Here is a 238,132-nt window from a genome sequence, read left to right as displayed (position 1 = left end):
AAATTGTATATAATTGTATAGTGGCTAGTATTCACGATTGCAATTTTGTTTTATGCCGATGAAGTCCTATAAGTTATAGGTATCACGTGTCTATACGAAGGTTCATTAGAACATTACATTAGAACTTCAAAATGTAGAGAATTCCAACTAGTCTTAAAATGATCATAATAATATGTTTATATGTATATAATTTGTTAGTTTTACATTGCTATTGCATGTAAAAATTATTGATTTATAACCTTGGATAATTCATACTATAGTAGGGGTTGGAATCTGCAGCGGCTCCTTAACATGCAATCTGTGGCTCTTTTGAAAATGCATCAATATTTAGACATTCTAGAGACCTATAGACCCACCACCCACAATGATACGTAAAATAATATTTGTCGTAATATTATGTTTTTAATGCCTTCCAATATTCCCAATGAAATTGGTTAGTAAAATATATTACCTAGTCGTTTTTTGTGCTATGATATATGTTTTTTATCTTTACCATTGCGGCTCTTAATAAATCATAGTTTTGTAATACTTTTTAAAAATGGCTCATTCACAAGAAAAGTATCCCGAACCCTGGTGTATTTGTATAATAGTCTACTATTTTAATCATATATTCGGGCGAATGTATTCATAAGTTCCAAGCAGGTAAAAAATACATATTATGTTAGTTCCTACACGATAGAATAAGGTTCATATTATGTTAAGTTCCTATACAGTAAAACTATACAGTACGTACGTAAGTTCTTGCATTGGGTATATTGTTATATAGTGTGTCCCGTTTTATATGTACCACTAAATATCTCAGCTCGATGACCTTAGATTGAAAAGCGGTTTGCTGTGGTAGATAGGTAGTATCAAAGTGCACATTTGTGAAGTGATGGCATGAATTTTACTTTGTGAAAAATACAAAAAACTGACAACAAGTGACTGTGGACCGAATAAGAAATAAACATTTGACGTTTTTTACGTTTTTATGAATGTACATTAATTAGGCAACGCATTAGATCATAATATGTGGAATTTTGAATCTGAAAAGTTACTACTTCACCAAGTATTGTACATAATGTGATTTTTTCAATTAAACGGTATTTCGTTAAGTTAAAATATATTTTAATTCGTGCTACTCACCAGTCACCAGTGGCAACTGGCAAATTGCCATAGAAATTATTAAATTAGTATATTATTATGTATATTGACAAAATCGGGATAATTAGGTTAACTGGTTTGGGTAGGTACGTATTAAAAAAAAAAAAAAAGTATGTATTTCCATTATTATTTATTATAGTTCTAGGGTATTACGTAAGTACGTAACTACGTAAGGAGGGATGAACCACAAACGATAATTTTTTTCTCGTCGACTTCGGAATTTTATTTGTCACGTTGGACATCCTGATAATCACAACCCCAGTGTTATCAATTTTATGGCGCATTTTTACAGTAATCAATTATAATGTGAAATGTGAAATGTGGAATCTAGAAACTATAGAAACTACTAACTAGAAAGGAAGTCGTAACTCGTAACTCGTTAACTCGTTACTCGTTTACTCGACGGCCGTCTCGAATATTTACGTGCCAGCCGGTAGTTTGATGACTGCACTGGCCACTCGGAAATCGCAATATTATTACGAGATGACAGTGATTTAATCTAAATAATGAACATACCTACCTAGTAAAGATGTTGATTATGATTTAGTTGTTCTGAACAGTGAATACTCGTTATGAATTTATGATGAACATTTTAAGACTTAAAATGCTGTGACATTGAATTTCGTTAAAAATAAATAAATATTATGTAAGCCCTTTGTGTTCGATTGTTTTAATTATTAAGTTTATGTGACGATTAATTGCGATCAATGTTAATATTAGTGATCTTGATGTTTTTGTGAACAACGTTTTATGTCTGCAAAAAGATAATTGATGTACAATGTCTGCCTTTCCACAAGTCGAGGGTTATCAGATAATTAAAAATATTGGAAAAGGAAGCACGTCAACTGTGTATCTAGCTCATGTCAAGGTACTTTACAAAAATATATTTTAAATTAAGATTAATTTTTGGTTGATTTAAGAAGCTTGGACTAATTGTGTGCTTGGATCATTTCATTGTTAATGTACTGTTGAAATCAGAATGAAATGGAAATTTTAAATAAGACATTACACTTGCATCTTTAATTCTGTTTTAGTTACTGTATCCACTACATTAAATATTATTCTATAATTCTTTATGTATAGTTAGTGCCTAATTATTAAGGTGGTTAGCTTATTATTATGGAAATTATTTTATTTATGACTATTATTTTTATTTTTAGGAGAAAACCAAAAATATGGTTGCGATAAAAGTTATAGAACGCAGTAAAATGTCCAAGAAAGCAGAGGATGCTGTAGTAACTGAAATAGGAGTAATGAAAAAATTTAAACATAAACATATTGTTCAAATGATTGATTTTATATGGGATCGTAAAAATATTTATATTATACTGGAGCATTGTGATGGTGGTGATTTGTCAACATTTATTAAACAGCGTAAAAAACTATCTGAAAAAATATGTCGTAAATTTATGCAACAATTAGCCTTAGCTCTGCAGTTCTTAAGATCTCATAATGTTTCTCATCTTGATCTCAAACCACAAAATTTACTCCTAATGAGGTCACCACAACTAACTTTAAAGGTCGGAGGTTTGTATTCACAGTTATTTTTGTTTGATTAATAATTATATTGTTGTATTTTATAATTTATTTGGAACTTGAAATTTAAATTTTTGGTTTTAGATTTTGGCTTAGCTAATTTTATGAATGAAAAAACTCAAATGGAAAATATTCGTGGTTCACCTCTATATATGGCTCCTGAAATGTTACTACACAATCGATATGATGTTAAAGCAGATCTTTGGTCAGTTGGAGTGATTGCCTATGAATGTATGTTTGGACGTGCTCCTTACGCTTCAGATTCTATAAAAGACTTATGTGAGAAGGTTAAAAAAGTTTTACCAATAGAAATACCACCTAATCAAGTCAGTCCAGAATGTAAAGATTTATTATTGGGTTTACTAAAACATAATCCATCTGAGCGAATGAGTTATCACCAGTTTTTTAAGCATCCATTTGTAGATTTAGATCATATGCCTACTACTGAATCATATGCAAAAGGCCTTGAAGCTATTCACCAGGCAGTACAACTAGATTCTGAAAAAAAATATAAAGCTGCATTTAGTAAATATTGCACAGGTCTACAGTATTTGATTCCTTGTTCACAAAGTAAGAATTTAGGATTTATAAAATAAATATACTATAGATTAATATAAAGTTATTGATATATAAATTAAAAACTATGTCGCTAATTTATTTATTTATAAAAACAATTACTTTTTGTTTTATTGTTATTTAAAATTTTAGCGTTTTGATGTTTTTTATACTTTAAATAACAGGGTTTACTTACTTTAGTGAAGATGATGGAACATTCTAACTTAAAAGTTTAATTATTACAAAAATTGAAATATATTAAGTAATAGTAAAACTGTTTACACTTCATAAACAAAAATGTTCAGTTAATCTGTTGTACTCAAATTTAGATTCAAATTTACATTTTTCTTCAACGTTTTTAAGTTTAATATGTTTGGAAATTCAAAGAATTTGAGAACACATCTCTGAATTGTAGTAATGTTAAATTAGATATTTTTATAATATTAGGGCATCCTACTTGTTGTCTTAACTTACAAAACTCAGTAAAACCAATTATATGTTATGTGTTGTATACTAGTTAGACACAAACAATACACAATTGACAATACGTATATATATTATATGGATATGAAACCATTTAACTTTAGTTTTAAAATGTCTTCTATAAATATATTTTTGAAATTTAATGTTTTGTAAACATTCTAAAATTAAAAATTCATTAAAATTTTTTAAAAAACATCTAGATAATTATTTTTTTTTATTAAAAAAAAAAAATGTAATACATTAAAAACTGATATTTTATTATATATTGTTATATTAATACTTACATTTTGTTTAGATGAACCTGATAAAATTAAAAAAGAAGCATTTCAAATAAAACTGAATGAATATATTAAACGCGCAGAAGAATTGAAAGCCACTTTATATGTTTCAAAGATCAAAATTAGTAGCGAAGAAAAAGCAGATAACTCATCTACATCTTATGATGACGAACGTTATCCAACATTAAGTAAAAATAATAAATATATTTAAATTTAGAATAAGAATTATAATATTTAAACTTCAAACTTGTCTTTGAATTTTTATTAATTTATTTGAACCCAAAAATAGTTAATAGGTTCTTACTGCATTATATGTATATTAAAAAATTGATATTTTTGTCAATTACAGCTTTTTATTATATTATATAATATCCATAAATGTATTGTATTGTTTACTTTTTACAGCATCATTATGTCAAAACACACCTCAACTAGCAAATGCTGTAGAAATTGCACTATCGGGTCAAATGTATCTTGTTGAAGGACAATATGAAGCAGCCTTAGAGAAGTATAAAATTGGTTTGAATTTATTGGAAAAGCTTTTAGAAAAAGAACCCCCCGGTATCCGATATAATTTACTTGTCAAACAGGTAAGTTCATATTAGTAATATTGAACATAAAAATTGTGTAATTTAGAATGTTTGTTCATAAATAAATAAATTACATTGATGATATATTAAATTCTTAGGTTACTGATTGGACAAGCCAGTGTGAAAATGCTAGATCATTATTACAGTCCAAGGATCAAAAAGTCAATGATCAGTCCATTGATGTTCCTGATGGATTTTCCCCAATATCCAAAGGTAAAACAGATAAGAAGTCTCCAAAATTGTTCCGAGTAGTTAGCAGACTAGTTCTGAGAACAAATAATAGAAGTAGCTTATCCCCTGAAAAAAAATAGAACTTTTCTAATAATTAGAAAAAAAACTAATATTATTATTATATTAGTGTTTTAAACTATTATAGTATTATGTAGTTTCTTTTGTATAATGATGTTTTAAACTATATTTTCAGGTAATTGCCTGTTAATGAGTTGCGCATGTTTGATTTTAAGTGTTGGCATTGTGTATAATATGTCAAATTATTTTAATTAATATCTGTGAATTAAGAGGGTACAACAGTAAAAAAATTAAGAGGTTATTATTTCAAAACGTAAAGTGGCATGAAAATTGAAATAAAATATTCTCCAAAGTTAAAAGAAGTGTTTAGTAGTTTCCATAACAGTATAAACCTTTGATTGCTGCATTATTATAATTTTTTTTCAATGTGTTTTAGTTTTTAAATATTTTTCATTGATAGCATCTGTGATTTCTGGATTATTTTTGTCCTTTTTCTCAATTCTAAAACCCATACGTCACTAACATTTAAAATATTATGTTTTATAAAAAGAGTAACTGTTGAATTTAAGCTTGGTGCCTTGTTAAAATCCCTGTATTGCTTATTATAAACTTTTAAATTTCAAAAAAAATTTTACACAAAAGCTTCATGTTTCTGACAAATTAATGATTAATATTATACAGAGATATGTAACTAGTTGTGGTATTAAAAATATCATTGGTTATATAATATAATCAATAATATTATATATCGCAGCTAGAAAAAGTTACTGTTGCATTCCCTTAATCTTAGGATCTGTTTAATGATTTTATGTTTCTATCAAGAAGACTGAAAATCTTATTAATTTGTTAAAATATGATTAATTAATGTAAAAGTTATTTAATATTTTACAAATATGTTCAATGTACTATTAGTTTTAAGAATGTTGTTACGTTTTGTAATTACTAATTTGTTATAATTATTATATTTTATTTAATTGTATGTGATTGGTTAAAAAATAAAATACATATTTTGTTTCAGATTCCTGTGTAATTCAATGAATTGTAAAGGAATCTAAATGTTATTTTTATCCTTTTCTACTTGGCTGCATCTGTTTTGAAATTATACTGTATGAACTTAAATCATATTTTTGACTGTGATAATAACATGTTCAACGTTCATGTTTATAAAATGTTATTGTTTATATATATGTATGTATAGTTTTAGTAAAAAAACATACAATATATACTTTTTTGTTTTGTTAGTATTATAATTTTTATGAATTTATGTGAGACTTCTTATTTGCTACATTATGTGTGAACTTTTATATTTATAAGTTACAATAATGTAATCATATAATATGATCTCATATCATCATTTATTTTTATTTAGAGGATACCACACTTGAATGCGTTTACTTCATCTCACAAAATGTATATCATCGAAAATTTGTGTTATGGATAATACCTATAGTAATATTTTTAAGCAATTTAAAAGAATTTGTAAAACATAATATTTAACATATATCTAACTTAGAAATTAAAATATCTTAAAAAACACAGAAGATTTTTATCTTAAGTTTGATAAATATTACCAATTCATTATTAAAGCTTATAATTTAGAATTGGAACTGACGAATACGAATTTGCTATAGGTACTTAGATAAAAAAATATAAAGGTATGGTGTTGCGTCCTCTTAAGTATTACTCATAGGCAGGTAACTGAAATAGTATAACCTGTTTTTACAACTATGGCACTGACTACAATTATTTATTAACCATTTCATCATACATGTAATACCATTGATTAAATATACTTTGAATCACTGTAAGAATAACTTATCAGGAACTTTGTTTTAAATTTTCAAGTGTTTTGACTTAGTCAATAATATTTTATCGATACTTATAATAAAAAAACTAAATAAAACGACTATTTCAAATGACTATAAATAGCCTTAAAACAAGCAAAATATTTTGAAAATTAAATCATGTAAAAAAAAATGTCAATCTAAATAACTGGTAAAATTTTCAAGTATCTAAGACTTATACTTTTTGAAAAATAACAAATATTGAAAATCGTTTGATCATAAATCGTGATTACGTGAAAAAATTTAAAATTCTAACACTCATAACATTTTTCTTATAATGAGTCTTCGAGTTTTCTTTAAAGCTATTTGAAGGAAAACTTATGGAAAATTTAGTGTTGAATTTTTTAACTTAAGATATAAATCCAAAAAATTTTATGAATTTTCAACTACAAAATTACTTGTACATTTTCTACATTTTCATGATTTTGACATATTTCAAAAAAACTTTAAACGCTTATAAAAAAAAAAATGTGACTGACGATTTTTGATTTTTTTTTTTTTAATTACAATAAGAAAACAACTTAGAAAAAAAAACACACATCATTGTAAAATCAATACAATCATCACTTCGTTCAGAATTTAAAATACAAACACGTTTTTAAATGATTTTTGTAATGCGATTTTAGTTTATAACACGTCCTCTTAATTATTTAATTAAAACTACATACAATTTAAATGTATTTATTTTTAAATTTTTTAAAAGAATAATAATTAAATTTTTAAAATGTATGTTATTTAACTAACTAACCTGACTGTTTAACCCATTCTTTTGTCTGGTCTTGATTTTTGGGAAAACGGAATAACTTTGTATTTTTATCAATTCTTTTACTCTTGCCACAGTTAAAAAACATACATTTATTGCCTTTTGTAGCCATGATAATATTTAGGTAGGTATACTAATTGGTAAATTGACGGAAAAGTTAAAAACTGTGTCGGCGCGGCTCGTGCAGATTTGTAAATGTTCTAAAGTTTTAATATTATAATATTAAATAATGTCATATTATTATTTATTATTTTTGTCTACAGTAACAATATAGAATATTAGAATTGTTGTGTAAGCGTTGACGATTATAGTTTGTACCTATTTATATTGTTTCATTATTCATTTACTCCGTATCGCAATTTATTTTTAGTATAAACCGGTCAAACGCCAGTCATATCCCCCCCGCACAGAAAATTTTTCCCTTTCAATTTGATTTTAATAATAATTATATTATTAATTGTAATCTATTTTTCGATATTACACAAATGCGTACGCTATCTATTGAGACGTTGTGCTATTAATTTAAACGTTTCCATAATATTTTCTATACCGGTGGGCTATCTATAGTATATTAATTAATCTATGGTAATACACACTTAACTAAGCTAAGGCTAACTCAGTCGACAAATAGTCGAATGATTTTTCAACAATTTTGCACTTTTCGAGAATAACATTTTTTTTAATTCGTGCGACAAACGTGTTTATTATATACGACAATTATTTATAGTCGAATGATTTCAAGAATTGGGTTCCCGGCAACAGAAATGTATAGTTACCTGTATTTTTGTTTATTTGATAATATTACAGACCGCTTATTGGATAATTTATTCTATTTCTATTAGTTTAATAGTTTAAATATATAGATAGAATTTATTGAACTCCAAAATAAAAGCCGTACGCTAGACAAGAATGTTTGCAAATACTGTATTTAATGCCGTGCGAAATGGCGTACAGAAGTTCTTCTGCAAGTAAAATAAAACATTTTTTTATTATATTACAATTATTTATTAGGTACTTATTAATTATTAGTTATTATAGTATTGAAAGCGATAAAGTTCCTGATTAAGAAGACATAATAAATTGCTCATCAACACAATTTAAAAAAAAATGCTTGTATATTAATCATCCATATTCATAATTTGTGTTAAATTTAATTAATTGTCCTGTGATCAAATTTCATAAATGTATTTTATAGTAATTTTACCTTATTACTATAGGAAAAACTTTACCACAGTACCATCATCGTCACCGTCTTGCCCGTTAAAACAACATATGGAAGTAGACGGGAAGTGCGCGTTGGTTGTTGATGGGACCAGCGGTGTGGGACACGCATTCGCCGATGAGTTATTAAAAATGAATGCCGCTGTAAGTGTATTTATATGTTTTGAAAATCTTAAAGACATAAGATAAAAAAAATCGGTTATCATCCACTGTCTTCTATTAGGTTATTAGGAAGGGTACTTATTTGTATTTTCCCATAGATAATGGATATATAGGTTTATCGAGCAATTTTATAAGCGCCACTATGTCCGCAAACAGAAGTTTAAGTTAAAATTTTTTTTTAAATTTAATATGGGTTTTCCGCCATTGTTATACGCGTTGTTTTAATATCTTATACCTATTATATCGAATAAGATAATCAATTTTTGACAGAAAGTTATCATCACCGGATTGAACGGTATGAAGGGAGCCGAGACGGCTTGCGAATTTAACAAAATTTACGGCCAAGGCAGGGTGGACTTCTACCAAACAGATGTCGGCAATCCTTATGAGATCAAAAGTAATATACTCTCCCTATAATGATTTATGATTATGTTTATGTCCATACTTTAATGTTCCGTATTAATCTCACTGTTGTTTTTGTGGCTGTGCGTATAAAATGCATACACTCAGACATGTTCAAATATATAAAAAACAATTTTGAAGCACTGGACGTATTTTTTAATAATGCAGAAACACATGAAGGCGGCCTAGATGATATGATTGCCACCAACTTCGTAAGTCTTAAAACCAAAACCTATATCTAATTATAAAAGTATTGGAGCTTGATTATAAATTTTAAACTCCACGTTTCTACATATTTATCGATTCTGTTAAAAGTATCTACTAATCTTCTCAAAACGTATTAACTTATTAATAACATTAAACAAATTTAATTTCTTACTATTTTTACATTTTAGAAAAATTTCATCTATTTTTAATTGATTATTTTGAAGCAAAATCGTATTTGGATACATCGCAACGAGTTTCATATGAGTAGGAGGTATAGTAAAGAGTAAACTCTAGTCCAAGGGTGCCCAAACCCAGGCCCGCGGGCCCTTTCGTGGCCCGTCAACGCTTTTGGATTTGCCCGCCAACATCTATACTCAATACAAAAATGTTTTTTTAATTTAAATACCTATCTGTCCTATCTAATTAAGTATCTATTGAAAATAGAATTTTAGATGAATTATAAGTGTAAGCAAGTCTTGTTCATAACATGCCCGCCAGCTAAATGTAATTGCAATTATAGCCCGCTTCCAAAATAAATTGGGCACCCTTGCTCTAGTCTAATAGTTTATCGAAATTCGATTTTTAACGAAGTTAAATTAAAAATAGTTCCAGAATTCAAAAATATACGTTATTACTAAAAACGTCAATAATCATCGAAAAACTAAGAGCTTATAATTAAAATAATCGACTCGTGTAGATAGTAGATATAGATAGATAGGTACTCAATAAAGAATAAGATTATATCACGGTACGGTCGTTTAGATTACAAATCCGTGAAAATAAAATATAGTAAAAAACTGATTATCGCATTAATACGACAATACAATACGCGATTAGGATTGACAGTATTAATAATTGGAGAATGAGTTAGTTAACTGTTAAGACACTAAGACATTGGACACTAACATTGAATAAATTTAACTATATTGTATAATGTATAGAAGTGCTACATATGTCTACAATGTATACAATATACAGTATTATACAATATAGTGTATCAATTTATCAAATTTTATGTAATTACTAATTAGACATTATTAATTTACAAGTGCAATATAAAATGTTTAATGATACATTTTTTATTAATATACCTAGTTAATTTCTATATCGGATTATTCGGATTACCATCTAGTTAAGGTTTAAAAACTATTTTTTTTTTAAATTTAATTTCACTTTTATACACCTTCCCCTTTATCATCCTTAACCCCACATTTTTTAATAATTTCATTAATTATTATTAGGTAGGTATTTAAAAATATATTAGTATTTATAAACTATTGACATATTCACATATTTGTACAGGTTTAAACCTTTCGAAGTTGGTTTTTTTTGATAGGTATGGTACATATACAACTTACCTACCAATCTGACTATTTTTAAATTATACTTTGACTGGACCATATAAAATAAGTATATTTTCTTTTTCACCAATATAATATATCTATGGTTGCACTATTATAAGTACAGGTATAAATATATAATATCTAATATCCACTAAAGATTAAATACTTTTTCCAAAAGACTTACTACATTTAAAATTTAAATATCACAAGATTTTACGATTTTTAAATAGAATTCTAAAATCCATGGAATCATATTAGCCACCAAAAATATGAAAGAAGGAAGCGTAATCGTGAACCACACGTCAGCCATAGGACTCAACCCAAATTCGGATATGATCGCCCACAGTGCTGCTTCTACAGGATTTTTGGTCGCTTCCATGGCTTTTAGCGTGAGTTATTATTATTGCGTTTTATTGTTTTAAATAAGCATTGAAATCAATTCCGTCATACTTAATGCTTAAAGCGCGTTATTATTTATTATTCATCATACAAATTTTTTTTTAACAGAAAAACAAATACTTCAAAAAAACAAACATCCGAATGACAACTTTGTGCAGCGAGCTGTTTCCATCGACGTTCGTTGGAGGCACAGTGCCACCAATTACATGTGATTGTCAAGAAGCACAGAGAAATATGTAAACATAATAAATTAAATTTTATGTTTAATATCGATTAATTATAGAGAATGAGAAAGTATGTAGGTAGACATTTTCTTATAATAGGAACTAATAACTTAATACGCGTTAGTGCGTTACAATACGTAGATTAATAAATTATATCAACTTCGTACAACTTATATGAGTTTGGTTTATAACTTATATGACTTATTAAACATCTACATGTATTAATAATATACTATACACCCAAAAAACTAATAAATATTTATCATTTTTATTTTTCAAGGGAAATTTCAATTGCCAAGTCTGCAGCTTATTTGGTCAAACATGGATCAAATAATACACTATGGCTTTGCCAACAAATGGGAATTTTGAGCATAGTGGAATTACAAAAGATTGTGGAATATACAGAAAAATATGAACCGAGGATAATTATTGATGATCAGTAAATTGAGAATAGTAGTATGGAATAGACAGTTCTGGAGCCTCAACCCGCTGATCCACCTCAACCCACCCGATCGCGCACATGTGTGACGTACAATACATTACATATAATTATTTTGGTACTAAGTCAATGATTAGAAAACAAAATTAATTTGCTTAATTTATGCCTTTTACTTGTAGTATTTACTAATGCAGAATATTCTTTACCAAATGATTTTAATCTGACGCTTAAATATCTATTTATTAATAAGGAAATCAAAATCATTTTATGGGGTCGTTCCAAAATATTACTATTGCAATCTAATTCACTAAATATATTACGATCAAGAGACAAGTTATAGAGCATTGATACATTATTTTTTTATTTAAATTGGGTGTGTTAAGGTTTGTTAGATTATTGGTTAAATTTAAAAGGGGTTTTTCAGTCTCAATTATTATTTTAAAAGAACTTTTAGAACCTAAAATTAAGCCACCATTTTGTCTTAAGTTTACAAATTTACCATATTATGTTGGTGAACAATAATTATGGTCTGATGTTTCTTTGAAAAGACTTTTTATACAAGAATCACAATCAAGTTTTTTAATTATTTAAAAACGTTAAACAAATAAAAATCACAGAATTCTGTTTTAATTCAATTTTACTATGTATATACTATATATATATTTTACTATATACTATGGATGTAGTCATGCGTATAATATTGCTCTAGCACCGAATTGTGTCCAACATCATCCCCACCATCTTCAGAATTTCACGGTACATGACACTAATGCGCATGCCCGAAAGCCAGAAAATTTCAACGTTATCGCTTATCACCTTAGATCATATAGTAGTATATGATCTAAGGTTCATAGATATATAATATAAACTAGATAGCCGACTCTGTATGGACTATGCATACAAATATGACGCCTGGTCGCCATATGCAGGTTGGGTATTGTTTACAAAATATGGATGTAATCAATCCTTGTGATATCAATTTTAAAATTGAATTAAAACAGAATTCTGTGATTTTTATTTGTTTAACGTTTTTAAATAATTAAAAAACTTGATTGTGATTCTTGTATAAAAAGTCTTTTCAAAGAAACATCAGACCATAATTATTGTTCACCAACATAATATGGTAAATTTGTAAACTTAAGACAAAATGGTGGCTTAATTTTAGGTTCTAAAAGTTCTTTTAAAATAATAATTGAGACTGAAAAACCCCTTTTAAATTTAACCAATAATCTAACAAACCTTAACACACCCAATTTAAATAAAAAAAATAATGTATCAATGCTCTATAACTTGTCTCTTGATCGTAATATATTTAGTGAATTAGATTGCAATAGTAATATTTTGGAACGACCCCATAAAATGATTTTGATTTCCTTATTAATAAATAGATATTTAAGCGTCAGATTAAAATCATTTAGTAAAGAATATTCTGCATTAGTAAATACTACAAGTAAAAGGCATAAATTAAGCAAATTAATTTTGTTTTCTAATCATTGACTTAGTACCAAAATAATTATATGTAATGTATTGTACGTCACACATGTGCGCGATCGGGTGGGTTGAGGTGGATCAGCGGGTTGAGGCTCCAGAACTGTCTATTCCATACTACTGAGAATGGTTCATATTTTTCTGTAAATTCAACAATTTTTTGTAAGTCCACCATGCTCATACCATTTACAACAAACACCACCTTGGCTACTTACGCAGACGACACCGCAATACTTTGTGCTAATTTCGACGCTGACGAAACATCCAACTGTTTACAAGCACACTTAGATTCCATTGACAACTGGGCAACCAAATGGCGAATAAAAATAAATCCAGACAAATCTGTTTATGCACCATTTACTTTAAAAGGAACAGAACCCCCACCTGTTCACTTTCAAGGTACTCAAATACCATCATCTCCAAATGTTAAATATCTCGGAATCACCATTGATAAACGTTTAACCTGGGGCCCACATCTTAAACAAAAAAGATAAACACTCAACAGCCGCCTTCACCTACTTCGTCCGATTTTAAAGTCAAAACTTCCAGTGTACACCAAACTTATATTGTATAAATTTCTCTTGCGCCCAATATGGGCATACGCAATCCAAATTTGGGGCTGTGCTAAGCCGTCCCAAATTCGCACGATACAAGCATTCCAGTCCATTACCCTCCGTATGATAACGTCTGCTCCTTGGTTTGTTTCCAACTCTTCACTTCTCTCCGACCTAAAAATTGAGTTAGTTGACCAATTAGCCAAAAAACATTACAGATCCTTCTACTCCAAACTACCTTCCCATACTAACCCGTTAGTATCACAAATCTCATCTACTCATCCCATAAATCCCATTCATAAGCTCAAAAGAAAATATTGCAGAGATTTGTTAATCTAAAATAAATTCACGTTGGGTTCCATCACTGGTTGGCCTCCCTCTTCATATTTTTCAAGTTGAACATGTACATAAATTATCCAATTTACTATTATTGTGATGTAAAACACAGATTGTAAATATCATTTATATTTAAATAAAAAAAAAAAAACTCTTTATTTATACTCTTTATTAATTATTAGTTATTATAGTATTGAAAGCGATAAAGTTCCTGATTGAGAAGACATAATAAATTACTCATCAATACAATTAAAAAAAAATGCTTGTATATTAATCATTCATATTCATAATTTGTGTTAAATTTAATTAATTGTCCTGTGATCAAATTTCATAAGTGTATTTTAGTAATTTTACCTTATTACTATAGGAAAAACTATACCACAGTACCATCATCGTCACCGTCTTGCCCGTTAAAACAACATATGGAAGTAGACGGGAAGTGCGCGTTGGTTGTTGACGGGACCAGCGGTGTGGGACACGCATTCGCCGATATTTATACATATTTCTCTGTGCTTCTTGACAATCACATGTAATTGGTGGCACTGTGCCTCCAACGAACGTCGATGGAAACAGCTCGCTGCACAAAGTTGTCATTCGTATGTTAGTGTTTTTGAAGTATTTGTTTTTCTGTTAAAAAAAATGTGTATGATGAATAATAAATAATAACGCTCTTTAAGCATTAAGTATGACGGAATTGATTTCAATGCTTATTTAAAACAATAAAACGCAATAATAATAACTCACGCTAAAAGCCATGGAAGCAGGTGCAGGTAGTAACTGAAACAGTTGTGCCCAGTGTAACGAACATGGAATTGTCTGTACCATGTCGTTATTAATTACATGCTTACGACCTGCGACGTAGCGGCAAAATCGCGACGTACACCTACTAATAGATCAAAATATTGAAAACAGAGCGCGTTATGTGGCAACGACCCATTAACTCCGATCGGCAGGTCGGCATATTTTAAACTTTATACAATAATTTATATGCACATATAAATATGAATTAACGTATTATATATAAAAAACACATGTGTGCCAAAATATATATTTAATATCCAATCTGAATGAGTTAATCGGCATAAAACAGTACCTTGCTAAAACGAATAGCTACAAACGGTATACTATAACCATCATGCATATAAGGGCAGAGTTCCGAAGCACAATACACTTTTTTTTTTCCAAGCGGTCGAACTCACAGCTGATATCTGGTTAGCATTTGACAATTCTTTCGGCTACCTAGTTAGTGAAGAGTCACTTGTTCGGCCGATCAGTTGTGGGCCGATCTCGTGTCCGGAACCGCGTCAAGTCCGCCTGCGTCTAGTGTTAGTGACTAGTGAGTAGTGACGTCCGTTTGTTTTTTTTTTGTTAATTTCGGCAAGTGTTATCCGCGTTTCGGCCACCTCGGTTAGAACGTGGAGGCATTTGTCATAGTGACCGTCGCGCACCGGCTGATAAAATCTCCGCGTCGTCGCGTCGTCATAACACATATTCAATGGTGTTGTCCTCCATTTTCGGCCACTCAGGTAGAACGGAATCATACGATTTTCTCTCTTTGGACCATAGTGCACCGGCTGGAACAACTGTCTTGCCATCGCGCCGTCATACATTACATATCGTATTCATAGTATTGTCAAAATTACCGTGAGTAGCTACATACTTTTACTGGTAAAAGGGAAAGGGACAACGAATTGTATTATTTGTTTTCTTAGGCACACATTTAAAATTGTATTCTTGTGATTTTTTTTTATCTCTGATCGTGTAAAGATAATATAAAACATATTCACATTGTTAATGTTCTATCAGAAAAAATATTTGTTATTTTATTCAATGATTTATTAGTAATTAAATAAACACACACGCATTTGTATTAGAATTATGTGTCAACATTTATTTGTAATAGCCGGTAAAACGACGATTACACCAGTTAACACCTGCGTCAGGTGGAACGTTAACTCACCTAACCTAACCTAACCGGCATGATTTTTGGAGCCACTATAATTTAGTTAACACGAATACCGCCAGGCACCGCCTTGTTAATTCAATATTAAACTTTTATAAAACTGTATAATATACTAATTTTTCTTTATTATAATATTCCTATAACATATTTAAGTCCAAGTTTCATGTTTTTATCAACTGATTGAAATATAATTATAATTTTAATTAATCAACACATTTGTTTATGTTGGTAATAAATCTAGTTTAGTAGTTTATTATATGTATATATTTGCAAACTTTGTAAAAAAATTCTACCCAACACAGGATATTATTTATAAGTCACAACATTCATAACTATATTGATAATAAACATTTACTTTAAAATGTTTTATACGCATGAACATGGTTCACAATTGAGACAAATGATACATTTAAAATTTAAATTAAAAACAAATAAACTACAAGTAAAACTAAAAAATTAAACTAGTTATTTGACACATGTATTGTTGCATAAATTCAATTAGACAAAAAAAAAAAAAAAATATTAAAACAGTCAAAGTTATACCTAATTACTTATTTAATATTATATGATAACTACTTACTTTTATGTTACCTATATTATTTTTTATATTATACCAAGGTACATTATTATTATTAATAATATATTTTATTACTAATAATCATTACAATAATAATGTATTAGTGTTATAGATATATTTAAATATTTATAAGAAGAGGTATCAATATAACTTAGAAGGTAAGTATTGAATAATTAAAAGTATTTTACTGAAAAATATTATTTTTATCAATCGACATAAATTTTAAATCAAGACACTATGTTCACTGCCTGTACAATGTGTATTTATATAAGTCATTGGTTGTATATATATAATCCGTTGTATAGGTAAATCGATCTGAAATTTTTAGGATGAACTTTAGCGGAAAGTTATGTATACTCCTTTTGATTAGGAGAGAGTTTAATGTGTTGCCTCCGTCTTACAAATATGTATAATACAACACATTGTAATTGAGTAGAATCATTTTTGTATCGTTATCTTTAATATTGGAGAGAATTGACCTATAATCTAACTAGAAGGTAAGAACATTATCTTTTTTCACTTTTAATTCGATTAAAATTCAATTGTTTTTTGTATAAAAACCCACATATTGATAATGATTTTATCATAATAGAATTTTATTAAGTCAATTAACTCTGTATATGTATAATATCAAAGTTAAAAACACAAATTTGGTTTTACTGAACTTGGAAAGTTTGACATTTTGTACTATACTTATATACAATACGGAAACAACGCATGCAAGTATGATGCCATCTTAAACGAATTTTAACTAAAAGCAATTTTTTAAAAAAAATTAACAAAAATATAATTTTCGTTTACCATAAAAATAAAATATAATATGTATTTAAAAATACACAAAGCACAATAATTTTATTTTTTCGTCTTCCCGATTAAATTTTAATTTTTTGTAATATTATACTCACGGCGTGTTAAAATATTTAGTATTGTAATATGTGTTGCTGGTTAGTGGTTATCCTAGAAAATTAATATGTATAGCATATATTATTATTATATGGTAATCTGTGTGCGTGAAACGAATGGTTGCACACAAAGGTGTTGTTTTCACTGTTTTCAATGGGTTTTTGCATGGGGGTTGATATACCTATATATATATGTATTTACTGGTACATTGCGAGTGTATATAATTTGTATATTTTAATTAATATTTAAATTGTATTCAGATCGATATTAAAGTATACTGAATAATGGATGATACGTTTAACCACTAATATCAATCACTATATGAGTGATACTTTATATTTGAAAAAAAAATTGTCCTCGTGTGGGTTTTATACATAAAACAATATTTGGTTAAGTTAATAGACATAATCCCGTGAGACTGTATACACTTTTCCAACTAAACTATATATATTAGTTTATTACATTACTATACATATTTATAAATGGGACCTGCTTAATTGCTTACTGCTATTATTTCGAATTCGGAGAGTAGTGCATTGTATTTATAACTTTGAACACTTTGAACTAATAGGTATAGGGAAGAGAATATAGTAGAAGTGGTCGATACCTAGTATTGAGCGAACAAATATACAAATTATGGTAGTTATAAATTTCTATTGCAAGTATATTAATAATAATAATAATAATAATTTAAAAGCATATGATAAAGAATCTACTGGTCAGTGTTTTTCGTAATAATACGATTTAAGATATTATGGGGTTGCCCCTCGACTTGAGATAAGAAGAATAAGGTGAATCTCACTTTTTTTCTACAGCAGCGTTCCATGTGGACAAAATAGTATAACTACCAATCGGAAAATTAAATTTTTTTATTGCTCCGCCCACCGACCGCAATTATCTGTGCCAATCATATAGTAGGTTAGGTTAGGTTAGGAGTGATAGACAGACGTATTATTATTATAGAAACTAATAACAACCATCTATAAACAAAAATTTCCATGCTCTTTTTATCCTTTAAAATGCGATTTTCGAAAAACCCTTTCTAAGTGGGCTTACTGCTTTTACATAGTAATAAGTACATTTACTGAAAATTACAAATGAATCGGTTCAGTAGTTAAGGCTGCACGTTGATTCCCCTTTCATTTTTATAATATAAAGACAAGCTGAATTACCCGTCGTTGTTGAGTTTAAGTATAAAAATGTATACAGCGGTTTCGGCTAGGAGTTTTTTTCTATTTTTACACTTTTCAACCCTTTTATCCCCCTTTAATGCTTGAATTTCACAAAATAAAGTTTATAAATGATGTTTATTAGTTGTATAGAGTATGTATACTTAATTTAAAAAAATTCGGAACAAAAAAAAAAGTTTCAATTTTTACTCCTTTTACCCCTTTTAACCCTCTTAGGGGTTGAATTTTCAAAAATTCTTTCTTAGCGGATGGCTACGTCATAATAGCTATCTGTTAGCCGAAATTCAGCTCGATCCGTCCAATGGTTTGAGCTGTGCGTTGATAGATCAGTCAATCAGCTTACTGTTTTATATATATAGAAGAAGAAAATAAACGGAAAAAGAGACCAACTCACTAAATTAAAAGTTATTACATCATCATTACTTTAAACTTGGTGTACTAAAATAATATTTTTAGCCATTAATTATTTATTAAAGTAACCAAATTATAGATGATTAAGTTATTTAAAAAAATAATCTATTTTTTCACAATATAAATGTATTTTAATGAGTAGTAGTATGTTTCTAAAGAAAAAAGTTTTTAAAATATATTATATAAGAATAGTTTTTTTTGACTGGTTCACATATTATGTTTTGTAGAAAAATACGCGAGTTATAATTATTAATATAAACAAAAAATACAATAATTTCCATAGAGGATATTCAATATTGTGAAAATATATAGGTACCTAGCTACATTTTTATGTATCTATATAATAATATATAATGTCAATATTATATTATAGTAAGTTATCTAAAGTACTTTTATTAGTTACAATATAATGATTAAAATAAGAGCAATCACACTACATACAGATATATCTGTACATTATGGCTATGTCTTTAGGTTTTGATGTTAAATAATATTAATAATGGTGTTTTTTTTTCATAAAAAATATAATTTTATTTATAACGATTATAAAACCTTTCAAATTCAAATAGGAATTTATGATTTAATCGTATAAAAATAGAGAATCGTATTACATTATTTATAGATGTATTAAATTATTTTTAAACGTATAACCAAATAGATATAATATTATTGATTATAATTTTATAATCATAGTTACGAATAATATGCATTTTGTTATAATTATATATTATAGATATTAAACTTTAAAATTCTGTGTACATCAAATTGTATCATTAGCGTGATTAGGACATTTTTTTTTATTTTTTTTTTTTGGATAAGGTCATCTCAGTATAAAATACAAATGATATTTGTTTTCATCACTATTGTACCATCTACTTCAAAAAAAAAAAAATAATAATAATAATACAAAGTTTTTACCTTACATAAATATTATCAATGTATTATGTATACATATTATGTATAGTTTATATAACTCTAATTTTGTTTTTCACAGTTTCTTTAATCAAAACAGTTGGTATATTTTTATTTTTGATCTTTTAACGCTATTAGTCAATAAAATTAACCATGCGTTTAATTTAGGTAAGCTGCACTCTCCAGTTATGTACTCAGCGTATAGTGAAGAGTGATCAAGTGAAATTAATCAAATTAAATTTATTAAATATACAGTTTAAATTAAATCTATACTTATTGTATAAGTACTATTTTTAATGATACATTGTGAATTCGCAATATTTTAAACCAGTGATTTTTTGTACACCAGTTGTGTTTATTTTGTTAATTTGAATAAAATATATTATTTTAAATTAATTTAATTTATTAATTTTCCAATATTTAGTTATTTATACAAGAGCTACGATGGGATTAAATAGTAATCTAACAAAACTATTTTTTTCGCAAGATGACATGGGTATCTATGTAAATTATTCATTAAATTTAACTTTGCAGAGTACTTACTATACATTTTTATTGATACATTTAAATTCGATAAATATAAATTAATAATATTTCATTAAACGTATGAGATAAAATATGTTCAAATTAACTTGGGTACAATAACAAATTATTATTATTTATAAACTATGTATATATCTATTGGTATGACATCTTTTAGTCATCATAATTAAGTATTAATTAATAATATATGTGATAAAATTTTTGTTGGCAATAAATGTTATGTTAAATTTAAAAATTTTAATTGTAATAATAATAATAATAATTAGTAATTGGAGTCAGTAGTGGATTAAACAATTTGCCGCCTACAAACGGGACATTTTCCACTCTTTCATTTTCCGGGAAAAACATAGTTTCGCTAATCATAAAAACTCAAGTTGATCGCGTTCAAAGAAACCATTTCAGTGAGTTAATACCCTAAAAGCTAATACCTATTAATTATAATATAATATTATAGGTGTATATTTTTTTAAGTTCAGTAAATTTGCCGCCCCTAAATTTTTGCTGCTCCAATCACTTGTTTACTTTCAACTTTGCCTGTAGGGTAACCCGACACTGATTGTACTATAATATGAATTCATTAATTTTGTAACTGTTGTTTGACTAGAATTAGTAATCTGTTAATATTATTATTAATATTTATTTTCAATAGACTATTAATTTTATTATCCTTTGAATTTGTTCAATTAAGAACTCTAATTAATTTAGAATTACATGCGCTGTAGGGCTTTTTTAAATGCAACATACTTCGCCATTAATTTTTTTTTTACTTTATTTATTATGGGTTTTTTTTTTATCTTAAAGTATATATTTGGTACAAATAGTGCTAAAACTCTAAGCTCTTAACTTTCGCTCAATTTGGCCACACTACACCTATGATATTAAACTGTTTTACTTTAGATGACTTTATTGGATTAGACTTCATGCGAAATTTATTGTGATTTAGTTTTCTAGAGCACTGATCGCACGTAACGCGGTAGATTTTAAATATTTAAGTTTATTGACATTTATATAGGCACATTTAATATGAAATTAAGGTTATATAAAAAAAAATTTCATAGCATCCCCTAAGGATACGTGTAGAATATCCGAGGGATATCATAAATTTACCAGCAGGTCGTTTATTATAATATAGTAAAGATATAACAATATTTTAAAAGGTATATGTTTTGTATCTGCGCAAATTTATTTTCACCTATTATTTTCTCTATTTAGTTGAAAACCTATTATTGCAATATTAAAAGTTTCATTAATAATTTTTTGTACAAATGAGTTTTTACATACTACTAAAAATAATCTATAAGAAATAGGAGTTCAAACTAAACAAGTCCAACAAATAAGAGAGAACGGGGAGATTAGAGAAAAAGGAAATGAGCGAGAAAGAAGTACTATATTATATATTACACAAGTAGAATTAAAGCTTGTTTACCATTACATTTTGAAGTCGTATACAAGAAAATTACTAACAATTGCGAGTACATTAGTAATGAACAAGAAAATAATTATATATAATGAATATAAGGTACTATAAGTGACATAATATAAGAAGAAAACATAATATATATTATAATAATAATACCTAATAACAACTATAGTATTTATAAGACAAGGTGGTTGTTAAAGTTTAATGAATTCGATTAATCGTCAGTTTAAGTTTACTGCCATCGTTGCTTATGAAATAAGCTGTGGCCGACTTTTTTTATCCTATATTCACTGTATCAAGTATTCGTGATATGTACTACCCATTCAATTTAATTTTAATTCAACCTTGTTACATTTCTGCGAATCGTTATCCTATTTTATCGACCGATTTATTGGATCGCGAGTCTATTATTATTAAAATCTTACAATATACCTCTCATTAATCACGAGTTGGCGATCAAACAAACTATCCAGAGTATATTATGTATTTTAAATTATTTCTATACGGTGAGGTAAACGCATGGTTACTGACGTTTGAACTGATTGCTATCAATTTCATCTGATGATAACAAATAGCAGAGGTTCATGGACAATTGTATTAATGTGTTGCTACACAAAAATGAACAAAGGAACATTTGAGACGGAATATTGGTCAAGGATAAAATATATTATATCAAACATTTATACAATTTTATCATAAAACGTTTGATCCCCGTTTTATCATATTACTATAATTGTAAGTAAGGTACCTATACATTGAAATATCTTAACCAAAAGCCATATAATATCTGAACATACTTTTTTCTTGTACTTGAAAAGTTGCAAAATTCTGTTACTAACCTACTTTTTTAGATTTGCAATAATAGCTAGTAAACAGCCGAGTTGACAATTTTTTTATATTTGAGTTCTATATTGAAACTTAGGTACTGTGCAATGTAGGAACCTACATAGAAACTTTTTAACAAAACTACTAATAATTACATTTTTTTTTTAGTTTATTAATTTGATTTTTTTTAACAAATCTAATACAGTATAGTTAATAGTTATATACAATACCTACATTTAATACCTATATAAACAAAATAAAGTTATTTTTTCTTATTATCGTATATATCCTTATGGCGTATGATTATTCTGGGAATTATTTATGTAAAACATTTTATAATATATAGGTAATCATGATTTTAGTCATTTTTTCTCTATAGTTTGTAATGAAGAGTTCCTTTTGTTGAGTTGAGTGTGTAATGTCTTTAATTTACTTTGACGTTTAGTCGATAAGAAAAATGATGAGATTTCAAATTAATATACTATAAATTAATATTACTATAGTTATAACATAATATAAGTAAATATTATGAACTTTTTTGAATTTTTTTATTTAGTTTATATAAAATACGTCTTTCCCATGAACATGCAAACTTAATTTGAAATTTGTACAACATGCTGCTTCTTCTTAAAGTAAAAGCTACATTAATCAGCCAGAAATATACGGTTTGGTTTCTAGTAAAAGTTGAGATTTTTCCTATCCAATAAAATCTTTTTAAAATTTAAAATTTTTTTCAACACCAAAATCACATTATTTACCAAATCAGTATTTGATTTTTAAACTGAAATCATTTTTTTTTTTAAAAAAATGTATGTGCAGCATAGGTATACAAATTTGTCAGTTCCCTGTGCTGGAAACAGTTGATGCATAATAATATAATATAACGAAATATAGTTCAGATCTGTGTTGACAACCTATTGAGTATTAGATATTATATTTAAAATTAGGGGACTCACCGATCACCATACCCAGCCAGCTATTTAAAAATATTTTAGAAGCAATTACCTTTGAAATTTTCTTTCACGCCATTGCAATGTTCGACATGAACCTATAGGCCAACTCCGGTTTGCCGGTTTTTCGAAGATAACGTCCCGCTAAGGTAAGATGCATAAAGTCTCTTCTAATATTCACAGGTTCATTGTTTAGAATGTATAGTTATCTCTTTTCACACATTTGAACTTTATTTATAAAATATATATAATTAATTTGCTAATATTAAAATACGGGTTTCAATCTTTTATTTTTACTTTGTAAAAATATGGTTGGGAAACCCCGAACTTGAAAGTGTATGTAAAATAGATATATTATTGTGCATTAACTTTGGATCATTTATAAGTTGATATATATTGATCGCATGTAATGTAACTGTATTCTGTAAATGAGTCAGGTTACTGTATAACTTAATTGGCGACGTAGCCAAAGCCAATTCCAATGTGGTCACTGGTCAGTATTCCCTATTCTGGCCTTTTTTGATTATATAATTATGACTGCTGTGTTAACTGCTAGTATGTTCGTCACATACTATCATAGAAATATTTTTATGTTAAAATGTATTATTATATTATTATAGTACCTCACGGCTCACATATGACGCAATGAATCAAGTAGATAATTTATCAATAATCAATAAAAAAAATTATTTTAATTAGATAGGTATTAAGTTACCGATTTGTGGCATAATAATAGGTACTTACCTACATAATGTTTTTTGTCAGTTATTTTGAAATATTCTGAAAATTTTTAAATTTTTATACCTTAAAAATACTAACTAGATCCAACTTGCTAACAGAAATTTGACGAAAATAAAGTACATTTTCAAGTACTTTATGTGTTTATTGTACATAGCCCGACAAAAACATATCATTGTAAAATCAATACATTCATCGTTCCGCGGCTCAGAATCTAAAATAACTACAATAATTACAGTTTCTACGAAATTGTTGCTGGACAGTCGATCGATAGTTGTTACTTGTTATGGCAATTTCTTGTTTGAAAAAAGCTTGTATGAAACTAATAAATGTAATAAATATATTCAAAGTATTGAGTTTTCAAATACACATTATTAAAAACATTTGGTGATTTATTTTCTTATATACTCAAAATTGACATTTGAATTTATTTTTATTGAAGAATTTTTACTTAATCATATTTTATAATTTTTATGAACAACTTATAATAATACAAGTTGCGCTTGTAAACTGGTTTTTGTTAATATTTTGAGTCTGCAATTTTGAAATTATTTTTAGCTAATTAAAATTTAAAATTGACAAATTCCGTTTTAGTATCAGTCGAAAGATACCGCGAATACGTCCTATCTAAGCCTATAGGCTGTAATTAATTATATTATTATATGCAATAAAATAAAGAGAAAATAAATCGTTACCTAGTATTTTATGTGATATAATTCTATCACGGAAAAAAATATTTACTAAAATATTTTAGTTGAAAAATATTTAGTTAATTTGCCTAAATTATAGTAAGAAATACTAACTTTAGGTATTAAGTCTAACTATAAAATTATAGGTGAATATCTTTAGTTTTTTTACCTATATTTTGATAATTTCAACTAAAAGATTTTAGTATTTTATTATTGTTTAAATTATTATATAGTAATTGTCGCAATATTACACTGGACAACGGCTCGCGGTTACACTGTTATTTTTACCTATTTCGGGGTTTTTTACCTCTATGGCAGGTTACGACTGAGTGATCGAAAATCGGCTTTTATTTTTTCTGTTTTGTTCTTTTTCCTGTATCTATCATCGTCATTGCGTCATTTGAAATTTAAATTTTCTTAAGAGTTAAATTTAAATTTGTTAATTGTCACTTGTAAATTTGTCACCTGACATCAATACGTTTTTGCTGTCATATAGGTATACATGTAAGTACCTATATAATTTTTGTTTACTTACTAAAGTATTAATTTTTAAAGATGGTCGTTAAGTTGACAGTTGTTTACAATGGTAAATTATGTGATTTTACGACACATTAAAGACAAAGGCCAAATTTATTGATTATGATAATGAAGTATTGTGTGTTAAATCATCTTAATTACTTTTTGTACTATATTAAATTTATTATTTATTAAAAAATCTTAAAACGATATTTTTTAAATAAAAGGTATAAAAAAATTTAGTTAAAAAATATTTTAAACAATTTTTTAGATAAAAAATATTTGAAAAAAGTTATTTGTAAAAAAAATGATAGGTAAAAAATATTTAAAAAAATTTATTTGGTAAAAAATAAAAAAAAATTTTTAGATAAAAAATATAAAGTTTTACGTAAAAAATATTTTTAAAATAAGTTATTTGGTAAAAATTAGTAAAAATTTTAAGTTCTTTAGATTTCTTAGTTCCATTGCTCCTGAATTTTATGTACGGTTTCCTATTGTACATCTTCAACAGCTCATTTATAAATACGTCATATACAACTATTTGAGTGCCCACTATAATAACAACAGTCAACCTTTTTACGGTCATAAACTCGTGCAATCTATTGATATAATTGATATACAACAATAGGGAATCAGTTCATATCTACCTCTTAATGACCCGGGAATCAACTCGTACATACCTAATTATGACCAGGGAATCTACTAATACGTCATAACTTAGGTCTTGGGAATCAACTCATCTATTAGTATTAGAGTTGTTAGTGCTTATCAGGGTTGACTAAAATGGTTAATATAATGCTAGTATTACACATTAAAATTTATTATTTGAATAGATTGGACATTTTAAAATGGCTGACGAGTTTACCATATCTAAATTAAAAGAGTGGAAATTGGAAAATTGTATTGACAAATTTAAAGGTAAATGTAATTATTTAAATGATAACTGCCAAATAAATCATTTACATTGAAAATTAGTACATTCATTACATAAACATTTAAATATAAAAGTATGTATTAGGTGTATTATTTACTTAATTACTTATTTGTATTTAGATGAATGAATTGATAGTGAAGCACTAATGTCTCTCACTGAATCGATGTTAAAAGAACTTTAAAAGAAGTTGTATTTAATGTGGTAATACAAATTGTTAAAAGGAGGATTAAAAAAGTAAAAGTTAACAGAAGAAAATTGTCAATATTGCTATAAATTTGACCTAAATGAAATAGTGGCGTATTTAAGATTTTTTCAAGGGGGGATATATGTTGGCAAACATTTAATTTCCCTAAGGGATTAGTTAACTTACCATCGACATCACAATGTTATAAATTAGTAACAAATAAGAAATCAGGGGATCTATCACCCATCCGCTACCCCCCTAAATACGCCACTAAAATGAATAGTTGAAATAACTAAAAATTGGTTTATCTAACCTAAATTTTTGTTTAATATCATAATAAATTCAACTAAAATTAATTGGTGACATCAACTAATTATCTGGTTGTCACATAAATACTTAGAATTTAAAGTTGAACTAACTTTGAAAATGGCCAATCTATCTAAATATTTTTTTTCCTCGTCCACAGCAGTTTACCTATAGCATATTTGGTGAGATTAAAACTTCACTGAAACGTTATTACCTATACAAACTTAATTTAAAGGCATTTTGACATGGATGAAATTGCGTTATTCAAGACCTAGTCTTTGAGTATTAAGTAGTATTAATTAAATTAGATTAACTTAAATTATTCTCCACCGGTCATCATATTGATAAGATTAATTAGGTTTAGTTGGGTAGTATAGTAATAATTGTATTTATTTTATAGTATATTAATATCATACTTATATACATTTTAATTTTTTTCTTCAATTAAATTACTCAGTTTTAGCCGTTAATATTTTTCATTTATAGTAGTGTTTGTTTTCTCATTTGAAAAAAATACACGAGTTAATCAATGAAAAGAAAAAATATGTATATTAATATTTTTGTTTTTATCTTATGTTTTTTGTTTATTTAAGATATATTTACAATATTACTTTTATAATAATTTACTGTTGGAATATCTGCCTGTATTTTCAACAAATAAATAAATTTTCAATTTACACGCTTATTAACAATTATCATAAATTATAATATTATAGTTAAACACGAAACGACTGCTGGGAGTCGAAGAATATATTTTTTTTGACATTGATATAGCGGCACACACGTCATGTCAATATATTATAATAATATATTCATAAAAATTTGCATGTTTAGAAAAAACAAATACAAATTTTACACTAATAATTTAATTATTTAAAGTTAAACATATCATTATTCATCAGCACAATAATATTATAACTGGAATAAACGTATCAATTTGAACGGGTTTCGTAATAGATAGGTAAACGAAAACGAACGAGAATGTAATAGAAATAGTTTTATCAAAGAAACGTGTCCGCAGTTAACACTATAATTTAATTGTATGATATTATTTAATATAGTTAACGTCATGATCGAAATTAATCGGGACGGAAATGAGAAATCGTCGAGAATAGCAATACACTCGTTTTAACAGCCAATAACGGTAGTGACGGAGTAAATTATCGCCAATATAATCGCGTTTTACGTATTTACGGAGTTATTCATTAATCGTATATATCTGGGTGCTGGCGGGAATAAAACAGCTACATCGTCATCGGCAGTATATGCCGACGTTCCATCGAAACTTCCTAAATAATATACTTCAAACAGGTGTGCGTGTGTGTTAGGACTTGTCGATATAACAATAACTACTGCAATAACACGACAATAAAAATCACGACAACGTCAACGAAAGCATGTGTATACCTACTCAAAAGCTATAAAAACATATTCCACACACACACACACACACACACACACACACACACATCACGATTAATATAAAAAATAAAATAAAATGTTTTAAAAAACAATACGCTCTCGATCTCGTCGTACTATCATCATGTACGCATATATACATATTTATAAAAAAAACGACGTATTTCGGGGTGGCAGTGGCGGCGGCGGCGGCGGCAGTGTGTTGTGTATAATATAATATTGTTGCTGCCATGCATATATGTGTATATAGCGCGCGCGTGGCGTGTCGTGCATTATGTATATCCAAGTTGATCGATATCGAAAGAGAGTGCGTAATAATAATAATAATAATAATAATAGTGTGGTGATATTGCACGTAACGTGTTGTTATAGGTTAGGTTTTTCGCGCCGAGTAAAATACATATAATATTCGTTTTTGGAGATGAAAAGCTGCTGCTGCGGCCGGCGAGCGACGACATCGCCGCGTGGAAAGGGCGACGGTATACGATAATATATATACACACAGAATATCGCCGCGCGCGAAAGGGGCGGCGGCGGCGGCGGCGGGCGACGGGGAGGTTTCCACGGTATAATTGCTGTATTACTCCTCAGCGGCGCGCACGCACGGAAGGGACCTCCTGCACGTCCCGCCGCCTCGGAGAGCGGCATGTCGCGGCTCCTTTGCAACGGTCATGCGCACGGCCGGCCGTTCGATCCGCCGCCGCCGCTCGACTGCCGTCCGCGCTGCTCGCGTCGGGTCCCCAGTTCGCGACGACACACGCAAACGCACGCGGCGGCTCTCTCGAGAGGGGCGCGCACACCACCGTGCACCGACGACGTTTTCCGCTTTTCGCGAGAGTCGCGCGTACGCCGCGTCATCGTATCTCCTCTGCATAATATACGTTTCCGTGTTTTCGATCCTCCGTCGCGCACCATACGCCAACGCCGCCGCGTCCGTACGCCCGCTTCCGAACTCGCGGTTTTTATGTGATCTCTTGCACGGTCCGTCACCGGAAGTATAGTCGACACTATGCGGCCGGCCGCGGCGTTCGGAAAACCGTTCACTTATCTGGCGGCCTCGCCCGCCGCCGCCGCCGATCACCGTCCGCCGCAGCAACAACTGCAGACGCCCGTGCCGGCGTCCGTCTTGCACACGTTTTCCGGCACCGGCGGTGGTGGTGGCGGTGGCGGCGGCGGCGCCAACGGTGGCGCTCCGACGCCGCCGGTCAGGACGTCCACGGCTACAGCGGCGCAAGGAACGACGGCGACGACGGGCAAACAGAAACCGCCGCCGGTGCCGCCCAGAGGCGAGCAGACTAGACTGACCACGGTGCCGGCCAAGAGACCTACTGCGGAACCGGTCTGCAAGAAACCGGAACCGGTGGCCGTCGTCACGGCTCCGTCACCTCCTCCTCCGCCACCGCCACCGTCGCCGCCTCGTTCCGTTGTTCCGGACGTAGACGTTAACCCCCTGCCACCGCCTCCGCCGCCCATTATACCACAGCCGCCGGCGACCGCCGAGCCGGACGAAGACTTGTCCGCTTCGGCGTTGATCAGCAAGTTCGAAAACGGATGCGCCGTCAAACCGACGGCAGTCGTCACCGGTACAATCGTCGACCAGAGACTCCCCGTGGAAGTGGACTCGGGGACTTCTACGTTGGCCGAGAGCACAGACGACGACGACTGCAACGACGACGACGAAGACGACGACGACGAGGACGACGATGGCGCGGCGGACATATGGGTGCGAACCATCGAGTCGCCGGTCAAGAACGTACACCCGCAAAAGGTCCGACACCATTCGGACAGCGCGATAAAGGCCGTCATAGCCGCCGCGTCCTCGCCGCCGACCGAGAAACGCGGCAGCCTGCCGGTCGACGTGGCCGTGGACGAGAAGAGTTCGTCACCGCCGGCAAAAGACTCGGGCAGGTCGTCGTTCCGGTTATCGGCCGGTAGCCGGTGCTCGTCGCCCGCACTGCTGGCCGTCAACAGTCAGCAGAACAAGCAGCAGCAGCAGTCGTCGTCGTCGGACGGCAGGAAAATCAGCGCGGCCGAGGCGCTCGGCGTGGTGGCCAAACCGTGTCCGCGGATATTGCCCTCGTCGGCGACGTTGGACGCCGCGTGCCGTCGCCAATCGCTGGGAAACCTCGCCGAGTCGAGGTTCGGCACGCTGCTCTCGTCGTCGGTGCGCTCGTCGTGGGCCCCGCCGTCCGGCGTCCAGACGGACGTCGAGTCCACGCAAAGCGAACCGTCGTTCGACTACCGGCGCAAAAAGTTCACGAAACGGTGCTCGAGCGCGGACGGCCGGAACCCCGTGCACCACCACCATCACCACCATCACTACCACACCATGCAGTCCGGCAGCCGGGCGGCGGCGGCCCGGGACCCGGACTTCGGGGCCAAACGCGCCTTTATCCAGGAAAAACTCCAGGCGGCCGGCACGAAGTTGCAGAACTCCGGCATCGTGCCGTCCGGGCTGCCGCCCACGCCGCCGCCGCCGGCCGTCTCGGCGTACCACATGCAGCAGATGCACAACGGCGGCGGCATGGTCGCCGACTGCGGCCGGCCGCCCCGGTCGTCGTCGTGCAACTGCGGTCAGCACCAGGCCACGTCCAGGCCGATGTTCGTCAACAAGCGGACCGCGTCCGCCGAAGAGCTGCTGCCCCCGCCGGCCGCCGTCACCGTGGCCGAAGCCGACATGTTCACGGCCGCGGGACGTCAGGTGTCGGCGTCCTCGTCGTCCTCGTCGTCCGGCGGCCGCGGTTCGTTCGGCCGGTCGCAACGCGTCACGTTCGCGCTCGACCAACACCAGCATCAGCTGTTCGCGGGCGGCGCCGCCGAACCGACGTCGTCGTCGTCGTCGTCCTCGTCGTCGGCCGCCAAAAAGCCGTTCAAGAGCAATTTAAAAGTCAAAGACGCCGGTCCGGCCGCCGCACCCGAACTCAACGTGCTCGGGACTGGCGCCATCAACACCAGACTGCCGCCGCAACACCCGCACCCGTACGGACTGCCGTACAAGCTGCCGGCCGTCACTGCCGACGTTTTGCAGGTTGTACGAAATATTATTTATAACAATCACAATATATAGTACCTATATAGTATATATATATATATTACGTATAAGTTGAGCTCACTTCGACTGCACGAGATGATTCGCCGAGCGTGCTTATTACTTCTATTTTTGCATTTAATATATAGTATACATTTTTTTTAATTCTGATTTATGGAATTTTTAAACGCATGTATATATTTTACCATAACGATTGAGATTTTTTGATTTTATTCAAACGAGGTCCTCTTGTGATACAAAATTCTGTTTTTCAACCTCTTTTTTTTATTCGATTTGAAATTCGAACAAGTAGTTTTGAGTTATTAAAATGAATATACTATATAGTTAGGTTAGTCCTACTAGAAAAAATATTACAAAAATATCGCATAAAACAGATGTAATATTGGGTTAAGTGTTCATTATATTTGGACAATTTTTACAAAATATGTTGATTGACCAATATTAATTACTAAAATGTTTAAGTCACCAAAACCTCTAATATTCTAAAACCAAATTCAAAATCAGCTCGCGTATCTTATCATTAGTACATAAAATAAAATAAAAATTTTGATTTTGATACGTCAACATTTTCAACAAAGTTGACCACTAAATAATTTACAATTAAAAAAGATGGGATTCATTTAAAAAACTTATATTTGTATCATATATTTACACTCTTTGAGTAGAACAAAAAATCTCAAAGTAAGTGCATTTAAAAATTCTTGTAATAATCAGGATTTGAATAATTGCTTAATCTAATATAAAGAATAAAGATAACAAAAAAGACTGAGCGACGAGCGTAATTAGTGAATCATTCTCTCATCTGGTAAAACACTACGTAAACCTCAAATTATATCTTAGTGATGCACTTCGTGTGTATTATTTAATATTATTATAGTACTTATATAGTATAATAAATTAAAACGTGCACATGTACTACATAGGTGAATGTGTGAGAACGAGTGTACGAGCGCTTTTAGGCCCTTAAAACTTTAGCACAGAAGTTATCACCAAAAGTTTTGCTTTTCAATAGTTAATAATTATAGATTAATAGTTAATAAATGTACATACATATACATACATATCTGCATATAGGGCTTGGAAGTTATAGAAGCTTTAATAGGCAAAATATGTACGAATAATTGTAAAATTTACATGAAAAGATGTTGAATATACAATATACAAAAAAAATTATTCCACATTCCAAAAAAAAAAAAAACATTTTGTACTGTTAATAATACACACTAAACAAATAATTTAAAAATATGAAAAAATAAATTTATAGTTAATATTTAGGTATAAGTATGACAAAAAACTGGTTAGCATTTTAACATCGTTTTAAATCGAAAAAATATTTAAAAAATTTCTGTAAAATGACAACCGTGTATATCACATATTTTACTAACAAATAAAGAATAAATAGATTTACGATAAGGTGAATATATTTCGACATATTAGTGCGGTATAAATTAAATGTACATCGCATCGTTGTACTCAAGTCTCAAATTAATATTTAACTCTGACAATGACAATACATACCTATGTAAAATAATATTGAGTTTTCTATTCAATACTATTTCATATAAATAGATAAATAAAAAAATATAAATTTTTTTTAAATATTAAATATACTCGTATTTAATATGTGTATGAAAACCAATAAAATATTCACTTTTCCCTGAAATCGACGAAGTATACAAAAAATACATTTTAAATTTTCGTTTGTTAATACACTGTTCGACCATCGTATAGTCCGGATTTTTAGTTTGGTCTACTATAAAACGAAAGCATATGGGTAAAAAAATATGCAGTTCATAGAACTAACAAGCCTGAATTTTAGCACACACATACTCGTATATATATATATAATTATTATATTCGACTTCGCCTCAGCTAGAGGCCTCACAGACTATAATTTCTAATTATGGAATTGCTTACTGTGACACTATATAGACGTTATATTATTCAATTACATTGTTTTGGTAATACCGCTACCACTGGTGGGCCACTAAGCTCTAAAAATGTTTAGGCTTCTATTGGATTATTATTAGGGATATCCTGAACAGCCACTGGTTTAGAACAAATTTTGTATGCACATAGTGGTCGTGATCAGTGAATTTTATCTATTCAGTTGGTCAGTGATCTTGACATTTTTTGGCAATTTTATCATATTTTATTTTAGTAGTACTTAATGATCTCAAATATTTCATAGGTACTTATTTTACTACGTTTGTTAACAAATATTACTTATGTATTGTTTATATATTATAACAGATAATAATATAGTTGTATAATATATATATTATATTAATTATATAGTTTTATGTATATAAAAAAAAATTAAGTAATAATTTGGTTAATATTCATTCTAATATGATTAATAACCAACAATAGTAACAATACAAAATTAAAATTTATGAATTAAAATTAGGTATGTTGTACGTTTGTATGAGATAACACATTCGTTGTATTCGTGAATGAAAAATTTTATTTAAGTAGATTTTTTATTTTGTATAATAATTGTATTACCTACTTTCTACTCTTATATTAGGTGAAGTTTTAAAACAAAATCTTACCATAATTAAAATGTACTCACAGGAAGGGATAAGGAATTGTTGGTTTAAATTAAATTAAACTTGTAAATATAAAAAGAATCAGGGGGGATTATATTCACGGTATCCACTGCCAAATTTATACATCACTCTACTCTTGATGTAATCGTTTTAAGTTGTAAAAAATCGTATGACTGTCATCCGTTAAACGAATGTTAAGAAGTATTCGACGAGACTTCACGTTTCCTCGAGCGTATACGCATAATAAACTTACGTATAGTATTATACATTTTGGATGCGGGGATCGCGGTGATGCGCAAAAGTTGTAAAGTACGAATTAAGGATGAATTGAGGTAGTAATAAAATACGTCATGTAAATATACACACGGATAAATTGACTATACCTTTACATACTGATGAAGCTCCATCGCGTGTGACGACAATATACGCTCCATCGTATATATTATGCTAAGTAGCATTGTAAAAAAGTTTATCGCTATTGAAACGATTTTTTTACTTTTGAAACGAAATATGGAAACACGAATCGGCGAGTACCTGTGATGTAGAATGTAGATTATATGATATGATATATATATATAATGTATGTATGTATGGTAAAGTTATCTGCAGTATGTTCCCCCAACTACCACGATACATAGTATATGATTATATGCATCAGTATAATACATAATAATAATATTTCACTCGATAATTTAATCGATTATTATCGAAAACAATTTTGCTCGATTCCTGTATTGTATATACATAATATAATATAATGTATTATATTGACTATACACCGCGTATTAAACTTGATATAATCATAATATGTTTCGGTACGCCGAATGTTTCCGTTTATTATTGATAAGCTCAATGTATTATAGTGCTTTTTGAATTTTAAATAACCATGTAAAATTCATAGCTATCCTTTTACTAGCATTACAAATTGCTTTATGATATATTTTGTTTCTTTTTCACGTGTATTATAACAAAATAATGTATGACGTTATCGTTGAGCTTTAACAACCGTAGGCATCTGCACGAAATCTTACGTACAAACTACAGATATCGTCTTCAGCTTTTTGTATACGTGGATAAAAAAGTTTTACTTCCGTTTTATAGTATTGAGCTTATGTGAATAATACGATTTAAATCGTCTTTATTTTTTCACTCTAATAATTTATATTATAGTATCTGTTCTTTGTAAATATAAAATAATCGTGATCATAGTTTTGAAATTAATATGGTTTATAATTGAAAAATAATGATGATGTGATTTTATAGTGGTAGGTATTTTTAATGTCATTTCATTAATGATAATTAGAATATTTGTGTGATGCATAACAATCTTAAAAGTTAAGACTTAATATGAAAAATATTGGTATCTCGTTATCAGTATTAAATAAAATATATTGTTCTTTTTAAATTTCTATGTTTAATAAAAAAAAAATATATCAATAAATAATATGATTTCACAGTTGATATATTTAGTTTGAAATATATAAACTTATACTATTATATAAACAATAAATAAAATCAAAAGTAATTTTAACGTAGATTTCACATTTTTAATTTAAAAATAAATATGAAAATGTACAATTAGTAAAATTAAAGAAAAAAATAGTAATTTGGTATGGGATTTAAAAAAATTGAATGACGTAATGGTCTTTCAATAGTAGTAAGTAATCGCCCATATAGTTACACTATTTCAGTATTTAACCTTTATAATATGTTCTGTATGAAAAGTAACGTGTTTCAATTTGATTCTGTGAAATACAATTTCTTAAATATTTTTTTTTAGTAATTATTTTTTGATATTTTATAAATTAAACGAATGTCTAGTAATATTTATTGCGCTGATCATGTGTGCATGTTCTCTATACATTTTAGAAGAGTTTGGTTTTTTTTAACTGTTTGCTTACAAAAGATAAACAATGAGTATTTCACAAGAAATATGGAAAAAACATTTCTTTTTACAAACGGCCCCATTTTTCAACCCATACAAAATGTCGTGTCCTATATTGAATAATACCCATGCAATTTTTAACTGTAGATAAAGGTAGTGTTTATTATGTGTTTTTGGGTTTACCACATAGTGTTCTGATCTTTTATTCAATGTATAAGCACAAACATACCTATGTCCTATTTTATATCTGTTATAATCAATTTACATATTTGTATGTAATATACATATACATAGTCATATAGATAGATATTATGGTAGTTATTAATCATTATAATTTTATAATTGACTTTTTAAATTGTCAATAATTGTTTTTGTTTATCTAACCGTTATTATAATGAGTAGTAATATAATATTTATTTATAACATAAACTTGCACAAACCTCATTTTAAATTGGGTATCTATAAAGGACATTTGTTTTATTTTGTCTGTTAGTTGATTTTAGGAAATACCTTGTTATTAGCATTAGGTTATTTTCGAGCTGGCATTGTTATGATAGAATGAATACGTTTTATCAATTTTTTGATTGTACAATTGTACATATAAATATTATTCGTGAGAAGCAATTTCAGATTTTCAGAAGCTTAAAGTGAATAGACACCTTTTCAAGCAATTGTTAAAAAAAAGTCGTATGAGGTTGTGACAGCTATATGATTGAACAGTCTTTTAAAAGTATGATTACAAAGTTAAACTTTCAATTTTTGTATTTCCCGTACATTTTACATCAAATATTTCGTGTTTATCTACAGTAGGTATATAATATGTATAGTATAATAATATATTATATGTGTATTATTAAACAGCTATCTTATTATACATTTTTCAATAGATTAAATCATATATTATACCTTTGCTATAATACTTGTATTGTTGGTTTAGTGTGGACGATTCATCAACGAGCATTGTTATATAAGTGCTGACTTATAAATAATTTTCTGAATTTTCTCTCGAAAAATATTTTTCCTTAAAAATAAACAAAACACATCATTATTTATTTATGTCGAGAATGATTGATGTTCAGTGACGAGTGTTGAACAATAAATTATCTAATGAACTGCTACTTACTTTATTATGTTTATAGACTTATATTTCATGAAAAGTTTTTGCAGTTAACTTAAGTGAAACTTCAATGTGAAAAATACCTATATTCATTACATTATGATTGCATACATACTTGAGATAGTTACTTAGTTTCTAATCTTATTTTATTTTAACCTGGAAGTTAATTTTTACCATTTTTTAAAATTTTTTTTTTTTTTTTTAAACATTAAAATGATCATACGAGTTATTTTAAGAAAATGTGTTCCTCAATTACGCAACGACATAACCTTCTTGGTTTCTATGTACAATTTAAAAGTTTAAAATTAAATATTTACATTCATCATTCAGTATTTGAATTTGGCCTAATAATATATTTAAACTACGATATTAGCTCAACTTATCAACTTTAAGGCTTTAACTAAACATAATTTCATAACAACCTAGTTATAGGGAATAATAATGAACAATTAATTAATTTGATATCGTAATGTAGATTAAAAGAAAACAATAAATAATATTTTTGCTAAATTTACAGTAAATTATTTTAATATTTCTGTTTATTATTTGTTAATTGTTATTCATATTATCGAGAATTTTAAATAAATACTGACAATACAGATGAAGGAAGTAACAATCGAAGCATGATGTACGTCGGCACGTATAATATAAGTTATGTTCTATAATCTATAAACTATGTAATATAGTTATAATATCAACTATCAAGTATAGTTATTGTATAAAGAAACCAAATAGGTGATTATTTTATTTAAGTAACTACAATTTTTATTGTATTATACACGTGGCTTGATTCAAATATAATATTATCTAATGTTAATAGATATAATATTCTGTTTTATCATAGAAAAAGTTAGCTTTCCAATGTGCAAAATTGATCAAGATAATTTATAGTGCTTAATATTAACTACGTATTTACTTGTAGTAATATTACTACATAATATTATTATGTAAATTAATGTAAAAGTTAATATTTATTATATACCTATATAGTATTCCTTATAGTGTTTAGACATTTAAATTTTTCTGAATTTCTTTCATAGTTGAGTTTAGTTTATTTTCATTTTTTACATGAAAATCTAAAGTTATTTATTTTCATCGTACAAATTGTAGCACTTATCTTATGTGGACATAAAGTTTGAAATCTCGTGTGGTTAATATACGTTCATTATTTTTATGTTTCTCGTAATTCTGTGTTCACAATAACAACCCTTCATGACCTGGGCTAAGTGGCTTTGCGAATACGAGAATACGTGTAAAAACGAACTGGGGTTAGAAATATAGAATTAAAAAGCGTTTCTATATGAACCTATTTATACAGGTATGTGTAATATTATATGATATATCAGATAAGTAAAAACCTTTGAATCTTTTTTAATCTGTAAATATACATAGCGAAGAAAATTAATAAAAATGACGTTTGCATATTTTTTTTTGCATAATATTATTGTCAACATTTAAATAATATTATATAAACGTGCACTATTTTATTTTATAATCGATAAACTTGGGGTTAGGATGTAAAATATAGGATATTAGAGGTTACGTTAGTAATTTATTTATGACATATTTTTATTCACATTTATTTTTTCATAACTTACACTTCACTAAGTATTTTATTTCAAATATTTTAATAAATTAAATAGCTTTACTCAAACAGTGAATGTTAAAGGTAATTAATTAATCATTCCATATAATATAATATTACATCAACATAGTTATCGTTTTATTTAAGATGAAATCAAAACTTAAAAATAATCATATATATTATAAAATTATAACAACAATTTGTAGTTATATACTTGTATAGTTGTATAATGTATATATTAAAAAACTAAAAAAATATTGAACAGACGTTTGTATCTTTTTATATCACATATAATTTTGATTTTTAAAAAATATAATAAGAAGAGTTTCATATTGTATAATTTTGAATATTATTAGTTTAATATCACTGTAAACAAGTTTTTTAATTCATTAAATTTTTTGTATTTAGTACAAAATAGGGTTTTTTAGTGTACATATACAACAAGTCTTAAATTAATAAGACTTAAAATTAAGTAAACAAATGTAATAAGTTCAGACTTGTTAAATTTGTCAAAACTTGTTATTTTATTTAAATTTTTCTAAAATTTACTTTTTATAATAATAAGTCCATCAAAATCGTATGTCCTGACAAAAAATAAATTTCAATGCCTTTATAACAAGTCTCATTTAAATTTAATGAAAACATTCTAATTACGGGTAAAATAAATAATTAATCTAAAAGTAGGTAGTATACTATGTTATCTATAGAACATCTTAAAAATAAATCTGTTAAATAGAGAAAAACAAAATATTATAATACGAGTTATAATATTTTGAAATATTAAAAAACATTAAATAGTTTTTCTGCAAAATGAATTCTTTGTGATTAATAACTTTTATAGTCACTTGGCCATCGATATGTTTACAAATTACAATACTTATATATAATAAATTGTTTATTATTTTGGAATTAAATATCATATTTATTCGTGTCTCTAATGTTTTGTAATAAAAACGTTATTTAAATGAATTGAATCAGTTTAAAGATTTTGAACCAAGAATATAGTAGGTATAGAAATAAATATAAAGTATTTAAGTATTTTACATGTTAAAATTGAAAATGATGAGGGTGGTAAAGTTTGATTTATAATGGCTTTATTTGATTTTTATCTTAATGGTCTTAATATTATTATTGTAGTTATGAATAATAAATAAATAATTTAAAAAGTACATGCTACGTATAATACCTAAGATAGAGTTATTTCTATTGGTTTATCGCCGTAACCGCAAGGTAGTGAATCGAAGAGTAGTCCCACCTTGCTAATGTAATTGAATTGTTAATGCTTACGAAAAACAATCTTGTAGCACATTCAACTGTCTATCAGGGTGAATAACAATAATATAACATCACAACTGTTCAAAACGATCAGTCATCGAATATTGACCACTAGATCACATACGCGAGTGTTGGAACTAAGTATTATTAAGGACTTAATAATTCTTTGATTGATTTTGTATCATCAAATTCTTGTGAATCAGCACAATGTTACGTGATAAATAAAAAATTATTTATTCTATATTTTATATAGTAATTATAAGATATAACCCATAGACCAGTGTATGGATAGCAATGATTTTTTATTATAATTATCGTTTACTGTAAGTAATTTACGAATGCAGTACCATCCCACTAATGGATGTTTTTATAACTCTATAAATTATAATCTATATCATAATAATATTATGTATAAGTGTACGTACATATTTTATATATTTATAATTTATATCATTTTATTATTCGGTATTCAATCACAATATTATGTTCATTTTATTTATGCAATTTTACCTTGTATTTTTGAATTTATGTATAATATATATGATTCATCATTATAGACGAAGATTTTACCCATAGCATTATTTATTGGTATTAAACTAAAATCGAAACTATTTTGTAGCTAGCATGTACCTATACAAATGTTTTATATTGCTTTACGTGCCGTAGTGAGAACTGTGAATTATTAAATAACTTTAAATTTAGTTTACCGTGTCTTAATTAAATAGTAACAGCTAACAAACGAGAAAATAGTTCATCAGTATTGATACATAAATAAATTATATATTTGTGGCTAATAGATATATTTGATGAATCCTTAATAGATAACAACTTTAAAGATGTATGTATTTATTGTATTTTGGTTTTATATTTAATAGTTTTATTACATATTAGATAGTCGGTAGATATAATGTTTGGAACATATAACTGCAAGTATAAATAATTTAATATATTAATCATTTTTTTATTAAAAATCTTAACGTAAACAGACATTAAATGATTAAAAAATACACTTAAGTGGCAAGGACTAGAGTTCCTTATTCCTAACCTGCAATACAGAGGCACTAGTAGCAGTGTAAATATAATTATTTTGAGATCAATGAGTATGAAAATTAATTTATATCTTAAAAAAATAGAAGTTCGTGCCTCTACTTAACTGTAATTATGCTTGTAAATGCGAGAAACCTTTATGTACCTAGTAAATAGTAATGTACTATTGGTATTATAAATTGCGCGGGTTTTAAGATTTAATTAAATATTATTTAAAATGTTGAATTGAAAAAAATTATGTTTAGCTAAATAGTAGGTATATAGATACTAATTAAAAATAATCAAATTAATTTATTTGTTTAATTTGGATAAATTTGACGCTATAATAGGATTTTGATTTCCTCTGAGACGTAATTTTCGTATAAATAATATTATTCATTCAACATTTTTAAAATGTATTATTAAATTTCAGTTAAATAAGAATTATAAATAATTGACATACATTCAAATGAATGTACATTTTAAAACGAAATTATATATTATTATGAAATCAATAAATTGTTAATTTAACTCAATTAAGTTTTTCAAAAATGTAATAATTATAATTTTTATTCAGTGTATAATAATTATATTTAGAAATACTTGTTTTATAGCAATAGAAATATTTCAAATATACAAAAACACCATTATGGTTATCAGTTTTTTCATTTGTTTTTTATTATAACGTTAAGTAAGTAATATAATACAAAATAATATTTCCTATAAAATATTATTTTTATTACGTATCTATTCATAAATGCTACATTCATATAATTGAAATCGTTTGGCAGTAGTTTTTATACCTACGTATATAAAATTGTACTGATTAATAAAATGTATTTTATTTTAGTCGAAATGGATAGGACACTGGAAATGTAGAGTAAAAATATTAATAATCAACGTTTGCTTGTATTTACTGTGGTCTGTAAACTAACTAAATGAATTATTCGTTATTTTTATATTTTTATTTCATTATACGTTTATGGTCTATCGAACATTCTTCGAATTTAAACATAACATTATAATTGTTAATTAATTGATTAATTTTTTCACTTGTATTTTACTTCGTGGTGAAGTTTTTACTTAAATTAACATAAGCTGGTTATTTGATAATAATTGGTGGTTGTATTACGGCATAAATATAGATGTACACGAGTAATCGTAGGTTGCATATATTATTATTTATTATTATATACCACATCGTATACATCATATTATTATTGCATGGTAGGATGGGCTGCATTTTCTCGTTTTCCTATTCTTGCAGTGTGCCAGTGCAGTACTGCTGCAACTTTACGCACGTCCAGTGATCAGTTCAATACATATTTTATAGACATTTTTCATCTAAGACACATTCAATCGTTTACAGCTATATAGTGGTATACTGCAGTATATAGCTGCTAAACTGATTATTGCAGTAGACTTTCTTGAATCGTCGATTTTTGTCTTAATTCAATTAGTATATATAATATTGTATAATATGAACCTTCACTTTCGTGAAGTATTTGCACGTTGGGTAATATAATATACATAATAGATATACATATAATGTTATAATAGTATATCAAACTCGGTTGGATTCGTTTTCATTGTCAGTATTTGTCTATTGAGTGTTTTATTTAAGCATTAAATAAATTGCTCTGTTGGAATTTACCTTATTATTTATTGAATTTTGGGTACGCGAGCGTTTTGAAACTTTAACACGGCAGAATGAAAAACATATAATAATATGTATCACGACAATTTTCTATGCAGGAAAGTAATGTAGTTTGCTGCAATTTAATATGGGCGTAGTACTATTAACGCTATAATATTATGCTAAACCGAATCTACTCGCATTTATCGTTTATCTTTATAATATAAGTTATTAAAAATATCCCAATGATAATATATATGTTGCGGGCAAAAGTCGAAATCGGGCAAACCTCAGAAATGCCCGGGCAAAACGCGAACTGCCCACAATCCTTGGGCAAAATGTCATATTTCGGCTTTTGACCGGGCAAACCTAGTTATGACCAACCTCATTTGGGCAAAACCGTAGTGTCTTATATACGTTCGCTAATATTAAATATAAATAATTATAAAATAAATATTATTATGCAAATATAATTAAATAAACTTAATTAATACATTTAAACCTCACTTGAGCCAAACTGTAGCGTTTATAATAACTACATACAAAAAAATAATAATCATAAAATATTGTACAGATATAATTGAATACACTTAAATAATAATAAAAATATAATGATATTAAGTACTTGTATAAAAATAAACATATAATAATATTATGTATCACGACAATTTTCTATGCAGGAAAGTAATGTAGTTTGCTGCAATTTAATATGGGCGTAGTACTATTAACGCTATAATATTATGCTAAACCGAATCTACTCGCATTTATCGTTTATCTTTATAATATAAGTTATTAAAAATATCCCAATGATAATATATATACCTATGTGTTTTTGTACCCATTATGAAGCAGTGTAATAAATAATACTATATAAATATAAAAATATACGGTGAGTAGTCCTATGTTATACAATATTAATGTGTGTACACAATGTACTTATATGGTGCATAATATTATGTATCAGTGATATTATCACTGAGCTAGCAAAAGGTCGGAACTGACTTAGGCGTGGTGTATTATTATTTATTTTGATGTAATGGCGATCGCGTGATCGCATCGAATGCCGACGAGATATAATTATTTTTCTACGATTACCCGTCTTATTATTTTCTTTTCGTGGACAATGCATTTGGTGGTGGTGAAGAGTTACTTATTTTGGTATCTCAGTCGCCTGCATCTACCACGATCTTGTTTTTTGAAACCATTTTTTTGTTATTGGCTCGGTTTAGGTAAATTATTACCAGCAGTCTGTCGGTAAACCATCATGTATGACGTAGGTATATTGTATGTACGAGTACGTATGTATGTGTATTGTGAATGACGCCTCAAAAGAATAATTTTTCTCTCGAAAGTTGCAGCGCTGTGCACGAATCGAATACATCGTATCGTAAACTTAATTGTTCGCGTTCGCTTTGTGCTCTATCGTGTATCTATATAGGTTAGATGTGTATGTGTATATGAAACAAAGGTAGTGAGTAAAAGAAGATGCAATATATTATTAAGTATAAAATTAAGTATAAAACGGCGTGGTGTTTGGATTTACAAAACCAACAGAAATATTGTGACTTTATATTATTATTATGTATATGTTTACGAATTTACGATTTACGCGTTATCGCCCGCGGTATATTAGGTATTTTTATTATTATTATCATATATTATAACTGGCGTAATTGTTGATATAATATCGTGTACGATTTTGGGATAACCTCATCACAGCGCACCTGCAGACTCATTAAAAAATTATTATTTGCATTTTGCACTGATTTAATTTTTTTTTAATCACATCATCAAACGCAAACAAAATATAATACAGTTTTATCAGCATTTATTTATTATTATTATTATTATTATTTTATTCTGTTTGTATAATATTCAAGACGGAATATAGTCATTTAACTCAAATAAAAATGATTTATCAAAGTGCAAACAATTTTAGAGCGAAAAAATTAAGAATTGCTCACAAAGCCATATTAAAACTTTAATCTCCTTGAAAAATCCCTCGAAAAAAATGTTAAATTAATTTTATTCCTTGCACGTACTTTTTCACGGAAAAAGTTCTATTTTCGTTTTTCTGATACATTTGTACTTTCATCTGTGGCATTTACTGCGGTGTGTTAAATATTTATTTGCTCGAGTGGTTGACTTCTAAATAATGAATTAAATTTAAATCGCAAATTTCTTTTAAAAAAACATTTTATATACTATATAAAATACACGTAGAGTAATAATGATATTGAGTTATTTTTAAAACTTTGAAGGTAAACTCATAACAATATTACATCTAGTCAACTTTTATATTAACTTTCTAGAATTATTATCAAAATATTAAAAATGTTGTAGGAATATTTAGAGCAGAGCTATAAATGTATTGATTTTATTATGTGATTTTTGTGTATTTGTACACAATAAGTTGTCAATAGAATGCTTTGATTTTCATAAATGGGGTTGGATTTAGATGTAAAATAATTGGATATAGTTTTAATTTGAAAAAGTGATGGTCAAACTTATAAAACTCCTACTATTTATTTTTACGATTGAGAAAAACAAACAAAAAACTAAGAAAAAATGAGAATTTTCTCACAAATCCAATTACGAATATATGTATATTGTATACTGTATATTATAATATATGCATTTTTTCATATTATTTTTCATGATTTGTTACATTTCATGTATTATCTAATTTCAAGTAATTTAAAATTTTGTCAAGCCTACCTATAATAAATTTTACATAGTATAAATATTAGGTGGTATTAAAATAACTTATCATATTATAAACTTGATTTTGTGTGACGGTATAGGTAATAGGCAATAATAAAAATTATATATTGTATGCTTAGCATATGATAAATTAGTTTATATATAGCTGCAGTATAATACAGATCACAGTAGTACGATAAACTGAATCGTTGTAAACATACATTCGTAATTATTTTATTTCATACCAAATTAGTTCCGGAAATGGTGTACAAATGAAAAACGGAAACAGCTTAATCGTGTGGTAAGTTCACCCTTTTTTTTGTGAACAATTTTATTCGAATTTGTGAAATAAAAATAAATTATTTACTAAATAAATTACGTATTAATGTTTTTTAGTGTATATATTATACTATATTATTTAGAATATATAGATATGTATTTAGTATTTACTAAACGAATACTATAATATATAGATGAAACTATTGTCATGAATTAATTTTAAATGCAAAGCTTCTTGTTGGGTTGATGTTTTAAATGTGACTCATTCATCTGTTTTAGTCAAACTCACACCAACGAAATACATATAGATAGTTTAGCCAAATCTAGACTATACACATAATTGTATTGTCAGGATAACATGAATAAATTGATTAGATTAGTTGAACATTTACACAAATGTGAAATTAAAACATCTTTAAATTCCATTTCCTATTAGTAATTACATATTCAGAATATTTAAATTAAACAACGAGATTTACTGTATTGTATGTAAATACCTTAGTTTTGATAGGTAGTATAATAGACAAAAATAATGATAATTCGTAAATCATTAATCAATGCGCACAGAATAATATTTTATGCAATAATATATTTTTTTATTAAAATAATAGGAGTCTATATAAATGTATTTATATTAATAATGAGAAATATTTAAAGTTTTCATTTCTAGTTAAATGTTTAGTATGGTTTAAAGCTAAGAATTCATATGTGTATGTATACAACTCATTATACCTATATTCTAAAATATGATGCGTTAAGAACAATATAGTAATATAAATAAATACAGGATCAATTAACAAATTATAATTTCAATATTAATTATATGAATTAATTAATTAATATTTATATGTTGTCGTGAAAAATCAATCAGTTTTAATTTACTATGCTATAATTTATAAAGAAGATTTTAGTTTAAAAAACACTTGATTGCTGAACAAATAAGAATAAACATAGTAGTTATTATAGATATAATACATTAAAAAAATATATTTTGTTAGTTATAATAAAATTTAAAATGTATTTAATTATTAGGAATAGAAATAATTATGTTTTTAGTTGTATTATTGTACAGAGTACATACGTTAAAAACTGTAAATAGTTGTAATTTATATTTATCAATGCCATTATAAAGTGATAACTGCAGTGGTTTGCAAGTGACAAGTTTTTATTTTATATTTAGTGTACAGAGGAGACGTTTCGTAAGATTGCGATAAGAAATAGCCTGTATAGTCACTAGGAATTCGATTATGGTTCATGACAAAGATATGTGTAAAGTCAAGAGGAAGTTATGATAGGATATACTTTTTAAGATAGTAGCTGGCTTTTTGCAGAGCCACGATACATTTCGGGTGATAAAATATACTTTATATACTTATATATGTATATATATATAATATATGTATAAATGTCGGGTTAGAAGGTTAAGCAGTGAGGATTAATGACGATCGTTTGGGATACATACCGGAAGTTCCACGCGGTATTTGAGTAAGAACATGGTCGACAGAACTGCAGAAGGGAGAAGTTCGCTGTATATACAAGATTTTCTGGAATATAATATGCAAGACGATCTCATTACTATTTCAGCGATGTTGATGTGACCATACAACCACTTTTCTTTTTTAGTTCAAGACTATGTGAAATGGGAGTTTAATATAGAAAGTTTTTTATAAGAGATATGGCGGAGTGGTTAATGGGGTTGGAGTAAATTGCTAGGAGTAGAGATTGAAAGTCTGAAGCGATTAAAAACGTTGTATTATGGCTTAAAGAAAAATGTAATAGCAAAGCGTTAATTATATTAAAGCATATTCAGTAATAAATCACGGGAAGAAGGGTTGTAATTTATCTGCTAAGGAAATATTGAGTTACTCGAAATAAAAAAAAGATTAACCTGCAAAACTGGAAAATGCTGAATCATGTATTAAAACAAGTAACTGTTTTAATATTTTTAAACAGAAACAGAATATTTGTATTTATCAAGTTTTAAGTGTAATTTTATTTAATAGAAATTTATGAATATAAAAGAAATTTATAAAGTTATTCGTAATAAAATCATCTTTCTGAGAAATGTGTAAAAAAACAACAGACTTATTTCTAAATATAATGCATACCTATGTATACATATATATATATATTATGTTGAATAATTATAGCACTTCATACTTATTTGTTAATAAATGTATTTAAAACATAATTTATTTTGATATATATATAAAGTATATTTTTGTTATTTTTTTACATTTAGTTGCACAATTATTTTGTCATCATCTTTTATTTTTTGATCTTGAATAATAGGATTTAATAAAATATATTACAACAGATATAACAATATATACCAGCTACCACAGGTGCGCAAAATTTCAATTTGATCTTAAAATATTATAAAAAAATAGTGTTGTTTCGAAAACATGACGATTTCTTGACAGCCAATTATGGGGTTTATGTATTTATAGATACAATAGCACGTTGTTTATAAGTGATGGGAAGAATTTTATATTATACCACAATAACGATATTGCTGCAAAGTCAAGTGTTTGCAGCGTGACAAGGAGTACTTAAAATATTGGTTAACTATTATACGTGTTAATATACACTAGTGGGTTGTATTGTTTTAAAAAACAATATTAAATTTACTAGATCAATGGTTTTGCAATTTTCATTATTATGTAAATATAATATAATACAGCTGATATAGATCGTATTATATGATGCAGCTTTAGTGGTTTTATAATAATATATTTTTTTTTAAGTTTAATGATATGAATTACAATATTGTGGAATTATTGATAGACAATAGTATTAATATTTTAAACATACTTAATATATATTATATGTATCTATATGTGTATTAAAAAAAAATAATTATATAAGTTAATTAAAATAATATTTTTTTTGTGATTTTAGGGCAAAGGAAATTCGGCTATAATGAAATCCTTGCACAAGCCAAAGGTAAGCAATGATTATTATGTTAAGTCATAAAATCCACGAACGAAACAATAGCATTGAGTATAGTCGATAACTTTTGTATATTTGTTTTATTTATTTTAACGTCATAAATATTAAGCTATATTATATTATTATTAATAACTTGTTGCACGTAAACACTTTATTTATTATTATTATTCTAATATTTTGTAATACTCGTAAAATATAATATACATACTATTTTGACGTGCAGGTATGAATTTTGTGGATATACTATATATTTAAATACATGCATTATTATGTGAGGTTTTTGATAATTTTTTATAAATTTATATGTAATAAAGTAAAAGCATTTTTATAGTGGAACTCTTAAAACGTTTATCGATTACTTTATTTGCGATGCCTTTTCATCTGTAGTATAATTTGCAACATCTGTAAATTGTATATGTGTAAATATATATATAAATATAATCTCAGTGGCAGGTACAAAAAATGTGAAAAGCACACAGGTGTCTGACTTACTAATTGGTCAACGGGGAGTAAACGTGAGCATAATAACAATTGTCACCAAATACTGTCGTTTGATGATGAATGATGATAATATAATTACTAGTTATAATACGTTATGCAATGCGTGTACCAAATATTATTTCTGATCGTCAAAAATCTGTGTTAAAAATGTTATAAAATATAATGGTGATAAATTGTATAATTTGTAATGCGAAATTATACCATGCCAAAATACCGAGTACCTATAATATGTTAAATAAAAATGTGTGTGTTGAGTCATTTGTAACTATAATTCGATATAAAACGCGAATTCTGGAATCTGCGGCAGCCGGCAGAGTGAACCGTAAACGAATTGAAGAAGATTTGTAGGCGGACAAAAGTTTTCCCGTATCGTAAATAATAATTGAATGAGCACATTTCTGATACAGACGTAAACAGTGTAAGGGTATGGAAAATAGCTTGAAACAAAAGACAAAATGTATAGAATATATAGTCATTTGTTGTACGCGTGATGTTGAAGAAATTCGAAAATCTATACTCAGCAAACACATTCGTGTGAAAACATATATAATATATATATATATAATACATGGTCGTTGATTATATTATCATTTATCAAGCTTCAGTTTAACAATACATTTTCGTGTTTAATTATTTACTTAAGCTACCTGTTTCATTTAAATAACTATAATAAATTGTACGCACTACGCGCGTGTACATAATATTTAGGCCGTATAGACAAGTAGGCACCTAAAATACTGTTTTAATCTATCATAAATTGAAATGGAGGAGTAGTTACTTTGAAAATAAGTTGATTGATTGACCTGCTATTAAATTAACTGGGATAATATTGGTTTCTTATTGTATAGTATACCTATCTATTTATGATTTATTATTTTATAAATAATTATTAAATCATAAAATACATACAATTTAAAAATAAAAAATTGCTGGCAGTATGATGATTTGTTTAAATAGTAAATGAATAATAAATTAATGTAAAATATGTTTTTAAGTTATATTCATAGATCTTATTTATATTATGTCACCTCGTGCCAATTAGATTCAAAGATCAAGGCGATGAGTTGCGGATTGTCTTTCAATGACAATAACTATAATCATAATTTAAATCTAAATATAATTTAAATATAACTAATAAACGATTATTAATTATAAGCAAATACTAATTTAAACAATACTAATTAGGTGAGTATTATAAATGTTTTTATGTTAATATTGTATAATAATGTTATTTCTATAAAGTTTATACTACAATTAATACATACATGTATGAGTAGTTGTTTTTGGTTAATAATTTAAAAATATAAAATTTTTAATCAAAACAAATAAAATTGACAACAGTTTTTTTAAATTTATTTTTATAAAATGTACAAGTTTCCAAAACAGTTATTTATTTATACAATTAAATTAACTGCGTAGAGAGGTAAATATATTTTTTATGAGGTTTACTTGTTATAAAAATATCGTTTGTGTGATAATAATTGAGCTACTTAGTTCTTATACTATTTTTTATTAATTTAACGATAACGAATAAAAATGTCCTTTGACAAAACATAGTTATTGTGACCTCGAAAAAAGATACATATTTATTTTACCTATAAGCAGCAAGTTATTATAAACTTACTTGGCATCAAATAATTTTAGCATAAGGCTTATAAAAATGCCTTTAAAATGTAAGTATGCTTACTATGCGTGATATTTATTTATACCTACATTATCGTTCTTAATTTCATATAGCGAATGTTGTGATATAAAAGTGAATAACAATAGTTTATTATTGGGTATACACCTACATTTTAATTTATTTGCTAAATTATTGATAAAGAAAAAATATACCTACCTATAATTATCCAATCTATTTGATATCTAATTGGTACACAGTTAGTAGTTGTGATTATGTACCTATTAAAAAGCTTAATTAAAACTTAATTTCATGACTGGGTAAAATAAAATATTATCAGTAATAATATATATATATAATATAATTTAACAGTTCCATAAAATATATGTGATGTTGTAATATTATGTAGTATTATTTTTATAATTATTATATTATTATTCTGTGGAATTATGATATTATGTGAACTTAGTTTTGTTTAAAACTTGAAGAATTATTTTTTTCATACTATAAGTATTGATTTTTTTAGTGCCTATATTTATTAAATTTATATATTTTAAAGAATTGATCTACTTAAAACAACATACATCCTTTAAGGAAAAATATTTGAAAGATTTTTCGTAAGTATAAAGTTATTATAACATAAAAATAATTACCTAAATATAATGTTAAAACAACTTCATACCTATTAGTATTTAATAATAATATGATATCAAAACCTTAATAGAATACATATATATAATAAAACTAATTGATCATAAAACATATACACTCTATGACATACCTTCATGAATCATGGCTACATCGTACACAGCGGTATGTATATATATATATATATATATATCAGAGAATTAAACTTTAAGCTTTCTACAAAGATAATTGCAGTCTTTTTTAAAATAATCAATAATTCATTTAAATTTAGATAAACTGAATAGCTTGTGAGTTGTCGGTTAGGTTTATCTAAAAGGTCTAAAAAGTAAACATAAGTAAGTAAAATTAGGATATCGTTAGTTGTGAACGGTAGTATATTTTGCAATATACAAGTAAAATTACATTTTCCTTTTCATACAATATAAAAAAAACTATTTTGATGTTGTAAATTTTTTGTATTTTGAACGATGTATACGGAGTTTATACGTTTTTTACAAGATACTGAAATGTTTGAATCCAGATAAGAAGATCAAATAAATGGGTATAAAGGTAAATAAGTTATAAAAAGATGTATTTGAAGTTCTTTTATTTTTTGAAAATTTTGTTTTTCCTACAATCTTGCATTGAAGTACTTAATGTAAAATATTTAAAATCAATCGACCGATTTATTCTACGTAACAAATATACTAGGATTGTAATTCCGTTTTTTCTTAGATTCAATTGAAGGGTCTGCAGTTGTAGTAACAGAACAGCTCTATTTTCATAAATTTACAAGATCAATAAAAAAATTACTCACAGTTTATTAGAAATTCCCAGCATACAGAATTTATTATTATAATTTTATAATTTATTTCTATAATATGAAAAATAATAATAAATAAATATAAGACCTTAATTATTGTTTCCAACAACTGAAATTAAATTCTTAAAGTTGATAACTACTTGGAATTATCTGGTTGTTGCACCATTTGCAATATATATATATATTTAATTTAAAACAAATTAAAAAAAACTTTTTTGATTTAATTAAAACAAATGTTATTTAACTATATGAAAACGTTTAATTATACTAAGGATTAAAATAAAAGAAGCTGTCTTTGTATACTCAAATTCAGAATCAGACAACTTCATCATTATTATTATTAATTCATTGAATAATACGCAGACATGTTCGTTTTTATTTCATATAGGACTTTTAACATATTTTTAAAAATTACAAATGTGATGAACATAAATTGCTATAACAATTGACGTATCACTTAAAACGAAGCTTTCAAGTAGGTGTACAGTGGTAAATTACTAATTAGTGATTTGTTGCTAATTGCATTCATGTTAAATTCTACAGTGACACATGCGTTATTACATCAACGTATACGTATTATATAAACACATTAAACCAATAGGCATTTAACAAGATATTGTAATAATATAATATTATGTTGTAGGTGTATATTGTTACATTTACATATCTGTACGGTCGGACAAAATATCCGCTTTGCAATATGGTAAAATACATAAGCAATCGGATAGTAAATAAACCTTTGATAAAATAGGTATATCATTAAATTTCATAAATTATTATTATTATTGTTATCTTGCTCATTGAATTGCAGGATCTTTTAGATAATTTGTAACGTTATTCGTTTTCCGTGTTCAACGGTAAAAATTAGTATTTGTTTTTTTTTTTTTGTAGAAAAAAAGTCGTCATTCGACCTGCTGCGTCCGTTACGTTTGTAAGATAAAATACGATTTTTACGGTTCGGATTTTTCGGGAGTCAGGCCTTCGTCGCCGCCACGGTCTGTGGATCGGGTACGAATGTTTTGTTTCGAGGATGCAGCGGGAGGACAGAGTTCATTTTGAGAATATGTTTTCGTCCATCCATTAGCTTTTTCTAGCCGAACGCGTTTCGAATTCGGAACCGTAAGTCGTTCCTTGCCCGCGTTCAAGGTCCCGTCAGTGCGGTGTCGGCAGTCACATGCGAAGCGAGAGGCGAGCGAGTGCGACGCGCCGCTCTCCGCTCCGTCGCCCGCTCGCATCTCTGGCACACACAACCCTTCGGGAGTCACCGTCGGCACGGCGGACAGACACCCTAATCGATCGGGCCCCGCGCCCCGCCAACGTCCACGTTGGCACCACTGCGGTTCCGCCGCCACCCCCGCGCGACGCCGTCCACACTACGACTACCGCACCGCACGGGACAACGGCGACGCGACCGTATACCGCGGTTTAATAGTAATAGTAATAATAATAATATAATAATAATAATAATAATTTAATAATAACAATAACACTATATACAAAATATCGCGTGCGACCGGTCGGTCGGTCGGCCGCCGACGACGAAGCGCGCGTGCTCCCCACCACCGACCGACAGCGGTGCCGCAGTCACGACCGCCGCCGTCGAACGCCGTGCCGGTATTGGCCGAAACGTGTGTGTAGCGTTGCCGTTACCTACCGGTCGACCGGCTGCCGTCGAGCGCGCGTGTTTTTCGTCAGTGCCGCGTTCGCGTTCGTCGTGTGCGCGTCTGTCGAGTGTGTCGCGCGTCACGTCGCTCGTCGTTTTCGCGTTCCGTTCGAAAGTCTAATGCGGTAAACGGTGATAACCACCGATATCGTCGTATTTTTTAGTCGTATACGATTCGCGTCGTCGATCGTTCCGTAACTGCGCGCCGTGCGAGTGATCCGACAGATCGTCGAGACTCGGGTGTGGAGGAGAGTCGAGAAAAAAAAACCCGATCGCCCGCGAGTTTTTGCCGAGTTTCTATGGACGACCCGAACCGGATCCGCCGAAGCAGCCGTCGTCGTCGATGTAGGTACCTACTCAATATTGATATCGTCACAACGCATTCTGTGCGTTGTTCTTTTTTACGCCAAGTCTCGAAATGCGTCGCACACTCCATCGCCCCGTACAGTGGATACGATATTATGACGTATTCGACGTGATATCGTTATTATGCACCTACTTTGAATAATATGTATGATTATAGCTCAGGCGTTGCAGATTGCACGGGTCGTAGGCTGGGAAACGATAATAACTTTAATAGTAAACCGTATAACGTATAGGCTAATATTTATCCGACTGTCACTGTAATCGTTTCGTTCCTAGAAACGGTCGAAAATCGAATCGTCACCGATTATCTAGTCGCGATTCCAATAATATAATATTATAGTCAGTGTAATACCACAACACATGGGTACACGGGCCGAATGTCAATTTTTTTTTTGGAAAATCATAGCGTTCGGTTAATGCGTGAACCCCACGCGCAGACACTAAGACGACCATACGGTAGCTCGGTCACAGACCGGAGTAAACTGGTTTTAGCGACCACAACAAACCGCCGACGCCGACTGAATGGCTATGGACACGATACGACGTGTGTAGACTGTGTAGACGTTCTCCCATATAGCGTATAATATCGTACCGTACGCGTCGTATTTATTTTTATTGTATTAAGTATTGTGTAGTATTCGAGGTTCTTTTCATTATGTCGTCGGATTGCGCGTCTGGTCGCGACCACCGGAGATTTTCAAAAGAGATCTCACCGAATGTTTTTTATTATTATTACGACGACGACGAATAATCCGGCCGATGTAATAACAATAATAATGAATATTATATTTTCCGTTTTTTACTGGGAGTCTGTGAACGGAGTCTATCGCCCGTGCGCGTTTGTGTAGTAAATAATATAATGACGACGATAACGACGTCGCGACTCGCGGAACCGAACAATAAAATTCGGCCTCCGACGCGTTTTTACGCGTTTTTTTCTCTCGTTTTTATGATCCGATTTGTAACGTAGAAAAACGATTCTATCGTCGTAACCCGTAGGTAGGTAGATACGCGGGCGGCGCAACGTTCTTTTATTCTTTCGGTGAACGAGATAAACGTCAAATTTTACATTACGAGTTTCTTCGGGCACAGTGTCGTTGAGGTACGCCCGCCCGCGTTTCGTGGAAACCGATTGACGTGAAACAATAATATTATTTACTGGAAATTATTGGATATATATAATATATAGGTATCACCACATGTTCGTGTATATTTTTTTAATAATCGTCAACTAGCACAAAAACAACGATTTTTGTCTCGAAAAATTATTATTTGTTATTAATTCATCACGGGATTTTAATACGCCGCACAGATTATTTTCTTTTCGATTATTATTGATACGGCGATATTATTATAGTCGGTGGTTGCACTGTTATTTTTTCGATGACTTTTCGTTTCGTTTTTAACTAGAACGCAGCATAATAATGTGAATATCGAAGTTCGCGGAATTTTACTAATTCACTGATTCGCTTTCTATCGTTCTATTACGTTCAAACGTTTTTACAGCCAAGAAAAGATAAAACATATTTCATAGTAAAATGTATGTATTGGCTATTTGTTTAAAAAATATTAGGTTTTTTTCCATTGCATGCATCTACAAATGTATAATTCATTTTAATTTGACAAAAAATTAGCAACTGGTAAATGTTCATAATTTAGCCGTATGGCTTTTGAAAATATTAACTAGGTATATTAGTAATTAACAAGTTATATATTATTTTTATCACATCATAAAACTATAACTTTATCACTTTTATTTCCCACGCAACTCGTAATTGGATGCTCACGACATGAGCTATTTTAAAAATTATATAATAACTGATGAACGATAATTATTAATATCTAAGTTACAATTAAGTAGATAGACATCTATAACTATTTATGAGCTTATGACATTAAGTGACTTCGTCATTAGACGTACGATAACAATGATAATTATCTTAAGGTCTAAATAATGAATCGTTTTTTCCGAGGTTTTTACTAAAATGAGTGAATTCAAGATTATTTTTGAATTGCAAAGATATCAAATTTGTTTATTTTTATATTGATATAATAACAATATTATTTGTAGAAGAATCTTTTCACTCATTAAAATATAATGATGCTAAAGTATAATATACTATGCAGTCAGTGACGTAGGTACTTAGACCTGAACTTTGGGAATTAATTTACAGATTGTATTATTTTCTTACCTTACTTTTAGTCATTTTTCATTTTTTATTTAGTACTTATACAAACATAATGTCTACAAAAACGTAGTTCAATGTAACTAAAATATGTTTATCAAAAGTTTTTGGTATTATTGTTTTTAAAAAGAAAAGTAAAAGTCGAGGTAAAAGTAAAATAATATTAGGTACGCAGACGTATTATTATTATTACATTATGCAGAACTATAATTTAATTTTGCAATCGCGTTCGAAATAATTGTACTACAAATGAGGCACGGAATCGTTTTTATTAATTTAAAAATATCATAAAAAAACTTCAGTAAAATACTGTTTGATCACATTTAGCGTGTTATAGTGTTACGTATATTAATGCGAAATACCTAGTATACCGAAGTATATGGTATACTTACTCTTTGACAGTATCTATTATAGCACGCACTGCGTACGTAAGACGAGGCATATAAGAGGATCGGTTTGTAATTCGTGCCGTGTGGTATACATTTTTTATATTGCCATTGGTTGTTTATTTCATTTTTTATTTTTTATACGCTATCATTTCGCCGAACATCGCTGGGAATTTCGGTGTCGGCTCATTCGAATTCACGGACAGGAGTCATGGCTAAACCATGCCTCGGGTTCAACAACAAAAATATCAGTGTTATTGTAATACATTACATCGTCGAATAATAACATTATATATTATTGTCGTGATAGTATTATATTACCTACATATTATTATATTATCATTGTATAATTGTGCCGTGAAACGGTAGTAGGTACCTAATACTTAGTAATACTGAGTATAATGAATAATGATATTTTTTTCGTCCAATACTTTTATACTTACACGGACGTTTTTCAAACCGTGCAGTGTTACACCGTCACAGGACCTTTCATACAGTGGCCATGCGAATTTTAATATATTAAATAAATATTACGTACAGCAGGTATATACATACCCATAAATCCTATATAAATACAGCTCGGGCGACTGCAAGGGAGCAGCACGTGATGTCCCATCCCAATGACGCATTGCGCCATAATAATACGGTAGGACCAGCCGGCGCGTATACTTTCGTCTTTCAACGTACATATGTCATATACCTTATATTATGTATATACTCGTATAATATCATCTATACATTAAATCGTATAATAAAGTCGCCGGGCATCGGAAAATCATTGGAATTCTTTATTGTGCAGTTATTCATTTTTTCCCCTCGAGTACGTAGTTTTCGTTCTCTTCGATCGAATCTTTTCTCCGTTTAGTAGGTTTAAGTCTTATCGTATTGCATATACGCATTTAAAACATCATGTTTGCCGGCAAAATCGTCTCAATTTTTATGAGACTTCCTAGCTGTATAGTATATAAACTAGGGTATAAATATACGCGTGTATTGTGTTCATACGTACATTATCTATCTGATAATCATTATCAGAATATAATATGTTATTGTGTCATGTATTAATTCGTACACCTATAACGTGTTGTTTTGATATCTCAGTCGATTTCGCACACCGGAAGTCTATTAGCGAACGTGTTAATGTACGTGTGTTGTGTGTGTAGGTACACGTGTGACGAGACTTCTATGTTACTATTTATGAATAGGAGTTTATTATATTATAATATAGTGCGCGTGTGTACATTACATAATATTATATGTTATAAATCGAGATAACTATTTGTGGTTGAGGTCAAGAAGCCATTGAATGTTTTATACTACAGCACAATACATTATGTATACATGTATCTTCGTATCTTCTGTATTTAGAAGTCATCATTGTTACACTTACCTACAACTAATTACAAGTATGCGAAAACTGTATTTTTTGATTATCCACAGTAATTACTAATTATTATTAGGCCCGTCCAAAATATTACTATTATACAATATACAGGTTTTATAATATAATACTATACTTGTAATTTAACATATTATTATATTATACATATACTAATATACTAACACGTGTATAGGATAGATATATAATGTAAACTACAGGTATATTGTTAATGTTAAAGCGTTGTCGCGCTGCTTAAGAATTTCACGACATCGTGAAAGCATATTATGATCCACAATCATTTCCATTTATGTAAATGTTATTAATTAATAGTTATTAGTTATTACCTTTACGGCCATACATCATATTATAATAATATGACGTATGTGCACAATTATAATATATAATATAGCTCTATAGGTGTGACACTTCGTGATTGTCGTATTATTATACGATACATATTATACGCAAGTATTTTTTATTGTTGTCAATCAGTTCTTAGGTACAATATATCTGTCGTAAAACATTGTGATGTGTATACCTTAACTGTTATGATATTTCGCATACGCATTTTATCGTATGACTTTAATTAGAAAATAAATTAATAAGCTTATAGCCAGCATGTATAATAGGGATGGGCAACTGGTGGCCCGCGTACCTTTTTTTATCTGGCCAGTATTATATTTCTGTATACAATTTTAGCGTTTTTCGGGGGTTATCTTTTCCGTGTTTTATTTTGTTTTTTTAACATTAAAACATACTGTAAATATAAATTAATTAATATAAAAAGTAAATTGTATATTTTATTGACTTATTTTAAATTTGTTTTCTATACTCTCTGGCTCGCTAGATATTAGAATTATAAAAATTGGCTCTCTAGTAACTTCGAGTTGCCCATATCTAGAATTCTAGGATAATATACAATTTATATAAAATGTTTGTGACACATATTATATAGAATTTATTAATATATCTATATATTTTATATACTTATAAATTAAGAATGTAAATAGTAATCAAGTTCACATACTACCTACATAAATTGTAATCATTTTTCAATTTAACAATTAAGTGTAATAATAAACAGAAAAATTATACAGATTTATGAATTTATATTAAACTATTATAATTTTATTCTCGATTTTATCTCATCTGTTTAAATGTTGATCAAAAAATTAAATTAAGTATTATATGAATTTAGAAACTATAAAAATAATTTTGCATATAAAAATTCTAAATCAGTCTTACCTTTGTATGTTATTTGAGATTTATGTATGATAAGGCTAAATAGCAGAGTTGTAGGTTAGGACGGTTTGGTTATTTACCAAACTATGACAGCATCAGCAAATTCAAATGCTTACTTGTAATTACTTTTTGGTTTTCTTTCGATATAGACTTATAAACATAGTGTTATGTTTTAATGCATAATTTTGAATTGCCGGGGAAGCTGGAGAAATTTACGTCAAGTATAGGATGTAGGTATGATAATAAGAATTATTCATTTCGTATTATAGGTATACTTTTATAATACAAACTTATTTCGTTCTTATTGAAATGCAATATCTAATAATATCTATGCGATATCTGTTTATCATATTTCGTTAATAATTTATACATTATAAAAAACGTAAACTATGATATGTGTATTGCACTAACAATATACCTAATAAAATAGTATACTCGTATATTATCGTTAGACCTAAATCTCTGAGAAACGCTCTTTCTTTAAAAAAATAAATATATATAATATTTTAAGTAGTTTTAATGTTTTATCAAGTATCCAGGTAACAATACGCTGATGGAACAACAATATCTATAATATCTGTAATATGCTATACAAATGACCTCGAAATATTTGCTGATAAATAATGTTGTAGTTACGTTAACTTTTTTTATTTCTGAGTTTATGACTTATCTTAATTTTATTTTTAACGACGTGCCAAAATGTGACTTTTATTTCTAGATTTCAACACAATTTTTTTTAAAACGCTTTTTTTGTTAGATGTAACGATATAACTATGTTGTTAACAACCTATTCTTACTTATTTCACTAAAGCTTCTTTAAGAAACAATATTTTGTAAGGCTTTTATATGAAATATGTCTATAGCTTAAATTTGAAAGTTTTGAATTTTTAAAACTTAATATTAAGAACAAGAACTATATATCAAAAATAAAATCCAGAGTAAAATCTCATATCATTTGACATATGATTACAATATGTGTAGTTCACTTCATTTGACTGAATATGATTTATTTAAATTACGTAGGTACGTATAGTTATTCTAGTGTATAATGTATATAATGTACATATACGATGTATCTATATAATGAATTCGTTTACTCGAGGCAATACTTTTTATATTATAGATTTACATTTAAACCTCAGGCGTTTTTTGTCACTTTTTGTCATATGAAATAATATAATAACTCGTTACATTATTATAATCCTATTAATAATTAGTCTTATTAACATTGATCGCCAGGAGCCAGAGGTGTTTTCGTTCTTCTGTAGCAATGGTGCGTATCTCATCAATACAGTTATACATAGTTTACAATACAATATTAGGTCTATAGGTTTTCTTTTATACAACACGATTTACAGCATGTGGGGTTAATGTATTTATGTAGAATTTCACTCTCCCTTGAGCAATATTATCGCGTTAATTGTTGTTTTTCACATAAGAAATATAGTGAATGGGTTGTACGAGGATTTATAAGTTCATTAATCTGCAGTATAGTCAGGCCGTAATAAGTGATAATAAGTACTTAGTAATTGTATTTTTATAGTTATATCAAAATTCATGACATATTCGATATTATTCATTAGGTTTATCCAGAGGTTTATCAATATTATACTCTTATATTATTATCTGACAAGTTGGATATAAATAGAATAATGTTCTTTACAAGTTATTATTGTCAATAATGTTCTTAGATTATGTATTTTAGATATAATAATCAAAATATGTTGTTATGATATTTTTTCGTCAATTTTTTTATTATTTGTAATTGTGCCGCAACAATATTGTGATCAAAATTTAAAAAAATTATTTATCTCGACTGACGGCTGTGTATGATAAATAAAATATTGTTTGTATATTATATTTTACGTATAAATATTTTTTTACAATTTGGTAACTATTGTATGAACCGTTTTTAAATGACGGTTAAGTCATGGGAATAATACAACAAGAATAAAGTATATCGTAAAAGAAAACATCAAGGTCACATTATATAGCAGGCTGCAGGGTTTATACTCCAAAGTAATAAAAAAATAATTATTAACATGTTTCAGATTATTTCGGAGATTATTTAATTTTTATATAGTGTTATTTTAATTTTCAACTGAATTATATAAATACTCATTACTCATATTATAAAAAATCAAAAAAAATCACAGCTCGTTTCATAAAATAGTACTTGTTAAACTGTAGGTTATTAATTTTAACTAAATAGGTACTTACATTAGAACTATTTTTATGAATGATTTTTAAGGTTTGTAATTATAAAGTATGTGCGAATATTTTTTTTTGTTTTTTATTTGAATGTGTAACTACATATTGCTTTGCCAAAATATACATTCTACAACGTGGGAGTACTTATGAATTGTTGATTAACAAAAAAGTTTTAAAATAATTTATTCTTGATCAATGTCGAATGTATAGTAGGTATTATTTAAAAATCTAATAATTATGAATGCAATTTTTTTTAAAGTTTTAGTTATTTTTTTAAATATGCCCACTTTTTTGCACTTCATGGTAATAATATTGTATCAATGAACTAACTGATCAATTATATTTATTGGTTAGTAAACTTTAAGTTTAACATATTTTATAAAGCTATTGCTAACATTTTTATTTTTTATTCTAAAATAATTTCAAATTATGACGTGTTGGATTGAAAATAATATTATTTTAAGAAAGTGTAGTTATACCATTAATGATCGGTTACTAATCTGCGTTTGTATTCATCAATATCATCACATATATATTATATACCTAACGTCATCATAACGTACTTATTGTACTAATTTTGAGGCTTATTTATACAGATTGTATATTTCAATAAAGAAAAAAACGTTTGGGAAATAAATTAATTTATATTGTTACAAGTACAAGTACACTTATAATATTTATTTAAAGTGTTTTTAATGTTTGTTTTTATAAACGTTTTGTCATAAGAACCATTTGGTGTTTTTCGTCAATGTTCGGTTTATTTGAAAACTTTGTATGCGTGTCGATTATTTATGATAGAATGTAAATTAATGTACAGTTCGAATCGCATGTAATTTATGTGCATTTTGATGTCAGTTTTGCAGACTGTCAAAGAAATATCATGCTTGGCCCCTTATTGCGATCATATGGTGTGAGCAGAGACATAAATGTGAATAGGTTTCGGTAATTTCACGGTCAGGCCTGTTGTATTCATTAATAGCTACACTAGTTTAACTATACAAAAATAGAACAAAGTATAATTTATGGGGACAGAAAGAATGAATGAGTGAAGTATATTGTATAGTGCGCCCTTTAATGTTGAAAGAGACTTAAAAAATATAAAATTGAATTTAAGAAATCCGTGTCGAAATTTCATTTTGTTTTACCTATACTTAATTACCTATACTCGTAATATACATAAAACCTTACCTATACGACTCTCAATGCTTACAATTTTCAGCTTTTGTATAAAATATTCATACTATTTTAATATTTAGTATTAAAAAAAGATATATTTAAAATTATTGTCTTTTGTTTTATAACTATCTACTGTAAAAAAAAATTGTATAAGTACTGTTTTTCATTTAGTTCAGAGAAGGAGGAAAAATGTAAGTTTTTACTTTAAGTGGAAAAAAATATTTTAGTTTAAAAATGTAGGTATATGGTTAAACAAATTGTATGCTACATATATTATATTATGGTGGTTTCTTTAACGTGATACTTGGTAAATACTTCTAGGTAGTAAATATGAAAATTTCTGTATTATTATACACATTTTTAAATTTGTTTCAGTGGATATTTTCTCTAGTGTTCCAATGGTTGTGATATTTAGGTATTTATTTAATTATATCCTCCATAAAGTCACTCTTAACTACTTATAAATTACGACTGCAGATATTTTAAAATCTTGAAATGGGTTATATTTGAATGCAATGAATTATTATTATATACTATACTTAATGCTCGACTTAATGTTATTAGCTTAAACTTTATGATAATGTGTTTTTAAAAAAGTTTTCTATTTTGTTAGTTTAGTATTTTGGGTTTATAATTTTAATTTAATTTTTTTTTTTTAAATTTAAATTTTGGTGACTTAAACACTAGACTTATTATAATTAGGGTAATGAAGTTATTTCATTTGCATTTTTTTTTTATCGAAAACTCATATTTATTGCTAAATGAGTTTAAAATGTGTTTCTTGTAAAACTTTTAATTTAAATATATTTTTTTTTTATTACAATAAGATGCAGTTTTAGTGATTTTTTTGTTTTAGTACAATTCTATTATAATTTGAAGTGGTACAATTAATTGTTTTATATTTTTATTATCAATAAAAAACTTACTTATTTAAAGTCTTAATGTTTATTAATTATTATCTATTTTGTTAATATTTTTTTTAACAATTAATATTTTTAGTTCAGCGATAATATTTTACTTTCACTTATTTTGACGTAACAAAATAACTAATTAATATTGTTAGAATAATAAGTAATAACATCTAAAAGTAGGTAAATACTTTTTATGTTATTATATATATATATTATAATCATGCAGGTACCTACATTTATATAATTTTAATTTATTATCAAACATTATGATTTCAATTTTTCTAATTTCAAAACCATGTTGATATTTGGTAAAAATAATCCAAAATTAATTTCAACTAACATTTAATCTAATTTACACTCAACATTTTGCTCGTAATTAGTTTTATAACAATTTGATTATGGTTTCATAAAATAAATAAATGATTTATAATATAATTATTATTTATATTTTTGTTAGAGTAGGTAATTTTAATACACATCATAAATTATTTTAAGTCTTGAACTATTTAATATGTTTCAAAATTTCATTGACCATTTTTGAATGTCATGTTGTAGTATAAATCGAGTTTCAAAGGGTGTGCTTTCGAGAATATATTGCGCAATCGCAGCCGTGAGTCACATGGCAACCGTTGGAACCCTCCAAAGAGGGTTTTGGATGACTAATCGTGAAGTTCCGTACAGAGAAAGATTATATATTTTTTTTATTTAGGGGGAGTATGTATTTTCTAATAAACTCATCTTAATGAAAGTGCATTGATTATATTTGCCACTATCGAATTATAGAAAATAAACTGGCTCTTGTTTTTATTTGTTCTGTATAGTGTATAACTACTGACTAGAACTTTGATCTAGAATTTTATGATCGTCATCTTGTGGATTAACATCCCAGGGAGCTTGAATGATGTTCGATAACAATAGTTTACTAGGGGGAATGGTTCTCTCTTGGGCGTAGTATGAAGTGTCAACGAGTTGTCGTAAATTGTGACGGTTTGAAAAAAGTTTTTTGACAGTTCATTTATATTACTCTACAGTATTTTAGTATATTGAGTTTATATATATTAACCGTTCATTATTTAAATATACACTATATAGTATATATTATGATTTATTATAGGTATACATTAGGAATTAAGTAGTATACGTATGTCGTATATATACGTGTAAGTACCTGGAGTATCATATTTAATATAATTAATTAAAAGTTTCAAATAATAAAAATTGTCTATATTGTTATTATTATACCTATATCGTATTATTAATATAGTATATGAAATATATTATGTATATAATACTTAGCTGAACTATAGAAATTGTATTGTCATTTAAGATTATTTCAAAAAAGTATCTTAATAGTCTCGGATATTTTGTATGGAATTAATCTTTACCAAATGCTTAAATATTATAATAATAAATACTGAACATGTTTTAATTTTTTCCTTAAATATTTTACATAAATTAAATAATAAAAAGGTAATATAATTATATATATTATAATTTGTACTTTGTAGTCAGATTTATTGTTATCATATTCTAAATAGTGATTTATAATATTAATAGTTGATTCATTTTTACACAAACATTTTTAAAGTTAGTAAGGACACATTTATGAGAGTTAATTTTAGATTTTAATCTAAAATTTAAATAATATGATAATCTTAAATATAACAATGTGATCGAATATCGATATTGAACAGGTATATGTCGTACAAGAACCATTGTGCGTGGGCTACGTCACTACGTCACGATTTTTTTTTCATTTAGCAGTCGTACGTATATGGTTCTTGTTAGTTCTGTGGTACGAATGGTACGGTGGCCAAGGACGAAGTTAACTTTGTCTGTAGTTTAGAACCGGGTTTATGCTCGTATATTGAATATAACGTGACGTGTATAATTTTCCATTATATATTGCCGAGCACGAATGAAATTATCTTATAGTTTTCTTTAACTTAGATTTTGTAAAACCATATTTTCTCATTTTTGTATGTTGCGTGGAAACTGGGAACATGCTCACTTTAAGTTAGACTTACTACTAAAATAGCCTTATAGGAAGATTATATTTTAGAATACTTATTCTTATAGTATTGTTATTTTATTTTGATGCTATAAAAATGTACCATAGGCGAGCACTTAGACGTTTATTTATTTTCAGACTCCATAGACTTATCCTTAAAGTATAAGGTTTAAATTTTAATAATAGAAATTTTATTTTATTGTCAAAGATTTAACTCGGATAATATTATTCTCATTTTGATGTAGAATGAATGAGGTTGTTAAAAATAAAACGTGGCTCGTGATTCTTCATATGCAACGTCTTCTATAGTTCCGTGAATTGATTTGCGACTATATATGTATGTATCAATCTGTTGCGTGTTTATGCCGCTTCTGTGTTTAACTTATATTATTATTATTCATCTTACTTATACATATACACATATTGTATATAATACGTTTCAACGATGACTTGTATGTTATATACGTTTCTTCGGTTCACACGACAGCCACCTTCGTTAGAAATTATCTTTGACAGGATCCGAGATGAAAGTCGCTCATGTACAACTAGCGCGCATCGGATCGGATCGGAATTTCAACTCGTTTTTACCGGCAGTGTATCCGTTTTTAAAAATGGTATTGTGTGCTGATGACAGTGTTGGAGCTACTTCTATTTTCTGCTGGTGGTAAATTCTGTTGCGTGTCACGTACTATACAAGTTTTGTCTAAAAATGTATTTCATGGTATTTTTTTTAAATTTATACGAATACTTAAAGTTAAAATACTTATACTTGACATGCATGCGAAAAATGATTGTTTTCAATAATCCATTTTTAATTTATGTTTTTGTAGGTATATTTTGTAAAAATAATATGAATTCAAATTTCAGTTATAAAGATAAAAGTTCTGTTTGTTTTTTGTCAGTTGTTTTGTCAGTTGTACTATGTTTGTACCGTATTTGTTTAAACAAAAGATAATGCTATTTGTTTGTGTCTGAAAAATTCCAATTTTACTCGATAACAACCACACCACATCATTGCAGTATTGCACTTGTATTATATGTAATTGTGTTTACGTACAATTGGAACGCCTGCGACCTCGGAAATAATAAGCCAAAATTTAACTGCTTACCACCTTATTTAACGTAATACACATGTTGGTATGCTGCCACAATAACCGTGGTTGGCATGACGTTGAAGTATAATGATAATTTCTAATGAACACTAAATCTGAGTAAATATCGCTATTGTATTTAATAAAAATGCTTGTTAATCTTTACGTAGTAAGTTATACATTAATAATTTACAATGTCCATCGCTTGAGTTTAAACAACTTGACATTTTTCTTGATGAACACTGACAGATAATATATTTTTTTCCAAATTAATAATATCATGACTGATTAGGTGAAAATAATATTTTCATATTGAAAAAAGGTGGGTAAGTTGGTACTGCTCTCTGCTATACGGTTAGTGTTGAGTAGGTCACTGTAATGGCTGAGTTAAATTTGAATTCAATGATATATTGTTGTATACAAAAAATGATTTAACAAATATTTAAAAAATTATTCTATATGTATAAAGAAATTTGTATGTAAAAAAACACCAATTTTATTTTATTAATTACACAAATTTTGACCTTTCTAAATTAATATTTAGATCCAATTTTTCATCAAAAATCACCCTCAATCACAAACCTATTCTAAACATTTTTGTAACTACTTACTGTATAAAATTATGCACACATGAAAAAAAAAACACACATTATATCATTATTGTAATATCAATAATTCATTACTCCGCTCACAATATAAAAGCATATGCAGATACTTTTCGTTTTCAAAATTTCTAAATAGGTATAGTTTATAACATGCCATACAACTTTAACCATCATCGAGTTAACGGTATTGTGCATGTATTGATTTACAAGAATTGTACATAATGTTTTCTTTATATTTAATATTTATTGACGAAATAATTTACCAAAAATGTAAGTAGATTAAATAAGGTTTTCTAGCGTATATTGTTAGTTTTTATAAAACCCTTTACTTGAAGTTTTAGTTTTTTAGGCTGCCTATAGGTTGTAACCACCTTGTACCATTTTAATTTTTGTGTAGGTACTCCTGTATTTAGTAGTATTATTCAAATGGTGATAATACCTAAAGATTGTGTTATTTATTATTAAAACCTTATTATAAGTATAAAATTAAGCACTCTTAAAAATTATTAGGTAGGTAAATTAAGTCTTGATCATTGATTTTAAATATTTGGAAAGATTATAAATTATTTTACGTACCTATTTAAGAAGCAGATTTTTGAAGTTTTTATAAACCAGTTCATACAAAATAAAATAACGTATACACATATTAATTGTATTATATAGTAGCTAAATATTTCAATATTTCTCACGTCTCAAAACAAAAATAAATTTTATAGTTTATGCTGTAGATTTTTTCACTATAATACATTTTATTTCGCTTTTGTGTTAACTATAGTGTAGTATGTTTGATCTTAACTGATTCGTTCTGTGTGTCAGGCCTGAGTGCACGGTCAGTGCCGACGACAACACTGTAGCCTGGGCGACCGGAATCGCGGGCGACTGAAATTGTAGGCGGTCAGACAACAACCGTGTATAGATGCATCGATGCGTGTAGTTTGCTAGCTTGTTGGACAATGATTTTTTATCCTTCCGATTTTTGGCTGGCTATACTAAGATATAAACTTAAAAAGAACAAACTTAGTGAAAATAATAATAATTTTTACTTAGGTATATGTCTAAAATATTATATGGTAAGCAAATTTTACACATTATGCAATTTTTATTATGTACTTGACTCGTTAAAAACATACGGTCAGTACAATAATAATTATGAGAAATTATTATTTTTTTCTAATGTAAGATGGTAGGTATACCCTACCTGTAAAATTAAATCAATATAAAAACTCGTTGTGTAAACCTATATTTTTAATTATTAAATTAATTCCTAATCTTAATAAAAGCTGTATAATTCGATATAAATCTTATGGAATTTATGTATTTTATACGGTTTTAGATTAGTACCTAAATTAATTTTATAATCATATTTTTTGACTATAGTTCAACTAATTTATTAAAAAATTAATAACTAACTACCTATAATAATTAACATCGAAAGTATATATTTAGTCAAAGTTTCAGGCGTTGCAACTAATCATTTTAGTTAAACATAACAGTTAACCATTCACTGGTAATATGATAGGTTAACGATGTAAACAATATACTAGTAAGTCGTGGGTGAACAGCGTTTCCGCACACCGGACATTAGGCTTAAACGATTTTGACAACACTGTAACTTGATGATTATGGATGTAATTACTTACTTGAAACTCGCTGTACTGAACATTCTGCGTCTAGTTCAGTATCAGACAAGGGCTATCTTAATAATTGCATATCTACATAAGTTAATTAAATAGCTGAAACATTGTTGATGTATTTATATGTTTATGGATAACACGATGTAAAAGTATAAAAATAGAATAAATTAAAAGGAAATTAAATGAATATGAAATTCATTTAAAATAAGAAGGATAAACAATTTATTTATAAACACTTTTAATTGGAAATTGGTTATACTATTAAACTACTTATATTAAAAATTATTAAAACACATTATATACACACACGTTTATAAGTATATATGTATATTATATTCTTAATATGTTTAGTATACTATGAATAAAACAAAAATTATTATATTTAAATTATTTTAAAACCCAATGAAACTCACTTAATTAACATAATCAATTTTTTTTCAAGCTCAAAATTCATATACAATTATAAAATGCTTTCTAACTATACTCAATAGACATTTTTTTATTAGATGAATGTAAAAAAATAGATATTGATGGAAGGCAGGAAGTTATAAAGTTTTATTGTTATAAAGTTGTCGCTATAATGACTTAGTTTATCAGTTATTATACTGGTGCTATAATATAGTTAATATGTTTTGCAAGTTCATATTCTGATGAATTACAGTATTTGTTTAAAGATTTTTTTTTTAATGTGTAATTTTGGTGAGGTCTAACAATACTTGACGATCGTAAATATTCTGACCATATGTTATGTGTTACTATTCACTATTCAGACTACCTTGCAATTGTCGTAAATTATCATTTGGCCTTTGAATAATAGTACATCGTTACTGTTTTTACAACCGAAAATGTGTATAGTTTTTTTATTTATTAACATGCCAAATTGACATTGATTTAATTATATTTATTGTTCATCAATTTTAAAATATATTATGTATCGGGGGAATCTATATTACTTATTAAAATATTTATGTTCAATAGGTATACACTATTGTGAATTCATATGTAAATCTAAAACTACTCATTTTTAATTTTCTAATGTCATTCCAATTTTGTCTAGTTTATAATTAAGTTGAAACATTTCTTAGTTGAATTTAATTGACTAGTTAGAAATTAAGTGAGTATATAGGTATATATCTGTATATATCTGTGTATTATATACTATATTATAAATATACAAATAAGGTTAGTGTTCGTTAAACACCGAATTCAAAATCTAAAGAAGATGATATATTGATTTTTATTTACATAATTTTGTTTTATAGGTATTACTTTTATTTATTTAATGATACCAATTTTCAGTACATAGATTATGTTTATATTAAAATAATAATAATTTGAAATATTTTAACAACATATTATGAAACATTTTTAAATATTTTGCTATAAAATCATTTTTCATCAGTTTAATTTATTTTATTGAATTAATTTTTAATAAGCAAATAACCTTATTCGTGCTTTAAAGTTCTTACAGTAAAATTATACATCATTCATATGTATGATAAAATATACTATAATGTTTTTAATTTAATTACTAAAGTGGTTATTGATTCCAATTGTGGAAGTTAATCGTTTCTTTAAATAAAATTACCAATATGAATACAATTGTTTGTTTAATGTCAAATAAAATATTTACTATAATATTTAGATGAATAATTTAGTTTTAAATTAAAATTATAAGAGCTATCAGGTAAAATTTTTGTTTACAAAAGTTACCAACAAATCAATACTTATCAAATTTAAAGTAATGTGACTATTGATTATAAATTATAATCATGATGTGTAAAATTAAAATTAATGAAGGTTTTAAAAATGTTAATTACATGTATTAGTGAACTCGAGCCACTACTATTTTAGTTTAGAAAGTTAAAATTATTTTATTAATTAGTTAAGATATCATTATGAATTATGATTGTTCTATCATTCAGTTATAAAAATCATACAAAATAAAAAATATATAATGAGCTATAAATATCATTATTTTTACTAAATGCATTTTTTCGTATACTTAATGTTTATTGTCTATTCAATGTACGTGTTCTGTAGAATGTATTACCAACTTACACACCTGGTTATTAAAAATCTAGGATACCAAACTAGGCCAGAATAAACCTATTTCCGGCCAATAGTTTTATATGAATAAACATTGTGTATTTTCATAAGGTAAATAATAATAATAATAATATCAACTCAATATAAATCTTTTTAATAATATTTCTGGGGATACAAATGTATGTTTATATATATTGTATAATAATTAATAAGTATTGAACGATAATTATTATTTTACGATTTTATTTTTTATTAAATTATACCTATAGATTAATTAATTTTACTTTTATACTAAATAATTTAAATCTATGATTTTCATAATATTGTAAATTGATAAGTTATATTGTTTATTATATGGTATGATAAGAGCCAAGAGGTGACGACCTAATTTAAAGTGTGTAATATTGCAGTGTATGAAGTGATTGAAGTAGTAATTTAAAACTATTAGCTAACATTAGCGACTATTATAATTATATTATTATGACCTTGTCTAGTTAATTAAATATGTAATAAAAATCAACAACACACGAATAATTTTAATACGATAAAATAGTATTTTTATGGTAAACATTTTAGATATTCTCGTTCCGTATAAAAATTAGTTAGACCCATTATAAATTATAATTTATTATTAATTAACTATTGATGGTTGAGTGTTTTGGATAATATGTGGCGATTGACTGGTAGTTTGTTTTATAGAAAACAATATGAAAGTTGTCAGGTGATGACAATTAAAGATGAATTAATTTGTCATGTTGTTTGATAAAAAAATAAAAAAAAAAACTCATTAATACTTTTAATATTTATTTAGTTAGATTAATTATTACTGTACAGATGTTGGAAAAACGTCGTACCTACATCATAATATACATCAATATAAATCGATTTCTGCCAAGTTCAATATTATTGTTCGTGTGATTGATCATCGTGTATGTATATGGTTGTCGTTGTTGCGTTATATACTAATCAAGGTCTTACTCCTACTCCCAGAATTATTCCTGATATTTTTATACTTTTATATGGTATGTCATTACTTATTGTTGTATTGCGATGATAAACCAATTTAAGGATTTTTTTTTAGAAAAGTGTAGATTGCAAGAAAATATATATGTATAATATGTATATATATTTCTTAAATATTGTTTAAAAATGCGTTTTCTTTTTTAAACTTATTTGTATTAAAAAATATATGTATTGATTAGATTTAATTATATGTATGCATATGTATGTGTGTATACTGTATATACTATTGATTGTGTTAAGAACTTAACTGCTGGTACCTGTGTGTACTTATTCTGTTACAATATTTTACTAGTTAGTTTTTTAGGAGTAAAGAGTTAAGTCAATCTTTGATGCTATAGAATATATAGCATAAACAAAAATTATATATATAGCCTATCTTCTATTCTTTGAACAATTATATGTAACATACAAAAAAAAATGTATATATTTATCTATCTAATTTAAATTAGTTATTTCAAAAATTTGTTCTAACGTTCTTTTGTAAGAAACTGGATATGTATGATATTGATAAACTGATTTGTATAATATGTATAATTATTCAATATAATATAGCAATAGTTATAAGCTAATGGTTATTTATGATACTTAATTGTTATAATAAAGAGGAAATAAAAGTGATGACATTATATTAATTTTCCAATGATAATCATATAGTTAGATTAAATTATAGTTTTATTTAATTATTAAAATACGATTTTCTAATGTTAAATATAAATTTCATTGATAAAAAAAAAACAAAAGATTAGGTTTTTATTATAGAAAAATTAATTTACAGTTGTTTAAAATAAGTATTTAATGTATTAATTTTCAAGAGCAATTACCTAATAATAATGAAGAGTAATAATTTAATAAATCTTATTGTCAAATTATAATTTAAGTACTTTATGGCTAATTCTGAATACCTATTAAGTAATGAAAGAAGTTTGTAATTAATACTTTGAATTAAAGAAGTATCAATTTGAAGAAATAATAAGCGAGATTAGACATACGTATTTATCAAATATTAATTTGATATTTATAAATTAAGTGATCTGATCTTCAACCAATCTTCGATAACAATTTTAGGATTACTCTAAAATGCTCTTTATGTAGTTTGTAATTTGAAAACATCTATTGGTAACTATACTGAATATCAAACTACTCTCAAAATTTACACTAGATTAAAGAGTAAATTCTCAGTTTTTTTATTTAATTACCTAAAAATTTAGTTAATGTATTTAAAATTATCTTTGAAGGGTTATTCTATGTTCGGTAAGGAGAAAGGTAATAGATAAAACATGTACTCGTATTGACGTTTTGATTACTTCTATTTAGAATGTAAACATCCTTATTAAGTTCCATGTTTACTTTAGTTTTAATTTTTATATTAGGTTCAATAAGTTTTATTTGCTTAGTTATATTGGATATTGGAATTGTGTTGTTGATGGATAAATATTTGAATATTTAATCGTATTAATATAAAGCACATTCAAAACATTGATTTCATACTGAAGTTTGTTTGTTTGTGATTTATATAATATAATAATAGCAGTAAAAAGTAAAAGTGTATAATTCATTTAAAACAATTTTTATTTTGCAAAATCCTCAGTTTTAAATATATCTTAAAGGTATTTTGAATTCAGGTAGGATAGTATAATTACTTATATTGGTTAGTTTTGTTTGTTTATTTCAATCTAACGTGTGGTTTTCTTGTGTGTTTATATGTATATACACATTATACACATTGTTAAAGTATTAAAATTATTACTATTTCTAATGTAAATAATTTAAATTAAAACATATTTTCATATGTCTCCAATAAAAAAAAATACATGTTAAACAATATATTTTGAATGCGTGGCATGAATTTAAATATGGCATTTTTTGTATTTTTGGCTTAAATATAGGACTAAGCGTAAAATATTATGTATGTTATAGTTTATTTTCTGATTATATTTTCGGACGAATGCCAAAATGAAGTATAACTTTTTACGACTTTTTGAAGAATCGCGTTCTTTGGTCCACTAAACTTCTGGAATGCCATTAACTTCTAAATAGCCTTACAAAGATTTCATTTATTGTATAGTTTATAAATGCGCCTTAGTTGTTATAATTTAACAAATATAGTACCGTGTTGCATCACAAAAAACAGCTAAAAGTGATTTAATAAAAAATTATGATTTATCATTATTGTAATGAATATTTAACCATTTTCCATTTTAAATAATATAAAAGAATCCATGCACAACCTTTTAGTTTATTCATATATAATTTTTAAATTACTTTTATTCGTATTCGTGATTTATGATGGTAAATCATTATTACATTAATGCGTACGTATAGAAATATTCATACAGTCATACAGAAGTCATTCCGTAGTGAGATTATTAATATTATTCAGACAATAAATATGAATAATTTCATAACATAATGAATAATTACAAAGTAAAATAAAATATTTAAACACTGTGGTGTTCTATGCATATCATTATAATATCTAAAATACTTATATATTATTACATTTATACACCGAAATATAAATAATGTAGTAATTATTACCTATTGATATCTACTTTGTGACTTAGTTGTATAGAATATATAAATATACTATTCTATATTTGTAAGATTTCAACTCTTTAATCTTGATTTTGTGTGAATGCTATTTAAAGGTTACAATAATTTTAAATTATATTATTATTATTATATAGCCTTTTTATATGTATTAATCTAACATATCGTTAGTTACAATTTTTTATACGCGTTTAAAGTTAAATTTTTTACGAAATATGTCAAAATTGTGAAAATTTACAAATAATTTTGTAGTTGAAAATTCATAAATTTGTTTGTATTTTTATCTAAGGATAAAAAATTCAATAGTAAGGTTTTCATAAGTTTTCCTTTTAATAGCTATAGAAAAAATTCGAAGCCTGAGCTTAAATTTTAAATTTTTACGAAATCGCGTAACGATAACTATTTATCCAAAAACGATTTTTAATATTTGTTATTCAAATAATATAAGTTGTATATACTTGAAAATTTTGACAGTTATTATGTTTTGATAATTGTTAAATCATTTTGAACTTTTCTAGTAGTACCTAAAGTTTATTTAACAATTTTAAAATTGCAAATGTATACCATTCGATTTATTATATTTTATCAATGTTTTAGATATTTTTAACACTAAATTGATTATTTTAAACACACATCGCTGTCTCAATTTTAATGTTAAATTGATTTTCCGGGATATTAAGAATAATTTTGTTATATTAGAGCTTTTACATTTTAATACCATGTAAGATTATAATAATAATACCTATTGGTGTTTTGATTTTTTTATATTATTAATAGTTTATATTATAATATTTACTTAGTTCATACTGTTATATAGGTAGTTGAAAGTATTCCGTGTTTTTATACATTTATATTAGTACCGCATGAGTTCAACATCTGGTGTAATATTCCAAGGATATTTTATAGAATTAGTTTTTTCTCCCCAATTGTGTTGCCGTTGAAAAAAGCATCTTCGTCGATGACGACGATCGTTGATTTTTCAATATTGATTGGGTATAGATCTACACAAATGCCTTGTTTCCGGTGATTTTGTTCAAGGACTCGCATACTCTAACCAATTTACCCCGAATGATGTCACCACACCCGCGCAGCCAGCAAATAGGTAAACATGTGCACGGGGTCATTGTAATATCATACACACACTACTATAGTATTATATTATAACCCTAAATAGCCCGAACTGTACGTGTTATTTTCCGGTCCATACGCTGCGAGTGGGCGCCAACGGCAGCAGCTATAGCAGTGACATTAGTGGTGGGAGAAAAAACCAAACATAATGATATAATGTTAAAAACGACACGGTTTTAATTTTTCTTTTATGCTCTTTGTGTACATATTTTATTTCGGCACTCCCAGTGTTTAATAAAATTTAGAAAAAAAACCAAGCCCGGAAAATTACTATTTGCGTACCACGCAGATTAATGGATCTCTAGGATTATTTCGAGCAGCCCGTTACATTTTTAATAAATTATTGCATTAAGTGCTAACACACACGTGTTGCTTCGATCGGTGTCCGACAAGTGGGTGGGTACATTGATTATCTAGAAGTTGTTAGAAATCGTTTCGTCTGGACCCGATGCGTAATTAATCTATGTCAATAATGAAACGTATTTTTCTATGCTTAAATTCTTTTTTTATTGGCTTGTATTCAACAAAATAAGTAACCCTCAAACCCTTTACTGTATGTTGCATGCTATTTTCGATAGATTCATATAATATAATATATTAACAATAACTAACACACGTTCTCCGTCTTGTTGCATATTATAATGATAGAGATCTTATCCGTTACTTGCTTTGGATTTTTATATTTACGATGGAAAGAATCTAAAATTACAGAAAATATATTTACTTGGAAATTGCGTGTAACTACGTGATTAATACTCACTTCCGAGGATATTGTGAGATTCGCGAAATGTAGAACACGTATTGTGCATAAATAATGTTTGCATTTGTATGATCATATTATGTAAATAAAATACGAGGGATTTTCTTTTAATAATAATAAATTTGTGAATCAGAACTGATAATAAATTTCGATAAGTTCGCTTTTTTCATTTATATTCGTAATTTTTGTATGAAAATTATTTTAAGAAAATGTATGTAGTATCTAAGTATTAGTAATTATACAATGTATTTATTATTAATATACTTTTTTAAAGACAGTATATTAGTGCACTAGTGCAGGATACTTTTATACTTTTATTATTCTCTGATTTGTTCTATTATTATTTAAACCCAGTGGTATAATATGAATATTTTTCTCTTTATCTATTTGTATTTTGTCCATTTGAACTTTGAGGTTTCTTTCATATTTTCCTCAAAATCTTGTCACCAGTACATTATATTAGTTCATTTTTATTAAAATAATATATTTTGTTATGAATTAAATTTATAGGAACCATGTATTAATGATAACTATTTTACAACATTTTTTAAAGTTCTTAGTTTGAGGTCATATAATTTCTATAATATATATATAATATATATATATATAGGTATGTATATAAAATTAAATTAAAATGTTATTTTCTTTCAATTGTAAATGTAATATTTTCTTTGTAAAACAAATTGTGAATAAGAAAATTATATTACCTTAAATTTAGTTTTCAACAAATGCTGTACCTACTAAATGATGTTACCAATATTACTAAACAAATATTTTCTTTTCTACGACGTTTATAACACATTTATAACATACTTACAGGTTTATACAATATAGTTCTTCTAGAAAAAAGTTATCTAGTTAGAAAGTGTTTTATAATTAGAAAACTTTATAAGTCAGGATTTTATAATTCGGTTTAATAAAATTTGTATCATTATAAGCTTAGCTTTTGATAATTGTGTCATTGGTAGTGGATGTCTTTTGTTTTTCTTTGCAAGTTCCATTAAGTACTGGATAAATTGTGAAATAATGTTGATTAATAGTATATTATAAAATCATCAAGTCTATGTTATTTTCTTTAACCGAACTGAAAACGACGTAAATAAACTTCTAAAATAATTAAACTACTAAAATGTAAAAAATTATAACAGATTTAATTAAATAGAAATTGCAGGTATAATAAATTCTAAATTATTGAAGACGTGTGGTTGAATTAGTTTTCATTAGTTGTAATTTCACATTTTTTATTATTTCTATACAAAGAACTATGTGTCTAGTATGATATTTTCAGATGGTTACCGCAATGCACGATTTGAGTTACTTTTTAGTTTTTTCTGACTACAGTTGATCAGTTACTAAAATAATATGAATAAAAGTAATAAAAAACTTGTGTTTTTAGAGACATTATAAGCTTTTACACGCTCTGCCGTTGATGTGTATATTGTTATATTCACTCATGTATGTTGTTTATTATATTATAGTCTGTATAATATTGTAATCTTTGTATACAACTAGTTGATGCATGAAAAAATATTTCAGATTGAATAAACACGAATACTGAAATATCATTAGCGTAGGCGAACATATTATTCTGTTGTTCAATGTATATACGTCTTGGAATATTGATATGTGTTTACAGATTTTTAGATCTGTCTTTTGTAATTCACCCCCACTTAAAAAACCGTACTTTCCTACTTTGCCCACTTTGGTTTTTCTCTTTAAGATTTTCATTATTTCCATATAGTTTCGAATTTAATAAAGACTCAGGAATGCCGGTAAATTGTCGGCTTTTATACATCGACTGTTACAGAATGATATTTAATATATTTTATATTATATTTTCGAACGATGTGCTTTATCAGTCGTGCTGCATAATACAACGGATAAAATAAAGCTATTAAATCGCAAAGTACTTATGTTATTTTAAAACGTGTTTGCGCTATTGTTCTACGTATACAATGTAGTGTTAACTGCACTTATTATAATAATTAATTTCATAATAATATTATATTTAATAAAAAACGTAGACTTTAAACTCGATTAAATCGTGATAATAATATGTGCGCATGTCGTGCATATATTAAGTATGATGTGCACAATATTAATATTTGTCGTAAGCCACATTATAAAATATTACTTATTATTATATTATATCCTCCATTATCGTATAATAACTCAATGAAATGTGCCTCGTTACGTAGTCACATCGCATAATATGTCTAGAGTTGCATATCTCGTCAAACCTAGAAGAAGGTATTAAAAATAAATCCCTTTTTGTAAGATACAGCATTTAATATTATTGTTTTATAGCGTTATTGACTATACGTCGTCAGTGATTAATATTATATTCCAAGCGCCAAGAAATCGCTTCATAAATATGACGATAAATCTGCAAAGGGTATATTGGAAGGAAAGATTTTTTTTCTTGTAACCAACATTTTGTTAATTATTGCAAGTCATCGAGCTAATTCATTTGAATTGTGACATTATCTTTTACAGTCGTGTAATAATTTATTAGAAAAATCGAAATTGTTGTTTTCTAATAAAATTTCAGTAGTGGCGCCATACCAACCGCAGTATGTATAGTAATTATTACTAATTACTATAATATTATATACTCTATTCAAAATAAGAAACGTTGTTGGCGGTGAATAGTTTTCGTCGGCCGAGGTTAGACAACACCCGTTTGGTATCCCTACCGAGTCAACCATTTGAGGGCCGACTACGTTTCTTATTTTGAATACAGTATAGTTAGTAAGTCTTCGATATCATATCATAAAAGTAGTCAAGTTTAACTAATTTAGTCTATAAGGTTATTCTTTTGGAATGGATACCTTATCAGTTTATCACCCAAGTCATGTGTATTTTAGCCAGTGGAGTGTGGTGAGATATTAAAATTTTATCGTAAATTTATTAAATATTGTAATATTATGTCTACATTCGTATGCTGACGAGTGCGCGTTTTTGGTCGTACGCGTAACTATGTAGCACGTTCGTGGCGTTTGAGAACGTTTTTATATATTATATTATTATAATCTCAGAACGCCTTGCAACGTCTGTATAATTATATATTTATTTATTATACCTATATTTAAATATTTGCAATTCACCGCTGTGTGATTCGGGCAATAAAATGCATTTCGAGGCGTTGGTTAATTATTTTTATTAATTACCTGTACCTATTATAATATTATATCGTCCACTTGTAAACAGAGTCATATCCAAATCGTGTTACCCTACGAAGTTAACCTCGAAGTTAATTATACATAAGTAAATTTTATTTTAAAATGTACTTAATATAAAATGTATAGATACAGTTTTCAGAAATTTAAAAAATGTTATATACGTTTTACAAACAATTTTTCGAAAAATCTCGATGTAATTACTTAAGTTGACTTCCACCATTTATAGTTTAATTTCGAATAATATACATAATATGTATATTATCATAGTATATAATGCACTGTTTATAATGTATAGACAAGTGTGCTCCTTCGCACGTGTGCATCCATATATCGTTCTACTATATAATATTGTATATTCTGTTGCTCGATTATGGCGGGTATATTATATTGCATGTAGCTGTGAACTATTCGTCTAAAATTAGACTTCGTACACATCACAATATAGATTCCGTTAAAAGCATTCCGTATAGAAAAAAAAAACGGGGGGCCGGTTATTATCGTACGGATTAAAAGCCGAAATTTGTATAATATTATCCGTTTTGTTATTTAAAAACATCGGACATAATAATATACGAAATCTACTCAAAGTCCTTTGCAGAGTACCTACCTATATAATCTACTCATATAATATTCCGAAGGGGCTCGTCCCCGCTCTATATACACGCGTAGGTAGACAGTGCATTAAAATTCCCACAGCACGCGTACAGTGTACGCGGGATTATGATAAACAAGCGGGATCACGGAGCATAATATGTATAATAATATAATGCCGTGTAATATACAACGCGCATAATCCCTTCGGCATGACTTAACGCACGATTCGGACACGGCTCTGTTGAATAAATTCGTACGTCTTGTTTCATCGGTGTGTGTGTGTGTGTTTTTGTTTTTGTTCCGTTATCGTTTAGGTTAAGCATCAGCCAGCCGGGTGCGTACAAACATTTCACGGACTTCGATATCATCGTACACGTCAGTACGCGATCATAATACCTGCAGAGACCTGCACGACCAAAGATGGTTCCGCCGGACTTCTGAACCGTAGTTCGAATCTCACAGAGCTCGCTGCCCGTCGTTATTGTTTAATAATATTATTATCATTATCGGACCTTCAAATATTGTATCGTACCGCCGTGACAAACGCGGAAATCGTGCGAATGTACGACAGACGACGTACAGTACCCGATAGTGCGTAGGTATATTATAATATTATATTATTATACCGTCCGCGCGAAATGATGGACGACGAGATTCAAGAGACGGTCGAATCGATTTTGGGCAAAGGAGCGGTGGTGGTGGACTGCGAGAAAAAGTCGAGCGTCAAGGAGGAGGAGGTGCTGCTGGTCAACGGGTGCCCCGTGTCGTTGGACGGCGACGACGGGGCCGCCATCAAGCGGGCGCTGTTGCGCGGCGACGTGCCCGACTGCGACCTGCTCAACCAGATACTGGTCCGGGCGGGCATACTGCGGGCGCCCGTCCACCTGGAGACGAACCTCAGCGTAAAGTCGACGGTGGTGACGCGCGAGGAGGTGACCGTGGCCCGGGCCGGCCGGGTGGTGGACGAGCGGTCGCGAGAGACCAAAGAGGACAATTACTACACCAGCGCCACGTCCGAAGTTTGGGAACCGGTGACGGTGGTCAACGGGCCACCGGACGCGGCCGCCAAGAAGCGGACCGTGGCCGCCGCCGAGGCGATGCCGGAATCGACGCCGCCGCCGCCGTCCGCCAAGTACAAGGAGACGGTGACCACGAGCAGCAAGCGCACGGAAGACGGTGTCGACTGCGGTGCCGGACATCCGCCCGACGATTTCGCGCACACGGCTCACGTGACGGACGGCGACAGCCTGGCTAACGGCATACGCGTCATCAAGTTGAACGGCATACACGACCCCAGAGGCGACTACGGAATGCCCGTCATGGCGGCTGGCAGATCTTCGGACGACGTAAGTGCATTAATTCATCGTTATGCTGTAATTATAGTAATGTAATATTATAATATCCTAAAGATTCATATATTATTATATAAGTACACTCTGTAACGCACTTTATAATATAAGTAGGTATAATTATTACAGGTGTATATGATATTATAAATCATAATATATGACGTACATAGGATCTCGACCAGAGTATGCTGGTTTTTGAAATAGCAGATATTTTTTTTTAATATTCAAAAATAAATAATAATTGTAGAGACTTATTTGTATAAAATATGGTGTGTAGAGATACTGTCTGATAGTGCCAGTGCGTCTATCTATGAGCACATATTCTTTATATGATCTTGAATGAGCGTATATAATTATATACATATATAAGATTGGAGGCGGTTCAGCCTGTTTGCACCACGGTTTTGTTTTTTTTTTTATTCATGCGCACAGAGTTGGGGAAGTAGTAGTTTATAGTATTGCAGTCGTTGAAAATATCGCAATAAAATTATAAAGGCGAGTAGGAACTTGCAATTTTTATGTTTAACCTTCCTACGTTATATTATTAAATACTGTAGTATTACATATAATGTATATATTTCTCAGCGTTATATTCAGCTTATTATATTATTTTCGGCCATATTATAATAATTAATATTATACACATTGTTATAATATATAAAACGTATATAATCTATACGCATTATTATATTATTTCTTTACAAAGTCGGGCTGATGTGTAACGGAAATTATTGTTTTATCCACTTTCTACGTAGGTGCGTATTATTTTATGTACGTATTGTAATATTATTATGTTAATAGACGCGCTTGTATATACATATTATTATATATACGTAGTATGCCATGCTTTTCTCTCAAATTTTAGACCCCATTATAATAATACATGTATATAACTATATCTACATATGGGTATAGGAAGGAGTGTGTATAATGTCGTAATGCGTTTATTTTCGTGCAGATGCATTACGAACACATACCTAGCTACATTCACGTGATAATATTATATCCGGCCTTTATTATGTATGACGTACTCCTCCTTGTTTGCACAGTTAAATTTGTTAAAGTGATTTTATAAAAATATAAATGCATACATTTTACAATAATATTTCTTTATAAATTTTGTTTTATCTATTTTAAGTATTGATTTTTATGATAGATGTACCAACTCACTAAATCGCGTCTGCAGTATTGTATTGTATTATAATATAGGTAGGTATATCGTATTTAATATATACACTATATAGGTACCTACCTCTATCTGTAACCAACGACTACAACAATTATACTGCTGATAAGTTTGTTTTAGAAACGTTTCTAAATTCTAAGTGTGAGTAATCTTATAATGTGTATTTTGTTTAACCTCATCTTCAATTTTGAACTTGAGTATGTAACCTAACCTAGTTAGCATTTTGATAATATTATGGGAAATAAGGAGATATATCATATTAAAAATAAAAATACGTAGACGTATAGATTATTTTTTTATAGACTCATTGAGTTTAAATTTTGACGAAATTTTATTTTTATTTTCATTTAATTTTTAATTTATTATTGGATTATCATAAATAACATAATTATCTATCTCTATATCTCTAGCCCGTGTTGAGATAGAAAATAATACATTGATATAAATAATAGTAATACGTAAGAAAATAGGTATGTGATTGATACAAAAAAGAAACTTATTCATAGATAGCATATAATTATGAGTTATATACAATTACAAGAGTGAAAGAAAAAAAATAGCAAAAAAAAAAAAAAATGTAATAAAGATATGAAAACAATATAATATTATAGATAAATTATATTTTATTGAGAAAGCAACCAATGATATATTATTTTTAGTACTGTGAACTTTTAGATTCTGTACGAAGTGATTTTACAATGATGTGTGTTTCTTTTTGTGTCTATGTACAGCATCATAATGCTTCGATTTCAAACTTCGGGGTGGTTTCTAATGGCAAAGTGAATATTCTTGGTGCATTATAGAGGGCAAAAGTAAGAATTTTCCAACAATTTTTTAAAAAAAAAGTATTGGAAAAGCGGGAATTTTTACGCGAAATTCAGTTTTTGATAAGATAGATTTTTTTTTGTATGGTTTTAACTCAAAAACTAATCACTAATACTTGAAATTTTCACCAAATGTTTGTACAAGTATTATCTATAGGTACATAGTTAAATTTTCAAATATTTGGCTGTTTTTGAGCTATTTATAGACGACTGGAATTTTTAATTATTCTAAGTATTATTTTAAGTGTCGATGAAAAATTTTGGGTGCCTAAAAATTCCTGTAATATGTAAAAATCGCGAACATTTGCAAATAATTTTATAGTTGGCAATTTATAAAATATTTTGCATTTATATCTAAGGTTAAAAAACTCAACACTATATTTTCCATAAGTTTTACTTTAAATAGCTGTAAGAGAATTCGAAGCGTCGTCATTATAGGAAAAAATTTTATGAGTGTGAATTTAAATGTTTACGTAGTCGCATCACTATAATGATTTATCGTCAAATGATTTTCAATATTTGTTATTTTTCAAAAAGTACCTATAAAGTCGTAAATACTTGAAAATTTCACCAGTGATTAAGATTTGAATTTTCTTTATATTATATTATTTAATTTTCAAAATATTACACTTATTTTAAGGCTATTTATAGGTATACAATTGGCTGATGATCATAAATAGTAAAAAAAAAAAATATATATATATATATATTATTAGCATTTATTTTGTTATAGTAATATATAAATAGTCATTCTCCCATGAGGTGTTAAAAGTTCTGTTTTCATCATCAATTTTACGCTTTTTTGCGGACAATATTAAAGACTACAAAAACACGAGAATAATAAATTCAACGACAGCATGACACGAATGATACAAAGAAACTAATATAATTAAATAAGTCGGTACAAACTGCTATAGTTAAAAGTTATACCCTATACGTATACATACATGTGTATGTATGTATAGTTTATACTATATTATGAAATTTTGTGATTTAACGATGTTCAATACCAGATAATAATTATATTATATCGATAAGATATAAACTATAAGTGATATATATTATAGAATATAATATAGTATATAGATGATAAACTTTAAAATTGTATGATATAATTTGGAAATGTAGGACGGGCCAGATAAAAAAGGCTCTTTGGCCTCTAGTTGCCCACTCCTGATGTATAATATAATACATTTTATAGTTTAATAAATGCAAAAAAAAAATATATATTTTTTTATATTTTAAGTTGTTAAACTAATAGTATTGTCTTAAAAAATAAATGTATTATATTACATTTTATAATTAAATAATTGTAGAAAGAAAATAGTTTATGTGTGTTATTATATTTATTTTGGAAACCAGCAAGTATTTAATATAATCACATTGATTAATTTTTTCAGTTGAATAACCTAATACTTTTTATAATACTAACCAAACTGTTAGGAAAAATATATGTTTGTCTTGTCGCAGTCTGATTAATTTTTAGATTCTGAGCGGAGTGAGGAATGTATTGGTTTTACAATGATGTTTATTTCTTTTTTATTCTGTTAACACTTTTTCTCCCATTAAACTTGCTCAAAAGTATAAGTGTAGCATATTTTCTGAAAGGTAATGTCTTGAGCTGGTACTTTAGAGAGGTCATTTTTCGAAGTTCAAAATGATACTCGAAATAAAAGCGGTTAAAAGAGAAAAAATGTACAACTACACAAATATGTATTATAAAATAATTACGGCTTTGTTTATCATCATAGAAACGAATAAAATTAAATAAAAAAGATCCCCTCTTCTGCTCAGAATCGTTTTTTATCGAATGCAATCATGTTGCATTCAAATCGAATACCTACAGTAAAATTACATTACCCTGTCCGAGGACCGAAGGGACGATAGACAAACATCCACCACCGAAATGCGCTGACCTATTTTATTATTATATTATTGTCGAACAATATATAGTTAAGCTTGTGTTTATACAAAAAAATATTATGTATTTATCGTTCAATAATTTATTTTGTATTTTGTGTGCATTTGTACGAATTTGCGAGTTCTGAAATTGTTAAAAATTAAAATGCAACAACGAAAATCCAGTAAACTATCATTAAGTTGTGTATTAAGTTTCGAGTATACTTCCATGGTGCAATGTTGAGTAGATTGCTGTAATTGATTTGAATTAAAATTAATATCAGATTTTTTTCTAAAAAAAGTTAATAAATTAATTTATTTTTTAACTTTGCACCTATGTACAAACGTATTTATATTACACGGGGTATAAAAAGTTTAATATACATAACATTTTATACAATCTTACAGTATATATAGGTATATGTGTAAGTATGTTCTAATAAAATTAAAATATCGTTTATCGACCAATTTAAAAATCGAATAATATTATTGTACTATGACTTTAGGTATAGTATTAATAGGAATTAACTATAATCAAGCCTCTGTTTAGAAAACTATAAATAATATTTAATTGGTCGTTTATAAACAATAAATTATGGGTATTTTTTTTCATTTATTTTATTGAATAACGTATAATGTTTTCTTTTTTGAATTAGTATTTTACTTCTTCATAATATTATAGTACATGCTAAATATACCTACAAATATTTTTTTTACAATAATCTAATAATATCATTTTTTACTTGCTTGTTATAATATTATTAACTTATTTAATTAATTTCGATTGCTCAATTTAATCTATGTTATTTTATGCAAAAATTCATTAATGAACACAACTTTAACAATAATCCTTACAATTAATAATGATATACTTAAATGTGAGAACATAATAATTATGAATCTTACAAGAAATATTTTTTAATTAATAAAATACAAATGCCTAAACTATCTGAATATATAACCATTTATTTATAAGTTAATAATAACACTTTAATTACCTACATATATTTATGTGCATTATACTACATTATTGAGATGTACGTTTTTGAAAATCATACCTATGTATATAATTAGCTATACTATTATTATATTCGTTGTCGTTTAATAACAAAAAAAAAAAAAAAAAAATACAAGGCTAGATATATAAAGTTGCTTAGACATTATATCTATATTAAAACATTTTAATTTACTACAAAGACTTGATTATTTTAAACAACAATTTAATAATACTCATCAGTCATTATATAATTTTACCTTAAAACTTTTATGATATGTATTTAAAAAGTTTTATATTACTTAAATTAAATTTCAATTTAGTAATTGAAATAGTTTATAAGCTGTAGTTAATTTAATGACATTATTTTTAAAGCTGTCAAACATTTTATAAAACTGAATGTTCTTAAACATTTTAAACATTTAATAAATCGTAAGTTTATATTTTAACCCATGCTTTGACTTATCGACCTTCTTAAGTATTTTTTAATTTTTAATTTTTACAAAGGTAAATTTACTTGATGTAGTAGGTATTCTAATAGTGTTCGTGTATGACTAAAATTAGTAGTTATAAATTATAATTACTAACCACATATTTTTGCCAATTACCCGATTAATTTTTCACTTTTATAATGTATGAATGTTTAATTAAGCGTGTGATTTTAGTTAATGATCAAGGCTTAAATTAAGATTGAGATAGACATTTCCGTTAAAAATTGAATGCATATAATTTATTCAGTTTTGTTCGGATTTTATGAAATAAGCGAAATCTGTGAAATTTTGAAAACTATAACTATTGTTAGATTTATACCTACTTGCTACTTATCTTTAATTTTTTATAATGTTAAAATAACAGTTTTTGAATTGAGCCTATATAAAGAAAGTCAAGTTGTTTTAGATATTGTATTTATTATTTGCTCTTAATAAATATGTAACATGAAATTATAAATCCAATCATTGTTGAGTCTTAATTAAATATTCATATTGTTAAAAATTTAAAATATTATAAATGTACTCTGAAACATTATCGTAAACAATATCTTTAGTTCTTATACCTATTATACATCGTATATTGAGTATTGATTTTTTTCTATAAAATGTGGACGTACTATTCTCTATATACTTAAGTTCTATAACCGCTTCGTTAAAGTAATTTTAATAAAAAAACTTATTCAAAAAAAAAAAAAAAATCTGAACCTGTAAAATATACAGTTAACGCACGTGTGATTTTATGAATTATAATTTTTAGAAGTGATATCCAATTTAATATTTTATTACAACCCACGAAATTTGTCGAACCCTATAAGTGTTATATACGATATATTATATGAATGTGTAACTCATTAACATATTTGATTTATTTTTTTTTCATGAGGGCGGCGGCGTAAAGGTTTTTACGGGTGAAACTAATAATTTACATAAACAAAATATACACCTACATTATTACTCCATTCCTGTGTTATATAAATCATATAAACTGTACTTACTCGATACGTTGTATACATATCTAAACACCTTTAAATTTGATGAATGTATTTTGACTTTTTGTCTGTTTGGATAGCGAAAAACTTTACAATGAGGTTTTAAATCGCTACAAAGTTTATAGTCCGCATTTGAAATTAGTGAACATAATAAATAAATTATTGTTTATATTGATTTTCTGTTCATTTTCGTTTCTATAAAAATTTACTATCAATATTTGAAATGTTAAATTTATTTTCATGTATACTAAATTAGTATTTTTGAAATTTTCAACTATGCTTAAACAGTTCTAATTTAGATATAACATTATTAAGTTCAATCTGCTTATCTATTTATAATGATTAAAAAAAAATTATTTTATAATTAAAGTTACTAGTTTAATATATCAAGTTGAACTTGTTTTTATTTTCTCAATTATCATACTTAAATAAACTGAACTTATAAATCTTTTACCACAATGTACCTACTTAACGTGACCTTAACACGAATGTTTATTCTATTAAGCTACTACACAAATGCAAAAAACTTATTCAGTTTAGATTTTAAAATGGATAATATTTTCCCTGTGTCTATAAAGTGTGTCGTAAATAAAAAATGATATTTTCCTTTATAAATAAGGTTTAGTACTTTTTTTCCGAAAACAAAAGAACAAACATAATTTATTTTATTACAAAAATTTGTGTTTGCGTATCTCACAACTTTATTTCATTTTATATGAAGTGAATGAAAAAAAAGTCGCCATATTTACATAATATTAGTAAGTACCAGGCGTCGTTTTTGGATTTGGGACATATCGGTATTTCATTCAAAGATTGACTAGAGATAAAGAGAAATTTTCAACGGTTTTCTATTTTTTTCAATCGGGATGTTGGAAAAACACAACATAGTTGTTATACGTGGGTTTTTCAAAAACGTCAAAAATAATATCGTATCTCTCATTTTATATTGTAAAGTGAATTGAGTTAAACAATCCCGGATTGCGGTTGTTTGTTTGGTATCCAAGCCTAACGACCAGAGATTCTCGTAAAAGCAACAACAACAATAATAATAGTATGATAAATCAAATAACAGTCAAAATGAAGATAATAATATTGTACATACTACATAGTAAACGTTGACGTCGAAATTCGACGCATTTAATTTTACTGATTCGGTGTCCGTGACGATGATCGAAAGTTCATCCTCGCATGTAATAGTTGTCGATTTTATTTTTTCTATATTATCAACAAAATCAAATATTAAAATTAATTACGATATTAATATTACTTTTCGTAATGTTCCTGCGTACTTGCGTACTAACGTCACTAATACGTGGAAAATGATACGCTTTTCAATTTCTATATTATGCTAATATTATTAAATATATAAATACATAATGATGCGATTTTATTAATATAATAACAAAATTGTATTTACATTCGTAGTTTTATTCGTTCCCCGTATTTTATTAGTTACAAAACGTAATATCGATCACTCTACCCACTATCGAATTATTAATTATAAAAATTCTTCACATAATTTATTTTTTCCTCTTAGCATCTTGTACACATTTCATATATTGTATAATAATAGACAATTTAATATTATTACAAATATTATAATTACTATTTTTTACTTCATGTGTACATGTTGTGTTATAACTTATAAGGAATAAGAGAAATCTGAAACAAAAGCACACATTTTTTTTTTTTACAAATAGGTATTTGATGTTTTTAAATTATTAAAAAATGTGGTGCAAAAACCCCCCACATAGATTGATTTTATAACATAAAAATGATCTGCGACTATGCTGCACGCTAGAAGCATGTTCCTAATTACGTTCCGTCATCATGAATGTCTCCATTTTTTCGACTAGTAGATTATGTGTGTTAGTTTACCCCTAATATAATTGTATTTTGCCTTTTTTCTCAATTATATAGTATTATTATGATCCTAAATTTTCAAGTTTTAATCACGAAAAGAAGACTTCAATGATGCGTGTTATAAACTTGTTAAACTTTTATTATTATAACTTTCTGTGTTTTTAATTTTATTATCTCAATTCAAAAGTCTTGATTTTGTCGTCTGCGGTTGATTAATTTATCATGTTCTTATTATATAAATATATATTAATATTATTATCATCGTCATAGCCGAGGATGGTCCCGGTGATTTCGATTTTCGCACTCCTGTCTTAAATTCACGCTCGATTCACGCGTTTTCCAATTATACTCGATTCAAGATTGTATTTATACTGATTTACGTTATCCCGCCGCTGTCTTCTTGCGTTCTCGTTTTGTATAATATAATAATAGTATTAATAATTTATATTCTATTTTGGTGGTTTATCGTGTCTGTCTGTCGATGACCCATCTATAGCATCTCGGAAATTAAAATGGAATACCTATTTTGGTCAAGTGCAATCTAATTTGTGGGGTAAATGAATATAACCTATAAGGTACCTTTTCGCATAATAGTATTATTCATTATAATTTGTGTATATTGTATTTTTATCGTTGACATATTTCGTCACGTTTGTTTACTGACAGAATTTATAATAATAATATACGAGTACTCTTTAGATAGGTACTTAAACAATTACGGGGTTTTGGTTATCATTAAAAATAATATTTTAATGTGAACCAATGTTTCAAGAAATAGTATCGCGTAGCGCCATCTTTCCAGCCGCTAACGGTTTGTCCTTAGTGTTGGTTTTTTGCAGATGTCGCTAGAACATACTCGATAACTCTGAACTCTTTACACAGATGTCGCTCTCTATTTCGTATGTGGCAGTGCGGTTGGCGGACTGGTAGTTGTTGGATCCAAAATGTTGAATGTAAATAAAACGGATTAGAGAGCCTAGATAATATAATAATATTAGTACATGGGCTCTCTACAGCGAATCTTCTATTTATCGATGTGTCATGGTTCTCAAAAATAATTCGTTAAATAGAAGTTCGTTATATGGAAGTTTCACTGTATTATAAATATGTCAACTGTTTTTTTTTTTTTTTTTGATAAAAAAACAACATTTTTTATTTGACAATTCTATTGTATGTTATTAATGTGAACTTATTTTAATTTTTCCAAAATTTGAAATCTTTTTTTTAATCAGCTTGCAATTAACGACTACTAAGTTGTAATGTTCAATCATTATTTTAGATTTTAAGTAGAGCCATAAATTTATTTGTTATTTTAATATTAGAATTAACATTTTTATTCTATAAAAGAAAAAAAATCATTAATTCAAAAAGTTTAAAATTGGATGTAAGGTTCTTCAATTTTTCATATAAATTGTTATTATAGGTATTTAAATATATAAAAATGCATAGACACGATTTTTTTTTTTTATAGACATTTGAAGTTAAAATTTTAATGAAACTGTATATTCAAACAAAAAATGATCATTTTAATTATTTTATCGTGACTCAAAAATATTATTCGTTGGAATTTTAAATTAATATTATTATATTTTAGTATTTTACAAACAAAATTGCATGTTCAAAACATTCGAGATTATTATTATTTGTTATTGCCATTTAAATTACGACTTATTCATATTATTTTATGGTATGGTGGTCTTATAACTCAAAAAGTAATATCAAAAAACATATCATGAAATATACTAATTTACAATATTATAGCTGACAGACTATCACTAAATCGTTTTTCTTACGCCATGAATTATAACTGAATTTTATTTTTGTTGCATTTTAAAACTTTTATAATATTTACTATTAAGTATTAAGAGGACCCTACGGCTACACTGGTAATTTTCAGCCATAAAAACTAGTCCATGGAGAACAAAAAAAATGGCATCAAATAGTAGTTTTAGAGTAAAAATATCTACTCGTATTATGAAATTTATTGAAATAGAACAATATTTAGGAGGGAACCTTTTGGTTTTTTTGTTGAAATATTAAGTACTAAAAAGTTAAAGTTATTTTAAAATTTTAAAATAAAAGGTTTTTGTTTAATTTAATTACGGGCTGTGTACTTAGATGTTTGGGGTTTTGTCACCTAACCCCAATGAGGTTCCCTCCGAAATATTGTTCTTTATAGATATCGCGAAAACACTTAATGCATTATTAAGTAGATAGAACGCGGTGTTTTATCGGCCGTTGTATACGTTTCACTTTATGTATGGCGTCTTTTTAATATCTGCCATAAATTATTATTTATTAATATTTATATATTATAAGTAACTTGAGTTTCCGCTCCTCTATAAGGCTTTATAATCGTTACCGTTATAATATATATTATCATTTTTTTTTAATATTTTCTACCTTATATAATATATTGGTACCATGGTTCTACTTAGTTTCTAATATATATATGTACTTATATATCTGTGTTAAACTTGATTGGTATGTGTTCAAATTGTATAAAATGTTGACTTCTAATTTTTTAGTATTAAGAAAAAATTGTTCTTGTTCTTGCGTAAAGCTCTAAAGATATAGTATATTTCTAGTTTCCTTATGAGTTATGACAGTCAATATTGTATGTAAGTAGATGGTGTCCATTTTAATACTCATTTATTAATTAAATAAAATCAATTTAGTTTCAATTTTTTGTTTTGACATTATAAGTTTTATTTTTTAATATATTTTTTCAATAAATATAAACTTTATCGTCATCTATTTTTATCGTTATTCTTTAATTAATATATCATCATTTAAAAAAAAAATGTATTTCAATATTATCTTTGAATTTATTTTAATAAAAAATATAAACTTCTTAATTAGTTCTTATATGTACCTATATATTAAGATTATCTGTAGATATAGTAAATATTATATAGAATGTATTTTTTAACATTTTTCAAACTAAACTAATTATAATGACGAATCAAAAATAATTATTTTCATTATAACCTATTAATGTTTACATTATATAATTTAAAAAATATAATCTAAAACAATATAATGAACAGCGGGTTGGATATTGAGTTTGAATAGGTTGGTGCCGGATGCAGTTCATCCGTAGGACAAGTTAATTATGATAATTAATTATATAATAGCATTTGTTTTGTCTAAAGTAAATTATTTTTACTTTATCTAACCCTAGAAATATAACTAGTGAACTCGTAATTTAGAAGCCACTTCTGAAAAAGAGTTAATAATGTTATCTTTAAAATTGTATTTGTATTTCGCATTCATAATTGATTGATTAATTGATAAAGATATGATATACTTACTGTTATAGTTTTAATAGTAGCATTTACATCTACTTCACTAGTTTATGATTACGATATATAATGTGTTGATTAAAATGTATCTTTTCTACATACATACTGTCAACTACAAAACGTTTGCATAAACAGCAAAATACAAATTATTAGTTTCTGTTTTCTTTTAAAAGTTATGCGGTTTTCTACGTAAAAGTTTTCAATTTTGAAAAATAAAGATTCTCGTGGGAGGTACTGACGTATCTGATTCTTTTGATTTTACGCTAAAATGAATTGTATAAGTTTTTGAGATTTTGAGAACCCTCAATTTGTGCTCATGCCAAAATATATAATTTGAATTTCAGGAACTTTTTAAGCTAAATTTATTATTTGTTTAATATTTTGTACTTATAATAACTTGTACGTGAAAATTAAAGCTTATGAAATATTTTCTTGAGAATGTATAAATATTGTATGAACTTTGGTTAAAAAAATTATAAAAATTAATCTTATGTACATTGTTTACTTAAAATAAATTAGCAAGTAGAATTTTTATTAAAAATTAAAAGTTTGCTTTTTGTTTCATAAATTATAAAATAGTTATCTTTTTTATGACCATATATATAGTTATTATAAATATAAATACCTACCTACTTACTTAGTTTTCATTGTAACAAACATAATTATTTTATAAATAAATCCAATTTGTTTTCGTTAATTTTAAAAACATACTTGTATGATGGTCATTGGTCATACTATTATTGCCTTTAAAAATGAGCTTTTTATTATGTATGATATGATTATTATTGTTGAAAATATATCATATTTATATACATCGTTATATATATATAAATATTCAAAATTGTTACATTTAGTATTGAAACAATAAAAATATTTTAACGAATTATGTTAATTGAATGTATTGTTATGGTTTAATTATAGTATCAAGAATATTATTGTATATTAAAAAAATAAATCTAGGTAGATACATGTTTTTTTGTTATTTATTCTGTAAATTATATTTAATATTTTAGTTTATAGCTATAACTTATAGATATGGTAATAGCATATTACTATAAATCATAGGTTTATAATGTAAATGTTTATTCTATTTTGTTATTATAACATATTGTACATAGTACCTATAATCTATTTGCATACTTATGTATAAAATTATTTGTTGTATTTTGTTTAAGTTTTAATTTTTTTAAATTATTAGGTAAATAAATAATTTACGATTCACGTATCTAGAAACATTTACTTTATGTCGAAATACACGCACTCTAAAGTCCTAATCTCTATAGTCTATATTTGGATCTGATGATGACAACATATTGTAGAAATGTGTATTTGCTAAAATAAATAAATAATTTTATAGATTCTATTTTTTTTCGTTTATTTATAAACTAATAAGCTGAGATGCACGTGGAAAGTTGTGAAGGTACATCTGGATAACCAGCTATATTATATTATTATAAAATAGCTAACCAATCTAAAAAGCTATATGATTTTAATTTATAGTCAATTGTATATTAGTGTACTAATACTATTATATTTAGTATTTAAACGACACATTTCTTAAGTAATTTATTTAGTTATACGTGTTCTTAATAGAGTTTACTGTTTCATGACGTTTTTCAACTTTTATGTTTAGTTTTTGTGGTTAATAATAAATTTATAATATAATAATTGGAGTATAATACATTTTATAATTATTATTATAGCAGTTTTAAAAATATTGTTTAATATACTTTTATACAATTTATTATCACCCGGAAAATGTAGATAATTTAATTTAGTAAAATGGCTTTACAAACATGTATTAATGTTTAATATTGATTGAGAAATAAAAAATTATAATAAAGTTTTAAAATTTTCAACATTCTTATTGTTACTTTTTAAATTTCTTTAATCGAGAATTGTTCTATTACATAGTATTTGTGTTGTATACTTATGATGCTATAAATTTATATAATACAATTTTTTTCATGTTAGTCGAAATGTTTTTATTATGATTATAGTATTTCTTTATGTTACTCAATGTAATAGCAATACGTGTTTGAAAATTATACAGAATCGAATTATATAATTTTGTTTTAATATAGTTTTCATCCGTTCGAACATGTTATTTTTAACATTTAGTTTTAAATTATTAAAAAAGTTAAAAAACATTTTAATTTTGTTTTTAGCACATCTGTTATAAACAGTTTATAATACTGACATTGTGTTTATGTAGGTACATTATTTTGTTACATACTTTGTAAAATCACAGTGTCCTCTTCATCTAAACTAAGCAATATCATATGAATATATTGGTTAGAAATCGAAACATCTATAATAAGATTTTGTCGATTCAAAATGTTTCAGCCCAAAGTTGTTAATTTAATTTTTTTAAATTCCATAGTGATTCTTCTAGTGATATTTATAAATATGAGTTCGTTTAGAACAATTAAAAGAAAGTAGGTATTATAGAAATTCTATTTTTGACGTCACTCACACTATACTTATTGATATTTTATGCGTAAATAATCGTTTTTAGTTTGCTCTATACTCTTCGTTGGCCAAGAATAAAACAATTTATAGTGGTTTTGTTTGAATTTTGAAAGATATATTTAGTTTATTAATGTGTCTCCCGCCATGCTGTGGTTAGGGGGGGGGGTGAATATTGTTCAGTGATATTAGATTAATAGGTATATGATTGATTAAGTTTCAATTAAAATTAAGACATTTAAACTTTTTAAATGAATCGCTTAACAAATAATAAGTTGATTTTTCGAGTTTATGTAACAACTGTGTAACTTTATCTGTTGCCAACAAAACGTCCGTTTTATAATAAGGGTTAAAAAAGGACGGATTAACTATTGTACTAAACAAAGAGGATCCTTTTAAAATCGATTTTAGCTAAGAATTCTGTGTAGTTAATCACATTTAACCATTAATTTTTGGACAAACGCTGTACGTCGATTGATGTTATGCTCTTGTAACCTACATTATTTAGTATTAAAAAGAGGATCAGTATCTGGGAAAAATAATCTAGATCATAAGTCGGTAGTCGGTATAAATCGCTGCCTTTGTAATTTCTCGAGTTTTCATAGTAATTTAGATGGGACGCATTGGATGCGCTTGATTAACGCCTTGCGGAGAACAAGTAAATAACGATTTACGGTGTTATTTTTTTCATTATTTGATCACTTATATACATCTAGTTGGTTAGATACAAAATTACTATGTAATTTTACTGTTTTTAATTTCGTTATTTTTTTAGGTGAATATTGTTAATTTACCAATTGGTTGTTATTCTTTGGTCGATGCATACTAATTAGCTCGTTGTTGTCTTTGACGTTTTTTGATATTATCGTAATATTATTAGCTATTGATACTGTAAATCGTGGTCTCTGTATCAGAGAACTCAAAGCCTAGGCGTGAGTGACCTACTGCAATCTTAGCTAAATTCGTAACTAACGGACAGAAAATAGTACGTTGAGTATTAAGTTATAAGTTATAGAATTTCGTATCAACTATGACAAATTATCATCCGGTGTTCCATAAGCTGGTTATCTTATCCTCTAATTTTTATTTTATTTATTAACTCTATAAGCAAATGGATAAATAAGGCTAAATTCTTAATTTTTGAAGATGATATAAAAATATATCTAAAAATTGACGACCAGGAAAGTTGTCTCACGCTAAAATCTGTTTGTTGACAGGATTTTTTTCTTGGATTACATATATTGAACTTAGAATAAATATAGGTAGATAAACGTCATATTAAGCATTTTATCAGGTGAAATAATGCCATCTTTTATTCTTATTTTTTTAATGATGATTTATTCCTCTCCACCGAGTTAATATTATTCAATGATCTTGGTATATATACTATTCACTATTCAGTGTCATTGAACTTTGACCATCATATCAATATTGTAGTTAGAAAAGCTCAAATAGTGATGTGATTTATAAAACGCAATACATCAATGTTTATACCTGTTAACTGCTTTCATATCTTTTTTGTTTTAGTTAGGTCTATTATTCTAAAACATGGGACAATTATTTGACATTCATACCTAGCGAAGGATATGATTAGATTAAAATGTGTTAAAAATAGATTTCTATCCTATGTCATATAAGACGCTACAGCCACATAACGACTATTCAGTATTCGTTCAAACTCAAATAATATCCTTTAATATTCGACTTGTCATTCTGAAGTTTATCAAAAATGCATTATATCTGTTCTAAATGGTTCCCTAGATGTTTCTAAAACATTATCTGGCATAAAACTAAGTGTCCCAGTGTCCGCTCTCATAGCAATAGAAAGCAATACTATTTTTTATATTTTTGTGTACTTAACTTCCTATGGTTATAGCCGTCCTTTACACCAAATGCACTTCATTATGCTCCCTCAGATTCGTTGACTTAATCGACCAATGTTTAGATTCAGATATTTGTTTGTTCTTAATGTGCTTTGTATTAAACTCAATTAATTTTTATTTACTACTTACTATTATATGTATTCGTTTTATTTGTGTGATCGCCATCTATTTGTGACTCGAACAATATGTATTTTACGAGTACTTACATAGTGTACATCCGTACACGCACTCGTATTCACATACGATATATTATATTATTATCTGTTTCACCGAAAGTTATTTCTTTATTCGCTTCAATTAAAGCGTTCTGTTTGACGCTGCTTGCGATCTGAACCGTCAATTCTCTCTACCACCCCTCACACAATATATTTCTCACATGTAATCCACCGTAAAAGTTTATACCAGTTGTTTGGTTACACACACGGACGTTCAGTCATCGACGTATTATCGTATACATACTTGTGAGACACAGTATGCATATATATATATATACGCAAAAGGATATCTCACAAAAGGACTATATCGGATTGCAGTCCGTTCGGTTCCGACTGATTTAGTGGCTGCAAAGTTTTCTGTCGTAAATCAATATAGGAAGTAACGGAGGAAACAAATTTATAAGAACCAAAGAATAAAAACGTTGAGAAAAAAAAAGTATAAACTATTGTCTGTTGTCCGTTGGCATACATATTATATATGTATAGTGTATACAATATGCGTATATATACATTCACATGCGTTATTAAAAAAAAAGTTTTTTGCCGCAATTCTTTTACAAAAAGGTACACAAAGAGTTCAGAAAAGTCACGGTACGTTCCGTTGTCCGTACGAATAATAATATATGTATATTGTGTATAATATATTATGTATTATATATATATCATAAATGTCTTCACAGATATCAAATTAATAATTTTTTTTTTTTTTGGTTGATGTTATTGTTTTTGAATTGATTTGGAATGGCGCACATCTGTAAACACAGATAGTTTGTAGGAGAGTATACGTTTGTTTTTGTAGATAACATATCTTTTATACATTTAGTTATTTTATGCCAACGGTATATTATAGACTCTATTCACTCTAAAATAAAAAAAAGTTTGAAAATGACTCTATACTTTGTTATAGAGGATTGGATTGTACGAAGAAGATGAAATTAACAGGAAATCATGTTACGTTAATAATATACGTTCGCGTGGCACAAGTTCCTAAATTGCCTCCAGAGGTTTGACAGAACTGTACTTGTGTAGAAACTCTTTGGCGACTTTTCTTATTTGGGCGTAGGCAATTAAAAGTTTACGCTTAGTTCAATAAAAGTTAATATAATATAAAGGGCGATAGACTCTAAATTTGGCGTTTTCAGAAGTAATTGGGTGTTTTTTGGAGGATTTTGAAGTGATATGGGTATATACGTATGCGTTCAGTGTTATTACTTAGGTATCAAAAAAAAAAAAGTACAAAACTTATTTTTATATTGATTATACTGTGTGAAATTGAATGTCATACTACTCAGTCTAAATATCAATTTTATTATTAGATAATAAACATATTTAAAATAAATATTTTTATTTTTATTTAAACTATTTAAAAAATGAAAAATATTATAATAATAAGCTATATTATTCATATAATAATAATAAACCATCATTTAACCGTTGGCTTATTATTTTTATTTTCATAAATATTTGGAAAACTTGTTAAGTCTATAGCAGGGGCATTCAACTTTTATGGACTTTTGATTGATCTCTGAGTTTTTTTTAAGTCTTTGCGATCGACTTAATAAACAAAAATATATATACATTTATTATTTATATAGGTGAATTTTCTTTTTTTTAGAATATCATCGCTATCGACTCAAACTCATATCGCGATTCGACCGGCCGATCGCGATTGACTTGTTGGCCACCCCTGGTCTATGGGATGTACAATACTATTTATATACACGAACAGTAAATCAATAAATTGTAAATATATTGTGTAGTTAATCTGTACCGTTTTGATATTTGTATTAAAATGAATTAGTAATTTATTATTAAAAAAAAAAAATGGATATTGTTCATGATGGAAGATAATGGAAACATAATAATTATCTTATTTGTCTATTATTTCATGTTATGACCAAAGTTAATAAACGGGGAGTTGACTTTTTTCTATACAAACATACTGTGTAAAAAAAAATATCTAAAATACCCAAACATACCTACACATGCTTACTTACATTGATTAACAATGATTATTATCGTATTGATTAAATTTTTTTCTAGCAGTCATAGTAGTCGTGTTGAATAATGTACTCGTAATATTAGGAATACTCGAATTTAAAATTTCTTTATATTCTATTGGTATATTTTACTTAGTTATACTTACATAATATACGTTTTAATAAATTTAATATAAGAATACGCGGATAGCATAAATATGTTCTTAATACTTAATATTCATACTATAAAATTACATTTTTAATAAAGTAATTTCGATTTATTATCAATATTTTGTATTTCCTATAATATAGGAATCATATTATGATTCTTTCAACAGCTGTACACCTTAATTCAAAATTATAGGGTATATATACTTATACTACTTATGTATAATTATATTTAGGTATATATATGTTATGTATGGGCAATGTTAACACTTGGATTATCTAACTAATTTATCGGAAACATAATATTATATTAAGAAATTGTTTACATTATTTTAATTACAAATATTTTTCAAATTATAGCAAATTTCTTAGAAATACATTTAGTTATCTACCGTAGTGATTAATGAACATCATTTTTAATTATTTGAAGTACTAAAGTAGTTTGAAAATATTTTAAACTATAATAAATTTAACCAAGTGATCAGTATTTTTACGTAGTTTTTCTAACAACACGAGTGCTTAAATTATAGATTTGTATTGTTCTTGTTTGAAAGTTGGAATACTATACTGGATTTGAGACGAGAGCATAGTATCAGGTTTTTTTGTGTTAAATGTCAAAACTGTCTGGCTTACTGTCAAGAAGATAAAAAATATATACCTATATAATATATTAAACAGAGAGTTTTGTGATGGAAGAAACTTTAAAGTTCAATTACTGAAAGGTTGAAGCGAGAAATATACGATTGTGAACAATCCAAACTCTCTTCTCGACAAGGATTGTAATCAAACTACTTGTATGTTTGATGTTCGTTTCGATAAATATTCCGTTGATAATGCTTATGAAATTGTATTATGTTTATATAACTACACTATTTTACTGAGAAAGTGCGTCCAAAAATTTATTTCATTTTTAAAAATATTCATTAATGGTTTTTTGCGTTTTTTTTTTTTTTATATTTAAGTTTTTGAATTACAAATTCAAATTCAATTTGTATTCTATTTGTTTTTTTTTTTTTTTTGTTAAATGCAATGACATATTATTGCTATTAATATAAAAAAATTATAAGTATGGACAACAATGTCTGGCCAGTGAAGAAGAACTAGTGATCAAATTATAAACATTCAAACCTTTAATCCATAATATAGTATATTGTTGTATATTTTTTATTTTATTCTATTAATTTTAAATTAATAGATAAAACTGTAGGGTTTTCTGCTTATCCGAATTTTTATTTTATTTATTCGTAGGTATTGCAGTTATTCTGAATAATAAATGTTTGTATTTTTGATATAAGATTACATTTTTCATAGGATTTTCAACAGTTGTTATAACCTCTTAAAAGTTTTGACATTCATTTGAACCTGATTGTGTTTAAATCCATTAATTTTAAAGTTGAACAACTATTTCACAAAGAACTCGTTTTCTGATAAGATAAATTCATTGTTTTGGGGTTTTTTTTTAGATCGATTTTACATAAAGTAGTCTTGTACATTTTTACGCATATATAATATATATACTTCTGATTTTTTACTTTTTTTAAAAGATATCAAATATTATGGTATAATCTAACTTCCCGGTTTTGTCGTTTTGTGTAGTAGGTGTCGTGGTCTTATTGTTATGAATGTGTTAAGTTTTAATTAAATAAATGATGTATCACGTTGTGTCAGCTTATATTACTAAATTTATTTTACGATTCTATTTATTGATATTACTGCTAAAGTAATTTATTTTACTATTGGTATTACAGTAAATAGATTAAACCGAAAACATATCATTTATTATATTTATAGCATTTAATATACCTAATAATAATATATATTTCTACCATATTATATTATTGTTATTAACTTTTGAGTCAATAGTACTTAATACCCATCTCAACATTCTGTAAAATAATGAGAATAAATACATGATATAGGACTATAAATAAATCAATATGTATATTAAAATTCATAATAATACACGTACAATTGTAAGTAATGTTTTTGAATTATAAAAAGATAAATAATATGGACATATTATTATACATTATTATACATATAGTTATACATCGTTGATTTCGTGTAAATTTGAACTTAAAATGTTTTTAAAAAATAATCATGTCTACCTAGATATTTTTAATATCCTTATACAACTTTACTGATTGTTATGACTATGAATAATTGCAAATGTGATTTTCAACATTTGATACAAATCGGTGTGAATTAGATTGGTAACCAAAATTATTAAAATATCATTTCTATGATGAAATTAAATAGATTTAAATCCTAATTTAATTTTGTGTTATTAATTTTTTTTTTTTTTTTTTTTTTTGGGGGGGGGGGGGGTTATACATTTGTTTTAGAATCGTTTATATCGTTTTGTTAAAAATAATATGTTGGCATTTATATATTTATATCAAGTAATTTATATTTAAAATTTATAATTTTCTTTTGAATTAAGGTAAAAATTTGCTATTATATTTTTATCCCAGAATATTGTTGTTATTTGTATTTTTTTTTAAGTATTATAAATTTCAAATATGCTCATCCGACGTTTACAAATCATCCTGTTAACGCTTGGAAATGCTGTTTGAATATTATGTGTGAATTTCATCAACGATATCCCCCAGGGAAAGAAGGTCGGGAAACACTGGTAATTTCGTGCCACAGAATTGATGCGAAACTCGTTTTGCGCCAAACAATGTGGAAATTCCATCAAATCACATTAGATGACGAATGCCACCGTCGAAAGGGTGAGCGAGAGAGAAAGAAGAGGGTAGTATTCATGTATTTTTGATGCCACGTAATAATAGGAAAATGCTTCCAATGGAAGCGGTTGCTATACGTATAGTATTGAGATATATATGACGGGTGTGTTAAAGATGAAAAATGTGTCGGATCTCTGAAATGTGTTTTATCTCAACAATCACGCTGATTAAGTGTAAATCAGATGGACGTATGTGGTTAGATTAATAGACTATTCCTGAGTATATTGTTATTGTAACACAGTATCTGAAAAATATAGTTTTTCTCAGGGGATTGTAGTTTATAATTTTAAATTTTCTCGATAAAATTATAATTGTAATTAGATTGGTAGATTAATAATATGTAGTGTGACAGAGCTTTAATACGCAAAAAATAAACAATATACCTACTATAATAATTGTGAACTGATTAATATTTTTTAGTTTTACACATTGAATAGGTAACGTGTATTTGTCCACAATAATTTATATTTATTGTAGTATAAAATATTAATTGATACATTTATCCTATCTATGATTTCAATAGATAGAAAAAGTTGAATACATTAAAATGATGATGATATATGGTTTCGAGTTGTGGTCATAGGACATAGGCCCGACTACTGATTTCATTAATAAATCAGAATAAAAATTAAAAAATTACCTGTATAATATACTATTATTCATGTTTAAACTGTATTCGATTTATTTTCAAATTAATGGTTATAATATACCAATTAATTAATATAATAAATAATGATTAATATGATTTAATTTAAAACTATTAAATTATTTTTTTACAGGTAATATGTATAATATATTATATTATTATATTATTATTTATTTTATTATATATATATTTACTCATCAAACTTTGTTTTATAAGTGAATTAAAAATTATTTTACACCTTTGAATTGAAATATAATTTGTTCTACGGTATTGATACATTTTTAATATTTAAAAAATTCTTCATTTATTTTTCAATTTAAATCATAAATATTGTATTAGGAATTAATTACATATTTTTTTTTTATAAACGTGTTATAATTAATTTTATTTTGTTTCAGCAATCGTCTTATGGAGGATCTCCGTCACCAGATCTAATGTTAAAAGAAGGAAATCTTCGACGGGTAAGTGTGTATATAATAATATGTAGAGTATTAGGATTTAGGATTGAACTTGTTCGATATGTTATAGAAAAATATCTTTTTTTACTGTAATGGAAAAAAAAATATTTGGATTTATATACCTTAGAGGTGATTTATTGCTCTCTATTATCTTCCGGATGATTACCCAATGGTTTGGAAATATGGTATTTACGATTAATTTGGAAATAAAAAAAAATATAGGTTTATATATATTATATTACCTACGTTGGATTCTTTTTTTGTTCAAATCTCATATTCTTTTCTGCCGCTGTACAATCACAATGATGAAACATAATATAGAAAATAAATTGTTTATACAATTTATGCTTTCTTATGTAACATATGAGTATTTAGTATTATATACCATAGATAGTTCTTTCATAATTTGAAAATATTTTCAAAAATAATAAAATTATCTGTCTAATTTTTTATTGAAAATTTAATTATTAAAATTGTGTAAAATTCCTAACAAGCTTGTATTTAATTTTTGTAATACTGTTTACGTGACTAACACTGTTATAGTTAATCATGGTTATATGAGGCATGTAAAATATAATTACACATGCTGTTATTTTATAAATAGAATTCGATTTTGCTTATGGTGTTTTATACACGATTATAACGCTATTGAAATACTCTGAATTTTTTTATTTATTGTTTTCTGTACACTTTACTTATGTACTCTAAATCATGAGAATTTATTGAATAAATAATAAATTTAAAACAAATATAAAACTGACAATAATTATTAATAATTCTTATATTTATATTTCTAATAATATTATTATTAAAGCATTAATACGTAATTCTAAAAATTATCTATTATACGTTGTTGTTTGTTATTTAATATATTCCGATATTTATAGTTGGAAACATCAGTTTTTCATTTATCTTGTACATGCTTTTGTAAATTTATCATTTTTATTTAATATTTTCCTTTCTTGTGAAAAGAAATATTATTAGTAAATTTATTTCCAAACTGTAAAGTTTCTTGACTATGCCATTTATTCATTTATGGTATTTTAAATTTTCAATCCCTAAAACTTTCTCAACATATTTTATAACGAATTACATTCATGCATATTTTACTATACAAAAGATGAATTAACATACGTTTCATTATGTATTCGAAATTGTATAGGGTAAAATAGTTACAGGACATAACTGAACTTTGAAAATAACATACATAATTAGGTACCAATGTGTTTCCTATGCAATTATTTAAGTAACTATTGTACGTTGAAAGCGATCCCTTTGTAAGATAATACTAATTTTGTTAGGTTATTAGGATGAATGGTGAATAATGTAAAAATTTAAAAATTTAAATTTTATAGTATCTTCCAGTATGATTCAGTTATTTTTATTCTTTAGTTTATTTATAAATGCTTATTTTTAATTTTAAAATCGAATGTATAGGTTATAATTATTTAAATAATACTCAAAATAATATTTAGTATTTATAGGTATTTTACAGCTTTGAATTTTACAAGGTTACAACTCACGAATAAAATATAATTGAGATAAACCTTTATATTGTTAAATTTTTAAATCATCGCAGACAATTTGTTTAAATTTATGTTTTTTGGCTGTAGCTCAATAAGTTGTATCTATCGGTTTATATTCTTTTTATAGTTTCTCAATTTATATTTATTAATTATTATCTATGTAACAATAACGCGAGTTTATTACATGTATAGCCTTTTATTGAATTGATAAAAAATGCTGTTATATGAATATTAACATTAGTGTTTAAAAGTTTACAAATAATAATATTATATTAGTAATAATCTTATTACATTTTAAAATAACAATATTAGCTAATTAATTGGTGTATTGGCAGCATAAATTTAATTATAGGTTTTTAATTTTTTGTCAAGCTGATTCAACTTTCTTTTAAAAACTATTAGCAAATTTAGATTAACTTAGCGTCCATAGTTATAAAATTCTCCAAGTCTAATTGAATTTGTCAATAAATAATTAAAACTCGCTGATTTATATTGTTTTTGCCCGGACGATATAATATCCATAAATGCGCATTGTATATAGCAAACTATCGTATTGTACCATTACCCGAGTAGTGGTGAAAGAATTATACTTATAGAAAGTAACATTTTAATGTTTGCGGTTTGGATGTCGTTCCTAATTTTTTTGTTTGGTTATCACGCGTCGCCGTCACGTCTGGTTTTCCTGCCGCAGATGTGACAGCCTCGGTGTATACAATTTGTTATTGTAATGAGCATCCTTTCCGGAATATTTAGATCTGTATAAATTCACTCACTACACCCGCATGTTATATATAAACATATATTAATATTATATTGAGAGACAGCAGTGTTACAAGTAAATGTATGTAAAAAATATGTTTTGAGTGTTGTGCATGCATTTTATATCATTATAACATGTCGGTTTTGAGCTTAAATATTATTATACAGGTTGATTCAGCAAGAATGCTCACCATAATTTTTTCCATTTATGGATTTAATTTAAATTTGGATATTTAGAATTTTTAAGTTTACTTATTAGAATTTCATTTTCAAAGATTATTTTTTTTATAAAATTTAAGGAAGAGGATCTTTACAAACAAGAATTACCTTTATTCCTGTAAATTGTTAATGTTGGGGCTATGACGTTTTGAAAATATTAGTGATTAATACTTATTCGTTAATTTTTTATAGTTCATAGTATTATTGTATGATTATACCAAGTACAAGATCCAATATTATAACTATATTTTATAATTCTAAATAATTGTAAATAAAGTATTAAAAATTAAAAAAATGAATAAACTTAGTATCAAAGGAAAAAATTGTAGTGAGCTTAGTGAATTACTATCTATAAAAGAATGTATCATCTTCTATCTTTATCTACATAAATAAATAAATACACACACACACACATATATATATATATTGATGAGACTATATTGAACTGTTTGGTCATTGAGTCGCACTACGTGAAAATCGTTCAGATACGTATCTTATGACATTATGTATATACTATGTATGTATATATATATATATAAAGTTTAGTATAGGTGCCAATTTACCACCTTACCTTCTTGTTGTCGCGTTGTTGCCGGGTGGAGAGAGGAGAAATTTTCTGACGATAAATCAACCGCCGGAAGCGGGTCATTTTATATCGTTCGGTCGACGAAAATTCCCATATTATATATTATATTATTATATACCTACCTCCGTCCAAACGGTTGTCGAAGCGCCGCCAAGTGCTAATACGGTTATATGTTTTTACACTAGGAATGCGAAACCATTAGTCTACTTACTATAATATAATATATAAAGTAAAACGTATAAAGAGTGCCCACTGCCAACATTAGATTTAAAATATATATATATACGTTTATATTATTGTATATTATATTATATTATTGTTGATACCATTTTTTTAATGGTTATGTTTTATAGAAGTCAGCTTTTCATTATAATAAACAATATAAAATATCAATATAATTAATATCAAATTGTTACTTATTAAAAAAAAATTATATATTATATTAATACGTCTAGTACGTACTATGATTAATTATAAATACATATTTATATTTTATATTTTACTATTTGTTGTATTATTTTATTTAAAAACTATTGTTACAGCAGATAATTAGAAGTTTTTGAGTTCGTAAACGAGGTTAAGGTATAATATAATATACCTAATGTTATTAGGTATTGTATGTATGTATATAATATATATAGACACATATATTTAGTTATACAAATATCATTTACGTTTATAAAAGGTATCATATTTTTTTTTTATATATGAAACTTATTAAAATAATAATATACATTATATTATACGTCTTGAGAGCTTAACTTTGATGTAAAACTTAAAAAAAACATTATACGATCGCTTAATAGTAGACGAAAACACGATTTTTTGTAATGGGGTAAATTGGTTTAATATATTATATTGAAATCAATGTAGAATAAAACATTAGACAATTTATTAGGCGTCTTGAAGAATATCTATGTGAACGTTTTTATTTATATTTTCAATTTAACCAATATACATATACGCGTATAATAAGTACTTGACCATCTGAATTATTCGTTAAGTTGTACTATCATAACTTTATTTATAATCTCAAACACTGAGCGAATAACAGTAAACCGAATTCAATAAATTACTGCAATAACCGTAATAATACGTAATTTTGTTAAATTAATCATATGCGATTGGATTTTGTGCTTAATTTCAATAATTGTATATATGTAACATATACATATATACATTTTATATTATACACACATATTATGATTATGTCTCATATGATAATGCTGATAAAATACTATTTATGTCGTATAAATATTTCAATTTCAATTTCAATTTATTTTTAATTGTGTTATGTGATATTTTTTTTTATTTGTATCAATGGAATATGGATATTTCGCTTATTAGTTTTCTGCCAAGAGGCTATGGAAAATTTTATGTCCGACTCGATGGTATTTTATTATTTTATTACTTAACGCTGATGAGATGTTTGTTTGATTTGTAATTTTCTAAGAGAGTAATTTACTAAAAGCTTTGGGACGATCTGTAGTAAATCAATTTTCATCAACTTTATAATATATGTGCTATTTGTACCTTTATATTTGTTTGTAACTCATTTATGTTATACTTATTTAACAACTGTAAATTATTTATAATACTGAGATTTAATCATTCTTAATTAAATTTAAAATTTCTTTACATTTTGCTGGACTTAAACTTGATGTTTGCAAGTGAAATGAGTATCTAGTAAGTTTGAAAATGTTAAGTAACTAACTTTGATCATTTTTAAATGTAAATATTGAATTTATGGTTAATTAAAGTGATATTTTTAGTCGTCAGGGTTTTTAAAAAAAAAAAAAAAAATTGTTTTGTTAGATGAAAAAAAATAAAAAATAAATCAAACAAATTTCTTATTAAGCAATTAATTTTCATATTACACATAAATATGATACATATATAAGTAAAAATTGGTAAAATAAATTAGTGTCTAAAAATATTTAGTATTTTAGTATAATTTATTTATATTATTAAATACAAAATATTATTATTTATTGTGCATTTTTGTACTAGCTTTATTTGGCTTATTGTATTTATATTCCTGTTAATGTTCTAAATATGTGCCCATCCACATATTATGATAATGTTAATCTTTTAGTATATATACTGCACTTAAGAGCGTAATCCATAGGCACTCTTGTCGTCGGACTTTTGTGATACGCGAAAGTCTTACTTTTGTAGATTTTTATTGGATGATTTTTTTATATATTTATTTTGAATGCAATACTTTGATTTTTTTTTATATATTTATATATACATAGTGGCTGGCTTGACCCAGCGTTGCTAGTGTATTCGTTTGTCTTTTGGCATTTTCATTGGCCGTGTGTTAGTATTTAATTTAAATATAAATACCTCGAGAGATATGGTCTTGTTCCCTTATTAACCTTTTAATCCTGTTAATCTGTTTCGTGTGTGTGTAATTATATACTACAAGCTTAAATTTGTTGAGTATAAACTTACCTAAAAGACTTGAGTAAAAACTCAAATCATTTTTATGATCGGTATATTTTTTTAAATGTTCAAAAAGTAAATATTTAAATATCACATGAATTTTAATACACAAATTTTATAAAAATCTGCCCAGCCGTTTAATAGGACTTTGAATATTTACACATGGACAGATGATACATATATATTATATACATATATTTAATGTTTATATATTATACCTACATTTTATCGTATGAACAAATGATCAGTCAACTGATTGGGAATGGTATAGAGTATCTTTGATATTTTTCTTTTACATGCGTGTGAAAAAAAATTACTGTTTCGAGTGATGTCCTGTAGAATTTCAAACTCTATGATCATTAATTATTTATAAGGGCAAAAGGTGGAAAACATTTGTAACTTTTTTCCTTTTCTTTTTTTTTGTCCTTTGGATACATCACTGAGAATGCGCGTATTAATCGATCGTTTTCTTCTTGGTAGTGATTTATCATTGACATATAACTTCAAAGCTGTGATCCTCGTTCTAAATTTGTAAATGCCAAATAGTATCATTCTTCTAAGTTAGTTCTAATGTGAAACTAAAAAAAAAATATAACCTTAAAAATGTCGACAAATTTTCAATTAAAATATGGTTAGTTTTTTTATTTGCTTATCAATTAGATTAAATTGGCAATAATTACTTATTATGTGTTAATATATGAAGTTTGTTTATTTGTTTCTTATAGTGAAATATTCATTTATAAACTTATTAATATCAATAAAACTATTTATGTCATTTTAGAGAGTATATTTGCATATTTACATTCTAAATTTGATGGAATTAAAATAATATTTATAAACCTGAGATTATTTATTGATATACATATATGTACATATATTACCAGAGTTTTCATTAAAAATTAGTCTTGTGTTGTATAAGATATTGTACATTTTTTTCAAAGTATAAAAAATTATCTTACAATAGGATTTTAAAGTTTGGGGTATTTAGGTACTAACTGACCCCTATTAATTTGATTAATATGTACATAAAAAACTGATCTTACATAATATATATACATTTATCATAACCATTGTTAACCTTCACTAATTTAATTCATTTAATTGAACAAGACAGATTTTCATTTTATATATTTTCTGGTCATCACGGTGCAAATACGCAACCTCCTTTTTATCCGACAAAATCATTCAATTAGAGTAAGCCGATTAACAAAGAAACATGGTTAATTCCGGATTAAACATAATATGTTGATTTAGTTTAAAATGGATTCAGTTGGTAACTGGTAAGTATAGATTACGTTAATGTGCTTACCTTTTAACGTGACGCTGGATAATAGATCGTTGTACTTTTTCACCACTGTTCATTCACATCTCCTTTGCATCGTTATATGAGTTAATTTACTCAGTAAATCTTGGATTTATGTCTAATTATATCTCCGAACTTATAATGTCAGTGGCTTTCTTACGTAGTCACAAAAACGTCGAGATAACACTAAATTAGTATATTTTACACACTGCAAACATCGTGCATGGTCTTAATATTATTAGTAGGTATTTGTTTTTAGTTATATGAGATAATGCTATTATATTGTTCAATGTAAAATTGGCGAGAATGTTAATACTGAGTTAAACGGTTGCGTTTATTTTTAATATTAAACGTGAATTAATCTTTTATTAAAAATAATAAATATGATTCAAGGCTCGGATTTTGCGATTATTTTAATACATTTAGGTTGTAGTCATTTTATATAAAATACCATTACCAATATAAATCGTAGTGTAAACGTAAATTTTCAAGTATTTTTCTGAAATTGAGCCCTTAATATTAACTAAAATTCTGTGCATTTATTTAAATATAAATGATTTAACTCATAAACTACGATCAGTTTTAATTTCAATTCCATAAACTTTTCATACACAGTTAGTTTTCTGTAACCGTGATTTACGCACCAAATATTATATTAAAATATATATATATATATATATATTTATTTATATATCATTAATTATATTATGCTTGACTATTTATAACCATTTTAAAATAAATCAGTTTCACTTAATAATTCTATGCAGTGTGTGGTTCAATGAGTATATTGATTGTGACTCCTTGGAACAAAAAAAAATAAATATTCAACTTAAAGTGTTAAAAAATGTCCTTAATTAAGTAATAATTACGAGTATGTGTTTATCTTATAATTTGATAATAAAACTTCAAAAATAAATATTTTAACTATCAAATATTATAAAACTGTATGTTCTAATATAATATTCAATAGTTTTAAAAAAAACTATGTAAACACATTGACCAAAGTCAAAATATAATTTATTAAACTAAAAATAAATTATGTATTTTAATTTAATTACATAATACTTAATTATATTATTACATATTTGTATACGTATATATATATATATATATACAAACAAAACGTAACTTGTAATTGTTCCACCGAACGCTATTTTTACTTTTTCTGAGTTTTGAAATAAAAATGTTTGTTTCATGACAGCGAAAAAAAAAACTTAACATCGGAATTCAAGAATTTGACTTAGATCGATGGATCATATGGGATTTTCAATACTAAGTTTTTCGACGAGTTTAACTATTCTTTTCCTTCTTGACATTTTGTGAATTTATTATATTAAAATTTGTTATTTGTCTCACTATTCGTGAAGAGTATAAACAAAAATTAAAGTATATGTATTTAAAATTATTAAGTAATTTTAAACCACTGACAAAGTAGACATTTAGAATAATTATTTTAATACTAATTATATATAGCTTGGCATTAAAAATGTTATACATTTTGTATAATAAGTTCATATAATTGTACATTAAATTTTAAATGGGTATAAGATAAAACTCGTACAACATCATTTTTGACAAAAATACTTTTGAAGTATTTTGGACATAGTACAAAAAAAAAAAAAAAATGAAATAATAATACTTTCACTGATTAAATTTAAATTAATAATGTTTATGTAAAAACATAAATTTTATTTAAAATAACACAATTTTTTATGAATTCTTTTATAATTTTGCTTATGCGCTCTGTTAAAAAATAATCTAAACTATAATAAATGTATTTTTAATTATATATTTTAGTATAGTTGTCTCATAATTTATGCATTTATATTTAAATTTTGAATAGGATTTTATGATTTATACGAATATAGTTCTTATATTGAAATAATAAAAAAAATGATTAGAGTGATATATTGTTCGAAAGCCGTCGAGAGAAAAACAATTTCGTATTTTCTTTTATTATTAGTCGTATATTGCCTATTTGAGATTTTTATTAAACTCTCAAACCCTATCTGTGGATGATTTGCACAGGGTTTAAATACTGTCAATATCCTATTTATATAACAGCTAACCCTGTCAACGGCAGCGTTCTTTTATTCTATCTGGGCTAGGAAGACATTTGAATAAACATGACTCCACCACAAAACGATTGGAATTATTTTTTTCCACTTCTAATTATTATATATATATATATTTAATAGTTTTATAATACTAAGGGAATTCAGGTCAAGTTTCTTTAATTTTATAATTATGCATGTTTTTTTTCTTATCAATGGTTGATTTATGTGTAAACAAATTCATGTATTTATTTTTGTAAAATAGAAAAAACACAACTCCAAAAGTAAATATATATGCATCGTTCATGTAACTATATTATAATGTTTGACATTATTCAATTTAAACTATTATAATTAGAGTTATTAGTTATTATTTTTATATTTAAAAGTAAACTTTCACTTATTATTAATCATTAATGATTTTAATTTCAATTATTTATTGGTTTTGTAGTCGATGTTTTTACAATATAACCAAATTTACCTATAATGATAGCTGGAAATTGAATTATCTACGTATGTGATTCAACAATAAGTAAAATTAATGATATTAAAATGTATGTTTATTTTGTTTGTAATGTTAAGGTAGTTTCAGTAGTTTTTGACTTGATAGGCTATACATATTTTTCCATACAGTATGATACTTAATTTGCATATGTCCAAATTGATTCAAAACTTAAGAAATTAAAAAAAAAAAAAAAAATCATTAACTGTTTTATTTGTTTAATTCTGTTTTTTTTTTGTAACTACCATCTTTTTTAACCAATGTATTCTCTTGAAATTTATACGATTTAAAAAATATATTTCTAGATAATACCTATATTATATAAAAGCAACAATGTTATTTGTTTTTGTTTTTTTCACAAGTTTTTTTTTAGTAAATTTTTACTTTTTTCATTTTTAATCATCTTTTTTTTTTTTTTTTTGAAAGTTATTAATTAATATGATTGTCTATTATTATTAGTTTTTAATATTTGATAATCGCTTGTATTTTCGAATAAATGGTTTTGTAAAAATGGTAATGTTAAAATAAATTTCATACCATTAAATATTTACATAAGAATATAATATCATATCGATAACGTGCATAAATATATATTTATAGTATTTGTATGGTTAGATAGTATAACATTATATAATATTATGTATTATTTTTTACGGTTGAAACACGGGAAATGGGATCTTTATGTGACTTTATTTATTTATTTTTGATTTAATGTTACGTTATTTCTGTATTAAAAACGTAATACTTGTATTTTTAATAAGATAACGCATCTGGTGCAAACACATAATACTATAAAACATTACAATATAAGGAACTAGGATAAAAACTTTTTTATCAAGTTCAAAATATTTCTTACATTCAACGAAATTTAATAACAGAGTTGTAATGTATAATATGTATAATATTAAACTACTTACATATTTTATAGTTTGCTGTATTTTAACTCGCCGTTCAATAATACAAATTGTTAATCTATTTTTATAACAAGTTGTTTTTAATTAAAGTGATTTGAATATGCATCGCAACCCGTTTGAAATAGTAGGTTTTAATAATAATTAGTTTTAATTATTTTGGTGCTGGTTAAGGACTATGCCGAGACTGAATTTTTTCGATTTTTTTTTTCTTTTACTAATCCGGAATTGTCTAAAGCGCGTATGGATTATGGAGGTATCCATAGTATACGTATTATAAACAATAGTCTAGAAAACGGGATTCAAGGGATTTCTAGTAAGACGAGTAATCCATCGTAGAAAAAGTTGCGAATAGAAAAAATTATTTTATTATAGTCTTTAACTTTCATACGCCGAAATGTAGCATGAAGTTAGAGGGAAAGTTATTATTCTAATAATTGTGTGTGTATGATTCATTGATGCATGTGTAATGTGATATACGTGGTCAATGGCGTAGGTATAGAAATTAAAGGATTAAAGAAGCATGGGCAAGTGCCTTAGAACTCCACCCTGTTCTTTTGATACTTACATTACTGTCAAATAAAAATGAATGTTGTATTCACATATATTTACTATTTAAGTGCTGCTGCTTAGACAATTTATTTATTTTACTTAAGAAAATTAAAAAAAAAAAAAAAAACTCAAATTGTTTGTTATGCCGTGTAGTATTATAGTATGTATAACATTTTATCCAATTATTTTTTTTTTGATTATATCCTCTTAATTCCTCAAAAAACAATGCTTTTAAATTATGTGGATTAGACATTAAGTTGCTCACGTAGGTACCTGTAGTTAAACATGAATCATTAAAGCCATCTTTGAATTAAAACAGTGAATTTACTGTCAAAGGTCTACCGATGAGTTATAATATATAATATATACGAACATTTTGTATATTACCTATATTGGCTGTCGATTCTTTGATTTATATCAGGCTTACTCCAACGGGTCTGCGTTTTTGTAATAAATATCAATATATGATGTTATATATTATTACAGCATTGATAAAATAATATAGGTGTCTGCGTCGACGTCGACCGTACGGTGAACGATTTTTTTGGACATTTCTTCTTCGCCGGTAGCAACGAGTCAGAAATGTGTAGTGGTATATGAATTCAAATATACATTATTATTATTATTTTCGTAATTTTACCTTTTCACAAAGGTCTGGTGTGTTTGTGGTTTTCCGCCGTCGCGCTCAGTGTGTCTCGCTTCTTTTCGGTCGGTCCGTCCATGGTCTGTCCGTCAAATCGTCGTGTGATGGTACCCGCTCACCCATCAGCGCATCGTCGAAACCGCTACCTTGGGCACCTCCATAACGAATAGCGAGGGGGGGAGTGGGTAGACAGACAGAGGGAGTGAGAGAGAGTCGTCGTCGTCATCGGTGGCGGCGGCCCGGGGACCTTTTAGTCTGTTTCGGAAACGCGCCGCAGACGGTTGTGTCTCCGCTGTCCGCCCGTCCGTTGCTATCGTAGAGTTTGCCGTCGATGTCCGTTCGCCGCCGACGTCGTCGCCGCCGCCGTTGGGACACGTGCGCGGTTTCCCATCGTAGTTTCACAGCTCTGCGATCGAGGTTTGTGTCGTGCCGTAAAAATGATTTCTATGTTTTTATTTTCGCAACCCTCAGAAATATTCGACCTAATGAACGTATATTATTTAACGCGTAAACGCCACCGCTTTATTTCTTTTTTTTTCTACCATCGCTCGATATTCATTTTTTATCCACCTTATTCAGTCAATTGCTTTGACAGGAATCAATTTAACACGTCGATAAACTTTTCGTGGTTATACATTTAAACCATAAGCAAAAAATAAAAATAAAATTAGCAATTGTTAAACATATTTGAAATTATAGCGTAGATAGAAACGCATATAATAACGAAACATAATATTACTATTTGGTTAAACAGTATTCGTTGATAATACAAAAATAAGTATATAAAATGATTAACTATTTTTTTTTTATTACGATTTTCAATTATATCAGGTATGCATAAATTAGCAATTACCTTTGGATGTGTGTGAATCAATTTAGGCAATTAGTCTAAAATTTAAGTGATGCTGGTCTTAGAGCGAAATTTCTCGCGAACTTGATGATCTCTACTTTCCATGCGTTTGTGTAATTCACATACTAATAATTCCACCTGATCTGATGAACATTTTTAATTAAGTTGTTTGTCGAAGTTATATTTATTATACATGAATCTTATAAATTATGATAATTTAAAATTTTCATTTCTTCTATTTGTAAAGGCGATATCATAATAGTTGTTAATCGATATTCTTTTTTATTTATGTACATAATATACACAGTAACTAAATACGTACTAAATAAGTACGTACGTAGGTATATTATTCAATTTCTAATTAAATTACAAATTTAACGATTTTCCATCATTCTAATCTTAACTGTAGTATATAGTAGATATATAAAACGTTGAAATTATATATTATATAAGAATTTGAAACTAATAAATTATAATTTTCCATCAAATTTAAATACAAATATTTTTGCAATGATAATCCCAGTAATTTTTTGCCGGATATTAGAATAAAAAACTGAAAAAATATTAAAACGTAGTTAAGAAATAAATTAATATAGGTACTCAAGACAAAAAATGTTATTTTAATTCATTCCCGGTAATATTATAAATTATTGAAAGCCACTTATTTGTAGCAAATTGCAGAAGTAAATAAATCTTTTATTATTCTTATTCAAGTGTTAACATTTATGAAGTTCTTAGTGCATACTTATGAATTGGATATGTATATCTATTTTATAATTATTTATATTTAATTTACATTATCATCTTATAATTTATATCCATTTGTTTCATCATTTGTTATTCGGCCAAAACAGAATTATTCAGTAACAGCTAGGTTAGAAATAATGATAATTTTTTTATAAATAAATTGTATGATGTTTCTTTACAATTAAATATTTATAATTTAAAATGGAAATTTGTAGTATCAAAAAAATAGCTTTATAAATAATAATAGCTTGAAGTCTTAAATAAAATATGATTGATAATATATTTTTAATGTTATGAAAATTAATCCAATTTTTGACAATCTTGTATACCTATTGTATATAAGGTACGTAACACATTTTATACAATGTTTTTTTTTAAATTTTAGAATTTAAAATCTGAATAATATGTTCTTCGTTTAAACTTTATGAACTTTTATCATAATAATGTAATTATTTTTAGTTGAACGACTTTTAACATATTTTAATATTGTTCAAGCAAACAATTATTATTTTTTTTTTCAATATTTTTTATATTTGAATTGATGCATGTCTATATATATATATATTATATAATAAAAAAAAACATAATATCAGGATTTAGTAATTTATTTAACTTTATAATTATTGTTTTATTAGTTATAATATTTTTGATGATATACATATTGTCTTATATACTCATAAAATATATTTTTTTGATAAAAACTTACAATTTAATTTATTACATTTTGAAATGCTTAGTGCAAAAAAAAAATTGGCTTCTTGTACCACGTATAATAATTAAAACGATATGCGATCATTTTAGGGTTTTTTCAGCTTTACCCTGCTATTCATGTCGCAGTTATCTGGGTATCGTGACCTTTTAATCCATCACATACACTTTCAAAAAGTATATATAGGTTCATTATTCGTGCAGTCTGTAATGCACACCTTATTTACCTCATGTGCCTGACCTCACTCCGCTCACCTAAATGTCATAAATTAATTCTGAATACAGTACACAGAACACGCGTTTAACACTATATATAATACACCTTTTTTCTTTTCTCTAGAGATTTCGTACATCACTTGGAATTCTAAATTGTCAAAATTAAAACATTTAACTACATTCCTTATTCTTTAGGATGAATTGACTTTGGTTGTTTCAATAGTTTTTCCAAATAATATATTTTACCAATGATGTTTTTTATTGAGACATAATAATGTTAAAACAATATAAAAAAATCATAATATTTTTTCATAATTAGGAGTGTATTCATTTTTTTTTCAAATGCCATTCCAATGTAGAAAACTTATGGAAATTTACTTATACATTGTTATTAGGCATATAATATAGATAAATAATTTAAAAATGCATAAATATTAAAAATTTTTCTTGTATATTAAATTCTTCAATAGGTAATATACCTATGCGTAGGTGCAACAGTTTAAATTACACACTGATATTAGTTATACAGATATTATCACAACTTTAGTAATTTGTTGTAAATGTCTATGTATTGATTTCAAAATTGTAGTATTTCAACATAGTTTTTTAGATCACCTCAAATTACAATAAAAAAGTATATTTTTTACCAAATTTTATCCATGAATAATTACTTTGTAATAATATAATATATGATTTTATTATGGTTTCAAAATATTTTTTTTTATTTGGATGAATCTGTTTATTAAAAATTTAATCATACATTTCATTATAATTTATAAATTCAAATGCGTGTTTCTGATGAGCAGTGTGCATGATGTATTATGTATGTATATCATCTTTAATAAGTATAATATACTTATAAATTATATTATAGCAGATAAACATTAATCTATAAAATATATACATTTTACCTTTTTCAAACGTTTGTGAAAATATAATGTTATGTTAATATGGCGTATTAAATAATTATATTTGTAAAATATATTTTTATTTTTATTTCCAAGTGAATCTGAACTTTTCTTTTGAATTTATGAAAGTAATTTAATTCTGGCTTAAAAAAAGTAGTTTTTATAGTTCAAATAGTAATAATATTTATCGTTTACATTTAATATTTCAAAGACCCATTAAGCTGTGGGTATATTTAGCGATTATGTTGATGGCAACATGCATAAATTAAATTGCTCCTTTATAATCACACAATAATATAATGCAAATGGATAATTATTATTTTGATGATCTTAATAAGAGTGTAATGATAATTAATAAAAACAACTTGGTGATATAATTACGGTAATTTATATGTCAATATTATTACTAATATGGTAAAAATATTTCAAGAAAAGTAATTTTTGTTTTAATACATTTTATTTTATTAATTATCAACACATTTTAGACAATATTATGTTGTTTATATTTTTAACTATTAGATAAAATAAATCTGAGTTAACATTAAAAAAAAAAAAATAAAATAACTTTTGTTTTCTTTTAAGAACTTGTGTGAATTCTTACATTTTTAGTCCAGATAAAATCATATATTTTCTATAGTTGGAGACTTATGGTTATTTAGCAGTTGCGATGATGTTATAATATAGTTTACAAGCGGAGGATCTTTGAAAAACAAGATGCATTTTTGTCACTAAAGAAGAAATGGACACTAATGCATCAGTTTTTTGCTAAAAAAATACCAGATAATGCAATGTTTTACTGTAGGGAAAGAATAGTTTCAATCATATTACGTTTGAACATCACATCACATAACATTATTATTTATGATTATGTAACATTTACTAGCTAACACTATACATTTTAATAAATACAATTAATAAGTATATCAGTACATGTATGTGTACTTCAATGATTAGTTTATTCTACCCAAAAGGATTTGTTGTTATTACACAGGCCTATAATCTATTTATTAGATATGTAGAAATGTCTATGCTGAACGTACATAAGTTATTGTAGTACTGAAGGAATGACACGTATTACGAATATATTTATTTGTATTTGAATAATATATTACACATAAACAATATTATGCATTATAGATTAAAACGTGACCAGAAAATTAAACAAAAATCAATGGAAAATATCACTGGTGTATGTGATTTGTATTACTGAGCAAGCAAATCATAATATTATATTGATAAGTTAAATCTAGGGTTAAATCAGTGTATATAGTATTCATTTATACGTCATATGAAATTCTTCTATAAATCATTTTATATTTATGTAAAAAGTATTAAGTATATTTATTTACTTAAATAATTTTGGGAAAATAGTTCGTTAAACTTAACGTATTTAAGTTTTTAGAATTAATTAATGTATATAAAAGTTTACACAAATAATATATATCGAATTACAATGTAAAAATACAAGAACGTAATTGAATTTTTCATGATTTGTTTAAAATTTATTACCATTATATATTTATACCACCAATATTTTATTGTAGTATAAAGTATAATAAATTCAATTAATTTCAAAAACTTTATTTAAACATTTTAGATTCTGAACGAAGTGATGATGTATTGATTTTACATGATGTGTGTTTTTTTTTTTTTTTTTTTTTTTTTTTTTGTGTCTGTCACCACGTTTTGGAGCAGTAAAAGTGCTCCGATTTTAAAAAGTGGACCTGTTTCGGATAGGAAAGTGAATGTAGTTTGTACTTTGGGGGGTCAAAAGTAAAAAATTTCCAATAGTTTTCAAAAGCGCCGGGAAAAACCAAAAAAAAATGACGGAAAAACGGCAATTTTTACGCAAAACCAGTTTTCGACCAAATCGATTTTTTTTTATGGTTGTAATTCAAAAACTAATCACTGAAAATACTTGAAATTTTCACCGAATGTTAATGTCAGTGGTATCCGTATATAGTTAAATTTTCAAAAATTTTGACTTTTTTTGAGTTGTTATTTAAGACCACTGAAATTTTCGATTTTTTTGAGAAATTTTTTTTAAAGTGTCGATAAAAAATTTTGGATGACCAAAAAGTTTTGAAAAAATTTATACAAGGTTCCTTATGAGTTGTTTTTAATGTAGCTAAAAAAATTAAAAATCGTTAGTCACAATTTTTTTTTATAAGCGTTTTTAGTTCAAATTTTTACGAAATCTGTCGAAAACGCGAAAATTTGCAAGTAATTTTGAAGTTGAAAAATCATGAAATTTTTTTCTTTTATAACTAAGTTTTGAAAATTTGGTACAAGGTTCTCATACATTTTTCTTCAAATATCTGTAAAAAAACTCTACCGGATTCAGACAAAAAATTTTTATGAGTGTTTGAAATTTAAATTTTTACAAAAACCGCGTTAAATAACAGTTTAGCCTCAAACGATTTTTGATATTTGTTATTATTCAAAAAGTATAAGTCGTAGATACTTGAAAATTTTACCAGTTATTAAGATTCGCGTTTTCTTTACGTGATTTAAATTTCAAAATATTTTGACTTTTTTTGAGCTATTTATAGACAACTGAAATTTTCAATTTTTCTGAAAAAATATTTTTGAAGTGTCGATAAAATTTTTTTGGCCCTATCAAATACTTGAAAATTTAATACAAAGTTCTCATATGTTATTCTTATAGTGATTAAAAAATATAAGAATACATAGGCACAATTTTTTTTTATTAGCATTTGAAGTTCAAATTTTGACGAAAATTCGTCAAAATTATGAAATTTGCGAAATATTTGAAGTTGAAAAATCATAAAATTTTTTTTGTTTATAACTAAGGATTAAAAATACAACACTAAGTTTTCCATAAGTTTCTTCAAGTATCTATAGAGAAAACTCGAAGCATCATTATAGGAAAAATTTTAAGTGCGTTTGAATTTTAAATTTTAACGAAATAGCGTAACGATAACGATTTATCCTCAAACGATTTTAATATTTGTTATTATTCAAAAAGTATAAGTCGTAGATACTTGAAAATTTTACCAGTTATTAAGATTCGCGTTTTCTTTACGTGATTTAATTTTCAAAATATTTTTTAGTATAAGCTGGTTTTTTTAAACCACCTTTTTCACCAATCACTAGAAATTTATCCTAGGCTAACAAATCATCTTCGTTCAGAATCGTTTTCGTATACAATGATAACTATCATTGGATTCAAATTTAACACTCCTATAATATATAATAATGATCCATACGGCACCTAATGTACAGCAGAGCGGTACTCACTTGCCCACTTTTTTTTTTACCTTTAACTATAATATTTTAATACCAAAAATATTTCTAAACCTTTTCCAATGGTTCATTAATTTACTTAGAAAAAGTTTTAATGTGAACATATAAAAATATACATATATTATTTTACGCAAAATATCATAGTGTATACAATTTAAGATGTATGATTGAATATTACTTTGCTAGTAAGGTATAGGAATTAGGAATGATTAAATAGTAAAAAAGAAAAAATTCTTTACGAAGATTGTCTGTTAAAAAATAAATATTAAAATATTCATAAAAAAAATAATTTGATAATTATCTTTACCTAAATACTTGTATTTATAAATTATTATTTACGTAATATACAGGTATAATCGTATAAATTTAAAAATAAATATTCCTTTGTTGGATTTTTATAAACAATACATTTGAAATTGATTATTCAGTGTATAGTATATAAGTATATAATATAAATACATAAAAACATTTAATAACAAATAATTTTGTAGGTGCCTAATTCTATATTAAGTTTTGGTTTGTTATTTTCTTTAAACTGGATTTTCATTGTAAATAAGTAATAATAACTATTTATATTTTATATATCTGGTGTTTTATATTTAAGTGCGTTAGCTAACCTAAGACCTATAATAAAGATATTTTATTTGTTTGATCTATTAAAATTTGTATTAATTTTCAACGTCTAGTGCTCCTATTGTGTATAAATTGTTTGGGAATAATAAATTCATGCGGAACGTGTTTGTGTTTAAACGCGTTCATTTATTCTATTATCCATCGAATCAAGAAGGGTAAAAGAACATCTACAAATAAATGATCCGAGAAACAAATTGTTCGTCAATAAATATGATAGATTTGGACGTAAAAAATTAATTTTCTTTGAATAACGCTTTAGAAGTTATTATATTAGCTAGAACTGACGTAAATAAAAACTTTTTCGTTTATTGTTTATGTCTATATAATAATCTAATAAACGCGTGTATTACGCTTTGTTGTATTGTTCTTCGTCGTACACGTGAAACTCGCGTATAGGTACATGATGTCATAATATAGTCTATATAACGTTTTGTATTGCGCATATTTCTACAACGATCGATAACATTTACTTCTTTCGATCAGATTATAATATTACAGGTACGCCCGGTCGCGATTGTACCTTTATATTATATATATAACTGTTATAAATTAAACCGCGGATACTTCGACCCGGGTTATATTATGTGTACGCTACAGCTTCCTATATATATTGGCCGCGGTCGCGGAGGTAGACAGAAATGTTTAAATGGACGTTGGGGTAAAGTATATATATATATATATATACACACACACACATACACCCGTTGGGGGTGGGGGTTGGAAACGAATAATTTATGTCGGACAGGTCGGTTTCGTATAATAATACGCAGAGCTATACATACATTTATATTATATATGTGTACGCGAAGGGACCATTTTCAATTAAAATGCCCGTAAAGAGAAAGCTGGGAGTGGTGCGTGGAGATATTTGAGCGGCCTTAGAAAGGAGGGAAAATGATACAGGAATATCTCCATTGTTTTTGCGTGCGCAAGGCATTTTTTGCATTTTCAATTCTGACTATAATAATTTATCTCCAACTGTATCGTCACATCCAAGTCTTAGGTCGTCTGTGTAAACGATAATATTAATTTTCAAATTCTAACGAGTTATCCTACTGATCACTACGATGTCAATTATTCACGGTGAATATACTTTTTACGTGCCACTCATCGTCGTTGTACAAGCTGTGGTTATGCTTACCTGACATTGGAATTTATAGTTTATATGTATACATATCAGTATATGACTAAAATGATTATTGTTATCTTCGTTAGCGAATGATTCAATAGAATTATATTATAGTCAGTGGACGTTGCCGCCGTGCTGTATCCAATTATGTTGGTTTATTATAGGCTTGGTTTACTCTTACACAATTGCTATAATTATTACTATGATTTATTTTAAAATCTACACCACTAAAAACCGTTTTGTTAAAAATAAAATAAAATATTTTACAAAATTGTTAAGTATAATATAATATATAGAACATAATACTTACTTGAACTATGAAGTGTCTCAATATTTAGCATAATATTATGTATTGAATTTTTTTTTTCACTCTAGCTGGTTCTATATCCCATTATCCCAGTAGTAGATCGTATCATAATAACTTTACTATATTATACTTACAGATTATCCTAGAGTCAAACAATTTGAGTTTTAAAATGTAGGACTTAACATTATGTAATATAATTTAACTATTGAACTTATAAATTGAACGTATTTTTAAAATAATATGTATTTGGGACAGGCTGTCGCGGAGTGTATGAGCTTTAGTCTTTAAATTGTTGGTCATATTCCAAAACTAAATTTTGTTTTCATTCAATATATTATTTAATTAAAACTATTTATGTGTTTTGTTTATACAAATAGTTTTTAAACTGCATGCACAAATCTGTGTCACAAAAGTAGAACCGCGAAAAGGATGAGATAAAATGTTCATTAAATAAATCCCATCAATTACGAGTATATACAATGATCAACATATTATACTATTATGTACCATTTCAAAAAGGTTAAATTATGTTTTCAATAAAATTTGTTTATTGCTGTTTCTGAAAATAATCAGATGGTATGTTTTGTAAAACTGTTTCGTTTTATTGAGCTGTGATAAAAAGTAGCTTTGGGAGTTCAACTCTGAAAGCAAATCATCCATTGGCTAATCCTTAAATAATTTGCACCAAAATTATAAATTGTATCATATTATAAAGCCAGGTTCTGTTCACTTAATGTCAAAATGATCCGACCCATGTTGACATAAACTATACTTTAGAGCTTATGTGGGACAATATCCTACATTTTTTTTCGTTATGTAACTGAAAATTAGTTAAGTTAGGTACTTTTGAAATTACAAACGAGGTTTGAATATGGACATTACCATACAGTACGGTGCATAGTAGGTATATACAGTTTAATTACAATAGTTATTCAACTCAAATTTTAATAAAATTAAATTCAACGATTTTTGAGAGATTTTGGATTTTCAAAGGAATGGTGTAATCAAAAATTATCTGAATTGTTGATCCAAGTAGATTTTACTAAAATCGAAATATTATAATAGGTATAATTTAATTTGAGAGTCACTATTATTGAATTTATCATATAAGCTATTATTATTATTATCTTCATTGAGTGTGGTCATAATATATTTTTGAAATAATACCCTATATAACTTATTATTTATACAACACCACATGGAGGAAGAAGTTAAATCAATAATTATTACTATGGCGGCTAAATATTAAAAACAAAATTTAATCCATATTCAATATAAATAAATCATTTTAGAATAATAATCTATTTACAATTCGGGAGAATTCATTGATATAAATGTAATTGAACTTAAGATTCATAGGCATATTCGAAGACACATTTTCCTTAAATGTATAAAGAATCAATGATATTATTTACCAATTTATAAACACATCTGTGGTCATAAAAGGTTATAAATTTCATTATACTTCTTTTGCTCTATGATATTCAATACCAATATTAAAATAAATAAATAAATATGAAATATTATTAATATTCAATATTATACCTATGAGTTATATTTTAAGACATTGTGATATGAAGAATATATCTGAAATTTGTCTAGTATATGTTTGATAGATCAATATTTAATGTATTCAAAAGTACCAAGCTATATTAAAATATAGGACGGTCTTTTTCAAAGTAAAGAGTTCACAGATAAATTAGATCTGAACATTTCAAACAGTTTTGTTCTAAGTCATAAAGTTCTATAAGTATACTATACTATACACCGTATTTATATAATATGTATTTTAAAGTATGTATAGATCGTTTGTCAAAATATATCTTAATCAAAGTTTATAATATAAGATATTATTTTTATTATTAAATCGATGTGCTGTTCTTTAGATTTTTTTTCTCATTACGTTTTATTTGTTTGTTATGTCACCATTAAAGACGATGTCCGGCAATATATCTAGGTAAAAACTTAGTCTGCCAAATTGTTTCGGTGAGTCTAACCGTAGACTACTATAAACTTTGTTATACTCTAAACCAACGGTTGTTTGCACTGCTATGTGGGTGGTCATCCATCCATGTTGCACACACTCGCAGCGTATTCGTAGAATGCAGAAAAACAGGATATTACGATTTTTTTTTTATGTATTTATACAGTCACGGCTCGCTTTCGTACAATGCAGATTGTACCTACACAAGTATTCAATTATATAATATGAATGCAATTCAGAATGATATAGTTTTGCTCGTATAAATTATAAATACTGTAATCCGAGCATTATCGTTACGCCGTGGTTGTTTTTTTAAAGTATTTCCGTCAGCAAGTTAGTCCGTGTCTAATATATACGTATAACATAATATTTGTGTAAGTAACATGCTCTGAAAATAAACCATTGTAAAAACACGCGTCAGTTCTAATTCAAACGTTCGTAGAATATTTATAATAATAATTTCATCGTAGAGTGATTTCTATCGTATTATAAAAGGCATCAAGCGAATCGAGTACTGATGTGGGTCATCATGACTATATCGCAATACCACCCTCCTAAACTTAATTCTACACGATGTATTGATATATACACGTATAAAGGAACTATTTTATACTTTATGTTGGATCACTGTATTATATTTTTGATGTTCAATGACGATAATATTAACTAAGAAAAAAAGACTTATCGCTATAGTTTAGTTTAAATTTTGCTCTTCATTTACTGTTCGAGCGAAAAATTATTATTATTTTATACCGTTGTATTTGGGTGTTAACGTTCCCAAGCGATAGTCTTTTGAAGAACTTCAAGTGCACCACCCTGAATGTAGATCGTGCGAGGGTTGCGAAATAATGTGTATACCGCTGCTTATATAGTTGTATGTGGAGATGGATTTGGGATTTAATTTTTTGAATTTATGTACTTTTGTCTTTCACGTTTTTTCAAAAATGACGACAGCCTTTTGGCATTTATTTTTAAATTCCTTCTCACGTTCACATCCACCCATGTGACTATATATACAACGATCAATAATAATATAATCGTATCGAATTATATTTTCCCTGTGTACCTACAGAAATCTCGAAACGAGATCCACCCCGTAAATACACTACAGCGAACTGCTTCCTCTCATCCGCCCCAGGGGTCATGGTGGCGATGGCCATGTATTTCTACGCCAGTAGGTTGACCGCCACGGCGGCCAAGACGCCACCGCAGTCAACGAACACCAACAACCAAACAAGCTCCTCGAGCAACAACTGTAGCAGCGTCGGAAAACGATCTCAAGTGCCGACTACAGCGACGGCAGCAATGGCCGTCGGCCAACATTCGTCTGTTTCGAGTGAAAAGGTCAGTACTGGTGATCCTTGACGTGTTATGAATTCAGGTTCAATCAAAACCCAAAGCATGTGGGTTTTTCGGTTTTTTTTTAAGACCCGATAAAAATCAAAAAAACATATTGTTTTTATCATGATTTGAAGAGCAGCCGATTTAATTAGGTTTTTGGCTTATATCTTAGGTATTGTTTTTAAAAAAAAAATATTAGTTGATAAATGGTAGGATTAAATCTACTACAGCGATCAGATTTTACACTCATTGTCCTATCAATCAGGTGGAGGGCAATATAATATATGTATAAGCATGTAGTGATATCAAAATTCGTCCCATATTTCCTGAGATTACATATACCATGTTATACAAATTTGTATCCAGTATGCATAAGACATAGTGAGGTGTTCATATATTACGTGGAATTATCTCAATAACTATTTTTTATAAACACATCTATGTAAGACCTTTGAAATAAATCACTTTACACACCAAATAATTTATATATACTAAATTATTTACGTGAATAATTTATAAAGCTATTCTTATAAATTCCTATTAAAATTGTAATGATTTTTTTAAATTATGTATAGTCAGCCAATAGACGTATTTTGGCCGTGTTGTCATATTTTATCACAGTTACGCACTCGTGGGTGTATAGCGTCTATGCGTTAATTTTTAGATTTACATGTGTGGTCCATGTACTTCTGTAACGTTCGTGATCTGATTAATTAGTTTTACTCAGTGCGCTTCTGTAGCGTAAATAAATAATGAAAAATAAACACGGACTCAGAGGTGGATTAAAAGTAATTATATTAAGTGGTGCAAGACGCACCGACATCCACTCTCCTTACACTATCTATGGAAAATATGTGATAAAAGTAACTGTTAACTATAATAGCTAAATTAATTTCAACCACCATTATCCTTGATTACTTTATTGACAATTAAAAATGTATATTGTATTCAGCACATGTTCAACAAACCACCTGCCTTCTAATATATTGATAGTGCTACTAACAATAATTATGTATACTTGAATCAGTGACATACTTTTTACATTGCGTAGTTGGTTTTACTCTAAGACGTACAAGAGAAAACGGACATAAGCTTCTTCAGTTCTAACTAAATCTCGAACCATTTATACAGTTAAACAACCGAGATCCCTTCAGAATAGTCGTTTTCGCGAACGCAACGATTTATCAAATGGCGAAACACCACCCTTCCCTGCCAAACAGCCGCATCGGCATCTGTTTTCCTCGTATTCGTGTATCCTGGTCAACAATTAAATTTCCATTTTTAAGATATATACCACACCTCCTCACGCTGTGTATATATATTTATATACATGCCAGCTCGCTAACGTGTTTTGAGTGTATAAAATATATGTGTGGGCCTATTATTCTTTTAACGAGCTCCTCGATAATAATAATATATCCAGTGGTAATAGCGTGCGTGCAATTTGGGTTCTCGCGTATTTCACAGCAGGGACATTGGTTTTATTTATAGAATGTAATAGAAATATTTGACAGATTTAATTAACTACACCACATAAAAACTATTATTATAATCAATCTATTTTTGCTTTTTTTAATTTAATTATTATTTTTATTAATTAATTACCCATAAAAAACGTTTTTAATTATATCATATAGAAACACAAGCTATTATCTAGGTCGGTACCTTGTTAATTATAATAATTTTATTATTGTCAGTTATTGCTATTACATCATGTATCTTTACACAATATTATGTTTGTTTTGTTCTCGGGCCTTAAAGGGATACATGCATATGTATATACATATATATGATGCGTCTTTCATACTATTATCATATATGATTCACGTTTTGACTGAGGAGTGTTGGCTTACCGTAGCGCGACTTTTGATGTAGGTACCTAATAATTGTGGTTGCAAAATATATATAATAGTGTGCATAATTTTAATGTCGTGTTCAGCTAGAGCTATTATACTGTTATCCGATAGTTTAAACATTGTTTTCACCACTTTTAACCTTTATGAGTATAAGTTGTTGAACTAATGTTAAAATATTAATAGTATTTGTATTTAAATCTCAAGACTTAAGATTTAATTAAGACTTTTATTAAAGAAAGCTGGTATACAAATAATTGTTATAATCACAAAACAAGGCGTGGGCGACTATTAAATGCTATCTAAATGATTGAAGCGTAAAATTAAAGTTTTTCGATGTAAATATTAATTTCCACATTGTTGTTACATAAAAAAAAAAAAAAATATATAATTATAAGAACAAATGCGTAGGTTCACATGTTTACATATATTATGTTAAGACACTTCAATTTGTTTGTCTTTAATTTCAAATACAATATTATACAAGTATATACAAGCAATATTATAAATTTTATTTAATAATTTAATAAAATATTAACATTCTTATTAAATAATATATGATTTATTGTTTACTAATTTATTGTTTGTATAGCAAAATCAATAGTCGTTTATAGTTTGTATAAAATATAGTTTTTTGAATATTAAAATAAAAAACATTTAGAGTTTTTAAACTTTAACGACTTAACCACTTGGATATTAATTGTTTGCGTCTCAAGACCCTACTCAAAATCTCTCGGGTCGTATCGGTTTAGGCTGTTTGCCAGTTGGTTTTGATAACGTGACCTCATTTTTCTTCAATATAACTTACTTTTCTTCGGTCCATTAAGCCGTTGTTCAGGTATATATTAAATTATGCGTACCTACGCTACTAATATTTTCCCGTTTACTCCTGTGCATTGTCGACCGCGTATCCATGTACGTTTACCGAATTCCTCGTGGTTAGCCTAATTACCTTTTTAGCGAATACCGCCATTGGGAATGTATATCGTTATAATGAAGACCATTGTGTGGTCGCTGAGCTTTATTTTTCATAGAAGTCAATAGAGAGAAAGAGAAATAAATGGACAATATTTATATTTTGTTGTGTTTTAAGTAGATAATTAAAAATACAATATACAACTTAATTGTGTCGCTATAATAATAATAATATCCTCTTGATATTTAACTGCAATATATGATACAATATAATACTTCGCATTATACCGTTTAATTTTTGAATTATTTATCGTAAATGTATTATACATATAATATAATATACACATAAACATATACATAATTAAACGCACTTAAGGAACGTGTTTGGTATTTGGTGTTAATGATCCACTTGTAGGTGAAATGGAAGACTGGTATAAAAATAAGTACCTAATACCTGTGAATAATATTCCACTAAAAAAATTACTTTCTTACACTCTTTATGCGGTCGTAGTACAGGCTCTACCGAACAACCTTATTATTATTATTATACTCTGAAATAATCGATGTGGCCTTAGATAATGTCTCGCATATATGTCACAGTATGTCGCAGTATGTCACGCAAAATTAAATTTTACCATGTTATTTTTCAAAACGAGGAATTAGATAAAGATTAGAAATAAACATCCGAGTGTAAAATAATTTATCAGGGGCCGCCTCACAGGTTAGGCGAGGCACGCGCATTCGCACACAAACACACACACATTCGTTCGATATGATTTTGTGAGTTTTCGTACAATGCGAATAACAATTGGTCTATCGACAAATGGGGGTGTACACAATCACAACACGTTGTGTATTTTTAAGCTATAATATTTGAGATGCATAATTTTGATTTGATTTTTATTATTCATTACCATAACAATATGAGAGAGAGAGAGAGAAAAACCTCAACTCAATTTTTACAATATTATAATATATACAACTTCATACATATATTATAGGTACTTATACAATTTTTTACTATCATTATTACTCGTATTACTATTATTATTCCCTCTCCAATTCTATATCGATGATTAACCATATTACGTTATATTGTTGTCGTATTATATATATATATGTATTGAAGCCGTTGCCAAATGGCGCGTCGTTTATTCACGTCAAAATGACCGTTTCTGTTCGCGAGGCTTCAGTGGGTTGACCAGCACGACTACACTATGCCGTAATACGCGCATGTCTGGGTCTTTTGCGAAAAATAAGAGTGAACTTGTTCACACACACACAATGGCATAACTCACGTACACAGTATACGCATAATGGTGCGGATCCGGGACGAGAACGACGAGACTTGTGGCGATTTATCACGGTTAATTGAGCTCCGTTTACAGCTGAGAATCTGCTCTACCCCTGCACTTACCACTTATCAACCCCCATGACCCCTCAGAAATAGCCGCACTGTTTAATGGCTTGCACTGGTACACACGCAAATGTTATACAACACTCGGACACCGATCCCTCACCGCACAAATCTCCTGATCCTGCAGGCATATAACCGCATATACGACACAGCTATAACATTATATCTCTTTGGGAGAGGTTTTTATTGGGGTTATTTGTTTACAATAGTGATATTTTATAACTTTTATTATGTTAAAGCTGTTTCGGATCTGATGAATTACATATTTTGTTCTATTATATTTTATCAATTTATTAAAAAACACTAAAGGACGGAATGGAAAAGATATGTTCAGAATAGTTCTTGTAAAATGTTGGATCATATTAAAACGAAGGGATGAAATGTTGTAATTTTTTTTTTTTTTGTAACATAGGTGTAATTTTAAGACCATATATAGGTTAGGTATACAATTAAACTATTCTAAATAATCTTGACAACTATCTAAAACATAAAACAATTTTTATATTTCAATGTAGAATAAGATAAATCTTTCGACATACCAACCTACTGTTTCTTAAAAAGGTTTAAAAATAATTTGTTTTTATTCAAAGTTTTTATAAAAGAAAATTTAATTTTTAATTTTTAATATTATTATAATTTTAGTATACAAAACAGTTTTTATTACTAAGACTGTGTTCTAAGAAAATGCTTATTATTCTGTTATCTTTTAGAATTATATATTAAAAACAAAGTAAAAGTCCATCTTATAAAAAACTTTTATTTATTTAATAATCGAATTGTTTCAACACATGTTTTATAACTTATATAAGTATATTTTTTATTAATTTACTAATTAAGACGGGAATTTTTTTTTTTTATTATTATTATTATGAAGCATGATAAATATTAATATTATACAGTTTTAGTCACTATAATGATGACGGAAACAGTAAGGAAATATTTTCTAATTTGATCACGGGGACACACACATAATAAAAATAATAATATCAGTACATGCAATACGATAAAACATAGATGTTAATGAAAGTAATTGTGTCTTATCCATACAATTGAGGGCTTACGAATAATATTGGCAAATCCACACGCCCGGACTGCTCCGAACGAAATGTATATATATAGGCCGATATGATTGAGTCGTAATATTTCATAGAAACCCGAAAATATGAAACGTTGGCGTACTTATGATGTCGAATGAAAAGCAAATACATGTGTATTAATAAAAATGCCTGCGATGATGTGTGAATCAAAATCGATGGCGGTATACAGAACTCGCTTAACACGAACGCTAGGTCCGACTAAGCTCAAATCTATAGATAAATTTGGCGACTACAGTTCTGTCCTGAATAGGAGATAATATAACGTGCATACGATCAGATTAGAATAGGTTTAAACGTTCGAATGTATAACTGCAGAGAACAACAAAAAGCTTCGTATCACTTTCTTGTCACCGACAGTTAATAGTACAAAATGCAGACAGAACCCCTCTTATTCGTTTAAAGGACAATAACACGCGTGGCGACGATTGTGACGAAGGTAGAGATAAGGTAAAATAATTGTAAACGATTAGTTTAGTAATCCAAATGTAGGTATTCAGAGGCGTAATTAAAATGTCAAAGAATACTGATAGAATATACTGATATTATAATCATTTGGATTACGATCAACAAACAATCATAGATACTGTCTTATAGGATACTGTTTTAAAATATGTATCGTTATAGATTTATTTTTAGTCCTCAGAAAATTCGTATGTATATGAACGACTTAGAATAATCTTGAGTGATGAATAGTGAAGTAGTAACCTTCAATAATCAAAGACTCCATACCTCGTATAGTATTTTTTCTGTTTTAGTTTTGGGTTCCGCAGGATAAAATCTTACCCAACATAACCCGTACGTTGTACATTTCATGTAATACTGTGCAATATTAACTTATTATATAATGTACTAAAAATAATATATATTCGGAAATATTATCCTCAGATGTTTGTTCCTTCCCTTCTCTCTCACTCATATTGTGTACTATACATGGAAGTACGCCAGGCCAACGTTAAATATTTAACCACGGTACATGCATATGGTATTCTCACCGTATCCACACACCGCCTATTACAATAATATTAGATACGATAAGAAAGTATAGTGATTATGATATTATGTATATTGTTAACCACGCTCAAGTGTTTATGTTTATACTCTACACATTATTCATAACATAATTCAAAAACCTTCTCTTGCGAATAATATGAATTCAAATTTTAGCGGACTAGGATGGGACGAAGTTGTTGTGTACAATGTGTTATATAAAATATTAGCCCTTCGGGTAATCGTCGAGCCGGTCGAGACTCATAATACCGTACCATATATTTTCGAAAACGCATATTTGGTATTATTATAGCAGTCTTGGAAAGTCATTATATTAGATTCTGTCTGGCAGCGTACAATTATAAAATTTGCGAAGGAAACGCATCGTTATAATAATATATAATAATGTCATTATAAGTATGAAAATAATTAAATTAAAGATTTCTTATGATGATTATGGCGTTTTTGTGCGTTTTAATTATTTTTGCTCGAACGGGTGTGCGCGCTCCCAGGTGGCACATATCTAGCGTGTCTACTTAAAATTTTTAAAATCGTGTATTCAGCTATTCATTTTGAATTCTATTGTGAAAAATAGATATAGAAAAATTACATTTAAGTTTTAAAGTATGTATTATTAGTTTCCTCTGCACAAAGCAAATCAGCCCATAATATTTTGGATGCATTCACTACCAGTCACCAATTACGTAATTTCAAAACGTGTAATTTGGGTGGTTAAAAGAAACAAACAAATTTATGATTTTTGTGATAAATAATAAAAACGTTTTAGACCACAAAGATTCTATTCTAAACATATTATATCTATATATTTTTTGTTATAATATAGAGATAATATATTATTTTGAATAAACGTACGAAATACGATTACCAATACAATTATTTAAAAAAGGGACTAGTCCAGAAGTCTGGCAATAGATGTTTTTTTGTTTCGAAACTTCAAATTAGTAATTCAACTATTGCCGTCGTTTTAAAATTGTCAGACAGATATATTATTATGTATTTTTAATCAAAAGACTGATTTTTTTTTTTCATTATTATTTCTCGCGGTGAATAATGTGTACACGTAACTTTTATTTATTCGTCTATAATTATTATACTTCGTACACTGACAAATCATACGTTTATGAAATGTTCATGTTCAATGTATTTTTTACTCGTCAATGCACGTACACATTTATCATAAATTATGCGACTAATGAATTTTACGTGAGTTATGAAAACTGCTGAAGCGTGAGATTGTTGTTATGTATATACAAATAATAATATGTGTTTGCATTTAATTATTGTCAAAATCAATACTATGATGTGTTCGGACGTAGTTATAATAATCTAATCGATTTAGTGTTCAGTCTTTATTATAGTCGACCGATTAGACATCATTCATTGGTAACGGTCAGGAATTAATTTTCTTGGACGGGTTATGAAATAAATATGTAATATGATTGATTTTTTTAGGCAGTACACTTACTTAAAGCATTTATTATTAATAACGAACACTACTTATATTTCATTCTTATATCATATCTAATAAATTATTAAACTAATTTAGATATATGAGATGGTGTCCAGTTATGGGGACATATTAAAAAACCAAATTTAAATGAGATTCAAACGTTTTTAAATACAACACTTAGAAAACTAGTAGGTAAATTTCCCAAGTTATGTCTTGAACAACACTATAAATTCTGACCTAAAATTAGTTCAGAAACTAAAATTCATGACTAAGACTTCCAAAATAAACCTATTAATATAATGTAATCTTACAATACCTTTCGTTCTTGGTAATTCTCGTTCCGACGTATCAAACGTAGATACCGTGATAATCTTGACCCTGCAACCGGCACGCAGTTCATTTGTTCACTACAATGCATCGAATTAGCTAAAATCCCTCCTTTAAATTATTACTTATTGTTTATTATATTTATTACACAATTTTATATTATAATATGATTGGATAGCTAGCCCAAGGGCTACTACAAAATTACATTTACCAACCGTAACTTTCTTCAAATTTTTAAAAAAGTACGTGAAAATAATTACAAAACTTTACATAATAAAAATCATAAGTTATACACCATGGAATGTCTAATGCTGTGTCGAGGATATTATTGTTGTAACAGACTGCGAATAAATTGAAAATAAAACCGTCCCGACTGCCGCGTTTTTTATATGGCGTAGGAAAGGTTTTAATTGAAACGAAATATAATATAAACCGTGGTCTCCAGTATAAATTTAATGTTTATTTTTTGGTTTATGTACATTTGTATGTATAGGATTTACAGTCTCGATTTATTATTTCGTCTGGTGTAATCGAGTATTAAATATAGTATTATATTATGTATGCATGTACGTAAATTAAATTAAACGCGATAAAAACGATTGTCAAAATGAGGTACCTAAATAAAAAAAAACCGATTCTATATTTTATCCTAATTTTAATCTCATAAATTTTGAAAAATAATAATTTCGTTTGGAAAAATAAAATTAAAATATACGAGTTAAACATAGTTGATATAATTTGTAAATTATTCTAATCGTATGAATTTAAAAAAATTCGACGCTGGTCATTAAACTTTTACTGAAGAATCTACTTCATTCGCGTAGGATGCTGCTGTTTTAGTAACTATATAAACAACTTCGCCTAGCTCCGAAAGGGTTGGTGTTCAGCTGGCAGTATACGAGTTGTGTTGAAAAATCACCTTTGCGTATACTATTATTGAGTCATATTTGTACGTTTTTATTTAGGCATTTGTCAAATATTGTGTGTATGATAATTCAAAAATACGAACAATACTAAAATTAAACATGATGAAATCTGAATTTTTCAATGTTAACGTTATATATTATTATTAATAATTATACTATCTGTTCTGAAAAGAAAAGACATGTTCAATATAATATTGTCTTACATCGACCGCTTCAACTGATTCAAAGCCATAAATGGTACTTTTTGAAGAAAAAATTCCAGAATCCAACATGTTTGTATTATAAACTACCAGTAAAAATTCTTTTTTGGGACCTAACTCATTTATTTTTCTTGTATAATAGGTAAATATATTATGTCTGTGTGAAGTCTTATACCTTAATAGTAAATTAAACATATTTTCGATAATATTTCGTGCCATGCACTTTTACCTATATAACACTGAAACCCCCAACGCCTGTGTAGCCTAAAAATAAATTGAACGATCGTTTAGCGGCCTCTTGAGCCATCCCCGAGTATACGATAGGTATAATAATATTGTGTGCACACATAAACTATTTACAGTTCATCCGTTGGGCTCGGAAAGCGGTTATCCGTCGGCTGATCGGTATACTCGAATATGAGTTTGTGCGTGTGTAAAAGTTTTCATCATGTATTTATTACTATTGTTATTATTTCCGTTTTTTTTTTTTTTTGTTCGCCCTCCGCCGTGCAATATAGTTATATGATTCAGAAGTATTTGCTGATGTTATTTTTCTTTTTTATTTCCCCTCCGCAAACGAGAGTCATACGTGTCGACAAATGTCAAGAATATCTATATACACATGATAATTCTCGCGGACTTGCAAGCTCTCCATCTCTCTTGTATTCTCTTTATATAACATAGCGTCTGAAAAATTGTTGTTCGAATGAACGGACTGACGTTGTCGAATGGCCTTTTGTATTCCGGACGCCTTTAAATGAAAAAAAAATACTTTTCATCAATTTCCACGCTCGTTCGATGCTCGTATTTTATTAAATGAAATAATAATAATAAAAAAAGGAAAAATTCATCGGCAGTAGCCATTCCGGTGAGCTCACAGTCTGTCTCTTTATCCATAATATATATTTGAACTAGAACGCCGGCTGCTGTCGTCGCGTTTAATGCAATTAAAACAGCCAGCGGGAGTGTTAATTCGATATTCTATCTCATGTTCTTCACAAATCGTATTTATTTATTTACCATTCGTTCGCATATACGTGCATAATACCTATAATAAATAATATCTATATTATGCACGTTCGGTATACCACGCCGTCTATTTAAATCTCACCAACGGAATACGCGCGTGCCTATATTACATTATTACTATTATTATTCTGTGACGATTGACCGTGCTGGTATCCAATATAATGTATCATATCTATACATACAATTTTGTAGGTACCTACCGCAACCGCGATCGTAGTTTAATTCCTATACCTACAGTTATGCTTGTGGTATGTGACTTATTGTAAGATCGTGTACGACCCATAAGATCATCGAGTAATTCTGTTATATACCGTGGTGTGTACGATTAGATAGTTTTGTATTATTGGTATTTTTTCGTCTGCTCGTCGTTTAATGATAGAATTAATAATACGATAAGATTGAGATATACATTGATGTGAAAATTGTTTAAAATCTATTTCACTGTTCGCGTCACTTTAGAAATAGGCGATAATACGTACAAAAATTCGTACCAACACAGATTTGTGAAATCAAAGTGCCCAAAGGTCATTTGATCAGGTCAAAAGGACTCGCTCTTTAGCCATTTTAGTACTTAAATGATCGATGCTTGAAATTACTCGAAACATTATGCTACTTGACCGTTACCGATATTATATAACTACTACTCAACTACTCTTATATATTACCACATACTTAGTGTATGTTTGTCGCATATATATTAGTAAAATAAACTGGGATTAGTTAAATATTAAATATACAGGTATACAGATGGTAGGAAGTTAAACTTCCCTGAAAATTGTGTACAACATTTATTGATATGTAAAGAATAAAAAGAAGATCCAGTAGAGATCAATCATCGTTATTTAATGCTGGTATGAAAAAACAATTTAAATAATGTAGAAAACAAACATGAGAAGCATACATTACTCAAGATATTGCAACTAAGAACGATGTACCTGACAAAGTTGATAAGAAAACACAATCTAATACAAATAATGAAAAATATTTTCATTTGATGACATATCGGAGAGCTCAAGTTCTCTGTAATATTTATTAAAAAGTGTGAGACATAGCTTCTCACCATCCCACCATCTATGATAATTAACCTATGAATACAAATTTATATTTATATAATTTACATTTAGTATTTATTTTATATCTATATATAATCGTTCGAATATTTTGAGGTTGTCTGATAAAGTGAAATTAATTATGATTCATGTGTTTGGATCCAAACAACTTTAAATTACACCGAGCAGACCGTTAGAATGCAGTTAAAAATTCTACGACTTTACTAATATAGCTTGTATATTTGTTCGATAAAAGGGAATCAAATTTTTAAGGTGCGTCAAAAATTCTCGGAATTATCACGTAGTCCCCGTCATACTTATAATCGTCGAAATAGGAAAATCCTTGACAACGACTGCAGACCGTGACTACTCACATTTTACTATTTTTGTATTTCCTATATAGGATGCCCGTGTTTTTCAAATCGATATTTTCATATCATAACCTAATACCTAAACTACAACAGTCGAGTATATTATAATTTTTAGTTATTTTATTTTTATTCACATACATGTAATATATTTCAAATAAGTAATCGTTATATTTAACCGTAATTTTATACAATAATTATTGCTCAAAAATATTATATAATTAAGTATTGATCCATGAATGTCAACTGAACACTGGTACAAACATCTAAATAAATATATAATTGTATATACACATTAAAGATTTTTATAATATGCATAAAATCTATTGTAACGATATTTGATTCTCCACGAAAGTCGTAGACCGTAGTATTGTGAAGCTATAGGTATAAATTAATCTATGAAGTTTTAAGTAACATTAATTACACAAATTATATAAAATAATCTAGACATTTTATTTTGTATCTATAGGTAATATGATGTACAATTTTAGCACAATGATACAGTTTATGATAAGTACTTAAAGTACTTAATAAAAAAAAATATTTTTTATCATGACAAAAGTTGTTGATAATTTATTGTTATATCTAGATAATTTAATTGAACTGTATTTTTTAATTTAATTTAGATAATTTTACTCCTTAACTCTAATATTTATCCAGAGATATTTTTAAAACGTACCTATTATCTATCTATACAACACCGGTAAAATAAAAACGTAACTATACCTATTCGTTTCAGTTTTAGTTAATTCCGTATTTGTGAATATTTATTGCGGTCGCATGTTGTATATGTTGTGGAATTTATAAAAAAATTTACGAGTTGCAATCGAAGGACGTGTTCATAGAGTACGAAATTCATAAATCGGCGACGCGTGAACGAGCTGGTTTTAATGGGTCCGATGTGGCTCTGAAGGGCTAACAGCACCGTGCCGTGCGGTGGGGCGGTGGTGGCGATCGGGTTAGGAAGTGATTGTCCTACTCGGAAGTCGTATATAGTCACCGTAGTCGTTATAGTAATATGCATATGATAATTATAACGCCCTAGGGGAACGGTGGGCGGCAACTCATAGTTTATGTATTGCCGAGCTCGACTAGAGAAACGATTCGGATTGTGTTTGTTCCGATCAAAATCTACTGCGGACGCGCAGAATATTCGGCGTTCGGTTTTATTTTGCTCGATTTCTGCAAATAACAATCGCAATTGAGTAGTAAATTATATTTATGTATATGCTTGGACAACTTGATAGGGAGACAAAATATAAAAAGAGACTTTATCTATATAATTATTGTATAGCTCAATACACTGCCATTAATGTGCATCATAATGTATGTGTGTGTATGTGTGTATCGATCCGTGTATACTACATATATACACACACAAGTAAACGATAATGGATTTTTTTTCTTATTACTGAATAGTCAAAATTGTCATTTTAGTTGTCCGGTTCATTTTGGAACAAGAAAAAGGATTTTTCGGAGTCATATATGATTTGCGGTTTTATATTTTATATGCATTTTGTTTGTGTTGTTGTATCAATTTTTTGTGCAATGGAATTTTTGATGACGATGCGGTGTTGTGACATTAGATCAACTATCGTCGACCTGCCTTGAAGGTTTAGTATCATTATTTGCTTACTGGCCTACATATCATGCGCACGCGTTGTTTATATCTTACAAATGCACCAAGATTGCGTTTAGAAAAAAACAATTTCGTGAAATTTTAATTTACACTGCACTTATGTTATAGATCTGATAAATTGTTTACTTTAATCTTTTATAGTTACACATTTTTTGTAATTATATTTTTATATTTCTTACTTTAACCTATTTTGCGTAAGTCTGTACTTACTGGCTGTATATTTATACGATAATTCAATGAATTTTATTAACAGTTAATAGTGGACTCTTTTGTTCACCAAAATTTCGTCTGCTGTTCAGAGTTGTTACATTTTTTTATAATTTATAAACTGTAAATATTTAAAAGGAAAAAAAATATGCGCTAGGTTAAATTAAATTAAATTATAATAATATTAATGTTTAAATGATATAATAATTTAAATATTTTTACAAACAATTTTTTATAAATATGTAGGTATATTAAAATATAATTCAATTTGGTGTAACTTTACTAACGTTATACTAGTGTATGTGTATTTTTCTATCGTCATTTTGTTATTATTTTTAAATTCAGAATTAAATAGGTGTTGGCTATTCGTAGGTTTCTCTATTGAATTATTTACCATTATATTATATTATTATATATTTTTTTTAACATCTGGTATACAGTAGATATATTATATTATTTACTATAGTTTCCTCGAGAGCTTTAACTGTGGTGTTAAATTGACTATACGAAACGCCGTGTTTCATTTAATTAAATATAATTTTCAAACGTACAATATTTATTGTCGACATACGCTTCTCATAAATCGATTATCACATCGGGCACTATAGACTATTTGAATTCCGTTGTTTTATTTATTTTGGAATATCAAAAGTCCAAATCTATAATTAATGTGATGCGTACTTTTATCAAAATGCGTAAACTGTCTTTATTATTATGAATTATTATTTTTATTTATTTGTTACTGTATAGAAGAGCGTAATTAGTTATTATACTGTACAAGATCACTTAAACTTAATAAACATACTTAAAATTTATTATATTCGTTCACGTGATTTGAGAATTTGAGACAACTATCAATTTATTACACGAATTACTTATATAACATATTATACAGAAAAGATTTTTGTGTTTTTCTTCGTAGAAAATACTCTGAAAAACATTGTGATCTCTTTACATATAAATATTTATAATATTATATGCAAGGGGATTTTCCTGATCATTATTCATTTTTTTTTATATAGGTAAAGATTATTTTTATAAAATTTTTTAATATACTAAAATAAAATTATATTTTTAAATAATTACATTTTTTTCAATATTGATATGCCTACTATTTAAATCTAGTAGTTTCTGAGTTATTAATACGCATGGACGTACAAATAAAGATAATATTCCTAAATATGATTTTAATTATAGTATGAAATAGGAGTGATATGAAGTCTTGTAATAATTGTTCTCTATATATAGTTTAACTTATAGAAATTTCTGGAACAATGGTGTCATAGTCGAAGAGAAAATTTTGAAAGCAAACTATAAATATTATAACAGAACTTTGAAAGCGTTGAAGTCGCTAGTTTCTCGTTTTAATATTTATTACAGATTAGTATTATTATTATATTCATATAAAAAAAAAATTTATTTTTTTTATCTTATCAATATTCTCATTGTTTCAAGAGTATTTTCAGAAATTTCGATTAATTTGAACACACATGATTATTTTTAATTGTCGATTTATAATACGAAAATCAATATTTCACAAACAAAACGCGTGATGTGTTGCAGTATAATAGTATAATAGTGTAGAATATTTACTTAAAATTTATACATACCTGTATTAAATGTATATTTAACGGAAGTAGTTTTTTTATTATTATTCTAAATTGAACCTTTGTGTTGCGGTGTTTGAAATTTGTTTACTTGACGATATAAAAAAAAAAAAAAAATAATGTATTATGCAAAGGATTTAACATCCACGTGATACACGTTAACGGGTAAAATAAAAAAAATAAATATAAGGTAAAGTCGGCAACGATAATGATAATAGTATACGCCGGACGACCCTGTCCCGCCCCAGCGCTCAACCTCGTACTCGATGCACCAGTATTCGTTATTCCGAGATAAATATCTTTTCGTTACCCGAATCGCCCAGTCTCACACGACAGGAATTTAAAGCACGTAATTTCTGATAATACTGTTTTAGAATACGAAAAGGTTTAACACATTTTCCGAACCTCTGACTATAATATAATAATAATAATAATAATATGTAGGTAGACGTTGTTAAACGAATTAAATTTATTTCTCTCTCGTGACCAAAATGTGTAGTATACGCGTAACACCTACAAGTTATACGGCATTATTGTATGCATTATCTGATTTCGTTTAATCGTTATTTACGATATCAATTTTCCATTTGCCCAAAATATCGTCAACAACGGTATATCTTCGATTGTTGTGTGTGCATTTGTATATGCAACGTTATTTTTTCTAATTATTTGAATTAATATATTGTAGTTATTTGAAATCGATTCACGATGCAAATGGTTCCTGTTGAACTAAATGTAATTATTGTTCTCACACGCAGTAATAATTGTCATTGCATATATCGACCACACACATTCTGAAGAACACACAGTTATTTTTAACTACAAGAGTCCCATGTCAAAGCCGTCGTGTATTGCTAAATAATTATATAGTCATTCCTCGATACAATTTATTTATAAAGAGTGACTCAAGAATCAAGCATGCTCACTGCCATTTTTTCTTCGAACAACAAATTTATAAAAATTCTAATTTTAAAATTATAACGGATAGACCATATTAGTATTTTCTAATGCTAAAATGTTTAGTATCGTTTAAATAGTGTTCTATTTCTAACATATATATTTACCAAATGCGAATTTTCCTTTTATATTTTACTCGTATCTATTGTTTTACAAGTTTATTTTTAATTATTTACGTACAGTGTATACTAAAGTGTTCACTATACGTAATTACATTTTCATTAAATCGATATATCATGTAGATTAATTTAAGATATTATCTATTTATACTAAGAATCTACTCATACTATTTTATGGAATTTGCAGTATGGCGTTATTGACTCATTAAGTTACTAATAATAATAGTATATAGTTTAAATATATATTATTATAAAAATTAACTTATTCTAATAATATAATAAATTTAATTTTTTTGGAAAAATTAAATCAATCTACCACAATACTGAGAGTAAAATAAATGATTTTTACAACTTAATCAATGAAAATGACATAAAATATACTTAGTGATTTAGATTGACAGTTCGTCTTCGCCCAGAATTGTTTTTCGTATGCAATTATAAATCATTTAGTTCAAATTTAACACAGTTAAAGTTAAAGTGATCCACTCGATATCTTCTGTACTGCAAAACGGTACCTACCAGCCCACCCTTTTTTATGTTAACGATTAAAATTATTTTTATGTTTGTTTTAAATGTTTGGCCTGATATCGTCCGACTAAAAATAAGAGCGGAACTCCGGCTAGTATTGCGCACATTTCGATAATACGAACTGATCTGCGTAATATAACTAAATACGCTACCATATACCCCTCTAAGCCGAAGTCCGCACGAGTCTTAATTATCGCTGCATTATTATTATTTTTTTTTATTTATTTATCAGAACTGGTATTATGTCTTTATTGAAAAAATTGTGAGTTAAACATACTATGCTCATTCCTATAGGTATATACTAAAACAAATGCTTATAACTTAATCTGTTTATTATTTTACCTCCCTTGTCCTTAGGAACTAATTACAGTTTTTTACATTGATATTTATAATAAGATTTCAATACTTTCATATTATTGTTATTAATTGTTGAGATTAAAATACATTTTTAAACGTATACTTCTTAAGTATAGATAAAATAATTGTTTACAATTGTATACCAAGAGAAATATAGTTAATATAAATGAAAAAAAAAATACAACAATTTGATACAGTTATACAATATTTTTTGGTTTCATACCATTTACTTTTATCAATAAAAGTTACATTAATATACTAGATTTGTAACTGCTTCCATTTGAATATTTGTCTTTTAATATTTTTACTGAAAACCATAAAACTTAAACGGTTTATTCATTTTTATTATAACTATAATTTATATTGTGCGGCATTCCTATATTAATTAGGTTTCAGGAAGAAAAGTTAAATATACTTGCATTAATTAACGGTTTAATATTATTATACGTTTGTATACAATATCTTGGTTTTAATTTAATTTAATTTCTCGATTTTAATTATTACTTAATTATACTGATTGGGTGGAGTTTTTATATAATTGTTTATGTGCATCAATCGATTCGTTCGCATTTCAATAACGATGCACATTATATACTCCTGGATATTTTTTTTACCCATTATCATATAATAAGCCAGTATCATTTTTCTTAACTTTTTATGTATTATTATCTAAGCGTGGTGGTATAGATACGATATCTGATCGGTCGTAAATCTTAACCACGTCGGGTGTGATGACGCTACAGCCCTCAAATACAAATTGCGTCGCTTATGGTTTGGATTAGTGCAATTTGTCATGTCGTCAGAATTAAAATATCAGTGGCTAATATGGTTACATCATTGAATGTTAAATCATTTTTTTCCATTGCTCTTGGGTAGGTTTTCATTTTTTGACAACATTTTTATTTTTATTTTGAATTATTACTTATATTAATGTGCTGTTGGTAACAAAATTAGAATAATAGAAGAATATCGAAGGAAGAAAACACTGGCTGAGAAATTAAAAATCTGTTAAATTTCCTTGTAGACCAACTGCCTCTTTTACGGGCAAAACTGATTTTACGCGTTTTGTTATATTATCATGTTTTGCATATATTTTCGTCTTACTTTTAAAATTCAATTTGACTGGAAAGATAAATTAATGAAATAAATAATCTTAAACCCGCAGCACTGGTTTGCCAGCTGCAGGTGTAGCCAATCTACACCACCCCACTCTCTATTAGAACCTTTGTATAATTCGTAGAATGTTCTTTCTGGATATTCTGTAGTATAAAAGCACTACAATTTTGACAAAATAATAATAAAAAAAAATTTCAAGACTCGCTTTTCGTACGTTTTGGTTTTCATAATTAAATTAAGGTAATACTACATTTTTCGAAATAATAATATCACGGTACTGAATTTATTATTTCGATGGATGTTTTTTTTTTTATCCGCATCAACACATTGAACCACATAACACAGACGATTGACCGACATGCACAGGTGACATGTAAGACTCGAGCGGCCATTAACAGACGTGAAAAATCACCTCGTCACGCGTGCGAATATAATGAAGCGCTTTCGCCTACGCCAACACGAACAACGACGGCACGTTCGTCGAAAATAAATACAAATCAAACGTGCTCGCGATTCATCGATATACAAACAAATGTTGTTACACTGGAATTTTATGGTGACAACGACGATGACAACGACGTCTTGTTAACTCCGACGAATGTACAATATACGTAGGTCCCACGATTCCCTCCCTATATATATAATATACTAACTAGCTTCGGTTACGGTCCTTTACTTCGTCACTACTCCCTTTCGTTCCCACTCTTTCTCCCTGTAACTATATCTTTGTCACAGTCTCTCGACATTTATATATAAACGATATTATATTTAAGCGTGCCGGCTCGTACCTCGTCACGGGTTCACCCAATCCTCCCCCAAGCTCATATCTTGGAAAAAGAAGCCTTTCGTCGGAAAACGAACCAGGCAATTAGTGTCGCCTCTCTGTTATACGCCACTCGTCTCTCGAGACGACGACGACTCATCAGCGAGAACTATCCGACAACAGCGTTGAGCGTCTCCGATATATAATACGTATAATATAATATATTATATTTGCGGGCTATTCCTATACCGTTCGTACTCGCCGCCGCCGTTGCCTTCGTATTATATATTATGTGTATATGTGCGTAGTATTATATCGAATTACAAACGAAAGTATTGAATATCGCGCGACGCTACCGAAACGCACTTAACAAATTTCTCATCTCGCCCACATGTACTACACCCGAATAGGGGTGAATAACTCACCCTCGTTCATAAATTTTCGTCATCGAAGTTTCGTCAATCGTCCCAGTTATTCGGACGTTTTTCCGGAAAGATTTATAACCTCAAATACTCGTATTCGACCATTGACGATTTTTTTCTATGTTATTGGGGATATTTTATATATTTTAATAACATTTTTTTTATATATTTAATGAATTTCGCGTATAATATCATATGTATAATAGTAACAAAATAAAGATTTATAACCTAAGCAATATTATTTATGTCTATGATTTAGGAGTGGTATTATCAGACGATCTAAGTTTCACTGAACTAGTTAATTTAATTTGTAGTTCAGCCGTTTGGAACTAAGGATTTTTGAAAAGAAACTGTTCCGAATTTAACAACTCAAATTATCTAATTACTTAAAATAAATATCCTTTGTAAGATGTTTACTTGAATTTAGCTCGGTTATTCAGAATCCAACTCTAGTTGTCCAACTTTAGTAGGACTTAAAACAAATTAGAAAAACATCAAAGACGTTTCACTCGTACAATTTCATAAACACATTAAAATATTAAGTAAACTAGTTGAGAATGTCGTTATAAAGAACCAAAACTAATTGAATAGTGTTGATGGTGGTATATCGATGTATCATTTTTTTTTTTATAAACTATTAAACAATATAATTGACTACCCATAACTATTTAAACTACCTATTAAAACAAATCTATTTTAACATACCAGTTTATAATGCCTATTTTTTTATTATTACCATTTAGTTTTTTTGTTGATTTGAGTAAGAATAATTTCACTAAATTGTATGTTAATTTTTTGTGATAACATTACTTGCCTTTTTCACATTAATAATACCTAGTTAAACATTAACTAAACTTTTATGTATATTTGAACAACTTATAACTAATTTCTTTAATTTCTATCTAGCCTAAGCATTATTTTATTGTAGATGTGTGTAAACTACTATTCTAACAATTTAACTTTATATCTGCATTCATATAATCCATTACTATGTTATTATTATTATGATCTTACATTGAATAATTATTAATTGTAAAAATGTTAAAATATTGTTGATTTTAATCTATATATGGCTAATATATTATTATTCTCTGCTATAAATTGCTATGTTACATTACCTTTTGTGGTTTTATCTTATTAAATGTAAATGTAAATTGTATTAGAAACACGATTCTATGTATATAGACTTGTCTTACACATTCCAAATAACATTCAAACAAACTGCTATACCTGTATAATACATAATTATAATCATTGTAGACATGTAGAATAGCTTATTTAGAGATATTTGAATAATCCATTTCGCTTTTTAATTTTTTGTCATGCCAATATATTGTTTAATATGAGTGTGAGCAGAGTTCATTGGAGAATTTTAATAACTTAAATTGTTGTTGCAACTTTTAACTTACTTTATATTTATATATATCATATAAAAGTATTTATTTTTAGTCCAGTTGATTGCATACCATTTCTATACCGTCATATAGTTACCATCTCAAAAGTCGGGTTGTATATTATTACTTTTTTTATATCAATCCTTAGAATGGTTCTCAGCTTTTCTCAATTCGTTTCTGTCTTTTTCTATTGGTTGTAAATACGAGTCGCATCTGCTACCTTTGATCCTTCGTGATGTGTCTTGTACACTCTGTGGTTCTCCCCTCCTATAAAATCAATTTTAACAACCATTCACGTTTGATCATACTGCCAATCCACTCATTTTGCCTCTTTATCTTACTTCATATATAACCTATCTAACCGCCATAAAGTGTTTTTCTCGCCAATATTTTATTTAGGACTTATTCATTTGTTATTCCCTCGATATAGATCTTACTTAATATACTTCTGTACACCAAATTTCAAACTCCTCTTGACTTTTTTTCTCTACTATAAATATACCATCCAGGTTTTAATTCGAAACAGAAATAATACATGTTCTAGAATGTAGATTTAAGTTTTTAAATTTTAAAAATTGGTCCTTTAAATTATTACTATGGGCTTCACCAAACATACTGGTTTACTATTTGTTCACCAATTATTTACAATAATCGGATAAGTCCGTCATTGACAAGCAAACAAACTTTTTTTTCTAGAGCTGAGCGCGTTTTGAGACTCTGAAGAAGACAAATGATATGTATCGGATTATAAATTTAGAGATATAAATCACTCGAGTGAAGTTCGTTTAATAATTACTTTGATTGCTTCATATTCCATTAGTTGTCGAAACGCATCGCAGTAGCAATCGCGGCGGGATAAACTTTACTAATCGTGTTGTGTATAATAATATTATACATTCAGGAAGCGTCTTTGTCCTTTATATTTTCCGATGGATACAATATCGAACAATGCAAGAGCTCATCGTCTTCTATCGTCGGCTGTGAATTTTTGTTATTGTTTCCCCAGTCGACGACAACGACGACTACTGACAATATAGTAATACTATTTCGACAGTTTTTAAAATATTATGCATATTTTAAAGTGAATAATATACGCCTTTATTTTGATGTGAAAGGATATATAAATTAAAATTATTCTTATTTGTCGTCTCAGATATGCGAACATTTATTCAAAACGCGCTGCAGCTATTTATTATATAATATATATTGTGTGCAAATATATATTATTTATCGAACGGTGAATAGTTATAAATTATAATATTAATCACCAAAGATCGATATTTAATATCAAACGACGTGGCGTAAATTTACAATCTTGATGCACAGCAGTCTCGATTCTCAGCCGACAACAGCTTTTACATAAACGCCGTCGAATCTATTATGTTATATTTGCGTTATGTATTATGTTATACTTACTACAGTTTTTCTGTCTTTTATACACACCTGTTCATATTATTAATAAACGTCGTCTGTATTGTAATTACCTAAGTTTCCAATTACAATGATCAAAGTGATGTAATATAAGTGTATACAGCACTTACCATATAATATATTATATATAGACGGACGCTACAGTTACTGTTTGGCTTATAAATACGTTTCGGTAATATTAGAATATTATGTAATAGAAAACGCGCTACCTGTTGCAGTATGTGTGAAATTATACATTATCATGATAAAATAAAACAATGTATTTATATATGTTAGCTGTGTATTAATGTTGATGTGGTGTAGTTAAGTTTTCCACTGAACGTGTAAATGCGTAAAAGGCTTCGAAGAGTATGACACATTATGTAATATTAAATTTAATATTTCCGAATCGTAAGTAAACGATTTATCTACCTGCAAAACAATATATTGCGTGTCATAGTTACGTTAAAATTGTATAATGTATTAATGTTACTTGTTTTTAAGTTTTTCTATCACTAATCACTATAACACAAAATAGCGTACTAACTGCATAGAAAAAAAGTAGGTATATCAACTATAATAATTTGCTGTTAAATCAATCATCTTATTAAGAAAAATAAACTCGTAAACGCTATTTAATATTTTTACAGATTAATGTTTACGACGATCGTCTGTATTTATAGACTATTTGTTTTCAACTACGATGTTACAAAGTTATAGAAAATATAAATATATTTAATTCACATTTTCTACATTAACTTATTAAGATTGAGAATCTTGTGTATATAGTACCTGTATCATAGGTAGAACTCGTACAACCGCGACGGTTTAAATTTAGTATATTCGGAGCAGAATTCTTCGTAAAGTGTGTCACTAGGATTAATAGTTTTTGGTTTAGAAATTTTACACACACATCAAGTACTGCACACTTCAAGTGATACATATATAACTCTCGACTGTTTGTGGAAGTATATAAATCTGTGGTTACGATGACTCTACCACAAAGATGGGAAACGTTTCAGTACGTTGATATTGAGTGGACCAAAATTATGTTGCGTGTGCTAGGTGTGTATAATTTATATCGTATCATGTAATTAAAAAATGACGTTCGGGACACGGAAAATCTTATTCAAATTTTTATTATGCTCTAATTATTGCCACCTATTTGACTTACCGACAACGGCTATGTTTGCGTTAGTCTACATTATAATACATTATATTGAAACAAATATATTCTGACTAGTTTATATAGGTATATGCATGTGTGTATACTGTATGTAGGTAGGTACTTCTAAATTAAAACTTAAGAAAAGACAATATAAAATAATATTTTTATTAAATACCTAAGTTATTTTTGAGCACTGTAATTTATTAATTTTTTGTGTTGTTATTAATTTACTCGTTTCATTTTATTTAAACGGATATTAAATAAGTTTATAATTCAGTTTAATAATTTTCGTTTAAAACATTTTTAAGACGTTCAAGTGTATTGTTTTTGTGCTTTGTTATGGTTAAATTTTCAAACAACAATTTATTAGTCCCTATGTAAACAATTGTTCAATCTATACAACTTTGTAAATCGTGTTGTTGGAATTAATAATTACGAACAACTCTAGTACTTTAAGATGTAATGAGCATGATAAGATCGGCCCTCTGCAAGTAATTGCACCAAATTTCCGCCTATATGTTCTACGGTTGTCCCTTATATACCGGGTGATATGGTCTCTGAAAAGCTCGTCACGGGGATTAATCGTTTTTGGTTTAGAAGTTTCACCCGCACACACACACACACCACACACACACACACACACACACAGAATACTCTGCAAGTACGATGGTGATGCATATATTACTATAGAGTCTGTCAGTAGAAGTATATAAATCTGTAGTTTACTACGACTCTGCAGCCTGTAGATGTTATTACGAGAGGCGTTTCGATACATCGATATATCGAGACGCCCTAATATATGTCGCGTGTTATATGCGCTTATAATTTATATCTTATCGTGTTACATATACGTAGCGTTTTACAAAGACATGATATATACATATATATATATATATTTGTATATTATCGTGTACCATCGACTTTTGGGACACGGAAAGTCTTATTCGAAGTTTTATTACACGACGATAGCGCGAGTATACATTATTATTATTTTATATTATATGGCCGTGCAGTATATGCGTATAATCTATTATTATATACACCGATTATCTTTAATAGCTCCGCGTCAGAGACACAGCCGCAGCGTGGCATTAAACTCGTTCCACGTGCTCTATATATTAAAATGTATACGCGTAATATACTGCAGACGTCGCACATTTATCTTTTTTCACTGTGTCCCGCGCCACTTCCTCATTCCCCGCCGGAAACTCACCACCGGCCGGAGAGGAAGAAAAACGTTACTTGTAATATGCGAATATACGTATATGTATATGGTAAATTTTATGGTCGGGATTTCGCGTCACGGATAACATGACGTACGGTGTACATACACTATACATATTATTATTATTATCGTCCCGTGACTGTCCTTTCCATACATTATAATGTTATAACGCGCGGGCTTTGCGACGTACAAATAATAATAATAACGTAGACTATAGTGTGGCACCGTCGAGTACATAATATTAATATGTAATAGCAGGACGTGTGTGGTGCGTAAAATACTCTAATTCGTATATTATTATGAGCAGGACCGCGTGTCTCGGTAAAAACGATGCGATTAGACGCAAAGACCGTCGTTGTCTGTCTCGGGTGGTAAAGCACTATAACGCATTTAGACGTAATAATTAATGATTTGAGTTGGGCGAGGGGTTAATAATTTTTGGTCTCAAAAAAATGCGTTGGCACAGATTCATTCTCCTCGCACAGTTATAACGCGTGTAAAGGTTTTAATTATATATCTATAATACCAAACATTACTTTTTTATTTGCTCATACCCATGTTCTTATACTATTAGCTATGATAGTTTTAAATTTACCTATTAAAATCTTAAAAATCGAATTAATATTAATAATAATAATTGGTATTTTGTGATTGGTAACTTGTCTGTAATTAACACTCGATAAATATATGATCGTATTTTGTTGCAAGTATTTTTTTATTATTTTCGAATAATCGTCGGAGACTGTACGCATTCATATAACAATAAAATATCGTCATCGTCTGTTCGGAGAAAGACAAGAGCTAATAATAGCTAAAAGCTAAATATTATATATTAATATAAATGTCTTGCGGCTCGCATTTGACTGTGCATTCAAATTTCAAAGAAGACCGAGTTTTTGAGAACTCCTTTCGAAACAATATTTTATATATATATAGTATATACGGAAATACTTTATGGTTTCCTGGTAAATTGTTTTATTATTTATTGTCGTGCTGCTCATACCTGCCTTTATATATATATATATATATGTATATAATATGTTTGTGTGTGTGTGTGTGTGTGTGTGTGTGTGTGTGTGTGTGTGTGTGTGTGTGTGTGTGTGTGTGTGTGTGCGTGTTGTGTAAAGATTGTACGAATGTATGTAAGGGGTCTGCCGGTATAAGCTAATCTCGTCTCTTATTGTTTCGACAAGATCAAATGTTTGGAAAGGCAGAAACAAAAAGCGGTTCTTGTACTCATACCACAACTTTACTACGGAGGCTCCATTTGGTGAAGGTTAATAAAGCAAAGAAAAAAACAGCGCACAAAAACGACATGGATTTAATATCTTTTTTTTTATTTACCTTTTCCTCGTTTAATGGTATCTACCTATATCTGATTATGTAAAAATGATCAAAATTTATTGTAGATTGTTGAATCGAAACGTTATCATAAATATTACGTATTTTCATTTTTTAAGCTCCAAATTATTATTCTTGAGTGTAATCATAAAAATATAATGATACATGATCTCGCCAACGAATTTATTTCCCTTTCCAAACAGAACAATTGCTATACACTGCATACTACATATACACAGTACCACAATGCAACAGGCACTATTACAAAAAGGCCTATATGTATCAGTTGTACCTGTTGAGTACTATATATTATAGTTGGAAAACGATAATATTATAATTGTTATAGTGAAAAAGACGTCGATTTTTCGTTCAACTTTATTATGCAATACCTACATATGATGATTTTAAAAACATTTATTTAGACATTAAATTAAAATTTTATAGAAGTCTTAGTATATAATAATTATGATTAGGAACATGTTTTTTTTTAAAAAAAATTTAATTATTTGATTGTGAAAGTATATTTTTAATTCAATATTCGTAGAAAAATATTTTTCTGGCAATTTTTGCAATAGAGAAATATTGAACTTGAAATAAGTAGATAAATGCCTAATTGTAAGTAATACATTTAAAAAAATATATATATTTAATTTAATGTTTTGATAAGCGGAGTAGAAAGGCATCCAGCAAAATATCAGTCCATTAATACGTTCAACTTATTAGCTATGAATAATAAAATTAGTTTCTCGTTTGAAAATTGATTTTTATGTAGGTATTAAAATTATAAGATAAATGTTCCTTTTTAGAATGTGGAACTAAAAATGTAAGCAACTTAAGTAAATCTAATAAATGTTATCTTTACAACCATGTTATTACGACTGTGTTCATTTTAGCTCGTCGGATAGTGAAAGTTATAATATACTTTACGTCATTATGCGGCCGATCGGGTTTTAATTATTTTCGTATAACGTTTCATTGCTATTATTTCTGTCGGCATTCAACTTTTACCATTTTGTGCCGACAGTTGCATCCCGAAAATAATTTTCAAACAAAATCATCGTCCGAAATTCGTCGTTTTTGGATTTCAAAGCAGCTGCGGCGTGTGTTAAGCTTACGATAATATGAATAGCCCGCAGCGCAGTCAAATTCGAAATAATCTGCAGACGACCCAACTAGCTAATGACAGTTAAATAGTATACGCCATTTCGATCATTTGGACATCAAAAGGTCGCTTGTCCAACGGCGTTTGATAATAATTTGGTAACTGTGAAAATGCGTATAATATTATACTTACGAATGTTGTACGTCGATTGTCGTGGTCATTCGATTTCGTTTAGTGTATTTTATACGCGGATGATTTAACGATGTTATTTGTATTTCCAGAACTTTATTATGACTGCGATCTTAAACAGTTGTATGTCATTACACAATAATTAATAGATATATATATGTATTATATTGTTGTATAACTATGTGTACGTCATCTATTTGTCAAAACTACGTTGTCGTCAGATCGAACTCAACAAATATGTCTGTGCACAGAGCACCCGTGTATACAGAGTGATTCACCAGTGATCATTCTAATCCCTATTTTATACTTTGATAATGCATTTTTTTTAAGAACTGCGTCTTAAGGCTTTTTAAAATTACTGCAAAAGTATAACTTTTTCAAATACTTTTATTTTTATTTTACTATTTAAATAGTGTGTAATACCAACTTATTTCACGTAAAATGTTTTTTTTATTTGTAAGTTTTCAATGCTTCTAAATATCGAAATACCTACCTATCAATGATATTGATTTTTAAAAATGGTTTTGCATAATGTATGAAAATACGTGATACGTAATTTAATAGTACTATAATATTGTTCTCAGACAATTTGTATAAATTATATCATGACGTATGTAAACTGATATCTATAATATACTATTAATTAAATCATCATCATATAGCATTATATTTTCTAAGCCATATATGCATAAATTACCTAAAAACTAGTTTTTTTTTGTGCGTATTTAAAATTCATTAACTTAATAACTACTTGTTCGACTTTTTATTTAGATGGATCAATATTAAAAATCTCCTGAACGATTTACAGAAATTAATAGGGGTTTCGTTAAAAAAAATAAATACCTACTGGAATAAAACTCTCCTCAAATTATAAATGAAAAAATAATAATAATAAATCACGAGATTTATATTATTATTCGTATGTATACCATCAACTTTTTATGCCGCTTGTAACGCATGCCCTACTACGTGTAGTTATAATTGTTGTTTATATACCTTTAAAAAGGGCGTCAATCTATTTAGTTATTATTGTTGTGACGGACGTAAAAAAAAAAAAAAAAACGGTTCAATAGTCTTACATAATTTATCAAACAATAATAATTATCGATTATTCTCGTTAAACAACTCCCAACTATTAATACTATGTTTATTTTATTTTTTCATTATGTTTATTTATTAATAACTGACGTTGCGGCTATTTCCGCCTGCGAATAAATTGTTTGTTTTAATTAATTTTCATGATAATAAAATATCTTTATTTCTTATATGGTTATCGTTTTATTTTTTGAATTTAAAATTATAAATTGGAATATCACGGTAATGTTTCAGGCTATAACTTTATAGTATACATGCACCTGTCTATTATACGATATTCATAAAAGATGTAAAATACTTGTATAATGATATGGTTAGGTTAGATTTTAAATAATGTATCCTATAAGCAATATAAGCCAAGTCTTATGGCTTGTTGAAAGGTAGCCTGCTTTATCAGTATAATAATAGTACGTTAGTAAATGCATCCTTTATTGTAGTTACAGTTTTAATACTCATAAACCTATAAAATTCCATCTGTAGAATAAATGAACTTGTAAGTTGTAACGCTGCCGAAGGTCATAAAAAACCATAACATTATCATGTATTATACGCTCGTGGAAAAACACCGATATTTATACCGTATCTTCATCTTTACCTAAAATGGACATTGTAGAAAAATATATTATAGTTACATAATAATATAATATTATAGTTCCACGTTTCCATTGCTAAATATGAATTCATATTTTACTGTAGTCAAATCTAATTTTAGTTAGGCTGTAATATACTTATAATCGTACGATAATTTAATTTATTTTTATAATTACGTTTTTATTTCGATGAAAAATAATTGAAAAATGTAAAGAATAAGCGTACTCAAGGCATTATACTATCTTATCGATTTTCCGTCCACTTTGCTAGTATCTCATGAAGTCGACTCGAATTAACGCAATTGCATACAAATGCCATAACTTATAATATGTAAGTGAGTTCGGAAGCATATTTTGTATTACCAAAAAATTATTACGGCTCAGATTTTTGGTAAAAATGATTTTTTACCTCCGCTGTCTTCGACCATATAACCTATGCATAAAAGCTCAAAATTCGTACTCGGGGTCATGTCGTATCAAAGTTGGTTAGCTTTTCGACTGAGGCGGTATACTTCGCCCACGCGAGATATAGCAAAGAAAGGCATTGTTGTTCAACAACCGTGCTGCGTTGGGTTGGTTAGGAAGTGAGTTGAGGTGGTAGCGAGCAAACCCCACGAAATAACGTTCATTAATCGTCAGACATGGCAGTGCGTTAGTACGAGTGATACTAGCAGATACATCATATGCGTGCGTAAGTGTGGGTGCGCCTGTTTGAATTGTTTAGTTTTAATTAATGTAACTTCGTTTAAAAACGCGTATATAAATGTGTGTTTGTGGGTGTGTGTAGAGGTCGTCATCGCCCTAACACCGAGTTTTACCTGTATAGACAAATGTGGGCGTGTGTAAAATGTGAGTATTTTGCTTGTACTGCTGTATGCTACAGGACGTTACATTGTAAGATTTATACCATTTTTTTCTTGAACAATGAATTTATTCGAATTCTGATTTTTAGGATTTTTAAATGTACATTGTAAAAGGGGACATTTATTTTCCCCCCTATTTTCAAATATATTAGTTTTAATACAACTTAACAAAATAAGCCCTATAATGGTTGGTATCGTTTTTTTTCTCATAAGTAATAAAGCACCATTGTTAATTGCAGTTAACTAGGTAATTTTTTTCCAAAATGTTGAAGCATTTAAATTGAAATTTCAGCTATTAGTTTTATAGATCTTAATTTTTATTGACCTATTAACTATTAAAAATAAAATATAGTTCAAGTTAAAATGGTTAAGAATATATGCAATATTGACTACCTTTAATGATTTATAAAAACATATTTAATAGCATTAATACTATAATTTTTTAGTTACCATAATTAGTAAAATACTAAATATTATGTATATTTTATACAAAATATAAAACCTTTAATAATAAGAGCTATATTTTATGCTTAGTGCATAAATGTTAAAAAACTCGAAAATATTCGTTTGAATTTTGATTTAAATAAATTAACACTTAAACAAAATTGTCAGCTTAGCTAAAATTTACGGCCGAAAAATATGGCTCTCATTTTTAAAAAAAAAAAGTCAAGTGGCACTCGGGGACTGCCGCGATAAAGCTATTGCAGTATTACATATTAACACGAAATAAGAAGTTAATAAAATTTAATAAAAAAAATAATAATAATAATATAATATAATATTATTATATTATTATATTATTTTTATTATTATACTGTATATCGTCGCTGAAACTGCAACACCGCATATCTCAAGATTTGACAAAATGCATTTGTTTTGTTGGTAGATAACAGTGAATAATATTAAACTAAAATAATAAATAAATGATAACGATTATTATTATTATTATTTTATTTTCGGTAACCATGGTAACAATTAACGGGTAACGGTCACGCTTTTTCGTTACGAAAAATATATTTTCAGTCACCACGCCTGCGATAAAAGCTATGCAATAGCTTAAAAAGTTGTTACCACCACACAACATATAACTCAATTAAAAAGTATTCAAATTTTAGGTATTTGATAATGGGATATTTCTATATTTTTAAAAATATCAATAACTAAGTTTAAATATAAATTTACTAATATAAGATAATTAAGTAGTCAGCATGCTTAGTAGATAATCGTGTATATTATGAGTATATGTGAGATTTTGGCGTTCAGCAAGGGCGGTGTTATAGAAAGGGCGTATTTATAAAGTCTGGATTAAAACACCTTTCCCGCATCGTTGCACGCCCGTCGCCTGGCAGGATTTATAATTGATAAAAACAATTCCTGAAAGTCAACGCACGCGTTTACAAGTGCCGAAATAATTGAACGCGATTTAATTTTAACCACTATGTTATCGCATGGTATAATAATATATTATTATTTATTATAATGTATTTTACCGCATGGTGACAAAAGACGCGAAACATGTTGAAAAGTCCTCCATCCCTTTTTCTCTAAACATTAATATAACTTAAATAATTTTGTAATTTATAGATTGAGTAATGTTTCAGAAATAGAATAAACAGTGATTTAAAAATAATAATAATAAAATAATAGTTCTACCTATGAATTTTTATAATGTTGACGTTTTCATGTTAGAGAAAACCCTTTTATAACTCTGTGTAAGTAAATTAAAGGCTATTGTATTAGGAGCTAGTCGATGTTGTTCAGCCTTTGTCCGTTACAAATTAAAATATGCAATGGATTTTAAACATAGTTAAATGCAAACTAAGTGTAACTGTCGTATATACGACTATTAAGAAAATTGCTAAGTATAATTTGTTTTCTCTTTCTGAATAATACACTTATTGTTTTGAAATACCCCCCCCCCCCCCGTTACGTATCTTCAGTATAATTTTCTTGTAATACATTCATCCTGCACCACACTACTGTTACTAGCAGTCTTAAATCTGACAATTCTGATGACATTTTGCTAATTTTTTTTTTACATTTTGTTTTCAGAGTCGACCGCAGACAAGCGTGCACGACGGTTGTGCAACTCTCAACGGCGGGCTTGGACGGCATTCGTCTTCCGCATCGTCGTCAGGCGTACATTCGGACACGGCTACCGAGACAGACAACGTGAGTATTATTGTTTTGTATTTCTCTCACTAAGTGTACGCGTAAACGTGCACGTTGGTCTGTGGGTGTATTCTATCACATAAACCCTTAACCGTGTCAGAGGGTTTGTGTGCGCGCGCGGACGTTCGTGTTTTTCTTTTAAACTCAAGTGGAAAAAAACCACCGTGAACTTTGCGAAGACTTTTCAATTTATAGTGCTTGAACGCGCCTGACCTCCTCTACGATTATTATAAGAAAACTTTTGTAGAAATCCGCGTGGTGCTCGCCAACATTTTTCGGGTCCGGTAAACGTATAATGTATATAAAAATCCCTCCACGGCTTGAATACGTATTTATGTATTACGGGGATTATATAATACCCACCAATGTATATGCATTATACCAGGTATATATTTGTGTGTATATATAGTGTTTGAGATTTTTCAAGAAGTGAAAACAAACTTTGAGATTTATCTGTAAGTGGAATCAGAAACTTGTTTTGTAAATTTCGATAAAAAAAAAAACCCTTAATATAAAACGCTTAATTGATATCAGTTTCATTTATTATTCACTCAAACATATTAGGTACAACAATAATGAAAAATAATCTTACAGGAGAATTAATTTTTGATTGTAATATAACATATTTCCTGGGAAATAGTACGGTGGTGTATCTATTTGTTATTGCAACGAGTTTAATGTTGAACGGAATAGCTTAAATAATCTTATAAGTAGGTATCGTATTCATAAATCAAAAAATGTTATTAGTAAGTAACTTATTACACAGTTGATTCTATGGTGATTAACAAAGAAAATATTTAGCCATAGAACAATACCTTCTCCATTTTTAAATTTCAGAATATTATTTATTAAAAATAATATTTGAAAAACAAACAAAGTTTTAAAACTTGCAATGTGAAATATAATAAATTTAAGTTATTTTATCTTTTTATTCTTTCCATCCAAATGAGTTTCTATACAGTAGTTTTTGATGAAGATCAAAAGTCTGCGATTATTCTTTGGCAAAGTTTTAATGAACGTTTGAGTTCGCAACAATAATTGTAATTGCTTTAATATGCTTTATATGAGGGTTTAAATAACAAAAAAAAATATATATATATATGTATATATATGCAATTGTAATCATAATTTGAAATTTATAAGCACATATAGATTTAAAAGCACTTGCATGCATTTGGTCACACTCGCATCTGTTTATTTAATCATAAATTTTTTTAATTAAAAAAAAATAAAAAACTTTAAAATCAAACTTAATGTTTTTCAAATTTAAGTATACTATTAAGTTCTTAGAATAAAATGTTGAAATTTCAAGGTTATTTAGAAAAAATATATAATACAACCATCATAATCACACTGTACCTATATGGATACATGTTACACATGGTTAATACATAAAGCCAACATTATATTATATATCATTTGTTATTAAAAAACGATATTATTACCTACCTACTAACTACGTAAAGTGTATTGAGTGCAATTTGTATTGACTACTGTGAAAAACAAGGTTATAATGTTGCATTATGAATCACTATAATAATTATATATTATATTAAGGATATATTATAGTACCACAGTGTTTTCACCGGGTATGTGATTAGGTACTACGGTATATGATACACGTGATTGGCTTTAAAAATATATATTACATAACGGAAATACCTATTAAAAGACACAACTTTAGTGTAACAATCTATATATTTGTTATCAAAGACTTATATAATAAAATAAATAAAAGTGGTGTAGAATGTTAACTTTTTTATTGGAAATTTACATTGATTGTTTCAAATCAAGTTAAAATTTTAAATATATATAAAATACCTAAGTGCTTAGTACATGTATGAATTAAACGATACAAAAAAATTGTATTCATTTAATAAAAAAATAAAAAAATAAATAATCACAATGAAGGAGTGGATTATAGTGTCATATTATAAATATATATATTTATTATATTAAATTATATATATTAATATAATAATAAATGTATCATTATAAATTGGTCCAACTTTAAAATGCCTAATTAATATGAATTACTTGTTTGGTCCATTGTAAATGATAATATACAGAATAATTTCGTGGTACATTTTATTTGAAAAACTCAGTGTAAATAATTTATTTTATCTCTTATGAATGTATGTCATTTTCGGCTCGTATTTTGGTGACAAAAAATTTAAAAAATATATATTGACGTCGAGTACGCAATGTAAAAATGCATAATAATTATGTAACTACAATAAAATTGAAAATGTTTGAGTATAAAGTAATAACTACTTTATTTATCTTTTATAAATGTTGTTTATTTTTCTATTTTCTTATTCGATTAATGAACAAGTGTTGTGTAAGTCAATATACACGTATGAAGAGGTTTATTAAATAATAAATAATTTAAAATTAAGAAGATCCGTTTAAATTATTCACTGTAGTCAATTTGCAAAGAAAACATTGTGAATAATAGAAAATATTCAATCGAAATAATAAGCGTTTACCCGATTTTTATCTAAGGAAAGATATAACTAGATAATGTTTTTTACAATGATAATGATTAAGTTAAGATATGACATGTAATTTGCGATTTTCAATGCATTCATTACACTTATAATAAATAATAAAAGTATCTTATTTTTAAAATTCCTTATACATTTAGTAGACATTTTTGAACTTTCTATGACTGTCTACTATGTATAGTTTTTACAATATAATGACAATTTATCTTAATTTTTCAAAAAAAAGATTGTTGTGCATAAAATTACACTTAACAACTCGCACGTATATTAATAACCACATTTTATAGCCATTTATTATTATTTTTGTTACCTATACTATATATATACTATATAGTATATATGTATGATCAATTTGATACTTTGTTTTAGCATCTTCGATTTTTTAAATAAAAAAAGGTTGAACAATTATTCTCAGATAACGTTTTTTAAGGATAATATACTTATATGAATACTTAGCTTAATATATTAATTACAATATGTATTAATTGTAATATGTATTTTAATATAAAACTTATATTTTACGTTTTACGTTTTACTTTGTTTCCATAGTTTTGACTATTAAAGTCTTGGGTTATAAATACATGTTGACGTTAACTTTTATAGTACGTTTTGTAATATTTTTTCATTTAATATTTGATCTGTTTTTGAGAGAGTATTAATTTAATTTTACTTTTATACGAAGCCATTAAACATAACCCACTAAAAATCCGTCCGTTTTCCAGTGTATTGGATTTACGGTAAACCACTGTGTCTCACTATCATAAAAAAACGCTTCACATACTTGTATATAAGTCGCTGTATTATATAAAACACACTTGGTGCAATATAAGCTCTCGTCGTGCATTTCGATCGTCTAGCTTGTAAAACGGTGGTAGTGTACTAAACACAGTCGCATTATATACAATTTCTTTGTATTCGTTTCTCACAACTGTTTGTATAAGCGATATATGTATTTATACGTATCCAAGATATTATTTGATATAGGTACTAAGGAGGTACACTATTGTTTTACGGTCTGACGTGCTTGGAAAGGATGTATGCATCATAATGTATCATACATACATTTAACTATATATTTAATGCATCAGCAAGGCGAATTAATGCAGACATTCGATAATGTATAACGATACCTAATTTTTTCTTTAATGGTTGTAATTATTATCATATAATGTATTTATAAATGTCAAAATTTGCACGAATGAACATCGTTAGGTTTAGTGTACGTATCTATATTAAACATTTATTAGAGTATGAGTGACTACTTGCTATTATTTAAATATAATGGATCGTTGTTTTAGGAAGATGTACGTAGTAGCTTACGTTGTATGCATGTACAATACGAATCTCAATATTTTAAAATAATATCTCTCTATCGAATTTTTTTTATAACTTTGTAATTTATTGTATGTGAGTGAATTTTAACCTGTTCGGTGACTCGTATTTAAAATTTAAATAATTATTATATACGATAACTTTATAAATAATATTTTGTTGAAATCCTTGATTCGAAAGTCGCTTTAAGAACATGCCTTTGAAAATTTCGAGTGCATACACTATTTATCGCATGCTATGTTCCTTATGGTTTTTGTGTGTTTCATAATTTCGGGTTCTTATGATATTATACACTTAATGCACTTGATTGTTTCGGTGATTTGTAGAGTTTTTTTTTTAGTTATAATCAGTTTTTTCGAATTTAGTATATGTAAAATGCATATGCATTTAATGTATTAAGTAAAACAAAACCCAATTATTACTGCTTAACGTTTTTTACAAAAATTGGATTTTTAAATTTTTTTTTACTGATTCTAATATATTCATGCAATTAATTTTTTTTTTTGCATGCTATGACAGTAATATCAAATACATTTGATTAATATCAATATTATAAGAATACTAATCGTTTTAAAAACAAATAATAGTACAATATTATAATTATTAAATTGACAATATTTTAACTATAATTTAAATGTAATATACAATGTTTATAATATTTGATTCAATTGTAAAATTTATATGTGGTAAATATGTTGATGTTTCTTTTTTATACTTCTACCTTGAATATCTTGAAATAATATATGGAGTATAGGTTTAATGTGGAAACAAATTTAAAACCATTGTGTGTTGCGTTCATTTAAGCTGTTAGATGTGCAAGTTTTTTGGCTTATTTTTTAGTCTCAGCAATTGCTTACAAAATATAATTTTTACGTATTACATATTCTCAGTGTGGTAAAAATATATTATTATTCTTCATATTTTTTTTTATGAATTTTTTATAATAATACATTTCGAAATATATATCGAAGTTATTATATTATTGCGTTTATGATTTTCCAAGTTTCAACCATTATTATAATATGTACATTAAAATGTGTAATTTCACTTGAGTTTATTTTCGTTTTATAACTGTTTGTTTGTGTTGTTGAGTAGGATTGTGTTCGATTGGAAATTATTTTATACACTATATAACGTGATTTTGAGTATTCAAATTGTGAATGAGGTGTTATAATCATTTCGTTTTTTACATAAATTCGAATGGAAATGCGAACAAACCACACTTTGACGTATTTTATGTTTTTTTTTTTTTTCAATTCGTTGTAAAGTGTAAAATTGTATTTTTTAATTCGTCACTTTCAGAATGAGATGAACTTTAATAATGATTAATAAATAATGTTTTTTTCCCGGATTTTTTTCCCATGAGAGAATAATTTTACACTATTACATCATGTCATGAGATGCAGGTACTTTGATCAATAACAACAAAATTGATTATTTTGAAAATCTTCTTTTCAAAAATAATGATATAATCATAATAATATATTATTTAACATTATTGTCTCGAATAAAATCATAGAGACGTATGTAAGATCGGTCTGAGGCTAGAGAGGTGTTATTCTACCAGCATGTTGTTATTATTAAAGTTAAAATAACATTGTATTCTGGTAATTTCAGTAATCATACTGTGGAATAAAGAGTGTATCACGATGCTAGAGAATTTTACACATTATTTCTGCTTAACAAGTTGAAATAGTAAATACTTATGAAAATTTCCTAACCAGTTCCGATTAACTTATAAAAAACACCTGAACGGCTGAACTGAATCGAACCAGACTGATTTGTATATTTTAGCATAGTTGCCTTTTAAGAATTTTACAACTATAATATAATACTGTTTTGTAGAATATGTATGTAAATATACTGGTTATAACATATTTTATCTCGTACTATAGCAAGAGAAAAATGAAAGTTATAGTAAACTCACGAAACAATTAACAGTTAAATATAAGTTATTTGCAGTTTGAACGTTTTGTACTTTGTAGAACTTTTAATGTTTTAAGTATCAGATTAAGGTACCCGATGTTGAGTATTTAATTTTGAGATATACATTACCAGTACCCTCGTATTAATATCACATTTTGTTTAATAAGAATAGAATGCCTGGACCACTGTTTAAAATATCTCACGTATTGTATAATATTAAGTAAAATTTATAAAAAAATGAAAATGTATAAACATCAATGTAAAATATAATATACATAATACATATATATAAAATACACACAAAACAATTCATATTGTTTAGTTATACTGTTTGCAATTTTTTTCCTTAACAAATTCTAGTCTCGTTTTTTACACACACAGACTCGAAAAAAATCCCCAATCAGAATACTTATCCTTTGCCGCATGGTAGTATGCTATCTGTGATAAAACGGCTGGAAGTACCTGCTGGTGTATAGAATGCAAAGACATTTTATAATTCAACATTCGTATCGGTAAAGACATATGCACACTCGCACGCAAATGTTATATAAAAATACAATATTGTGAATTGGTGAGATTGATTTTTTTTTTTTTTATTTTTGATTTATCCGGTTTGCGTTTTTTTTAGCTCGTTTATCATAAAACCTCGTAGTAAGGACATAGAAAAACGTTAGCAATATGATTTTTTAAACGTAAGACATAAAAAAAAGAATATTATCATTTATAAAATTGTATAATACAGAGAATATGTATGATTTTTTATGCTATTTTATAACTGAATTAAACAAAATATAAAAATATATTTTTGTTTTCAGAAAAAGTGTTTTTACTAATTTAAAATTATTTAAAACAAAATATTTTTGAGATCGTAAAAAATAATGAGTTTTCACTTTTAAAAGAATTATTCTGTATAAGATTTAAATACTTTGCGACGGATGATTTAACGAGACTTGTACTGTATAAACAGTAAACCCGTGTATAATAATATCATACGTATGTATTATAATTATTATAATATAATATAGAATTTATATACATTTCTGTGACTTTTTTTTTCTTCCTCTTGAGTCATATTTTTCATCGATCCTTCCGCCGTCCGCTCAACGATTGTTGTGGATTTTGTACACGTTTATTCAATGCATTATTTGCAAAGTGAACGTACAACTATATGTATGTCATAATAACGATAGCACTGATAACAGCAGTTACGACGACAGTTTTCGAGACGCATACTAACATTTATCAGTATAAAACGGGTGGTGTGAGTCGGACGAACTATAAAGAAACGCAAGAAAAATTCGTTCGATAGACTGTCTGGCGCTGCAGCAGCAGCACGGTTATGTAACTGATCGTACGTGCAAATTGTTCACTGACAACGTCAATGGTGTACAAATCATCTCCTTATTGTAAATAATATTTTACGACTTCGATGGTAGCGTCCAAGCACTTTTCTTTGCCACGAAATGGATGCTACGGTGCCGGCAATAAGGTCATGCTGCTGCAGTTTCGTCGAATTCCCGCAGTCCGCCGGCCCTTTGCAGAAGATCTCGGGTAGTACGCACGTGACGAAAAAACGGCTGAGCCGATTACTATAACAACGGAAGAGATAAAAGAAACTATCAAGAAAAGAAACATCCATTATCTCGCTCAAGATAGCTCAGCGACCTGTTTACCATATTAAATTATTGTTATCTTTATGTTAGAACAATATCATTGTCTGACAGCATAAGGTAATCGTTATGCCGACGACCGCGACCGAGCTATATTATTAAGAAACGCGTGCTAATCGTAGCGTTGACTGAGCTTAAAAAATTACACCCCTCTCGTCTTCTTCACTGTATTAGTTCATTTCTGTGGTATCGCTCTCACGCATAATATATATTATATAGATAAAACGATAAGAACGAAGAAGTATTTCGTCGAACTACGCAACTCACTGTGTAGGGAACGAATATATGTATTACCTTTTCTTAAATGGTGTATATTATAATATTTACAGTACATGCTGTATAAATAAAACAAATAATGATAAAAAAACAAAATTTAATTTAAAAAAAAAAATTAAATTATATAAAAACGATTGTAACGATTTTCCTTTATCGTAATGATGATTCACTTTTATCCACTCATAAATACGTTGTCGTTATCGATAATTATTAAAAACCGATATGATATTATAATGTTTACCAATTGTTCTGTAAATGTACGTAATTTTCGTAACATAATAGTTGCAATAACCGCGTCATAATAACCGTTTAAATAATCAATTAATTGAAGTCAATTTTGCAGAAACATTGGATCTAAAGTCGTTATTACCGATATTTCATTATAATTAATGTCATTGTATGTGATATATCCACGTATATACTATTTCAAATTGTTGTACTTGTAGTCATCTTAAAATTACTACTCAGTGGAACATAATGTTCTTATACTGTTTTTTCATGTGTCTTATAATATATTATATAATATATGTACAATCTTGCAATTACATTCTGACCTCGATTGTATACATTCAATATAACATAATATCTTGTTCTTGTACACATTTGTTATAACGATTATATTTGATTTGTATTTCATAATCCATATCTTGCTGACGTTTCGAATACTTTTATCGGAATTTTTATCGAATTAAAATATGATCATTTGTAATAAAATATTATTCCAATCGTCATAATATCATATCTTAAAAAAAAAAAAAAAACGGTGTTTGCGTTTAATGAATAAATAATGTGTGCTTGAACAATCTCGAGTATGTGACGATATGGTTCATATTATACGTAGTTTTGGTTAGCTACGGAATTCTAAGTTTAATTTGGAGTTATTATTATCAAATTACTGTGTACAGCACTGAAAAGCTGTTATTGTTGATCCGAGTCGTGCCCTCTCCGTTTGCAATGTTTATGCTATAAAATCATATTTGTAACAGACCGGCGGTATACTACAGCACGCACCATCACGTTTCCGGTATTATTGTTTATAATTAATTTATAATATTATTACATCGCATATAGACGTCTTTAACACGCGGACAAAGTGGACGTGTCGCTGATGACTGCATTCTAGTGTATATGCGATTCAGTAATCCTTTGCTTTCAGTGGCGATGGGGTGGAAATCTAAGATCGGGGATTGGCAATGTGGCACGTATTATACTACATACATATAAATGCATTTAAACGTATATATATATATTATATGATGTGCGTGTGTGTGGGTGTGTGGGTGTGCGCGCGCGCGTCCCGTGCAAGGTCTAGCTTAAAGCAATTACATAGAAACTTCCGGACGACACAATGCAACAACTTTTCAGCGACTCCGCGCTGCCGCCGACGAATTATTATAATGTCATTTCCGGTCAACGTGTTCGTTGCCTGCAGTCTCGTTTGTATATACTCACACGCGTGTACGCCATACACATTTATATACATTTATATATATATATATATATATATATGTATTATGTATATATGTATTTATTATATTGTACTGCTTCGAAATAAAATGTAATTAGAGCGGACGAAACGCGGTCCGCTCGCGCAATGAACCCGCACGCCGCCGGCGTAATGGAAACTTTGGGAAGTTTACATAAATTTCGCGCGTTAAATTATTACACGCGTTCCACGGAATTATCGTTGCGTGACGACGCTTGTGTACCGATATAATATATAATGCGTATGTGTGTGGGTGTGTTTTGTATTTGGGTAGGTGTAGCCCACGCCTTTATTTGTATATAGGTACCTATATTATTACGTATATAATAATGGCAGCCGAGAAAGGTTGGTATAGGACGGTGTCCGTTTTAAATCCGTCTGAAGTGTATTTATTGGTACACGCGTATTGAGGCTGAGTGGTGTTTTTTATTCAGTTGAACCAGTGCGATAAAATTTCATTGAAAACCAAGCGCTTGACGCCGAATTGAAATCGCAGTAAATTGTATTTTGGGCACATCATATCGTTCGGTAAATTCTAATGAAATCGTGATTTGGGTGATTCGTAATATATTGTGGTACATTATTATAATATACATTGTAAATGATAATACTATGTGTCTACACTCTTTATTTCTACTTCAATTTTTTAGCATGTTTTTGAATGATGATTTATATTATATTATTAATTTCATATTCCAAAGCTGAATATTATTCGAAGTATTTTAATAGGTATGAAAATTGAATTTAAATTTATTAGTTAATGCATTATGTGTTATAACTTGTTTGTATTTAAAGTTTAAGTGAGTGTAGTGGCCAAATATTTATTTCATAGGTACCATGATAATATAAATTTAAGTAAAAACTTTATTTTTTAAAAAATACAAAATTTTCAAATAATGAAGTTAACTATTAAAATAAATCAGCTATTTTACTGCATGCATGAAGCTAACGGTTCATAGGCGAATGCCTATCGGTATTAGAATATTTCCCCCATTGAACATAAAATTATTTTTTTTTGATTTTTGAATTGAGTACAATAATGTAACACGACCAGAGCATTTTTAAAACTAGTTGATTAATAATTAAAATACCTTTGATTTTGATTGTTGAGGTACTATATCATCATATGGATTCGAGATTATGAGCATATATTGTCACGATTCGACTACTTCACGAACTCGTCGTATTATTATTTCAATTGATATTTTTTATATAATCGTATTGTACGGCGTGCACACAATACACCGATTGTAATTTATTTTATAGGTTATGGATTTATACTTAATCTAAGCGTATAATTCGTATTAATACCCCGTCATGATGTATGACCTATTGTACATATATTGAACCGTTGGATGTGACTGTTGAGTGCCGTCTAAATCATTATATTATAATGACTATTGTATTATTATATTTATATTGATTGAATTAAATATTTGAAATATTTTAAGTTTATCAGTGCAAAAGCTTTTATGTGATTCAAATAGTAATATTTTGATATTTAAATTGTTTTACCTATTTTATTTATTAAGACTATCATGAGACGATAGAAACTTTTTTTTTATGAGATTTGTTTGATTGTAACTAGTTTATTTTGAGAATGATTATGAATGAGTATTTTCTAAGTTATTAAGTTTTATTAATCATATATAACAATGGATTCAAAATATAATGTATAACATTTAATATTTAGTACTTTTTTTCACTCAGACAATTTTGCATACAAAAATGCTAATTTATTAATTTAAATTATGATAATTTTCAAATCATCGATACAGATTATATACACATATAATCCGTACAAAAAAATGTCGTATATATTATAACTATACCGCCGTAAAGACCGTGTTAAACCATTTTTTTCTTAAATTTTCTTAAACTTATGATCGACTGTAATAATACGTACTATTAAGAAACGCATCCACCGCAAATCTCAACCTTATAAATATTATGTTAATCGAATGGCTTGCGCGCCATACCGTATACATTATACAATACATTCAACCGCATAACTTTGAGTTACTGTAATTTTATTATATTTCAGAACGATTAAAATGTCAGCGTCGCGGTCGAGCAAAACCAAACACACTTCGTTGTAATGCATGTAATAGACCCGAGCTCGTATAATGCTGTCTTGTTTTATCCGAATGTTCACTAAAGAAAGTATTGAAACACACAATAAATGCGCAAACATCGAATTGAATTTCATATCGCAGGGGGGCCGTAAAGTTTTTTACGGCTGTTGTGTATATACTCGTAGAAAACGTCCTTCCGAAGTGTATTGGTGCACAAATGGGTTTCCCGAGAGATGCGGTAGCTCTCTTCGTCCAATATAATATATTTATACATTTCCCAATACATTTTATGTCGATAAAAACAATATAACCAAATACGCGTATGTACATATATTAAACGTATATGATATATGTGTATATATATGCGGGTGTATTACGATCGGGGTTATTTAAATGTGGCGAATATTTTGTAGTGCGTTTATTTTTCGACATATTTTATTATTATTATTATTATTGTCATAATATATAGGTTATATATATAGGTTATATATATATATATACATGCATAAACACTGCAGAGACCACGCAAGATGGCAAGTTTTTGTTACGTTCTATACTCGTCCGTGTACCTACATAATAATATAATGGTATATAATACATATATACATATATACCTACGGTTACCAATATATAATCAGTCGAAGTAGCCAACCCGACAATTTGAATATATAAATAAATAAAACATTTGTATGATAATATGTATGTATATATTATAATAATGTGGGGAAAAATCGCGTTATACTCTTGAAACCCAAACGAAACATTATTATCTTCTCGACAAGTTAATCTCTGATCGTATGATCAAAGATCATCCGCACGTCATCATCTGTACAAACAAACGATATTGTTGGTGGTATACGTTGGTATCAATAATAATAATAATAATAAAAAAAAAATATATTAAACCACATTAAATATGTTTTTGTAATTTTTTTCAATAACGTGAAGTATCATTTTACAGTATATCTAATCTTTTATAAAATATAATCGATGTTATTATCTTATTGAATGTAATTTGAGTAGAACTGATCGGACACGAGTTTTAAAGGGTTAATGATATTATGGAACACACATTTTTTTTCGATAACTTTTCATTTTATTTTATATACTTAAATTATACGACTTATTGCAGTATGACACGGCGCTCTGTATAGGCATTTTAGCTACACTTCTGTTTGCATGTTGCTATTTGGGCACACCTTGGTAGGTTTAGCAAATATTTCATATTTTTTTTATTAATTATTCGTCGTACAAGAAAATATTGCGTCGACATCCATCTCGTATGCTTTTTGCTGTATCCATTCAATCAAATTTTGATCGTGTTTCTTTTTGAATAGGTATGTGTCGAGCAATTTCTATATAAATATTCCAATTAAAAATGAAAACGTTAACTACATATTAAACACTGAGGCATCATTTTTATTTAATTGTATAATAATTTTCATATTTCGCAAATTTGATCTAATTCCGTATTTCTTATCAACTAAGACGTATTTATTATAATGTTGACGCTCTACAGGTAAATAATTATGTATCAATGAATGTATTATGTATATATATATATTTATTTTAATGTAGTAGTTTTATATCGCGTGTAAACAGTAGCAAATGTTAAGTATATTGTAAAACCGATCGCGGATAATATCAGCTAGTTTGGGGATACGTTGTATTATTACTAATATGTAAAACAGCAAAGAAAACCTATAATATATGTAATGATGTAATGTGTATATATAATATAATATGTGCTATTAAATATTCGAATGGCTGATAATATAACATATATGATTTCGGTGTGCAAACTGCAGTGCAAACATTTGTGAGTGTTATTAATCTTCATGTTTAAACTGTTTAGTTATTAAACAGTGCATTATATACATACTGTATTTGCACACACACTTAATAATGTTTATCGAATGCAACGTATACTATCGAAAATATAATAATCATTGAAATACAATAATAATAGTGTATAAAATATTAACATAGGAATATTGTATTTATATATAATACATAATAACTACCTATACTTTATGATACGATAACATGTAAATCGTTTTGTACAGAAATAATAATTCGCCGGCTGTGATATACATAAATTATCTACTGAATTTGTACGTGATATAGTATAGCAATATCAATTATGAACAAAATGTATTATTATGAGGATCACATGTTTTTATTTTACGAAATGAATCTAAATGTACACATTACGGCAATAAACTAAAAACAACTAGCGATATTTAACGTTCCTAATTTTTTTTTCCATGTAAATAGAATGCTTAGTGGAATAATTTTTTATCAAAAAAAAGGTATTACCTACCTCTGTTAATTATATTACTTGATGTATAGCTATCATAACTTGCCTTAAATATTAAGCAATAACAGCTGACTGCATTTACAAACAATGGTTTTATTTACAATATGAATAACAAAAACATCCAAGTGATAAAAAAAAAAAAAAAAACTTTTTCTGTCAAACAACTTCATTGTTATCTGTTCAAACAAAGTTATTATACCTATGTTACGATATTATTACTATTAACTCATAAAACAAATGACGTGCAAAATACAATGTACGAATACAAAATATATTTGCAGAAAAGGTTTTTTTGTCCACAACCAATGACAGAGCCCTAGTGTTAATTAATCGGACTAAAAATAATGAAGCTCATAAACATGTTTTAAGAAGTCTCCAGTATAAGATGAGCACTTGGTAAGAGTGAATTTATTATTTTTTCGTCGTTTGACTCATTTTAAAGAGTTTTACGGATGCGGTTCTTGACTTAATTTTATTGTGATGATGCAGCTTTTTGTACGCAGAACTTAGTCTTTTAATTCATCATATTTTTAATTCTTAAATTGTTCGTCTTAAAACTATAAATTATATCGTAATAATATATAATCATATATATTGTAGTTAAAAATTATATTGTTGAATTATATACACATATAATACGTAAATCGATGAATAATCTATACAGTTAGAAACATATAATTAATCGAATACTCATAAGTCATAATTTGCTCTATACTACACTTATTGCAACGTTAGTGAATTGTGTAAAGATTATGTGAATTAAAACAATTGGTTGATTATAGATAAAGAATCTAAAAGAGTCAATCATTAAACAAAAGCTGTTGTACCAAATATTAGTTCTATACAAATTGAGATAGTTTGTATGATTCAAACTAAATATCTACAGTTTTTTAAACAAATAATTCTTGCCAACCTGAGACTATATTATAATATTATATTCACTGTAGATATCGAATCCAATGCAAATACATAAATATTTGTTTACTCTGTACATTTATACTAAAAAGTTGAATTAAAAAAGAAGTACAGGAAAGTTTTCATTAAATTGAAATTCTTGTTTTTTTTTTCATAAAAGTATCTTAATTTATTTTCGTTTAGATTAAAAAAGAAACACAAATAAAAATACTGACTGCATAAATTTAAGTAAGTAACTTTATTACACAAAGCTAATGAGTATTTTCATAATCTTCAATTTTTAATTTGTCGATACTTGAAAAGATGTATATTTTGTAAGAAAAAAAGTATACAATTTAATTACTTTTTAATTTTAATAAGTAAATCAAACGTTTCCCATACTTATAAATTTAAATACCATCAAGTAAACTACAGTTGTACAAATTAATATTAATATTTCTTATCAGATAAAAATATATAATAAATGCACATATTTAATAACACCTTATAGTGATTTAAACACAAAATTATTAAATATATTCAAATATATGTGCACATATCAAAAGTAAAAAAAAAAATATAATATTATTTTCTTAATGTAGGTATACTGAGTAATGTTTAATCGTTCTCCTAAAATTATTTCTTAAAAACAAACGCAGAACATTAAAACCCACAAACCTTTTGCTCGTTTTTATTTGTTTTATTTTTATATTAATTACGCATTTTATTTACAAGCCATTTTCGTTTTAATCATCAGCGCGAAACAAAAAAAAAAAAAAAATATGTTGGTGCCTATAGCAATAGTCTGTGTTCGGCACGTCTGATATTGACATCGCAGTCGTAGTGCAGAAATGAGTATTTTCTAAAATACAAAAGTAAATATTTTGTACGGGTTGTATTATTAAAATAAAATAACATGACACGCGTTTGCTCGTGATTTATATATAGTTTATATAGTTGTTATTCAACTTTAAACTACGGAGTTTATATTGTTTCAACAAAAAAAAAAATATATATATTTTATCGTTACATTTAGAGTGAAATCAATTTCACAAAATCACGTTTGAATCAAATTTAAAATATTTCGTTTATTTAAAATATGAAATGGATACAGTACATCATACGCCTATTTTTTTTTTTTTTTTGTACTCGGGTAATTTGTAGTTTAGTGTATTTTAAACGTTCGAAAATCCTAGTTGTTCATAATTATGTTTATATTTTCCAGTGAAATATTTAATTTAATTTATTCAGTTTGAATATAAATTGTAGACGTGCAATACTTAATAAAAGCATCGTGCTCAAAATACGCATCAAGACGTTTTATTAGTTACGTTAAAATTAATTTAAACAATTTGAATTCTAAAAAGTACACTACACTGTGTGTGAGTAAAAAAAATAAAAATTCAGTAATAGTTTACAAGTATTTAGATAGATCCATAGTTTTCTCAATAACGTTATTTTCCATCGTTATATTTTATTAACGTAAAAAACATAAATATTACATTATTTTGTTTTACTTGTAATAAATTTTTTTTCTTTATTTTGTGAATTTATTGCTGGCATAGGTACTGTTATCTTGTTTTAGTTTTTTTTTTAATTAAATGAGGCATATTTCATTAATATCACTCGCTTTTCTTAAAATTATTCACTATTTTAATTACCTTCATAATGTACTACATTAATATGTATATTGGTTTGTCTTACATTAATTGTATTAATAATTTACAAAAAAAATGTTTTGGTAATGTATTTTATTTTTTATGATATAATGTTATATCACGTGGTATGATGCTATAGTGTCCGATACACTAATATATACAAATATTCTGCTTATTACTAATAGTTACCGAAATAAACACAAAAATGTTCCCTCGAATTTCAATGTTCGTTCGCTTTATTTATACGCAACAAATTCCCCTACTCATCATGACATTATTATACTTTTTATTATAATTTATTAGATAAATTAAAAAGAAACTTTACTTGGTACAACACTTACATATTATTATGTACCTATTTTTTCTTTTTAAATTCGTGTATTTATGTCGCACCAATTGATTTTTATGTTTGACAAGACATAATGTAAAACATAAAAAAAAAAATAATTTATCGAATACTCATAATTGATATTTTATTCTCATATAACTAGTCATATTTGATTTGTAGAATACTATAGGCTCTAGGTGACTTGACGTAAATTTATTTTTATATATACTTAGTAATTATAAAAATAAAACTTGAATAAGATACTCAATATTATACCCAGCTTATGAGGTTTAAGTTAAGTTCTTGGCATTTTAATCTTATAACAAATTGTCAACTACAACAATGTGTGAAAGATAAAATGTAAAACAATTTTTAAGGACTGAGTGTATAGGTACACGCAATTTATTTACATTGTCATTTGCAAATATATTATTATATTGCAGTAAAAAGGTTGGTTCTAATTAAACATAAAAAAAAAATTATCATCAACGAGTCACTCTATTTCAATTCTATAAAAATCGTATATTAAAAATATATTTGAAAAATTGTTCTTAATAAACAGTACTTATATTTGAAATTTTCAGAAATCATAATTTTAATTTTAATTATAATTTATTATTAAACAATTATCATTACTAAAAAAAGATAAAAATAATGGAGTGAAAATGCTTGGTGAATTATTCTCTATAAATTGCATATTTATACGTAATATAAAATTTGATTTTATACGCCTGCTCTATTATTATAATTACTTGTGCGCGATACATCATATACATTATATTATTTCGTAATACATGCAAATAATTCACTGAAAAAGTTTTGAACCTTTGTGACGTTTCAGTTGTGTATTAGGGTTTATAGTTTGTTTATAATACTTGTAGGCTAAGAACACGAATCTATATGTTAGAACTTTATGTTTAGCAGTAGTCATTTTACTTCTATACCGACCGACGATGGGAATTTTGTGCAAAATAATTACGCAAATGAACGACGTTATATGTAACGCTCGTTTTTGGGCAGGTATACTCATACTTTATACTTCGCCAACTTTAAATGGGAATTTATCGAAATTGCTAAATATTGATTAGAACCTTGAGATGTCAATAGTATATTCCCCCTTTTGGTGCTTTTGAACTTTTTGCCAATTAAGTTTTTGTAATTTAAAGTTTTATGTCTGTTCGACCATATACGTAGTCAATGATTGAGTGAGGGTAAGCTCAATATATTGAGATTTTTGAGAAAGAAAGGGAGAAAAAAGATTGAAAACGTCAAATCAATATAGTTTTATCCGTATGTAATAATCATAAATTCTGCAAAATACAACACGAAAGGACTTAAAAAAAAAAAAAAAACAGTATTTCTTAGGACGAACCGCAACATCGTTACAAGTGTTGTGTCGTAAAAAGTAAAAAAAGAATGAACGTGCTAAGCGGGTCGTCGTGTGCGACAACTGAGTAGAAAATCGTTACTGCCGACGGAGAGCAGCTTTACGTTAAACGCTAATCCCATTGTGCAGACCATAATATAAACTTTAATGCTTTCCTGGTACTTTCGTATTTATGGATGTCCAGGCTGAGGTCGTAAACTTTTTCGAAAACTTGGCTTGGTTCCCACCGGGAACCGACTGGAAAAAAAAAATTAACCTCAAGTAGCTGAACGTCCGACAAATTGTTTACAAAAGTTCGAGCTTTGATCAGAATTCGTGTCTTTCAAAACACAAATAATAATAAGTTCATTTTATCCGTTTAAAAACTAGTTGCAATATTTTATTGTCTTTTATAAATTACCTTATTAAAATTCCATTTCTTTCTTTATGATTATGTTCCAAATTTACCATGTCATAGACTACAACTCGTAATATATTTTTTTATAACCTTTATTTCATTTAGTTTTAATTAATTATTATTATTTTTTTTTAATCATAGTACTTTCTGTTCATAATAGTTTGATGATTTTAATTTCTATAAAATGTGTTGAATGCATTTTTATCGTTAAACTGTTAGCAACGTCACTGCATCTTAAATTATAACGAGTAATCAACTGATAGTGTCAAATTTAAATAATGTTATTTTTTTAGTACTAAATATGAAATGCTTTGATTTTTTTTTGCGCTCTCTTTTTGAATTAAAATGCTATCCGTGTGTATATATATATATAAATATGTATACTGTACAGCGTTCGATGTATCTAACATAAATCAATGTTTTTATTCCCTCTCATTTACATTAGTGAAGTAATAGTGTAATAAATCAGCCTTCAAATACGTTTTATGTTAAACTTTAAATGAAATACTTCCAATTCAAAAATTACTTTTTTCGTTTAAATTCATTATAATAATATGCAATGTGATTTCTCTTTAAGTCGATGATAGTAAGATTTTGTGATTTTAATCAAATGTTTTAAACAATTCATCGTACTTAAATTATATTAGACCAAATGTCGATAAGTTGATAAAATAAATTAATATACGTTTTTATCATGATCATTACTCGTCAATGTATGTATATTTGTAAGTTGTGCAGTCAATGTACAATATATTTAACTTAATTGAATTCAAAAAATTAATTTTTTTTTTTTTTTATTGCTTTTTATGTCACTGTATATTTTTATGAAAATGCTAAAAACAACTATATAATCCATCTTTTGGCACACTATGAGTTGGTGTTCGAGGAATAAAACGTTCATATGTCAATAAAATAATCATATATATTTATTTTGATTTTTAATCTTTGTAGACCACGTTATCAAAAGAAAATCATCTATTCAGTTATTTTTATTTACAATTGTATCATATTCTAAATATATTATATATATAACGTGATTTTAACTAAACGTATTATCTTTAAAATCAACTAGAAAAGAATTATTTATAAATTACGTATAGTTATATTATTTTAATATTAATAATGTATCTTTATTCTTTATACTACAACTATTTAATTAATGATCTACATAACTATTGAAAATAAAAAGGTTTTAATAAAAAATAACTTTTTAATTTACCTTTAACATTTTATTTAATATTATTTACAATTGGTTGTTGTGTATATATATTATTATATTTATATGCCTATTTTCGGTGATAATTTTTATCGTCCTCTCGTTTCATATTTTTAATTTCTTCCAGTTAATTGTTATACTTAAAGATTAATTGTAGATATTTTTTTTTAATAAATAAATGTTGGCATTTTGAAATGTATATTTAAATATGATCAGAGCGGTGCAAACAGGTTTCACGGGATAATTGCTTAGCCTCTTAAAATTATACATCTTTAAATACAGTATCTCTAATTATCAAAAATATGGTTTGTGACTTTTTAACTTTCATTTAAAAAAATAAAATTATAAGAAATCACTGTTCTGCAAAATATTAGTGCTTACCAGCATACTTAATTTTTTTATGTAAAAAAATATTTCCCTGTAGATTATTTTTATTTCGGGTCATGATATAATTGCTATATTAATATACTGCAGCTATGGATTATAATTTAAAAAGTTATCAGACTGTCGAACTCGTGAACTTCGTATACTTCGTTATTTCTTAACTGACAACTATTGTTTAAAATACCACACGATGTGCCTGCTTCGTCTTTCAAACCCAATAATCCATTCGACCGTTGTCGTCGTTTTATTTCAGTGTACGTGATTCATTATAACGTTTATCATAAGCATAAATATATATATATATATATATATATATATATGTATATTAATATAAACAAAAATTAATTATGTTTATTGTATTTTACAGCCTAATAACAATAATAAGATCCTCTACATCGAGCACGCGTTTGTAGTGCGGGCGGTGGAGCTCTGTAAGAAATGATTAAAGTAATTAAATACGAGGGCTTGCAATTTAATCTTGTTTAGTATGTGTAGGTATATACGCTCGTCGAATAATATATTATTATTATGTACGATCGTCCGTGTACGTCCCCGACTTTATAGCTACCTCGTTATTTATTTACACCTAAATATATATATAAATATATTATATTGTTATGTACCCATATCGAATGGTTGGTTCTAAATGTGATTCGTGGTCTTGTTTGGGGTGGGGGGCTAAGAGAAAACGATATAGATGTATAATATAACCATTTGTTGTTTCCGTACATTTTTAGTAAATTCACCAGTATTTTGTCCTATTACCCCGAGTGCTAATAAAATATGTATCAACACAACGCAGGTACACGAGCAACGATCGAGCACAATGCGTAGGTAATCAACCAGAGTCTGGCGAACTGCCGGTATTATACACAATAGATATGTTTAATATAACGTACGTTGGGCGTGAGCAATCAATTAATCAAACGAATTGAAATTATTATGTAGTATATATGTAAAAGCATAATTGATTTTTCGCAAAGAACTGTTATCACGTAGAGAATTAGTGGAAGGTATATGGCTATATAGCGTGATGGTTTTTAAAATCACAGTAAGAACATTTATGTATTTCATTAATTATTCGATTTAAAGTCTTAGTATAATGTTAATTGCCGTTAATTGATAGCGTGTCCTTCACAATTATCATTTATAGAATTTGCCTGGTCGATTATAATGAAATATATTATGTATATATAATATATATGTGTAATTTTATTGCATGTTGGTGCATGCAATAATTAACTTGTCATGATCATACTATATTTTATTCCTCCTGTACGGTTTATCTTACGATGAATTTAATTCGGCGCCTAATCACGACCTCGCTCTCAACTAAGCCCCAATATTTAGTCGCTTAATGCGGTCCCTTGACGACGGCGATGTTTACTTTTGTGAAATATAATTTACTAGCTCACATCATGAGTACCAGCCACATACAGACTAACGGTACTCTTCGGTCAAAGGACTTAACCCGTTTTGACGTCGTTGACTCCGTGCTTGCTCCATCAGATACTTACGTTTGTACAGGGTGATACCTACGCATAAAACGTTCGTCTCCTCAGAAAACTAAAGCGTTTTAGTATTTCGAAAGCAGAGGGTGATTCATTTTTCTATCGTGGTTATAATATAGCTATACATAAAAAATGTACGTGGTTACCCCAGTGACCTCAGAACAGATATCTTATTAAATATCTAAAAATATACAATTTTAAACAAATTTATTTACCCAGTACGTATACTGGGTTGGTGTAGAAAAAATAAATATTATTAAACTTAAATTGCTAATGATATTTTACACAGGTGAAAATCATGCAAATTTAAACAAATTCAACGAAAGTAGTCGAAGGAAAAATGTATAATTTAAAAAAAACACCCCGTATTTATATTATACATGTAGCTTGTGTCTCGCAGTTATTTCGGTGGCCAATGTAAAGCTCACGTAAGGAAGACAAATGCTACTCTTGAGAATTACACTCACCCACTCATGCACGCACACACACACACACACACACACACATTTATAACCTTTCGTAAAAACTGTCATCGGGTATATAGTAGGTAAGTATCTAGGGTCACGGATATCGGGGGTCCACTTAAACTCTAAGCACCACCGTCATTGTCGACGTACGATAATGTCCAATCTGGGAATCACTTCGGCCATTATTCATGTCCGTGTGAACAGCCAACCGGCCACCTTACTTACATACACATATATACGTATATCTATTTATATCTTTCTCGATACCACTGCTGATTACCAATTCGAATTTCGTTCGGTTTTCGTTTTTCTGATTTAATTTCGTTCTCCTTACCGGCCCATTCGTTGAAAGTTATGAGGATCGCTGGCGACGTTCATCCGAGTTATGTTTGTGTGCACAGTTATGTCCCAAACATTTTTTTTAATAACTCCTCGTGGTTGTTAACGACTGGTATATTTAAAATAGTAATCTAATACCTGGTTTAAAAACAATTAATTATGCATGCGTATTGTCCACGCATAGAAAAATGCAATCGTAATTTAAAACAATCAATACCGTCTCACCTCGAGGACAGATCTAGCACGAAAATCTGGGAGGAGGGTCTTTTATTTCAAATAAATATTTATCTTAGCCATTATTAAATAAATTTAAATTGCAGAATTTTAAATTTCTCCTATTTTTATATATATTTTGTAAATTTAAAATTTAAAATATTAAAGATTCTATTAATTTATTTAATTACAAAAAAATATAGTTTAATAGTTGTATTCATTTTATATTAATTATTCTACATCTATTAGTATTATCGGCTTTAATTTATAGTGGTATAGTTGATTTCTCTAAAAACACAATAAACATAATAAGTTAGTCGGTCTTTTTGCACCCCATTGGAATGAAGCCAAGCTTTTACTCATCGCATAATAGTATTATTTCTTTCAGCTTCTCTCACACCCAATATTCATTTTTAACTGACATATATAGTTAAATGATTAGGTAAAATGATTCTTGAAAACAATTTGGAATTATGCATGCATATAGTATTTTCTCTAAGGATGGGGATTGGATTTTTCTATGGTTGATTCGTTCCTGAATTAATGTGTATCTATATATACGTTATCAATACGTTGTACTGCTGAGAAAAATTATATTGTGTTTTTTTTTAACGTAAATCGCTGATAAGTTAGATGCTTTTTGAATATTTGACAGTTGAAGAATTCTATTCTTAAGTAATCTTACCTAACTTTGAACTTTTATGAAATTTAATAAATATATATATATTTTTTTATATAGCCCTGAACTCCTGAATAATATTTTATAACTTGAATGTGTATAAATTAATTTTTAACTTCTTTAAATGTACGAAAAATCACGACTTTTATCAAATAATAGTTATATTAGCCCACCGCAATGCTGCATGCCGCACAATATGTGTTTTGATAATTATTCTGTATTATATTGTTATTCATCGATTTGTTCAACGAATTTTTTCTCGTCCATCATTGAAAGATGCATCAAAATACATGCACTTCCGATCATTATACAAGGACTCGATGGATATAAAACTTTGTATTTTTTTTTTTAGTAATTTCGCTGTCGCGACGCGCATATTAAAAAATAATCTTTGCGAATGATATTCCAACTGCCAGTGACCGAATGAGTTTTGAACTTTATATAGGGTTTCGATCGATTTGAGTCCGTCAAGTAAACATGTCTAACATATTATTATATAATAACGATTCATCCCGCTTTCTTAAAATCATAAAATTTTCCAACGATGAATATTATATTTTTATTATGCAGTTTACTATATATTGTAATATATTTAGCGAGTGAACTATTTGTTTCACTAACTATTTTCGTAAAATAAAAAGAATAGTCTGGTAGATCGAATAGTTTAGATATTTTAGAGAATAATTTGCTTTGGACAATTACGATGCATGGTTTTAAATCAATGCAATAGTTCATCGTTAATACGTTGTATTTTTTTATAACTGGTTAAGTACGTTTTAAATAAATTATCTTTTCTTAGATGTTCCTAAACGAAATCTGAGAGATTTTTTGAGTATTAAATTATATAATACATGTTTGTTTATTATTTATTGCATCAGTCTGTAATATGATAAAGTGTGAATATTTGGGGATATAAATATTTCATGCATGATTCTCTATAATATGTTATGTAACCGCACTAGGTCGTTTCATTTGACATGTGGAAATTTGTTGTTTTTGTTTTTTTGTAAACTTAGAACATAAAAATGATTTATAAAAAATTGTTCTACGGCAATCGCGGTAAAATTTCATTTCGTCGTTGTTTTCGGGGTTTTATTCAGAACGTGACATTTATTTAAAATTGTTTCTTTTTTAACAATCTTCATTTTTCGAATTTTTTGGCTATTATATATCTTATATTTTTTGCAAAGTCTGGCGATATCATAAATTACGTACCTTATATATACGTATATATACATACATCCATATGTATATATATATATATATATAAATATATATATATGTATGTACATATATACACAGAGTACTTCACGTTATTAATGACACGTATAAAGCATCGTTATATTTGACACGGATACCTACTTTACAGCATTAGTGCTATTTTAAGATGACTTTTCGAGAGAAAAAATATCCTCATACATAAAACAATAAATAATCCATAGTCAAAAAAATTGTCGGCGTAAAAATATGTTTTATATGACAGTTGTCTATAATGCATTATGATGTTTAATATGATTAGCACCGACCACATCGTAACAGTAACATAAACATGTCATATACGATAAAAAAAAACTGACAAACTTGAGTAATAGTTTCACGAATTTTTAATTAAATAATAAAAATAAAGCATAATGCGATAGCATTGTTTGTCATCATAAAATATAATAGTATGATGACATAGTCTTAACCACAACCACGGTAATATTACCGACAATATTGTCATAAGCTTCGACGACCGTAGTTGACAGTATATTACCAATATTGTATCCACATAAAGTCGTAAACCGCGTTTGAACATTTTCTCAGCTTTATGCTCGATTGGACGTGTACAAAATACCTGATGTCCATAATTTGTTATACACGGTCATTGCCAAATTTCTGTGTTACTATATTTTCGTTGAAATCACGTTGAAATTGATCTTGTATTGACGTTGAATTCAGACAATTCTGCTTATTATTATAATAATAAATATTAAAATATCATATATGAATAGGTAATAGGTATCTAGTTTATAGTGTAGTAATTCACTGTATGGTCACCCTCATTATGTTATTGATAATACATTAATATAGTAGTTTCAATTTATTTTTTTAATTTTAAAGATACTCACAAACAATATATTAAAATCATACGAGTTCTGTATACAATTTAAGGAGTATCATGTAGCGTTTAAATTTATTTTTTCAAATCAAAATAACTGTAAAACATTATTCAGACGATCTAAAAATTCAGTGTAGTTTTTGAGTCATTTCCTTTTGCCTTTTGTGTATTAGGGATAATTGATCTGTACAAATTTAAGTATATTAAACATCAGATGTATCATTGGGATTTGGAAATAGTTTTGCATCAAAACTATTTTCAAGGAATATTGTCTTTGCTATGTGCCTATGTATATAATTAAATTTAAAAATTCAGAAACAACACGGTCAGTTTCGATTTAGGTTCCTTCAAAATTTTAAAAGATAATTAATTCTCTCTCTCTCAAAAAAAAAAAAAAAAAAATGTTTCGCCACGGGACACTTTTACAAGAAAATAAAAAATTCTGATGATTGCAAATATAGTCATTAGTCCCAAAATATACTTAAAAATTTTAAGTATCAGGATTATAATAAATTTATTATTAAAGGGAAAGAAGGGAGTAAGTTAGTAATTTATTCCATAATATTTTTTGTTATACACATTGTTATTATAGTAATAATATTTTTCAAACTATTTTACTGATTTGATCGTTTTTGTATTTTTCAGACTTTAGTCTATAGAGACGGGATTCTGTTATCCGGTCCGTTGTCCAGTCTTATCCAACACTTGGTTCCTACCACTGATTATTACCCGGACCAAGCGTATCTATTCGCGTTCATTCTCAGCTCCCGGCTGTTCGTGAAACCTCACGAGTTGCTTGCCAAAGTCGTGGCCGTATGTCACGCACAGCAAAGGCTTGGTGATCCAGTGTCTGCAGCTCTAAACCCTCTCCACAAGGTACGTATAACTAATATATGAACATTTAATAATTATGTATCATGGAATTTATACGCAAACATCCTAAGGGGATCTGTATATGTAAGTTGTATTTGTTGTTCCAATAGGTTTATAAACTCTATGTTTATGATGAAGTTTATATGGATTAATTCTGTCTATGGTTTTAAATTCATAAACTTCAACTTGTCATAGCCATTCATATTTCAATATATCAACTAATTTTATGATAATTATATATAATAATATAATACGGAGTAAAATATAATAATAATAATTTACAATTAATAAAATAGTGTTGAAACACTAAATGATATAATAATTTATTTTTATTCGTGAATTATATTATTTTTCTTATTAAATATTTCTCTTTTTAATGTAATTTTAATTTTAATATAAAACAAATATCATCTTAACCATTTGTTATATTAACAACTCAATAATTGTATAGTTATAAAAATTTATGATTTTCGCATTTATAGAATTAATAATATTTAGGTATAAACTTAAGTCTTTGCTTAATTAGTTTTTTTTTTTTGATAATTATTTAGTTTAATAAAAAAATATTGTCTAATATACAATGTCTATGTGACTTTGTTAAATAACATCTAAATAGGTAAAATCGTTAAAACACGTCGTTATTAATACCCGATTCAGGTATAAGGTGGTTGGTCGCCATTTTCCAGTAAATGATTATGTAAAATAATATTACTTTAACATTGTATATTCTTTTGGCCTGTTTTTAAAACACAAATGTCTTTGCTCTCATGCATAGTAATAAATATATTATGTTCTCTAATCTATTGAGGCAAATACTGCTGTAATATTAAAAAGTTATTCAACGTAAAATAAGAATAACATAACAATTTTCAATTTCGAACGAAAAACATTTTCTAAATATTACAAACACTACAGTGACGAATTATTAATAATAAATAATAATATATCATACAAATATCGAATCGTTATTATTTGACAATTTTGCTTATTCACGCGTGTCAGTTTAAAATTATGACAGAAATTAATATACAATGGTTCCGCTATACGTGCAAAATAAAGTTTCTTCTCTGGTAAATCACAATTCAATATAGTTTTTGTTTTAACGTTCCTTATTTATTTGTAATTAAAAATAAATAAACAAAGTAACATACTTAAAATAAATATATACACAATGTATATTGCACATTTTATAATTATACTTAACGATTTAAGTCTTTATAATCTTATTTGTTTAATCTTTATTTATAATATTGGGAGAGAGAACATCGATCTATTGTAGGTATAATATTTTTGTGGTGTCATACTATTTCCAGAGCATTTTGTTTCCGACAATTCTAATTTATAATTTAACCTTTGACCTACTTATCAAATAAATATAAATAAAAAATGTTTACGATTTAAAAACAAAAAGATAGTTCAAGTTTTAAAATATATTATTTTTTCTTTTGTGTTATATCCATGGCTAAGACGCAAAGTTGTATGTTTCATATATAAATACGCAACAAATATATAATAACAGCATTCAAATTAATTTCCCATTTTTTTTTTCAATTATTTTAACTCCTTAAATATAATATATAAAAAAATATTGTTCGTGAGTACTATAAAAGTATAGAAAACTAATATATTAAAGCGTTATAGAATTATAATAAATAAAAAATTAAATCGACTTAACTCCTTTTATGTTTAGGTTTGCATTTATCCATTTTTAATTCTATTGATATTTTTTTCATTATTTGAAATCGACGGAAACATCAATCTTAATAGTATACGACATGTTTCACAAAATTTATGGCGAATCCTACGATAAACTTTTGTTGAGATTGTCAGAGTTTATTTTTTTGAGCAGGTATACAATCGGACGTCGTCGATAAATCTGTTTTTTTTTTTTATAGCATAGTATCATACGACTGTATATTGTTGTTTGTCGTGCGTATACGAATTTTTCGGTTTGTTCGAAACGAACGTGCAATATATTACATAATGTCTCGCTACAGAGACTAGCAGTAACATATTTGTGAAATATTTACTAATTGAACAATTGTACGCATTGTCTTTACTTATAATAATATTTACGAAAAAAGGGATTATTATTTTATTTTTACCGTTCAAGACGTTCAAGTACAAAGCATTGTCGTCACGTTTCTATGTACAATACCTACTGTGATATAATACGGAGCTCGCGCTCAAGTAATTTAAATACCACGCGCTATATTGTGCGCTTAAATAACGTCATCTCTTCGGCAGAAGCAGCGAAATCTTTTGGAATGTTTTATTCCATCAACCGAGATTCCAGACGAGTCATCGCTGCGTTATTTCATCTCTTATATGTAATACAATATTTCACCGAGTGGATTTCGACCTATATTCAAAACTTGTTTTCTTGGAAATTCATTTTTATTATAACAATATGTATTTAAATCAAAATAAGTGTGTGTATATGAAAGAAAAATAGAGAGATGTTTCATTCCATATCCGTAAATTTCTTCTCACCTTAATAAATAATTAGCATCTAAGTTTAAATACCGAATCAAAATGTTTAACCAATAATAGGTTACCATTAGTAGGTACACATAATGTGTTAAAAATATCATATGATATACATAATAATAATTGTCAAATCGAACGGCTCTCGGCATAAATGTTAATTTCAAAAAATACAAATCTGTTATTAACCTCTCTCTTCAAAAATTCAGTTCAAATCAACGAATCTGACCAAACGTATTAAAATCAATCTTTGAATATGCAGTGTACAACACGCCAACACTGTTTAATCAAGTTTTTTTTCTGTTCTCTTCTACAGGATCAGCTGTCGCGATTCGTGCCCCGGTTGGTGCAACTGTTGGCCGAGTGGACGGACAAGTTTCCATATGACTTCCGTGACGAACGGGTCATGGCGCACGTCCGGGAGATCACACATCAATGCGTGTCCGTCGAACCGGCTGTCCGGCACCAGGTCTCTGCGATGCTGCAAACCTTATTGCACCGGCTCACGGCTCTTGATAAGTATGAAACTTTCCTGCAGCAGACCGGCACCGATGCCACAGTTGGATCCGCTGATGCCCTGTCACCGGTAAGTGTTGCTCATTAGGATATTTTTTTTTCAAAAATAAGTCATGTATAATTATGTGCAAAGATTTAGTACTCACTACACTTGACCCCACTTCCTCAGGGCTTATTAATAACAATTGAGTCACTTGGTTTTATAACATAGATGCCTACCATTTGCAAACTAGTGTAATCAGGATTATACGGAACAATTAATATAGACTTTTGAACGAAAATTACAATTTGTATTTTGTTAATCATTTTAAAATTTACGTTAACACCATTGTTAGTGTTATTTTATACCTAAAATATTATAATCGTTATGGTTTTCTTATCGCGCAGGTCGCTTGATAGTCTGACGACTCGATACATAAAGCAATAGTTTAAAACTAAATTAAAAAGTTCCGATGTATCGTGGTGTTTTGTTTGACCTTACCCTTTATATTGCGTTTCAAAAAAATTGCATTTTTAAACATAATTCACAACTAAATAAAATAAAAATGTATTTTGAATTAATTAATAAAAATATGGATTGATCGGGATTATCACTGAAGTCTGCGTGTAGAAATTGGTAGTTTGAGGGCACCGTATATCCGTATTGAAGTACACATTGCATGTTCTGTATGTTTATGCGTTTCGTTATAATGGTCACTGCAGGAGTGTTATCTATGTCCCCGGCCTCCGACCCTCAGGGCACCGAGCATAGCGAAGATTAATACACGTTTATTATAATAATATTATTACAAACGAGACGATGTTTATTTGTATTAATATAATATTATCGTGTCCCACATTCATACGTGTGCGTTAGGATAGATATTTATCTACACGTCTAGATCACTCCCGAGTCGCAAATTATACTCCTCGTTCTGCACTAGGTATATAATATTATAGATCCACAAACCGATCGCGTCGCGATATTAATCCGTATACATGTCACGCGCGTTTATAATTACCTACCTACAATCTCATAATGATGTACAGTGCGTTTGCCGTTGAGTTCGGTATCGGTTGTGCATAATGCCACGTGGCCCACGCACACACGTCATTACGTATGCAAGCCTGTGTATGCGCGTATTAATCCGAAGAGATGATCTATTTTTTTTTTTTTTACTTTGATACTGTCATTTAAAGTAGACATTTTATACGGAAACGGGTTTCATCTTTTACAAGACTTTTAGTGTTATTCACTTACTTATTATAATATTGTTACATCATATTTATACTCTCGATATAAAATCATAAGAGATTTTAAATGTTTTTTTTTTTTTTTTAGTTTTATACTTTCCTCTTATTTTTCGTTTACACGGTAACGTTTAATACTATTTTATAATGTAGTGCCTAGTGCTCATCCAACTTATACTTAGCCGACATACCCCATGTATTGATGATTATTATTATTTGTTTCGAAATGTCAAAGTTAAAAATATCTCTTCTTGCTATTATAATTAAATATACTTGGTGACTACTACTTGGTGATTATTATGTTCATATATGTTCGGCTCTTTTGATGTTCACATTACGCGTTTTAATACAACTACAGAATATGCACAACTCAAAATATATAATATCATGAAACTACTATTTACATTTATAACTTAATACAGTATCGAATATTTATGATATTTACACAACACTATAACAATAACATGTATTCGTTTTCAATAGCGCTATTGAAAATTATTGTATATTCCACGTCGATTGTTGTACAGTGTTTTAATTGCATTTAAATATTTATTTACGTCTATCAGTACACATTGGAAGTGGATATCTATGAATCGCGATAAATGCATACGCGCATGCAATTGATTGCATTCGGTCGAATTTTAAATTATTTAAACATCAACAACAAATAAAATACAATATAAACTAATAGTTTTCATAATAATAACAAATCCGGTCAAATTTAATTTCGTGTATTTTTTGACCATCCATGCATATTATAAACTGTACTTCTGATATGCAATTTTTAAGCAACTTAACTTTTTTAACATTATGATCTACATGTGAATTATTCAACTATTGTCATATAATAATATGTTTATTCAATTTATAATTCAACAAATATATGATTATTGATTACTCTTAAAATTATATTATTGAATACTTAGACATTTTTATTTTATTTAGGAAATAAAAATGTATTTTTTTCTTATGAGAACTATCAGTTATTTTCAATGTAGATAATTAATTTGTAATTTTTCAAAAAAAAAAAAAAAAAACGGTCGTATCTATTTCAGAATTTTAACGATTATTTTTCGAGTTATTAAACTACACTAAAATGACTAAAATACATACATTATAATCATACGTTGTGGTTTTATATGTAGTATATAATATATGCTATTTTTAGTCTAATATTTATTAGTTATTGACCTGGAATATAGGAATATTTGGAAAATATTTTTTATAGATGATAAAATTGTATTAAACTAACATTAATCACTACAATTTTTAAATCATCGTAGTTCCTATAGTTTCTAAATCAATGTTTCCCAATCTTTTTTCTTCGCGGCACACTAATCCCAACCCATATTTAGCTGTGACACTTTGTCTCTGACTTAAACATGTATGCATATTTTTTTTATAATAGGCTTTCATCAAATATTACCAAAGTAGTTGTATATCAGTATATTATTACTAGCAAACAATTAAAAATGGTGTATTTATTAGGATAGAAAAAAAAATATTATTATTATATTTTTCCCAATTACCAAAATTGTACGTAAACGTTTATTAATAATCGTGAAATTTCATGGCATACCTATAGAGGTTTCGCGGTACACCAATGTGCCCCGGCACACCGGTTGGGAAATCCTTTATTATCCTTTATTATTAATCATTTATTATGAACTATTAATTTTGAGACTTAAATTATTCAAATAGGTAATGTTATTAAAATTTTTATTTATCGACTTATTTACATAAAAATTATAAAAATAATCATTTACATAATTTAAAATTTAATAGAATGTTTTTTTTTATAATTACTTAAACAATGTTATTGTTATTGGACAATTATTAAACGATATTAAAATTTTAAATACTCTTAAATATAAGTAATTCATTTTAAAAACATTTTCAAAAACCAGAGTTTAAATTATTTCACAATAAAAAAGAAATACGAGGGGAGTATGCATCATCATATGTTATATTGAGTTGGTATAATAAGGACGTACCCAGAGCATTTTTGCTGCGTCAGTGATCGAAAATATAAATCACACTATAATACACATAACTTGGCAAGAATTTACAACTTTAATCCGAATCTAATACGCACAACGGATATAATATATACCTGCTTCGTAGGTACATGTATATGATATGCAGTTTCTAGTTTTTTTTCTTCGAATTTCTCGAATTTTTGCTTTATACATTTTCTCCTTGATTTGATATGTAACTGAATGACCTACGACTTTGAGCTTAAATTAAATATTCTTATCCTCTCTTCGTTGTCCGAGTGATATGTAATACCATATAAGCGCCGATTATTTTTTAACAGTATAAGATGCTAACAATTTGAACTTGTGTAAACCATATTTTTCAAAAGTTGGATACTAACTAGATAAAAAAAAAAAAAGCAATTGAACCAATAAGTTTTTTAATTTATATTTTTAACTTTAGAAAACTTGAGTTATTATTTTAACAAAATATCTATTTATTAAGTAAGAAATGTAAGCAATTTTAGGAATTAACTTATATTCTAACGTTTACGAAACTTAACATAAACTAGTTGATCAAAAAGACCAACTTGTCTAGATTTTAGTTTTTAAGAGTATAACACCGATGATCGATTTATGAAAGCAGTAAGTACTATATCATCATTATTATAATTTGTGTTTAATATATGCGTGTACCGTTATTATGATAGCGTTTTAAACGATATTCGATTTCATGGAATTCGCATTTAACTTTCCATAATTTATACCATCGGCATAAACGCGCATATTATGGTTTGTGTAATTACACAACGATTATCCGAAACTTAATAGGTTTGTCACAATCACGCGTGAGAATATAATTAATGACTCTTAACGATTGATGATGATATTATTTATGCTTCGTGCGTTATGCTCAAAGTATCTTGCTCAACTCGTATAAATATATATTTATTTTGTAGTATTTACTTGTACAGTGGCAAGTACAGCGGCAAATGCTGCTGATTATTTTATATCTTGTTTTTAACTTATTTTGATATGGAGCTGTCAATTTAGCTTGAACAAAGCTACTGTAGTTATTTATGAAATAGTTTTGTATTTTATTTTTTTATTTTTCAACTTGTCCAAGGATTAATGGTTTCTAACATGTGAATAAAAATGCTTTATCCGTATTTCTATACTATTTCTAGAAATTGAAAACTATTTTTCTGTTTATTCAGTATTAAGTACACCATAAGTATTATACTATGTACCTATACGTCTAAGAGATTTCAACAAGATAATAAATGATCGTACTTTTATCGATAAAAACCCAATTGTATGTTATTTCCTGTTATTTTTTACTCGAGATTTAATAAAATAATAACTATAAGCAAATTGAACAAATTAAGTAAAAAAAATTAGTTGGTAATTTGCATACCAGTCAAATTTACCAATAGACAAATTCAGCCATATCAATTACTGTCCTGGTAGGTATTCGCCCCATAAAATAGTGCATGTTTAAATAAATAAAACATTCATACTTTACAAAATGTATAACTATTTAATAGATTGATTACAATTACTAATATTTTTGACTTATCAAATTACTACAGAATTTGCATTAGCATTAATAAATAATAATACAAATATATAAAAATTTGGCTTGATTATTTTATAGTATTTTGTTTTTTATATAATACAACTAAAGTAGTTAAAATTATATTTATGCTTTTCGAGAAAAAATAATGTTCATCATGTTATATACATATTCTTATAATCAAAACTTCATTTTCAAATCTGTTAAACCTTTGAAACGAGTTTTAAACTTCTTCATTATTTTACGCGAAAAATCTTTATGGTTATTTGACACCTTGCACCTTTCAAAAGTTCCAAGCATAAAAATAAAATTAAAGTTACAACGTTCGCCTATAGTGAGTTACTTCTTCATCGAAAAAAAAAATCAGTCATTGTACCGCATACATTATAGCCATACACTGCAGGTTTTCAAAGGAACAATAATTTATTTACTTATTAGGTAAAAATAGGTCTTAGCCCATTTACAAAGGCTTAACTAGTAATTAGTAATTTAAATATTTTGGTGCAAACAATAATAACAAATCAAATAGAAACAAATATTACAAATAGAAACCCGATGATGGAAAAACCACTAAAGAGAACAATATATATTTTTTGTTTGATATAAAACTGTTAATGAAAAGTAACTTTAATAGTAATCCTCTTATAACTATACATTATCTTATTTCTTAGAATCATAATATTTTATTTTATTGTGTTTTGCATCATAATTTATATACTATTTTCATTATAATCTATTATAATTACTTTAGAAATATTGAAAATCGAAATTAATATAATCTCCACTTATAGTGGATTTTAATTTATATAATTAAAAAATGTAATTACAAACTAAGAATAAAATTACAATTTTAAAAGTTATATATGTTATATATTGAATGATATTATATTCGTATATTCGCGCTGCTTATTATATTGACGTGGTATTATGAAAAACTCAGCTATACCGTCGAATCGCTGCTCGCTTACCATTTCAGTAAAGGTCTACTGAAAAATGAAATTAATAATTCAAACTGAGAATCGCGATAAAGTGCCAAAGTGCAAAATTGCAAAAAAAAAAAAATCGAAAAAAACTCCGTGTGTTTGTGTTTAATTATTATTAAAATATATAAGTAACGACAGCGAGACTTATCTCTGTATTGGCGGGCGGGCAGAGAGTTTGCGGGCCTGTGTTTAATATATATAAGTACTGACGTGCACTACGCTCGTGATATTAATGAACCGGAAACTCGCTTGTAAAAAGGAGGCTTTACACGCATTATTATTAACGCCCGTTCGGTAGCGGGTCCGTCAAGAGAGGAAGAGATGGACATAAAATAATTGTTATATTATTTTCATCATTTTTTTTTTTCATAATCATTCTGTAGGCTGAAATTTTCGGGCGCGAGCTTCGATAATAATTATGATATTTCAGAGTCTATTATTCTATAAATTATTACATTTTGTGTGGGGTGTATAAATTATAAAAACTATATGATAAATAGTCCGTGGACGAAGGTTGTAGAGATGTGGTACGTGCAGGACACGCGATTATTGTTACTGAATTGTATAATATATTAATGCAATGATGATGTTATCGCTGCGGCGGTCGTGCGGTTGCGACCCAAAAAGGGATGAAAAACGACGGAAAGCAAACAATAACGTGAGCGGAACCGTCACGTAGGATAGGTACCGAATAATTTTAATAATATTATTAGCATACTCATCGGATAAGTATGTTTATACGTATATTATACACGTGTGTATGACATTCAGTGTGATTTTTTAAACTCGCGAATAACCCGTAAGATTCTATTTCCTACCTGTAAACGAGGAATGAATAGATTTATACCATAGTATTATTATTACGGCTCATAACGAAGCCCAAAAAGAAATTCTTACCTTTCTTTTCTGTAACGAAATATAGCGTTTATGGTTTTGTATTTGTAAACGTCGAGCCATTTTTTAAATTTAATACTCTGGAAAATATCTACATGGTTTTTAAAACTTAAAAACCACAACTTATACAACGTAATGTGGTGAACGAAAATGCATTCTTCCGACCTACTCGCTTTAAAATAATCACCGCCTCGTAGTTCTATGAAAAAATGTTGGCGATAAATATTTAAAAAATAATGAAAATAACTGCGAGCGAACACGAGAGCAAAAGAAATTATGAAAAATTCTAAGAGATATTAAAGAGATATTATGTACCGCATGCGTTCGCGTAAACGACGATTCGAGAATGAGTTGAAGGAAAAATAACAGAAAGAGGATTCGAAAGAGTTGTTAAACTGCAATTTCAATATTTAATCTACAGCACCGGAATAATAGAGTGACAGACAATAAAGTGGTGGCAAATCCTCCGCCCACCACAGACACTACGGTGTAAAAGTTTTTAATTTTTTTCCATCCTCCGTATAAATATATTTATAGCAAACCACCGCAACGCTATGGTTCGCATGTCAAGTTGAAATAAACGCGTTAGTTTCACAAACACACACACACACACACACACACACACAGATATTTATATATTATCTGTTTGCATTTTTCAGAATAGCTTTTGTTTTTAAGTTTCATTGAAAATTATTAGACTAATATATTTTTACAACCTTCGCCGCTCGAACGCGGCATCTGTTCAATGGTGTTTTAAATTAATGGCCCACGAACCGCTATTATAGCAACAATATAATATTGTCTAAGTCTATATACCGACACCTTCACAACCACTAACATAACCTACACCACTATCGTATTTATGGACAATAAAATTGTATACTCAATAATTTCGACGACAATGTATTTTCTCAATCGATTTGTATGTTTTTGCGGAAAAAACTTTTCTTCCTTCACAGCTATTTGAAATACGATTAAGTTATTTTCATCTACAATGCCATGGTATATACTTTCATAAATTAATAATCTCATTTTTAATTTCATATTTTTATGTACTTATAATATTCTTGAAAAAACGTTAACGTTCACCAAAAAAAATATCGAATGTTCGACCAATATTATTTATAGGAATTTAAATGCACAATTGTCCTGCTGTGTAGCTATAGTGGGTAGATACAACACTATGCAATTGTACCTTTCATACAAATAGTTTGGTATGATGAGAAAATGATTGTGATGACGGCATATTAATAATTACTCGAATAACAGAAATAGAAAAATCACTCAATAGTTTGGAGAGCGTGCTTAATATACGGTTAAAAATTTATTCGGCAGAGTTATAGCCCGATTGCATCATTGCCTATGGTATGATATAATAAAAATAACAGTTAGTCACAGCATATATGTATTGTTATATTATCGGACCAAGAGGAATCGAATACATTGTCTAACGAAAAATGCTCGTTCAGGATATTGAGAAAGTCTGTACCTACCCCTCCCCCCCCAAAAAAAAAAACTCTAAAGCAATTAAAAAATAATTACTACTTGTTTTTTAAATTAAATATTCTTATGAAATCTTACGCATCAAAATACATTATAGTATCTAGTTATTTTCAATACACACACTTATCGAATAACTCGATTTAACAAAACATATTCGTTGAATTTAATATTTAAAATTTAAAACTAATCAAGTTAACATCATTTTTATACTTGGCCGTATTTCAATAAACACTACAGGATCGTTACAGTAGCGATGCTGCAGAAACCGAATAAACAATAAGTCGGTACCTAATCATACTGTTTGGCATCATAATGTCATACGGGTAGCTTAGCAGTTAGATTATGATTATGATTATTATTATTATTTATTTTTATACTTTTATATTGTGTATATTATGTATTTGTGATTCTTGTATTATTAGGTTTTGGTAGAAACTTTTTAGCATTATAACACTGGGTTATTTTTGGTTTTTCTTTATGTATCCGAAATAGATGCCAAAAATAGTAACATATAAATCGATTAATCGTGAGTTATCTTGACGGTCGTTCACCACTATACATAATACTATTAATATACTGTTGGACTTTTATCCGGGACGCATCGAGGCATAGTTCCGAGAAACATATTTACTATCGACTTTCAAAATAATTTAATACATACCATATTAATAATTACACACTCAGTTTATTTATTAGTTTAATATTATGAGTTTTACAAACTAATAATTTAGTTGAGTTTTAAAAAAATAAAACTGTTTATATACGTATAAACTTTATACCTAAAATTGTTAACTCCTAATTATTTTTATGGCTATTAATACAACGTTAAAAAGTAATACATATTGTATAGTGTAATTTTGTATGCTTTATAGTGCTTTTACAATTTTTATGGATTTTAATAGTTTACTGTTCATGATAATATAAATACGTATAAACATTTTTTGTGTTTTTTTTTTCTGTCTGAGTAGGTAGTAGACGTTCTACTACCCACGAGAATCAAGATAAATATTTTACACAAATATACGTAAATGAATAATAAGACCAATTCTTGTATTATAGTTAGTGTTTCTTTGACATTATGATATCATTTTGATACAGAAAGAACACCTACGATCGTAGCAATTTAAACCAATTTTAGTATTTATTTTTATTTCATTCTTCAGTATTACAATTATTAATTTAAATTCTTATATTTGACATGCAATTTTTATCAGCTAAACATAAGTACTAGAAAATTCTTTTTAGTTTGATAAAATTAATAATCTAAAAAACAATTTTTAACCTACTTCCTGAGTTAAACATTATTCACTAATTTGATTTTTTTTATATATGGTAATTTGAAGGTTTTTTCGATGAATTTTTATGTTGGTTTTTTTTGTATATAATATTAATTGTACTTACGAAGCTTAAAATCATCATTTTGCAATTTTTAGAAGAAAAAATATACTTTAAATCATCAATATAATGTTTTATGCAATTTATATTTTAATTTATGTTGTCTACAGTTTAGTAAAGATACATACAACAATTTTTATCATAAAGAGTAAAATATTTAAATAATTCATTACCATTATTGGATGTATTTTTGTATGTTTTTAAAAATATTAAAAGTATACTGGAAAGCACTTACAATTAAACTATTAAATGTATATTACAAGCTGACTAATTAATAAATAAATATAATTATGTATTCGGTAGTTTTCTGTTACAATAATAATATTGTGTATAAAACATAATATTATATTTTATATTTAAAAAAAAATATATTAATTATCAAAATACGTATATTTATTTGGGCATTGAGCTATGGTATACCTGAATATTACTATATTTGTTTGATCTCAGTTAAAATTCCTTTGTTTACTTTTATTTATTTATTATTTTTTTTTTTTTTTTACAATATGAGTTCAGAGTAAAACGTTTTTAAGACAAGAAATCTGTTCATAGAATTTGTATGACTGGTGTTATGAAACTATCTAAAATTGTTTCAGTTCGTGAAACACAGAAACTTACCATCGCGGCATCGTCCCAAACAGAATACGTGCTAGAGATTCGATTGATGATTTTTGAATCTAATTAAATAACTGTTGGTTTATTTTCTCAAAATATTTCTTTCTTATTGAATATTATATTCAGAATTATTGAATAGTTACAAAAGCGTGTTCCATTAAAAATCCATACTACCTAGTGAATTATCAGAATATGTTTTGAATAAATAACAAATTATATTCTTTATTTTTAAACCATCCTACGTAATTGCTTATTATCCATATTTGGTGCTATATTTTATATCTCTTGTCGTATAATACAATTCGATATCCTTTTTATTTGTAATATATAAAATACTATAATAGTGATGACTTTGATTAGAGTAAACATAGTTTTTGACGATGATTGAACGACGTTAGAAGTTACTTTGGTCGATTGTTAACAAACTTGGACTGCTCAAGGCTTTGATTGGAAGTTTGGTGGTAGAATTTCTAGTAGCACCCTAGTCTATAACACATACACGACATAAAATGTTATGTAGTCTAGTGATCAGTCATTCGCTTTGTATCGAAAAAAACAACTTTAGTGTAGCTAAATTGCATATCCAAGGCGCCGTGTTATCGTAGGTTTACTATTGAAATATCACGAAACAAAAAAATAATTATTATAAAAGATACCGCTACCGCATAACATAGTTATAATAGTGGTACAAACGTTGGAATGAAAAACTCTGAAGTAAGTCAGTGTTATCGTGGATATAATTGGTTTGTAGTGAGAGACTGACTTTATTTTTTCGTGGTATTTATTTTATTTTGACCTAATTTTTAATTCGACAATTCGCCTGGGGAGCGAATTATATTGCTAAAAATAAATGTCTTTGCTAGAACTCATATGACTCAAATAATATATATATATATATTTAACGTAAAAGCTGCGAGTCACCAATAAAAGAGTTCTGCTGATATAATAGTCGTTGGTGATTTTTTTAGAAAATGCATACGAGGCGTATACCAACACGTCAACACGTCTTTCTGAATTGCAATATATTCACAACAGTTCGTGATCTTATAGTGTCGACAATGTCATAAATAGCTTAACATTATAATTGACTCGTTTTTTATCGATTTTCAACAATTACTCGTATTATATAATATACATACCTACATATATGCATAACGACGTATATGGATAATAATTGACGCGTGTCACTTTAATACAGCAAATTTTGGTGACCGGCTTAGCAGTTCACATGCATCATTTTATATTTTTTATAATATGGGCCCTTCGCCCTTGGGAAATGTATACCTACATGACCTTTTATATCAAACGCGAAATTATACATGTATTATATATTATACATTACTTCAGGAACTCTGAAATGAGAAAACGTATAACATTTTCTTGAACTTTTAAGTACACCAACCGTATTCATATAACGTCTCCCGTGACAATTTAAAATATTATTTATCACTGACGTTTCTCGTAAGACTATATTATTATCTCCGTATATATATGATAATAATACGTATCGAAATTTTTCTATAACCGTATCCTCGCAATGTAAAAAAAATATTTTCGACGTGTATACGATAATCCTTATCATATTCGTGAGTCCCGGCGGACCGATATCCGTGCACATTTACGCGATTATTCTTAATCAAAGCGAATATACTGTGTTCATATTATATACGTACTCAGTAGTAGACTCCATCGATTTTCGAATATCTCTTATAAAGCTATCTAATATGTTTTTTTTCAACAGCTAAACAATAGAATACGCGATATAGATATCGTTTTCATTACAGTCGTACACAGACCGATTGACGAGGAGTATTTTTAATATCGACTACACATTATTTTCTTGTAGGTATATTTGGTTTCTATAATTTATTAATTATCGCGATACATTATTTTTACTTTTAACATGTATGTAAATGCATGCGTTCAATTTTACGGTTTCTATACGACGGTTATCTACAGCTATGCTGTATAGTAGACGCATACATACATATACATATATTTATATGTATATATCTTGGTTTTAAATATGGATTTCGCGTTTGGTTCTCTCCGTGAGTTTGGTTTGGTTCGATGCAAAAAAAAGTTAGCAAATAAAAAATCGCACTCGCGATCGGCGACGTTTGCGTGGGAGAGACGGGTGTAAAGAGGACGGAAATAATATCGTCGAAAATATAAATCTCGACGCGGAGGGCGAGAAAAAAATAGTAAAAGAAAAACGCAATATAAATAGCGTACTCGGCGACCGATTGGGCATTATTCATTTTTCTCTTTTTCGTTTTATTTTCGTCCGCGGTCGTAAACTCGCGTATATGCACGTTGAACGTGTTCATCTATAATAGTGTGTGATGCGTGTCCCACTATACGCACAAAAGTTTGACGGTGATGTATTATGGGATGTCGTCCGTGAACTAAAAACTCTTCTCTCTTCTCTCTTCTTGTTATATACCTCTCTCTCTTTCTATACATATATATATATATACTCTCATCTATCTCTAAATTCTACTCGTTCCTTCTTTTTCTTTCTCTATATCTGCTCCTGTCTGATCGATTCGCAGCCGATCGTTGATTGCCGGCGGGGCTAGTGCGAAAAGCGCTTTTTATAAAAGCCCAAAAATCCGCTATACACAATTGCAGGTGATCATTACACTGTCGGGATTCTCATGTCACGCGCAGGCGCTGCAATGAAAAATTAACGACCCCAACATCCAACTCATATCTATATAATAATATCAATTTTGAAGCATATCAGACTTGCAAAATAGACAACAGGGTTACGGTGATAATGATAATAATATAAATATAAAATTACGCCCCGCTATGTAAATTACAAAATCAAAGAATCATTGTCTTGACGGTCTATACTCTTAATCTCAACCCCTTCTAAAATACTAACTTTTTTATCATTTGACTACCTTTTTTACTGTATTTCCAACCCTGGAACTTGCTGTTAAGTACCTACATTGCTTGATTTAACACTACTCGATTTGCGCGAACTTTTGTTTCATAATGTATTTTTTTGATTATTAATGGTTATTTTTCGAAATGTGATTACAGACAGACACGATGGAGGTGTGTTCCAGCGCGTCGTTGCTTGGCCAACAGCTCACTCTCGTTGAGCTCGAAAGGCTTTCGTTCATCGGACCTGAAGAATTCGTGCAGGCGTTCGCCAAGGACAGTCCACACATCGATTCTTCGTTCAAAGACATGAAAAAGACCAAAAATCTCGAGTCGTATGTCCACTGGTTCAACCGGCTCAGCTATTTAGTAGCATCTGAAATATGCAAGGTAAGCTCCCTCGTTTTTGGCTACATAATAATTGTTTTATCATTAAAATCAATTATTATTATTCTTATTATTATTATTATTATTATCGTTGACATATTCGCTTCACGGCTTTCATGTTTCAGCATTCCAAAAAAAAGCAGCGTGTAAAAACCATCGAGTTCTGGATTGAAACAGCCCGGGAGTGTTTCAACGTTGGAAACTTCAATTCACTTATGGCCATCATCGCAGGGCTAAACATGTCGCCGATAAGCAGGCTCAAAAAGACGGTAATACTAACGATTGATATTACGTTTTTTATTGGTGTTGCAATTACACGAGCTCGGGGTCCGTTCATTGTTTTTGTTTTATCATTTGTAGTGGCATAAGGTGCAACAGTCCGCTAAGTTTACCATACTGGAACAATACATGGACCCGTCGTCCAATTTCAGTAGCTACCGATCGACACTCAAGGCAGCTCTGTGGAGGAGTGCCGGTGCCACCGATCAGCGTCAGAGGGTTGTCATACCGTTCTTTTCGTTGCTCGTCAAAGACATTTACTTCCTAAACGAAGGATGCCGCAATAGGTGATTATAATTTAAATTATATTAAGTAAAGCTATGAATGTGTAGAAAATACTTTGTCTTTAGCCTGTTGAAAAATATAGCTTTCTAAGCACACAGTTTGAATTAGATATCAATAAATTCAATTATTAAACATTTATTTTGTATTTGTTTTTCATTTTTCATAATTTTTATTTTAGATTATTTTTAATCTTTCTTTGTATTACGCATTATTTGATTTATTTTTAAACATTTGATACTGGTTGTGTTATTATATTCAGTGAAATTTGTTTTAAAAAAAAATGTAAAATTTGTAATAAAATAAGGTTATTAAGTAATTAGGTGCACTAAACCACCGCGCATGGCAGTTGTGAATACTTAAGATATTTGTATGATTAGATTGTATATCAGTATAGTTAAACAATCATCTAATTTATCTTTTTTTTTTATAAAATATTTACACTGTATTTTCATTTTTAGCGCATTTTATATTGCATTTTTAAGCATATTCTTTTTTGGACATTAAATTAAATTATATAATTATTAATAATAATTATATTTATATAATGTATATTTACTATTATAAAAACAAATGACATTAATTAAATGGAAATATTATGATTTGTAGTTAGGGTTATATATTTGTCGTTTTTTTATATACGTATTCGTGTATACATATATATATATATATATATTATATATTATGAAAATCAGATATCAAACTATATATTTATATTTGCCAAATGTAGGGAGTTATATTTACCTATAGTCTAGTTTGATATTTTTATGACCTTAAAGAAACAAAATATATTATATACTTTATCTCATTTCCTTATTATTCGGAATTTTTGAATTGATATAAATCAACAAAATAAGTTGAGAGATAACAAAATTCATTTAATTTAAATTTATGTTTTTAAAAACTTTAACGTTTATACTGTAAATAATAGTAAAAAATAATATTCAGAACTTTTGTTATTGGTTAAATGTTAAAGACGCATAAAATGTAAAACAACATTTTAAATTTAAAAATAACATTTCGTTATTATTATGGTTCAAATTTTATTATGTTATTTGTAGTTAATATACATTCTATAATCTTTTTATAATCTTTTAATATAACTAATTTACTAGACGTAATAATATATTGTTTCACTAATTTAAGTTCATTGCATAGCCAGATCTAGTCTTCAGTTAGGTATTAAACAATGTTTACTGTTAATAGATACTACATTTCAATGTATTTCCGTTCTTTGAAGTAATTTTTTCATCTGTTTTCAATTGTTTAAAATCTATATAATTATTACGTCTATATTTTTGTAATGTATTCACTGTATAAATTCAACCCGCCAATATGTTAAGTGTGTAAATTTTACTATCCTTTACAGCAGGGTTGGTTAATCCAAATAATCTTGCGGGCCACTTTATAAATGCATTTTAATCCCTTGGATAGTATACAACATTATGTATTATGCATATTAAGAACCAATAGTATTACATTATATTATTTGAAGCGAATACAAAAAAATAAAAATATTATTATTGTTATTTGAGCTGGTCGTAGATTGACCACCCTTACTTTGCAGAGTATTAAAGATAGTTTTGTCATTCCGCTTAGCATTTAAAATGTAGTAATTATCAATTGTTCCGTTTCGACTACACGCTATGCAAATTAAACGAAATAATTATATTTTTTATTATTCATAAAACCATGATTATGTTTAATAATATAAAATATGTAGAGGTTTATGCCTTCAGTGCTGAACCGAGGAAACAATTGGCAGTATTAATACGTTGGCCTACGTTTATCGATTAAACACTTTTTGCAATTGCTGAATACGATATTATATGATAATATGCTCAAAACGAATTACGATTTTATTTCCAGGCTCGACAACGGCCACATAAATTTTGAAAAATTTTGGCAACTGGCCAAGCAGGTGACGGAGTTCATTACGTGGAAACAGGCGGCTTGCCCGTACGAGAAGAACGCCAATCTTGTCTTGTTCCTCCTCACCACGCCAGTGCTCAACGAGAAAGGTTAATTTAGTTTGTTTGCTTGCTCGTTTTTTCTTTTTTCTTTTTTAATCATAGGAATTGCCGTTTTTAATTTTGTTCTTATTATTTTTGTTTTTGTTTATCACTTACAGCGCTCACATTATTGTCATTCGAACGCGAACCACCAGACAACAGCGTGGAAAAAGAACACTACAAAACCCTCAAGTACGTTTGGGCTTTTTTTCCGCTCTGTCGGATCAAATCATAATTACGCACAGAAATAAAACGCCTCTCTAATGGACAAACTCATTTCAAATTAACAATATTATTATGAGTTCTTGTACTGTTTTTTTCCTGTCAAAAAAATGATGCTTGACCATAAAACAATTAAAAACGATGTGTACAATGACATTTTAATTTTAAAACATCTATTCGATGTGATCTACAAATATCGATTTCGAACAATTAATCTGTACCATTGAAGTTAACAATCCTTCGATACATTTATTATTTCGACTATTTACACTACATTGATTTCGCCCAAAAAATATAAAATATGGTAAAATAATTTAGATATTTATTATATTATCTTTATCAAATTTAAGTTAATCAGTTAGTATTAACTATAACTATGAGTTAATAGTATGCCTCTCGGCGAAATAGCATCGAAGGAACGCTATAGAAACTCCTATTTGTGTGAAAATATCATAAAGATTTTTTTGTTCTATACATATTATACTATACAAACTTGAAAACTATTTTCAATTGCATAATATTTTACTAGAGTAGTTTAGTAAAGTTTTTAAACAAATACGGTGAAATAGAAAGCTATATGAATTGAATGAATTATTAATATGGTTTGTTTTTTTTTTCAGGACTGCATCGTAATGTGCTGTATTCTCAATTTTTGTATACACTTCTGGACTTTTATTTTCCACTTCTTCTAAAGTCTGTTTTAATTTATTTTTATTTTTTTCAAAGCACAAAAATGTGTAAATGTTTTTTTTTTTTTTTTTTTTTTAATATTTCATCTTAGCATTGACTTTTATTATGATGATTATTATTATTGCACTAAAGGCTTCCATATTAGTGTCGCATTTTGAAATAATGTATATTATGTATTTTTACGAAAATTAAAATGTTAAGAGAAAAAAAATAATTGTATAAAATTGAATAGGTTGTATTTTTATATGTACTTAAACCGATTATATTTTATCGAACGTATGATTTCCACTTCATATTAAGTTGTTCAAAATATATTGTCAGTATTATTTTCAAACAGACTAACAAGTTCCTCCTAATCAATTTGATTTAATTTAATTTATCTATTATTATTGTATTGTATTGTATTTTTTTTTTTTTTTTGTATAGTACAAACTTTTATGAATTTGTATAAATCATGAATAAAAATAAAAAAATTCCCTAATTAAAAGTAAATCAACATCTGTGTAGATATTTTGTTATGCAACCTATTTCCTTTGTCACGTTCCTTCATTCATCTTTGGAATTAAAAAAGCAATATACATTATTTTTATAAACAAATGATATACCAACAACGTTGTCAATCACATCAAACGAGTACCTATATTATACATAGGTACAAAAATTAATTTAGTACATTTTAAAGTCTATTTTATTTTTTTTGCCTAGAACATTTAATATTGATTTACCTCTATGTACTAAAATTTATAATTACAAAACTTACTTTACAAATGTTTTTTTGGAGACTTTTAAGTATTAAATTAAAAAAATAAATAAATAATTTTTGACGACAATTTTAAAAATATGTGCACATCATTACGTGTATTTTATCAATTATTATTCCAAAATATTATCGTTTAATGCATATTATAATTTTGAAGTGAATAGTTTATTCTTAGTGTATAAGCTACCATCGACTCAGGCGTCGAGAGAGGAAACAATATGATGGATGTTTTGATATATATATATATTATGTTTGGTTTGCATAAAAATATTATTCAAAACAGTGTATATACTCCTATTTTGTCCGTTGGAATAAGTTGTTCAATGATTAGAACTTTTATCGATTTTTTTTTTAGGCAAAATACGAGAATACTAGATTTTTTTTTCCTAACCGTTACAGTTGCCACAGCTACCAAACAATCACATATATGAGATTAATGTTGTAACTTTAAATTATAACGTAAAGTATGTAGGTTTCCTTTAGCAACCTTTGCACAATATAATTACGTTACCCGACCGATTTCGCTTTACAATACCTAAGTTGCCCCTAGCAACCAATGAATTATATAATAACGTTACTTTACTAACCTCGTTGATAACATTTTTTTTTTTATTTTAATCATAATTTTAAAAACATAAACGATATTATGATTATCCGTGCACCTGCGAAAATATCAAGCAGTACGTCGCGTTTTTTTCACTTGAATTATCTTCTATAACACACATTGATTTAAATTAATGTGTATATATTTTTTAATTTTTGTGACCGAATAATGACGGTTTTTGCGATGACCTGTAGAGCACTATAAGGTTTTTAGATAAAGACTTGATATAATATTAACATTATTTTATACTAGCTATCGTTACAGGTAATTAAAAGTTGCTTAATATACTTAAAAATAACTTTTCGCAGATTTAAAGTGTTTTTTAAGTTTATTTTGTTCTTAATTGATTATCAGCTGGTCGACAAGTTTTCAAGTCGCATAGGTAAGTGTTGACTCTTGTGTTGTACTATAAATTGTTATTAGTATATAATATTTTAGCTTTGTTTCTGTCGTTCATATATTTACATAAGAGTATTTAGTTTCGTTAGTTATTGTCACTGCATCCGATCACAGCCTGTTCAAGTGTTTTCATTTATTAGCCTTTTGAACACGAAAGAGAACACGGCGCGATGCCAAATCATTAAACTTTACAAAAATCGGTACAATTTGCTATTATTCATAAGAAAAAACGTAACTATTATTTTGAAAACACCCGTCATGTGAGTAAAAAAAAAAAAAATAATTAAAAAGATGCGAAGATTCGGTATTCATCGTACCTGTACGGGCTGTATAACTTTATTAATAACCCAAAATTAGGTACTACCCATCGGGAGTAGTTTTCGAGCGGTGTTCGGTCGCAGTGTGTTGGAACAGCGGCGATCACTCGTTGAGGTCAAAATATTAAACGATGTAATATACAATATTACGAACTCAAAATCACTGAATAATCGTTATAATATAACTACCATACTTTAAGTACTACAGATCGAGCGAATCGTGTGACCAGCTGGTCGTACATTGCATTATTTATAATAGTCTTCGCCGCTAACCGTCATATTAGCTTATATTTAGTGATCGTCGAGTTTTCGGGAACGCGTACAAAACGGCAACGCCGTACTTGTGGCACCGGATATGGTGTGGTGCACACGCACAAGCTCACAAAGTCACAAACACACCATACCGTTGGGTATGAGTTTTTAATGGTCTGTCAGTGTAGGCCACATACGGTTGTCGTGTATGTTTAGTGTAACATATAAAATTCACCATGACGTATTCAAGAATGCTCGCCCGATTTTTTTTTTTACATTTAACATACATTTTATAAAATTCTTTTTTTCAAAATTTTAACTTCACATATACTTTAGACCATTTTTTTTTTTTAATGTTCATTATTAAACAAACGATTTTGAAAATTTTGAAATGTTGATACACCAAAACTAAAATTTGAACGAATGAATCCTAATTAGAAACAGCGTATACACCATGGATAAGATGGTCTTCCAAAAATATGAAATGTATGAAAAATTGGATCTACGATAACTAAATTACAGTAGTATTTATTATACTTAAAATTTTATATTTTATTAATATTCTATATTTTATAAAATATTGATGGATTGATATTAATTATAATTATTGTTGTATTTTCAAAACATCATAATTTGTAAAACTAGCATCTGTTCTAATATATTCCGCTAAATAATAAAAATTTACAATTTTTTTTTAAGTATCTATAACATTTTCAAGTCTTGCTCAAAACTTACACATTTCAGTTATAATTCAAAAATATTCAATCATACAAACTTAAACTACCTACTTGAAACTTTCTACAATTACTACTCACTTTATATTACAATTTTCTTTAGTCAATTACATTTTCAAAATATTTATATTACTTATTTAATTTTTGTTGTATTACCGTTTAAATGATTTTATAAAATTAAAATTAAAATCAAAAAAAATTAAGAATTAATAACAGACAATATTTTTCGTCATAATATTGTCAAGTGTACGAAAAATTTGCAATAGATACTTACGAATATACGACCTTCACATCTATAACATAAATAGTATAACTCTACAGTCTACAGTTCTACACAGTGTCCGTGGCATGTGTATCGCTCTTTATGTATTTCGATTAATTTATTGCATTTTTATTCGTAATTATTTCAATTTTTCTCAATACTATCATCATTTTTTTTTATTTTTATTTTATATTTATTGTTTCACTATTTTGGGTGTGCAGACCCCCTGTAAGTTATAAACCATTTATCATGGAATGCGAAAATTGCATTGTCCGATAAATTTATTCGTAAAATGAAAAACTGCAGGTGGTTCTTGCGTGTGGGTGAAAATTGAAAATCATCGCAATATATTTACTGCGATTAAAAAGAAAAACTAAGTTCGAAAGCAAAAGGTTGTTACTGACAACGACTCCTCCGTGTAATTATTTTGTATTGGGCCATACATGTTATAATAATAATATATACATATAAGTATTATATATAAGACGTATTCATAAAATAATCAACCCCACTTCATTTCCGAATACGTGAAATCGGAGAAATATTAATCTGTGTATGATATTATAGGTAATAATGTTTCTAATTAAATATATTTCCATGAATAATAATGATGAATAAATAATTAACTACTGGATTAAAGTTTAATTTTTGTAACATACATTTTTTTGTTACATACATTCATAAAATGAATCACTTTGTATAATATTCTTATTATAATCATTACAAATGTTTCATTGTCAGATGTTTTTTTTTCTGCTCGGCATAATATACGCATAACGTTTTACGCGTTAAAACGATTTTCCATGAAAGTAAAATATATTTAGATACGCAATATTATAATGCACCCCAAAACCCTGAACAGTATACATATTAAACGTGTAGATGTATATATTATAATATTACATGTTTACGAGGTTAAAGTTGACTGTTTCATTTTATTGTCGTTATAACTATTATTTGTCTGTCATGTTGTATATCGAGAATGTATATTTTTTTTTCGCGTTTGAACTACTCGACTTTCAAACCGTTTTTTTTTGTCTCTCGTTCATCGTCAAGAGTTTTTTTTTTATACATAATATACTGTATGAATGCGATTTCAGTCATTGGTTACACGTGTCGAACAGAAGAATAAGAAAGACAAAAACGATTCATGGAAAAAGTGTGCTCTGTCATACTATTCTATCTACGATCAATTTTCAAACGAATTGCTCCGATTTTTTTTTTTATTTATTTTGACATTCAACCTGTTGACTTTTGACTATCATAAAAATTTGTCTTCTATAAATATGATATCAATTCAAAATTATATTATATGCACGAACATGATGTGAATTATCATTTAATTGATTATTCGTCAATCAAAACTCAAAACATTTGAATTTCAGTACGGATAATAAGTACTTTGTACTTATATTTATTGTTATAATTATAATTTATATTTCGATATTAATTATTGCTTCAAAATAATATTAAATTAAAAAAATACTCGTGTATTTTAATTATATCACATTTTTGAGTAATTTAATTACTATCGACATTATAATATTATTGTGTTCACAGTATAAAAGCTTGAATATTGAGAGATAAAGATGACTGCTACTGTATTTAATGAAAGATTTTCAACGTATAAATTAATAATTTTAAATATTACAAGAATTATAATGTACCTATAGTGACTTACAATACTATTTCAGATAGGTATGGTAAGTATATTATATTGTCTAAATTATCTTAACTGATGTAATGTGTATCTATAATTGTATATATATATATATTGATATGTTGATATAATGACAGCCAATTTGTTTACAATTTTAAAGTTATAGATAAAATTCTTTTAGGTAGATTTTCAATATAATTACTGTATACGTTTTTCAAAATATATTTTTTATTTCTCTTTTAATTTTTATATAACAGCTGTAAGGTACAAATCATCCATATAATATGTACATTATAGCGATTCGATAGTTATTTTCATTCACAATTCACATGCACTAGTCAATATTATTAATTAGCTCAAATTCTGTTTGAAATTTACAAGTATACTTAACATGTGTCCTTCATCCTGTTATGGTAGAAACAATTCAATATTTAATATATGTATACAGATATATTTGTGTTTTTTTTATTACGTATGTACCTACTCGTAAAAACTACTTGTTCGAAATGTGTTGAAGTGGGTATATCAAATTCTTTAGAAATTTAGCCAAAGAACAACTATCAATAAAAAGTGAATTCGCATTCAAAAAAAAAAAAAATGAAATTTTGTATTCCCACTGGATGTTTGGTGAATCATATTATATTTGGTTGACTGCTTATGATTTACAATTTTAAACTACGTATTATAATCGTATTATCACTTACCAAAATCACTTTAGTTTATTAATAATTATATTTACAGATAACAAACCTATGAATATTTTGTTGATTTGCATTATTCTGTGTGCAGCTATTCAATATTTATTTGTATATCAGTTAATCTATACAATGTTTGCAGTATTATTATTACGAAAATTACAATAATCTTGAAGTTGAAAATATTATATGCGACGACAATGAATGATACATTTTTAACTTAAATTATAATACTGTTATAATTTCTGCGAAGAAAGCTATCAGTTACAGTTATATAGTAAAATTTCTCTTAATACAACGAAATGCAATTACACTTTCTGTTGTGAATTTCGTATTAACTTTAGTCGACGATCCACCGCATAAATAGTAAATGACTGAAGCATTTCTCGTCGGGTTTGTCTTATTATAGTTTAGGTTATTAATAATTAATATAAGGATATAAATTGTATGGTTGACTGTTTTTGTGTATTATGTTTTAAATATTTTGATAACAAGATAAACAGAATAATTCATTCTTTACGACCAGCAAGTTTCTTCAAATTTCTATAATTTATTTAAATTAAGTTTATGTTTAAATGAAATAGTTTATATATTATAATATATTGTTGAGGTTTTAAACCCAATTCGATTGAATATTTAATTGAAAATTCAATTATCGGATAATTGTACATTTGTATACCTAGTAAAAGTATAAATTCAATTTAAATGTCTCAAAAATAAACAAATTCATAAACCAAAATAGTATGTATTATAATAAAAAATATATATTAGAAAAGTGAATTAGGTATTAATATTGAACAACAATATTTTTTTTTACATTGTAGTTTTTTGGAATCTCTGTTCAGTTGATTAATTTAACTCCGTATACAAATAAATCATACCAGACTCCATGAGTTAGGTTGAATAACGCTCATTTGCATGAATGACCAAACATTTACTTGGGTAAAGCATACATAATTTTGGAAGGAAATTCGTCAATAGTTTTAGCAAATTTATCATTAAATATCCTATACAATAAACCTACCAAAATTCGGTAATGGATCAATTAGAAGAAATCTTGTAGGTACAAAAAAAAAAGCAATCATAAACTTAAACTCGAAACCGGTTACAATTATACGTTCAATTTAACTCACGAAAGCTGAAATCAAAATTATATATTCTGATAAGAATATTGAATAGAAAATAATAATAAAGGTAACTATTAAATATACGTACTAGTATTTTCATATATTAGACAGTGTATACATTATACATATCGTATAAGACAACAAAATTTTCTTTCACTATCTAATACCTAGGTATCATTACCTTAGGTATCATTTGGGTTGTACCTATATAAAAACAACTTCATAATATTTAAAAAAAAATAAATGAACAATTATTAGGTATGTTTGAAAAATATTAGGTAAAGGAATACAGTAATATTATAACATGTTCAGCTAAGCTTAAATTGTTTTGTGATTTTAAAAATGACTAAGAAAATCTATTTGATGTTAGGTAGATTATAGGTAGTTATCCATATGACTATCACGTAATTAATAAACGTATAATAACATAAACTCACCTTAACGATGTATTAGATGTAAAAGGTTTGCGTGAAAATTTAAAATTTACCAAATCAGATGTATACGTTTCCTAAACCGTATGTGGTTTTTGGGTCATTCGCCCAAAACTAAAACCATCCCACGCCGTGCTACGGTGAATAACAACTATTATATTATATAGTGTATACATTTTAATATAATACTAACAATAATACACGTCGCGTACGCCAAGTATAATGTATTACGGAAAATGCCGTCACTTTTATAATTAATTTTCAAGAGTAGCGCTTAAGCCATAGAAAACCTCTTTTGATAAGTCGCTACAGTTCAAAGCCGTTGAATCAGACAAAGATATTATTATTGGACCACTGCTGTTATACAAACGTTTGAATGAAAAAGTTCACAAGTCGTACAATTTGAATAATAAAGTTTGAAAACGTTTGCATTATGTATAATGTGTATACGTGAATTTAACGTGCAGTATATGTATAAAATGTGTGTATATTGTTGTTTCAAGTTATTTAACTTCGAACTTTCGGGATTGCCTCCCACCCTCGTTTTCTTTAAACACATAACCATTTAATAATATACTGGCTTGTGCTGATTTATCATTATAAATACGGCAATGTTTGTAGCAGCATGTGATTTTACCCATTAAACTACCTATGTGTTATTGCTACCACTAGCTGATTTTTGTGATTTTAAATAAATAAATATCGTTTCAATATATAACTGATCTAGAACACGAAATACGAAAAAACATTGTAAATAAGCTACGATTGTTTGCCACGTTTACCGCATCAATGATTATTTGTATGTCCTAAATCAATAATTTGAATTCATATAAATATCTTCAAGCAAAATAATATTTGTATGAATGAAACATCGGTGCAAATGATAATATTCATTATAATATCATTTTTATTATAATAACGAGTATAATCATTGTTTTTCTGACAGCAATTTAAAGTTTAGATGAGCAAAAATATCTTCGCAATAATAATACGAAAAAGAATACCGACAACGATAAAAAAATAATACATTACATAGCATATTTCTTATTTATTTATTTATTTATTTCTTATTTTTTTTTTTTTTTTTGTAAGCAAACATAATATTACAAACAACCCATTGACGGACATATTATATTCATTCGTTTGGATCACTGGCAAAAGAAAACAATCGAATGATTGATCGACGATCCTATAAGAGTTCCGCATAAAATATGTTACGACGTACACATAGAACGTATTGAAATTCAAACGTTTTACGATTATATACGTAGCTGATCGGTGAGTAGAAGGTGAGATGCTTTAAAAACGTCAAAAACCGAAATGCAGTTTGTTTAATGGTAGTCGATCCGGGGACAAGAAAGTGTGCGCTACTTGAATACCGGAAACACACGTATTATGCATGCGACGTATATCCTCTGAGAATTATAATAAATACATATATCTGAAGTAGAAACGTCAATCAATAAGTTGTTATAGTATGTAAAATATTGCTAAGAGATTAATATTATTATCTACTTTAATGAAATAAAATAAATGTAAGGTACGGTAAAGACGTAGAGCCTGTGTAATTAAAGAAATAATTAAATTCAAATCTAGACGTTTCTCTAATAAGCAAAATATATACCTATTACAGTAAATAATTAATAATTATTGCTAATAGGAGTATAGTGATTTAAAATCTCAAAAACGTTTGTTTTAAAATACACTTTTTCATATCGTTTATACATTGTTTTGAAATATTTCTAGACAATTAATAAAATAATATCTATAAATATAAAGTATTGTGTTCACGTAATATATTTTATCTGATAGATTTTAAAGTCATTCTTATAGAAATATATTCAACTGCTTATTTCAACACATTATATTATTTTAATAAAATGTTAGAATAACTCAGAAAATATTCATTTGAATGTCGATATCATTACATAAATATTTTGTTTGAAAATATGTGAAAAAAATGTTGGTTGTTGTTTGGAAAAAAAATTGATGTCTATACATATAATAATATGTTGTTATATATAAAAAAAAAAAAAAGTATAAAAACTTTAAAATATCTAAAATCCATAAAATATGTTACTATCTTGCTTAAAAAAATTACCCTGCATGGTATAACTCAGTATAAGAATACGTATAATATGTATATTGATTTTATTCGTATATTTTTTTTTTCATCGTCCGTTATGAAAACCACACATTCGACCGTATTTTATGCAGGACAATAATTTCAATTATGCATACAACAAGAGTGGATTTGAAATTTAATTATAAAATATGTACATATTATATATCATGTAGTTACAGATAATAAAAAAATTTCCAAAAAAATTATTAAAAAACTGACATGAATTTATCTCACATCGGTTCACTATCAATCGGATGTCACAAAAACAATATGTCATTGTGTGTTTTCTCTTCGCTTACAATCATCTAAACTTGTTTAAAATATAATGATACATTTAGAAGCATACAACTATTAAAATCTCAAATCAATAATATTATATTTTGTCTATATTTCAAATAGCACTATTTGCTCAAATTTTAAGAATGTGCAGTTGGACCGAATTTTTATATTTTATTATTTTATAATAGTTACCCGAACGACAGTAAAATATTATTGTACCAGAGATCTGCTAGCAATTTGCGTGCAAAATCATTAATTTATATATTTTTCTGAGCGATAGAAGATGCATACGAATATTTTATGTAATGGTTACCATTACTATATCATATAATCGTAATTATTATTCTCGATCGATTGTAGCCCACCTTTTTGTATGACACGTTTACATATTCCCCGGAAAACCAGAATTTCTCATCTAGCGGGCGGTTGCATAATTTTACTCGTATAACACGATGAATATGTTTCTATACATATTTGTTAGTTAATGTGTGTGTCAAAGAAAATGGGAGAGATTAAAATTATTATTATTATTATTTTGACAGTCGTAATTTAAAAATAAAAACATTTTAAACTGCAATATTACCAAGTAGAGCATTTGAACGTGAATCAAAGGAAAAACTAATACTTTCAACGTGTAAAAAAGGAAATCCAAACTCATGTGCCATTGTAAAATATATGATATTATTCTGAGAGATCCCGCCAACGGTTATTATAAACGATGAAACACATACACCGCATTCCATGTGGCGCTATATTGCATATATTACAATGTAACACTTATAAAAAAACATTTTAATATTAAAATTGTCTATCAAACATAAATAATTTATGTAGCGTATAATACGGATTCGAGAAACTGACAATATTTAGGCATTAGGTGTTGCGTGTCATTTCGCAAACGACGATAAAATCGCGAGGTACGTAAGGTCATATTTATTTTAGCTTAATAATACCTAGAATTTAATAATATTAAAATAACCTTCATTTAGTAATCGATTTATTGATTATTCACAAAAATAAGTTCTGATTTAGTTAGACATAATGGAAGATTTGATTTTTTCCAATGACTTGACGTTTTCGTTATTTTTTTTATTATTATTATTTTGGTTCTTCTTAATATGAAACAATAGTCCGGAATATTGATGAACTATCAAAGCAAAAATCTGATGTCAAAGGTCCTACCACGTTGAATATTCGTTATCATATTATAGGTACAAATTACAATAATAATATGTAAAACTTGATTTCTTTGTTACTGAGGTAACAATTATTTTCCACAGTAAGTGGTGACACCGAATACATAACAATATTATGTAATTTTTTAATTTAATTCGGTGTATACTAATTAGGTCTCAAAATAAAAAAAAAGTCTACAATTAGTTGATCCAACAGTATTATCTACTTACTTTGTACGAAACGCAATCGACATTTGAAAAAGAAAATAGTTCACTTTAGACCACAATCGGGGGATGTGGATTCACGAATTCGGTATGACTCATTTGCGCACAATGTGTTCTGCACTATGTAGCAACTTCAATTTTTTTTACGTGTAAATATAAATAGATTTTCATTATAACTAACGAAACAAAAATGATTACCTTTGCAAGTAAGATTATGCTGAGTATCAATTAATTGCTTTTTATCAAATACTAAGACTTCGTTATGTTCAGAAGAATTTTTTTAATATACCAAATTATAATATGGATCTTAAAATTAATTGCATATTGTTATATAAAGCATCTTCATAGTTATCAATATTTTACAATGACATATTTTTATTATACGATAAACTTATATTGCCGCCTATTGTTTCGATTATTCAATTACTTTAGATAAATCCAAATTTAAAAATACAAAAATAAGTTTGTGTAGTATTTACGTTGCGTGCAAATAAGTTGCACTGTACAAAACTACACATATGAATATTTTTAAAATGGTTACTCAATAATTGCCTCTCAGTTCCAGAAATACATTCCCTGGAATTTCATGCAATTTTAGGTAGCGATTATTTTGTAAGTTGTATTGGAAATGGCCCGGATAGATGTATAATTAATAGATATTTAGTTAAACATTTTTTTTTTTAAATTTAAAAAATATTATAAGCGCATATAATATGACAGTTTGTTAACAAAAAAAAAAAAAATAATAATAATAATAATATAATACATTCAAAAACGTATAAACTTAATGAAGTCGAGAAGATGAAAAATTAGAATTAAATTCAGTGTGGAGCGATACACGAGCTTCAATAGACCTCTGTGTTCTGGATGTCGTTGCACCCTACATTAACGTGTCAGATATGGTTACGGTTGAGCAAACGAAAGCGACTATATGTAGTTAAACTGGCGATATTGAATAAGATAGTAAATTAATGCTTAAGTGATATTCAATAATATTATAGACAAGATTATTGCATTTAAAATATTAATCTGTCTGTATTATACTGCGTATGTCCTAAAAATAATATTCTCGTCCATTACTGAAATCTATATAACAATCAACAGTGCGCGTACTATCGGTAAATTAATTCACCGTATTATTATAATGTTGATAATATGCCGTGCAAGGAAATTGTTATGTCATCCAATCAGAGACACCGATTCGAGTTAAGACCGTATGGCGTTTTGAAACCGAAATGGTCTCATTCTCTTTATCTTTTTTTCCCCGTCTAATTTTGGGTAAGAATCGTTGGATGAACGCAAAAATGTCGCGTTGACGACGATTAACCGAAAGTCGCATCGCGTACGTTTCGGAGCGTGATGATAATACTATACAGTCAAATGATCGTGATACGCTCACAGATAAATCATCGCGTAAATTCGGTGACTGGAACTGTAAATCGCGTGCACCCTTTATGTATAATATTGTGTATTGTGAACGCATCGGTACTATTATCCATAAACGCAACGGCATGAAACATTACACGGCCAAGTCGTTGTTTTTCCGTCGACGTTGGACGGTGATAATTTTAAAATTTGCATAATTTATTGCCCCGAGACTTGATGGTAAATGTAATATATTACTTTATTGTGTATAGAACATATTATCATACAGAAGCCGCCGTAGATGTTACAATATTGACATCTCGCTCCGACGATAGGTATGACAATATTATTATACTACCGACAGTAAACATTTAACAAACGTTCATTAAATTAAATATAATAATGATATACCACAAACAATATTACGAAAAGGCTAGTATAATAATTAATATTTTCAAATACACTATACGACTTTTTTAACGGACGTTTGTTGCTGTTAAAAAAATTGGCCGTCTAGACGGTCTTGTGTTCGTTGGTTCTATTCTCTGTACACAAAATATTAGTTGCCGTCGTCAGTTTCACAGATCAAACGTTATTCTGTTATTATCTCGTCGTCTCGATAAACTTATAGACTTCTGTAGTTTTACAAACAGACATATGTAACGATGTTGTATTTTATTTATTTACTATGCCCTATACGATACGATAACTGAATATATATTATTAAAATTTGAACGACTTATATTATTACTCAACAATGTCATGTAAATTGAAAACAAACGTTTTAGATTAACTGATTTGATGGTGGCATATTTTAATTAAGGAATATCACTACTAACCACATACTTATTTATTTACTTATTAGGATTAAACGGGCGAGCACAATTACAGTTTAAATGTGGAACATAAAATATTTACTTAGATGAAGGTTGTTGTGTAGTTTAATAAGGAAAGTGATTTAATTATTAAGATATAATTTAAAAAAAAACAATATAATTACAAAAAAAGCATATCAATGTTGGAATTATGGATGAATCTAATAAAAGGGGTATTTTAACATATAAAGTACGCTGGAATGAAACATAAAAGGTATCAGTTTGTCTAGTCGTTTGACCAGGAACGAAAATAAAACAAATATTTGACTATAGATCTAGACAGTTAACATAACCATCTAAAAGTTTAAATATAAACACATTTCATGTTTTACCCTTCTGACCTGAAGATAATCAATGTTTAAATATAATAATAATGGTAAAATAATAATATGATGTCATTAGGAAAATCATTTTAATTCTTCGATGTCTTTAATACCCTACGACATCTTCTTTAAAAGCAATGGATCCGATTTTTTTATAATTCTTGTTATAGTTTAGGCTGTATTTGTTTAACACAATACCCACCATAACATATATATTTCTATTTATAAAGAATTAATTGCACCGCGAGTGGCACGCAGTGGCGATAAGCACACATACATATACGCACGTATAAAGCGTACTTACTAACTTCTCTACTATTTGTATATAGATTTTGCATTTTACTATTGTTAAATGAAAACTTAAAGTAACGCTTATCACTCAAAAGTGCACATTCTATACAACTATATCATATGTTTATTTCACAAAAAAAAAAAAAAAATAAAAAAAAATCAATAAATAGTAAAACAGTTATAAATATAGCAGAAAATATTAAAAATATGCATTAAAACTTTAAGAGTTTCATTATTTTCATTATGAAGCGGATTTTGAACTTACCTTGCTATATCTTAATATGTTATAAACAAATATTCAAATATTATAAATCTCGAGACCTGGTAATTACAAATAAATCATAAAAATAATAGCCATGCGAGTGACGCTCTGCTATATAGTAGGTCACTATAATGGATGTATTCAATTTCAATCCAATTATAGGTACCATTGTATACGAAAAAAGATTCTGAACGGAGATGATTTGCCAGCCTAGGATATATTTTCCAGTGGGTGGTGATAAAGCTGGTTTATGTTTTAATGACCTGAATACCCCAAAATTTAAGTTATTTTATAATAATTGTAAGCCAAACTTATGGAAAAAAGTATATAACATTTTCAACTCTTAGCTAATTATACACTTTTTTTTTATGAATTATACCTGCAAAATAATTTCCAAATATCATAATTTTGACGAATTTTTGTCAATATTTGAACTTCAAATACTAATAAAAAAATTGTGTCTTTGTATTCTTAAGTTTTGAATCACTTTATTAAGACTTACGTAAGACGAACTTTGTATTAAATTTCCAAGTATTATGACAGCCTAAAAACATTTACCGGTATTTATAAACAAAATTGAATATTTTAAATGCCTATAAATAGTATTAAATTAAAATTAAATTATGTAAGAAAATGCCAATCTAAATAACTGGTGAAATTATCAAGTATCAAATAGACTTATACTTTTTGAATGATAACAAATATTTAAAATCGTTTGAGGATAAATCATTATCGTTACTCAATGTTATAAAAATTTAAAATTCAAATACGCTTAAAATTTTTTCTATAATGATGTTTCGAGTTTTCTCTATAGCTATATGAAGGAAAACGTATGGAAAAACTTAGTGTTGAATTTTTTAATCTGGATATAAATATATATTATATATATTTTATGAATTTTAAACAACAAAATTTTTTGTAAATCATCGCATTGTTGATAACTTTAAACAATTATAAAAAAAAAAATACTTAGAAAAATTGAAAATTCCAATTAAATACTCAAGAAAAGCCAAAATATTTCGAAAATTGTAAATAGATAACGCTAATATAAACATTTGATCAACATTTTAAACATTTTAAGTGATAAGTTTTTGAGCTATAACTAAATAAAAAAATGATTTTGTCAAAAACTAGTATCGCATAAAAATTCTCGTTTTTCTGTCCCGTTTTTTTTTTTGTTTTCCCGATTTTTTTTTTTTTAAACTACCTACTGGAAAATTTTTTACTTCTGACCTCTATAATGCACTAAGAATATTCACTTTGCCATCGAAACTACCCTCGAAGTTTGAAATTGAAGCGTTATTTTGACAAGTTATGCTGTACACAGATACACACACAAAAAATAAACACATCATTGTAAAATCAATACATTCCGTCCAGAGTCTAAATTAATACACCACTATATCTTTTTCAGTGGTTTGTTCAGATTTTTTTTCTCCATTTAGATATAGATGTATTCATCTAGATTTTAATTAAAAAAATAAAACATAGATATGCATCTATAATCTAAATAGGAATGAGATAATTTTTAGAATCAGGCAATGAATGTATTTTACATATTATCCTTAAAAAAACGGAAATTATTTAGTAATATATATTCATTTTCTACATTATAATATCAATATTAATACATATTAATCAAATATTTTTAAATAATTCAAATAACTTTGAAATTGTATATATTATCATAGTCGTTAATAGTATATCTATAATTTTTATCTTAGATAGATGGCATTCAGATATCGAATTTAAAATTAATGTTGATAAGATAAAAGATACGATAATTTTTTCTAGATAAATGTATATAGTATATACACAATGTGAATATAATACAACTGATATATCTAAATTTAATTATAGAGTACTGTTCGTTGCTGTCTAATTGAAAGAAGACGAATGCATTGGTGTTTGATTACAACATATACCTACACTCTACAGGTATTTAAAAATAATTTCAATTATTTGGCAGGTAAGAGATTTAGTTTCATTTTACTACTCATATTTTAATTTAATTTCTTTTTATTTATAAAAATAATAAAAATAAATTAATGTTATAGTATAAACTCATTAATTAAATTAACGTAACAACATATTGCCTTTCTATTATTTATAATGATAAAAACAAGGAAATTAATTCCAGATACAACTCTTCTATACACAACTATAATAGATGCTCAAAGTTGAACCAAATTTCTAAGACGCAAGTTCTCTGGTCTTATAAATTTAGGGTACAAGTTGTAAAGTACTTAATAAGTAATATTATATACTATCTAATTGAAATTATAATTAATATTATTTCTTGTATCCCACTGTTTTCAATATTATTACTTAGGGTTAACACGGCGAAATATGTAGGCAATATAGTTACATCACCGTGGTTCTAATCATGATGATTATGATTTCTATACATACAAACGGATCCTTTTTTCCTGGAAGTTTACCAATCGCGCTTAAAATGACCTTTTAATATACCAATTGCCGCTCTGTATTTTTTGGGTCGATATACCAATTACACTTTGTATTTTTTGGATAGATAGGCCAATTGCTCTTAGTTATTTTCAGGGTTTATAATATTATTCTACATTACACCTAGTATATAAAAATACTTTTATGAAAATCTGTATTATAAATAGATTTTTTCAGTCAATATAAAAAAATTATACAATGAACGTCAATATTAACAATATGTGTACAATATAAATCTATACCAAATCATATACATAGGTACACGTCAATAATACATAAAAATATAAAAATATAATTAAAATTTTTTTTTTTCATTTAATGTTTTTTATGTTTTAACCGTATTAATTAGACAGATAAGTAGGTGTGTAGGTAACGATCATTAATGATAATGAAAACTTGTCATAGTCTATCACTCAAATTCATACTTTATAATATGTTCGTTAATAATAATAATAAATAAAATATTTTATATTTCGCTTTACGTCGAGTCGGGATAAGTACTATATTACTATAATCAGCTTGTAGCTTGTCGTATTTTCCGTAATTCTGTATACGTTTTGTTTTAAATTAAGTATATTTGAATGTATATTAGTTAGCTATATTGAATTGTGTAAATACATATGTAACTTTTTACGCCGTTTAGGAACTTACATATGGCCATGTAAAAATAAGGAACCTAAAATATAAGTAGCGCAATTGGTGTACTGACCTAAAATTTAAGCTGCGCAATTGGTATACTTACTTAAAGTATAAATATTGTTTTAGACGCAACTGGTACATCCCGTTTTCCTATAGTTTTTATAGCGAAAGTAAATTTATATGTAAATAAGAAGAAAAAACTGTTAAAAAACTATGCCAAGAAATGCAAGAACTGGTTGATTGTACATCGTAAAAATATTACTAAACAACTATATATAATAATTCTGCTGTGCGTGTTCAAAGAATTGATAATATTTTTTTGGAAATTGGGATAAATTCTTCACAAAAGTGGTTATTCTACTGCTATTTTTGCGTGAAGTGTAATTTTAATTTTTAACGAATTCGATTAGTTGCTAGTTTTTTGATGTCAATAACAAAAAAAAAAAAAAAAAAAGCTTCTATGGTAATTTATCAGAATAACGCTTCAAGCCATAAGCACGTCAGAATCATGTAATGTCCTAAATTCAGGAAACCAGCAATAATGTCCTCGTTTGATCTAGTTGAGTAGAGATTTTGGATTACTCCTCGTGGTAATTGGTGAGTAGCCTTAGGCCGGTGCTAAGTGTGAAAATCGAAATCGTTCTCCCTTGGATTAAATGTAATATCAAATGCCATTTTTCGTTTGATTTCACCACATGGTCGTTTTGTACATATCTGATGATCGTCGCAAAATTACGTGTAATCATATCCAAATAATATCTAACGCAACGTCCGGCACACTAGCCTGGAAATACAAAGCATGTGTGGTTATTCTCAGTGTTGTTTAAAACTGTTTGTCAAAAAAAATAGAAAGTATTACGTCAAAATATTTACCCTGTAGTTGATCGGTGTTCAATGTAAAAGATTTATTGTGAATCTGTAAAATGTATTGATCCTCAGTCATTAAAATATTGTTTTAAAAGCTCGTGAATAATTAATTATTTGAACTAATTAACACAAGTTATTGCTACACAACGTTTTTCCTAATGAAAAAAAAAACGTATTTAATCCCTAACCTTAATTCGATAATATTTTGATGAGAAGTTATCCAAAATGTATTACTACAATTTAAAAAAAAAAAAACTATAATATTTACCTATAATGTTTTTCAAAACGTGCTAACATACTATAACAAACTGCAAGTTAATATATTAATTGTTGGGATATTACAAAGCTTTCAAAAATATTAAATTTTAAATATTTTTCAATAATTAAATTATTTATTTTAAAAAGCTAGGGAATATGATGTATATTATATTATATATATATATATTAAGTTACAACACAATTAATTTATTAATTTATTATAAGTAGTTTACGAAAATAATTGTCAAGAGTCATGAGCCTACAATAAGTAGGTAGCTATTATAATTTAAAGCTGATTATTATTTCTAAATGGGTATACTTAAACTTTATATAAACATTACTTTCTCATATTATTATAATCTTTGTTATATTTTTCATATTATTATTACATTTAAATTTTAACTGCATATATTAAATTTTCATATACACAATATGAAATAACTATAGTTATTTAAAAAATAATAGGTAATTGTAAAAATATGTTATAAAGAAAACAATCAATATAATTATATATATTGTGCAAAACTTTAATTAATAATAAAATATACTTGAAACAAATAGCATGAACAAAAAATGAAGTATCTCTTCAGATTTTTCTAAATTAAAAATTATAAAGTTGAATTTCATAAAGCATGTTTATAATGTATATTTTTGCTTGACTTTATATTTAAATTATTCCATAAAATAAATTTTAAATCAAGATATTATTTAACTTAAAAACGATCGTACTTAAATAATATTATATTAAAATTTAACTTACAATTATATAAAATATGAGAATAGTATTTTTATTTATTATTATTATTTTATTTTAGTATTATTAAAAGTAATATTTACAGAAAAATTTAAATTTTATCAAATTGGTTTTGCTCTATGGTTTATAAAGTAAATATTCAAATATCCAATAATAATAATAATAAAGCTTTTAATTGTTAATATAGTAAAAAAGAAACTCGACGAAAATTAATACATTTTACATCATGGACATTAATAATTTAGAATACATCTCTTAAAAGTTACATAAATAATTACGGTTATAAAATGTATCAGTTGCTTATTTATTACAACCGCAAATTTTGCAACTAATCACGAAAACACGGAAATGGTTTGTCTCAACTATAATATCATGATATACATACCTATATAAATATCTTTTGAAATTTCTAAATTGTAAAATAAACTTAATCAAAAATGCTGTGTAAATGCTGCGGCTTTTGGAAATTTACATCAATATCGAGACCCATAAAATTAAAATTTCATTAATATATATTATAATGAACTCCTCAGTTTTTCTAAACTTAAGACTTAGTAATATTATGTTTTTAATACTTTCCATTTGGCATTTTCCAATAAAATATATTAGTTATTTTCCGTACTATGTCATGTTTTTTTTTTTAGACAAGTGAAAAACGAAACTTAAAAAAACGTTAAAAATATTTTTTTTTAAATTCATGATTTTGTAATTGTTTAAAAGAGTAGCTCATTTACACCATAAGGATCCGGACCCCTAATATAAACTATAACTACTTTTTGATAAATAAGTACTACCACCCTTATCTTGACAGTTGAAGATATTAATTATTTATATTCGTATAATATCGACACCAGTATGGTATCTATTATATTATTGATATTTTGAAATTTTAGATTAATTTTTTTCTCAATATTTTTGTTTCTTAACAACGTTGATTATTATATAGATTGTAATATACTATCAGTACTTAATACATAATATCATTTATAAGTATTGATTCTTTTTTAGATTTTCTTACAAATCCCATGTAATATTTATGAAAGTTAGACAATAATACCCATTTAAAACACCTGGTACGAAAATATATATAAGTTTGACTTGTTAGTTGTTATTTATTTGAGCATTCTTTTTTTCGATTTTTAATTATTTATAGGTACAATTTTTTCAATCCAAAGAATTTTTTTTTTATAAGTGTACTAGTTACGACTAACTGAATCATAAATTACTATATTTCTTCAAATGAATTTAGATATTTTGTTGCAATTCAAAGAGGAATAACCATGAATACTTAGAATCGTCACAAAAATGTTTGATGTTAGCATTTCTATATAATTTTCTATTTAAATATATATTTTATTTTTAAAATATAATAAAAAAAAATCCTGAATGAACTTCATAAAAATTCAATTCAAAATTTCAAATAAGATGTCCTTAGGTATAAGTATCCATATAAAAATAATTTTTTTTAATTTCACCACAACAATCTTAAGTAATAATTGTTAAGAAAAGAAAACTACGAATTATATTTTTGGATCAGTAAATTTTGAACATGAAAATATTTGAATGTGTATTTGGGAACATGTCACTTCGTTAGGTTTCATCTCCTGCAAAATATGTTTAATTTTTATTCACTACACAGTTTTTTTTTACCTTAGTGAGTATTTCATCTTACTTTATTTCAACATTTTTTTTTTTTTGAGTTGACCGTATTGGTGTTTGAGGTAGTTAGCTGTTTATCATTATCATTCTAATAATTATAATTATTATTAATTGCTACTCTCAAACACAGTCATCGGTTATTATAATAATTTAATTTAATATTTTCATGATGGACAATGTTTCAAAACTTTTCAAGTTGGTTTTTTTTTTTTACCGATTATTATAATTAGTTTGCAAATTATATTATGCTTATACCTAATATATAAAAATAAATAGGTTTCGTACCGTCCGTAATTGCCTACACAATATTTGCACGTTTATGATGTTAAAATATAATAATATTATGGAGTCTAAAGGCAAATACTCTGGCGGCAAAACGGTCGCGATGGAATATCCTAGTTCAAATATTGTAAACAACATATTATGTCATATTTTGCGAAACAATTCGTATTTTTTAAATTTAAAATATTTTTATAAATGTATAAATAATATATTATTAATTGGTTATTCGATATTACACTATACCAAAAAAATTGTGCATTTGTGCTGCAGATAAAAAATTTACAAACAAGGGCCAAATGTCATCTAAACAAATGCTTTGAACCTACTAAAATGGTAGTTGATATTTAAAACATTGTTTTCAAAGAGTTATAAATTATAACAATACGTACCTACTACAAACAATTTTGTAAACATATGAAATTTATACTTTTAATTATAAGCTAATAAAATTTATTCTGTACAATTTATACTTTAAAATTTTAAGTATTTATTTTTTAAAAAAAATTACAGTTGCATATTAATAATAGATAATAATAGTGTCTCGTGTGCCGACATACTTACTTAATTGCGTGTGCAATAATATTGACTACATTTGTTCTTCCCACTGATGTACTAGTTGCTAGTTTTTGTTTTTGGAATTGAGTATTGTATTTTATACACGGCTTTGTAGAAATGCGCCTCAAAGGCAAAACACTTAGTGACGTTTCGAATAGAAAAGTTTATTAGATGCCAAAAATAAACACTGCAGTATAATACACTGAAACTTCTATTTAACGAAATCTCTCGGGAACAAGAAAAAATCGTATTATAGAGGAAATCGTTAAATAGAACTAATGCATAATTAACAATAAAGGTCGTGGTTCTCAAAAATAATTTGTTGCATAAAATATATAATATATAATATAATATGGAATTTTCACCGTATATATAATATATTTGTATATGTTATAGTTTATAAGTTATAAACTATAATCAATAATTAAACTCACATTATTTTTTATTAATATGCATAATAATATTAAAAATTAATAGATTTTTTTTCTAGATATAATTAACTATTTTACTAATTTATTATATTATTTTTAAATTTTAAATATTTTAATTCAAAAAGAGTAATAATTTTTAAATGTTGTGGTAGGTAGTATAAATTTAACAATTTTATTCTTAAGCACCAATTATTTATAATTCGTTTGTTATAAATAAATACACTTCATCATAAATCTTAGAAATTACTTATAAATTATGTTAAAATATTGATTTTTTAGTTTTAATGAGATAAAATTATTTTTAAGTAAGTCTTAATGTGATTGCAATAATGATAAATATAAAAATAATTAAGTTAATTTCTAGTAAAGTTAGAAAATTATTTTCTTCAAGTCAATGTGAAAAAGGTGAATTGGAGCACTTAAATAGTCGTAGTTCGAAGTCACCAAAACACTAAGTATGCCCCAGTGATTACCTATAAAAATCTAAATTTTTAATTTACTAAATTAGCTAATATTTTATGAAAATGTTTGACATGTCTCATACATGTAAAACCGAGTAAGTATTATATTAATTCCTATAATATATCTATATTCTATGTATTACTAATGATAAAAGGTGACAATTGTATGTACTTATTGTATTCATTATAATTGGGTCTTTTTTTAAATTTAAATTTTAAATTTAACTATCTATTGAAAAGAAAATATTTAAAAAAAAAAAAATAAGAAGATAATTAACTTCAAATGTAGCATTAGAAGTGTATATAAATTTTAATTCTGAATTATTTCCAAATATAATTTTTTTGTTGAAACTATTGCAGGTTCGACTTTCAGTTTTAATTTCGACACCTAAAAGAATACTAATTGAAATTAGTAAAAAGCTGTTTTTTAGAAATTTCACGAATAATTTAAACTGTTAATAAGTATATGTCATAAAAAATTAGCTTTTATTTGAAAAAAAAAATAATAATTTTGAAGACTGCAAAGTAAAATATAAGATAATGCAATTTTTCATTTAAAATTAAAGTTATTTTTTTCTGCTATATTATATTTTATACTTATTAAAATAATTATTAATTAATGTAAAAGTCGTAATCGTATTATTATTTAATATTAATATTTAATTTTCGTTATTAAAATTGTTATTGGTAGATATTTTATAAAATATCATATTTATATCTGTCCTTTAAAACGTCTTATACTCCCCAGGAGTTTTTACCAGCGTTCGTGGTTTCAAACAAATAACACAACACAACTCGTTGTCAAAACTGAATTGTTGTCTATAATAGTACATTGTTAAATGGCAGCGACGACAAGTCAGGTTAGGTTAGACTTTATATTTAGTATATTGTTTTTCTTTGTTACGTATAGAACATTATATAACTAAAAATGTTATATTATAATATTCTAAAATAAAAGTATTACCATCGATATTATTTGTGCATGGTTATTATAAAAATATTTTAATGTATTTATCAGTGTGATAAACTGTTACACTTAATTAAAATGTGCCGGTAATAAATTATATTAAAAAATATAGACCATGGAAACCATGCATAATAATAGCATCACGACCATCGATATGTACAAATTAATGTCGACATTTGTCGATGCGTTGGCTAATGTGCGATGAATTTATCTACTCGTACTTTTATTTACGAAACGCATATCAAGAAGAGTCAAATCGGTCATTAATATTTCGATAAATCGTTATATTCATTACAATGTAAATTGTACAGCTGCATAATTACGTACCATCACGTGAGAAAATACATATTTTGGGATTAGTCATTACTGTTTAATAATATATTTCAGCTATTAACACCTAATGTAAAAATGCCGTTTCTTTTTAACGTGCACAAACGGGCATTCGCAATTAAAAACATATACTACAAAGTCACGTTTGGTGTGAAAGTTTTACCCCACATACGATTTAAATAGGTATATAAGTACAGATAGATTAGTTAAAATGGAGTGGATAACGTTATCTGACGAATTGACATTATATTATAATGTTCAAAATTTATGGAACAATTGTTAGGTACCTAGGTCCTAGATATTTAATATACATAATATTATTATGAACCTCCTCGTGGGTGTTCCGTATTATCCACCCACTCAAATATTTATCTTTCAACTTTTTTTTTATTACAGTGGACGCAAATTTCGGGATTTCTGATAAATATAATTATTACACTAGTTTCATAACTGCAGTCGATTACAGTGTAAACACGGCTTTTAGCCGTCTGTAAAATACTGATTGACTCGCCCTGTTACGGTGACATTTTAAAAGCAGTTGACAAATCGGATCGATGATTAACGACGACTGCCGTTCAATAAGTGAATGGAAAATGCATTTACATACGACGCATACAAGACAATAATATGATGTGCATTGTTGAAACTGTCATATAGATTGAATGTTGACAGTTATAAAAACATTGGAAACCATCTAATTCCTCACATTTTATGTGCTGTCGATTGTAAGTACCTACTTACAATAGTACGGCGTAAATGATCATTATACAAATACTTACACTACTAACTACTGTAAATACTTATCACAGTCAGAATTTTGAGTTTCACTTATAAAACAAAATGGTTTTTAGCTTTGTTCACGATCGGATTAAGTCTGTCAAACAACGTTAAGCAATAAAACAACCGAAAATGCCATAAACAATGAATTTAGTTATTCATGTCTCCAGTACTATATGCATGACAAATTTAGACCAAACGAATCCAACCTAACTATTTTGGTGTCTGTAAGGCACTAGTTACTATGAATTTGTCTTATAATTAAATATATACGTATGTATATATTTCTCTATGAATCGTGAGTGACGCATGTATAAAACCATTTTTGTGTAAGAAAATTGCTCTGAATGTCACTCGATTATTATAGATTGCAAAGCGAACACTGCATATGAAATTGTAAGGTAGGTTCCTTACGTTGAGTTAGCATTATAATATATGATAAGTAAGGAAAACTTTAGGAAAAACTTGCATAAAATCCTACTTTGATATGTTGGAATTTGTTAGAAAAGTAATTTTCAGAATTTATAGTCTAGTATACTTTTAGTTTCCACAAAATGATTATGAAAAGAACCGTTAAGTTTACGCCAAGTCTAATATCAAAAATATTAAGTTCTTCTTTGTTCAGAACATTATAATAGTCTTTTACATAATATACAATACGCTATTTACACCAACAGTTTATTTTCATAACATAGATTACATCATATCATATCAATTTCTAACGATATTTTAATCATTTTAGCGTTTAATTTATAGATTAAACATGCCTTATTCTTCATATTTAATTATATGGATATTTCAGTTTTTTTTTTTTTTTTAAATCAGAAAGATTAAAAAAACGTCAAATAAGAAGACGTTTTTCCAATTTTTATATGATATATATATTAAATGCAATTCAACGTTTTTCTTTTGTAAGGCGAAATTGCTTATGTTAATATTTCGTGGTTTATGATTAAATTATTTGATTGTAATATATATTTTTTTTTTTTAGTGTTTCTCATGATTAATAAAATACGTGAGTCTTAAAGCTATTTTTGAACAAGTTTAATTTTTACTACATTTAAAGTGTATTGAAAATGTAATATCAAATGTAAGAGTGTAACAAAAAGTATAATTCAATATCATGTAACGTTGTCATACTTAACTCAATGTTTTCGAAATTCAATTAAATGCCATTATGGTCATGGCAGATATATAATATATATATTATACCTATAATAATAATATAATTGTTGACACATGATATTATATTATTTTATATTATTAATATTATTTTGTATTTAGGATTTGTAATTTGTGTCGGTTTCGTTCGGTTTTGATAAAGACGAAATTCGGGTCGATCCCAATAACACATTATTACAGACCTATATTATATTGTATGATTTTTATGTCAGTCGCGTAGTATCGATGTAATCGGCACCGTCTTGCACAATCGTAATAATTAACATCTAATAAAATTATAAATTTTTTGCCATCAAAATAAGGTGCGTTACATATTGTTTTAACTAATTACTCCTATCTGAAAATCAAAAACAAAAAAGCGTCACAACAATAATAATGAGCGAGTAAGCATTCGCCGTTTCCACGTCCTATGGATCGAGGTCGTCTTTGCACTTGTCAGTATAATACTATATAATATACTTATAATTTATATACATAATTATAATAATTATACTGTAGTATACTTAATAGATACATTAAGTCACAATAGTTCGACTTACTTCCCTAGATTATTTTGCAGAACTCTTTTTAATGTTATTATATGTACGTTGAACCATGAGTGGTCGGAATTACAGAAATTAAATCAGAAAACTCGACAAACGAATATCTGAATAAATTGTTTTAATTTCGTCGTATTTGTGTGACCACAGTGTATTTACTTTATATCTAACTAGTGCGCAGTTTCATTCGTTTTTGTTCATACTTACGATCTACTGTATTAATTACATTTAGATGCATAGCAGTGGTTGGCAATGAAAAAAAAAAAACACTTGAAATCAAAAACTCATGAATCTGTTCCAACAAGCTATAAAAACTTACAGACTTATTTGTTTATTTATTTAAGTTATATATTTTTAATTATTTTACTTTCTTACTAATTTTCAAACTTGTGTGTACAAAGATATACTATAAAAAAAAAACTTTTGTTGTTTTGCATATTTAGCTCTTCATTAATTATTAATGTAGCATTTTTGAATATTTTTGGATAATCTGTAGATGATTAAGACTGTGATAAGTTTCGTGCTTAGTCGTGCAGTATTTTTCTTTTCTTGAAAGTTAATTTCAATACCAATTGTTCTATTATTTTTGAAAGATCTATAATATTTAAAACACAAAGTAAAAAAGGAGGTCAGCGCATTTCGGTGGTGCATGTTTGTCTATTGTCCCTTCGGTCCTTCGACAGGATAGTGTAATTTTACTGTAGGTATTCGATTTGAATGCAATATGATTTCATTCGATTAAAAACAATTCTGAGCGGACGAGGGGGGTCTTTTTTATTTAATTTTATTCGTTTCTATGGTGATGAACAAAGCCATAATTATTTTATATTACCTACATAATCGTGAAGTTGTACATTTTTTTCTCCTTTAACCGCTTTTATTTCGAGTATCATTTTGAAAATCGAAAAATGACCTCTCTAAAGTACCATCTCAAAAACATGACATTTCAGAAAATATGCTACACTTGTACTTTTGAGTAAGTTTAGGGGGAAAAATTGTTTACAGAATAAAAAAGAAATAAACACCATTGTAAAACCAATACATTCCTCACTCTGTTCAGAATCTAAAAAAAAAAAAAAATATTTTTGTTATAAATATTATAAACTTCATTAGTCATTTCAATCGAAGAATATTATTTTCATTAAAAACTATTTTACGTAATTATTGCATTTAATTATTAACTAGGTTGGTTTTCAATACACACACAAAACACGTACTTATTACTAGGTAACTATATAATTACATTATAACACAATTAATAGTGTTAGTTTAATTTAATTTAATTTTTAACATGGAATTTTTAGTAGTAACGTGTGCAATTATATATAATAATTTTCTTAGTGTAACAAATTCACAGTTCAGATTATATAATATTAATTAAATATTTATAAATTTGTATGCAATTAATTTACACTGCAAAAAAAAAATAATAATTATATTATTATATGATAATATATAAAAATAAATATGATATGATTAACTAAAATATTAATGCATACAACCTTCATACACAAAAATATATTAAATATTAAAGGACGTATATTTTTAATATAATTATATCTATTTTAAAATAAGGACATATAATTATAAATGTATTTTGTTTTAGTAAATACAATAATAAGAATTATAAGTAATAATACAACGATAGTATATATTTGCGGTGCTATACGAGAATTTTATTTTCACAAAGAGAAAAATGATCGGATTCAATATACATATATACAGAAGCAGAATAATACTTATAATTTTATAAAAATTAATATAAATACATGTTTTTAGCTATACTGATGCATACGTCCATTTCTAAGAGCTTAGAAATTCTCTATTGTCCGATATTCAACATTATCACACTAATATTATATTATTATATAATAACATAATATACATAGAACACATGCATTATATACCATCATTCGTACATTGTTAAAAATATATATTATGTTTATGCAATATCCGTGCTTAATTATAATGTATCGTTTAAATAAACATAACTGAAAACATTGTAATTTACTCTTGTATTTTTTTTACTCCTTGATTTGTTTTTGCATGGTTTTACATAATTGATTTTGAGCTTTGATGACTGAAACACACATAATTTCATATTTTGTTGTTTCGTATAATATTGTTGTAGGCATGTATAATATTAGATTATACAGATATTACATAATATATCATATAAAATAAAGTATTATAATTTATAGTAGGTAATATTTTTTTTTTCTTAGTAATGATATGACTAGTAATGCATGTATGTCCAGAAGATTAGGAAAAAATGGAAAAGGAGGAAACAAGTAATAGAAAAAATTGATGAGAAAATGTTGAAAAACATAGATTTTATTGCAAAATATTGTGATTCTAATTTATGAGTTATATTATTAATTATAATTATAGAATAAGTAACCTATAAGTATAAATGTTAAGTTAATTGATAAAGAATAATGAATAATGTAATAATACGGAAATAACAAGTCATTCTTTCAATCAATATAGAATTATTTTAAAAGAATTTTTATCTTATTAACACTTTTTATGTATTAAAGTTCATACATATATAAATTATACATACCTATTTGATTTTTAATTTTTTTGTTTTAAAATTATTATATTTTGATCCAAGTGCAAAAAGCTCTCGATTACACTAAATTTCGAAAATTGACGTTTTAAGTACAGTATAGTAAAAAAATACATGTATAGCCAATTTAAAAGAAGAACTTACAGAAGCAAACTTAATTAACATTAAAAAATATTAAATAAAAGTGTTTGTATTTTTTTTTTATAGGTACCTATTTACAAATGTTGCAATATAATAATTATACCTGAAATAAGAAGTGTATTAAAACACGAATAGTATAATATTTAGTTTGAAATAGTTTGATCATAAACTGCTTGGTATATATATTTTGTAATTTTCCTCGTTTTCTAGAAATACTGATATGTATTGAAGTGTAAATACTTATTAAAATATTAATTTAAGGTTTGTTTTAAAAAATTAAATACCATTATAAAATAATTTTAGTAACGTGCTTTTCAGAAATATTAATTTAAAATACGTGTTACTCAGAAAACATAAATAAATTATGATTATATTATTCCTATTTTTAACGATAAATATCTCGATCGTCAAGACATTATTGATTTACAAAATAAATATTATTTACACCAATGTTTCAATAAAAAATTAATTTATTAAATGCAAAACAAGAACAAACGTACAATGAATGTAAATAAAACCCATATATTTATCTATATAATCAGAAAAAATACATAACTTTAACATTGTATATTTTGTTTAGTCATTTTTATTATATATTTTTTTTTTTTTTAAAGAAACAAATTTCAATGAAAAACAAATATTTTTTTAATAATGAAATTCAAATGATACTTATTTTATGTAATATTTTTTAATTTCAATTGAGTATGTTTCTATTAGTTTTTCTTTTAGGTTGACTATACAAGAGTCTTTTTATTTATAATACTGAACTTAAAAGTAAATTATGCGAATTTAAACACGATTCTACATAATAGTTTTTTCGATAAAAAAAAAAATCAATAACTTGCAAATTATTACTATTATATTAACTTTATAAAAATCACGTTTAGAAAAATGTTTTCAAATAGTTGAAATTTAATTAAAATTATAAAAATATTCGGAAATTATTCTAAAAGAGTTTTTATCCACCAGACAGTTATTTTTTAAAAAAGTTTTCGAAAAGCTTAAATCATTATTTAACATATTATAATATATCATACAGTTTTATGTATTGCAAGATTTACAATTTAAAAATATAACAAACATTAGTTGGAAATATATTATTTTGTACGATATTTATAACGAATAAAAACCGAATGAAAACTATTGGAATATGCGCACTGGCCAGTAGTTCTCCGTGTAAACTTACGATTATGCAGCTGTTGGAAAGAAAGAGTTGGGCTTCCCATTAATCTATACTAAAGCCAAGAATTAAAAATTCGATGAAAAGACGTTTACAGGTGAACAAAACTGATTCTTACCAAATTATACATATTTATACTAAGTTCGACTTAAAAAATTATATATTCGGCAGTTGGCTTGTACAACTGTACAACCTTGTACTTGTGATACTCACTAGATTAGGTGCACACTCACTGCACACAGTATGCTTACAAAATATAGTTGACTCAATGTGATTGATAAACGGATGTTGTCTGATCCTCGATAGAAGACACTGATCACCACCGAATATGTTTCTTAAAATTAATAAAGTACACTTAAAGTTAAGTTCTGGCTACGTGAATCTTCCAAACGGTACGGTATACGTGTTTCTATTTATATTTCTATATCTGTTTAAAATAATATTTAATATTTGGTGTTTAAATTTAAAATAATGAATTATACAGTAACTTGAAAACTATCTTATTTTATTAAAAACAAAAAAAATGAATGTTTGTCTGTTCTTAGCTCATGGATTCCTCAACTGATTAAAGAATCTTGATGATATGTTTATCGTATATGTATATAGTAATCGTTTTTTATATACCTGTACTTCCGAATAAAATTGTTACGAACAGAAAAATACCTATTTTAGTATGATACTATATATGTATATGTATTATATGGTCAACAATTATGTGAAGTGCAAATTGTATTACGTGAACACATCGAGTGTTGTACGCGTGATTCTATACAAAGATATTAATATATTAGTTGGATAATAATTTAACACGTTTAAATTTTAATATTACACTTATGTGAATTATACATTTATACTCGAATATAAAAGATTATAATAAAATCTTATAAATACATTTTCAATTCGATAAAACCATATTATTATGATTAAAATAATATCGTAATATTTACTAAGGATAATAATAATTACATTATGCGTTTTTCATAATTCAGAATTTTAAATGTTAAGATTTTAAATTTTTATTATTATTTAAGCCAAGCGATAAACCAATTATCTGTAAAAAAAAAAAATACTTTTATATTGCAGTAAAAAAGTGGGTAAATATAAAATGCATAAAACAATCACTCGTAAAACTTAAAATCATTAGATTTATACTAATTATTATAGTAAAAGTAGTACCTATTTAGATACAAAATATAAAAGTTGAATTATCATTGTTAGAAATTCAAATAATGTTAATTTTAATGTCCATTAAAAAGATTGAAGGAAATTTAAAATTCTAACAAAAACCATTTCTTTTATAGTTTTATGTTAATATCGTTTGGATTAAAAAGTTATTATACTACATAATTAAATTGAATATTTTCAAAAACACTATATTATAGTTTGTTCATTTCACAACGGTAAAATCGTAAAAATGTAATTTTGTACAATACAACACAATAATCGTATTATTAGACAGTTTTTTTTTTTTTTTTAGAATATTTATATTAAATGTTTTATAAATTAGTAATAACAATTCAAAAATACCTGTTTTATACTTGTAGAATTTAATTACTACAGAAAAGAAAAATCAAATGTTCGCTTTTTTTTTATTACTATTATTCAGAAAAGCCTTCAACTACATAAGCTATTATCCTAGATTAATTTGTTCTTTTTTTGTTGTAGCTGCTTATGCCATATTTCCACAGTGAAAATATTATTAAGAAGAGTGGAAATATTTTCAAGTGGAAACTACTGCTAATATTAATTCATTTCAAATAAAATGTACAGGCAATATCAAATTTATGTGAAGGATAATCACAACATTTCTTTTGAATATTATAATTTGAATCCCTAAAGATAAGACTTACAACGGGTATTATGACACTGTAGCTGAGTATAGTGTAAATCTAAATTAAAAATCGGTAATCTCAAAAGGTACAAAGTGTACCTAAACACTTCGAATTTTAATGTAAGCACCACAAACTCATTGATAATTATAAATACTGATAAAAAAATCTTGAATACTCACCACTATTGGTCATAATGAACTATTAAACTTGGTAAATATTTGCATCGAAAGAGATAACAGCCCGAATAGGTATCTACTATTTATATTAGGTAACAAACAAAACAATAAAATAACAATGTTTAATAATACATTTTTTTTTAAATAAATTTGCTAAAAACAAGTTTACCTATATTGTAATTAATGTAATTTAATCTTTAGTATAATATTATTATTTATTGATAAATAAAAGTATTTTTTTTTTAACACAAAATCTATTAATTAATTAAAATCTATAGTTAATTTTATTTTATTAATAGAGATATAAAATGTAAAGGAGATTGTTTGTGGTTAATGAGAAATTTGAGAGGGGAAATTCCTTACTCCTTACTCTATACTAGTTTATTTCCTCTAAAATGTGTCAGATGTTTAATCTCCTCTAATATTGTTGTATGATTTGTGCTTATGGCAACAATATACAAACTAATACTAACAATTTTTTA

At 27.5% G+C, this 238,132-nt stretch overlaps 3 protein-coding genes and 1 long non-coding RNA gene across 8 annotated transcripts; 3 read left to right on the top strand and 1 right to left on the bottom strand.

The window, feature by feature from the left end:
- Window positions 1–1,439: 1,439 nt before the first annotated feature.
- LOC114131235 (serine/threonine-protein kinase ULK3) lies at window positions 1,440–6,084 on the top strand. Of its 4 annotated transcripts, none has more exons than XM_027996398.2 (7): window positions 1,440–1,789; window positions 1,864–2,011; window positions 2,304–2,670; window positions 2,764–3,249; window positions 4,013–4,183; window positions 4,401–4,585; window positions 4,684–5,850. In XM_027996398.2, exons 2-7 carry the CDS (start codon window positions 1,922–1,924, stop codon window positions 4,894–4,896), a joined length of 1,512 nt encoding a protein of 503 aa, XP_027852199.2. In that variant the 5' UTR covers window positions 1,440–1,789; window positions 1,864–1,921; the 3' UTR covers window positions 4,897–5,850. The 4 variants fall into 4 exon arrangements, with proteins under 4 accessions (XP_027852199.2, XP_027852200.2, XP_027852197.2 ...); XM_027996399.2 differs by having other exon boundaries at window positions 1,440–2,011; window positions 4,684–4,798; window positions 5,010–5,850; XM_027996400.2 differs by adding an exon at window positions 5,853–6,084 and having other exon boundaries at window positions 1,441–2,011; window positions 4,684–4,798.
- Window positions 6,085–7,412: 1,328 nt separating this feature from the next.
- On the top strand, window positions 7,413–13,726 carry LOC114131233 (3-oxoacyl-[acyl-carrier-protein] reductase FabG-like). 2 transcript variants are annotated; one of them, XM_050198774.1, is made up of 7 exons: window positions 7,413–8,409; window positions 8,659–8,806; window positions 9,095–9,221; window positions 9,335–9,438; window positions 11,007–11,165; window positions 11,284–11,411; window positions 11,680–13,726. In XM_050198774.1, the coding sequence occupies exons 1-7, from the start codon at window positions 8,351–8,353 to the stop codon at window positions 11,840–11,842; spliced, it is 888 nt and encodes a 295-aa protein (XP_050054731.1). In that variant the 5' UTR covers window positions 7,413–8,350; the 3' UTR covers window positions 11,843–13,726. The 2 variants fall into 2 exon arrangements, 1 of the variants encoding a protein (XP_050054731.1); XR_007603588.1 differs by having other exon boundaries at window positions 7,706–8,409; window positions 11,284–11,477; window positions 11,680–11,794.
- A 56-nt stretch (window positions 13,727–13,782) lies between these two features.
- On the bottom strand, window positions 13,783–15,641 carry LOC126549480 (uncharacterized). The gene is made up of 2 exons (XR_007603590.1): window positions 14,961–15,641; window positions 13,783–14,843 (listed from the first exon to the last, which is right to left on the bottom strand). It is a non-coding gene; the product is annotated as an uncharacterized LOC126549480 (long non-coding RNA).
- Window positions 15,642–29,431: 13,790 nt separating this feature from the next.
- On the top strand, window positions 29,432–205,913 carry LOC114124687 (uncharacterized). The gene is made up of 12 exons (XM_050198755.1): window positions 29,432–31,724; window positions 48,705–48,749; window positions 103,885–103,947; window positions 159,321–159,440; window positions 185,252–185,482; window positions 188,283–188,552; window positions 201,709–201,939; window positions 202,062–202,205; window positions 202,297–202,502; window positions 204,367–204,518; window positions 204,629–204,701; window positions 205,352–205,913. The coding sequence occupies exons 1-12, from the start codon at window positions 29,706–29,708 to the stop codon at window positions 205,362–205,364; spliced, it is 3,567 nt and encodes a 1,188-aa protein (XP_050054712.1). The 5' UTR covers window positions 29,432–29,705; the 3' UTR covers window positions 205,365–205,913.
- The last annotated feature ends 32,219 nt before the right edge of the window (window positions 205,914–238,132 follow it).

This window comes from Aphis gossypii, chromosome 1 (assembly GCF_020184175.1).
Source record: "Aphis gossypii isolate Hap1 chromosome 1, ASM2018417v2, whole genome shotgun sequence".
In the NCBI taxonomy this organism is placed as follows: domain Eukaryota; kingdom Metazoa; phylum Arthropoda; class Insecta; order Hemiptera; family Aphididae; genus Aphis; species Aphis gossypii.
The sequence above is the reverse complement of the archived record's forward strand: the minus strand, read 5'-3'. Positions and strand labels throughout refer to the sequence as shown.

Excerpts from the sequence above, each read along its gene's own strand:
- LOC114131235 (XM_027996398.2), top strand. The coding sequence starts at position 1,922 with ATGTCTGCCTTTCCACAAGTCGAGGGTTATCAGATAATTAAAAATATT. Across the intron at positions 2,012-2,303 it reads TGTATCTAGCTCATGTCAAG|GAGAAAACCAAAAATATGGT; the intron begins GTACTTTACAAA and ends TTTTATTTTTAG. Across the intron at positions 2,671-2,763 it reads ACTAACTTTAAAGGTCGGAG|ATTTTGGCTTAGCTAATTTT; the intron begins GTTTGTATTCAC and ends TTTTGGTTTTAG.
- LOC114131233 (XM_050198774.1), top strand. The coding sequence starts at position 8,351 with ATGTTTGCAAATACTGTATTTAATGCCGTGCGAAATGGCGTACAGAAG. Across the intron at positions 8,410-8,658 it reads GTACAGAAGTTCTTCTGCAA|GAAAAACTTTACCACAGTAC; the intron begins GTAAAATAAAAC and ends TTATTACTATAG. Across the intron at positions 9,222-9,334 it reads CAATCCTTATGAGATCAAAA|ACATGTTCAAATATATAAAA; the intron begins GTAATATACTCT and ends GCATACACTCAG.
- LOC114124687 (XM_050198755.1), top strand. The coding sequence starts at position 29,706 with ATGCGGCCGGCCGCGGCGTTCGGAAAACCGTTCACTTATCTGGCGGCC. Across the intron at positions 31,725-48,704 it reads TCACTGCCGACGTTTTGCAG|GGCAAAGGAAATTCGGCTAT; the intron begins GTTGTACGAAAT and ends TTGTGATTTTAG. Across the intron at positions 48,750-103,884 it reads AATCCTTGCACAAGCCAAAG|CAATCGTCTTATGGAGGATC; the intron begins GTAAGCAATGAT and ends ATTTTGTTTCAG.